General features: G+C 40.3%; 3 protein-coding genes and 1 non-coding gene across 5 annotated transcripts; 2 read left to right on the forward strand and 2 right to left on the reverse strand.

Moving 5' to 3' along the window:
* The first annotated feature begins 23,966 nt into the window (after window positions 1-23,966).
* Window positions 23,967-24,788, forward strand: LOC124620097. The gene has a single exon (XM_047146766.1). The coding sequence runs from the start codon at window positions 23,967-23,969 to the stop codon at window positions 24,786-24,788; it is 822 nt and encodes a 273-aa protein (XP_047002722.1).
* A 2,358-nt stretch (window positions 24,789-27,146) lies between these two features.
* Window positions 27,147-76,815, reverse strand: LOC124619357 (protein SYS1 homolog). Its single transcript, XM_047145677.1, has 3 exons — window positions 76,462-76,815; window positions 46,732-46,799; window positions 27,147-27,496 (listed from the first exon to the last, which is right to left on the reverse strand). The coding sequence occupies exons 1-3, from the start codon at window positions 76,630-76,632 to the stop codon at window positions 27,256-27,258; spliced, it is 480 nt and encodes a 159-aa protein (XP_047001633.1). The 5' UTR covers window positions 76,633-76,815; the 3' UTR covers window positions 27,147-27,255.
* Window positions 76,816-83,580: 6,765 nt separating this feature from the next.
* On the forward strand, window positions 83,581-236,774 carry LOC124619438 (integrator complex subunit 8). 2 transcript variants are annotated; one of them, XM_047145823.1, is made up of 17 exons: window positions 83,581-83,653; window positions 103,168-103,340; window positions 104,542-104,749; window positions 111,503-111,715; window positions 126,916-127,147; window positions 132,270-132,524; window positions 148,873-149,124; window positions 150,309-150,546; window positions 174,582-174,715; window positions 174,856-174,966; window positions 175,049-175,214; window positions 181,292-181,543; window positions 182,943-183,195; window positions 184,032-184,150; window positions 234,058-234,212; window positions 235,395-235,586; window positions 236,552-236,774. In XM_047145823.1, the coding sequence occupies exons 2-17, from the start codon at window positions 103,223-103,225 to the stop codon at window positions 236,669-236,671; spliced, it is 3,018 nt and encodes a 1,005-aa protein (XP_047001779.1). In that variant the 5' UTR covers window positions 83,581-83,653; window positions 103,168-103,222; the 3' UTR covers window positions 236,672-236,774. The 2 variants fall into 2 exon arrangements, with proteins under 2 accessions (XP_047001779.1, XP_047001780.1); XM_047145824.1 differs by lacking the exon at window positions 83,581-83,653 and adding an exon at window positions 83,856-83,874.
* Window positions 112,223-112,297, reverse strand: Trnas-cga. Its single transcript has one exon. It is a non-coding gene; the product is annotated as a tRNA-Ser (tRNA).
* Window positions 236,775-250,114: the final 13,340 nt, after the last annotated feature.

Raw genomic sequence — 250,114 nt, forward strand, 5'->3', positions numbered from 1 at the left:
AGCCTAGAAGGTGGGGTTGCACCAGTCCAGGTGCTTGCTCACTCTGGTACTCCTCATCCCCTACTGTCTCAACAGAGCCGTCTGAGAACACTGACCTCCGTTCACACAGGCAATGCCAACATACTACCTGGCCTCAAGCCACAGATCACCGACCAGGCCCTAGTGCTGCCAGCAACCCAAACACCTGCTGCCTCCTGCAGTGATCAACAGCCATGCTGTTGGCCACTACGCAACAATCGACATTCAGCCATCACAATCAGCTCCTATGCCCATCTGCCAGTGAGTGCTTGCATTGCTAAAAGTGCTGTGCGGCAAAGAAGGTGCCAAATACAAGTGTGTTTGGTAAGTGCCCTGTTTTAAAAAAATGTCCTCCAATAATTATTAATTGCATTTCTTGATGTCTTTCAACCGCAAATACCACATTTTCTACCTGTTTTACATTACTTACACACAAACAAGCCTTTATCTACTACTTTATGTAATGCGAACTAATACTCTTGAAGCTATTATTTGTACTATACATGATGTTGACATCATGTTTACTACTAAGACATAAATATTATGTTCTTTGCTTCTGTGCATACAGATATGGCAATATACAGGAAAACTTACTGACTGGAAGTATTGAAGTAGGTAGTAATTTGAACAGGAGTAATATGGGGTTGGTGCATAAGTTCATAGTGTTAAGTTCGTAGTGTTTTTCTAGAAGTGTAATAAACATGACAGATACACATAACAGATACTTTAGTCATCAATACTATGTTCTTCATTATTTACAACAGTCTGTCAATGCTGCAGTTACTTTTTGATTCTGTGACTGTAGAAATCGCATAGCTTTGAGGCAAAGAAATCATCAAACCAGGTTCGGAGCGCATTTTCATCTGGAAAGATGGGTAAGATGGTGCAAGGAGGACTTCCCAACCCAGCTCCTGTACAATTTTTTTTGTCAGTCTAGCAGAATGGGCGGGCATTATCATGGATTAACATCACATCACACAGTCTTCCTAGTTGTTGCTCTTGGACCGCATCTGCAAGAAGTCTCAGTTGTTGACAATAAATGTCACTAGTGACAGTTACATCTTACGGATCCAACTCAGTACATCACACCATTACTCCTCCACCAGATGCACAACATTATCTTTTGTCGAAGTGCGCAGGTCTTTATACTGGGAGCCGATTCTTTGTTAGGGCTCAACCATTCCTTTCTTGTCCTTATGTTAGTGTAAAGACACCATTTCTTGTCACCAGTAATAACACAGGACAGGAATGGTTGGGGTTTTTCACGAGCCAACTGGTGACGAGCAAGCAGAGATGCACATATGGGCACCTGCTGAGTTCTGTATTTTTAGATTAGAGCATGTGGTACCCATAAGCTCAATTTTTTAACCTTCCCCGTTGCAATGCAAGTGTTGCATGATGGTGTAATGATCACAGTTCATCACACCTGCCAATACTCGAGTACACTGACAAGGATCATATTGGCTTAATGCGTTTCAACAACCTCTGCCAAACCCCGCACTTCTTCCTGAATGTGGAGAGTCACTAATGTCAAAATGATTTTCCTTAAAATGAGAAAATCATTCTCTTGCCATGCTCTCTTCAGTGGCATTATCCCCATCTAAGCCACAAAATTTTCTGGCTGCCTCCATTGCTGTTACCCCCTCTATCGAAGTCAAACAGAAAATCTGTCAGAAATATCCTGATTTCCCCATGTGGTACTCCACTTTCTAGCATCCACAGCCTCACACACTACCTCCTAATGACAATATGTAAACTCAAATAGCAACCGTGAACTACAAATAAAAAATGACAGTCATTAAAGAAACCCATAGCAACCAGGATACCAACACACAATACAACACTATGAACTTATGCACTAACCTAATCTGTACGTAAAAATATTTCTCTGCATAGACTGATGAGTGTTTGAATACAAAATACTGTTGAGGTATCATGATTTTTAGTCTTGTGGAAGTATATTATTACAGTATGTTATACAGTCATAAGAATTACTTTCAGTAACATGATGATTTGCTAATGATACTGTTTTTTTCTGTGCAACCTGTGCATGTAACTTCTGTAGGTGTATATAAATATGCATTAACAGCAGTATGATTTGGATGTGCTGTATGCTGTGGAAGAATTTTAATATTTTTGCTGCTATTTAATCTATAAGGAATGTTAAAAAAAGAAAAGAAAAAAAAAGGTGTGAGACAACACTGTGGGTGTAACTGAAGTATTTATTCAAACGTGATCACCAGAGACCAGGGCACAACCATCCCATTGTTCCATGATCCGAAGGATTCCGTGTTCCCCAAATTCCTGTTACTGTGACAGGAGCCAGTCCTCCACTGCCATTTAGTCTGTCATTCCAGCTGAAGTGCTTCCATTTGCAAAGATATTTTTTAGTGCACCAAACACATGGAAGTTGGCAGGGCGACATGTCCAGGCTGTAGGATCTCACAATACACATCACTATTAATGGTTTGTCCATGCTTGAGGAATTCAATGAGTATCGGACCTCAGATGCTGAAAATAATGGTGATCGCCACCTTGCCTGCTGAGGGCACAACTTTGAATTTTTTAGGGAGAGGTGGTGACGCTACATTCACACCCATATATGTCTCACTAAATTATCCCAAAGTGACATACACAAATTGCAACTGGTTTAGTTGTTACGAAGTTTTGTATCTTTTCATTCAAACACTCCTTATAGTTATATGACAAATTTGTTTTCTACATATTTTCATTGCCTCCTTATAACATATACAAACTAATTGTAAAGATCATAATTATTGGTGTATGGATGAGAGTGTGTGAAGTGTACATGATATTTCTGTTGTATTACAGTATAACAACTCATGAGGGAACCATTGCTGGGTTGTTTGTTTGTTATTTGTTTCCATGAGAATCTTGCTGCTAGCTCAAAATTTCTGTGTGAGTTTTATTTTCTTTTTCTTTGATTTTCAAAAAAACATCTTTCTGGAGTTTTTACAAAAAAATCTACTAGCGGGATGTAGGGTTGCTATTTTTGACGTCACAATGTACTGATATTGCCGATCGCTTCTCTTCTCTGAGGGAACATTGTCATGCTGTATAATGACAACAATGCCCCAGCAGTTGTGGTCAAGTGCCATCTTGGCATGTGCACAACAGTAGATGTTGGGTTCCCACATGGAGCAGTCATGCACAGCTGATCAAGAATAAATAGTATGAAGGATTTGGAAGAATGTGGAATTAATAGATGAAAGTGTTACATCAGTTTGTAGAAGAAAAGTATTTTTGTACTTCAGTTATTTTGCACGGATTAATAATGAGATTTATGGTTGATAGTGTCATGTTTGATAATCAGTAATTGTTGTGGAGAAACTTATTGGTAATAGAGTGTAAACTAAAATGCTTTTGTGATCAGTGAATACTTGTTTAATTAATGTGTAAATGCAATGTAGCGCATGTTACTTCTCTGTGAATTTGAAACAAACATAACTGTTAAACGAGTCTAAATGAGCAAAGGCGTTGTTAAGGAAGTGTGTTACATGAAAAAGCAACAAGCAAAAAGTAATTTGACTTGTACTTTTATCATTCCAAAGTGAGATTTTTCATTCTTCAATTGGGTATCTTTAATATTTGAAAAGTAAGAGAGACCTATATGCATATTAGGCATGTAATCAGGTTTATTTTGCAATAAAGCATGCTCTCTATGTAAAGCTCCCATAATTGAGTCCAATAACTACAAAATTTAATTAAAAATAAACAGAAAAGGCATTAATAATGAGAGAGGAGCTCTACAACAGGTGCACCTATGGATTTGCATTCTGCCATTAGGTTAGTGATGGAATGTGAAGAAACTGTCATATCTACAGGGGTACGGGGTAGACGTGGGGTATTTTCTGCGAACATTGTGTTATAGGTGTGGATGTAAGGGAATTTGCAGAGGCAGTGTCACCAGCCACATCAAAATAGAGGATATAGAAGCTATCAGCAGCAGAATTTTGGTAATGGATGTGGGGGTGGACAAGGAGGCGGTAAAGTGCCATTAAAGCAAGGGGGAACCCAAAGTCCACCTACAGGCATTCCTGTCAAAATTAGATGAAAGAAATATATATACAGAGGTGGAGTGTGCAGTAATGGGTTTTGTAAGAGGTAAACAGTACAATATTTTGTTGGACACAGAGACGCACAGAAACAGAGTGTCTGAGGCAATGGAACTTGTCACACTATAGGTTATATGGGGTCGGCGATAATGATGTGAGGCCATTGGGGTCAGTGACGTACAGTTTCCTATACAAGTGTTTCAGTTTACACAGTGTGTAGAGGTGGTACTGGACCAGGGCTACAGCTTGATCCTAGGGCTAGGCTTTTCGTATCAGCATTGTGTTAAAACTGATCTTTGGCGACATACTGTAGAATTTAGTGCAACGATATTCCATCTAGGGTAAGCAGTTGCCAGTGTAGAACTGCCATGAGGAGCAGCTAGTGTGTAGGACAGACCAGTTGATATGTACTACTGCATTAAGGTTTGATTTGCTTGATTTTTTGCCAGTTGGCACTGGGAAGCCACTTTGGATCAATGTGGTGCCAGAAGTACCTGTGGATATAGAATGATATATTGGATCCAGCAAGCTGTTTTATTAAGGGAAGTGTTGTACCTGTAGAAGAGAGGAATGGCAGGAGAATGGTACCCGTAATTACAGATAATTTTGGTGATGAGTAAGTGAAGTTAAGGAAGGTGTTGTTAATAGTAGGTTTAGACATTCTGGTTGAGAATGAGTGGTGCACAAAGAGTGTGAGCCAAAAAGCAGTCACAAGCTGCCATTAAGACTGCATTACATAAGAAAGTGGAGATGTAAAGGAAGTATGCAGAGAGAGAGAGAGAGAGAGAGAGAGAGAGAGAGAGAGAGAATGGAAGAATTGCTGTTAGAATTTCGGACTTTATTTTTTCCATGGGGTTCATTGCCACCAATGCCTGTGACTCTACACCGAATGGTACAGGGAATGAATCATCAGTGTATTGCAAGCCATATTGCATACCTAGATATTTGCAACTGATCATGTAAGATTTTATTAACCAGCCATCAGCTAAGAGAAGATAGTAATAGACCATGGGGTGCAGGAATTGTGGTCATTAAAAACTCTATAGATAATTTGAGACAATACAAGTTCTGCTGCAATTACTATCTCCTGAACAGCAGAACCATAATGAATGCATATGCCATCCCCAACATTACTGAGAACATCTGTAACTTGGGACCATGTCAGTACTTTTCCACCATGGATCTCAGAAGTGGTTACCATCAACTGGAGGTTGTTCCTGAAGACAGCATTTTTGGTACCATGTGGGAGCTAGCCATTCAAGAGAAAGTCATTTTGGATTGACAAATGCACCTGCAACATTGCAGAGGTTAATGATGGTGCATTGAGGAATTTGAAACCGTTTCAGTGTCTAGTTCACTTATATGGTATCATCGTATTCTCAGGAGACACAGAGCAGCATAGACAGCATCTGAAAGAGATGTTTAAGAGATGGAGGGCTGCTCATCTGGTGTTGAGCACTGAGAAATTCCATTTTACACTAGAAGAGGTAGAGGATTTATGCCACATAATTAGTAAAGATGGAATAAGGACAGACTCCAAGACAACTTCAAGCTTATGATAGTTCTTAAGTTGATGAAGTTGATGCAGTAATCTTGGGGATCTTAAAGTACTACAGAAATTTATGGAAGGGTTCGCTGATATAGCACAATCAAGTACGCAGTTGCTAAGGAATGGTGTGAAACTCGTTTGGACAGAAGAATGGTCAGGAGTGCATTTGAAGAACTAAGAGAATTTGAGATCCAGCAGAGTTCTTGTATTTCCAAAATTTCATAAGGAGTTTATCCTTTTCTATGACACCTCTAATCATGCTTTGGGATGTGTTTTAATCCAGTAGCGTTCTGTAGCCTACATGTCAAAACTGCTGAATGCAATGGAGAAGCACTATTCAGAGAGAGAGAGAGAGAGAGAGAGAGAGAGAGAGAGAGAGAGATCTTGAGCCTCATTTATGGTGTCACATATTTTACATGTTATCTTTACGGGAAAAATTTGTGGGTAACTGACAAAGTTGCTTTGCTTTGAAGTTGTTATTGGGACTGAAGGACCTATTTAGTAAGGTCCCTGAGACTCAACTATGAAGTAATACATAAGCCATGGAAGAAACACATTAAGCAGAAAGATAGCAGAGTTGAAAGTTCTTGCCAACTGACTAGCACATTTACCGCAATATAAAGTAGGACAATGGGTGATGTTATTCAGTCCTTGCATGCTGAAAGGGAAGATGAAGTTCATCGCAAGGCATTAAGCACTTTATCAGGTGATGGAGACTACTTTACCAGTCAACATGAAGATACAATTGTCAACAAGAATGCCAATAGTACATTTTGGGCACCTGAGACCTTTCCTAGGTAGTCCATAGTCGATTTCTAGAGTTTCAGGGGTGACGCTGGAGAAGAAGGAACTGGGGGAAGAGACAAGAAAATGCATTTGAGCCTGTGCACAAAGAAAGAAAATGAGGGGTGTTTCTCAAGGATTTCTTTTTATTTTTTTATTTTGCATGACTGTAATGGATAAAATACGTTAGTGTAAATATTATTTTCTGTTATTTTTGTTTGTGAGTAGGCTTGCCAGTAGCAGCAGCTTTCTGAGGAGGGAAGAAGGGCGATGTTAGCTTGTCCTTAGGTTGTGAGATACTAAGGGCAAGAGTGGAAGTCATAGAACTATTACATTATGTCGTCTGAATAGTAATTGTCAGGGCTATAGGAAGCATGGAGCAAGCTACTGCCTGATTTAACCCTGATCAGGGAACCACTAGATAAAATACATCTTTCTACCACCACATAACATCAGTAGAAGTGAAAAATGACGAAGCATGATTGTGCATTCTTCTAATTCGATTCCAGATAACAGAAAGATGTGCACAGTGTAAGTGTTACACCTTTCACATGTACCCAGTGAAGTGGGTAGTTCATGGAAAATTCATGCAGGTGAAGATCCAAGGGATTTTGGAAGATGGCAGCAGGCATGCAGTAATGACAAAGGAAGAGTAAAGCATTGTCAAACAGGGAAGAGGAAAGGTCATGGTTTGTCCGACCAAGGTAGCACAAAGCACAATGCACTGTAAAGTTGCCAGAGGGATATCGTGGAATCCAGACTGCATTTCCAGGAAGCAGGATTTCATTGGATTTATTCCATTTATGAAGACATGGTAATAATGGTGAGTTGTCAGAAGCAGGGGAAGCTCATGGAGGTCAGACAGACTGAAAGTAAGTTATTAATCAATGGGACTACATGTTACATAACAGGGCTAAAGTTCCATCTACCACCAACAATTACAGGAATCATGAAAGTGAGCATCTCGCAACCACAGTTTTATTGGCCAGATGTACTCTGGAATTATTGTCAGTGTTGAATATAACGTTCCTAAACCAAACTCTAGAACCTGACCAAATCCATTCCCTGGATCAATTTATATCTGTGCAGGAAGGAAGCATTTCAAGCAGCACTCGGAGCAATTCAGAGAAGGCTGACACATGATGTCGATTTTGAGTGCTGCAATACCAAGTGACACAGTGGAACTAACTCTGCTGTGCATAGGTTTCTTTCCTTCTGAGGTTGGAAGTCAGCTGTCAGCATAAACCACCAACAGCCCTGATTCCTGGATTTCTAGAGCATAAGAGAGAGAGTTAGAGTGAAACCTTGTAGTGTCAATATGCAAAAGATGTAAATTTAAGTTTAAGATAAAAAGAAGCAACAGGACAAGCTATGAAGGTTCAAATTGTGAGAAGTGTAAAATATGTGTAATAAATAGACTCATAAGTAAAGTAGCAATAAGATTGGATGTGGTATATGACCCATGTGGGCAAACCGTCAGTTGTCTTGGTTAAAATTTGCCTGTATTTTGGTACGAACATGAAGCATGAGACTGTTTTTAAAGCTGACCTGAAGGACTGGGTCTTGTTCATATAGAGGGCTAATGAAGTGTACCAGTAGTACATATTAGTGCAAGCCTGAGTGATATATTGCAACAGTGCTGACAGCAGGCAGTTGCGGGATGTTCTCACTATAATAATTCAACAATGTCTACACAATGCTGCGAGGCAAGTTAGCTTGCTGAAACAGCAAACTTGTGCAGTAAAGGGCAAGTCGGATATGAACAGACAGTGGCAGCAGTGCTTTATAGGATATATGACTGGTAGCGGCAGTTAAGCACGAGTATGCCACTGCCAATTACAAATTGTCAACTGCAGCAGGACAGCCAACTCCTGCTGCCATCACAGAACAGGTGTCTCGAAGAGGTGGATACCCCTTGCTGTGACGCATCTGCTCACGGGTGCAGCAGACACACGTTCATAGAGCACACACGTCGCTGGTATGGGAACTATGCTGCCAGTTTACATAATCAGGCCACTGGCACTTGGTGGAGAATATGTGTCAGCATTGCAGGGCATGCAAGCAAGCAGCCCAGCAGAATTCAGCAACCAGCTTGCCACTGCCCTATGCAGCACAGATGCTTCAACAAAGAACTTGTTACCTTTGCAGCTGCCTTTCTCTGGAGCCATGTGGGCTCCACCACCCACTCACACCATCCTGGCTCATAGCCAACCCACTTTGCATTGGAGGCACTATTGAGGATTTTCAATTGCCTGAATGATGTGTACGAGCAGTCTGTTTTAGACGTTTGAACTGAAATATAAAATTCCACTCTGACCTTGGATAGGGACACACAGTCTGTATGGAAATTATTTTTACTTCTAATATTGTGGCTGTGAATTGCTCAGCAGTTCATACCAAATTCATTCTAACAACAAACAACAAATACCATTATGGAGTGAACAAACTGCACACAAGTAGAATCGTAGCTCCCTGAAGAGACTACTGCAGGTACCAACTTTAACTAATATTCTTGCTGCACATTTTGTATAACAAATACTTTTTGATTGTAATAGTATTACCTTAAAAAATTGTGCCATAGGACAGTATTGTGTGAAGTGATTTTTAAGTGCAAAGCAGGCAAAACTGATATTTTTGGTGAACTTATATACATGCTGTGGCCACTTTGGTTTATTGACCATTTGGATGCCTCAGAATTTCAACAGACACAAACTGGATGGGGCTTCATGTGTGATATCCAATGCTTGCGCCTGTAAATGATTTTAATTTGGAATTATGTAACACAAATTTTTCTAACATTAATGGTTAAGCTGTTTGTCTGAACAGTTGTTATCGTGTTCTATTACTATCCTGGCTGTTCCATTTTTCTCCTGGTATGGATGTGTTGGTGCTTTTCAACAGTATGTTTGTTTTGTAAGTGAACATTGCACGTTTTCAAAATTCTTCTGATGCCCTGGGCAAATTGTTCCCATTTGTCTTATTGTCTTGCCAGTGTCTACATGACACACTTCAAGCATCAATATGTTCACCAATCACCGAAGCACAATGATAGGATTATTTTGTGGCTGCAATATGTAGATGATGTATCTACGCTGTACAGAGGTTCGAACAATGATTGTAACCAGTTTGTAAATTGTCTGAACTCTCTGCAGGATGAAATTCGACTTTCAATAGGACACAGTATGGATAACTGCTTACCATATTTAGACCCATGTGTAACTATGGAAGGTGTTACTTTATCTTTCGATGTTTTTCAGAAGCCGACTACCAGCATGACTATCCATCAGTCGTCACAGCTTCATTTCTGCCAGTACCTCATCTCCTATCTTCCAAACTTCACAGAAGCTCTTCTGTGGAGTTTGGAAGGTAGGAGATGAGGTACTGGCAGAACTGAAGCTGTGAGGACGGGTTGTGAGTCATGCTTGTGTAGCTCAGTTGGTAGAGCACTTTCCCGCCAAAGGCAAAAATCCCGAGTTCGAGTCTCAGTCTGGCACCCAGTTTTAATCTGCCAGGAAGTTTCATATCAGTGCACACTCTGCAGCAGAGTGAAAATCTCATTCTGGAGACATCAGCTGGTTATCAATATATCGGAAGTACATACATTATGTGGGATTTTAAGTATTACTTCACAGTTTCTATATAGTTGGTATCTACCGGATACAGTACTTTCCCTAGACATTAGTTATTTTTAGGCATTTTACCCCAGTTACATTCATTATTAGTCTCCCCCCCCCCCCCCCCCCCCCAATCCCACACACACACTTTTGCACTTTTTTTAGACCATTTCATTCAGCTGTCATGCTTTGTACACTTTTATAAGCATGTTTTGAGTGTATCCAATTTTATTCGGGCAACCCATCATTGTGGTTTGACTTTTAACATGGATACCTTCCCGAAAGCTGGGACTCTATAATTGTCCATCTACATTACAGAAATATTAGCTTTGTGAACACTCGTCATTGTTATTTGTTGAATGTCAATGCTATGGTTCTGTATTTTGACCACATCAATAATTTCATACATGATACGTATTTCTGACAGATAAACCTGAAGATGTGTCTATACTGATAGGAAACCCACAGTTGCAAATAAAAGCACTTACATACAGCTATGCGACATCTTAGTCAAAATAAAATGTAAACAAAGGTGAAAGTGAGGTTACAGTATAAAAAACGGGCACCAGTCAAGTACAATAAAAAAAGTTACATAAGTGAAAACATAAATAATGAACTAGTAGCATATTCATCATAACAACAGTCGGAAAAGAGTGTAAATAAAATTTTAATATTACTAATGACAAAAATGAGATGTAGGTAATGTCTGTACCAAAGTAAAAGCTTTATGAGTACATAAATACATTAACACACAGAAGAAGGAAAAATAGACCATCAATCTTTTATAGTTAACCCTCTTCAGTTGATTAAGTGCCATGATCACATGTTAAGTGATCCTTATATCAGGTGAGAACCCTAATTGAATGCATGAAATTTCAGCTAATTATTTATATTGCAAAAGTGTCTTCACACTGTAACATCACTTTCACCTTTGTTCACATTTTATGTCAACTAAGATGTCTCCCACAGTTATTCTATCTAGCTATTGTCAGCTGTCAACCCATTCTAGACATGAACTTTCATATACAGTCATGGAAAAAAGTATTCAGTACCATTGTTTATGTAGAATAACTTCATTTATTAGAACTGAAGATCAAAACCAAATATGTTATTCAGTAAATTAACAGTATTGTGTTTTCTTCCTAATCTGTACATGTTAAAAGGATTAACTAAATTAGCCTTCTTCAAAAAGTAAATAAAAATTCTGAACCAGCTAGCTTCGCACAGTGGGGGAGGGGAGGGGGGGGGGGGGGGAGTCTTCCTACACTACTAGAAATGTAAACATAGAAATGACCATAAAACCACTTGCAGCACGCAATGCCTTCAGTGGCATGCTGCACCTCATGCATGTTGGTTTTGATACACGGTGAATGCTGTGCAACAGAAAAATTGGGCCACAATGTGTAATAGCTTCAAGTTGAACAAATATATTTCAAGGAAGATGCAATACATGAAGGTCACAGGTCAAGTAAACAGAGTAAGACGTGTGTACACTTTAACAGTCAAATCATAACTGAGTCCAAGTCTAGCGGCCGCTGGCTGGCTGGTCGCTTAGGTGGCGCTGCTGCTGCATGGTTGGCAGACAGCGCCGCATGTAGAGGACGCGCGTAACTGCGCGGCGGCACTTTGAAAGATCAGCGAGTCACAACACTTTTCCCCCCTTTGAATTTTTGGCACAGGTCTTGATGGAGGTGGCCTGTAGATTGCTAACGTCCATAGGTGTTGTTTGCCGGCCGTAAGGTCTCGAGGAGGCGGCTTCCCGTACAGACAGAAGTGGCCCTGATGATAACGGGTCGAGATGACAGGAGACGTGGGGGCCAAATCTGTTGGGGCCCGTTGTGGCAAGTCCTGTTGTTATAACAGGAGACACGGGCGATGTGTCCGCCTCTGTAGGAGAAGGAGGCGAGTAGAGTTGCTCAGACAGATGATGGTCATCTGGTTCCTGCATGGGCACGTCTCCTGGTGGCGTCAGTTCTTGTGCTGACACCGATATGGCGTCAGTTCTTGTGCTGACACCGATATGATGGTGAGAGGACTTCGTTGTGAGTAATGAGAGATTCCAGTATCCCGAGCATCAGGTAGGGCCGAAGATGGTGTAGCGACATCCGGAACAGGCGTTGCTGGAACACGAGGCCGAAGCTGGTCCGAATGACGCCCTGCAACACCCGTGTCCATCTGGATTTCATACAGGCGTTGGCCACGGTGTCGTAAGATGCGGCCAGGACTCCATTTTGGCCACCTGCCATATCCCCGTACCCATACAAGGTTGTCGGCGGTGAACCGGCCAAGCGACAGCACCCGCGGCTGTGAGGTGGAAGGCCATAGAAGATGAAGTAGCGTGTGGGGCTGTCGGCCATGTAAGAGCTCAGCCGGGCTGTGGTCGCCCATGGGAGTGAAACGGTAAGAAGCCAGAAATTGAAGAAGCGCTTCATCAGCAGAAGAAGTCAGGAGTTTCCTCATCTGAGCTTTAAATGTGCGGACCAGTCATTCAGCCTCACCGTTTGACTGTGGATGGAATGGAGGGGCTGTGACATGCATGATGCCATGACAAGCACAAAAATCCGCAAAATCGGAAGAGGAAAATTGCGGACCATTATCAGTAACAAGAGTAGAGGGAAGGCCTTCCAAAGAGAAAATGCGAGCTAGAGCATTGGTGGTTGCCGCGGTGGTAGGCGACGTGCAAAGGACAATGAAAGGAAAGTTAGAGTAGGCGTCAATAACAAGAAGCCAATAAGTACCTAGAAAAGGTCCCGTGAATTCAGCATGAATACGCTCCCAGGGCTTCTCAGGCGAAGGCCAAGGTAACAAAGATGACTTCGGGGCGGCGGCCTGTGACACCCAAGGACCGCAAGCAGCGACCACGTCTGCGATTTCAGAGTCGATGCTGGGCCAGTACACATGACAGCGTGCCAGAGATTTTGTGTGAGAGACACCCCAGTGCCCTTGGTGAAGGAGGCGCAAGACCAAAGCCCACAAAGACACAGGTACCACAACACGCGGCTGAGCATTTTCGGTGGAAAGGAGGATAACACCATCCCTAGCAGTGAGGCGGTAACGCAAAGTGTAGTAGTTCCACAACGGATCAGAAGTCTTAGTGGACGGATGATCTGCCCAACCCTTCTGAATACAGGGTAAAACCTGGGAGAGGGTAGGGTCAGAACCCGTAGCAGCCACCAGCCGGTCCCCGGTGATGGGGAACCCGTCCACAACCCGCTGCTCGGCAACATCCAGGTGGAAACACAAAAGTTCGTCCCTATCGAATGACAGATCAGGACCCATGGGAAAGCAAGACAGTGCATCAGCATTTTCATGTTGAGCTGTCGGCTGGACATGAATCTCATAATTGAAACGAGACAAGTAAAGTGCCCAACGCTGGAGGCAGTGTGTAGCATTGTCAGGAAGTGACGTTGATGGATGAAACAAGGAAACAAGTGGTTTGTGATCCATAACAAGATGAAATTTAGATCCATAGAGAAAACACCAAACTTATGAAGAGCATAAATAATGGCCAAAGCTTCTTTTTCAATTTGAGAATACTTTTGTTGGGTACCCATGAGCGTTTTGGAGGCATAAGCAACGGGTTGTTCAGAACCGTCAGAAAAACGGTGCGCAAGGACTGCACCGACCCCTTATTGAGAGGCGTCCGTGGCAAGAACAAGATGTTGGCCAGGTCGATAAGTATCCAGCCATGGGGCCTGTTTCAGCAGTCTTCAAATTCTGGAAAGCCGCATCGCATGACGCGGACCACTGAAAAGGCACGTTTTTATGCAACAGGTGATGCAACGGCTGAGCCACCGAAGCAGCAGACGGTAAAAACTTGTGATAGTATGCTGCTTTCCTCAAGAAGGCCTGCAGTTCCTTAACAGATGTAGGGCAAGGAAGAGCATCGATCGCAGAGACAGTTTGCTTAAGCGGACGAATACCATCCCGAGAGAGTTGTAACCCCAAGTACGTGATAGATGCCTGAAAAAATTGTGATTTCTGAAGATTACACTCAAGACCGGCAGTCTGTAAGACATGAAAAAGTGTGCGGAGATTTTGAAAATGTTTGTCAGTGGTGGAGCCAGTGACAACAATGTCGTTCTGGTAATTTATACACCCTGGGACAGTGAGCAATAATTTTTCCAAGAATCGCTGAAAGAGAGCAGGGGTGCTGGCAACCCCGAATGGCAATCGTTAGTATTCATAGAGGCCGAAAGGCGTGTTAAGGACCAGAAACTGCCGGGAAGCAGCGTCGAGAGGAAGTTGATGATAAGCTTCTGCCAGGTCAAGTTTAGAAAAATACTGGCCTCCAGCAAGTTTAGTGAACAGTTCTTCAGGTCGAGGCATAGGGTAAGTGTCAATAAGGCATTGAGCATTTACAGTGGCTTTGAAATCACCACAGAGACGAGTATCACCATTTGGCTTAGCAACGACAAAGACAGGAGAGGACCACTCACTGGAAGTGACAGGAAGCAAGACCCCTGAAGCAGTGAGATGATCCAGCTCCCGTTTGACCAGATCACGAAGGGCCACAGGAATGGGCCGAGCCCGAAAAAACTTACGCCGAGCAGTGGGTTTGAGCGTGATATAGGCTTCAAAGTCGTTTGCACGGCCTAACCCAGGAGAAAAAAGGGATGAAAATGTCATCAACAAGGAATCCAATTGAGCATAAGGAATAGCATCAGAGACGATATTGACATAGAAGATATTGACAGAGTCATCTATGGAGAACCCAAAAACACGAAAGGCATCAAAACCAAAAAGATTCTCCGCATTACTATGGTCGACCACAAATATGGGAACAGTGCGAACGACAGATTTGTAAGATGCCTCAGCATCAAATTGTCCCATGGGAGAAATCTTCTGTTTATTGTAAGTCCGTAATTGCCTAGTGACAGGTGACAGGATTGGAGAACCCAACTGAAGATACGTCTGAGAATTGATGATAATAGCAGCAGAACCAGTATCCACCTGCATGCGAACATCTCGACCAAGTATTTGGACAGTGAGGAATAACTTCCCTGAAAGGGAAGAAGTACAATTGACAGACAAGACAGAATCAGAATCAGCGTCATTTTTGCATTTGTGACACACGGCCTAATGTTGTGGACAATCTTCTCGTTAATGTTTCGTAAAACACCATGGACATGAAGGAAGTTGCCGTGGGTTTTGCTGCAGTTTCTTAGTGTTTTGTTTACGGTTAGGCCGAGGCTGCGCTTGGGAGTGTACTGTGGCCACGTTGGCCGGTTGGGACACGCCACACACTTCGTCAATATCGCACAGAGGTTGTATTTCCCCGACGTCGCCCCATGCCTCTATTTGCGCTCCAGGGGCACGAGAAATTTCAAAAGACTGAGCGATGGATAGGACTTCATCTATAGTTGGATTTGCCAACTGAAGGGCATGTTGCCTAACTTGTTTGTCGGGCGCCTACCGGATAACAGCATCCCGTACCATGGAATCGGCATAAGATTCTTTGTGAACTTCAGTAACAAAGTGACACTTTCTACTGAGGCCGTGATCAGCAGCCCAAGTGCGATAGGATTGATTTGGTTGTTTTTGACAACAATAAAAAGCAACACGAGGGGCCACCACATGTGTTTGCTTTTGAAAATAGATGGACAGAAGTGAGCACATTTCAGCAAAGGACACAGACGCAGGATTTTTCAAAGAAGCCAATTGCAACAATAACCGATACATTTGAGGTGAAATCCATAAAAGGAACAGAGACTTACACGTTTGTTCGTCCGCGACATGAAATGCCAAGAAGTGCTGTCGAAGACGTTTTTCGTACTCAGACCAGTCTTCCGCCATCTCGTCGTAAGGAGGAAAAGTAGGTAGAGACAACGACGAGAGACGCCCCGCATTTGACGCTGTGACGAAATCACGAATCGCATTTGTGATAAGCGTTTGCTGTTCTATAAGACCTTGCAATAGTTGCTCTAAAGTAGCCATGGAATCATGTGGGTCAACGATGGAAAAGAAAAATCACTACCTCGTCGCCAATTGTAATAACTTCAAGTTGAACAAATATATCTCAAGGAAGACGCAATACATGAAAGTCACAAATCAAGTAAACAGAGTAAGGCGTGTGTATTCACTTTAACAGTCAAATCATGACTGAGTCCAAGTCTAGCAGCCGCTGGCTGGCTGGCCGCTCAGGTGGCGCTGCTGCTGCATGGCTGGCAGACAGTGCCACACGTAGAGGATGCGCATAACTGCGTGGCGGCACTTTGAAAGATCACCGAGTCACAACACAATGGTAAGGAAACAACTGTAGAGGAAAGACAAATAGTTATCTCCCAATATGAAAAGAGAAAATCATTTTCAGAAATAACTGATATTAATGGAAGCACCTGGTCAGCAGTGCAGTCAATAATATTGTAATTTAGAGAAAGAAATACTTTCATTAATAGTGAAAGAAGAGGTCAACCACAAACCAATGTAAAGAGAATGGAATATGTCAATAAGGATGGTCAAAAAAGATCCTATATTGACAGCTTCTACATTATCTGCGCATATTAATGATCAGTTCTGGAAGGAAATCACAATAAAGCCTGTCTGCTATATTTTAAGTAGTGCATGTTACGGAGCTAGTATGACGAGAAGAAAACCATACACCAGCAAGAAGAACAAGAAATTAACGCTCAAATATGCTTGAGACCACACAAGCAAGATCACAAGTTTCTAGACAAGGTACTATTCACAGATGAAAGTAAATTTAATGTATTTGTAAATGATGGCAGAAGAATGATGTGGAGACAACCAACTGAACTGGATCCCAAACACATTCAACCCACAGTAAAGCACAGTGGCGAAGGAATTAGGGTATGGGGATATACGGCCACATCTGGTAAATAATTTGTTTTTGTTGAACGTAATGGGGATAGATTTCAGTATTCAAATATCCTAAAGGAAAAACTGCAAAGAAGTGTTCATAGCTTCGATTTAGCCACAGATTACTACTTTCAACAAGACAATGACCCAATGCATACAAAAGAAACTGACTGACTGTGTTTGATGTACAATACTCCCCATATTCTCAAGTTTTCATCACAAAGCACAGACCTTAATATAGCTGAACATCTTTGGAGTACATATGAAAGAATAGTCAGAAAACATGAAATATTAAGTAAGACTGCTCTGAAACAATGTCTACAACAAGAATTGAGAAATATTATCTCAGAGACCACAAAAATTTGGTTCATTCCATGGCAAACAGGTTAATGGAAGTGATGCATTCAAGACAAATGCTAAAAAAGTATTAACATTGTCATTACATTTATGTACATTGCAATTTTCTTTGTATGAATGACTACTTTTTTCCCCACTGTGTAAAGTTAGCTGGTCCACAATTTTTATTTTATTTTTGCAGAAGGGAAATTTTGTTTATTCTGATCGAAATAGATTAGAAAGAAATCCACATCCTGTTAGTTTACCAAATAACATCTCTGGTTGTGATCTTTAGTTCTAATAAATACAGTTATTGTACATGAACAACAGTGTATGAATCCCCCAATAATTTAATAAAATTATTAGTTATATTATGCTTTGTAAAATCACAAAATTATGTTGGAATTTTTTATTTTCCTTGTTTGATGATAGCTACCTATCAAAATACATTCAGTAATGAGTTTAACAGAAAACGAGTGGTGTGAATCATGATAGTGTTACAGGGCTGCAGGCACACTTAGAATTTGTCCTGGTGCACGAACCTTCGAGTAAAGTCTGGTGCCGGTGGGCCAGCGCTGCAGCCACAATGACATCAAAAAGACTGGAGCAGAAGCACCTGGAACTCTCCACCTCGCGCCGCCTTGATGCTTTGAGGCATTACGACGCTGCAGCTATATAAAGCCCACCCTGCTGTCACAGTCATTCAGTGAGGATAGTTTTGTTCAGCGCATGCTGCAGACGTGTTTAGTGTTCCAACTTTAGTGTCTAGTGGACTATTTTATATGACTGTATTTTATTCGTTTACTTTAGTCTCTTAGTGTATTGTGAATTAAGTTTGCAATGGATAAATTTGTTACCAAAAAGGTGCACTTGGAAGTTGTTGATACTGCAAGTCAATCTCCAACAATTATCATGTTGTCAATTGCTTTATTGTCTTCAGGCAAGAACTGTTCACAGCCGAAACATGGACAACCCGATAAGGGAAAATCATTTCAGAAGTCTTGGTTGATCAAATATAAAGTGCTAGAATATGAAGCATCTACCGAAAAGGTTTTTGCAAAATCTGCAAAGAGGCAGATACTAAAAATCTATTACACTTTTCTTCAAAAAACGTAGATTCATTTACTTCCATAGGGTTTTCTAACTGGAAAAAGGCTTTGGAAAAATTCTGTCTTCATGAAAATACGTTATGCATAAAGAAGGTGTTCTGAAACTAAATTCTATCACTAACCGAAGTGTGGCTCCCAACTGAATGAACAGTTCGATAGTGATATGAAGCAAGGCTGTTTAGCTCCTGAGACAATTTTTACTACCGTGCTATTTCTATGCCGATAAGGACTAGCAATAAGAGGGCATGAAGAAGTAAACTCAAATTTTTTTCAATTGTTGGAACTCCAAAAGAATGACATACCTGAGTTTAAAGATTGGTTAGGGTGTTCGGGGTATAAGTGGATGTTCCGCGATATTCAAAACGAGACCATTGACCTACCAGGAAAGTCTGTGTTGAGAAAGATATTAGCTTCAATCAAGAAGGTGAACATATTTCTATTTTGGATGACAAAACAAGTGATTCTTCGATTCACGAACAAGTGTCATTTTGTATTCATACTGCTGATGATTCCTTAATCATCATGAAAACTTTATTGGCTTATACAAGACCACAAACACTGAATCTCAAACTCTTTTTATTATTTTAAAAGACTTTTTTGCTCATCTTGATTTGTCAATAGATAACTTAAGAGGACAGTGCTATGATGGTACCTCAAGTATGAGAGGTAAGTTCAAAGGACTGAAGAAGTTAGTTTTGGATATACAACCAGAAGCAGGTTATGTGCACTCCACTGCTTACAGTTTAAACTTGGCAGTTGTAGACAGTCTCCGCCATCTTACATCTATGAGGGATATTATGGCTTTAGCCAAGAACTTAATAAATTCCGTAAGGGAATCCAACAAAAGGATGGGAGTGCCAACGACCAAGCTCGTGTACAACACCTTTGCCCAACTTGATGGACTATGCGAGCTTCTAGTATCTTGAGAATACTGAAAAACTGTGTAGAACTTCTAGAGTTTTTTTTAAACATTTTCTGCAGAGGACAAAACAGAGGCAGGTTACAAATGTGCAGGCTACCTTGAGTCAATGTTACAATTAAAGACTTATTTCTTTTTACATCCTTATTGGCATGCAATGAACCCAGCAGAGAACGTCAATGAAAAAATTCAATGCCCTCATCTAAATGTTGCTAATCTGGAAAAAATATATGAGGTTTTTATTTGTATATTGAATGGAAGGCATGATAGTTTAGAACACTTTTGGGAATTGTGTTTAAAAGAAAAACCTTCAAAAGTTGATGATCCTTTGCTTCCTCGGAATTGAAGTATACCAAAGAAGTATGAAAACAAGAAAGCCAGCTCACTGCACACTTTCGAAACCCAAAAGGAATCCTACAAAGCTATTTACACTGAAGTTTGTGAAATGATGCACTCTTGAATTACTGAGCAGTTTGCTTCAACTGGACTCACACAGGTCATTGCAGTTGAACAAGAGTGCTTGCTTTTAGTAAACAGAGATGAAACAAATTTGGAAAAATCAAATGAGTTTTTCAAAAATGACCTAGACATTGAGAGGCTGTGCTTACATTTGAATATGTTAGCCGATATCGCTAATAAAAAACAGCTGGTCTTAACAAACATGTGTGATGTAAGAAGGTACATTACACAAGAGCCTACAGTTGGAGAAATGTTATGCAAAGTAGTGAAGTGCATTAAGCTTCTCCAAGTAGTTCCAATCAAGATAACAACAGCAGAATAGTCATTTAGCGCCTTTAGACATCTGAAGTCATATCTCCAATCAACAATAGGACAGAAGCGATTGAACAACTTGGATGTTCTTCATGCCCACCAAGATGTTTTGGATGAATTGGATATTCGACCAGTCATCAACGACTTCATATTCAGTAATCCAGTCAGACGGTTGACATTTGCACCTTTCTAAAGATACTCTAGCCCTAATAATGGCATTTAGAGCAATATTAAAAAATTTTATAAAATAGAGAATTAAATATATACATAATGTTAAATTTTTAGTTTAAAAATATTAGTACCAGTTTAATACTGTATTACTATATTACTATAGTACTGTATTAGTTATTTTCAAATACCCAAATATTTTTAGGGTGTAAGACCCAATTAAAACCTGCTATTTACATACTTTTTGAATGAAAGTATTAGGCATACTGTATTAACTTCATTAACTGTATTAAAGCATTAACTTTGAGATACTGCTTTTACTCAAAGTAAGCTTAAATTAGCTATTTCACTTGTTAATCAAAGTGCTATTACTGCACGACAGCAGTATTTTATGTTTTATTCTTTTAATGATAGTTTTAGGATTTATTTAAATATAATTTATAGTTTAGGATTAATTTAAATATAATTTCAGTCTTTTCAGAGCTATATATTCACTGATCACATGACTCTAAAATGCTTAAAAAGCTTTGAAACTCACTATTTTTCATCTAAAATTTAGAAAATTTGCCAGGGCAAGACCTCCAGTATGGCCCCCCCCCAATCCCAAAATTTTTTATATGTTGGCACCCCTGTAGAGGAACTATGACTAAAGTTTAAAATAATTGTTGGATATGTATCCAGTAGAACAGTTCATAATGGAAAGGGCCCTCCATGGTATACAGCCACTGTAAACTAACTTAGAAACAGATATTAATGCATAATAGATGTAAAAAATTGCATACGGCTACAGATAGAGAGATGCTGAATGAAATGCATTTGGCTGTCATGAGAGCAATGCATGAAGCCTTCAGTGATTAGCCTAGCAGAACATTGTCAAATGATCTGTCACAACAACCAAAGAAAATCTGGTCATCTGTAAAGGCTGTTAGTGGCACCAAAGTTAAGTCTCCAGTGCCCAGCAAATGAGACAGGAAATGAAACTGAGGATAGCAAAGCAAAAGCTGAACTTCATTTTCAAAAGTTCTTTTGCAAAGGAGAACCCAGGAGAATTGCCCCAATTTGGTCCTCATGCCACTGAAAAGATGAATGCAATAAGTATTAGTATCAATGGTGCTGAGAAACAGCTGAAATCATTAAAATTGAACAATGCTCCACGGCCCGACAGAACCCCTATCAGATTCTATAGTGAATTTGCAACTGAGGTAGCCCCCCTTCTAACTATAATCTTTCGAAGATCACTCTAACAAAAAACTGTGCCCACTTCTTAGGAAAAAGCAATGGAAGCGGAGTAGAATTGATCCACAAAATTACTGTCCAATATCTTTGACATCGATTTGTTGTATAATCTTAGAACATATTCTGAGCTCCAACATACTGATCTATCTCAAACAAATTGCCTTCTCCGTGCAACGGGAATGGAATCTGAAAACACTGAACATGTGAAACCCAACTCCCACTTTTCCTACATGACATACTGAAAGCACTTGGGTACATGATGTATTTACTGATTTTCAAAAAGCGACTCAGTACCAAACCTACACTTATTGTCAAAAGTATGGTCAAAGAGGGTATCAAGTGAAATTTGTGACGGGACTGAGGAGTTTTTGTTAGGGAGTATGCAGCATGTTATCTTGGATGGAAAGTCTTTACTAGATGTAGAAACAACTTCGATTGTGACCAAGAGAAGTGTGTTGGGACCCTTGCTGCTCATGTAGTACATTAATTACCATGCAGATAATACTAAGAGTAACATCAGACTCTTTGCGGATGATGCAGTTACGTATAATGAAGAACTGTCTCAAAGAAGCTGCATAAACATTCAGCATTCAGACAGATCTTGATAAGATTTCAAAGTGATGCAAAGATTGGCAATTTGCTTTAACTGTTCAAACACATAAAATTGTGCTCTATACAATAATAATAATAATAATAATAATAATAATAATAATGTTGTTGTGGTTTTCAGTCCTGAGACTGGTTTGATGCAGCTCTCCATGCTACTCTATCCTGTGCAAGCTTCTTCATCTCCCAGTACCTACTGCATCCTACATCCTTCTGAATCTGCTTAGTGAATTCATCTCTTGGTCTCCCTCTACGATTTTTACCCTCCATGCTGTCCTCCAATGCTAAATTTGTGATCCCTTGATGCCTCAGAACATGTCCTACCAACCGATCCCTTCTTCTAGTCAAGTTGTGCCACAAGCTCCTCTTCTCCCCAATTCTATTCAATACCTCCTCATTAGTTATGTGACCTACCCATCTAATCTTCAGCATTCTTCTGTAGCACCACATTTCGAAAGCTTCTATTCTCTTCTTGTCTAAGCTAATAATAATAATAATAATAATAATATCAATATCAATAATAGTATCCTATGACTATAATATCAATTAGTTACTGTTTAAATTGGCCAACTCCTACAAACACCTGTGGGAAACACTTTGTAGGGATGTGAAATGGAATGATCACACAGTCTCAGTTGAGGGTAAAGCAAGTGGTAGACTTTGGTTTATTGGTAGAATACTGGGGAAGTGCAATTAGTCTACAAAGGAGTTTGTTCATAAATCAATCATGTGACTGGTTCTAGAATATTGCTCAAGTGCGTGGGAAGGACTAACGGGGGTACTGAATGTATACAGAGAAAGGCAGCACGAATGTTCATAGATGTGTCTGATCCATGGGAGAGTGTCACAGAGGTACTGAAGAAAATGAAGTGGCTGACTCTTTAAAATAGATGTTAACTATTCCAATAATGTCTACTAACAAAGTTTCAAGAACAGACTTTAAATTATGATTCTAGGAATATACTATTGCTCACATTGGGATTGTGAGGATAAGATCAGAATAATTATAGCACGCACAGAGACGTTCTTCCTGTAGTCCATATGTCAATAGAAAGGGATGAAACACTAATAAACGGTACAATGGGCTGTACCCTCTGCTGTGCACTTTATGGTGGTTTGCAGAGTACTGGTGTAGGTTCTTGCAAGTGGACTGCTGGAAGGTTGTGACAGGACATAGAAAAGGTAAAGGTCGACCACAACTGAATTTGTGAAATCATTTATGACTCTCTCTGAAGAGAATCCTTTATGAAAGCCAAACTGAGCTGCTGTTAAAAGATTATTCTCAGAAAAATGGTTCAATATCCTGTTGTAAGGTACCTTCTCAGACAAAATGGGTGTTACTACTGCATACTTCAGTCTTTTAAGAAATACACATTGATTCATTGATGGATTAAAAAAGTAACTCAAGGAAGGCAGTATCAAGCCAGCAAATGATTTTAACCCTTCACTGCGTTGCTTTGCAGATGTGCAAAGCAAAGTTTCAACTCTCTTTTCGCCGTTGTTCTTGAAGTTTAATGCTTGAAACTGCTTTGCTGATGTGCTATGTTGTATTATGACAGTAATTGATAAGATTCTGCCACTAGAATGCGCTACTGAGTGTATGACGTGACAATGTGTGTTGCTGTGAGTAGCATTGTAAGTCAGGCTGACATTGCTCTCTTTCGGCAGTGATTGTTAGTAGTTGAATGGAAGAACACGTGAATGCAAAAAAATTGTAGTGTTTCTACAACCTTTGGAGAGTATTCTGCTCCGTTCATCTTGTATTTCTGCTAATAAATATATGAGTAGTATACAAATCAATTTCGTTTGCATATGTGCAGTAGTGCATAATAATACTTCTATCCACAATCGAAGGATGAGGAAGTAGTGTTTCCTTCTTTCTGCTTTTGCTTAGTTTATCGTGATAGTTCGAGTGCTGTAATGGAGTCATTCTCATATTTCGACAATGTACGACATAAAGTGATGACGTATGAAGAATTCATGGCCCTGGAATGCCCTTCTGGCAGTGAAGATGAGTTAGATTTTGACGATTCAGATGGAGACCCGACAATAAATGTAAATGATCTGGAATCTGCAGATAGTGATAGCGAGCCTGAGGCTACTGTAGTTACTACACATAATTCAAATAATTATTGTTTGAAGGATGATGAGAATGAAGCTGTTGCTGATGCACAGGTACCACAAGCTTCTGAAAAACACCAAAAGGTTCAGATAAATCGAATCATCTGGAAAAAACGAAGTGCTTCCTTTGGAAATGATAAATTTATATTCAAAGGAAAGTCCTCACTGCCACAGTCAGCGCTACAGTTGTCCACGCCATATCAGTTTTTAAAATATTTTTTTAATGATGAATTAATGACAAAATTGTTGATGAAACTAAATTTTACAGCACACAAAAAAAATCCAAACAAACCATTTAATCGCAATGTTCATGACATTCATGAACTTACAGGCATATGTATTATTAGTTCTTTGGCTCCACCTACTGCTGTTCCTGATCTCTGGAATGATGTTATTGGTGTTGAGGTAGTAAAACAGACAATGTCTCAGAGATACTTTGAGAGTCTGAGGGCCACTTTGCATTTCAATGACAATACAAAGCGGCCAGACCCTGAGAGTCAAGATCATGACAAATTGCACAAAATCAGGCCTATAATTGATCATGTGAATAAAAAATGTCTTTTGATTCCAATGAGTGAGCGTCTGTCAGTTGATGAACAAATCTGTGCAACCAAAGCAAGGCACCACATGAAGGTTTATATGAAAGACAAACCACATAAATAGGGGTATAAACTATTTGTTTTGTGTGGGGATATGGGGTTTGCACACAAAATTGTAATCTACAGTGGGCAAGAAAAGAATCCAAAATTCAGGTTAGATAGTGAACCAGATATTGGAGCATCTGGAAATGTGGTGATTTGCCTCATAAGGGAAGTTCCAAGGTATCAGAATTACAAGATCTACTTTGACAGATATTATACGTCTATGGATCTAGTTGTATACCTTTTCAAACTTGGGATCCGGAGTGTAAGAACAGTACAAAGGAATAGGATACCAAATTGCAAATTTCAAAGTGAAAAGGAACTGAAGAAAGAAGCACGTGGCTATTCTGAGGAATACATCACTACTGTTGACAATGTGGACATTTCCTCTGTTTTGTATAAAGATAATAATATTGTCTGTTTCCTGTCTACATTTGTTGGTGAGCTGCCAAAATCTGAAGTGACAAGATTTGATAGAAAGAAGAGAGAGCACAGAATGGTGCAGTGTCCAGTTGTTGTTTCTGTTTAGAACTCACATATGGGAAATGTAGATTTGTTGGATAGCAACACTGGAAGATGTCATATAAAGATTAGATCCAAATGCTGGTATTTACATTTGTTTTTCCATCTGATTGATATAATTGTAATAAATTCGTGGATTCTGTACAGAAGGGTACTAATGAAAAAACAACAGTAAACATGCCAATGAATCAGAAGAAATTTAGAACTAAGTTGGCTCAAACTCTTTGCAGATTGGTCCTTGAGCAAAAAAACGAGGTGGACCAGCTAGCACAGATCCAATAGAGATAGACAGGATGAGATATAAGGGATCATCATTACCTCCAAAGGAAGTAAGGTTAGATCCTTATGATCACTGGCCAGTGCAGAATAAGAAGAGAACAACATGCAAACGCCCTAACTGCATGTGTGAAAAGTGCAAAGCGAATTTATGTTTAAATAAAGACAAAAACTGCTTTCTTGCATTCCACAGCGTTTAAGACGTGTCTTTCATTAATTTTCGAATGTCATTAATTCTTTCATATCTGTTGTTAATTTGACACACAAAAAAAATATTTTTTACAGTTAATAACCTTTTTGTGTGAAAAACTTCGCATGGTTTTGCATATGTGCAAAGTGTCACTTATGAGTGTATATGATAAGTTTCCCACAGTTTTGCATAAATGCAAACTGAACAAAAATAAATTTTTTTCTGAATTAAAAACATCTTATTTTTTTCAACATTTTTCCTGACATCTTTGAACAATTTGAAATTTAAAAAAAAAAAAAAAAAAAAAAAAAAAAAAAAAAAAAAAAAAAAAAAAAAAAAAAAAAAAAAAAATTAACTTCTAAAAAAAAAAAGTGTAATGAAGGGTTAATACTTGGGTTGAAACAGCATCGTAATCACAAGAATCACTGCTTTTCAGTGACCTAACAATTTTTCTAACCTTTTTAAAAACTGACTTATCAAAACAGTGTAAGTTACTGTGTTGCACAAACATATCACTTCACTTTGGGGCCTGACAGTACAAATTCTTACAATATTATGACAAGGATAGCTGCTCCTCACCATACAGCAGAGACGCTGAGTCGGAGATAGGCACAACAAAAAGATTGTCAGAGAGTGAGCTTTCTATCAGCAAGGCCTTTGTAAAAATAGACAACACACACACACACACACACACACACACACACACACACAACAACACACTCTGGATGCGGAGGTTGGTCTCAGCAGCCAGAGACTGTGATCATGTGTGTGAGATATGCGTGAGCATGAGAGAGAGCATGAGCATATGCGTCTGTTTTGTCTATTTTTGACAAAGGCATTGCTGGCCAAAAGCTCACTCTCTGACAATCTTTTTGTTGTACCTATCAGCGACTCAGCATCTCCACTATATGGTAAGTAGCAACTACCCTTTAATAATATAGTTACATTCCATCCATGATTTTCCTTTATTTGATAGTACAAATTCTTAAGTGTGCATAACCGCTATTCTACCTGAGTACTTCTTGCTGTACACTTACGCTGCTAAGCTTACAGGCATCGCTTTAGTTATGCTTGCCTGGCAGCTGCACTCTCAAAAACATCTGTGGAGCGAATGCCTTCTCAGTGTTTGGAAAATTAACTGTAGCTAATTAAATCTTGTCTTGCAGGCTAATATTTCAATGATGGAACAGGATATCCTATAACATCTATAGCAAAAATCTAAAGACTTTGAGCTTTAAAGGGGTAAGAATCACAGCAAAGGGGCAGTTATATGAAAAAAATGGATCATATGTAAATATTTCTATCTTTATATCCATTGGTATTTCTGATCAATTGTTGACTTCTCCACATGGTATCACAGTCTGTTATATTTCCATATCAAATTTCATGAAATGCATTTGCAGCTGTAGAACATTTTTATTTTTAAGACAAATGTTACATTTCTCCTAGTAAAACGAGCACAAACATGGAAATTTAAAGTCATCTGTTGCACCATTAATCATCACAGGTCTGCTTTAGGTCCCATATTTAAAGGAATTGCTTGTAGTTCTGTCCTCATGCAAAGAAATTCTCCACACACACACATGATTGTGAGGCACACTATATTCAACAACCACCATGAGAAAGCACTTGGGAAGTGGCTGTTGTAGTACCAGCATATAATGAGGTGTATTAGGTGAGCTGTACAAGAAAAATCCAAGCACTGCTTTGTACGCTGCACAATAAACCACAGTCCTAGAGCACTGAAAAGAAATTAAAATCAAGGTTTATCATCATACCAAAAGGGGTTGTTGATGTAAGACAAGAATAAGTAAGTGGCCATCAAAATGTTTCCATCTGAGGGCATTGCTGCATCATATATGCAATGCAGCGCGACTAATGTGGGTATACAAGTGCCAACATGTAGGCAAGGGATTAATGTGGCATTTGTGTCTTTCTTATGTGCATGTGGTAAATGAGAAAACAAATTATGGAAGCATTACCCCAAAAAGGACTGGTGCTTTACTTGGCCGCCAAAGGACACACACCTGTACACATCCTTTGGAGAAAGAAGAATGTGTATGGGGCAACATGCCGGCCAAAAACCACAGTTGTGGAATGGTGTGCCAAGTTCTGTGCTGATCGTGATTCAACACTAAATGCTGGTTGATCTGGGAGGCTAGCTTCATCCATTACAGACAGCAATTCAAGGAACCTGGTGTCTCCATCACTGGGGAATGGTACTGACCAAAGCTGGAGAAATTATAGCATGCAATTAAGGAGAAATGTTCAAGAAAACTATGAATGGGCTGTTGCTGCTTCATGATAACATATGTCATATTGCAAATGTTGCAAAGCATGCAGATGTTGCACCAATGTAAATAGGAGACACACTAGCACCAGCCCTACAGTCCTGATCTTTCCCAGATGGGATTATCTTGACTTTGGTTCCTTAAAAAAATGCCCCAAAAGATTTGACAATTCTTTTCACGAGGATATGCAGCACGCAGTTACAGACTTATTAACGCAGCAAGACAGTGTTTTACCAAATGGGTATCTTCAAGCTGGTGCATTGGTGGGATGAGTGTGTCAGTGTTCATGGTAATATTGCCCAATTGGCATACTGATTCTGGTCTGTGTGGCCTTCAAACCGAAACTTTTTGATTGCCCCTTATATTTATCATACTTCATTTTTATTGTATATCAGTATTATGATTATTCTTACAATATGTTAACTAAAGATATAACAAGATCATACTCTTTACAAAGTTCAGTTTCAGTCTTAATGTAGCAGGGAAATGTGCATTATATAGCATCAAACATAAGACAAATAAATAATTATAGTAGAATTTGTATCTTCTTTGTGGCCTCCATTATTCATTGTGCAAAATAATAGATCACAAAGATTTTCATCAATCACAAAAGAAAGAAAAAAACTGGTGATAAATGGACCAATTAATGTTAAGAGTAAAAGCCCACGTAATATTTGAAGAGAAACTAGACGTGGTTTCAACTGAAACACCCAATTGTTTATGTCTGTTTCCATTTTGTGTACTGCAACTTTGGCTTCAATTTTAACATGAATAAGTGTTTTAACATGAGTAAGTACCTCCAATGTTTTTTCAAGTCTTTTGGTTTTCTTCTGATAACTGACCTGCCTATTTCTCTGCTTCCCAATTCTGATGTTGCAACATGTTTGTGAATTTTTGGCAGACACAAATATGTCTCACAAAGGGAGAGGAGGTGGGGGAGGGGGGGGGGGGGGAGGGAGAGAGAGAGGGAGAGAGAGAGAGAGAGAGAGAGAGAGAGATGACAGTCAAATTTTACAAATTTTACATTTCATGATGAACAGTAGTACCATTGTGTTGTTCCCAAAACACAATGATATATATATATATCACAAATAAGAACATCTTAGTCATCTCTCAATTAAAGAAAGATCTATAAAGACTCCACACTAACTCTATCGGAGCAAAAGTATTGAAAGGAAATAGCTGTGTCTTTACTGGTGGGGTTATAACGACATTCACCTGTACTGATACGTGGAAATAGAAATTACAAATATGGCTGCTCAAATACAAATCTAGTAATTAACTCTGTGCTTCCTGGTGTTCTATCGGGCTGTTGTTTCCATTTTATGCACAATATTTCAACAAGTGATCCAACTGTCTTCTTCACATGCTGTGAGTTTTGTTTTTACGTGTACTTGCTGCCTAGACTCCAACCATACTGTAAACTATTGTTCATAGTTGAGTTCGATTCCCGATGTCCACTGCTCTGTTTGACACGTTTGTTTCTTAGACCTTGCTCTAGTATTCTGTGAAACACAAAAGTTTCTCAGCATTTTCCAACTTTGATGGATATGATGACCAACAAGATTGCAATAAATTGGGTGCCTGACCCCAAGCGTTATTCAAATTGAAACCACTGTCCTTGTTCATGACAGACACTAACTATGCTGCGCCACAAACTTAGCATTTACATCACAATACTGGCCTCATTGTATTTAATTTCATGATTATATTCAAGGTACTGCCTCTGGGACAGCATAATTAAGGATTCTGTTGAAATAAAGATATCAGAAAACCAAATAATCAGAGATGGTAGTGTTAAGTTAAATAACGCTTGAGGTCCAGCACTCAGTTTATTAAAATCTTAACAGCCATCATATCCGCCAGAGTTTGAAAAAGCTGAAAGAATATGTGTTTCACAGAACATCAGTGCGAGGTCTGAAAAACATAAAACTATACACTGTGAGGTGCGACAACAATAGTTCACAGTCTGGTTGGAGCCCAAGCAGCGAGTAAACATACCAATAAAACTTGCAGCACCTAAAAGATGATGACTGGGCTGATTGTCATACTATTGTGCATAAAATGAAAAGAATAACGTGGCAGAACACCAAAATCACATTATTAAAATCATTCGCACCAAGAAAACTTGAGAATCACAAATCTAGTGTCTTAACCTTGTCTGGATTCGGATCTTGCAGATAAGCTGCTGGATTATACAATAATTCACATTCATTGTAATTGACTACCCATAGAATGGTAAATAAAAGAGTGTTACCAATTTTCTTTCAATACATGCTGGAAGGACAGGTATATCAAGCGTCACTAATCTAATCATATGTGGGTAACGGACAAAAATGTGATCATCTGTCAAAGAGCTCACGATGTTTCATGTGTGTTGTTGATTTCAGTTTTAAGCATTTAATCGCATGTTAAGGATTGCATTAATAGATTTTCATCTGAGCTTATATCTCCTGTCAAACGAATGTTGGTCACTGCCCAAAACAGATCAAAACAAAACCAACCTGATACATCAAATGCCAGAGTAATGTGTCAATTCTGCCCAAGTTGCTGTCAAATGTTAGAAGACAAAGATGTTTTTGGTTACAGCTGTTTTTATCACAAACCTGAACTTTTATCAAATAGTAAAAATTTCATTCTGGTATTTCTAGTATTACAAAAATATATTATACAATGAAAGCATAGTTACACACAGAAAAGTACTACAAGTAATATCTTGGCTGTATTATCCATGTTCAAAGTTGAGGTCACTAACACGTGCCTGTGCATTTCTTGAGATAGGCTGCTGGTCTGAATCCTTGTGGTGCATGAAATTTTTTTTGCTGGCATGAGGAGAAGAGGCGGTAGCAGTACTGTCTCGTGAAGTGAGAGCATGTGACACTATTGATGTTAATTCATCTGTAGAATTGGGACATATAGCTGAGCTGCTCCCTTGGTGCTATTAAAGGGGAGTAAGCTATGTGCCGGCACCAGGTATCACCCTCTCCCTCTGACTATAATCACACAACACAAATGTGACACTACACTATACACACATTCATTACACTCATCTACACTCCACAAATACATATGACACATCTCTCACTTATCTGTAAGAAAGGGGCCAATGTGCGTAGAGGAGAAACACCCTTTTCATCAGGGCAGCTGAACCCACACCTTGGGATATCCCTGACCAACAGTGCCACACGAAATTTAATTTAATTTTTGGCTATAATCTTACTGGTTTTATGGCTTACATTATTATTATTATTATTATTATTATTATTATTATTATTATTATTCTTTCTGCCAATGCAGGTCATTTAATGGCTTAAAATAAATCAGTATATTTTTTTCTCTTATGGGCAACGAATCAAAATATTTTTCGTTACAATACCTACTCAAACATTAAATCATATTCAACAATGTAGTCTGGAAGATGTGTCTTCGGTACTGACAGCTCAGTATTGTTACTGTATTGTCTGGTGACCACTGCACGCCAGCCAGTAATGGACTGGGCTCGAGCAGGTAGCACAAGCCACATTGCCATGTTGTAAAATTGACATGCATGTGTTTCATTGTTTGTGTAACTAGAAATCTAGTTCATAGTTTATTTTGTTTTTATGAGTTCATTTGCTTCAATTAATTTCAAACTATGTCCACTGTGATGAGTTATGCTTGCATAACTTGCAAGACCAAGATGTGAAGTGAAACTGGGGAAGAAAATCGTGCTACACAGCCAGGTTTGTGAATCTGCATGTTCAGTGAAGGACTATGTAGACAAAGAAAGGGAGAAAAGTGAGCCCTTTTATCCTGTCACTCAGGTTGTTAAGGGAACTGAACAGCTTTGAAAGTATGTGAACACTGTTGTAAAGATATGGGAAGAACAGTACAATATAGATTGTGATGAGAATGGCAAATCAAGGCTGCAGACACCAGGAAAAAAGCAGCGAAGGAAAAAGTAAGAGATTTGACCGATTCCTACAAACATGCTATATGTCATCAGGCTATTATAACAAAAGGGAAAATCCCAAATTAACTACATTGCTCCTTCATAAAGATGATCTTTTTAAAGGCAGTAAATTTTCACTGCATACAGTGCACAAAGACATAGGCTTCAGCTTCTAAGTGTTTAATGGATGTGATATATTAATGGATAGGACTGGTGTTGTTGCATGGCATTGCAGACTTCTGTGCAAAATCATGGCTGCGACATGGTGAGATGAAACTTGGAGTAATGCCAGTCATTCTTCAAGTAGCGGCTCGAAAAATGAAATGTCCAAGGATGCAATGGCAGTGCCTGTTGGTAAAGGGGGGGGATTATTGTTTTATGCGCAGGTACATCGAGCATTTTGTTCCAAGCTGTCTGTTAATGTTTCTTTCAACACAGACAGGTGATTACAATGAAAAGATGAACAGCACAGTTTTCTCAAAGTGGTTCATGACACTGCTTATGACAAATCTGACAAGGCCATCAGTGCTCATTATGGATAATGCCCCACATCATTCTATTGTTCACATCTAAGACATAAACTTCGAGGGAGGGGGGGGGGGGGGGGCACTGTGACCTCATTCAGTGGATGAAAAGACTAAATGGAGATGGCAGACAACTTTCAAAGATGGCTGAACTGCTCAAAATTGTAGCACAAAAGGAACAATTTCCAGCATACAGAACTGATGAGATCGATAAAAGGCAAGGGCATGAAATCATTCAGCTTCCTCCATGCCACTGTCATTTCAATGAAATTCAATGGGTATGGGTGCAAATAAGAAATTACAAAAAATTTTATCTTTATAATTAAGAATCTTCCAGTAAAAGCTGTAAACAGTGACAAGTAAGATGTGGACAAAAACTGTGATCATAACTGCATGTGCCATTAGATAAGCAGCCACAAAGATGTCATGGAAAAATGCACAGAAAATTTAATAATACATCTGTGAGAGAGCAGTCATAGCTCAAGCAGAGGAGAAAAGAGCTATTCTAAATCAGATTCTGACAGTGATATGAGTGGTGTTTTCCCATTAGCATAACCGCAACACACTTGAGAATTTAAAAAGGCACCATGGCAGCATCCTGTCATCCCACTGAGTAAATTATTCAGCTGCTCAATGCAGAACTAGTTCATAATGCAATTATTTAACAATGAAAATAAAAACTGTGAATGTTTGCTGACATTGTGAAAATAGTTTTCATTTCTACAGTTACGTATAACAAATACCTTTATGATATTTTGCCTTACTAGATACTAAATAACACTTTTCAAGTTTTGGAGTTTATATACTACAAACAGCAGCTCTAAATAAATTCATACATTAACTGCATGTTGTCGAGGCTTTTGTTTTTGCCATTTGAGAATGTGATTAGTAGTGACTGGGTGTGGGGTTGCATAACCCATGTCTAGCAACACTGCTGTCTGCCTGCCTGAACTGTCAGTACCAATAATTTGTCCCATGGATTATAAATTCAGCATTCAAAAAATATTGTGCTTTCTAAATGACAGTTTCTATAACTGTTGCACAAAGCTGTTCTATCAAAGTGTACACCCCATTGCTCCAAGTTGGTCCGCCTCATTGTCAGACTTCAAGAGAAGGTCATGATAGAAAATAATGACTTGAACCATGTTAAGATTATTACTGGGAGTGACAGTCACCTGAATGTTACCCAGCTAGTCACAGGCAAGCAACACCCTTAACTGGGCAGGGGATGCTGTTTTAATCAAAGAAGAATCGCCATCTGTCCTTGTATAAATCAAGTATTGGAGGGAGTATTTCTATGGAGGGAGTATTTCTATACTTGTCGTTTGGCCCTACATTCCTCCCATGGTGTAGCAAGCCAAGAAAACATTTTGTGGCCATCTCTCTGCGCTGAATAAGTTATTTTCCTTCTGAGTAGGCTGATGGGGCCGTATGACCACAAGTGGGAGAAAACTCCATCTGTTTCAAATGTAAGTCATCCACCACAGTGCCACAAGCTCAGAACAGGTGCTTCCCCCGTGGGAGCCACCCACCCTCAGCAATGGCTACCTGGTCAGTAATCTGTTGATTGGAGTCCCCATGCCCCAGCACCATGGGCACATACTCCTTGGTATACATGGGGAAGTTTCAGCTCAGGCACAATATTGCAGTCCCTGCATGGTCAGGGGCTACCAGCATGCAAGTACTAGATGACCCCCTCACAATGGGATGGCCACTAAGCTGTGTTTCAGCATACTATCTCATTGAAAAGGAAAGGTGCTAAGATGGAAAGGCACGAAGGTGGAACACATATCACACTGGGCGACTTTACCTGCATGATATGCACTTCTGAAAAATTTGGAAAAGTGGTGGCAGGTCAAACCCAACAATGGGGACCAAGTATTTATTAATGAAAAGTGTAGACAGTATCGGAACTGAAATGGAAAACTAAGGTCCTAAAACATGTACCAGGGCCAAGCAGGAACTGCACCAGAAAGACATTCTATTAGAAAGACAGAGGGAAGACCTTCTGTTAGAAAGACAGAGGGGGGAAAGGGATAGTGGAAACATAAGCTTGTAGCACAGAAAGGGAAGTTGTGGCGCAAAGTTGTAGGCCCCATGGTAGCCAATCACATACTCAAAAATATTTGTGATCCCTGTGGGGGGTGGGGGGTATTGTACCAAGCTCAGTCTTCTAGAAAACAACTGTCTGTTTACAAAAGTGAATGATTTCAAAATGTCTTTAGATCAAGATCTTAGATTAATAATTCTCATAAAACTTTCTGAATCATGTGTGCATCAGTAGTACTGTCCTTGCAGTAGTTTAGTTCAGTCTCAAAAACTTGCTCTTTAACATGATCATTATAATGTGTCAGCACACAAACTGTGGAAAATTTAAACAAAACTCTCAAAACTACAATCTGTCAGGCACTTCTAAAATGTGACTTGATCTTGTGTGTTATACATCCAACTCATTTTATACTTCCAACTCATTATCTATGTCTTGTTTCTCATGTGAACCACATTTCAGGGTTATTTTCCATCTCCATAAATCCCTCTATGTAAATTTCTTTTTTACTCCTCCCCATTAAATTTTGTTTTCTCTTTTATGTTAAAATTGATGAAGTTCCAACAGTTGTCCAACATTACTTCTTCGATCTCATCATCTCAACATCCCCCCCCCCCCCCCCTTACTGGATTTTTCTATGTTTCGGCATCTGGTAGGTAGGTTTCCTTCTGCTTCAAACATTTCCACTTCATTATCATTTATTGATAAGCTTTGTAAGGTTCACACTTTTCACACAAAATTGATTTTAGGTCTTAATATTAAAACTGGGGGGCGGGACTGTGGTAAAGCTGCTTGCATCTGTAACAGTACGTACTCATGCTCCCCTCTCCATCATTTAATACTGCCAAACTGTCTTTTGATCTCCTATCAAACACATTGTGACAAGAAAGAAGCAAACAAAACTCTAAGGACCATTTGATAATTGCCTCCAAAATTAGAATATGCCAAATTAATGTACAAGGCATGAATTGTAGCAAAAGTGAATAGCTTTACAAGCTTTCAGGCAAACTCAAACAGTTACATGCCATCTTTATGGTGAATAGCAATCTATCCTTTCATAACTGTTGATATTCCAACATGTCCTTTCCACTGTTTAAACTTAAATTTGGCATTATCTCTCCCTCTCTCTCTCTCTCTCTCTCTCTCTCTCTCTCTCTCTCTCTCTCTCACACACACACACACACACACACACACACACACACACACACACACACACAGGGAGAGAGGGAGATTTTTAACTCACACCACCAGCTCTACAACTTCTTTTAATTTTAAACAGAAACCTATCTTCAAATCTGCAAGATGGAGGAAAGGATATAATCCTGACAACTTTTTTTAACCACAGGCACACAGCTTAGCCATGCTATTAGAGAAAAATGACATGACTACTGAGATTTGTTATTATTTATCTAAAACTGACAAACTTACTTTGAAAATTAATGACGACACAGAATGTGAAGGGGATGGAGACAATGCTGATGATGAAGAAGAGGATGAAATACAAATGGGTAGTCATAAAACATTAAGTTTACTTGAGAAGAAGATGGAAAAAGATTTTGATTTAGGAACAAGAGATAAAAGTAAAACACTAATCTCACTGCATTCACAAGATCAATGTAAATTTACTCTGTCATTTAGTGATGTCGAGGGTGCAACTAAATCATTTAGGGCACTGGAAGATGACCAGTTAAAAAGTGGATCATGTACTTTTGAGTAAATGGCACTTTTAATGGATTGGAGTGAACTGCATATGCTTGTTTTTGCAAAATCACTTGAAGGTTTGGCTAAGATTTCTATTCATGGTGAGAAGGGTCTTACATTGTGGGCTGCATTTAAGAAAGCTTTGCAGGAAGAGTTTGGCATGAAAACAAAAGCTGTGGAGGTTAACCAACTGCTGGCTCAATGAAATAAGAAACAAGAAGAGTCTCTTCAAGAATATTTTCCTGTAATGAAGGAAATTGCCAGCCGTGCCAATAATACTTGACTCCTTATTTCAGTATGTGACTGATGGAACAGAAGCTGACTCCAGCATAAAACTTCTACTTTATGGCACTGGAAGTGTGAGAAAGTTTAAGGAAAAAATGAGGCATTATGAAAGAGCTGTGAAATTGTTGCTGAAAAGAAATTTAAAAAGTTGCAGCAGTGAAAATTTAAACTCCGTTAAGAAAGAGGCTAAAGACTCAAGTAACAGAAATACTACACGCACAGCTTGGGATCCAAACAAAAAGTGTTTCAACTGTGATGCAAGCAGTCACAAGTCAAGTGACTGCAACCACAACGACAAGGGACGAGAAGAATAATCAAAAGGCGATTATGAATGCAAACAGTGTTAAGACTGCAAATTTAAATACGTACGAATAACTAACTGAGAAGTGAAGGCAATAATTAGCTGTGGCAACCAATTTAATTTATTATGACATGATGTTCATTAGTCTGTGGATACTCCAATTTTGCAAGAAACAGATGGAGTCTTGATAGGATCTGGAAAAAACTTCATCTCTCCACATGCATATTTTACAGGCATTGTCGAGACTGATTGTGTGAAAATTGAAACATATTTGTGTGGTTTCCAGAGCCACAATGAATTTAGAAATGGTAGATGGAATTGATTTTCTAGATCAAATTGAAGTTTTAATAAACAAGGGTGGAGTTACAATTAGAAAACTTGAAGGGGAAGCTCATCTTCCATGTATCCATGTAACACACAAACTAGAATTAGACACTGAAAACTCTGTCAGTGATGAAACAAAGAAAGACATTGAGGATTTAGTGACTAATTACACCCCAATGAAGACAAAGTCCAGTGATGTCAGAATGAAGATTACTGTGAGAGAACAACAACCGGTATGTAGAAGACCCATAAGATTGTCACCAGGAGAGAAACAAATTGTTAACATCCATGTCCAGAAGTGGCATGATCATTGAATAACAGAACCAAGTTTATCTGAATATGCTAGCCAGGTGTTAGTTGTAAAAAAGAAAAATGGAGATTATCACAAATCAAACACGATCGCAGTGAAAGATCATTATCCATTGCTCCTCATACAAGATCTTTTAGATAAACTACAAGATACCTGGGTGTTTTCCATGCTGACCTCCAGAATGTTTTTTTCCACATTGATGTTGAAGAAGAAAGCTGAAAATATACCTCGTTTGTGACACACTCAGTGTAGTTTCAGTTTAGAAAAGTTCCACCTTGCTTATCAAATTCACCTGTAGTGTTCCAGCATTTTACGATTTTTTTGGGATTGACTCAAGAGAACATAATATTTATTTACATGGACGATACTATAATATCAACAAAGAGTGATCATGAGGCACTTCAGTGGCTTAATTTAGTGTTAGAAACTGCAGAAGAATACAGCTTGGAAATTAATTTTGTAAAATGCCTATTCTTGAAGAGGAATGTTGAATTTCTTGGGTGTGTTATACAGTTTAGACATATCTGACCTCCGCCTGAGAAGACAATAGCTGTTCAAAATTTTCCAGAACCAAAATCTATTGCAGCAATACAAAACTTCCTATGTCTGATAGGATCCTTTAGGAAGTTTTGCTCAACTTAGCCTGCAACTGCCAAACCCCTGAGTGATTTATTGAGGAATAATCGAGAACACAGGATTGAAGAGTAGCAGAGGCAAGTATTCAAGCTCAAAGATATTCTTTCATTGGGCCCAGTTTAAAAAAGCTACAGCCTAACATGCAAACCTGAGTTACACAGGGACACAAGCTAAGAATGTTTTGGAGAAGTATTTTGCAAAAATCTACAGACAATGACAAGTTCCATCCAGTCTCATATATGAGTAAAAACACCTCAAGAGGAAAAATGCAATAGATATGAGCTTGAAGTTTTAACTATTGTTAATGCCTTAAGGAAATTCAGTGTGTCTTTGTGAGGAATACATTTTAAAATTTTAATGGATTGCATTGCAATCAAAAAGATTATGGGTACATAGGGTTTGTCACCAACAATAGCAAGATGGGCTTTAGCCTTGGAAGAGCATTCCTACACTATTGAATACCACTCTGATTCTAGGCTGAAACATATAGGTGCCTTAAGTCAGTGTATGAATGTACTGCTTGGTTTTGCAGATGGTTTAATTGCTAGAGACAGTAAGCTCAAGAGAAGGATGATGGTTTAGCAGCAGTCAAGAGCATTCTCAAAGAACGGCCTTATGAAAACTGTTGTGTCTAGGCAAGACAGCCTAGACACAATGAGAGGAAGCCGAAAGGCACGCGCTTAAACTCACGCAGGCTGGCGTGAAGTCTGAAACAGGATACGTAATGAATGCTATAAAGAAAAGTACGTAGCTTCTGGAATACTTAACTTCAATCCACATTTGTAGAACATCGCTCTTGATGATACATTAATAGAATCTCAATATCAATTGAATACGGCGCCTTGCTAGGTCGTAGCAAATGTAGCTGAAGGCTATGCTAACTATCGTCTCGGCAAATGAGAGCGTATTTGTCAGTGAACCATTGCTATGAACGTCGGCTGTACAACTGGGGCGAGTGCTAGTACGTCTCTCTAGACCTGCCGTGTGGTGGCGCTCGGTCTGCTATCACTGACAGTGGCGACACGCGGGTTCGACGTATACTAACGGACTGCGGCCTATTTAAAGCTACCACCTAGCAAGTGTGGTGTCTGGTGGTGACACCACAAAAACCTTATAATGAGATGTGGAATTCATTTCAAGTCTTATGACAGAAGAGATACTCCGACGATTTCACATACTAAGCAATGTAAAATCATCAAGCTTGTGCATAAGAACTGAGTTAAGCAAACTGAGGAGGAAGTAAAACAAAATTATAAACCGAATTTGACTAAAAAGGTCAAAAGAAGGGTCTTAAATTATGTAAAATGTTTAATTGTAAGTAAGAAATCATGAAAGAAAGTTTCCTTCATCCCTTATTCAAAGAAACTGAGCCATTATCAAACAACGGAAAATCCAGGATGGAATATAAAAATATTATGAAAAGGGTAGTTGCTACTCACCACACAGTGGAGATGCTGACTCACAGATAGGCACAACAAAAAGAATGTCGTAAAGTGAATTTTTGGCCAACAAGGCCTTTGTTGAAAACACACACACACACACACACACACACACACAACTACAGTCTCTGGCAGCTTAAGCCACAGTCCGAGTTAAGCTGCCAGAGACTGTAGTTGTTTGTTTGTGTGTGTGTGTGTGTGTGTGTGTGTTTTTCAAAAAAAGACCTTGTTGGTCAAAAGCTCACTTTCTGACAGTCTTTTTGTTGTGCCTGTACATGACTCAGCATTCTCCCCTACATGGTGAATAACAACTATCCTTATCATAATAAAGTGAACCATTATGGGCTTATCACATGGATCATATTGGACCACTTCAATCAAAGCACAAAGGATACAACCACATTCTAAGAATTATTTAAAATTAGTGAAGAACAGTCTAGATTGAGATGGTTATTTTATTTAAAATAACCAGTTTTGGCCTGGTCTCAGGTCATCTTCAGAATAGCACCATCAACTGATGTTGATGACATCTGGAACAGTCCTACCTCAGTTGCTGAAACTGCTCTGCTTCAGCAACTGAGGTCTACTGACAGTTCTGGATGTCATCAACATCAGCTGTTGGTGTTATTCTGAAGATGGCCTAAGACTAGGCCGAAACCAGTTTGTTCACATAAAATAACCATTATGCTCTAGACTGTTTTTCACTAATTTTATAGCTTACAAGATCGCTGTTCTCCAAAAATGTTAGCAAAAACAAAGAATTTTTGATGCATTTATCAAGTTTATCATGTGTAAGACTACAAGATCAATAGAAGCAACTAGCAAGATGGACTTAACAGAAAGCCAATTTTGTAAATCCAGTGCAAGTAATTACTGACAGAGGGACTTGCTCTACTTCTCAAGAATTCAAGGGGTACTGCACTACAGAAGGAACACACTTTAATAATGGCAGACTTCCTACAGCCAGTGGACAGGTTGAGAGGATCAAGTCTACTTTGACTAAAATCACTGTTAAGCTTAGTATTGATAGCTCTAATGAGTGGTACAAGGTGGTACTATCAGTTCAACATCCAACAGAAGTACTGGGAAAACCCTATTTTAATTTGTGATAGGAGTTACGATGCATAAACAGACTGATCTTCACAACATAAAATTATTACAAGGTGTACAACTTTGCTTCTGCCGTTTGCCGGTAGCTGGCAACAACGGTAAGTAGCAGTTGAAAGAAAGAGATCACAGACATCAGGCAGTTAGCTTGGTGCCTCGGTCAACATAACCACATTCAAACATTAGTTGATTTGTATCTGCATCATAGAGTTGTTCTTGATTGAAAATGTCAGTTTACGAGCCTAATTCTTGTCATTTGTGGGAGGTGTTACTGTTTTGTTTCAATAGAAGAAATCAGCAGCTGAGTCTCATTGAATGCTCTCAAGTACGTATGGTGAGAGTGCTATTAGTGAAAGAATGTGTCACGAGTGGTTTCAACGCTTCAAGAACTGTGATTTTAACACCGTAGAGCACCATAGTGGTGGAAGAGAGAATGTTATAGAAGATACAGAATTGGAGACACTGCTGAGTGAAGACTCATGTCAAACTCAAGAAGAATTGGCACAATTAGTGTGACACAGCAAGCCATTTCAAAACATCTCAAAGCCATGGGCACGATTCAGAAAGAAGGAACTTGGGTCCCATGTGAGCTGAAACCAAGAGACGTTGAACGGTGTTTGTGAACAGTTGCTTCAGAGACAAAAACAGAAGGGATTTTTGCATTGCGTTGTGACCGGGGATGAAAAATGGGTTAATCACAATAACTGAACGCAAAAACTCATGGGGATATCCCAGCCATGCTTCCACATTGATGGCCAAACTGAATATTCACAGCTCCACAATCATCCTCTGCATTGGGTGGGACCAGCTGGATGTCATGTGCTATGAGGTGTTAAAACCAACTCATGGGGATATCCCAGCCATGCTTCCACATTGATGGCCAAACTGAATATTCACAGCTCCACAATCATGCTCTGCATTTGGTGGGACCAGCTCAGTGTTAAAACCAAGTAAAACAATCACAGGTGCCTGCTATCGAACGCAATTAATGTGTTCAAGCACAGCATTAAAAGAAGCCGCAATACAGTGAGAGGCATGATTTTGCAGCACAACAACACTGAAGCCCATGTTGCAAAAGAGGTCAAAACGTACTTGGAAACATTAAAATGGGAAGTCCTATCCCTGCCACCGTATTCTCCAGACATTGCTCCTTCTGACTATCACCTGTTTAGATCAATGGCGCATGGTCTGGCTGACCAACACTTCTGATCTCATGAAGAAGTCAAAATTGGATCGATTCGTGGATCACTTCAAAAGATAAACAATTTTTTCGACATGGGATTCGTACACTGCCCGAAAGATGGGAGAAAGTAGTGGCCAGCGATGGAAAATACTTTGAATGACACATGTGTAACCAGTTTGTTTCATTAAAGTCTCAAATGTTGGGGAAAAAATGGAGGAATCAAAGTTGTACACCTTGTAGAAGAAGAAATTTGTAGTTCACTTTTAGAGAGATGCAGTAATTTGAAGGAAGATGCTAAGCTACAGATCAGCAAGGTGCAAGAAGAAAACCAAGCTAACTTTCACTGACGTCAGAAGAAAGCCTTGAAGATTGAAGTTGGTGACCTGGTGGGAGTATAATGAACACAAACTGGACCAACACTAAAGCTAAAGGCCAAGAACTTAGGTCCCTATTGAGTCACAAAAGTTAAAACTAATGATACCTATGACATATGCCAAGAACATGATAACCACAAGGGTCCTAGAACTGCAACAACATGCACTGATTTTATGAAACCCTGGCCAAGTGACTACTCATAATCTGAGTTGGATGATATCAGGATGGCCAAATGTGGGATTCGGATTGAGGGTTAAGGGCTTCCCCTGATGAGACTGGTGATGTGCTCCAGAGAAGCTGAATACTGGACAGTAATTTTGTGTGTTCGAGGAGAAACAATATTCACAGAAAAAACACAAATTTGTTGATTAAGTTCTTTTGTTTCTTTTGACAGTTCAGTATTACAGTTTATAACTAAGATATAAATAAATGATTCTTCATGAAAATCAGAGCTTGTCAAAGTGAACGAACTCAATACTGCAATCAACTTTTAAAAATGCAGAAAAGCTGCACAGTTAGACAACATATATACTGAATTAATGGAACATGTGGCTGCAAACATGTGGTACTGGCTTTTAAATCTTTACAATGATATTCTGCAAGAGGCAAGTTAACAAAACCTTTCAAGAGCAGCAAAGTTATTATTACACATAAGCCTAAGGAAAACATCACTTTGCCAGAAAACTACAGACCAGTTGCACTTTCAACCAATTGCTTCAAGATACTTGAAAGAATGCTTTATGCATGTCTAATACCATTTGTAAACAAAAGCATACCAATAAGCAAGATAGCTTTATGACAAGGAGAAGCTGCTGCAATCAGGTCCTCTTGCTCATAGCCTACATAGGCAGAAGATTCCAACAACAAAAAAACATCAGTTGCATTTCTTAACTTAAGTTCAGCCTATGATACAGTTTCGAAAGGACTGACACTCATGGTATAACAGCTTACTCCTTGCAGACACTTTCTTCATCTACTCAACAAGATGTTCAGTGTCAGACTTTTCCAAGAACACATCTATGGAAAGTCAAGTATTTTCCATAGTCTACGAATTAGCCTACCTCAATGATCTATACTAGCTACTCTAATGTTTAACATATACATCACAGATACATTACCAACATCTTGGAAATTCATGTACGCAGATAACACTACCATCGGTACTCAGTGTTTGAGTTTGGCCCAAACAGATGACCTTGTCATAATTAGTGAAGATGGTTTCCAGCTGACTCCAAACAAAAATAAAGTCACATTGTTCCATCTTTGCAGCAGAGAAGCTCAAAGAACTCTTGTTGTTCACTATGATGGAGTCACATTGAAAGATAATCCACATCCTACATACCTCTGTGTCACTATTGAAAGAACACTCGCCTTCAAACAGCACTAAAAAAATCATCTGATTCAGAAGCTGGGCAGTATGTTGTGAGATTCTACTGATGAAACTTCAAGAATTACCATAACAGCCCTCATGCACTCAACTGCAGAATTCTGTGCTCCTTTGTGAATCAACAGTTGCCATACCAACATTGCCAACAAACAACTAAACCAGGCAATCCAAACCATAACAGAAACCATTAGAACAACTGGCCTCCAATGACTACCACAATCTCTTACCTCTCCAAACTAAATGGCTGGCAGCCCTCAAATCACAGTTGGGAAAATGTAATGTCAACCATCCCTTTCCATTTGTGTTGATTTCCCCAAATGACAGCAACTGAGACTGAAGTCAAGACACTCCCTGTAGCATTTGCCAACCAGCTCAATGACTTCAACATCAATGATCACTGGACATCACTCTGGCAAGATCAGAATGTCATGAACCCTCATCTCATGACAGGTCCAACTTTGAAGGTACCAGGATTTTCTCTTCCCTGAAGACAATGATGTAAGACTGTCAGTATAGAAACAGGGATTAGCGATCATGATGTCATTATTGCAACTATACTTACGAAAGTTAATAAAGCAGTCCAGAAGGCTAGGCGAGTGTTTCTGCTAGGTAGAGCATATAAGCAGTTGTTAGCATCTCACTTAGAGAGTGAATTAATGTCACTTAGTTACAGTAAGATGGATGCAGAGGGATTATGGGGAAATTTCAAGGACATTGTAAGTCATGGTCAGGAGAGTTATGTGCCTAGAGTAAGTGGATAAAGGATGGAAAAGAACCATCATGGTTTAATAATGAAATTTAGAAAATGCCGAGGATCAGAGGGTGTTGCACTCTTGGATCAAAAGAGAATGCTCAAATGACGACAAGAAAAGGTTAGTAGAGATTTGTGTCTCTGTGAAAAGATCTATGTGTGACGCATACAACAACTACCACAGTCATACCTTAGCAAAAGATCTGGCAGGGAACCTGAGAAAATTCTGGTCCTATGTAAAATTGCTAGGGCTTCCACTCAGGCCCTTGTTGACCAGTCTGGCATGGCAGTTGAAGATTACGAAATGAAACTTGGAGTTTCAAACTTCGCATTCAAGAAATTGTTCATGCAGGAAAATAGTGCAAACATACAGTCATTTGATCATCGGCCAGACTCCCATATGGACGACATAAGCATTCCTGGCATAGAGAAACAACTGAAAGATTTGAAAGCAAATAAGTCACCATGTCCGGATGGAATCCCAATTTGGTTTGACAAAGAGTACTCTATGGCACTGGCCCCTTACCTAGCTTGCATTTATCATGAATCTCTCATCCAGCACAAGCTCCCACATGACTGGGAAAAAAGCACAGGTGACTCCAGTATATAAAAAGGATAAAAGAACGGACTTGCAAAATTACAGAGCCAATATCCCCAACTTCGGTTTGCTGCAGAACCCTTGAACATTTTCTCTGTATGAATATAATAAATTTTCTTGAAACTAAGAAGTTTACGTCCACGAATCAGCATGGTTTTAGAAATCCTTACTCATGCAAAACTAAGCTTGTCCTTTTGTCACAAGATATACTGCAAACTGTGGATGAAGGGCAACAAGCAGATTCCATACTCCTAGATTTCCAGAAAGCATTTGATAGTGTGCCCAACTGCCGGCTGTTAACGAAGGCATGAGCATATGGAATAAGTTCATAGATATGTGAGTGGCTCAAAGACTTCTTAAGTAATAGAACCCAGTTTGTTGTTCTCGATGGCAAGTGCTCATCAGAGCCAAGGGTATCATCAGGAGTTTCATACGGAAGTGTGACAGGACCACCGTTGTTCTCTACATACATGATTTGGCAGATGGGTGGGCAGAAATCTGTGGTGGTTTACTGATGATGATGATGTGGTGTACATAAGGTGTTGAAGTTGAGTAACTGCAAGAGGATACAAGATCACATAGACAAATATTCTAGTTGGTGTGATGGATGGCAGCTAGCTCTAAATGTGGGAAAATGCAAGTTAATGTGAATGAGTAGGAAAAACAAAACAGTAAGGTTCAGATACAGCATTAGTAGTGTACTGTTCGACACAGTCACATTGTTTAAATATCTGGACATAACATTGCAAAGTGGTATAATAGAACAAGTATATGAGGGCTTTGGTAGGGATGAAGGGTGGTCAACCTTGGTTTATTGGGAGAATTTTAAGAAAGTGTGCTTCATCTGTAACGGAGACTGAATATAGGGCACTGGTGCACCCAATTTTTGATTACTGCTCTAGTGTTTGGGATCTGTACCAGCTCAGATTGTAGGAGGACATCGAAGCAATTCAGAGGCAGGTTACCTAAGTGTTCAGGAACTTGAATTGAAACCACTGGAGGGAAGGTGACATTCTTTTTGAAGAACACTATTGAGAAAATTTAGAGAATCGGCATTTGAAGCTGACTGCCACATGATTCCACTGCTGCCAACATACAGTGTGCTTATGGACCATGAAGGTAAGTAACGAAAAATTAGGGCTCATACGGACAGTTGTGTTTTCCCCATTCTATTTGCAAGTGGAACTAGTAGTGCTATAGGATACCCTCTGCCTCTGCTTTTTGCTGATTTTCAGTGTATCTATGCAGCTGTCGGTGTAGATTCACACAAACCATGGCATCTGCAACAAAAGCTTGACTCAGTGGGCAGCTTCGGAATGCCCCCAATGTGATTGATGTGGAGCCAAAGAGCAATCAATCACCCACCTGGCCCCGGTTTGCCCCAATACCTCCTTCAAGGGTGTGCTACAAGACATCCACAACCTCACCAGTGAATGGCTGGGGCCCATAGTGACCTGCGTTTGTAATAAAGAAAGGGCAATGAATGAAACAGATATATGTTCCTTTTGTTTAAGTTTTCAATTGCTATTGTAACTTTTAAGTTATCAGTTACAATGTGTGCAAGTTCATTTGAATATTACTCCCACCAAAAACAGACATGTCATTCAATGAAAATGACACTAAATAAATTTAACAAAATGAAATTAAGTACTAATACAAATGGTGGAATCAACTGTGTTCACCAAGCTGTGGACTCGAAAGTTTTACAACACTGAAATATTAACTCATGAAAGATCTTAATAAAATACCTATCAAACAGAAAAAAATCTGCAGCAATAATGACCTACCCAACAAGAGCATTTAAGACAAATGCAGTAATGATTAATTTTCCATTAACATCTCGTACATGAACCTCCTGAAATAAAAAGAGAGCAAAATTGTTAAATAGACATCATAAAAGCTACAGAAAAACAACTTAAAATAATTAAATAATATGCCACTGGGCAATAATAATTTTCCACTGGCATGTTAAGAAGATAAAATAAATAACATGTAAAGCCAATTTAATGTAATATCTAGAATTTCAATTTGTTACGAACAAAATAAATACTATCTGGGCAGTTCCAATGCATTGCAAGAGACATAGTTTAATTCAACGGTGTTACAAATTGTAGTACACTTTGATAAAAATATGTCTTACTACTACACAATTCCTAACACTGTGAATGTGTCACGACTTTTGATCTAATATTTATCCATAATACTGTACATGAACTACAGAAACACACCCCGTCAGCAGTTTTTTTAATCTATTCTACCTACATTTAATCTGAGTTTTTTCAATCTTTCACATTCACAGTGTCTCTTTTCTGCATAGATGGTCTGCAGCTAAGCATGCTGTTTACTTGGGCTGTGGTTTATTTCTCTGTTCAACATCTATCATGAATGTTGTTCTGTCACTAATTTCTGTTACTTTTATACTCAACTATTTATTTGTGAAGCTCCGTCCAGCAGCAAATGTTTTTGCACTTCTCCTAAAAATTGAGTTATCTGTATGTTTGTGGCACACAGTCACACACATTAGAACACATTATTTACAGCTTTCAAGCTCTGGCTATTTTTCTGGGTGAAAATGAACACAATCACACACACACAACCACACAGGCATCCAACAGCACATATTGCAGACATGAAGACACTGACTATTAAGGAACAGTTGGCTGATGGAGGGGCAGTGGGATAGGGAGGGACACATGCGGCAAGGGAGGAAATAGCTCAACGCAGCAGTGGAAAAGATAGATGACTCAGTGTCTGCACAATGACAACGAAAGGTGTTCTGAGGGGACAGAGCATACACGAGATATAGAGAGGGGAAGGTGAAAGGGGGGGGGGGCAGAAAGAGGAAGGCGGAGATAGAGACAAGGAGAGTGTGGAATTGGGAAACAGTGGCGGGACAGGGGGGAGAGGGAGGTGGAGGGGGGGGGAGGGGGGAGGGGGGAGGGGGGAGGGAGGGAGGGAGGGAGGGAGGAAGGGAGGGAGGGAGAGAGGGAGGGGGGAGGGAGGGGGAGAGGGGGAGGGGGGAGAGGGAGGGGGAGGGAGGGGGAGGGGGAGAGGGCCAGTTGGTTGAAATGAGGGGAGAAAGAAGCAAATTATGAGGTCATCAGTCCCTTGTTCCAAATAAAACAATGCCCCAAGTGTGAGAATAAAACAGACAAGAATATAACACAAAATGGAAAGAAAGGGAAAACCACAACAACGAAGGAAGGACAACAAACACTAAAAGGAACAAAAGAGGACAAGAAAACAACAAAGAGATGCTAGAAAGAGAAGAGAGTAAAACAAGAGAACAGATTACAGTGGCTGGCTGACCACAAGAATAAAAAGGAAAAGCCACCCACTCTGCAACACACTAAAACCTCCACTCTAAAAGCACTAGGGTGGAGGACACAGAGGGACAAATTACGTGCTAAACCTAAGATCAAATGATAAAACCCACCCTCAAGAATGAAACATCAGCCAATGAGGCAATGTCAGATAAAATGAGTGGCAACAAGTCTGATAACCCAAGATTTCATCGCTGGGCAGTTAAAGTGGGACAGTGCACCAGATTACGGGCCACTGTCAACTCGGCACTGCACCAACACTGAGGTGGGTGCAGGTAACCGTGGGTTGCCCAAGTGTGGCCAGTGTGGAGCCGGCAGAGGACAACTGATTACCTGCGAGAGGCCCGCATGGAAGACTTCCACACATTCATAGTCTCCTTAATGACACACTGATTGTTGTGCATACTGTTATGCCATTCTGTCTCCCACAGCTGAAAAACCCTGCGGCATATGTCAGAACGCAGGTCATGTTCAGAGATGCTAACCTCCAGAAGCGGTTTCCGCGTAGCCTGTTTGGCCAGCCTGTCAGCAAGTTCGTTGCCTGGGATGCCGACGTGTCCTGGGGTCCACACAAACACCACTGAATGATGGGACCGGTCCAAGGCATAGATGGACTCCTGGATGGTCGCGGCCAAAGGAAAGCGAGGGTAACACTGGCTGATAGCTTGTAAGCTGCTCAAGGAGTCTGTACACAGAAGAAACGATTCCTCGGGGCATGAATAGATACACTGAAGTGCACAAGGTATGGCCACCAGCTCTGCAGTGAATGTACTGCAGCCATTGGGCAAGGAATGCTGTTCAATATGGCCTCTGTGGGCAAAGGCGTAGCCAACATTACCATCAGCCATCCAACCGTTGGTGTAAACCACTTCAGAACACAGAACACTTCAAGAATCGAGGCGAAGTGACTGTGGAGAGCTGCAGGATTAACGAAGTCCTTAGGGCCACACCAAAGGTCCAGGCAAAGCTTCGGCCTACAGCTAAACCACGGTGGTGTACGTGAATTGATTTCGAGGAGACGTGGTACAGGCAAGGACTTCAGTTCAGACAGAAGCGATCGCACGCGAACTGCAATCATTAGTCCTGACCTGGGCAGCCTATGCGGGAGGTGAACTGCCTTGGTTTGGAAAAGAAGATGGTAATTAGGATGTTCAGGAGAGCAATGAATGTGTGCAATGTAACTGGTGAGCAGTTGTGCACGTCTGATCTTCAGTGGAGGGGTGGGGGAAGAGAGGAAGGTGGAGCTGGAGATAGACAGGGTGTGAGGGGGACAGGGAAAGATAGGAAGGTAGGGCTTAAGACACAGTCAGGGACAAGGACAAGGAGGGGGAGGGTTGGGGGAGAGGAGAAGGAGGCAGAGGAGAAAGGAGGAGAAGAGAGGAGGGGGGGGGGGGGGGGAGAGGAGAAGTGTGTGTGTGGGGGGCGGAAGGATTGTGAGAACACATAATGTGCTTGCAAGACTATTTCCACATGCATAGTTCAGAAAAATTTGTGCTCGAAGGGAGTTTCAAATGGCATGCGTAGTGAAGCAGCTGAAGTCATTTATGTTGTGGTGTGCAACATGTTCGGAAACTAGGCGGTCAAGTTTGTGGTTTGCCATAGTTTGGCTGTGGTCATTCAAGTGAATAACCAGTTGGTTATTTGTTAAGCCAACATAGAATGTTGCACAGGAACCGCTCCATAGCTGATGTACAACTAGGCTGCTTTCAAGTGTGGTCCTGCCTTTTAAGGGGGCAGGAAATGCCTGTGACTAGACTGTGGTAGGTGGTGGTGGGTTGGTGTGTGGAACAGGTATTGCACCTGGGTTGTCCACAAGGGAATGAACCATGGGGTACATCACTGGAATAGGAATGGACAAGAATATTCTGGATTTGGTTCAGGCAGACAAATCGTAAAGCTAGCTGTACACCATCATTTCAGGATCAGTAACACGGTTTCACAATCAATGAATTTCATATAGACAAATAATCCAGAGTTTCTTAGCAAGAATTTCCAGAAATAAAACCATGGGCAACAGAATAAATCAGTTATGGAAATTTGTCAATAATTGAACAAATCCATCAAAGTTAAGTAGCATACTCTTATACAGTGGAATCTTGCATAGCAAGCATAATTTGTTCCAGAATCTTACTCGTAGTGTGAAACACTCATTAAGTGAAACAATTTATCCCATATAAAAATTAATGTGAAATACAATAATGTGTTCCATGCTAAAAGTTTTATCTTATTCATGCCATTTATTCAAGGAAATTATAAACACACTACTATGCACTTTATTATTCATAATACATAACCTAATTCTTCTTCACTAGGAAGCTATCTATAGTAATTTGTTTCTGCTAATGCTTCAACACTTGGTGAAAATGCAACAAAGCATTTTTGTCAAACTTGTAGTGCACATAGCCACTGCTTTAATGGGGTGACGATTTTCAACTGATGCAACCAATCACCACACTTTCAGCATTTCTCTTATTGCGCCAGAAGACTGCTGCTTTGCTGTTAACTGCCTCTTCCTCCTCCTCCTCTTTCTCTGAAGAACTCCTCTCCACAGCTTCCTGCTGTCAAACACACTGCAACTCCATAAGCTCTTCAGTGGTCATTTCTTGGTTATGATCTTCTACAAGCTCATCGATATCATTGTTATCAATTTCTAGTCCCATGTTCTTGTCCAAAGACACAATCTCATTGACTACGGACTCCACAGGTACTGACTCAAATGCCTCAGAGTCACATTCGACAAAGCATTGTAGCTAAAGCTTCTTCCAAGCAGACGTGAGGGTTCTTTTGGTGACCCCTTTCCAAGCCTTTCTGATCATCTTTTAGCAGGCGGTGACGTTGAAGTGATATTTCCAAAACTCTCTGAGAGTGAGATTGGTAGCTTCAGTCAACTTAAAGCAATGCTTAAAGAGCACTTTAGTGTAGACCTTGAAGTTAGAAATACTGTGCTGGTCCATAGGCTGGAGTAATGGAGTAGTGTTGGGAGGCTGAAATTAGATTTTGATGAATTGAAATTCTTCTAGGAAGTAGTCTTGTAGGCCTGGAGAACGGGCACAAGTGTTGTCCATAACAAGCAAGACATGGAGTGGCAGATTCATCTCAAGCAAATATTTTTTCCCCAAAGAACCAAACACTTCATTGATCAAATCACAAAATAGATCACATGTCAGCCAAGCCTTGTTGTTGGACCTAAACATCACATTCAACCTGCTCTTCTGGACTTTACACTTCTTGAAGTATCATAAAGTTCCTGAATGGTAAACATGCAATGATTTAATTTTCAAATTGTCACTTGCATTGGCACAGAATAGCAGTGTGAGACAGTCTTTCATTGGCTTGTGACTGGAAAATACATTCTCCTCTGTTAAGCTTTGAAATCTTTTTCCACAATAGACCCATCTCATCACAATTAAAAGCATGTTGCTGCAGATAACCCTCAGAATCTATGAGCATCTTGAATTGCCGATGAATTTCTCTGCTGCCTTTGTGTCGGAGCCAGCTGACCGTTGTTCTCTTAAACTCCTCAAACCACCCATGGCTTCCCTTAAACATTTCTTTGGATGCTGATGATCCTGGCGTCTTCCTAACAAGGCCAGTAAAAATCATTCTTTCCTTCTCACAAATGATGTTCTTGTTAATAAATTGCTTTTCATTTATCCATATAAGGAGCAACCTTTCAACATCGTCCAGAATAAGAAACCATAGTTTAGATAATCTTTCACTCCCTTAGAAGCATGTCTCTCCTTAATCTTGTACTTGTTCTTGTGGATAGTGCAAATAATTGATGTAGACAGACTACATATATGCATGTTAAATCGGCAACACTCACACCATGTTCACGTTTTTCAGTGATTTTATGTTTCATTTCTAAGGTCATTTTCTGTCTCTCATGGTTGTCTTCTTGTGGCTTTATCTTCGCGGACATTTCTATGAAGGTTATTAAAATTATGCACAAAAAAAAACACAAGTATAGAAAAATGTGTAATGACCAACTGCACTAAGATGGTAGCAGAAGAAGCACTACATCCTGACTGGAGTATGTACTAAAGACATTGTTCATATGCTGCTGCTGAAAATGAAAGGTGTTCATATTGTTGAACACTTCCCCACTGCATGTGAACAGCTGGTGACGTCACTTCAAATCGTCATCACTCATCAGGCGAAACATCGCTCATTAAGTCAGTAATTTTTTTACAATTTGTTTTGCTTGCTACGTGAATTGTGCATTATGAGAGGAGCTCATTAAGCAAGGTTCCACAGTACATCATTAAAGCAGATTATGCGACTCTATAAAGTTGTGTGTTAACTAGCCCTACCAGTCAAAATAGACAGACATTCAGTGAGGACGGTGTAGGGCTGAAAAAGAGATTTGTTACTGGTACTCTGATTTGCTTATTCAATCTGAGTTATGGACAAATTTTAGGCACCTAATTCAACAGCGGCTTTTGTGAAATAAAAATGCAAGGTAGATAGGTAAATATAGAACCACAGTCTCAATCAGAGGAGTGAAGAACATCAGCAGACAAACTGTTCTGACATGATTACAAATTTAAAAGTTTTGTAATAAATTGCTGTCACTGACCTCCAGAAAATGGTGCCACAACTGTTCCAAACTTTGGAGTCGAGAGACGCAAGCAAATGAATTACAGGGATATGCTGCTGGACACAAACCAAGTGTCGCAGAATGGAATGCTTGCTATCTAATAAAGTGATTGAAAACGTATCATTAACACGATCTAAAGTAGGGGAAGGAATCAACTGACCCTATCGACATCAGTTGTCGGCTTCGTCTTGTGATGTAATGATGCTGTGGTGTTTGAGGTCATATATGCACAAACAGGAAGATAAGAGAACAGTGACAATATTTCTTTGCAGCTCTGTTTTTCTTTGGACTGTAGAATGGAGTAACACACTGATCTATAGCACAGCCCAAGGTCTAGGTAAAGTTGATAGGTGACTATTTGGTTGTGAGTTGGCTAAGTTGACAAATGTGAATACAAAATGTTTGTTGTGGCGAAATACCAATCTGCAGAGTAGCTCAAGGCATAGGTCAGTCTGGAAGGTGACTTTTTAGCTGTGAGGTGGTGAAGCAGCATCAAGGGCTTCAGTTAATCCGAAAAAACATGAAATGATTAAAAAAAAACATTGTTTACAGTGTTTTTAAATATTTATTATAGCAGCCTCAACTGCAAACAGTCACACTTGGTAACTAGTTTCACAAGTAATGATCACCTTCAAATGTAAAAATAAGGCATACGATTTGATAGTGCATTACATTCAAGTAAAAAATTGAATCTGTTGTTCACCAGCAATCTCACTGAAATTTAAGTATTGTTTCTTACAACACAATGCAGTGTTGCAGTTCTCAACTTCATTACATTAGAATTGGCCTATTACTGTGCTGTGTGTTTGTATTAGGTAGTCACAAAACGGAAGGCCCTCAGAGAAGAACATTGTATGATGCTGCTGTCAAGTGTAAAGTAATTCTTTATGCTGAAAAATATGGTAAAAGGAGAGTGAGACGAGTTTAATGTAGCTTAAAGAAGAAAGAGAAATTGGCATTATTTGCAAGTAATGCTACTAGAAATAAATCCACTGGCCCTTGCAAAGGAAGACATCCTGATGCTGAAGTAAAAATTTTGGAAGTCATCCATGAATTGAGAAAGAATGGGAAACCTTTTTTTTTTTTTTTAGGGCGCAAAACTTCTATGGTCATTAGCGCCCAGCCCGTGACGTAGGAAACAGGAAAAAAACGAAATTTAAAACCAGCAGCAATGGGAACAAAGTCATAAAATTTGAGAAACTAAAGGCAGAAGGAATGCTTAAAAATCCACTATAGAAAGGGGTTTGTTGTCCCAAAAAAAAAAAAAAAAATTTCAAATGACTGACGTCATTTCACTGTCACTAATAAACTGGAGAACGCGGTCGGCTGAGCGCGTGTCATCTGCTAAAATCGACGATAGATCAGGCGATAGCTGTAGACGGGAGCATAACGGATTAAAATAGGGGCATTCAATTAAAAGGTGTCTGACTGTCCACAGCTGAGAGCAGTGGGGACAGAGTGGGGGAGGATCACCGCTTAAAAGATGTCGATGGCTAAAAAGACAGTGCCCTATCCGGAGTCTAGCTAAAATTACCTCCTCCCGACGACGCGTTCGGGAGGAAGAGGTCCAAGCGCAAGGAAGGGCTTTCACTTCCCGCAATTTATTATGGGGAAGTGTTGACCAATGCGCATGCCTTAAATGAGCAACTTGGCAACATAAACCGCTCCGTAGATCGGTAATGGGAAGCGACTGAATAGCTGGCCGAGGAAGAGAGACTGCAGCCTTGGCCGCTATATCGGCCGCCTCATTCCCACAGATACCAGCGTGTCCCGGGAGCCAGAGGAACGCCACCGAGACGCCCCCCAGGTGGAGCAAGCGCAGACAGTCCTGAATCCGGTGGACCAGAGGGTGCACAGGGTAAAGAGCTTGGAGACTTAGGAGAGAGCTGAGAGAATCTGAGCAGATTACGTACTGTATCCGCTGATGGCGGCGGATGTAGTGGACAGCCTGGAGAACAGCGTAAAGCTCCGCAGTATAAACCGAACACTGGTCGGGAAGCCGAAAGTGATTTGGGGTGTCGCCAACCATATAGGCACTCCTTACACCTAACGATGTTTTCGAGCCGTCGGTGTAAATAAATGTGGCGTCCGTCATTTGTGCACATAGAGCAGCAAATGCCCGACGGTAAACAAGTGTAGGGGTACCATCCTTGGGAAATTGACATAGGTCTCGGAGCAAGTCGATCCGGGGACGGAGCCAAGGCGGTGCTGTACCCCAAGTTGTCAAGAAGGTTTTAGGAAAGCGGAAGGAAAGAGAATGGAGCAGTTGACGGAAGCGGACTCCCGGGGGTAGTAGGGAGGAGGAGCGGCCTGCATACCCTACATCAAAGGAGGCGTCGAAAAAAAGGTCATGGGCTGGATTAGCAGGCATGGAAGACAGATGGCTAGCATAACGACTCAGAAGGACTGCCCGCCGATTGGACAGCGGAGGTTCAGCAGTCTCAGCATAAAGGCTTTCCACAGGGCTGGTGTAAAAAGCTCCAGACACTAAACGTAATCCACGGTGGTGGATAGAGTCGAGACGCCGAAGAATAGACGGCCGAGCAGAGGAGTAGACTATGCTTCCATAATCCAATTTCGAGCACACTAAGGCGCGATAGAGGCGGAGAAGGACCACTCGGTCCGCTCCCCAGGAGGTACCATTCAGGACACGGAGGGTGTTAAGGGAACGCAGACAGCGAGCCGAAAGATAGGAAACGTGGGAGGACCAGCACAGTTTTCTGTCAAACATAAGACCCAAGAATTTAGCGACGTCGGAAAACGGAAGGTTGACAGGACCTAGATGTAAGGAGGGCGGAAGAAACTCCTTACGTCGCCAAAAATTAACACAAACGGTCTTACTGGGTGAGAAACGGAAGCCGGTTTCGATGCTCCACGAGTGGAGGCGATCGAGACATCCTTGAAGACGTCTTTCAAGAAGGCTGGTCCGTTGAGAGCTGTAGTAGATCACAAAATCGTCCACAAAGAGGGAGCCCGAGACATCAGGAAGGAGACAATCCATAATTGGATTAATGGCGATGGCAAACAGTACAACACTCAGCACGGAGCCCTGGGGTACCCCGTTTTCTTGGGAGAAAGTACGGGAGAGAGTAGTGTTCACCCGCACCCTAAATGTGCGCTCTGCCATAAATTCGCGAAGAAAAAGGGGCAGCCGGCCCCGAAAGCCCCAAGAGAACAGTGTGCGGAGGATGCCTGTCCTCCAACAGGTATCGTATGCTCTCTCCAGATCAAAAAATATTGCTACCGTTTGGCGTTTCCGGAGAAAATTGTTCATGATATAAGTGGAGAGAGCAACAAGATGGTCAACTGCAGAACGATGCTTTCGGAATCCGCATTGGGCTGGTGTTAAAAGACTGCGGGATTCCAGCCACCAAGCTAAACGGTAATTCACCATACGCTCCAAAACCTTACAGACACTACTCGTGAGAGAAATGGGGCGATAACTAGAGGGGAGATGTTTGTCCTTTCCAGGTTTCGGAACGGGAACGACAATAGCTTCCCGCCATCGCCTGGGAAAGGTACTGTCGGTCCAAATTCGATTATAAAGGCAAAGGAGGTAACGCAGACTATGGGTTGATAAATGCAGCAACATTTGGACATGGATACCATCCGGTCCTGGGGCGGAGGAGCGAGAAGAAGAGAGGGCATGTTGGAGTTCCCGCATGGAGAAAACAGTATTGTAGCTTTCGTGATTTTGAGAGGAGAAAGCAAGCTGTCGCACTTCCGCTGCACGTTTCTTCGGGAGAAACGCTGGCGTGTAATTTGAAGAACTCGAAATCTCAGCAAAGTGCTGACCCAATGAGTTAGAAATTGCGACGGGGTCCACTAAGGTATCATGCGCGACAGTGAGCCCAGAGACCGGGGAGAAACTAGGCGCGCCTGAGAACCGTCGAAGCCGACTCCAAACTTCCGAGGAGGGAGTGAAGGTGTTAAATGAGCTAATAAAGAATTTCCAGCTTGCCTTCTTGCTATCGCGGATGACGCGACGGCATCGCGCACGGAGCTGCTTATATCGGATACAGTTGGCCAAAGTTGGATGGTGACGGAAAATGCAAAGAGCACATCGCCGCTCACGTATTGCATCACGGCATGCCTCGTTCCACCAAGGAACTGGGGGCCGCCGGGGCAATTCGGAGGTGCGTGGTATTGAACGTTCCGCAGCTGTGAGAATAACGTCGGTAACATGTGTGACCTCATCGTCGACGCTGGGAAAGCGACGGTCATCGAATGTCGCTAGAGACGAAAAAAGTGTCCAATCGGCTTGGGCAAACTTCCAGCGTCGCGAGCGCATATATGGCAGTTGAGGCTGCAGTCTAAGAACACATGGAAAGTGGTCACTTGAGTGTGTATCATCAAGGGCGAACCATTCGAAGCGCCGAGCTAGCGGAACAGTACCGACCGCAAGGTCCAAATGAGATAAATTTGTCGTGGAGGCAGACAAAAATGTGGGGACCCCAGTGTTGAGGCAGACTAGATCCGCTTAGTGGAAGACGTCTAGCAATAGTGAGCCACGTGGACAAGGATGCGGAGATCCCCAAAGCGGGTGGTGGGCATTAAAGTCCCCAACCAGCAAATAGGGGGGTGGAAGCTGATCAAGAAGATGAAGGAGATCAGCTCGTGCCATTGGTGTGGACGATGGAATGTATACCGTACAAAGAGAGAACGTGTATCCAGAAAGGGAAAGACGGATGGCGACAGCTTGGAAGGAACTGTTTAAGGGGAGTGGGTGATAATGGAGAGTATCATGGAGAAGAATCATGAGTCCTCCATGGGCTGGAGTGGCTTCAACAGAGGGGAGATCATATCGGACAGACTGAAAATGAGGGAGAACAAAGCGGTCATGGGGACGCAGTTTTGTTTCCTGAAGACAGAAGATGACCGGTGAGTAGGATCGTAAGAGGATCGATAATTCATCCCGATTGGCTCGAATGCCGCGGATATTCCAGTGGATAATGGACATAGGGTGAACAGGAAATGGAGGAACGTGACCAAGGGTGCTGTCAACTCAACGACTGCTCAGACCTTGCGACCGACAGCATGGAATGGCATTCAGTCGAAGGCAGAAGATCCTGATCCATAGGTTGGTCAGGAGCAGCTCCTGCCACCAGCGATCGGCCGGTTGACCGGCCACCAGCAGTGCGCCTCGGCGACACAGAAGACGGCCGAGGGCGAATTCCGCCAGGTGGTGCTGTAGATGGGACATGCCTTGGCGGAGAAGGAGAGGAACTGTGTTTCTTCGTAGCCTTCTTGGAAGTATGATGTTTAGATGAAGGAAGAACCGATGGTTGTGAAGTTGCGGTACGTAAAAATTCTTCACGAGAATGCTCTTTTTTCGAAGACTTGGTGTCTGACTTTTGGGCTCGAGATTTAGCAGAACCCGACGAAGGGTGAGCCATTAAGTGGGCAGGTGAAAGTGGTGAGGTTGAACGGGCGATCTTTGCGCTGGCCGATCTGACGACCGTGGTACTAAAGGTGAGGTCGCAAGTCTGCGTGGCCGCCTCCTTTGTTGGCCGAGGAGAAGCAAGGACAGTGCTGTATTTTCCTTTCTGAGGCACGGTGGGCTGTCGACTGGCGAATAATTTTCGAGCAGCAAGGGTCGACACCTTTTCCTTCACTCTTATTTCCTGGATGAGCTTTTCGTCGTTAAAAACGGGGCAATCTCGAGAGGAAGCAGCGTGGTCACCCATACAGTTGATGCAGCGAGGGGATGGAGGTGGACAAGCACCCTCATGGGTATCCTTGCCACACGTAACACATTTGGCCGGATTTGAACAGGACTGGCTGGTGTGACTGAACCGCTGACATCGATAGCAACGCGTAGGGTTTGGGACATAAGGGCGAACGGAAATTATCTCATAGCCTGCTTTGATTTTTGATGGGAGTTGAACTTTGTCAAATGTCAAGAAGACAGTGCGGGTTGGAATGATGTTCGAGTCAACCCTTTTCATAACCCGATGAACAGCCTTGACGCCCTGGTCAGACAGGTAGTGCTGAATTTCTTCGTCAGACAATCCATCGAGGGAGCGTGTATAAACGACTCCACGCGAGGAATTTAAGGTACGGTGCGGTTCCACCCGGACAGGGAAGGTGTGGAGCAGAGAAGTACGCAGCAATTTTTGAGCCTGGAGGGCACTGTGTGTTTCTAACAACAGGGTGCCATTCCGTAATCTGGAACAAGACTTTACAGGACCCGCAATTGCGTCGACACCTTTCTGAATAATGAAAGGGGTGACTGTGGAAAAGTCATGACCTTCGTCAGACCGAGAAACAATAAGGAACTGTGGCAACGACGGAAGAACCGTCTGTGGCTGAGACTCAGTGAACTTACGTTTGTGAGCAGACATAGTGGAAGGTGAGGAAACCATTGCGGAAGAATCCCCCATGATTACCGGCGTCTCCGATGGCGCGCTCCTCCCTTGTGGGGGCCCTCACCGAGGGCACACCCGCCTTAGGTGATTGTTCACACCTCAGGTCACACCTCCCGACAAACGGACGGAGGGACCAATCGGCACTTTCGGAAGGTATCAGCTCGGGTAATCACCCCTCCCTGGGCCTGGCCGTTACCAGGGGGTACGTACGTGTCCTACCTGTCCACCCGGGGCGGGGAATTACGCGTTACCCCGTCACCGGCTACGCATGGAAGTGCGTGGGTCGGCCTTCAGACACGCACAGGGAGGAAAAAAGAGAAAGGGAAAGGAAAGAAGAGGGGGTCTCAAATGCCGCAGCGGAGAAAAGGGCAAGGAGAAGAGGGAAGGAAAAGAGAAGGACAGAGGAAGGACGAGGACTTGTAAGTGTAGAAAGCAAGTAAGTTGGAAAAGTTTCGAGCATCCGTCTCCGGACGTAGGCACAAACCATACTCCCAGAGGGGGAGAAAGGGAAGGAAAGAGCCAGAGGTGAGGAGGGGGAGGGGGGCGAATATGGGGGACGGGGAGGGATGCGGAAAGGGAAGGGAAGGTATGCAGCCCGGAAAGGAAGGAGGGCCACATTAGCTCGGGGTCCCGTGCTCGCTACACACGTGTCCACAAAAGAGTTGTGGACCCCCTGGGGGGAATGGGAAACCTGTGACTAGTGACACCATAAGGAATGAATCAAAATAGGTGGTTGCAGTTGTTAGTACACCAAGGCAAGACTGGCTTCTAAATGTATGGGAACTCTTGTCTTTGTGGGCTTTCTAAGCTACCATCAATGCTTTGCATTGATGCATTTCATGATCATCTCACTGATGATGTAAACAAAGAATCCTAGCCGGTGACATTGTTATTATTCCTGGAGGAATGACTCCTGTGTTACAACCTCTGTACATTACTATAAACAAACATTTGAAAGGTTATGTTCAGGAACACCAAAAATTTTTGTAGGAGCCAACCTGTGACCAACTCCAAAAGGAAAAATTAAGCATGCTGCACTCCACATTATGGCATACTGGGTTTTGGCTGCCTGGAAAGGCAACACTAACCACAAAATTCCAGAAATGGATGGCAGTGAAGATGATGTGCTCTAGAATGACACTGAGGATGATGGGGAAAAAGGAAATGAATCTGTTTCGGATGTAGACTCCTCTGAGGATATCAGTAATGACGACATTATTGAATAACGACTAATAATGCCTGTAATTTACAGTATGTTTGTTTGCATGTCATGTAGGTAATCAAATTAGGCATTCATTTTTAATACTGACTGTGTCATTTAAGACTGGATCACTTAAAATTTGATGATGTTTTGATATTTCATATATACAGCCATTGTTGTGTAAAATAAGTTTAGCCTACCAGTGATGCAACAATGAAGTCTTTTTTTATGATTTTAATCTTTAAAATTGGGATGCACATTACATTTGATGGCACATTAGTTTCGTGTAAATACAGTAGCTATTTCAGTGGCAAACAGATGGAAAAAAATTTAAAAAATTTTAAGTGTACTTGAATTAACAGGTAACAGATTGACAATATTTAAAATCCATAAAATTGTTTCTGATTAGTCAAAGGGTAGAAAGTCAAAACTATTTAAACTATAACATAATCAAAGCTGTAAGAAACTGCTAACAACGTGAAAGTATGATTGTGGCAGCATTACATGGTGACTAGCATTTTACTAAATTGACTATGCATCATAGAGGTCAATGTGTCATGGATGATGGATAGCAGAGGGAGAAAGGTGGGAAGACGAGAGGAAAAAAATACTGACTGTGTGCAATATTAAAATGTAACAAAAAAATGGCTCTGAGCACTATGGGACTTAACATCTATGGTCATCAGTCCCCTATAACTACTTAAACCTAACTAACCTAAGGACAACACACAACACCCAGTTAAAATGTAACAAAGAACTGTTTAAACGTCATAATACTAGTAATTTAAAATTAAGAAGCAATTTAAGTAATGATGCTAACATTAATACATGAAACTTTTTTCCACTTTATAATTAAATTCACTCATTCTGCCTGTGACCATGCTGCCAGCAAGTGTGGTGAGCTACTAAGGTAGTACCGTACTAAGTGAGGCTTTAGCAATGTTGGAGACTTTCTGCTGATTGGCCCATCTGAGTATGTCATTAAAAATCTTGAAGTACATTGAATTCTGGAAGATACATTGAGGATCGGGTATGTAATCTGTTTTTTTCAAATGATATCTGCACATTTCAAGTTCTTACAAAATGCTTAAAAAATGTCCTTTAGGCATAGCATGTAAAATTTCAAGATGGGTGGCCCTAGGTCCTCCCTAGTGTTTACTATCAGTTAAATGATCTTCAGATGATGTGTTATTACTCTCTACTACAATTTGTTCTTTAACTTGGGTCTCAAAAGTTATACCAGTCTGACCCATATACTGTTTATGAGAGTTGTTGCAATTAATCTTATAAGCACCCAATGGACTAACATTACAACTTAATTTATTTGTATCATGTTTGAGCTTAAAACAAAGTGTTTATTTATGCAGAAGCCTACTCTCAAACCAGTTTTCTGAAACTCTTGTGCTACCATCTCTAACATCCATCCTCTCTATTCTATAGACACATACACAGCTTTTTGCACTTGTATCTGTTCTCCGCATGAGTTCTGTCTTAATTTTTTGAAACATTTTAGTGACTATTGTAGCCTCGTAATCATAACTTATAGGAAACTGCTCGAGAATGAGTATTTCTTTTCCTCTATTTTGTTTATTTAATGGTAGCTTAGGCAATCTGCTAATTAAGTAACAAAAATATGCCATTTTTATAAACAGTATGGTCAATATTCAGTGGGTATGACAAGGATGTCTAGTAAACAATTGGCTCTAAAATGCATGTCTTATGGACTACGAGCACTACTACATCTCCAATTCTGTGGAACGCATCTCTTCTACTGAGTAAGTGCCCGTAGCTATTAAAGTTTGCGTTTTAGAGTCCATGCTCACTGGACATTTTTTTCCTTATTTAGATTCATTCTATCTCCTCCCAATATAAGGAAAGCAAAGAGCTCACAGTAAAAGACATTCATTTCACAGTATCAAAGTTGTAGTTGTGCTCAGAGTTCTTAAAGTACGGATTCTAGAGCCTATGTTTACTAGACTTTTTTGTTCGAACAATTGTTCCTGTTGTATCCTTAAATACTGACCATTCCTCCTCAGAAGCCTTGTATTGTTGGATGCCATGATGTAGAAGCTAGAATGGCGCAAGTGGGTTTCCTGTAAATGCTTCAGTGATAATTACATCAAAGAAACAGATTAGGTGCCCCTTTAGATTCATATTCAACACTAAATTTTATTCTGGGCTGAAAAGCACTAACCTTCACATATTTCATTCTTTAGTTAACAGATTGCTTAAGGAACCTTTTGGAGAGCAAGATAGGAAACTGAAAAGACCAGTATTATCCCAGTTGCTATAAGTAATGGTTACAAGATGGAAGTGGTCTTTTGAGAAAGAGAGAGAGAAAGAGAGAGAGAGAGAGAAAGAGAGAGAGAGAGAGAGAGGCAGAGCACATGCAGGAAACAGCTACTATTGCTTTAAAAGAGGAACATCAAGCAGAAAAATTTATCTACAAGCCTATAGAGTACAGATGAAGGATGTCGTACAACAGCACAAAGAGTTTCTGACTACCAGACGAAGAACAGGCTTTTGCATACGTGATACTCTTCATTTTAAGCTAAAATGATACAAAGTAACCAATTCGAAATGAATTTGCTGAAAACAAATATCTTGGCATTAGCTGTGTGAGATATAGATGCACTACCTATTAGTGCCATGCGAAAATTTTTGCCAGGGACTCGAACCTGGATTTCCCACACATGATGGTCAGTTGTCTTAACCACTTCAGCTATTCGGGAAGTGTAGATGTCTATAGAATAGAGAGGAATGTTGTCAGATACGACACTGCATCAGTTTCAGAAAACCAGCTCCGAATTGGGCAAAAACTGGGCATTTGCACAAATGAAACTCTTCGTTTTAAGCTAAAACATGATACAAATAAATCAAGTTGTAAAGTTCGTGCATTGGTTGCTTATAAGATTGAATGCAACAACTGTTACAAACAGTATATAGGTTGGACAAGTAGAACTTTTGAGGCTCAGTTTAGAGAATGTACTACACTATAAAATAATAAGGCAGCATTGAAGATAAACTGACAGAAACTTAACACTATGTTGGAGAAACAGACATGTATCTTGAAGTTTTACAAACAATGCTTAATGGCTGTCTTTGAACATCTTGCAAGAACTTGAAATACACACATGAAAAAAAGTTCTGCATCACCTCAGTTCCAAGAGTTCTGGAACCCGTAGAGAAAATTGGAATAGAGATAACATAAACATCATTGCTGCTCTTTTTATAGCTCATGAAAACCACACATTGCATGTTGCACCAACATACAGTGAGACCTTCAGATGTGGTCCAGACTGCTGTACACACCGGTACCTCTAATACCTAGTAGCAAGTCCTCTTGCATTGATGCATGCCTGTATTCATTGTGGCATACTATCCACAAGTTCATCAAGGCACTGCTGGTCCAGATTGTCCCACTCCTCAATGGAGATTTGGCGTAGATCCCTCAGAGTGGTTGGTGGGTCACGTCGTCCATAAACAGCCTTTTTGAATCTATACCGGGCATGCTGACAGGCTTCATGTCTGGAGTACATGCTGGCTGCTCTAGTTGAGTGATGTCATTATCCTGAAGTAAGTCGTTCAGAAGACGTGCACGATGGGAGCATGGATTGTTGTCCATGAAGACGAATGCCTCACCAAAATGCTGCCGATATGGTTCGACTATCAGTCAGAGGATGGCATTCACGTATCATGCAGCCATTACGGCACCTTCCATGACCACCAGTGGCATATGTCAGCCTCACATAATGCCACCCCAAAACAGCAGGGAACCTCCACCTTGCTGCACTCGCTGGGCAATGTGTCTAAGGTGTTCAGCCTGACCGGGTTGCCTCCAAACACGTCTCTGACGAATGTCCGGTTGTAGGCATATGCGACACTCATTGGTTAAGAGAATGTGTTGCCTATCCTGAGCGGTCCAATTGGCATGTTGTTGGGCCCAACTGTATTGCACTGCATGGTTTCGTGGTTGCAAAGATGGATCTCGCCATGGACGTTGGGAGTGAAGCTGTGCATCATGTAGCCTCTTGCATACAGTTTGAGTCATAACACAATGTCCTATGACTGCACGAAAAGCATTATTCCACATGGTAGCATTGCTGTCAGGGTTCCTCTGAGCCACAATCCATAGGTAGCAGCCTTTCATTGCAGTACTAGTCCTTGGGCAGCCTGAGCGAGGCATGTCATTGACAGTTCCTGTCTCTCTGTATCTCCTCCATGTCTGAACAACATCACTTTGGTTCACTCTGAGACACCTGTACACTTATCTTGTTGAGAGCACTTCTTGGCACAAAGTAACAATGCGGACATGATCAAACCGCGATATTGACCATCTAGGCATGGTTGAACTACAGAAAACACGAGCCATGTACTATTTCCTGGTGGAATGACTGGAACTGATCAGCTGTCGGACCCCCTCTGTCTAATAGGCACTGCTCATGCATGGTTGTTTACATCTTTGGGCGGATTTAGTGACATCTCTGAACAGTCAAAGGGACTGTGTCTGTGATACAATATCCACAGTCAGCATCTATCTACAGGAGTCCTGGAAACTCGGGTGATGCATAACTTTTTTTGATGTGTGTATATGGGTATAACAGAAGCGTCTGATTCCACCCCTCTCCTTTGGCCAATGACATCACCAATATGGCGGAAACGACCATTCACAGTAACTCCCATACTGCTTCTGTGACGTCATCAAGTAAACATGAACAAACATGAAAATCGATCAAAAGTCTACCAAACAGATATTCCTCCAAAAATATAATGAAACTAACGGGACAAGTGGGGGAAATTGGGGTTTTTTGGGTGGGGACAAACTAAATATAAACACACACCACTATACCAAATGACAAAAAACACTAAAACAACAAGACCCCACAACCTCCCCAAATTCCACTACACACAAAAATCCACTGGAATCGATCACTTCCCTTGACCTATATAGGTCAACAGAAACAACCAATACCACACTATAAAACCCTAGAAAATCAAAATTGGACTCTAACACTTCCCCTGACCTGTTATCCTTACACCATCTCCATATATAGCTGTCCCTGGTCTGAGATGCCAGAACTTTAGTAAGCCTCATTTCTTCACGACACACTGAACACTTCACGACTTCATCGAAAAATCCAAATAGTTGAAGAAATTTTATTAGAGACAACGCACTGTCCCCCATCATCGCTGACAACCAAAAACTGTTGACCTTATCAGTTATATCCATACCTACCAAAGACAAAGAAATCTACCAAAATTCACACACAACAAACAGAAAAAACTACTATAAAGTCAACATAACAAAACCAAAATCGTTAACTCACTGAAAAATATTCTTCTGAAAGCACAGTCACTACCAATACCACACATGTGCAATGCTACCATGCAAATGAACCCCATATGCTGCATAACACACTACCCATAAACACACCACCAGAGAGAACCACCGACCACAACAATACACCATCTATAAACACGCCACACCTGCAAACTAAATCAAAAACATCACCTAACACACCACCAGAGAGCAACACTGAGCACATCAAAACGACACCTACAAACACGCCACTCTCACAAACCAAATTCCGCACCATCGTGGCGTCACACACCAAAAGAAGCCGATGTGTGGAATCAGACACTTCCATTGACCCTGCAAGTGGACTGAGTTGAATGAACACAAGCATAACACATCTCAGACACCCTCTGGGGAAATTGCATGCACTCAATGTTTTAATTTAACTAGAAAATTTTAAAAAGACATTTCATGCATTGTTACATTCTAATACCATACAAAAGCAGTATTCTTCTTCTTCTCCTCCTCCTCCTACCTTCCTCTCTTCCCTATCCATCATCCATATTACATGAGTTTATGTGATGCATAGTGAGTTTAGTAAAATGCTAAATGCCATGAAATGTTGTCACGAGCATACTATTTTGTTGTTTCCTTTACATTACAGTACTATGTCCTTTTAAATAATTTTGACTTTTCACAACTCGTGATTAATTAGGCACAGCTTTAAGGATTTTACACATTCTCAAAATGTTACCAGCTTATCCAGGTACAATTAAAAAAAAAAAGTTTTAAATATTTGCAGCCATTGTTATTGTAGAAACAACTATTTCTTAATGTTTTATTTAATTTTTAGATCTAAGTATGATTATTACATGTGACTGACGTTGAATATCAAGTGTGTGTGTGTGTGTATGTGTGTGTGTGTGTGTGTGTGTGTGTGTGTGTGTGTGGGTGCGCGCGTGTGCGCGCTCTATTTCATGACTGGGACCATCCATTTTAGTTCCTTGAACCATGAATTCCCAAGCCTACCAAACAACACTGGACACATTCTTTGCTACTGCACTGTGGCAATAATTGAGAAGTAGATGTTTTAATAGAGCCTATATATCCTTAGGTACCAGAGGCTGGAGCTGATGTAAGTAAACTGTTCCGAGAGTGTGACCATGTCGTACTACAAAAGACTCCAGTACTTCAACTTCTGCAGCAGGTAACTTTTATCATTCTCCCTACATTGCACTTCCCTGCATTTGTTACCCCAAGACAGTGACAAATATTATTAACGTGTACAGTGTTGAAGGGGCTACCGTGCTTTACTGATCACAAAGTTAATTTGATTCTATTGTGCAGTGAAGCAGAAGACACTGCTGCCACAATACCAGGATGTGTATCACAATGCCATGTGCTTTCACTTTTGATGTTTAATGCTCTGCTTGACAGGGGTGTTCCTTAGTTAATGAAAAAATTATTTTGACATGGACAAAAAGCGTTAGAAGTATGTCCCATATCACTATAAAAGAATAAAGTATTATTGTGATAGAAAATATCATTTGGACAAAGTACAACAGAAATGATGTTCAGAATTAATAAGATAACTACACACTATGTTGAATCCTTTTCCATTCTGTGGTTACTTGTACTCCAGATCTTGGGTAAAAACTGGCAAAGTAGAAATTCTTAAGAAGACACGGTCTCATTTGAATTCAGTTCCAAAAAGCATTTTTCCGAATCCACCAGCTTTGTCTGAAATCAAGCAAGCAAGCTTGGGTTGATCTTCTGATCACAGAAGCTTTCTAAAGGAAAGAAAGTTTATAGTTTAACGTCCTTTCAAAAATGTGGTCATTAGAGATGGAGCACAAGCTTGAGCCAGAAAAGAATGGCAAATGAAATTCACCATGCCCTTTTCAATGAAACACCTTGGTATTTGCCACAGGAAAATCATGCAAAAACTAAATCTGGGAGGCTAACAATGCTTTGAGCTGTTGTCCTCCCAAATGCGTGTTCAGTGAGAAGGTATTGATGTTAGTGAGAAGTGGAAAGACTTTAGGAATAAACATCTACCTTGGAACACGTATCTAATTCAAAACCCAATGAAGATGATTGTGGGGTTGATATTTTCATCGTGAATGATCAAGACTCAACCATATTCAAATAAGACAATGGAGATGTGGTCACATTCTGAAATGAGGTTACTCTGAAAATGCTGCATCTGAAAATGTTCCAGAGGAACACACAGAAAGACATATTGTGGGAACTGCCCACTTTACACTTTCAAAAGTAGTCTGAAAGACTTGCACGAATTGACACTAAGTGTTATGACCTGATTGACAAACTTAAACACTAAACTGTAAATATGTTATCAATGTATATGTATGTGTTTTGTAATGATGATAACAACACCACAAAATGCACACACACACACACACACACACACACACACAGGGAGGGAGGGAGGGAGAAAGACAGGGACAGAAAAAACAGGCAGAATATGGCCAGAGAAAGAACTGGAAGTACCCATAAACCAGCCAACAAGGAGACAGTCCAACCAGATTAACCAAGATTTGGAAAGAAGACAATCAAAACAGAGCCAGGGCATTATGGAAGATGTCTTTCAAAACAGACCAAAGTGGAGAGCACTCAATCATCAGATGCAAAGAGATGATCAAGATGATGAAACAGAAAGCTAAGTTCTTAGTAAATTAATTATGATCCATTCCTAGCAGCACACAATCAGCTAAAAGAAATAACATAGAGGTTCATTTCTGCAAATGACTTATTACTGAGTCAATAAACCATTCTTTATCTATGGTAATGCTGAAGAATATGATGTAAGTATACACTTCGATCAGTGACACTATCAATGAGTATGGTGGCCTCACACAATCACTTATATTTTACCTATCAAAGCACTGGGTCTCTCATGGGAATATGAGGGCTCTGATGAGGCTATTCTTGTTATTACTACTTTCAAACAATAAAAAACTGAAAATGTCATAGCACAGTGGGAAACTAAGGATTTTTATCAAGGATGTCTATATAAATACACTGCATGATAAAAAGAAGTGAAACACCCAGAAGACATGACTGGATATCAAAGTAACTTTGTACACTGCACATCATTGGTGAGTGTGTTAATGATTACAGTTGTAATTCCCTATGACAGATAGAATGCCCACCGGAGTGGATACATGAAGTTCATGCTTAGTGTTGTCACCATATCTGGTAGGATATATAAGAGGTGTGAAGAGCATAAGATTTTCAGTGATCACAGAGTGAAGATGCAGCACATTTGTGTGAGACAATGCTATCAGCACCTGACGAGTTTAAAAGGGCCCTCATTGTGGGTCTCCAATCAGCCGGTTGACTGAACTGTACAACATCAAAATTTTGGGGGCATTTGGATGTGATAGTGGCCCAATGTGGACTCCATGGGAACATGAGGGCAGGCACACTTGTTATAAGGCTCTGGTTGATCACAGTATTGTGCACCATGCAGATCACAACTCTTCACATCTGTGCGTGACATCTTGTTAACAAATAATGGACTGCCTGCAACATTCTGTGCCAGTTTTTTGGAGGCACTGCAGTGTTACGCCTTGCGTCATGTTGCGAGGAGTCATAGGGCATGACGTAAGGTCATGGTCAGTGAGTATAATAGTGACTTTGGGAGAGGTCCCATTCTTCCCATTATTTGGAGAGGTATTGTGGTGTTACTCCTGATGTTACACTGTGAGGAGCCATAGCACATGACATCAGGTCATAGTCAGTGAGTATAACAGTGACCTGGTGAGAGGTCTTATTCTTCCAATTTTTTTTGCAGAGCCGCTCTGACATTACTCCTGGCATCATGCTGCGGCTGCTTCAATTATTTCTTTTTTTCTCCAGAGAATGTACAAACTCTCAACCAAACTGTCATCTTCCAATCTAATTTGGACTTTAGACTCCACTAAAAGTCAGTCCATCATCACAACCTTCATTTTCAAAAACTAGCTGTTGCCGTGATAAATTTGTTGGTTTCACCAACTCTCAGCTGAAGTATCACCTCCTAATTTGGACTGCAATTTTAGCATGCTAAGATTGAGTCCATCAACAGAACATTCTTCAAAATACAGACAGGCACTACTGTGATCTTCAACAGACCATTATGGTCACCATGTAAGATAACTTTGTCCCAAATTCTTACTCGGAGGCTAAAAGGAAACTGTGTAGCTTCGATTACTCAATAAATCAGTAAAATGTAAAGGCCACAAGTTCAACTAAATACTCAGGAATTACAATTACGAGAGTACTGCCAGGTGGTCTGGCATCCTTACAAGATAGGATCAACAGACTAGATCGAGAAAGATCAAAGAAGAGCAGCACATTTTGTATTATCAAGAAATAGGGGAGAGTGTGTCATGGACATGATAAAAGATTTGGGGGTCACCAGAAGGGTCCGATAACACGCGTCGGCTTTGACCCGTGATGTAAGTCTGTTGTGGTGTGTGATGCCATGGCGGCGCAAAGTTTAGTTTGCGAGTGTCGCGTGTTTGTAGATGTCTTCTTGTGTTGTCGGTGGTGCTCTCTGGTGGTGTGTCTGTAGGTTGCGGATAGCGTTTTGTTGTTGGTTTAGTGCGTGCTTGTGATGTGTTTGTAGGCGGCGTGTCGTCGTGGTTTGGTGGTGCTCTCTGGTGGGTTCGTGCGTTGTGTGGCGTTTGTCGTATTTGGTTCATCTGAGTTGTTGACGTTGGCAGCTGTTGTTGTGCTTGTAAGTGAAGATTGGTGGTGTATTGTGCAGTGAGCTGATGGTTTAGTTTTTGTTTTGTTTTATAGTAATGTAGTGTTGTATGAGGGTTGTCGTGTTTGAATTTTTGAGATCACTTTTTTTTGTCTTTAGGAATGGATATGATGGATAAACTGGACAGTTTTCGGCTGTGGGGAATGATGGGTGACACAGCTATGTCACTCAGCTCTTTGGACTATTGGCTGAGCTAGTGAAGTGCTCTGCGTGCGGAGAATATATGAAGCTGACGAAAGTTTCGGTGTCTCGGACGCTATATGTGGAGGTGCCGGCGTGACAACGTTTGGCGCTCCATTCGCCTGGGTACCTGGTTCGAGAAGTCTACGTTGGGCATGCGTGAAATTGTTTTGTTGAGTTAACATTTTTGTTATCAGTTCTCACACGGTTTTTGTGCACATGAGGTGGGTGTGAGTGAGCGACGGTCCTTGATTGGTATTGTTTTTGTTGGGAGGTCTGTTCAGAGTATATTAAATACAGGGATAAGTTGGGTGGGCCTGGAGTAAAGGTTGAGATTGATGAGTCACAGTTTGGTAGAAGGAAGTATGGGAGGGGTAAGCCTGTGGTTGGTTTATGGGTGTGGGGGGCTGTGGTATCGGGGTCTGGTTGTTCTGAGTGTGTGTTTAAGGTTGTGGAAAATCGTACCAAGAGGGAGTTAGTGGGGTTGATTCAAGATTATGTAGAACGAGGTACTACAGTAGTGTCTGATGGGTTTACGTCTTATAGTGAGTTGGGTCGGGAGGGTTACAAGCATCTGATTGTTAATCATAATGTAGAGTTCAAGGATTATGATAGTGGGACCTGTACAAATACTATAGAGGTTTTGGGGGCTGTTAAATCTGTAATAGGGAGGGGGAAGAGCTCTTCCAACCTTAAGGCTCATTTAGATGAGTACTGTTGGTGGAAGAGGGTCCCTGAGGGGTACTGTATTTTTAGGGTTTTCTTAAGGACTGTTAGTAAGATGTACAGGCCCAGGGTTGTGGGTTAGTGAGGTTTTGGGAGGGGGGGGGGGGGGGGGGTGGTTGGCTTGGGCTTGCGGGGGGGGGGGGGGGGGGGTGTTTGGTTATTGTTAAGGTTTCGTGGGGAGGAAGGTGGGTGATGGTTGTGGATTTTTGTTTTTCTGTGGAGGATTCGTTTTGTTGTAGTTTTTTTTAGTTGTAGACTGTGAATGGTTCTTTTACTTTGCTTTGGATGTTTTTTTTTTTTTTTTTTTTTTTTTTTTGGGGGGGGGGGGGGTGGCGTGGGGTTGGTAAGTATGTTTAGTTGTCGTTTATTCTGTGTGTGTGTGTGTGTGTGTGTGTGTGTGTGTGTGTGTGTGAAAGAAAAAGAGAGAGAGAGAGAGAGAGAGAGATTGTGGTGTTCGATCTAGAAGGCAGTGCCGGAGTTTTCATGTGGTGAGTTTTGGGTTTTTTTTTTCTTCGTGTTTTTATCTGGTTAGATGACTTGTGGATCACGTGTTGGGGGGTTGTGTTGCTGTTATTGGTGAGTTGGCTTTGTGTGTTGTTGTTGTTGTTGTTGACCCTGTGAGGTTAAGGGAAGTGTTCGATTCCAGATTTGGTGTTTTCTTGTGGTTTTTGAGGTAGTGATTATTGTGGAAATGGTTGTAGACTTGTGGTTTCTGAATTTTTATTGATACTTTCTGTTGTCCTATATAGGTCAAGGGCTATGTTTGATTCCAGATTTAGTGTTTTCTTGTGGTTTTTGAGGTAGTGATGATTGTGGAAGTGGTTGTAGGTTTTGTGGTTTTTGAACTGGTATCGATACTTTCCATTGACCTATATAGGTCAAGGGAAGTGTTCGATTCCAGCTTTGGTGTTTTCTTGTGGTTTTTGAGGTAGTGATGATTGTGGAAGTGGTTGTAGGTTTTGCGGTTTCTGAATTGGTATCAATACTTCTTTTTGACCTATATAGGTCAAGGGAAGTGTTCGATTCCAGATCTGGTGGTTTCTTGTGGTTTTTGAGGTAGTGATGATTATGGAATTGGTTGTAGGTTTTGTCGTTTTCGAATTGGTAATCAATACTTTCCGTTGACCTATATAGGTCAAGGGAAGTGTTTGTTTCCAGATTTGGTGTTTTCTTGTGGTTTTTGAGGTAGTTATGATTGTGGATGTGGTTGTAGGTTTTGTGGTTTTTGAATTGGTATCGATACTTCCTTTTGACCTGTATAGGCCAAGGGAAGAGTTTGATTCCAGATCTGGTGTTTTCTTGTGGTTTTTGAGGTAGTGATGATTGTGGAATTGGTTGTCGGTTTTGTGGTTACTGAATTGGTATTGATACTTTCCATTGACCTATATAGGTCAAGGGAAGTGTTCGATTCCAGATCTGGTGTTTCCTTGTGGTTTTTGAGGTAGTGATGATTGTGGAAGTGGTTGTAAATTTGTGGTTTCTGAATTTGTGTCGATACTTTCCGGTGACCTATATAGGTCAAGGGAAGTGTTCGATTCCAGATCTGGTGTTTTCTTTTGGTTTTTGAGGTAGTGATGATTGTGGAAATGGTTGTAGGTTTTGTGGTTTCTGAATTGGTATTGATACATTCCATTGACCTAAATAGGTAAAGGGAAGTGTTCGATACCAGATTTGGTGTTTTCTTGTGGTTTTTGAGGTAGTGATGATTGTGGAAGTGGTTGTAGGTTTTAAGGTTTCTGAATTGGTATCGATACTTCCCATTGACCTATATAGGTCAAGGGATGTGTTTGATTCCATTGGATATTGTTTGTAGTTGATTTTGCGAATGTTATGGTCGGTTTATTTTACCGGTTTTATCATTTGGTTTAGCAGCGTGTGTTTGTTACGAGTTTTTCTCCACCCAAAAACCCCCAATTTCCCCCGCTTGTCCCGTGAGGTTCATTATAATATCGGAGGAATATGTATTTGATGGTTTTTCGATCAATTTTCATGTTCGTTGTCATGTTTACGTAATGACGCCATACTCGCAATATGGGAGTTGTTGTGAATGGTCGTTTCCGCCATATTGGTGACGTCATTGGTCAAAGCTGATGGGTGGAATCGGATGTTCCCATAAACCCAGATTTGGGGTGAACATCAGTAAAACGAAAGTGTTTATTGTTGCGGTGGAATCTTCTCACAAAATTCACCACATTTTTCTTCCGGATGCAAAAATATTTTGTTGGTGATGACCTGCATGGGAAGAAATAATCATCATAATAAAATAAGGGAAATCAGAGCTCGCACAGAAAGATACAGGTGTTTGCTTTTTCTGCGCACTGTTATTGTGAAGGCGGTTCGACGAACCCTCTGCCAGGCACTTAAGTGTGATTTGCAGAGTATTTCTGTAATTGTACATGAAATTACATTCATTGTAACCAGATCATTTGCAGAACTAACTGCAGTTTATTATTTGAAAATTTTCAGCTATTAATCTTTATAAAGATTTGCGACCATCCAACAATAAGGAAACCAAGCATAAGAAAGGCAGTGGACCTTTATTCTATGTTCACAAGCAATGTGTCAGTGTTTGGTTATGAGTTATTTCCAGAAATCCCCATAGAGTTTAATACCCAGAAGAACTCCACTACTTCGTTCATCTTCCTGATTAGAGTGTGATGGTGGAAGCACTCCCCCTCCTGAAATTTTGATTGTGGTGACAGACTGACTGTAGTGTACCCTGAGTTCTAAGTTAGATTTGAAGGTTTTAATTTGATTGTAGGTGGCAAAGCCAATGAATGTGAAGCAAGGATGTGGTAACAACAATCTGCTGTGTAGCCTGCTTCCTATGTTTGTGCTATATTTAACACTTTTTGTTATAACAACAAAAACTGCTTTCAGAACCTTCATTATTCAATGAAGACGTCTCAAAATTCAACAGGTCCACTAGGTAATGTTTACCTTTCTGAAGCCATTTAAGAAGTTGTGAACATTTTGGTGGTTTTGTCTAATTTGTATTTTAATGCTTTAAACAATGTAAAAAAAGATCTCTGACAAGTCAAACCTGGATATTAAACAGGGATCTGACCTCTCACCAATAATTAAAAAAGGCTCCAGCAACTTAATCATTGTACCTCACTCTGTCTCTTAGAAATGCCACAAGGTAATTTTTTGTGTAAAACACCATACCTTTACACTCCAATTATAATCAATGTATGGTTGACATTTCAGCAAGTCGAGTAGTATGTAAGGCCCAACCAAGTGTAGTGCATTCTCGAGCACTGTGGCTCACTGTGTTGCCTGCTGTGCAGATATGTGGAGTGTCTTGTGAAATGTGGCTGGCTGTACACTGGAAATACTGTCATCCTCCTTTCCCCCCCCCCCCCCCCTCCCACACACACACAGCTGCAGTCTATCAATCACAAAGTAACTTTATTCAGAACTGCTTGATTGGTGCCTTGTTTCAACACAAGTCATTTTGTATTGATATTAAATCTTGAAGTTTAGAAGAGAGAATCACAAAACTAACTAAACCACTGGGAGGATTTCCCTACGCATTTTTGGTCACACACACTAGATCTGTAATCCTTAGCTAAAATAAGATTTAAACACTCATGTATATACAAGTGGACTACAATACAGACTTTGCAAAATGTAATGAATCTCATTGGAACCACATTGCTTAAAAAGTGTGTTCCACACTTAGCCTAAAAGTGTAAATAAATTTATAGAGCTCATAATGTAAATCTCAAGGAAGCTTTCTTTCAAATATGTGACAGCTAACCTCCACACTGCAGGTGGTACACTCCGGCTTTCCTCCAGTATTTAACTTACTTAAGCAGCTAATTATTAACAGTTTAACATGAACTCTGAGTCACGACTTCATTTGAAATTTTCCATATATACTAATCATTGCCAGAGGTGAAAGAAACAATAACTGCCAGAAGAAAAGCTCTCTGGATTGACTAAATATTGAATCTTTATTGTCTACTAAATGAGTCACATTTACTTCATACACACAGCTGTAACAATAATGCAACTATGTCCAATACCTTTCCAGAATGAAAACAGCCAGTGCACAAATAAAATACTCTTGTGGGGCTATCATCTCCCATAATAAGTCAGAGAGAAAGCTACAGTCTAGCAGTTTTCTTAAAATTTATTTAGTGTTACTTAAAAATGCAACAACATATTACTATGTGGTCAAGTAGGGATTGTGAATCTGACCACTGGATTTGACTGGTGACATGACAGAACATATGTGGACTGAAGATTGGTGTGACTGATCTACAGCTCAGTCCAAGAGATACATTAAGTGGGAACGCTGTAAGTTTATCTGAAACCAATAAAAGTGATACCAAAGCCAGATTGCTACTGTTATTAAACATATCGAATGGTGAGTCTCAAGTCAGTGTTCACAGGCAGGTATCTCACAAGAATAGTCATTATTTTGATGGACGTGGGTCATCAAAACCTTCCGATACCAAATGCTGGCTTCATCCCATAACCTGATTAAGATGTGTCATGTGACATAAGACATACAGAAACAGAAAGTGAATAAAACTCCGATAACACTTCTTTTATAACTATATTATTTTTTGCAATGTAGTTTATAATGACAGAATGATCTGCGTTGTAGCCTGAAGCCTTGGTTAGATTGAAAGGTGAGAGTTGGTGGAGCTGTATAATTGATTCTTGGATTAATGGCGCACGAACTTTGTGGGATCGTATATTACTATTGAACTGATAAACTATTTCTCTAGCACTAACATGGCTTAGAGACGAAACTTCATAACATGTTTCACTACGTACAACGTTTCAAGGAACGTTTATAATCACCTGCTACACTGAAAACTACATCACTTCACACAAGAATATAGAACATTTGTAACATGAACAGTACTCCGGTAATGATGGGCAATATACATAGAACAAACGGGTACGAGTCGGTAATAGGAATTATAAACGGGTTGTCCCTCACCACACAAGCACATTACTACTAAAACTGTTCTTATAATAAATTATTCACTTGGTGATTTGACGAAACATGCTCGTCCTTTGATACTCAACCTGATACTTAAATATGTGGTCTAATGAGCGAGATGATCCGACGATAAAATCTACGATGGTGATCCACAGTCCGAGACCAACATACATTACACTTTGTAAGGCTACGATTTGCGATATAATCAGTATTGGATCCCACGTTGTATTGCGGAATTGACCTGTCATTTTCTTCATTTTTCTCAAAACTGATGCTGAAAAGTCACGGAAAAGGAACCAAACAAGCACGTAATTGCGCTCTGTTTCATACGCCTTTACCACCAACACCACAGCCGAGAAAACTCTTCATCGCTTCGCTTAACTTTCATCATAACAAACTCCAACGTCAACACACATGACGCATTCACCAAAACAAATATCTTTGGTTTCGATATACCTCACATCTCTGGGAAATAAAGGGAAGAGAACATGGAGGTAGAATATTTACCTCCATGGAAGAGAAGCATACCTACATCCTTTCGCTTCACAAAATAAGTAATGCCACAACGCTGTGATTTCGGCAGCACTTTAGAAGGCAGAAGGGAGGGCAGTGTAGAGGAATGCTGGTGAAGATAGCACATGTAAAAGAACAACCCATTAATTCAATGTTTTAATTTTCAACATAGTATATAATGTTAATTTTATGTGCTTGATCGAAATTTGTAATATTCTGCTGCGCATATTCTGGACAATATTATGACAGTTCCTATATCATGTAAATGATGCAAAGGACGATAATAAATGAAATGAAAATGAAATATAGATAGTGGCTTGAAAGACACAAGGAAAGATAACGCGTAAAAGAGAAATTCACACTGACCATCACGTCATGTCACGTCCCATACCGTCAAAACGTTCCATAGTGCATTTCAAGTGGCTGCATTCACACAGCCCATCAACGATTCGTCACGTCAAGGTTTCTTGGGAAAAAAGTTTTAACGGCGTCGTCATCTGCTAACATCTTACAACCTATTTTCTCCACGCCGACTCAAGTGATAGTAGTGAATCTTGTGTTTTTGTTTCATCTTAATTTTTTGTTTTAGTGACAAATTGCAACTGTCCCGTGACAGTTTGAATATTTTTTCCGTTGAGGTTTACTCCACAAGCGATGTCAAATATCTAAATGCGAAGAATTATTTAGGTTTAGGCCTTACAGTAACAGAATAGAGCTGTCACCCACACTGAATATAAGGGAGAAAACAATTTTCATTAAATAACGTTTTAAGTGAAAAAGTCAGCTACAGTGAAGGAGAAAAATATATTTCCTTATGACAGTATTAGTTTCGTAAGGAGGAAACACGATGGTTAAGGTAAAGAGACTCTTTTTGTTCAGTTATAAGTATTGTTTGAGATGTTTGTACTTATTTTCGTTAGCAGATAAATATCGATGTTTATTGTTTATAATGGAAATGTTTCTCTTCACAGTACAGTAAAGTTCTCATAGAGTACTTGAACGATGCCCCTAGATTGTACAGAACTGAATAATACGCAGTTTTGAATCCAAATCCGACGACGACGAATATTGTATGCTTCGTGTGGCGAAGAAAAGCGAAATGATGAATTTTGCTTAATTTTATTGCTTCACAACGTCAAATGGTTGGGTGTGCAGCTCCAAAATGCTCAAATAATAGCAGACTGATGGTTATAAGTTTTATTGGTTTCTGTCAGATATAGATGGGCGTAAGAGGTGCCTTATAAGTTTAAGACGCCAAGACTGGACACCAAAATCGAACAACTACCTGTGTATTGTAAGTAAAAGCATTTTTCTTTGTTTTGGGAATAGGCACGTTGGCAGAGGGTTGGGTTGTTTTGGGGAAGGAGACCAGACAGCGAGGTCATCGGATTAGGGAAGGACGGGGAAGGAAGTCAGCCGTGCCCTTTCAAAGGAATCATCCCGGCATTTGCCCGGAGCAATTTAGGGAAATCACGGAAAGCCTGAATCAGGATGCCTGGACGCGGGATTGAACCGTCGTCCTCCCGAATGCGAGGGCAGTGTGCTAGCCACTGCGCCACCTCGCTCGGTGAGACACATTGGCAGAGGGACGGTAATGAAATAATCATATAAGGAGTGTGTTTATTATAACTTTGCTGCAGGTTATGTGTATATAACGCGACGTAAAATTGTAAGTTTAAAGTAAGCTACTTCTCTTGATTTTATTTAGAACAACTGTATAAAATCACAAGTCGCCTTAAGGAGCTGTTAATTTAATAGGAGTAAATTAATATTCCTTAATGACAACGTTTTGGTGCTATCAAAATATTTGCAATTATTACTCGAGGTCCATTTTGAAGAAAACTAGTTTGAGCAAAACCAGGCAGACAAGAAGAACCTGCAACCAAATGTCATCCCTACTCTTCTTCGATGTGCCCTATCCTCAAGTTCCAGTTGAGACAGGCGTCTAAAACTAGCGGAATGAGGGATGCTCAACTACCGGACCTACCGATAGATGGCCTTAGCGCGTGCCGGCAAGAGATTATATCATTGAGTGTCCGCCATATCTGAATTTGGAAAAAAAACGAAGTGTCAAAACACGGATGAAAATGTTTTTCGTTCTGCGCCCTGATAAGTATTTTATATTGGATGTTCTAGATATCTACACATCAACATAATGAAGTGTTTCTAATCTAGCGAGAAAAAACAGTGACAGTTCTGCTATGAAATTCCTAAGTTCGAGTGTGTTTTGAAAGTATGACAAGCTGACCTATAAATTGTTTACTATTTTATGAGTGCTTTACTTATTTGCCCGTTTTAAAACACTATTTAAGATTCAATGGAGGCCAACAAATTACCTTACTTGCCGAAGCTTTTAACTACTGGTATAATTCGGAAAATCAAGTGCGGACAACAGTGAAGATATCTCTTGAAAAAAAGTTGACATCGTTTGCTTAGTGGTATCTTTACTGACAACAGAAATTACAACTGAACTATTAAAGTATTACTTACGTATAAACAGAAAAAAATCGTTATTTTTTTCTTTATCTGAAGTGATGCATTACCGATCTGCATACATGCTGACACTGTAATTGCAACATGCACTTACGAATTTGGCTCTCTCTTTGATCAGTAATTTAAATGCCATGATTTTATTAACGCCTGTACATGACACGGTGTATTTAAACTGAGTGATATGGTAGAAGCACCAGTTTTTAACAGTGCTTCAGTCTTTGATACGAGACAAGAAATACATTTAAATGAGATAAACACAAAGCCCAACGTTAAGGCTCCTCTTAAATGCATGATTTGTATCATTTGGAAGTTAAGTCTAGTAATAATATTATATTGGACTGATCCACGATGATGGGTCAACAGAAACATCCGATCTCACGCGTCGGCTTTGACCCGTGACGTAAGGGTGTTGTGGTGTGTGACGTCATTACGGCGCGGAGTTTGGTTTGTGAGTGTGGCGTGTTTGTAGATGTTGCCTCGTTGACGTTACCTTAGTAGGAGTTTTAGGGCCTGTAATATATAGTTTACCTTTTTACTGTACTTTTTGTTTTAACGTCGTCTATGAGGCTTTTATCAGTTTGCCATTAGATTGTTCAATCTTTATGGTCTATATGTTTTGTCGCTACTCGTTATGTCTAATGAATCAATATTGTTTTTTTCTTTTTTTTATCTTTTGATTGACCTACACATTGATCTGTAGCGTAGCCCTGAATACGAGGTTAGGTTGGGAGTTTTTTTTGGTGGGGGGGGGGGGGGGTCAGGGGGGGCGCAGCCCCCCCCCTGCCTGGCCTTGAGTACCACTTGTTTATTATTATCTTTGTTTGCTATCAATGTTAGCAGATTGTTCTTGTGAAACCTTTGTGTGTGTTGTTTTTCTATGTGTTTTCGTCTTTGTGATACGTATGCAACGTTTCTATATCCGCCATATTGGAATTGTCGTTTCCGCTATATTTGTGACGTCATGGGTCAAAGCCGACGGGTTAGATCGGACGCTTCCGTATTTCCGTCTTCCTTTACAGCCAGAGCTAAAAGGTATCTTAATGATGAATACTTCACCACTGGTGAGAAAGTTTCATTGTAATCTATTCCTTCTTTCTGGGAACATCCTTTAACTACCAATCTGGCTCTGAATTTTGGTATTGCACTCTCAGGATTTTTAATACTAAACACCCATCTTGTTCTTAGTGGCTTTTTATTTTCAGGCATGTCAACCCATTCATATGTATCATTATCCACAAAAGATTGCAGTTACTTTTCAATAGCTTTTCTCCAATCTTGTTGAGCATTTGAACGTGCTAAAGCTTCATCAGCTGTGACTGGTTCATTGTTGATTGTTTGGGCAGCATAAATTTCATAATCTGGATATTCTTTCAGTTTTGCTATACGTGAAGACTGCCTTAAACTGACTTCCTCTGTTGAATCTTCTTCTTCAATTTGACTCTCGGGTAGCACATCAGCTTCTTCTTTATTCTCGTCTTCCTCTGTTTCAGTTTGCATATCTGTTTCAGCATTATCACACATTATGCTTGGCTGCATTACTGTGTTATTTTGACTACTTTCCTTTATTTTGGGTCTATAATCCTCCAAAAATACTATATCTCTACTACTTATTATCTTCTTATTCACAGGATTATAAAATCTGTAGCCTTTTGAATCCTCACAGTAGCCAACAAAAATATATTTTTGAGATTTTGCATCCCACTTTCCTCTTAATGTTTTTGGAATCTGAACCATGGCTTCACATCCAAAGATTTGTAAGTGCTTTAGATTCGGTTTCTTCCCAGTCCATACTTCATAAGGTGTCTTGTGTCTCACAGCTTTGGTAGATGATCTGTTAAATAAATACACTGCTGTTGACACAGCCTCCGCCCAAAAACACATCACTTAACATACTTCTTGCCTTTTCTACAATGGTTCTGTTGGCTTGTTCTGCATTCTGAGGAGGACTGTAACGAAAGGTAGTCTGATGCCTAATACCCACTGCATTCAACTGTTCCTTAAACTGTCTGTTTACATATTCTGATCTGTTGTCTGATCTAATGATTTTAATTTTCTTCCCAGACTGTCTTTTGACCATTTTGCAATAAACAACAAATACATCATTGACTTGATCCTTGCTACTTATAAAATAAACATGCATGTATCTAGAAAAATCATCTATGAATGTCAGGAAATAGAAGCTACCTCCTAAGGATTCATTCTCCCTAGGTCCACAGAGATCTGAATGTATGAGTTGCAAGACTTAAGTAGATCTGCTCTGACTCGATTTAAATGGCAATCTAGCCTGCTTCCCTTGCAAACACACCTCACATTGAACATTATGCATTCCATAATTTTCCACCCCAGTTGCCATATTCTTCAGTAAAGCCATATTTTTCCTGCTCAAATGTCCAAGTCTCCTATGCCACGAGAAACCTTTTGCAGCATAAACAGAGTGATTTCCTGTTTCAGCAGTATTTTGACTGTATTCACTTGGTAAATACCTCTAACATTGGTTGCAGTAGCTACAATGTCACCACAAGAGTCTAACACTTTGGCTCCCTCTATATCGAAGATAACTTTGTTACCCTTCTTTACTATTTCGCTTACTGACAACAAATTAGTTGTGATATTCTTTACATAATGTACATCGTGGGCAGTAACAATTTACTTTTGGCCATTCACAAGCAAATTAAGATCCACTTTTCCTGCGAGTTCACACCTTAACTTAGATCCGTCAACTGTAGAAATTTCAATGTCAGTCCTTGACTGAACATCATACAAACCAGATGGAGCTTTGGTAATGTACACAGATGCTCCTGAATCTAGGAACCATTCTGCATGACCGTCACTCGCTTCATTAAAAGAGTAAAAAACAGAAAATGCCTTACCTTTATCGGCAGTCTTTCTCTCAGGACTACTAGAATTAACATGCTTCTTTTCTTTTATACTTAACTTTCCGTTACACTTTGAAACAATAAGTCCAATTTTCTGGCATCTGAAACATCTTATTGGTTTCTTCCTCTTGTATTTAGAGTATAAAGCCAACGCTGTTTCTTTTTCTGAAGCATTAGAATCTGGTTCATTCTTCACGTCTTGTAGAATCTTTACCTTAACACCATCCGCTGTAATGGATATTACCGAACTTTCCAAACCCATAATCATTGGCGAATATTTCTCAGGTAGTCCAGCTAACAATAAAGTTCCAATCCATTCATCCGCAATTTCAAAACCAATATTCCTCAGACGATTGGGGATTCAAATTATTTTATTCACATATTCATCGACGCTTTTACACTTATTCAGTCTTGTGGTTATCAGCTCACGAAGTAATCCTACTTTTCTGGTTAAACCACCATCTTCAAATGCGTTTCTCAGTTTGTTCGATACCTCCTTTGCTGACGTAGCCTTTTCTATGTGAACATAATTCACTGGCTCAATCAAAAGGCTTAGTTTTGATTTCGCCTTCCGATCCTTAGAAGCAAAACTTGATTCCGTAGGTGCCAATTTACCGTTTACGACGTCCCATAAGATATCCAGGTGCAAATACGCCTAAACGGCAAATTTCCAGGTCGCGTAATTTTCGCGCCCTACAAGCCGCTCTATTTGCGGTATCTGTGTTGTACTCATTTTACAGTTATTTTCTTCTTCGTATAGCGTACACTATCCAAGTTCATACGAACTTCCGCGCACCTTTTGCGCAAATACACGTCACCTTAAAGCTTATTATTTCTTTAATCCAGTGCCTGGGCCCATAACCTGTTGTAGTTTATGCAGGTTAACGCAGCTAAATGACAGGTAACACTATTAAGGGACAAAATAAACTTATGCTTTATTCGCACAACACATATTAATACATCTGACTACCAAATTATATTACGGTGCCCCAACAAACACGGAACATGCATATTCCATAGAGTCTAATGCAATCTGCACATCATATCTTGTGCGCCACTATGCACGCTGGAAAAAGTTTGTTCACATATCCCCAACACTGACGTGGCGTGACAGTCCGTTAACGAAGCGTCTTAATGCTAACATTTGAAATGGCATAGTGGAATGTTTTCACGTGACTTGAACTGGGCTTCGGAAGTATGGAGCCTAGCAATCAAGGAAATTTGGACATAAAATCATGACAGCTGCAATAGTTGGATGTCGATGAGTCGATACGTTTGTGATAATCGATACACTCGTATCGGTTTTATCTTCACAGCGTCAGGGTATAGGTGTTCTGCGATAGGTGATGTTGTTGTCATTGGTGTGTACTGTGTACAGTGTTGTTGTTTTGCACGTGTGAGTTACTTTTTTCGTGAGTTGTGTTATAGTTGAAACGAATAGTTTTTGTCATCAGTCTAATATGGCTAAGAATAAATCGGCATAAGCCGAAAAAACTAATATTTAATTAAGCTTCGGAGTTAGTATTTTGTCTTTGTTAGCCTGGAGTAGGATTCTGACTTATGACCTCAAAATGTGACTCAGTAGTCGAAGCTAACACCGAGCGAAATGGCGCAGTGGTTAGTACACTGGACTGGTATTAGGGAGGACTACGCTTCAAACCCGAGTCAGGGCATCTAGATTTAGGTTTTCCACGATTTTCCAAATCGCATCCGGCAAATGCTGGACTAGTACCTTTCAAAAGGCACGACCGATTTCCTTAGCATAATCCGTGCATATGCTCTGTCACTAATGACCTCGATATTGACAAGTCGTTAAAATCAATAATGTTTCCTTCGTTCCGTCGAAGCTAACAATGCCAGTATGTTTGTGTTGTGTTTGAAGGAGCTTCACTGCGTAGAATAGTGAAGGCCATAAAGCCTCTGTTTCATTGTTCTGCGGAAATGTTCTCGGACCGAACATTTTATTTTACTAATATTTATTGTATTAATTATAATTATTCAGTGTGATTTTAATGTTGATCAGAAAACAAGTTTTGGTCATATTTTATGTCTATTTCACTTTTTAAACACCTTTTCACTATGTTTAGTGATTACTATACTAAGGTTTTACCTGTATACTGAATTTCCAATAGTCATTATGTATGTACGACTTTTGTTAACATACTGGACTCAGGGACCAACGAACTGTGCTCATCCATGCTTATTTCATACGTCCCTTTTGCTCTGGATAGCTGCACTAGTGACTTTTTTCTTTGTTGCTTTGAATTTTTGTTAGTTAAAATCTCAGAATATTATTTTAGTTTCACATACTTAGTGTTTTATCCCTTTGCTATGGATATTTCATTTGACCATGAATGGAAACTGTGGGAGTTGCCATCAAAAGTAGATAGTGTGATGCATTGTTGGAGCTGTAGTAAATGGTTTGACTGATGGGAATGTAGTGAGGAGAACTTTTCGAGAGGTTACTGAGACACTCTTGTGCATCTGCAAAATATGCAGTATGAACAGGTTAATAGAGGAGCAGAAAAGGAAGATCTCTCCCCTTCAGGCACATTTGCACGAAGCCAGGAGAGGACTAGTGAGGAGGAGGTGGTGAAAGTGGCTGTTGATAATAAGGCTAACAGGAGGATGTCGATCTGTAACAGGTTCCAGCTACCAGATTGACAAGCTTGAAGAATGTGTAGGAGTAGGAAATGTGTGTCAGTAAATGTGTGAGTAAGAAGGTTAGTGCTACTAAGAGGAAACTGCATATGGAGGCAAAAGTAAATCGAAGCCCTCAATTTCTTAAGTATGTAAGCACATACAAAAAAACATTTGACAAAATAGTTAAACTAGCAAAACGTACTGCAAATAACGACTTCATTTCAAATGCAAAAAACAAATCAAAAGCTGTTTGGTCTGTTATAAGAAGTGAAGTTGGCAGTGAGGCAGAGAGAAAATGCCCTTCTAAAATAGTGATTAATGGTAGAGCTGTTACAGAACCCAGTGCCATTTGTGAATCATTCAATGACTTTTTCATAAATTGTAACAAATTTGGTGACTGTTCACCACCAAATACAAAGCCCAATATGACAGATAGCAATTGCACATGTTTTAAGTTTTCTCATGTTTCCATCTCAGATGTCATCAAAATCATAATGTCCCTAAAAAATTCAAAATCTGCGGGGTGGGATGAGGTCCCCACTGAAATAATAAAAATAGTCCGTCACAGTATTGCATATCCACTCTCTTTCATAATCAGCCAATCATTTGATGAGGGATGTTTCCCAGATCGATTAAAATATGCAGAAGTTCGGCCCATACACAAAAAAGGCAAACAAGATGAATTGGGCAACTATAGGCCAATCTCACTGTTACCAATTTTCTCAAAAATATTTGAAAGAGCTGCATGTGATCAGATTGAAAATCACAATTCATCTAACAGCATTATCTTAGGCAATCAATATGGTTTCAGAAAAGGCTGCAGCACAATCCATGCAATAAATGAATTAGTCACAAAAGTCAGCAGATGTCTTGATGATAGAATGTGTGTGTCAGGCATCTTTTGTGACCTGTCCAAAGCCTTCGACACAGTAAATCATGACCTGCTTCTCCAAAAATTGGCACGCTATGGTTTTCAGGGCAAATCTCTTAGCTGGATGTCATCATACTTGGCAAACAGAAAACAAAGAGTACTTATTAACATCAACGGCAAGAAATTTCTCTCTGGCTGGAAAAACACTCAATTAGGTGTTCCACAAGGCTCAATATTAGGGCCACTGCTTTTTCTATATTATATTAATGATATGCCATGTCAGGTCCAGTCTGATACTATCCTCTATGCAGATGACTCAACAGCTGTAGTCTGTTGTAAAAATGAGGTAGACCTAATTCGTCATATTGAACAAACACTTGGGGAAGTGGAGGCATGGGTCAAAAACAATAACTTGACATTAAATTTTACGAAAACAGAAATTGTTCATTTTACCACAAAACAATCTGCACAGTCTATAAGTGAAATAAGGTATATGGACAAAAAATTAGAGACTGCAGACTGTGTCAAATTCCTTGGCGTGTTAGTCAATAAAAACCTGTTATGGAGTCGCCATGTGGATAACATACTGGGTCGACTGAATAGCCTTGTATATATTATGAATATCTTGTATAGTATTACTGATTTAGCTGTAAGAAAAACTGTATATAATGCATATTTTGTTTCAGTCATTAGGTATAGTATAATTTTCTGGGGGTCTGAAAAAACAAATTTACTTAGAGCTTTTAGACTACAAAAAAGAATCATCCGAGCAATGGTGGGAGCAAAACCAAAGCAACACTGCAAACCTTTATTTGTAAAACTGGATCTAATGAGCATTCCAAGCATATACATCTATGAAACTCTCACTTTCACGAAAAGAAACCCACAACTTTTTGAGGGCAACTTCTTCTTGCATCAATATGATACAAGACATAAAACGAGCTACATGTTACCTACCCACCGTTTAAAATAATATGAAAAAACCCCATACTATATGGGCATGAAATTTGTAAATAAAATATGGAATGATATGGATGACCCAAATATAAAAGGCACCAAAAGAGACCTGGAAAAATATCTGAAAGATAAATGTTACTATAGTGTAGAAGATTTCATGAATGGTAACAATGCATTATAATTGTAATTAAAATACCTCTTTGAAGATGTTACACCATGTATATTATTAGTTTATTGTCTATTTTTAGTATTGTTATATATAGTGTAAAAACTGACAAGTCACCTATGTCACAATCTTTGATTGTATAAGGCATGTTATGTGATAATAAAAATTGAATTGAATTGAAGAAGAGTGTGCTGCTGTTATGTAGGAATCGTGGCAGAGCAGTAGAAGTTAGGAGAGGAGTATGAGGTCACCGCCATTTCGAGCCAAGTGCCAGGCTCAATTAGGTTATCGAAGGTTTAGGGGGTCTCTGTGAAAAGGATTTCAGGAAAGTTGATCAGGTGGGTGGAGTGGGGAACTGGTTGGATAGGGATAGGGGGATAATGCTACATAGATGGTGAGCTATAGAGTCCGTAACAGTGTGTGCAAGGTTAAGCTGTTCTAGTGGCAGATGGCCTAATCTTGACAGTGCTGTATGATGCAGGGTTGGAGACAGCACTAACGACTGCTGTCCGGTCACACGTTGCACTAATGCCTATGGGGCTGTCAGGAGATGAGGCTATACTAGGCATGGTCTGCACCTCAGTAGGAGTGGAAGTGAATTAGTGCACAGCAGTTGGGTGTGGTGTCATATGTGGCCAAATACCTATTGTCATTTATAGGATAATTACCCTTTTTTAATATATACAAATATATAAATCCTGACATCAGGCTCCTTAAGTATGTCAACCAGTTTAGAGATTTCTTCAGTGTGTGTATGGAAGAGAGAATGTACAATACCAAAGAGTGCAAACAGCACAGAAATTTGCTCTGCATTATCTGTTTTTCATAAAAATTGACTGTCTGTTAAAAAAAGGAACACCAGTTTGAAGTTGAATTATAGCCTTTGAATAGCATAGTGGTATGCATTACAGATCATTGGTGTGGAAACAAGGAAAAACAGCATATCGTGCTATCATCATATGAATGTGCAAGTTGCTACTGTAAACCAAAGATTGTGATACAACCCGTTTTGCTTTGATCCATGATGTCAGCAAGGTGGTGGCCACCCTTTGTCAAGCTTATACAAAATGGCACTTGTGAAAGTGGTAACTGAATGCTACTATGAATACAGCTCAGACATCAACAGTAGCAGAAAACCTATAGGCCTAATTCATTAGTGGCAGCCACTGGTCACTTGCCACTTAACACTTGTTTGATAGGGTACACTAAAACAGAAATGTGACAACACCATAAGAAATAACTAATAATATGTATTAAGAGTGTTTTACAAAATGATACTTTGGTACAGTTCGATGTGTGGCACTTAATATCCTAAACATAATACAGTAATATCTAATAATTTTGCTGTCTCTTGGCAGTCTGCTAAATAGTTATGTTGCAAACACTTTTGACAGTCCAATTACTCTGTAAATAGCAACCACTTAGCCAGAAGGTAGTCTTCAGAGAGTTGTAATGAATGGACTGCAGGTACTGAACTGATTGATTGCTGGTTTGTTACTGTTTGTGCTTGTACATGATGTGTTGTATTGTGATGTCTGTCAGTGAACGGATTTCCGTGTCCAGCAGTACATGGCAGAAACTATGCAGTCCATGGTTGACAGTGCTCCATACAGCAGCTGTCTGCAGTATCAGTGTGCTACAGGAAGTGGCACAGAAGCAGGAAGAGGTTTAGGTTTGTGAGGACCCTCTGGAGGCTGCTGAATGGACTTGAGGAATGCCAGCCTAGTGGTTACACCTGTATGGTGGCAGTACTTGTTATGTACCTCTTGCTTGGTAAACAACTGCACCCATAACATCACTCATTACTCATACAAACATAAAAAAATAATGGAAAAATTTTTAATTGCAGAAATAACATGAAACTTATGAGATAACTGTGGAAATTAAGGGGGTTTGGGAGGGGACAAACTAAATATAGAAAAATTCTGATAATGAAGACATACCAAAACAAACAGTAATGCAAAAAATAAAGCAAACAAAATCATCAGCAACCAAGAAAACCACAATAAAAAAATTGGTATTGAAAATTCACTTGATCTACATATGAAGTCCACAATACCACAAACTCTCTCTTAGCTCCAAAGTGTAGTGCTGGAAATTTCATTTGATCGTTATAGCCAAAATGATGTCCGCAGTTATAAAACCAAAACTCACCCATATAGCTAATTTTGGAAACCTAACCTCACTAGTGTAGGTAAAACAAACTCCACAATACCTACCAATCACAGTCCGACATCATTACCAACAACACAACCAAAAAATTTATAAAATATTGCATTAATAGTAATTGTGATATACCAAAAACACAAAATTATGCACATAAATGCACGTACCTCATACATACTACAGTAAAAAGAAACACACCTACCATTCAAAGTCAGCCAACATGTAAACCTAGCAATCTAATGATAGCAGAAATAATATATCATCAATACAATATTTTTATTGGGTAACCTAGACTTCTCAGACCAGGAACCCCTTCAGATAAAACATCATACATTATTCTGTCGACAAAATCACATATACTAGACCCTGATCTGAGATCCAGCAACTTTGGTCAATCTCTCACCTCCATGAACCTAAAACTTCACATACTCTGTAATGAAACCAAACAACTGTAGGAATTCAATCATAGTCAACATGTTGTCCCCCATTGAGGATGCAGGAACCTGTTCATGAACTTCATTGTCATATCCATAACGAACAAAATACAAAACATAAAATTAAATCTCCAACCATAAACAACAAACCACACTAATATTTCCAGACCCGGAAACAAACCTATTCCCTGTAACTGCCAACTTTAAGATAGCTCACTTGCAAACTGCCACAAACTCTACCTATGTAATCTCACAAACAGCGGTCAAGAGGTATGAATTACCAACAGCACTTATAAGCTATTTAGAAACAAGTGTCCCATGCTAGGGAGTGCCATTGCATACTGCATAATGCCCTCTGCAAACACAATCCATTATAAAAATATGCTGCGCCACCATGACATCGCACAACATAACAAAGTTATGTAACGTTTCAAAGCAGACGGGTGGTACCGCAATCTTTTATTGATCCTCTTTAAAGGATGGGTTCATGTGTTTATATCAGAGGTGGCACACACTTTAAAGCTAAAGATGATATAATCACAATTAGTGTAGATAAACATTTTGAATTGAACCAACAAAGATAGACAGCCATAAGAAGGTATTCATTTATTGCATGTACTGCCTATCTAGTGGTAACATAGATAACATAGGTACTTGTTTCGTCAAATTAATTGAATTCCCAGAAAGAGTCTTCGCCTTCAAAACTAATATAATAATATGTGACTACTGAATATTAATACAGGTGTTGAGAGTGAAATTAGTAACTTCCTAAACATATCAAACACATTTGGTGTGGCTTAGGTGGTAAATGCTGTTCGCAGGAGAGCTTCTGTGAAGTTTGGAAGGTAGGAGACGAGGTACTGGCGGAATTAAAAGTTGTGAGGACAGGGCGTGAGTCATGCTTGGGTAGCTCAGTTGGTAGAGCACTTGCCCACGAAAGGCAAAGGTCCCGAGTTCGAGTCTCGGTCCGGCACACAGTTTTAATCTGCCAGGAAGTTTCAAACCCCAGTTTGGTTTTTGAAGTGGGAGAAGTACAATATTGGCCATTACAAAGTGTACAAAAGTGGTAGTTGAAGCTCTTGACAAGGATGACTGTATTACAGGCAATTCTTAGACTTATCTGAGGCTTTGACACTGTTAACCATAAAATACTACTAAACATGCTAGAAGCAGCTAGTTGTAAGAAGAATAGTAAACGTTTAGTTACAGTCTTGTCTGGAAAACAGGGTGTGAAAGGTAGAGATAGTAGATAACGGTAAATTTATAGTTAAAAAACTGTCAGACAAGAAGCAGATAAACACAGGTGTTGCCCCACGGTACTGTATTGGCTCCAGTTCTACTCTTAATGCAAATCAGTGACTTTGTAGACAGTACAAGACATGGAGAAAAAGTTCTGTTTGCTGATGACAGCAACATCATAGCCAAAAGTCCCAGTAGAGAAATCAAAAGAAACCCCCACCCCCAAATCTCTTGGTCAGCGCAAAGTCCCATGTGACCAATATCCTTAACATGAGTTTGCTGCAGAGTTGTTGAACATATTTTCAGTTTGAATTTTATAAATTACCTTCAGAAGGAAAATACATCCACAAGTCAGCACAGTTTTAGAAAGCATCACTTGTGTGAAAGTTACCTTGTTCTTTTCTGGCATTGTACCCTGTGGTCTATCAGTAAAGGGCAACAGGCAGATTCCAGATTTCCAAAAAGCATTTGACACGGTACTCAAACACAGACTGTTAACAAAGGTACAAGCGTATGGAATAGGTTCCCAGATATGTGAGTGGCTCAGAGACTTCTTAAGTAATAGAACCCAATACGTTGTCCTTGACTGCTAGTGTTCACCAGAGACAATAGTAATTTTAGGATTGCCCCAGAAAAGTGTGATAGGATCACTGTTATTCTTTATATACATAAGTGATGTGACAGACAGGTCGAGCAGCAATCTGCGGCTGTTTGTTGATGATGCTGTGGTGTATGAGAAGGTGTTGTTGAGTGACTGTAGGAGGAACAAGATGACAGACAAAATTTATTGTTGGTGTGATGAATGGCAACTAGCTCAAAATGTAGAATAATATAAGTTAATGGTTATGTGTAGGAAAAACAATCCGATAATGTTCAAACATGGCATTAGTAGTGTGGATAATATTGCAAAGCAGTATGAAATCTGGAAGAATTTTAGGAAAGTGTGGTTCATCCGTATAGGAGACGACATATAGAACACTTGTGTGATACATTCTTGAGTATTTGAGATCCCCCCCTCCCCCCCCATGGAGTTAAACAAAGACATTTAAGCAGTTCAGAAATGGACTACTAGATTTGTTACCAGCATGTTTGAGCAATGCAGAAGTGTTACGAAGATGTTTCAGGAACTGAATCTGGAATCCCTGGAGGGGAAATGATCAATAGTGGTACCATGTACCCTCTGTCATGCACTGTGGCTTGTGGAGTATGTGTGTAGATCACCATACACGGCTCTCGTTATTCTATAGATTGCTATTGTTAGAAACCCAATCACAGCTGCTGTTCCTCATGCACCGACATAGTTGTTACCCACCACCGTATTACACATAAGAGCTCAGAGTTCTCTAGTAGCAGAGGGTTACAACATGCGTCAGTGATGCAGGAAAGTTGACTGAGTAATATGCATGACATGCAATATCTCAAATGATGTTGAGAACAGAATAAAAAAAATTGAAGTTATTAGTTTTCAACAAGCCCTTGTAATAAGTAGTAGTGAGGCTCAATGTAAAGCACTATTTTAAAAATTAGTTATCCTTATTGTGCCAAGTGACTATGTGTCCACTAACCTGTTGTATAAATTACTTAGTAGTTTACCAGCAGTTCTACACACAACCACAAAAAGAGATCCGATAGGACTTTAATTTACTGAGGGGGGGGGGGGGGGTGAATAAAAAACCGAAACAGTATTTCCTGTCATGGAATAACATTGTACAATAAATCATCCAAGAAAAAAAGATTACTAAAATACACTTGTTTTAAAAGCCAGTAAAATCATTATTAATACATACTGCACAATTAAAAATCACTTGTGGAACTCAGAATATTGGTTAATGATGAAAGGAGATAACTAAACCACCCTGTCACATTACAATATTGGGTCACAGTGTAATGCTTTTACAAGAAAATCATATACCCAGATCAGTACTGCACGGAAGCAACATCTTGTCGATCTGCTCAGCTCAACATCTCACTCATTGTGGGGGCTGCTGATGCAATTTTGCAGGCAGCCGAGTGGAGGCCGTGGAGATGTACATGGACATCGTCAGTTTCCCAAACAGACTGGAGTTAGTGCAAGGGGCATATTAGCATGTTTGTGGTCCAGGAGTAACAATTGGGTGCACATAGCGTATGCAGTGATGGAACCACTAAATTTTGTTCTGTGTTATAAGTTATCTGGAGAAACTTGAGTGTAAATCAAAGAACGTTATGTGATAGAGACCAGTGGAATGAGGCAGAGCAATTGTTGAGACATCGAACTCACATTCAGGGGGACAAATGACAGTGTAAATGTAATGTACAGTGGAGAGGACATAAGTCAGACAGCAGTATGCAGACTGTTTACGTCTTTTCTGTTCCTCAAAAGACGCAACATAACCTACAGCACCCTTGGTCTGCTAATGTGAAAAGATGTTTGTACTTGTTACCATCACCAGCTATGTAAACTAACAGTTGTCCACCTGAAGATTATGGTGTGAACCACTTAACTGTATAGTGGCAGAAGAAACAAGTGGCTTCTGCAGAAACTGTTTTATTTGTAAAGTAAGAACAGTTCCCGATTTTGTGAGTCGTCAGCACATTTGTGATGTAAGAAGATTTCTCAGAAGGTTCTCATACTACTGTAAATGCATAAAAGACTTCTATACCAAGGCATGCCCTTGCTAGAACTGCTGTAGGGAGGTGCAAGTATGATCTTTCCTTCCACTTAACGAGGCACTAACATTTTCTACAGTCCCAGCACCATATGATGACACAGAATTTCAGACCCACACAAACAGTTATGGGATAAGTGCAGTTCTACTGCAGGTTTAGCAGGTTTGCTGAAAAGATTATAGCTTATGCTTCCAGAGTACTCTCAAACTCTGAGATGAACTGCTGTACAACCAAGAAAGAGTGACTGGCAGTTGCCTAGGCCATCGACAAGTTTTGGCTGCATTTATTTGCCAGATAATTCACTATTGTGACAGATTACCATTCTCTGTACTGGCTGATGAGCTTGAAGCCTCCATTGGGTTAGCAAGTGAGATGGGCACTGAGGTTTCAGGTGTACAATGTCACAGTAGTATACAAAAGTGGCTGCAACCACAAGGATGCCGAATATGTTTCAAGGAAGGCTTTGGTGGAACACAGCATCATGGATGAAATCACAGTCATTGCTGCTGATATGACCAAACAATAATTCCAGTTAGGAAACGTTGCATTGAGTAAGAGGCACTATGAGCCAGTGGAGCAGAAATGGTTGCTTGTCATGCCAGCTCTTCCATGGCTAGGTATCGTGAAGTATTTCCCCTATGCTCTAACATCTGGTCGTCTGGGATTCGTGAAAACTAGACAGTCAGATGCAGTGATTACTGGCCGGGTCTCTACTGATCTGTTAGATTTTATGTGAGCCACTGTAAGCCAGTGATGAAAGTATGTGCAGTAGCTAGCTCTGGGGCGTCTGGTACCAATCCCGTAAGGATAGTAGTCTTCAGTGAGTACTGCATCTGTTATTGGATTAGATTGTTTTCGTTCCATGGACCCTAAAAATGAGATGATTCTCATGGGTGTGGAACAGGTCAGAAAGTATGACATAAAAACATAAAACATTAGAATATAATACTTACTACCCTGATCATTTGTCAGGAGATAGTCAAAAATAAGTTAATGCTATGCAATAAAATGGGACAGCTAATATTTACAGAATGAACACACTGTCAGAATGAAACACTGTTATCCACTGTTAATAAATTTATCATATGCAAAATACCTAATCTTGACTATTGTGACCAAGTGTTGTCAAAGCTGAAATCTAACAGATATTTTAACTTAGGCTGACTTAACAGTCTCTGTTAAGATATTCATCAATGGAGTAGGAGGAGGTGCCTATCAAAAAGTCTTTTGAACTCTGTTTAAACCATGCTTTATCTGAAACCAAGTTTTTAATGGTTGCTGGAAATTTATTAGAAATGTGTTCCTGAATATTGGACCCCTTTTTTGGACCAAGGTTAGTGATTTTAGGCCTTTATGTAGATTCTTCTTATTCGTAGTACTGAGCTATTGGTGGGAAATAGGGATGTATTACTTGCAACAAATTTCATTAAGGAATAAATATACTGAGAAGCAGTGGTTAGAATACGAAGTTCCTTGAACAGGTTTCTACAAGATGATCGTGAATTTACATCACAAATGATTCTTATCACATGCTTTTGCACCCTAAAAACTTTTGCTCGATTTGATGAGTTGCCCCAGAATAAGATCCATATGACATAACAGAATGAAAGTAAGCAAAGTATACAAGTTATTTTTATATTTATATCTCCTATATTATCTGACATCATTCTCAAGGAATTTACAGACTTGTTTAGGCACTTAAGCAATTCTGTGGTATGCCCTTCCCAACTGAATTTATTATCGAGTTTTAATCCCAGAAATTTAACACTGTCAACCTTCAACCTCTTCAATCTGCATATCTTCATACGTTATACTCATGCTGGAAGGAAATCTCTTACAGGTTCTGAACTGCATATAGTGGGTCTTCTCAAAGTTTAATGACAAAGGATTAGCTTTAAACCACTTATTAATATCAGTGAAAATTTGATTAGCAACTATTTCTAAATCTGTACTTGACTTGCTACTTATTGCCAATTCTAGTATCCGATACCACGCGTCGGCTTTGACCAATGACTTAATGTGTGATGTTATTTTGTTTGTGCTGCACATTGCTGTCGATGAATGTTAAATGATTTCTCTGGATTTCCTCGTTACGCGCCTATATTAAAAATTTGGTGTAGATTGTTTTGTTTTCGTCTCATAATTTGTTTTCGGCATTGTTTGTTAATGAAAGTAGTCGTGATTTATAAATAGTCATGATTTAAGTTCTTGATTTCTCATGCTGTTCATTATGGATGAGTCAGTTGTTTTTACTGCGAAAATTCTGCTTCAGAAAATGAGTGACCGTAAATCAACTATAACATTTTTGCAATCATTGGGCGAGAAGTGACTGTCATGCTAACCTACTATTTTTGCTATGAGTATTCTTGCAAATCTGTCATGCACTAAGCAGTGGTCTCGTGTGGCACTGTAGTCGACTGGTTCTCATTTTGTAGAGAAGTCTGCGGGGAATTTATAAAGTATAGGGGGTCATTGTAGGGGCCAGAGGTTATAGTTTAAGTAGGAAGTCTTGACATCTTTGATAGAAGAATATGTGGAAGAAGGTTCTGTAGTCACATCAGATGGGTTTGCTTCGTACAACAGGTTGGGTGAAAGAGGTTATCATCATTTGGTCGTGAATCACAATATTCAGTTTAAAGTGTGGTGTACCATTAGTGTCGCTGGCTGGTGTGCTACAGACACCAATTCAAACTCAGTCATCAGCAGTTACTATTTATTTAAGATTTGTATTTGCTACAAGAGTCTCAAAATTTCTTATGTTTTTATATTCTGGAATATTCAATGTTTTATAAATATCAGCACATTCTGTCCAGGAGATCAGTTCTGTTCTAGTTGCATGTTGGCATTCATAATAAACATACTTTCAGCATTAAGTGTTGTGTTTCATTGGCGACCGTGCTTTTGGATTTGGACTTGAGTGTGGTTATGCCCTTATAATTTTTTGACCTCTTTATTTTCATTCTATTGTGACGATAAAATCCTCTATTATCGTGAAATGATCTCTGGATGAGTAAATCAAATTGTAAGAAATGACACTGCGGTTAAGATGCTGAACTCTTATTTGTGATTGAGCTTCAAACTTGGCAATACTGATTTTGGTTTTGTTGTGTTTTCCATAAATTATTTGTGTCAAATGCCAGGATAGACCCCAACCTTCCCCACTTTTAGCTTATCTGTTATGACCTTGATGGATTCTGAAACTCCTAACTTTGTACAGTATTATAGTCTCTCCCTAATCTCAGTCCATTAAATTTATGTCACACACAAAGATGTAGACTCTTAGCTCATCTCGTGACCAAATTTTTGTCTAGATTTTCCATTATTTACTGCGAGCACCAACTAGCAGCTCCTATGTGAGCTAAGCAGATTTTGTTGTTATCATCTTTCAGTAGGGGATGCATTGACATGACCTGTGTGTTCTGTCAAAGGAACAGCTTTTAGTTAACAAAAACAAGGCAGAACAGTTGTTGTGGCCTTCATTCTAAAGAGTGGTTTGAAGCAGCTTTCTATACTAGTATATCAGTTGCAAGCCTTTTCTCTATATTTTTATTGAAAATGAAACTCCTCCAGCTGTACTCAAGATTTTATTTAAATAAAATCAATTTGATTTATTTAAATAAAATCTTGAGTACAGCTGGAGGAGTTTCATTTTTAATAAAAATTATACCAGCTGTGTCCCACCTTCATCCAATTTAAATATGGATGTACAAACATTTTCTCTCCATGGCTATTTCAACATATATCCACTTGAACCAGCTTGCTGTAGTCAAATCTTGATTTCTTTCTACAAGTTTCACCCCCCCCCCCCCCCTTTCACACCCACCACCACCACCACCACTTCCTCTCATAACCAAACTGACTAGTCCTTGATGCCACGTGGTGTGTCCTATCTGCCAAGCCCTTATTTTAACCAAGTTATACTATAAAGTTTTTTTGTCCTCAGTTTGATTTACTACCTCTTCACTAATTATTCAGTCTATGTACCCAATTTTCAGCATTCTTCTACAGCAATACATTTCAGAATTTTATATTTTCTTCTTGTCTCTACTGCTTATCACCTATGTTTCACTTCCATGTGAGGCTGTGCTCCAGAGAAATACTTAAATTTATATTCAGTGTTAAAAAATTTGTGCATTTATTTTCAGAAAGCTTCTCATGCTATTACCAGTCTGCATTTAATATGTCCTGGAATTTGGGTATTGTCAGTTACCTCGCCGCCCAAACAGCAAAACTCGCCTGCTACTTTTAAGGTCTCATTTGCTGATCTAATTCCCTCAGTATCACATGAATAAGTTACAATTTACAAGATTTCAGTTTTATTGACAAACCTTAAAGATTTTTTTTTTTTTTTCCATCATGAACTTTATTTATCCTTCCAGGTTTCTTCTTGGTTTTCTTTACTGCTTGCTCAGTGTTGTACAGATTGAATAACGTCAGATGGTTACGACTTGTCTCACTTTCTTCTGCACTACTGCAGTCTTGTTTCTATCCAAGTTGCAGATAACCTTTTGCTCTCTATGTTTTGTCCATATTACTTTCAGAATTTGATAGAATGTGTTCCAGCCAACACTGTCAAAAGTTTTCTCTAAATCCATAAATGCTGTAAATGTAGATTTGCCTTTCTTCATTCTGTCTTCTAAGTTAAGTTGTCATCAGTATTGCCTCACGTATTCCTATTTATCTCTGAGATCCAAAATAATCTTCACAGAGTTTGGCTTCTACCAAACTTTCCATTCTTTTGTAAATAATGTGTGTTATTATTTTGCAGTCGTGGCTAATTAAACTGATGGTTGATGTGTTGGCAAATGTGCCAACACCTTATAGATAGAGGAGGCCGAAATGCACGCTATCTAACGCAGACGGGCGTGAATTCTGGAACAGGACAAGTAGTGAATTCTCATAAGAAAAGTATGCAGCTCCTCGAATACTTATCTTTTATTCTTTGATGTGAATACAGCATTCTTGATGAGACATTTCATTCGATAACTATCAAACTATGTAAGGCTAATGGCGCCTTGCTAGGTCGTAGTCATGGACTTAGCTGAAGGCTATTCCAACTGTCTCTCGGCAAATGAGAGAAAGGCTTCGTCAGTGTAGTCGCTAGCAAAGTCGTCGTACAACTGGGGCGAGTGCTATTCCGTATCTCGAGACCTGCCTTGTGGTGGCGCTCGGTCTGCGATCACACAGTGGCGACACGCGGGTCCGACATGTACTAAATGGACCGCGGCCGATTTAAGCTACCACCTAGCAAGTGTGGTGTCTGGCGGTGACACCACAATGGTTCTGTAATATTCACACTTTACAGCACATGTGATCTTAGGAATAGGAGCTATCAGATTCTCCTTGAAGTCTTTGTGGACTCTGCTTATTCCTCATATCTTATATACCAGGTGCAATAGTTTTGTTATGGGTGATTCTCTCAAGGATCTCAACAATTCTGAGGGAATGTCATCTATACCAGGTGCCTTTTTTTGACTTAGGAGTTTCAGTGCTCTGTCAAATTGTTCTCATGGTATCACATCTCCCATCTCATCTTTTTTCACTTCCTCTTTCCTTTCTCTAATATTACTTTAAAATTCCTTATCTTTGTACAGTCCTTCTGTACAGAGTGAGTCACATAAATGTAACACCCATTTTATTTAGTGAATAATTCAAAATTTGTAAATGGGGATTTTCTCAGATGATAGTACACAGAGGAGCACGTAATTTTGGTGCTTGTTTAATCCACTTAACTTGTGTGTTAGCTGAGATATTAAAGTTATTCTGCTTCAAAATGGGCTACACAGAAAATAGTTGTTCTCTCTGTTAGATTTTTTGGCATTGGATATCATGTTAAGATAGACAACAATAATAAACTCTCTGACTTCAGAGAATTATTAAATTACCCTGCTGCATAATAAAATATGGCAGTTGCCTTTAGAAAAACTTATTACAAAACTGTGGAATCTAGTTTTCAGACAAATAACTGATTCAGCAACTTACTTTCTCCATTTTCTTTTTAAATAGAAACTTTTGAGTCAAGTGTAGTTTAAGATTTAGTTACTCACTTTACCTCACTACAAAAGATGGATAAACAGTAACATTATGAAAGACTTTATTGAAATAACACTACACGGGGCATAGATACAAAACACATGTTGCTCTCTCCTTTTCCGCTACTTCAACCCACTACATCCCCCCCCCCCCCCCCCCGCCCCCACCCCTCTCCCATCCCCACCTCTCCCCAGCCCTCAGTCTAACCTACAGCACTTCGCTGACCACCACCACCACCACCATACTATCCTTCCCTTTCCCACTTCAGCCTCCTCCTTACCCCCCCCTCCCCCTACTTGCCACTCCCATCATACACTGGTGCTGCTCCTCGAAGTGTGGTTTCAGTTGCCTGAGACTGCAGTCGTGTGTGTGAGTTGCATTTCCGTGTGTGTGTGTGTGTGTGTGTGTGTGTGTGTGTGTGTGTGTGTGTGTGTGTGATTGACGAAGGCCTTAACAGCCAAAAGCTATAATTGTTAGTCTTGACTCAGCATTCCCCTATATGATGAGTAGCAACTTACCTTCTCATAATATTGTTACATTTCATCCTGGATTTTGCATGTTGTTGTCACACAGTCCTGAACCAAACTGCAGTTGTCAGATCGAAGCACACTCTTATCACTTACCTCAACTTCTCGCACTGTCAGTGTGTGATGAAAGATATATTGCTGCAGTAACCCCCCTGTTTTTGAGTGTGGAATGGTGAGTGACCAACTGTGTGATTCTGTCAAGGGAAGAGTTCTGGTTTTCTGTGAATGCAGGATAGCAGTTAAGCCATGTCATTATTGCTGACTGAAGAGTCTGCTTATGGAATATGGGTCCGCTGGGAATTGAAGGGAATTTGGCGCATACTTGCCGCAGTACTCTAGTTAGCAGGACTCTGGAAATTCCGACACTGTAGTTGGAACTTTGTTGGGGTAGGTGGCTGCCAGGGGTGGCGACGATGATGCTAGTGGTGGTGGATTTCCATCGGAAATATGTCCATGCTGGGCTAAACAGTGGAGTGCTTGTTATACACGGTATGGTATGCTTAATTTTTCAACCTGCATGAGAAATAAAACCCGGTGGAGGTGGAGCTTTGAGTGTCAGTGAGTCGCATCCCACAGGTATTGCTGATCCAACTGTATCATTAGCCTCTTCATCCACTGAAGCTGTGGGGGTGCTGTTCTCAAAGAGATGCTTGCCGGTGGGTTTTGTATTGTGGAGGCTGTGTGGGGCATCTCTGAAGCTGTTTGCTTGTGACGTAAGCAGGCTTCACTCTCTGTACCGAGACTGTTGTGGCTTCACTGTTTTGAAGTATTATGAAGGTGTGCAAACAGCAGTGTAATATCTGATACGGCCTAGTGTAATGGGAAACAACACCGACTTGACTACGCCAACACACAACAAAATGTGCAAACAATTCTGAAGGTCCTTGTGAAAAAATATTTGCTTGATGCCATGGCAGGCTGGTGCTTCTGGAATGTGTCACTGGGTTGTGTGCTGCAGTGTCTGTGATAACTGTTGCAGTATGTGGATTGAGGCTGTTGTTACTTCTTGGTGCTCTATAAGAGATGTGCGGGAACGGGTATTTGTTGTCTGTAGATCGGCTTTGGGCCAGGTCAGTGCCTGTTTTCACAGTCATTCTTAAACCCCATAGTATGACAGGCAGTACTTCACTCCATGTACTTCTGTGGCACAAGAGCACTACTTTGAGTGTTCTGTGGAGTCGTTCAACCATTTTGGTGCTCGTGGTGGTAGCTTGTAATTTCAGAGTGGACATAGTTTTGTGAGATCAGTAAAAAGCAAGCACACAGATTGTTGGCCACAATCTGTGGTCTCTGTGGCTGGAACCATGAATCTTGTGATCTGTGTGGGGATGAATATTTGCTGTCCGGGGTGGTCGAGCGGTTCTAGGCGCTACAGTCTGGGACCGCGCGACCGCTACGGTCGCAGGTTCGAATCCTGCCTCGGGCACGGATGTGTGTGATGTCCTTAGGTTAGTTAGCTTTAAGTGGTTCTAAGTTCTAGGGGACTGATGACCTCAGCAGTTCAGCCATTTTATGAATACTTGAGCTGCTGTTTCTGCTGAAATTTTGATAAATGATGTAGCTTCGAGCCAACGAGTAGATCAGCCTATTATTGCTAACAATTATTGGTACCTGTTAGAGTAGGTAAGTGGGTTACAATGTCCAGGTGCACATGCGTAAATATTGTTGTGATAACTATATTGCCAATAGGTCTGAAAGTGAGCCAACCAACATCGATTTGTTGACAATGTAAACAACCTTTTGCCAGCAGGCAGCACTGTTTGTCATCTCATGGCCATGTAAAGCGTTGAAAAACAATGCTTGCAGAAGCGTGAACTTCAGCTGGGACAGACCATGAGCAACTTGGAACGTATTTTCACATTGAGTCCCAGAAATGTATGGGCTTTGTTGATGTTTTTCAGGGTCACACCATAACGTGATTTGGAATGCCAGAACGAAGATCTCCTTTCGCTTAATGTCATGCCAGCACCGTGCAGAAGTGTGACTTTGTTGACTTCTGTCTTGTGGCTGTGCTGTTGAGGAGACGGAACATCATTTGCACTGCAGTTGACAGTAATTTCTTCTTCTAGGATACTGAAACAGTACTGTAGGTCTCTTAAGATGAAGAGGAGTTTATGTTTTTCCCAATCTGCCTCAGCTTGGGTGGCATCAATCTGAGGTTCTGATGTTTTCCTTTCATTCTGTAACATTGTCATGAATCGGCGTCTGGCACTACGTTTGTTGTAACACATTTGAGTAAGTGCCATAGGGGAAAAACGAACAATTGTGTCCACCTTTCTGCTAAAGTAATAATGATAAATTGCCATGTACCATCAAAACCATACTTATTGTAGATGGCAGGTGATTGAACCACATGTTATGTAGGGCCTATTGCGTTTCCTGACCCACCAAATTACATAGGTGCCATAACAATTCGCATGGTCTTCGATTTCCGATGGCCTTTTCATGTAGGATGCATTGGAAATGCTGTTCCTTAGGTACTGACAGGTACTTTATTACTGTACCTTTAAAGTTCTGATATGATTGGTTGGAGATGGGCAACGCTACTAAGTCTTGATCCATGTTAGTAAAGGTAAGGTCTAATTTGTCTTTGGCATTGCTGAAAAATGCACTGCTCTCAAATGAAACATTCTGTTGGAAAAGTTGTCCACAAAACTGGTATCTGTATTGGAGTTGCTGGAGTTATTGATGATGTAGTTGAATTGTGCATTTGTGATGAAGTCACCGGCAAAATTTGGATGTTGCGGCTGTATTAATACTGATCATCTTGTTTATATGTAGTGATTGTTGATCTTCCATTGTTGTGGTGGTGTGTTAAGTCATGCAACATGGAAGAAATTATTTCTATAATTTGAGGTCACATGTGTACTCACTCACTTTACCCTACTACAAAAGATGGATAAACGTTAAAAACACAAGAGTACTCTATTAAAATAACACTACATAAGAGATATGTACAAAACACATATTGTTGTCAGGGAGTCATGAACCAAACTGCAGTTTTCAAATCAAAACAAATTCTATATCACTCAGTTTTATTATTGATGTGTGACGAATGATATGTCACCAAAAAATAAATTCTTCTGTAACAGCACTGTTCAAACCTTCCATATTGTTGAGTGGAACGCGTATCACATATTCCTTGGATTTCATAATGTTTAGAGTTTATCAATGTAGTTACTAAACATTTTCACTCCTTTGATTGTTGTCACTTGAATGTTTCAGTTATTAAAAAGGGTTGGCTGACAGCAGGATCCATGCAAGTATCTATCCGTTCGAAATGGATGTTGATTTATTGCGACCAGGAACTGTGCCCATATCTCCAGACACAATATTGTGGTTTGAGTTCCTACTAAAACCAGAGTTGCTACAAGAACATCTTCAGAAAAGCAATCCTGGTATGTATTTATACGAGGAGTGTTTTTTAAGTAAGTACTGTTTTGAAATTCAAAAAAGATGTGCTAAGATATCTCAATAATTTTATTTTTACATGAAAGCCTGTACTTTAATCTACACACTGACGCCATTACAGTCTGATTATTCCTTTTTTATATTGTGTACTGAGTGTTTAAGATGCCTCCGATAATCGTGAGTCCCGCCAACTGTGAAGTACGGTCTGTTATAAGATTTCTTAGTGCTAAAGGCCTAAAAGCGATCAATATTCATCGTGAGATCTGTTCAGTTTACGGAGAAAACATTATGAGTGATGGAATGGTAAGAAAGTGGGTGAGAGCATTTAAAGACGGCCACACAAATGTGCGTGATGAACAACGGAGTGGGTGTCCTTCGGTCGTTAATGAAAGTATGGAGCAGGAAGTGGACAATAAAGTGAGAGAAAACAGACGCTTTACGATTTCCTCCTTGTGGGATGACTTTCCTAATGTTTCTCGTAGTGTTTTGTATGGCATTGTGAACTAGAACATGAATTACCAAAAATTGTGCACACGTTGGGTACCGAAAATGTTGATGGATGTGCACAAAACCAAACGTTTAGACAGTGCATTGACTTGCCTCGAGTGGTACCACAACAACGGTGATAATTTCTTAAGCCAAATTGTTACGGGCAATGAAACATGGGTGGCCTACATCACACCAGAATCAAAGCAACAGTCCATGGAAGTTGAGCAAGGGCATTGTTTTGCTGCCATACAATGCCTGTCCGCATGTGGCGAATCAGACCAAAGATCTCATCACATCTTTTCGATGGGAAACTCTAGATCATCCTGTGTACAGCCCCGATCTTGCGCTCAGTGCCTACCATCTGTTCCTGCACTTGAAGAAACACCTGGCCGGTCAGCGTCTTCAAGACGATGATGAAGTCAAAACAGTGGTGATGCAGTGGTTAACAAGTCAGGCTTCTATGAGGAGGGTGTTCAAAAACTGGTACAGTGTTATGACAAGTGCCTCAATATTGACAGAAATTATGTAGAAAAGTAGATTAAGGTACAGGCTTTCATGTAAAAGTAAAATTATTGAGATATCTTAGCATGTATTTTTTAAATTTCAAAAGGGTAGTTACTTAAAAAACATGCCTCATAATACACTTTTTACGTATTTGGGGAAATACAGAGGAGACTTTTGTAAGTAAATGTTTTTCAGATCCATCTCCAACAGATCTTATCATCAAGTTCTTGTCAATTCATAATGAGCAAAAGGATCAAGAAACCAAAGCCACTGATTCAGAAAGTGATATGGTCAAGCCAGATGACGGCGTTGGGAAGAGAAGCCTCAAAAACTTGGCTTTGAAAATATTGTCATTAAAGATAGCAGCGTATCTTAAATGGGACCTTGATATATTGGAGAACAAGTAAGTAATAATTTTTTTATTTGGTATTACTTTGCTTCTTAACAAGGTCTGAAATGAAGATGTCAAACAGTAAAAATGCACAGAAATGGATATTTGTGACTGCCTCCTAAACGGATAAAAAAAATCTGACAATCTCGTTGTAGTCTTAGCTGAAGATTTCTTTCTTTCTTACACTAATGAAACTAAATGTGGAAGATTCAATATACTCAATAGCCATGAAATACTGAGAAATAATTTTGTAGAGTTTTATTTTTATGATCAGTAGTGATGAGTAATGACTTACTACTGTCCCAGTAGCCTGAGTTCTATTTCCTTTGATGAGGGCTCTGGTTCAGGTGTGAGGATCCTCAAAATATCGTAAAAGTCAACACACTTTTGTTTAACAGGTTGTTATTTAGCATTTTGGGATCACAAAGCCCATTAAAATATTTAGTATCAGATTTCAAACAATCCATCTTAAGCTATGATTTTCTAATATTCTCACATACATACACACATCAAAAAAAGTTTTGCATCAACCTTGTTCCCAGAATTCCTGAAGGTAGTTGTTGACTGTGGATGTTGTATTACAGACACAGTCCCTTTGACTGTTCAGAGATGTCACTAAACCTGCCCAAATATGTAAACAACCATGCATGAGCAGCATGTATTAGACAGAGGGGGTCTGAAAGCTGATCAGTTCCAGTCATTCCACCAGGAAGGAGGTACACGGCTTGTGTTGTCTGTAGTCCAACCATGCCTAGATGGTCAATACCATGGTTCAGTCATAACCGCATTGTTATTTTGCGCCAGGAAGTGATCTCAACAAGGAAATTGTCCAGGTGCCTCGGAATGAAACGAAGCAATGTTGTTTGGACATGGAGGATATACAGAGAGACAGGAACTGTTGATGACATGGCTCGCACAGGCCGCCCAAGGGCTACTACTGCAGTGGATGGCTGCTGCCTACGGATTATGGCTCAGAGGAACCCTGACAGCAATGCCACCATGTTGAATAATGATTTTTGCGCAGCCACAGGACATTGTGTTGCAACTCAAACTGTGCGCACTAGGTTCCATGATGCACAACTTCACTTCCAGTGTCCAAAGCGAGGTCCATCTTTGCAACCACGACACTATGCAGCGCACTACAGATGGGCTCAACAACATGCCGAATAGACCGCTCAGGATTGGCATCATGTTCTCATCATCATCGAGTGTCGCATATGCCTTCAACCAGACAATCATCTGAGATATGTTTGGAGGCAACCTGGTCAGGCTGAACATCTTACAGGCACTGTCCAGCAAGTGCAGCAAGGTGGAGGTTCCCTAATGAATCGTCGTTTAGTAATGGGACAATCTGGACCAACAGTGCCTTGATGAACTTGTGGATAGTATGCCATGACGAATACAAGCATGCATCAAGCAAGAGGACGTGCTACTGTGTATTAGAGGTTCCAGTGTGTACAGCAATCTGGACCACCACCACTGGAGGTGTCGCTGTATCATGGTACAACATCCAGTGTCTGGTTTTTATGAGCAATAAAAAGGGCGGAAATGATGTTTATGTTGATTTGTGTTCCAGTTTTCTGTACAGGTTCCAGAACTCTCTGAACTGAGGTGATGCAAAACTTTTTTTGATGTGTGTAGAATGGTCACAGCCTTTTCTATCCATATGTTGTTTTCAGTGAATTGTGTAGGAAGTGCAGCATCATTATTCTCCTGGGTTTTATTTTCAGAACTGGGTTTCTTGTATGTACTTGCCAGCTGAGTGATTAATGTTCATTCATATCCTTGAGAGAAATGTTTATTTTATATGTTTACAGATGACCAGGAATTTACCTGTACTGTACATTTGTTCAGATACATTTGGTTTGTAATGAACAGCAAATGTTATTAGTAAAACCTGTGCTATTTACAACCAATGAGACATATACATTTCAAAACACATTTTTATCCTTCTCCATACAAAACAGTTTTGTACTTTGCAGTGCTGTCATGCATGAGCCATAAGCTTAAGACAAAGTGATTGGTTGGAGACTGTTCACTGGTGGTCTCTTGCGAAGGTGTGAATGCGTAATTTATCGTCCTTGGCCAGGGCTAACTGCCGACATTAAACCTTTAGGCACCCATAACTCCAAATAGTGCAGAATGCACCGTTGAGTTAGTCAGATATAACAACCAAACATTTGATGTTGGAAAACTCCCTGACCTCTCAAAAGCCACTATTTTTAGTATTGTTGCACAATAGCTGAGACAAAAACAATTTTGACAATTGTTGGTCAATAACTCACAATTCTACAGTATTTATGCTTTCTCAAATGTTGCACTAGAGCACAATTCTACAGTTATGTTGAAGACAGGAACTTAATTTCCACTCCCTTGTTTGGTTGTAGGCTTGTTCTGATCAATTGCGAAACTTCTCAATACCACTACTTCCTGTTGACCATTTTCTTCAGCGCATCTAATGTATTTCCATGTATCACTCTAAGTAATTTGCCCATGAAGTGCAATACATTAGTTCTATATAATTTTAGCCTTATTGTACCTGACTTCGACAGACTTCTTTCAATCATGCTGTATTAAGTTCCTCCATTAGTTGTTGAAGTTTATTTGCACTAGAGGCAAACATAACAGCATCATCAATAAAACTTAGGCTTGAATCTAGACTTTACAACATATAATACTAATGAAATCTTGTTGAACTTCTGTCATGGTGGCTGTGAGTATCACTCTCATCATCCCCTGGCAAAGTATACCTGAATCACAGCCATCTCTGATTCTTGGCATATAGCAGCTAGTGCAGGGTTCTGAGCCAAAGTTAGTTGCTCACCTTGTCACTGTTAACAAGATTGTCATGGAGCATTATCTCAGTTGATTCTTTAGTGATGCTCTTCCAAAAGCCAATAGCCAAATACAAAATTTTTCTTTCCTCAAATCTGAACAAATGTCCTTCATTCAGAGTGTGTTCTGCCAATGATGTACCTTAATGCCCTAGATGTATGCATCTCATGCTTTGCATGCAGCAATCCCTGACCTCTTGAAAGCCATTATTTTTATCTTGGTATGCAAGAGATGAGATAAAAACAATTTTGACAATTATGGGTCAATAATTCACATTCCTACAATATTTATGCATTGGGAGGGCTGTGTTTAATCGATGTACTGGTGGTCACACTCTCAAATGATGCTATATTTGCCGGATATTCGCTATTGTAATTTGTTCTTTATTAAGCCAAAAATATCTTTCGTTTTACATGGTGGTCGAAAGATGACCTTGATATTGCTGAACCCTATTCCTTGGGGGAAGGCATGGTGGAATGACAGCCACCACTCTGGGTATGTATATGGGATGCCTGTACAATCTGGGCCCTTCGCCAGAAGAGATGAGAATGACACTCTTCGAGACATCGTGGAATTTCAGTGCAATCACTCAGCTGGAGAGAAGATTTCATCACTAAAACTAAAACAATGGGAACTCCAGGTAGGAATATCAACAATGTAGGAATAGATAGACTGCTACTTGCTGGCAAAGAATGTGGTTCAGTTGTTCCCATCTGGGTAGTACTGGGTGACGAAGGAGACACTCATTTGTGGCTGGTTGTAGGGGGGTAGTGGGAGGTTGAAGGGTGTGATGGGAAATGGCATGGGAGATAGGAAGCAGACTAGGTCTGAAGGATAGTGCCTGTCAGTGAAGTCCTTGGTGAGAGACACAGCATACCCTCCCTTCAAAGGAACAGTAGTTTTAGGTTAGGATAAAGTCAGTAAGATGATGACTTAATCATCCTACCTGCAGGCAAATGTTCCACAACTTCTGTCACGAATCGCAGTGGCTTCCTGACAGAAGGCCTCTACCAATTAACTGACTCCTCTACTATAAACCTTCTAACTTTATCCTTACTCACAACTACTTCTCCTTTGAAGGGAAGGTATAAAAACAAATCCATTTCACAGCCATGGGCGCCCACATGGTGCCCTCCTTGACAACCTGTTTATGGGCCATATAGAGGACCTTCCTGTTGTTGTGGTCTTTAGTCCAGAGACTGGTTTGATGCAGCTCTCCATGCTACTCTATCCTGTGCAAGCCTCTTAATCTCCGAGTAACTGCTGCAACCTACATCCTTCTGAATCTGTGTAGTGTATTTATCTCTCGGTCACCCTCTATGATTTTTACCCTCCACGATTCCCTCCAGTACTAAATTGGTGATCCCTTGATGCCTCAGAATGTATCCTACCAACCAATCCCTTCTTCTAGTTAAGTTGTTCCACAAACTCCTCTTCTCTCCAATTCTGATCAGTGCCTTCTCATTAGTTACGTGATCTACCCATCTAATCTTCAGCGTTCTTCTGTAGCACCACATTTCAAAAGCTTCTATTCTCTTCTTGTCTAAACTATTTATCGTCTATGTATCACTGCTATACATGGCAATGCTTCATACAAATACTTTCAGAAATGTCTTCTTGAAACTTAAATCAATACTTGATGTCAACAAATTTCCCTTTTTTGGAAACACATTTCTTGTCATTTCCAGTCTACATTTTACACCCTCTCTACTTTGACCATCATCAGTTATTTTGCTTCCCAAATAGCAAAACTCGTCTACCAATTTAAGTGTCTCATTTCCTAATTTAATGCCCTCAACACCACGTGACTTAATTCAACTACATTCCATTATCCTCATTTTGCTTTTGTTGATGTTCATCCTGCAACATCCTTTTTGCTGTCTCTGACAGAATTATGATGTTGTCTGCAAACCTTGCAAGTTTTTATTTCTTCTCCATGGATTTTAATTCGTACTCCAAATTTTTTGGAAGTATTGCCCTGGCAGTGTCTGTAACCCTCAGGATTATGGAAGAATGATGATGACGACAAAAAGTCAGAAATTGTTTTGTTCGGCCCTGGAAAGAAGGAACGGATGCAAGGGCACACATTTCATGTTAATGAAGGAAGACCCGAATATCCATAGCAATTTTAGAACTTTGTGAGAATGGGTGCAATTATTTTGACAAGCTTCTGTCAATAATACAGGAAGTAATTCACTCAATTGACATAGTAATGTAGGAGGCAACTTGACCTCACTGGAAATAAGAAATAAACAATTTGTTTGTTTATTTTGTGAGCAAACTTTCTTGCCGACTACAACTAGTTTCTCTTTCCAAGCATACTGAAGTAAAGCAAAAGATGTGATCAAATCAAACATGATCTTGTTCCAGTTAAGGTGCTACATATACAAACTGAAAATCACATATATAAAGTTCTATGTATGTTTACTCAGAAATAAGTGAGTGCCATTGTGCCTCCTTATGATACAGCGGGTCTTGATTATCATAGACACCATACCTCGCTTTCCATTTGTAGAATGCTTTTCGCAAACAGCTTGTATAAAAGAAATTCTACTAGCAAAAATTTATCAGTTGGTTAGTTACTGCATTTACGAAACTTAACTCACTGTAAAGTGCACGAAAGCTCCTGTATGAACACCTGGAGGTCGTAAACATATAGGATGTACAATGTATCTCAAATTGAACATTTTCAAACCAATCTACACCTTAGGAGTAAATAACAGATTTCTTCAAAGAAAGATGCTTTGCTTACATAGTTGCACGGTCAGCCTACAATCCTGGATAATCTAATAGTGAATTTTACAAAGAAATGTGTTTTCCTTAACTCCAGGGACCATTCACTGGAACAAACTTCAGCTATATGCATTTAAACTTTCTTAAAGAAATACTGTAACTGCAACATTCCCGACTAGTCCACTCTCAGGAAGAATTACCTGGATTCTTGCTGTTTTGAGATATTGGAAAAAATCAGGATTGTAATTGGCAAAGCAGCTGTATGGATTTCTGCTGATGAGGTGATGGATACTGTAGGCTGTTTCATGGCTAATCTAACTGTGGGCAAGTTGGACACTGAGGCTGCATCTAAAACTTAATTAATTTATTATAAACTTTTGGGGGCAACAAATAGTTCAACAGTTGCTAAATTCATTAATGATGGACTAAGATACTATGACCGGTGACATAAAAGAAAAGAAGGTTCTGTTGATGTACACAGATCCATTCGTGTTGAAAGTGGGAAAATCATTTAATATATTGTATCCAAACTCAGTGCAAATGACATATACGGCTTATGCGTTGCAACAAGTGGCAGAGACAAGTAGACATCAGTTCACAGAAGTAAATACTGCACTCAGATATCAGCAATGAAGAAGGTTTTCTTAAAATATCCAGCACCAGGTAGCTGCTGCTACCTGATCTACTTCTGCCTCTGGAGCTAGTGATAACAAGGTGGGCAACAGGATCTAAGCTGTGATTTTCTACAGTAAGCACTTTCAATCTGTGAAGTCAGTGATGGAGAACTTTTCTTCTGATCCTGCAATGTCTGTGAGTGAATCCGTGTCACCATTCTACAGTTATGAAGAGAGCTCAGTTCAGTTTTGTACATTACAAGTCACTTCATCTGGCTTGTTGACAGTCTCAAGAAACTGGATCAAGGATCAAGGCTTGACACCCTGTTAGTGCTCCTTTTTTTTATTTTACTTAACAGTGGCTTCTCACACCAGGCAACATGTCTTGTGTTGGTTGAGTGTTGTTTGGCAGACTGAGACATTTCTCGGTAGGACAGGGGAAAGGCTGTACCTCTCCAATAGGAAAACACCTAGTTTTATTTCTGATATAATTTTGAAACTGATTGCTGCCTAATGTTAATAATCTTTTTGCCTAGCTGTCAGCAACTGTCTTCAGTTTTTGTTTTTTTTTTTTTGTTTGCAGGCTACCATTGCCCATGCAAGTTACACTTCTCCATGACTTACAGTATCTGGCACAAGAAAAGGATTTTGATGTGAACAGCATGTCAGAGGCAGCTGTGACATCGGGACCATCTCATTTAGTATTTGCTGTAGCTCTGTATAACAGATGGGTGCTGAGAGCAATAGTGCATAACCACGTGTCACCAAAACAGAATCGTCAGAACTCTTCATCAATGTAAGTAAGCATATGTCATTTCCCCCTCCTTCTTGGATCATTTACTCTGTTGCTTAAATCAAATGTAAAACTAGTATCTATTTTTCAAGGTTGGATGCTGGGTGTGAATTTGTTGTTCAGGTGAAAGCAAGGGAGGACAAGAATGAGATTTTCACTCTGCAGCGGAGCGTGCGCTGATATGAAACTTCCTGGCAGATTAAAACTGTGTGCCCGACCGAGACTCGAACTCGGGACCTTTTCCCTTCGCGGGCGAGTGGTCTACCAACTGAGCTACCGAAGCACGACTCACGCCCGGTACTCACAGCTTTACTTCTGCCAGTACCTCGTCTCCTACCTTCCAAACTTTACAGAAGCTCTCCTGCGAACCTGGCAGAACTAGCACTCCTGAAAGAAAGGATATTGCGGAGACATGGCTTAACCACAGCCTGGGAGATGTTTCCAGAATGAGATTTTCACTCTGCAGCGGAGTGTGCGCTGATATGAAACTTCCTGGCAGATTAAAACTGTGTGCCCGACCGAGACTCGAACTCGGGACCTTTGCCTTTCGCGGGCAAGTGCTCTACCAACTGAGCTACCGGAGCACGACTCACGCCCGGTACTCACAGCTTTACTTCTGCCAGTACCTCGTCTCCTGTAGGAGAGCTTCTGTAAAGTTTGGAAGGTAGGAGACGAGGTACTGGCAGAAGTAAAGCTGTGAGTACCAGGCGTGAGTCGTGCTTCGGTAGCTCAGTTGGTAGAGCACTTGCCCGCGAAAGGCAAAGGTCCCGAGTTCAAGTCTCGGTCGGGCACACAGTTTTAATCTGCCAGGAAGTTTCAAGGGAGGACAAATTTCACAGCATTGTTTCTCACATAAGTTCTGTCCTGTAATGGTCTCCTCTTTGGAAATCAAAGCTTCTGGTTGTCATATTGGATTGACTGTTCTTGATCTGTATTGATTTGAGCATTGATGAATCAAAGATAATATCAATCTTCTATTCACAACCCCAATATTTCGTGTTTACATTCGGTAAAACTCTCTGCCTCTCTAGCTGATCAATCAGTGAGTTTAACCTGCATTAGAGTCTCATTACTGCTGAGGATTGTTCTTTCATGGGAGGAAGGGAACAATATAAGTTTAGCTTCGTGAGAACAAGTAAGTTGATGAAGTATAGTTCGTAGGCAAACTTAAGAGCAAGCAGGCAAGTCCACATCATCTCTACCCAGCTGTGAGCCAAGTGTATGTACAGACTGTTTCACAAACTTATACCAGTCATCCTACAATGCACATTTTAAATTAGTAGCAGTGCGGTACTTGGACACGCCCAGGGAACTTCTATGGAATACAGCTGTAGATGAATGGAATACAGAAATTAGTTACTAAATCCTCCAGCTTTAGATGACATAGATATTTGCATTCAGTTCTTTCCAGATGATTTCGCAGGGTCTGTGATTATTGCCGCGGAGATAATTTCTGCTCTGTTTGCGTGGTGGATGTTGCGATTTTCACGCCAATTACTTTTCTGTTGCTCTGGAACATCATAAGCTGCTATTTTCCTGTCAAATCTTTTTCTGTTGATGTGAAACATCAGAGGTCGCTATTTTTCGATCAGAAAAACCAGGATTCATGTTTTACACCTTCTCCAGTCTTAGTCACTTACTTACACATATACCTTGTCGTGATAGCAATTTTGTATCCATATTGCTGACTTGGGTATGGAATCTTACTTTAACACTTTGCACTCTGTAATGCAGGCAAAGGACATCTCCATGCACTATTATTTAAATTGCTGTCGCCCAGATGGCAAGCACGCCACAGAGAATAGCACAAGTCTCTTTGTGCAAACAGTTAAGCTATTGACCGACAGTTAGAGTACACAATAAAACAAAGAGATATAGTCACATAAGCATTGCAATACAAAGCTTTTCATTGTACAATATTTTTGAAACTCTTCTGCACATTGAATAGAATTTATGTTACCTGCCATGTGCTGCTACATAAGAAACTGATTCTTGATGTGCCTGTAGTTAAACAGTTATAGTGTTCTCTCAGAAAAGTTTGTATCTTTCACCACAAGCATTGCTAGCTCTTCAGCTTACAGACAGGCTATAGCTGCTCTTATTGCAGAGAGGAGGAGGAGGAGGAGCAGCAGCAGCAGCAGCAGCAGCAGCAAAACAGAGCATGTACAGTACTTCAAATGGCCATCTGCAGAAGCCATTACATGGTCTCCCTTTATCAGGTGTGAACAGAGCACAGACTTCTGTAAAGGGGTAGTTGTAAATTTTTAACGATCAACTCGAATAAATAAACTGACTCTTTTTTGTTTGCAGGTATTTGTTTGCCGTCCTGGTAACTACTGAACCCCTCACCACCATAGTCCTGTAGCACACTGTTAGTGGGACCAGAAAAATCTGATGCAGCCCAGTTATAAAGTGCAGTATTGTGCTGTAGTTAATTTTTAGCAACAGCAGAAAAAGTTGTATCTGTCTCCAGCAGATCTAAATGCCTTCTTTAGCCATCTGAATTGGCCTGAAACAACAGCAGCATTACCACTGCTGATGAAAATAAATTATTGCATGATACTCCTCTTTATCACTGAGTTGCGCTGGTTTGTTTTACCTCTTCTAACAGCTTGCTACGCTACTGTTGTGTGGGGGTTTGAGTGTGTACTGGGACTACAGACATGAACCTGGAAACAAACTAATGTGGAAACAAATTTATTTTTAGTATATACTGTTTTCCGTTATACTGTAACTATACTGCCTCACTTTATCACCTTATCTTTATTATTAAACTCCTTCAACTTATGGTATGCATTTTGTGTGGGATCTTAGGAACTAGTAATATTATTTAATTGAAATACTCCCTGCAGAAAGTGTCAGTTAAAGGATATCTACTCACACACAGATTCATTTGTTGAGATCAAAATGCAGTTTGGTTGTAGATAGGAAGAAATTGGCTTTATTTACTGGAACAAGACCTAACACCGTTGACTTGAATGTCATTTTCTAACTGGACTGGCATATAATCCCAGAGACAAAACACCGGTTGTATATTTGGTACATGGCTCATTTCACTTACTATGCAATTACCACAATTACTCTGGACATATTACACTACCAGTCTTATCTGCAGCAGCAACATTGGATCATATGACAAATATACAGCAGGAAATATATTGAGTGGTTCCAAAAGTTTTTAATCTTATCTCCTAGTTTGCATTGATGAATTATACAAGTTGGAATTCATTGAGGACCAATGATGCTCTGGGGATGCTGATTGTATTTACTGGACCAGAGCAATTAACAGAATCACAAAGAAGGGACATTTTTGTCTGTCTTTTTCCATCTTTAGCATGAAGAAATTTAATTTCCAGAATTAAGTTGAACAAGGAAAAAGAAGAGGAGGTAAAGGAAAAAAGCATGTTGGAGAAATCAGTGTGAGGCTTTAGAAATGGTTAACGTTGCTGACCCTTGATCACGGGTCTTGGGCTTGATCCCGGCCTGGATGGATTAGCTCTGCTCTGGACTGGGTGTATCTGTTGTCCTCATTGTCATTTCTCCATCATCGATGCACAAGTCACCGTAGTGGTGTCAAATATAAAGACTTGCACCAAGAGGCCAAATATCCTGACCAATAAAGCCATACACACATTTCATTTCATTTTACTGATATGCAAATGCAGTCTTGGACAACAGTTAGGAAGCTATATTTCTAAACAAGGCCTAACACAAAGAGATGTACTGTTCACTGTACTAAGGGACTTCAGGATGTATGACTATTAATAATAAAAAATAACACCGGTGTAATGTACGGTAATAGAAGTAAAAAAATGCCAGTAAACCTAGGTCCACAAAAAAGACACTTTCATAAGAATTACGAATTTTTTGTAATGAGCTGCCACTGACTTCGATACTGCCGCTGACTTTGATATGAAACATTGTCCTAAGTTGTTCAAACATATTTTAAAAGTAAACTTTTCGACTAAGTCCTGTACAAGTGGACTCAAATTTTGCCGGTTGCCTACCTTAACAAAGAATACAACACTGCTTTAGCATGATACATGTTACAGTTTACTGCATATTCGTACTTCTTGTAATCTTCCCATGTAGATGCTCTAGTGTGATTGTCTTTGCAGTGAGTGACGAATTCTTTTAAACACGCTTTGATCACTCGTAAATCTTGACAAAATTGCACAGTTTGATTCTTCTATTTTTCAACCATACCTATTGGACTGCTACATACTTCACCTTGGAGATGACCCCAGACAGAAAAATTTGTAGGATTGAGGTCAGGTGATCTTGTAGGCAAGGTACAGTGTGTGCTGGATTTGCTTTTCTTTGAATGCCATTGACAGTGGGCAATGGATGACCTCAGCTTCAGCACTAAATATGAAAGGGCTAAATATTATTAACTGTTGCAGTAGAAAGAGATGGAGACCATGTGAAATGTTGATCACTGACTAACCACTACAGGCACATGTGGGTGAGTGTATTGTATATAATGTTCTACCTTGGTACTTAAATTTGACACAAGCCAGCATAACCTCTTGTGGTGGAGCGAATATGGTATACCATTTTTGTTTATTCTTCGTATTTTTCCATTTTTGTGTGTGCTGCAGGGTAAATGACTGTCAGTGTGCATTTATACAATCCAAAATTTCTTTAATTTTATCAACATGGCCAATAAATAGATTTGTTTGCTGAAATGCAGTTCTTATCAGTAATTTTTCTTTGTTTTTCAGAGACTAAATGAAATGTGTACGGTATATTTCATTTTTAATATCATTAAGCTAAATTTTTGCAAGTATGCGCTGTTCCATTTCACTTGGGACAGCAGGATACCTTGCATTATTTGTTGGGAAGGTGGTGGTGGTGGTGGTGGGGGGGGGGGGGGGGGGTCAATTTTCTGTCATCTAAAGTTGATGTGAAGTTAATATTATTTACAAACTTGAGCTGTGATAAACAAATGCTTCCGGGTCTTTTTATGGGTCAAAGTTACTGCAGGTTAATGAAATTACACAATTCTGTGACTCATAACTCAGAAACTAAGCAAAGTACTATTATCAAATAAAATTCAGAATGAAGATAATATTGTTAAGTTCAAAGTGGTTTGTATGCAGCATTTTTAGAACTCATATTTAATGCAGTTTTCATGGTATTTCATAGTTATTCTGAGAAAACTCAATTTAAATGGAATAGGAATTATGCCATATTATTCGGCATTTGATTCAGAAACAATGTGTATAAAAATTTTTATGCCATCCTCAATAGGGAACTGTAGAAAAAATAAAAAGTAAATAAAAATAGTGGCAGCAACCATGATTCATGACAAGATCATTGTTGATCACCTGCTGTTTGTTTCAAGGCAGCCCATTCAAACTTAAGTACAGTGTGAGCTTGAATATTTATTATTTAATTATTTTTTTCCAAGTTTCGGACAAGGGGCTCCATAAAACTTAAAGCTGATATCGACGTGTAATGAAAAGAGGTTCTGCGCTATGTAAGTCTTATCGCTATGAAAATTGTGCTTATGCTTAAAACATAAATAAAAGCTTTTTCAAAATTATATTAATTGTTGCTGTAGTGTTGCATACCTGCATCAACAACAGACATTCAGCTTCAAAATAAATTGGTAGTTCACTGAATAAAGTGTAAGATTCTTGAGTTACCTGGCAGGTTGAAAACTAGTAAACATTTAAGAGCCAGTCCTGTCCTCATTAAACACATGTAAGTATTCATATGACCCATGTTTTTATTATATTAAGCTGACAGATCCGATATCATTTTAATATGATACTTGAATAAATAAATTACTGATTACTAATCCTAATAGAAGACTTGACTCCAGTTATAGAGTATTCTAGGAAAACATGTTAATAATAACATGCCAGAAATGTGAGCTGCTCATTGTGGTGCTTTCTTATAATTGACAGCTTCTGTTGTTTATGGTTTCATATGTACAATATCAAGATGAAAAGTTGTGAGTCTAACAATGAATAACTGTATTTTAACGCAGTTGTTTTCAGTGTAGTCTGTGTACTCCATCCATTATTTTCTAATGAGAAGAGTCCATCACTGAAGAGCAAATCTAGAAGAGCTGTTAAATAATCATCTGTGGGTGCCGTTACCCCTTCATTACAATCAAAATGATTTCCAGTGACAAATTTCTTTAGGTATGGGTAGACATATAAGACAAAAACTGCCAAATTTGCCAACTACAGTGGGTATTCTAACAATCTCTATACTCTGTTCATCATACGAATAAACCTGATGTAAACAAACACAAACATGATGATTGGTCAGAAGCTGTAGCATACGTCCACTGGTGTTGGTACGCTCTTGGAAGTAGTTCCTACTTACGTATTTGATATCTTATTACTAAGTTACATTAAATGAAACTGTAAGATATCCTAATTTATTAACAATCATCAACTTTTTTTAAATCACACTTAAGCTGTTTAGTTTTTATTTCAAAAATCATGTAGTCTCCATCTCTGTACTGTTGTGATCTGATTGTTGCGCTGTTTACACACAGTATGAAAATGGCAGAGGCTGCTTTCTGCTCTGTAGTGAAACATGCATGTGGAACATGATCAAGAAGTGCCAAGAAATAGGTTGTTCTTAATGTTTTTCAAAAATTCACAAAAAAACCGGCTTTGTAGTTTTGTGAGGGACTGTATTTGATACAAATATACATTTGATGTATAGTGCAATCGACAGTGTTGTAGATTTATAAACTAGTGCAGTTCATGCATTGCTGGTTCAAGTCCCACCTTGGTCTTCCTCCTCTCCCCCCCCCCCCCCCCCCCCCCTTTTTTTTCTTCGAAATACCAACATCTTGTAATTGTAAAACATATCATTTTTTTTTTATGAATGATGCCTATCTTCTTGTTTCTAATTAAATATTGCACATGAAATACCTGTTTTCATTTCAAATATAAATTCTTTAAATACTCTTTATTTGGACTTTGTCCATTCTTTTATACCACAGATGTAGTCTCACACGAACCAGAGTGATAAGTGTAATAGAAAATACAATCATTTTCACAGCATTGAACACACCAAACAGGTGCTGAACTTGTACATTTGCCACCGTACCATTACAATATGAACCCAACAAAACTGGTCTGGAGCCAAGTTAAGGGATTTGTCACGAGAAATAACAAGGCCATTAAGCTGCCAGATGAACTGGAACTCATGCACACAGCTCTTTTGTATGTCACCGCTGAATGCTGGCAGGATATAGAATGGCACATGATAAAAGGAGAGCGGAAAATGTGGATTCTGTTGCTGATCAACTCATTATCAATATAGCAAATGACAGTTCCAGGAATGAAACGTAATTCTTGGATTTGGATAAGGAAGGAGCTAAGAGATTACCAGATGACTGACTAATTAATACCTTTAGTGGCTTCATTATTCAACAGTACAGTGAAATTCCTGCAGTATGCCTTTGCATGACACGTAGCTTACTCAGAAAAATTACCTTTTTTAAAGTTAGGAATTTTCATTACTCCTGTTTGTAATCAGAATACTATGTTACGTGAGAACGAGAGCATTTTATGCTCTGTCTGGTTGCCTAAAAAGCACGCAGTAGTGCTGGAGTTTTGCTAAATATTACTTCATTGTCTACATCTACATCTACATCTGCGTGGATACTCTGCAAATCACATTTAAGTGCATGGCAGAGGGTTCATCGAACCACCTTCACAATTCTCTATTATTCCAATCTCGTATAGCGCACGAAAAGAATGAACACCTATATCTTTCCGTACAAGCTCTGATTTCCCTTATTTTATCGTGGTGATCGTTCCGCCCTATGTAGGTCAGTGTCAACAAAATATTTTCGCATTCGGAGGAGAAAGTTGGTGATTGGAATTTCATGAGGAGATTCCGTCGCAATGAAAAACGCCTTTCTTTTAATGATTTCCAGCCCAAATCCTGTATCATTTCTGTGACACTCTCTCCCATATTTCGCAATAATACAAAACGTGCTGCCTTTCTTTGAACTTTTTCGATGTACTCCGTCAGTCCTACCTGGTAAGGATCCCACACCTTGCAGCAGTATTCTAAAAGAGGATGGACAAGTGTAGTGTAGGCAGTCTCCTTAGTAGGTCTGTTACATTTTCTAAGTGCCCTGCCAATAAAATGCTGCGTTTAGTTAGCCTTCCCCACAACATTTTCTATGTGTTCTTTCCAATTTAAATTGTTCGTAATTGTAATACCTAGGTGTTTAGTTGAATTTACGGCTTTTAGGTTAGACTGATTTACCGTGTAACCAAAGTTTAACGAATTCCTTTTAGCACTCGTGTGGATGACCTCACCCTTCTCGTTATTTAGGGTCAACTGCCACTTTTCCCACCATTCAGATAATTTTTCTAAATCGTTTTGCATTTTGTTTTGATCTTCTGATGAGTTTATTAGTTGATAAACGACAGTGTCATCTGCAAACAACCGAAGACGGCTGCTCAGATTGTCTCCCAAATTGTTTATATACATAAGGAACAGCAAAGGGCCTATAACACTGTCCTGGGGAACGCCTGAAATCACTTCTGTTTTACTCAATGATTTTCCATCATTTACTACAAACTGTGACCCCTCTGACAGAAAATCGCAAATCCAGTCACATAAGCAGGCAATTTTACTACGAGCCGCTTGTGTGGTACCGTGTCAAAGCCTTCCAGAAATCCTGGAATATGGAATCGATCTGAAATCCCTTGTCAATAGTACTCAGCACTTCATGTAAATAAAGAGCTAGTTGTGTTCCACAGGAACGATGTTTTCTAAGCCCATGTTGACTGTGTGTCAATAGACCATTTCCTTCGAGGTAATTCATGATGTTTGAAAACAATATATGTTCTAAAATCCTGTTGCATATCAACATTAATGATATGGGCCTGTAATTTAGTGGATTAATCCTACTACCTTTCTTGAATATGGGTGTGACCTGTGCAACTTTCCAGTCTTTGGGCACGGATCTTTCGTCGAGCGAACGGTTGTATATGATTGTTAAGTATGGAGCTAATGCATCAGCGTACTCCGAAAGGAACCTTGAGTTGCTTCACTACTCCGAGGATATTTACTTCTACGTTACTCATGTTGGCAGCTGTTCTCGATTCAAACTCTGTAATATTTACTTTGTCTTCTTTTGTGAAGGCATTTCGGAAGGCTGTGTCTAGTAAATCTGCTTTGGCAGCACTGTCTTCGATAGTATCTCCATTGTCATTGAGGAGAGAAGGCATTGATTGTTTCTTGCCACTAACATACTTCACATACAACCAGAATCTCTTTGGATTTTCTGCCAGGTTTCGAAACAAAGTTTCATTGTGGAAACTGTTATAGGTGTCTCGCATTGAACTCCACGCTAAGTTTCGAGCTTCTGTAAAGGATCGCCAATGTTGGGGATTTTGCATCTGTTTAAATTTGGCATGTTTGTTTCGTTATTTGTGCAACAGTGTTCTAACCTGTTTTGTGTACCAAGGAGGATCAGCTCCATCGTTTATTAGTTTGTTTGGTATAATCCTCTCAATTGCTGCCGATACTATTTCTTTGAATTTAAGCCACATCTGGTCTACAGTTATGTCATTAATTTGGAATGAGTGGAGATTGTCTCTCAGGGAGGCGTCAAGTGAATTTTTATCTGCTTTTTTGAATAGATATGTTTTTCGCTTATTTTTCGAGGATTTGGGGACTACAGTATTCAATCTCGCTACGACAACCCTGTGTTCACTAATCCCTATATTGGTTTTGATTCTGATTATTAACTCAGGGTTCTTTGCTGCTAAGAGGTCAAGTGTGTTTTCACAACCGTTTACTATTCGCGTGGGCTCATGAACTAACTGCTCGAAATAATTTTCAGAGAATGCGTTTAACACGATTTCGGATGATATTTTATGCGTACCTCTGGAATCAAACACGTATTTTCGCCAACATATCGAGGGTAAATTAGTCACCACCAACTATTATCGTATGAGCTGGGTATGTGTTTGAAATCAAACTCAAGTTTTCTTTGAACCTTTCAGCAACTGTATCATCTGAACTGGGAGGTCGGTAAAAGGATCCAATTATTATTTTATTACGGTTGCCAACAATGACCTCTGCCCATACTAACTCACAGGAAGTATCTACTTCAATTTTGCGACAAGTTAAACTACTTCTAACAGCAACAAACACACCACTGCCAACCGTGTTTAGCCTATCTTTTCGGAACACCATTAGGTTCTTCGTAAAAATTTCGGCTGAGCTTATATCCGGCTTTAGCCAGCTATCAGTGCCTATAACGATTTGAGCATCATTGCTTTCCATTAGCGCTTGGAGCTCTGGTACTTTCCCAACACAGCTATGACAATTTACAACTGTTATACCAATGGTTCCTGTATCTATGTTCTTCCTGTGTTCAGCCTGCACCCTTTATGACTGAAGCCCATCTTGTGTTTTCCCGAGACCCTCTAACCTAAAAAACCGCCCAGTTCACGCCAAACAGCCCCTGCTACCCGTGTAGCCGCCTCCTGCGTATAGTGGACACCTGACCTATTCTGCGGAATCCGAAACTCAACCACCCTTTAGCGCAAGTCGAGGAATCTGCAGCCTACACGGTTGCAGAACCGTCTGAGCCTCTGATTTAGACCCTCCACTTGGCTATGTACCAGAGGTCCACAATCAGTTCTGTCGACAATGCTGCAAATGGTCAGCTCTGCTTTCATCTTGCAAGCAAGACTGGCAGCCTTTACCATTTCTGTTAGCCGCTTGAAACCAGAGAGAATCTCTTCTGATCCAAAGCAACACACATCATTGGTACCGACGTGAGCAACCACCTGCAGTTGGCTGCACCCTGTGCTCTTCATAGCATCCGGGAGGACCCTTTCCACATCTGGAATGACTCCACCTGGTATGCACACAGAGTACACATTGGTTTTCTTACCCTCCTTATCAGCCAAGTCCCTAAGGGGCCCTATAACGCACCTAACGTTGGAGCTCCCAACTACCAATAGTCCCACCCTCTGCGATTGCCCGGATATTGCAAGCTGAGTGGTTTCCTCTGAAACAGGACAGGCAACAGCATCCGGCTCAGCGACAGTGTCAGCCACAGAAAGCACTTGGAACCACTCAGGACGCCCTGTGGTGACTGGTTACTGTGCCCCCACTGAGAGAATCTCTGCTCATGTAGACCAAAACCTTCAACCTATTACCCAGACCCTATCCTCCTTTATAAAAGATACCAACCATTTCCTCGACCAACTCTCCACAGTTCCTGTCCCTTTACCACACGGTGCCCTGCTCGTCACTATTGATGCCACCTCCCTGTACACTAACATTCCTAATGCCCATGGACTTAATGCTATTGAACACTACCTTTGCAGACGCCCTATGGATTCCAAACCAACAACCTCCTACCTAGTCTCCATGAACAACTATATCCTCACCGAGAATTACTTCTCCTTTGAAGGCATTACCTACAAACAAATCTGCAGTACTGCTATGGCCACCCGCATGGCATCATCCCATGCTAACCTATTCATGGGCCATCTAGAGGAGTCCTTCCTAAAAACCCAGAATCCTAAACCCCTCACCTGGTTCAGATTCATTGATGACATCTTTCCTATCTGGATTGAAGGTGAGGACACCCTATTTACATTCCTCCAGAATCTCAACAACTTCTCCCCCATTTGCTTCACCTGGTCCTACTCAACCCAACAAGACACCTTCCTAGATGTTGACCTTCACCTCAGAGATGGCTACATCAGTACCTCTGTCCATATCAAACCTACTAACCACCGGCAATACCTCCACTTCGACAGCTGGCAGCCATTCCATACCAAGAAGTTCCTTCTGTACCACCTAGCCACCCGTGTTCCTCATATCTGCAGTGACGAGCAGTCCCTCTCAAAATATACCGAGGGTCTCACTGAAGTCTTCCCTGACCGTAATTATCCTCCCATCCTTTTACGAAAACAAATCTGCCGTGCCTTATCTTTCCAGTCTCCCACCACCTCCCAAAGTCAGTGTCACGATTACCTCTTGTCGTGCCCTGAAATGAGAAATGTTCTGCTCACTATCCTTCCCACCCCTCCTACCGTAATATTCCACTGTCCACCGAACCTACACAATATATTCATCCATCCTTACACAACCCCTGCTCCCAATCCCTTACCTCATGGCTCATACCCCTGTAACAGACCTAGATGCAAGACCTTGTTCCATGCATCCTCCTACCAACACCTATTCCAGTTCAGTCACTAACATCACCTATCCCATCAAAGGCAGGGCTACCTATGAAACCAGTCATGTGATTTACAAGCTAAGCTGCATCCATTGTGCTGCATTCTATGTAGGCATGACAACCAACAAGCTGTCTGTCCACATGAACGGCCATCGACAAACTGTGGTCAAAAAACAAGTGGACCACCCTGTTGCTGAACACGCTGCCAAACAAGATATCCCTCATTTCAATGACTGCTTCACAGACTGTGCCATATGGATCCTTCCCACCAACACCAGCTTTTCTGAATTGCGCAAGTGGGAACTTTCCCTGCAATACATCCTACATTCCCGTAACCCTCCTGGCCTCAACCTTCATTAGTCACTGTCCTCACCCATCCAGCCCCCTCCCTGTTCCCATTCCAGCACTACACAGCCGTCATTTCACCGCTACACGCAGTCTTTTAATTTCTTTTTATTTCTCTCCTTTCCGCTACTTACCCAGTCCCCCCTCAGCACCTTCTCTCCTGCCCTCCGTCTAAACTGCAACACTTCACTGTCCACCACTCCCACCACACTATCCCTCCCCCTCCCCACCCCAGCCTCCTCCTTACCCCCACCCATTTGCCACTCCCATCATGCACTGGTGCTGCTGCTCACAATGTGGTTTCAGCTCTCGGAGACTGGAGACGTGTGTGCAAGTTGTATTTACGTGTGTGTGTGTGTGTGTGTGTGTGTGTGTGTGTGTGTGTGTGTGTACTGCTGACAAAGGCCTTAATGTCTGAAAGCTATAATTGTGTGAATCTTTTTACTGTGCCTATTGTGACTCAGCATCTCTGCTATATGGTGAGTAGCAACTTTCCTTCTCTGGTATTGTTATATTCCATCCTGGATTTTCCATTGTTTGACCAAGATATTCTCTGTTTTTGTTTTGCTTTGGCAAAATCAGTAATGTTCCTTTTAAAATGGCCCAAATATTGCAGAGAATTTTGCACTCACATTTTATTCTGATAAGAAAAATGTGGCATTCATCATGCACCGTGCTTCCTCAGACGTAATTCTTCATGTAAATTATATTATATTCTTTCTGATACATTCATAGTTTCAACTATTTCTTGCACCTCCATTCCCTTATCACCCAATACAGTATTATATATGTTCTTGATACTTTTGTCTATGGTTGCAGTTTTGTGACATTGTTTGCATGAACCATCTGCAAGAGAAGTATTGCTACATTTGAATTCTGTCACACATTTCTTAAGTGCTGTGAATGAAGGAACAGACTACTCATAACCGGTTGTCAACTTCATATGAATTTACATTGATGGTAATCTGTCCAAACAAAGAACTTCCCAGTGTTACAGCGTTTTAATTCAACCATTCAACCTAATAGCATACGGAATGACCACTACTAAAAACGTATAAATAAAGCTACTTGCAGACATGGTTCACATTTGACTTGCAGTATTGCACAGTATCTAACAATGCAATAAATACATAATTTCATTGGAATCGAAATTGTCTTTGTAATGGCATAAAACTTCCAGTTTGCCTTGAGGCTGATGAAGATGTAATTACTTTTGTTGATTATGCCACAATAGTTACTGTATCTGTTAATATTCCATTCTTATGGTGACTTGCCCAATCTAGTAGACACACAGAATGCATTAATTAAAAATGTCCTTTTTAACCAAATTTATTGCATCTATAGAGGCAGAAAATGATGTATAGAAAATTAGATTTCAGCAACTTCTAATTTCTTGATAAATGAACTTGCACATTCTGAATGTGTACTGAACCACATGATGGCACAACCTTAGACATTATGTAATCACTGGTGTACCTTTGTTTGCAGCTCCTGCTGCTCACAGAAGAAAAGTTTATATTAATGACATTATGACACAGGTACAATAATTTCATTTCAGTTAAACAATATCTGAAACGTCTTGATATACTCTTTATACCAAGTTTGAGAGAAATAGATGATAGGTTGATTATATCTAAGAAAATAATGTATATTTACATTACTTTCTGTGTCCGGGCAAGAATATCTAAACTCTATTCTTCTAAAACTCTACAGCTTTAATAGCCTTGTCACTGGATAAAAAGAGATCTTCCATTGTGAAAATAAACTCCATCCTTGGGCACATGAGCAAATGTTGAATTGTGTGTGTTTCTCCGCATTCACGCTGCTCATCTTCAGAGTAACCTCACTTAATCATGTTTACTTTGTATTTTGCACTTCTGTTCTTAATCTATTTAGTGCTGTCCATGTATTGTATGATTTCCCCTTTGGGGTGAATATTTGTAATTTGCAGAATGTCTAACCATAAAGTAGGCGGAATGTCTCAGGTCGGCCCTCTAGAGGTACTATCCATTGGTTGAAACTCTTACTTGTTTTAACACAAGTTGGAACTGTTTATTGGTTACACAGTAAGTGCCATGGGCTGGATTGCTGCTTTTTTCCTCTCTGTTTCATTGGCTGCTTTGTGCCTGATATTTGATGATGGTGCCATGGCTGCAAGTGATTAAATTTTGTGAACAGTCTCATGTTTGATATCACTAATCATATTATATGCTATGTACAGTTTTTATGGTTTTGTGACTAAACATTCATCCATTCATTCACTTACACATTCATTCATTCATTGTGAACAAAAGTTCCCATTAAAAAGGAGATCCTTCAGGAATGTTGAGAGAATCAAAGTACACATTAACGGAGGACAAACAAATAGTAGAAATCTACTCTGTCTACTGTATAACTAATAAACTATCACTATACTGCTCTTTTTTTTAAAAAAGATAAAAATACTCAAAATTCTGTACACCATAACAATAAAGAGGCAAATGAACAATCGCTGCTTCAAAGCATGCTTTTCTTTTTTGGTTAATGTTATTTTCACACTCAGAGAGAAGTGAATTTTGTTTCTATGAAAAGTGTATGATTATTTGCTTATGAAAGGAAATGACTAGTTACTGTATGTATTGAAATTAATATAATTGTGTTGTTTTCCTTCTCTCAGCCCTGGTCTGCAGGACAGCAATTATGTGCCACCACATGTGTTAGATGAGCTCATGCACAGCCTGGAGAAGCAGGCAGCCAATAGTATAGCAGTTCTGAATCGTCTCACCACAATTCCTGCACCACTTCTACCAACTCCAGAGACATTTAATGTGCTTACAGAAGATAGCACAAGCGTGTGCCAGAACTGGGCGGAGGGTATCACAATATCTGATGATGAGTTTCACTGCCAGGTTAGTCCCTTTTTGACACTTTTCTCATTTGGTGTCAAACAGTTAGGGTAGTCATTATTAACACTCTAGGTTACAAAATCAAACAGGTGTTAGTTCATGTCCAGTATCTTGTTGTGAAAAAATGTTAACTGTGCTATATAATTAGGATAAACAAAATAAAGTTGGTAAGTGCAGCAACTGCTAAACACTGCAATTGGAATGAGATGAAACGTGGTGTCATGAATTTGAGGGGAATAAAATTAAAGAGTCAAACAATGAAAAATCCAGGATGGAATGTAACAATACCAGAGAAGGAAAGTTGGTACTCACCATATAGCGGAGATGCTTAGTTGTGATAGGCACAACAAAAAGATTCACACAATTATAGCTTTCGGCTATTAAGGTCTTTGTCAGCAGTACAAACACACACACACACACACACGTAAACGCAACTTGCACACATGTCTGCAGTCTCTCAGAGAGCTGAAACCACACTGCGAACAACAGACCAGTGCATGATGGGAGTGGTGACTGGGTGAGGGTAAGGAGGTGGCTGGGGCGGGGAGGGGGAGGGATAGTATGGTGGGAGTGGCAGACAGTGAAGTGTTGCAGTTTAGACGGAGGACAGGAGAAAAGGTGCGGTGGGGGGAGGGGGTAAGTAGTGGAAAGGAGAAGCATAAAAAGTAATTAAAAGACTGAGTGTAGCGGTGAAATGACGGCTGTGTGGTGCTGGAATGGGAACAGGGAGGGGGCTGGATGGGTGAGGACACTGACTAACGAAGGTTGAGGCCAAGAGGGTTACGGGAATATTGGATGTATTGCAGGGAAAGTTCCCACCTGCGAAATTCAGAAAAGCTAGTGTTGGTGGGAAGGATCCATATCGCACAGGCTGTGAAGCAGTTATTGAGATGAGGGATATGTTTGGCAGCGAGTTCAGCAACAGGTTGGACCACTTGCTTTTAGGCCACAATTTGTCGGTGGCCGTTCATGCGGACAGACAGCTTATTGGTTGTCATCCCTACATAGAATGCAGCAAAGTGGTTGCAGCTTAGCTTGTAAATCACGTGACTGGTTTCACAGGTAGCCCTGCCTTTGATGGGATAGGTGATGTTAGCAGTTTTGTCTTCTCATATTAGTTAGTAGGTTTGATGTGGACCATCAAACCATTAAACCTACTAACCACCAGCAATACCTCCACTTCGACAGCTGCCACCCGTTCTATACCAAGAAGTCCCTTCCGTACAGCATAGCCACCTGTGGTTGTCGCATCTGCAGTGACAAGCAGTCCCTCTCAAAATATACCGAGGGTCTCACAGAAGCCTTCACTGAAAGTAGTTATCCTCCCATCCTTGTACAAAAACAAATCTCCTGTGCCTTATCTTTCCAGTCTCCCACCACATCCCAAAGTCCCACAGTCCGGCCACAGAGGAGCATTCTCCTCGTAACTCAGTACCATCAGGGACTGGAGCAACTGAATTACATTTCAATTGCCTCTCGTTGTGCCCTGAAATGAGAAATGTCCTGCCCACTATCCTTCCCGCCCCTCCTACTGAGGTATTCCACCGTCCACCAAATCTACACAATATACTCATCCGTCCTTACACAACCCCTGCTCCCAATTCCTTACCTCATGGCTCATACCCCTGTAACAGACCTAGATGCAAGACCTGTACCATACATCCTCCTACCACCACCTACTCCAGTCCGGTCACTAGTATCACCTATCCCATCAGAGGCAGGGCTACCTGTGAAACCAGTCATGTGATTTACAAGCTAAGCTGCATCCACTGTGCTGCATTCTATGTAGGCATGACAACCAATAAGCTGTCTGTCCGGATGAATGGCCACAGACAAACTGTGGCCAAGAAACAAGTGGACCACCCTGTTGCTGAACACGCTGCCAAACAAGATATCCCTCATCTCAGTGACTGCTTCACAGTCTGTGCCATATGGATTCTTCCCACCAACACCAGCTTTTCTGAAATGCGCAGGTGGGAACTTTCCCTGCAGTACATCCTACGTTTCTGTAACCCTCCTGGCCTCAACCTTTGTTAGTCAGTGTCCTCACCCATCCAGCCCCTCCCTGTTTCCATTCCAGTACTAGACAGCCGTCATTTCACCGCCACACCCAGTCTTTTAATTTCTTTTTATTTCTCTCCTTTCCACTACTTACCCCTTCCCCCCCTCAGCACCTTCTCTCTGCCCTCCGTCTAAACTGCAACACTTCACTGTCCGCCACTCCCACCATACTACACCATGAATACAAATTATACTGGAACAGAACCGTTATAACAGATAAAACAACACCACATAACAAACCTGACATCATACTCACCAATAAAAAAAAGAAATTAACACAACTAATCGAAATATCCATACCCAATACAACAAATATACAGAAGAAAACAGGAGAAAAAATTGAAAAATACATCCAACTGGCTGAGGAAGTCAAGGACATGTGGCATCAGGATAAAGTTGACATTATACCAATTATACTGTCAACTACAGGAGTCATACCACAAAATATCCACCAGTACATCAACGCAATACAGCTACATCCAAACGTATATATACAACTACAGAAATCTGTAATTATTGATACTTGTTCAATTACCCAAAAGTTCCTAAATGCAATGTAACATATACCGTACTGTTAAAAGGAAGCCACGCTTGATCAAGGTCCACGTCACTTTCCATTTTTAACCAGACATAACGTCTGAGAAAGGAAAGAAATAATAATACTCTGAAGAAGAAAAGGAGATGTAATACATGTTCACCTCATGAAGATAAGTATTGGCCAATCGATATATCTCTTTGTGAACTGGATAAGTTTCTGAATGTAACTTCCATTTTGGTAGCACATGTTAACTTACCTATATAGAAGGTCAAAAGTTTGAAATTATATTATTATTAAAAAAACATGTAAAATATAGTTGCTAGGGTGCAGATGAACTTATAACAGTTGGAGGCTCAGATATATGTACTTAAGGATGTCGCTCTGAAATTAGGTTGAATTGTTGACAAGCACACACAAAAAAGACAGGGAACTTGCTGCTTTTGGAGTGAACCATTTGTTGAGCTAGAGCGCATGGAAGTACATGTGCTTCCCCCCCCCCCCCACACACACACACAAAACGGGTCCCCCCCCCCCCCCCCCCCCCCCCCCCCCGCATAATGCCAGCTGGATGCACAATGCCAGGAGTGCAGTTCAGGAGGATAGGTTGGGGCAGGGACTGTGAGGTGGGATGTTTAGAGGGAGAGAGAGGCTAGAGGTAGGTCATTAGCAATCTGGAGATAGGCAGCCAGTTTGCTGGTTAGGAATGCAGGAGGGTGTGGTGCCAAGTGCACAGGCTAGGCATGTGATGCACAAGTGTTGGAGGCAGTGGGGATCAGTGCACAGTGAAGGTGATGTGGAAAATAGAAGAGGGTGAAAGGATAGAGGAAGGGGAAGCTGTTGGAGGGGGGTGTGAGGACAGTCCATTATTGGATATTAAGGCCATTATTATTCTGGGAGTGAAGGCTGTATTGCGAGGATAACTCTTCACCTCCACAGTTCAGAAAAGTTGGTGGTGGAGAAAAGGATCTAGATCAGTGGTAATCAGCCTGGTCCCTTATGCCCACTAATGGGTGTTCCAGCTTTCATGATAGTGATAGGGGTTTTCATTATACTTGAAAAAAGAGACAGCATTGGTCGTATATTTTTTACTATTGCAAAATCGATTTTCTGTCACTGAGTGACCATCTTCAGTGCTATATTGTATAACTTAAATTGGGATGCACTGTTGTCACTAAGCTTACGGCAATCACATAGACTATGTGATTGCCGTAAGCTTAGTGACAACAGTGCATCCCAATTTAAGTTATACAATATAGCACTGAAGATGGTCACTCAGTGACAGAAAATCGATTTTGCAATAGTAAAAAATATACGACCAATGCTGTCTCTTTTTTCAAGTATACCTGTTTCCTGGTTGTAGTGCACAAGACAACATGGAGTCGCCAATCAATAAAAAGGTTTGTTTTCATTATGTTTTCAAAAAATGTTGATGTAAAGTGTTTGGTAGGTAGTTATTACTATATGCTTCGTTGTAACTGTGCTTTATAAATTTTGTAATGTTACTTACCTACTTCACAAATCATCGTTGCTATGGAATTGATGGGCTGTTAAAAATTTTACTACTGACAGAGATACAAAAAGGGGTGGTAGGTAAAAATGTTTTTTTGCCCTGATCTAGCTGGCACAGCTCATGGAGCAGCCATTGAAATTTAGCATGTTGTGCTCAGTTGTATGTTGTTCCACTGGGTGCTGGCCATGGTGGTCGAGCAGTTCTAGGCGCTTCAGTCTGGAACCGCGCGACTGCTACGGTCGCAGGTTCAAATCCTGCCTCGGGCATGGATGTGTGTGATGTCCTTAGATGACCTCAGATGTTAAGTCCCGTAGTGCTCAGAGCCATTTTTTTGTTCCACTGGGTGATCACAGTTTGGTGTAGCCACTCCTTCTGGTGGGCTGCTGGTTGGCTATAATATTTACATAAAAATCTATGCAGTGATTGCAGCAGAGTTGGTAAATGATGTGGCTGGTTTCACAGGTGACCCATCCTCTGATGGAGTAGGATAGTACTGTGACAGGACTGGAGCAGAAAGTTCTGAGCTGATGTATTGGGCATGTCTTGCACCTGGATGTTCCACAGGGATATATCCCTGTGGCAAGGGGCTGGGATTGGGAGTGGCATAGATATGGACTAGGAGGTTGCGGAGGCCTGATGGGTGACAGACCACCACTTTAGGAGGGATGGGAGGGATCTTGGGTAGGATGTCTCTCATTCCAGGGCTTGGTGATAGATAATTAGTTAAAGTCCTGGTAAAGCATTTATTTCAGTAGTTCCAGTCCAGAATGGTATTGGGTGATGAGGAGGGCACTCTTTTGTAGCTTATTATTGTTTGTGTGCGCCTGTTGATGACTCAATGCTTCTGCTTTTTGGTGTGTGATCTCCTTTATACCTAAAGTATTTACATTCTGCCAGACCTTTCCTACTTCAATGATACTGAAATTAAATTAAATTTCATCTTTTTATGTTTCACATATAATCACCATAATAGATCCTGCCTGTGATTGTTGCAAAAATGTATAAAATTGTTTCAGCTGCATTTTGATCTGGCACAGTACCATTTCTTTCGCGAAGATTACCATGCAGTTCAAGATAATATATCAAAAGCTGCTGCTCTTCACAAGAAATTGGTTGCCTGTGGAACAAATCTGATATACTGCACAGCAACAGCAGCGCAAATTAAGGGATACAGCAATGCTTGTGAAATGATCCGTGTACATGTACCAACTGTTTCTCCTCAGTCAGATTTGCTTCACCAGCTGCATCGTTCAATACGTGATCAATATACAGTAAGTATTTCTATACTGACACATGTTTGCATTACATTGTGGTAGCGGGTGGGTTGGGGAAGTGGCACTGAAGAGAGACAGTGTGATACAAAAGATAGTAAAGCTGCTTCTTATCTTGTATGTGGCATATTGTAGTGTTGTGGCAGTGGACTTTTTTCCAGAAGGTGCTTTATATCTCCCCCCCCCCCCCCCCCCCCAAAAAAAAAAAGAAAAGAAAAGAAAAGATTTTACTGGCTGCCAATTAGTGATACTGCAGTGGGAGGCAGCTACATTCATGATATTATTTTTATTATGCAATTACTTTCATCTGATCTTTACATCTAGAATTTGTGGAAACATTCAGAAAGTTCTGCATGACAATAATGCTGATATCATTGCTGTGGTATGATTAATATTCCTCCCACGAGATTCCACATATGTTTTGTCAGTGACTTTGAGCTGAATAATTTTCTTGCTTAAATCATAGTTTTCCATGACTGTTTATTGTTTATTTGTCCAAGAATCATTTTAGTACATTGTTTGTACATGTGATGCAGGACAGTGGTAAACGTAGTTAATGTACAATACAGTAGTCATTTTGACTACATTGTTGACATAATCACAATGCATAATAATGTAGGTTGGTGTACTACTAGCTTCTACATGTGATAATAGCAGTTATTAAGTGAGATGACATGATAAGCACAATGTAAATTGTACTATGAAAAATTGACAATTAGTAAAATTTGATAAATGAGGTTTACTTATTGCGATGTTCCATAAATTCAGACAAAGAATAAAAGCAGTAGTCAAGCAAGAACTATTTTAACTTTATTTTAAATGCTTTTAATATTGGTATGCATTGTAGGTAAGAAGGCAAATGGTTATATAACATAGCTCCAGTATGATACACTCCTCTTTTGCATAAGTTTGCATTTGCTGTGTTCATGTATAGGTTCATCTTCTGCATAGTTTCATATGTGTATATCATAGTTGTGTCTGAAGAGATTTTCCTTTTTTTAAGATGCTCCCTTTTGTGAAAATTAGTATTTTGTATACACAGCGTGATTCACAAAGATATGAAAATATTTTAATATGTTGTTCTATAAGTAAAACTAAAGAAAAAAGTTCATATTAACATATGTCCACAAGTGTTTAGTTACAGAGCTACAGCTAATAAGATTTTGCTTGAAATTTAGCAACTTCATTAATATGAAGCCATCGCAAAACTGCGAGCTTAAAGCAAAGCATGATTTCCATTTGTTTTGTTGTTATTGATCTGGTGAATCTAATAAAACATGTCCCAGACGTGTATCCACAGTAGTTTTCGTGAACATCCAGAGAAACAAAGAGATAATTTTGTAAAATTTTTTATTTATTAACTACGTGGCCCAGATTACTTAAATTCCAGACAATGGCACAAAGATTTCAACAGGCATGTTGAAAATACTTTGCACTGCGTAGCAAGTGGAACATCTTTGAGCAAGTGGGGCATTTCTTCTTGAAGGAATTGTTAGTACATCTTGCCAGTTAGATGTCCTAGGGAAATGAATGGTCCAGTGAAGTGTGTGTTGATTATATCACACCACACATTTATGCTAAATCGCTGCTGGTAATTTCATTGCACTGTTGCATGTGGGTTTGCTTCAGACTTTAAGTGCTCGTTATGTAAATTGTTTATACCATCTCAAGTAAACTGTGCCTCATCAGTAAATAAAATGTATATTTGTAACTGCTGTTTACTGCTTCTCTGGATATTCTGGAAAACTATTGCAGATACACCTCTGGGACATGTTTTATTAGATTTGCCAGACCAATAACAACAAAATGAGTGGAAATTGTGCCTATCTTTAACCTCGTAAAGTTTTGCGATGACTTCGTATTAGTGAAGTTGCTAAATTTCAGGCAAAATCTTTTATTAGCCATAACTCCATAACTAAACATTTGCGGACCTATGTTTATATGAACTTTTTTCTTTAGTTTTACTTGTAGAATAACATATTAAAAATTCGTACATCTTCGTGAATCACCCTGTATACAAGCAAGGTAGTGGTAATATTTTGAGAGTTTTAAAAAGGGATGTACAGGAATCCTTGCATTTAGCTTTTTTATCTTCCTGACAATCTTTTTCTGTATTTTAAATGTTTTTTGTAGAATTTGTGGGAAAAATTATTCCGTACATAAGTAGCGACTGTATACTACGATGGTACACAGTCAGCCCTGACGAGCAGCTTGTATTCTGAGTGAGGATCCCAACAGCATATGGTCGTGAATTCAGTTTCTTATTTAAATTGTTTAGCTGCACCGCCCACTTCAAATCTGCCCGAACATGACTGCCTAGACATTTTGTATGTCTGACCTTCGACACAGTTTTTTCCTTTGATAGTGAAAACAGAGTTTGCAGGATGGATATTTTTGTGTGGTTTTGAAGGTAATTGCCACAGTTTTTTCAGAATTTATATTGAGCCTTTCGGTCCTGAACCAGTGCATAAAGGCATGCATAACTAATGTTGCAGTCCCCTGCCGATTTTTCTCATTCTGTGGTTTAGTAGAATATTAGTGTCATCTGCAAAGAGTACAGTGGTTCCAGCATGTATTTTACTAGCCAAGTCATTTATATACAACAGAAATAGGACATGTCCCAGAACTGACCCTTGTGGGATTTCATACTTGATTTTTCTCCTCATTGCTGTAAAACCTAGAATTTTTTTATGTTTCACTATCTTTGTGTTTTATTACTGTAATCTGCTGATGATTACTGAGGTACAACTGGAGTCACATTTCAAACTGGCCTCTAATTCCATAATTACTTCATTTATGCAAGAGAATGCCATGATCAGTAACATCAAAGGCTTTACTTACAAGGGAACCTCCCCATCGCACCACCCTCAGATTTAGTTATAAGTTGGCACAGTGGATAGGACTTGAAAAACTGAACACAGATCAATCGAGAAAACAGGAAGAGGTTGTGTGGAAGTATGAAAAAAATAAGAAAAATACTCAAACTGAGTAGTCTATGCATATGATATGCAACATCTCGGAGAATATGAGCTCATGAGCGCCGTGGTCCCGTGGTAAGCGTGAGCAACTGCAGTATGAGAGGTCCTTGGATCAAGTCTTCCCTCGAGTGAAAATTTTAATTTTTTATTTTCAGACAATTATTATCTGTCCGTTTGTTCATTGACATCTCTGTTCACTGTAATAAGTTTAGTGTCTGTGTTTTGCGACCGCACTGCTAAACCGTGCGATTAGTAGACGAAAGGACGTGCCTATCCAATGGGAACCGAAAAAGTTTGATCGCAAGGTCATAGGTCAACCGATTCCTCCACAGGAAAACATGTCTGATATATTCTATATGACACTGGTGACGGCATATGTTGTCGACCCGCCTAACTTGTACACTTGGCGAATGGGTAAAAAGATTCTTCTACCTTGCCCGATTTAGGTTTTCTTGTGGATGTGATAATCACTCCCAAAAAAGTGATCGCATCGGACGGACGGACGGATAGATAATAATTGTCTGAAAATAAAAAACTAAAATTTTCACTCAAGGGAAGACTTGAACCAATGACCTCTCGTACTGCAGCTGCTCACGCTAACCACGGGACCACGACGCTCGTGAGCCCATGCTGTCCTCGATGTTACATATCATATGCATAGACTACTCAGTTTGTGTATTTTGTTTATTTTTTTCATACTTCCACACAACTTCTTCCTGTTTTCTCGATTGATCTGTGTTCAGTTTTTCAAGGCCTATCCACTGTGCCAACTTATAACTAAATCTGAAGGGGGTGCGATGGGGAGGTTCCCTTGTTAGATCCAGAAATATCCAAGATACATGTTGCTTATCATCCACTGCTTTTAATACTTCATTTAAGAAGGCAAAATTTGCTGTGTGAGTTGACTTTCCAGCTCTGAACCCATGCTGGGAGTCACTTAGCAGCCTCTCTTTATTTAAGAAAACTGTTAATCTTCTAAGGAACATTTATTCCATAATTTTGCTGAAGCCTGACAATACTGAAACTGGCCTATATTAGCAATATCACTTTTTGCACTCTTCTTGTGCAAAGGTGTTACTTTTGCAGTTTTTAGATTATTTGTAAACAAACCACTATCAAAAGATGAATTTACTATTTCTGTTGGTGGTTCAACAATAAATGTTGCACTAACTGTAATAATGGCATCTGGTATCTCAACACCCACTGAATATTTATTAGATAATTCTTTTAGAATTCTTGACAGTTCCTCAGGTGTTGCTGGATACAAGAATAATGTGTTTCGATGACTTTTTGATCTGAGTGACTGGCTGGCCGTTTGTCAAGGTGTGTTTTTATTAACAGCTTTGCTATAATAGAGAAATAATTGTTGAAAGCACTGGCCACATGTTTGAGGTCAGTTAGTTTATTTTTATTTATAATCAGCTCTATATTACTGTTATTAACTGGCCTGGTGCCCGTTTCTTTCCTTTATAATTTGCCAGGTTGCTTTAGTTTTGTTCTAGGAATTACACAATATTTTGTCGTTTTCTAGATTTTTTTTTGGCTTTTGAAATAACTCATGTTAGTATTCTTTTGTATCTTTTGAAATACGCAACAAAGTCAGGATTAGTATTTTGCTTGCAGTACTCATACAATCTCCTTTTATTGTGATATGATATCCTTATCACTTTCGTTATCCTTGTGTTTGTTTTTTCAGTACAGTTAAACATAGTTATTGTCTTGGGAAATGCCATTTCAAAAACAATGTTTGAATGTAGCCATAAACTTATCACATTTCTCATTGGTATCATTACAGTCTTACACATCTTTCCAACTTTCATCTTTCCAACTTTCACCCTTTTGTTTGAAACAAGTGACGTGGAGATAGTCAGTGAAAGCTCTTGCTGGTTGATGAACTGTACTCCTGGCTGTATAGTTACTTGAAATTGTACTGCCATTCATTGGATTAATTTTGCTATAATAGACATTCATCTTTATTGAAGGCTATATGCTGAAGTTCACCATGTTGTGCCATCTACATATTTGATTGTAAAGATCTGTGCTTTCACATCTCAAAGATCTTCTTTCTTGGCATCTGTGAGCAGCATTCACAGAAACTAGCCTTTAATGACAGTTGTTTTCTTTTTCATATGTCAGTTGTCATAATTAAAATGAGTGTAACAACCATATCCTTTGTCAGAGCTCTGATCACTTATCATTGAGCCCGTAAATGAGCAGCCTATCCATAACCCTTCCCAATCATGCCAAAGTTGTAGTTCACTGACCTCCCAACCCACAAAATATCCTGGCCCATCAATTGCCACATCTGTTTCCAATCCCTTGCTACTTTGTCATCTTGGCATCTGTGAGCAGCATTCACAGAAACTAGCCTTTAATGACAGTTGTTTTCTTTTTCATATGTCAGTTGTCATAATTAAAATGAGTGTAACAACCATATCCTTTGTCAGAGCTCTGATCACTTATCATTGAGCCCGTAAATGAGCAGCCTATCCATAACCCTTCCCAATCATGCCAAAGTTGTAGTTCACTGACCTCCCAACCCACAAAATATCATGGCCCATCAATTGCCACATCTGTTTAACATCTGTTTTAACAATGGTTGAGATCTTTTGATGTGCAGGGTTTTTAGTTTTTTCCTGTACGCTCTCTGCAGTAACAAGCTACGTGACCATGGCACTGTCATTGCATACTGATATGCTGTTCCGTTTTCAGAAGTCAACTCCCCAAAATGGAAAATCGTAAATTTTCTGTAATCCAAGGTTTGCTGCTTCATCACTTATTATGAGGAAGAGGTTTCATAGCTGATTTGACTCTGCTGCTGTTATTATTCCAAATAAAAATTTAAGTTTGTATTTTACTTGTTTACTTGATTAGTTCCACTTCCTCCTTGTCTTCGCCGCTTGGAGTCATAATATCTTTACACACCAAACAACAAATCTTTCATTTAGGTAGCATGAAAATATTCTTTGAGCAATCAATCCTTGAAAAAACCATCAGTCAATTTGCAAGGGAATCTAGATGGTATAGCCGCAGTCCAGCAGGTGTCTCATCATCGTATAGGTAATCATTGTTCTGTTCGTGACATCATCAGTCCATGTCACAACAGCAACAGCCTTGAGCTGCCATCATGTGCATATGCTTCATTCAGCACAAATGTACTGCACGTCCCAAGCACTGGGCAATGTGTAATAGGTCCCGTAAGAAAGAACACATTGCTACTGTATTTAACTCCTTTTCAAACGTGGAACAGAAACATGGATGCGAACAGCATGTCAGCAGTGACGGTGTCTCAAAGCAAGTTATGCATTGAAGTGTGTGTGTTTAACATGTCATTGAGAACGCAGATGGACATGGGTGCAGCAGCAACGTTAGTGAACTCTCAAGACTTGGGTGGACTTCGGTTCTCCTCCTCTGACTACAGTGTCATGGAGGCTAGTGACTTACAACAAACAACAGATTCTCATTCTTGGACAGTTTTCTGCATCTGTGACTTACAAGGCTGTGGTTCATTCATTAACATTCCTAGTTGTGGACAATGCTTACATTGAAAATCTGTTTGATTTGGGCACTTTTAAACTGTGTGGATTCTCCATTGATGAAGTGCATTTGGTTTCTGATCAAGTTCCATATCAACAGTTAGATGCTCTCAGCACTGAAATTTCCTCTCTATTTTCTCTAGGACTGGATTGTGCAACAGAATATTATGATGAAACAGTCTGCCTGCCCCCTTTTTTTCTGGGCCCACCTCATTCCAGTAACTTTACAGGATCAGAGAAAAGCAGAATTAGATCATCTTCAATCCCTTGATGTTCTTCAACCTCTTTCTTCCAGTGAATGGTCAGCACCACTGGTGATATCAAGAAATCTACCGATCAATTATGTATCTGTGGTCATTTTCAAAAATCTATTAATGCACCAACTCCTTGTCACGCCCTGACGAGCTGTTAACAAAATCGCACCCTGAAGAGCTATTAATGATATTAGCGGGAGGCCATAATTTTTATAAGACTGCCTTATCAGAGACATATGTACACCTGCCAGTAAATGAGGAATCTAAATGCCTCAATACCTCATTTGAGCTTTATCAACATCAGTAGTTGCCCTTTGGTGTGGCAAGTGCACCAGCTATTTTTCAACACTTTTTAGAGCAACTTACTGCACCAGTTCCAGGCTGCATCAGCTGTTTAGATGATGTAGTAATGTCTGGCGCATCAACAGAAGAACATTTGCACAACCTTCATGCTCTGTTTTCTGTTTTCCAATCTACAGGGTTAAAGTGCAATTTGGACAAGACAGTTTTTTCAACCAACCATTATTTATTTGGGTTTTTAAGTGTCGCATTCTGACATTAAACAATTGTACCAGCATGTTAATGCTATGGTTGCACTGTCACACCACACGTCTATCATGGATTTACAGAATTTTTTTAGGCAAAACTGTGTATACCCACACATTCATACCAGATGCTGCTACTGTGGCACAACCACTCCAAGCATTATTATGTAAAGATGTTCCATTCCACTGGCCCCTGGTTTATGGTGGGCATTGAAGTTGTTGAAATTTAAGCTGCAGTTGACCACTTGTTTGGTAACTTTTCAGCCAGACCAGCACTTTGTGTTAGCGACGGATGCAACTGTGTGGCCTTGGTGCCTTATTGCATTTACTGACTGGTCTGGAAACAACATTTGACAAAGAGGAACTGCTTTGTTTTCCCTTCGACGTGGAAGTTCAAACTGTTGCTGGTGGATTTCGTATTACTAGAACTAAAATTGCAGCTGCAGTAGCCACGAATCCTGTTTTAAGTAAAGGTTTGGTTCGGTGCCCTCACCTTCTACACCATGGCTGCTGTCTTCAGAACTGGCTCCTCTGCTATGGGCACCTCCTGCAGAGAGAGAGAAAGAGCTACACTATACACACTTGCACATTTAAACATTACAAGCACTGTATCTCGTCTGGAGTGAAGGCTGTTTCAGATGGAGTGAATGAGTGTAGAAAGGAAGCAGTAAAGCAAAGGAGGGTTGGAGGAAAGGGTGGCTGACTGGAGGGAAGGAGAGGCAGCAAATGTATGTGATAAGAAAATGGACCTGATGGGTTAACTCTGGTGCAGGCAGGGGGAGTTTCTTGGTGGCACACAATGATGTGGAGCAGTATATTGGCAGGGGGAGATAAAACAGAGGAGCAGGGAGACTGCAGAGAGGAGGGTGCTAATGTAGAATGAATGAAGTTGCACCACTGGGGTCAGAGGGTGGTGGTGGTGGTGGTGGTGGTGGTGGTGGTGTAACAGGGACTACTGGATATTGAGGGTAAGAGGATTGTGTCACTGAAGGATGTATTGCAAGAACAGCTCCAATCTATGCAGTAGAGTGGAAAACTGGTATTTGGGGAATAGAGGGAATCCAGATGGAACACATCGTGAAGTAGCCACGGAAGACGAGCAAGCAAGTTGCTTTCAGCGACATGTTTTGCCATTGCATGGTCAACTGTGCTGCTGTCCACAGTTTGAAGGTGGATGGCTGGTTGGTAATCACACTTCACAAAAACCTCCACAAAAGTTGCATTGGAGCTATAATTCCATACAGAAAAATCGTGACAATTGAAGTGTGCTCAGCATAGCTGTTTTGCTCACCTACTGTTAGTCTCATAACATGAGTGTGTATATCTCTTTACAGCATCATCTCAGTTTTATCGCAGCTCTCTGGACAACTGTTGTTTTCAGTCATTTAATTTTGGTTCGCCAGCAGCCTTCTGTACTTCATAGCTTTCACCATACAAAATATATTATGTGGTGTGCCTGGTTTCACAGAGTGCTCTACCTTTGACAAAATAGGATATACCTGTTACAAGAAAAGTAAGGGATATGCTTGGAGGAGGGAGAGGGGGGGGGGGGGGAGGGGTGTGTACACAGGTGGGGCAAGTTTTGCTCTTGTCTTCTTCAGGGGGATGACAAAGTAGCAAGGGATTGGAAACAGATGTGGCAATTGATGGGCCAGGATATTTTGTGGGTTGGGAGGTCAGTGAACTACAACTTTGGCATGATTGGGAAGGGTTATGGATAGGCTGCTCATTTACGGGCTCAATGATAAGTGATCAGAGCTCTGACAAAGGATATGGTTGTTACACTCATTTTAATTATACCATACAGAACTGATGCACTCAATGGTTGCAGATGTCCATATGGTTCTAGGTTGAATGCAGCATTATATTCTGGGCAGTTTTACTGTTCCTGATGGGAACTTCCAATTCACAGTTCATGCAACATTTCTTGTAATTAAGAGAGTACCACAGTACTACAACTCAATTACTGACCACCCTATCTTCAACTTATAAACGGCTTTCTTGTTTATCAAATGAAAAGCACATATTTCTGGCTCCGAGGGGTTGGTGTAAGCCATTTTGTGCAGTGTAATCTTGACAAACCATCAAGGGCATTAATGATCCTCTGAAGAGATACAGATTTTGTGCTCTGGGTGCCAATAGTGAGATCATCAGCTTACAAGAAACTTTGGTATTGGGGGCCAGAGGCTGGTTGTCCATATATTGAACAGAACTGAAGAAATAACATTTCATTGGGGATGCCCATTCTTCTGTTATCTTCGTAAACTGCACTGTTCTTGGAAATTAATGAGGGGCCAGTGATTCTGTAGGAGAGTGGCAATTTGCACAGATACTTGATGAAATTCAAACTGTCTCTCAATTTTCCAACTCTGGAGGATGTGCTGGCCAGGAAGATTTTACTAAATTGATTGCCAGATCCCAAGCATTAGTTAAATTGAAACTTCCATCCCTGTTTAATTCATTTTCTGACATCTTTATTTCACTAGACTCCTTAATTATGCTGTTCCAGAAACTTGGTGTTTACACCAAGACAACCGTCTCATCACATTTCTTCCCATGATTGTATGTGATACAGAACTTCAGCAACAGATAATTTTCATGGTTGTTTTAGTCAGGTGTGTTGCTGATATTCTTTGCATTTCTCCTCAACTGCCCCATGTAAGATATGCCTCATTCCCATTGAATGTGATAAACTCCTGACTTTTGCAAAGAATATTTTTTATCGTAATTGAGTGGAGTGAAATACACTGTATGCCATGTTTTCATAGGAGTCTACTGAACTCTCTGGATATTTGACCATCTTAAGGCAGTTAAGCAATTTTTGGCTTCTCGGTGACTGTCTCCACCTCTTTCTCAGGTGTTCCCGAGTTTGATTACATCGTCTGTTCATCGGATGCTCTGAGTACACATTCTTCCCGAACACCAAGTGTTGTAATTCTCTGGTGCAGCTCTCCTTGTCTGAAAGTGTTAAAGCTGTATGGATGAAAGTTTTCAACACTGAATTTCCCTGTGATGGATGGTGATGGCTTGATGTGTGGAGAGAGAGGTCAGTGTGCATAGGTTTTCTATATACGCTGTGGCCCATGGATGTGTCCATTCTCTTAACTAACATGTCAAGGGTAGGTAATTGGCCCTGTTTTTCAAGCTCCATAGTGAATTTTATATTGCAGCATACAGAGTTTAAATGTTTCAGGAAGCCTTGACACTTTTCCACTTCATGTGGCCACATCACAATTGTGTTACCCAAGTACCAATAAAAACATGTACAAGGTGAGTTCAATAAGTAATGTAATACATACTTTTTCTGAAATCAAGTTCATTTTATTCAGGATTCCAGTACTTCACCCGTTTGGCTACAACACCCTATATTTCAGCATAATCTCAGTTGAATGTGACAAGTTTTCAATGTGACACCTTTTCCCCACCTACCTGGAAGGGCCTATATGCCTGCATGGTATCACTCTACTTTTCAATGTCGGAGCTTAGCTCTTGCAGCTTCACTAACCTCCCCATCATCCATATACTGATTCCCCCAGAGTGCACCTTTCAATGGCCTGAATAGATGGAAATTGGAAGGCGTGACATAAGGGCTGCAGGGTGGATGAAGAATAACTGTCCAATGAAGTTTTGTGAACTTCTCTTAGGTGCACAGACTTGTGTAAGGAATTGAATTGTCATAGAGAAGTAGAAGTTCGTTTGCATTTTTGTGGCAACGAATATGCTGTAGTTGTTTCTTCAGTTTCCTGAGCGTAGCACAATACACTTCAGAGTTGATGGTTGCACCACAAGGGAGGACATCAAACAATGTCCCAAAAGACCAATGCTGTGACTTTACCAGCTGAGGCTGTGGCTTTGAAGTTTTTCTTCGGAGGAGAGGTAGTGTGATACCACCCCATGGATAGCTGTTTTGTTTCTGATTCAAAGTGATGAACTCAGTTTCGTCACCTGTGACAGTGTTTCACCAAAAATTATCACGATCAGGCTCGTAATGCGCAAGCAATTCTGCACAGATGGTCCTTTGTTGCTCTTTACGGTCTTTTGTTATGCGGTGGGGAACCCAGCGGGCGCAAACCTTTGAGCATCCCACCTGGTGAATGAGTGTGTCAGCACTACCAACAGAGACATCCAGTTGAGCAGCGAGGCATTTGTGATCCCTCAGTCACCTTGAATGAGTTTGTCCGCACATTCCAATATTGCAGGGGTCACAGATGTGTGCCACTAGCCAGCACATAGGAGATAGAATAGGTGCGCGTGATCTTGCTGCGATAATGACAGATGCCTCACCCAATTACTCATTGTGCTTTTGTTCACTGCCAGGCCTTCATAGACATTCTGCAAGTGCCAATGAATATCTGCAATTTGCTGTTTTTCTGCCAAAAGAAACTTGATGACGACTCTTTGCTTGGAACGCAACTCCCTTACAGACACCGTTTTGAAGGCTACATATAGTGCTACTACCTATTGAAACTTCATGAAAGTACAGGGGCTTAAGTGAAAATATACCAAGATGTCCCATAACAAATACTGGATTTTTTTCAATAAAAATTGGCCAAGAGAAAAAATGTTGCATTACTTGTTGAATGCCCCTTGTAAGTTTCAGCTTAACAGATTTTTAGTACCTTTGCTTCAAAGTGTCTCATGTATAGGTTCACTACAACAGGTTATAAAGGATTACCCATTGCCATGCCGTCAATTTGTTCATAATATTTATCACTGAATAGGAAATATGTAGATGTCAGAACATGTCTAAAAAGCTCTGTCAAACAATCATTGAACTTCTCCACAGTTAGTTCCAAGGAATAGCCACATATTTGCTGAGAATGTGTTTCCATGTGAACACCACATTAACGACTCTGCTGACATTGTACATCACATCAGTCAATTGCGGCCCGAGGTTACGGATATTGTAGTCAGTTTCAAGGCAGTCTCCCTCTTTTCATGAGTTCCGTTTTCTGATTATGTGGAATTATTTGTGAAAAACTTCCAGTGATTGTTTCACAGAACTTTTAAGGCACATACTCACATCTACTTATTTCCCTTCCAGTGATTGTTTCACAGAACTTTAAGGCACATACTCACATCTACTTATTTCCTATCTGACAGAAATTATTATGAACAAATCAGTGGTGTGGTGATTAGTAGTCCCGTATTGCCTGTCATGACAAACCTAAACAGGTGACATTTAGCAAAGACACTGGAATTCACCAAGTTGAAATTCAAGTGTTACTATTGGTATATGGGTGACACATCTGTAGTGTAGCAACATGGAGTGGAAAAGCTTCAAAACTTCCTGGAATATTTAAACTCTGTCCATCATAATATAAAATAACTTGAAAAAGAGGGCCAACCCTTTCATTGATGTATCAGTTAAGAGGAGGATGGAAGAATACGTGGGTTACAGTGTTTATACGAGGGGGTGATTCAAATGAAAACCTTGAAAGTTCAACAACATTTTGTAAAGTTGTGTGATAAATTGGTAGGTGGCAGTAGTGTTCCTTGAGGTTCAGAAAGTGACCAACAGGTAGCAGAGCAATACTACAACACTGGAGAAGGGAGCAGCATCCACAACAAGATAAACTAACCTTCCTGCTGTCAGCATGCCCTGCTCTTGAGCAGCGGTCTGTGATGCATTTTTTGTATAGCGGGGGTGTCAGACCAATTAAAATTCATCACAGAATGACAGCAGATGGTGATTTGTGTTTGCCATTGCAGAAAGTGTACAGCGGGTGTAGGAAGTTCAAAAGCAGTGTAACTTCTGTGGAGGATGCCCCAAGAACAGGGCAGGCTCACTGGGTAGTGATGGACGAGAACATTGCATAAGCGGAGGAGCGTGTGAAGGAGAACAGTTGCAGAACTCTGAATGAAAAAGCTATAAGTTTGAAGATTAGTATTGGTTCAGCACAGAATATTGTTCACAATACACTGCACTTTAGTAAAGTGTCTACAGGATAGGTGCCAAGTCAGTTGACTGCTGAATTGAAAGACCATCATGCTGATGCCTGTGAAGAACTTTTGCATCATTTCCACGTCAAATGTGATGCTTTTCTGGGAAACCCTATTACAGGCAATGAGACTTGGGTCCACTATCACCAACCAGAAAAAAGGTCAGGCACTGAATGGTGCCACAGCTCATTGCCAAAACCAAAAAAATTCCATGCTCAACTGTCTTCAGGAAAAGTTGTACTCATTCTCTTCTGGGGTGCAAATGGTAAATTTTAGATCATTACATGGGTAGGAAAGTGACAGGAGCTAGTACTTCTTATTCAGACATGCTGAAAAATCAACTTTGGTGTGCAATCAGGAGTAAACAATGAGGACTTCATACTTTAGGAGTATTTCTACAGCGTGCCAACATTCAACTGCATACAACCCGTAAGACGGTTTTGACTGTTGGGAATGCAGGAGAATGGCATAGGTTATCTTCGGTCAGAAAGGTTTCTGGCAGTTAGTAATAAAATGATATTTATTAAATACGAAGAAATACTCAACTTAAATGATGCTGCTTCTTGTGAAATGTCCAGCTCAATTTGAAATGACTACAAGCCCTCTAAAATATTAAAGTCGTGTGAGTGTGCCTCTGAATGATGCTTCTGTAGAGTCCAGAGCTGGCCTATGATGCCTGTGGAGCCTACCGTATTTACTCGAATCTAAGCCGCACTTTTTTTCCGGTTTTTGTAATCCAAAAAACCATCTGTGGCTTAGAATCGAGTGCAAAGTAAGCGGAATTTCTGAAAAATGTTGGTAGGTATCGCCACAACTAACTTCTGCCGTCAAATATATGTAGCGCTACACAGGCATGCTTTGCAGGCACAAAGATAAATACTGGCGTCAAAACCTCTGAGTCAGTAAATAAATTTAAAAAAAAGGTGGAAGACCAGCTTTTTTCTCTGCCCCGAGTTTCGACCACTGCATTTTCATACATTATCCAACGAAGCAAATACAAATTCCATATTGTTCGTCTTCGAATGTAGTAGCATTTCAATGTACTACAAAAATCCGACTGGTGAGACTGTTTGGGATGTTTGTCAATATGGCCAACTCTACGTTGTGAATTTTTTCGTTCCTGTGAGAAGAGATGGTTGCTAATAGGAACTTTTATGAATTGTGAATCACATGCAGTATTCTCTTCACCATAGGAATAAGACGAATATAAACATTTTGCAGTGTATTCTTTCGTGTTTGCTGCTATCTCATTTAAATCCTGTCTGCCTAATAAGCTACAAAACTAGTGTGAGACAACAGCAAACGCGGAAGAATATACATATCATGTCATGTTTGTATTTGTATTTTCTTATGCCTAATAGTGATACAGTCAGAAATAAAGCACGGCAATTGACTAGATTTTTAAATCTAAGATGACTCTAATTTCTGTGCAGAGTGTAATGTACTAAAGAGGCGTCTGCAAAGTTTTTCAAACAGCGAAAAATTTTAGCTAAACTCTTGTTCAGAACATCTTCTATCAAACGCAGTCTATTATTTGATTCTTGTTGATCATTATCAAAGAAAGCAGCAGTGTAAGTAACAACAAATAGCAGTCTCTTGCCATTGTTTCGCTAATGAGACAATTCCTCTCTCTCTCTCTCTCTCTCTCTCTCTCTCTCTCTCTTTTTGGACACAGTGCAGTAATGCGTTTTCAGCTTAAGAGTGACGCAAACACCTATAACAAAGAAAACGGCATTTATCAGATCAAAGCAAAATAAGCAATCGATTCAAACCAGACGAAGCACGTGAAAAAGGAAGGGTATCCGTATAAATACGGACAGAGCGCCTGACGCATAGCAATGGCTACGTGGTAAAGCTTAACTGCTAAGCTTACGACTCGAACCAAACTACTGTAGCTGTATCGTCATTCATTCGACCTAAATTGTGTCTCATATTACAATGGACCAACTTTGTTTCGATTTGGAGGTGCGGCCTAAAACTTTTCTCTCCCCTTGAATTTCGAGTCTCAAATTTCAGGTGCGGCTTAGATTCGGGAAATTTTTTTTTCCTTTATTTCGAGTCTCATTTTTCAGGTGCGGCTTAGATTCGAGTGCGGCTTAGATTTGAGTAAATACAGTACACACACTATCACACAATAATAGATCAGTGGAATAAATTGAGAAAGGTAAGATGTGCCCTTAGAACTTGAATGAATTGACACTTTTTCTGTCAGTCACGTAATAAGTTTCAGTCTTCGAAATGCTGTGCCTGATTTTTGTGGGGTGAAATACTAAGGTTGCACTTCGTAGCTGGCAGTTGGAATTCATGGATGGTTATTTGTAATGATTTCTCATTGCTGCATTGTCGCAGTTAGTATCTACTTACCAACATTACTAATATGAGAGCTGTCATATAGTTAGTATTAATATGTTATATAATTCTTGTTCTTCTGCATCCAGTACCACTGCACATCCACTTTATAAAGTTGGAGTTTGGCTACAGTTCTATTGTACACCACATACAGCACCAGTAATACAGTCACTGAAAATCTTCTACACCTTTTGCAACAAAGTAATTTATATTTTTGTGTTTTTATTTGTATTATGGTTCGGCCATTGCCTTTTTGTCTTTTACTGTAACTAAATAAAGCTATCCTCAACCAAGATTGGTTAAACGCTGCGGTGGTTTACTAGACATGATCATATGAGGTGGGGCATCAACTTGCCTTTTTTGAATCTCTGAACTGATTTATCCCACCAGTTGTAGGGAGATCTACAGCTTAATGTAGACCCCAATTCCAGTGCACCTTGGCATTTTTAACATTAACATGTCATTGTCAGAGGTGAAAGAGGCAGTAAATGAAAGAAAAAATCCTAGAACTGAAGACTGAACCCCAGACTTTGGGATTTGTAGTCAGACCCGTACCTATTAGTGATCAAGCCACAATGTCTATGTAGTGGATTTTTATTGTAGTTAAAGAAATAAACTTGTTTCTAAATCATTCATTGAGATGCAGGTCAACACACTAAAAGTGTGGACCTGTGTCACCTTTCGTGTTCTTTTATAGTGTATACTTGAGATAGATATCTGAACTACGTGTGCTTGCTTTGCAGGGTATTGTCTCCATTCTTCAGGCTGATAATGTTAGACGTGAAATTCCTCTAGTGTATAGAGCCACTTTAGAACTTGACATTCAAGGTGCACTTTCAAGTGGGAAATTCACAGTAGCACGTGACTTACTTCTGCAAGTTCAAACACTTAATGTTGTGAGGAAAGTGATTGGAGGAGAACCACAGTGCACGGAGTATATTCAGGTCCTCAAAAATCCTGCGACTGCAGACAAAGCAGCTGATATGCTGATTTCTGTAAGTATCTGCATTCACTTTCTGCATTTTAATATTTAATGTCATTCAGACTTACAAGAAGATTCTTCTGAATATATCTGAATCATTGGCAAGGAATGGAATTTGTGTAAAAATGTTCCATATTTTATATGTAGTCCCAAAGATCAAGCTGTGTTAATGGAAAAGTATGTATGACTGTAGCTTGACTGTGGTGAAGATTACTGCAGAAAAACTGTACATGTTGAGGTGCAGGATTAGGTTATATTGTGAGGTTTTAGATAAGAGGTGATTTGTAATCATACAGAAGAACTGGAAACCAAGAAAGACAAATGGCTTGACTGATTAAAGAGAATGATATATCAAACAAGAAAGGAGGTCCATACAACCAGATGAAGAATGAGTAATAACTTTGACTATTACGTAAAAAAAAAAAAAAAAATAATAATAATAATAATAATAATAATAATAATAATAATAATAATAATTGAAGATTGATAATCAATAACACCCTTACATATGCTGTTCATGATGACTTCATTTGGGTGTCACAAGTTTTTGTTTTTTCGTGTAATATGTTTGTGGAATCTTGCAGTGGGTAACTGTGCAAGTAATAAGTAATAATGTAACCTGAAGACATTATTTCATGTTGATAATCCCATGGTTTTTTGTTGTTTGCAAGTTGTTTCATTAACCACTACTGATCTGGATGTTTCTGTGCTTCCAGGCCACTTACAGGTAATTTAGATTATTTGTACTATATGCCAAAATTTTAGACACGAGCACAAAATAACTCATTTGGAATGCAGTCCCCTCCGTTTAGTGATAGCAGCTATGATTGAAACATATATTCTTTATTCTTCTGTGGATCATTAAATATTCTGCAGTATGCTAATAAAGCAGGTAACTAAAACCAAGAACATTACTGTCAAAAATATGTTAATCTCTCTCATTTCCTCCTTCTCTCTCCCTCTCTCTCTCTCTCTCTCTCTCTCTCTCTCTCTCTCTCTCTGTGTGTGTGTGTGTGTGTGTGTGTGTGTGTGTGTGTGTGTGTGAGTGAGTGTGAGAGCACACACATGTGCGCGTGCATGCGTGCATCTATGCTAAAGTGATAGAAATATGTTTACTGTGAGTGAGTAGGGATTTAATTTCAAAATTATGTATATGATACTTCTGAATGTTACATAACTACTTTTTTTTTTCTCCAGGCTTTAAAGGCAGTAATGGGAAGTTTGGGACCAGATGAATGTCATCGTGTAAAACTATTTATCTTGCACCTGATCACCCAGAGTGACAGAGGGCCTCTGCTGAAGGAACTTGTACTGAATTCTCCAGATCTCTCCATTTTGTTTGCGAAATCAGAATTAAAGAAAGATGATTCTGAGGGAGTCACTATCCCAGAATTACTTCTTAACACCAACTGGAATGTTCCTGTTGCATCACAGAGTAAGTTTACCATAGGTCCATGTCTTCACAGGGATAATTAAAAATTAATGTAATTGGCTAGAATAGAATTCATATTAGCACTTGAATATTGTAATAAGTCTGTTTATTTATTTACATAAAATGCCTATATTAGAGTTGTCCACGCATCTCAGACAATCTTTTTTGTGAGATTTATGTAATACAATTCAGCTGTAAAACTGTAAAAACTCCGTATGAAGTTAATTTTTTCCACTTAGTAAGTTTACCACATATCATTGTACTTTGGATACTTAAAAACTGATTTTTTTAATGTAATTGTTCTCTGCTATATTTTACTTTGCAGACTGTTGCGCGGTTTCTCACTAGTATGTCATTTGTTTTTATGTTGTGGTGTCTCCTTCTAATCCCATCCATTACGTATCCCCTGACATGGGTTCGTGGGTGACTTTTCCAAACTCTCCCCATTTCCTAACCGTTGCCAGTCCTTTTCCTTTATCTCTCTTCCTTTCCCTTCAACCCTTCTGCCAGAAGAAGAAGCCACTGGCATCGTAAGCTTGCACATTTCTTTAACCTTTATATGTGTGTTCTCCGGCCACCTCTTGATGAGTAAATTTTCTTATCTACACAGCTATAATATCACAATTAGTAATGTTTCTGTCTTCATGCTTCTCTTGTGACAACATAATAACTTAAATTGGAACCATTACATAAAGAATTTTGTGGAGTAGTCAAACTGAAGATAGTGATTTTTTTGGCAAAACACGTAGAAGGTACAAGACATCTGCTAATGAGATTGCCTGCATTGTGGCTTGTGCCTGTGTGCTCTCTTCTGGAGTATTGCTGATGGTAGGGAATCCTCACCAGATAGGATTGATGAGGACATCAATAAAGTTCAGAGTAGGGAAGCTTGTTATGTATTATCATGCAATAGGAGTGAGAGTGTTGTAAATCTGATAAACAAGTTGTCTGTGGCAGTCATTAAAACAAAACCATTTTTCGTTGTGGCGAGATATTTTCACAAGATTTCAACCACCAACTTCCTCCTCCAAATGCCAAAATATGCTTTTGACTCCTACCCACTAGGGAGAAGTGACCATAGTGATGAAATAGTAGAAATCAGACTCTAAAGAAAATATTTGTTTGTTCATTTTTCCCACATGCTATTCAAGAGTGGAACAGTAACTAAATAATGTGATGTGGTTGTGTACCACTGCTAGCCAGTATTTGAGTGTGAATTGCAGAGTAATGATGTAGATGTGCAAATGGATATTTAGTGCCTTTCTGGAAATGAAATATTTTCTCGAGTGTTAGAGTCATTTCTGTTCCACTTCTTCATTTTTTTCATTGTTTGGCTTATGTTAAGTCCTATGAAAACATTGGAGTTACATTTTCCCCAAATACCTTCACAAATCAGTTCTGTATCAGGTCTGACTTAGTGAATGTATTAATTGATCAGTATGTTGTGACACAGGTCCTGTGCAGAATTCCTGGATAGGGATAATTATCAACTGTAAGCCAATCATTGTGAAATCTTTGTTGTAAAAATGATGAAAAATGAAACTAAATAACTACATGAAAACAAATCAGTAATACTGGACTAAATATGGCTACTCCTCAGGCACTATGTCCTGCTTAAAATTAAAGTTGTCAAGTGTGAACCATGGACCTTTCCATTGGTGGGGAGGCTTGCCTGCCTCAGCGATACAGATAGCCATACCGTCGGTGCACGTAAACATAATTGGGGGGGGGGGGGGGTGGTATCTGTTGAGAGGCCAGACGAACATGTGGTTCCTGAAGAGAGGGAGCAGCCTTTTCAGTAGTTGCATGGGCAGCAGTCTGGATAATTGACTGATCTGGCCTTGTAACATCAACGGAAATGACCTTGCTGTGCTGATACTGCGAATGGCTAAAGGCAAGGGGAAACTACAGCCATAATTTTTCCCAAGGGCATCCAGCTCTGCTGTATGGTTAAATGATGATGTCGTCCTCAGGGGTAAACCTCTCCCCGATATTATTCAATCTGTATATTGAGCAAACAGTAAAGGAAACAGAAGAAAAATTCGGAGTAGGTATTAAAATCCGCGGAGAAGAAATAAAAACTTTGAGGTTTGCCGATGACATTGTAATTCTGCCAAAGACAGCAAGGACTTTGAAGAGCAGTTGAACGGAATGGACAGTGTCTTGAAAGGGGGATATAAGATGAACATAAACAAAAGCAAAACGAGGATAATGGATTGTAGTTGAATTAAGCCAGGTGATGCTGAGGGAATTAGATTAGGATATGAGACACTTAAAGTAGTAAAGGAGTTTTGCTATTTGAGGAGCAAAATAACTGATGATGGTCGAAGTAGAGAGGATATAAAATGTAGACTGGCAATGGCAAGGAAATTGTTTCTGAAGAAGAGAAATTTGTTAACATCTAGTATAGATTTAAGTCTCAGGAAGTCATTTCTGAAAGTATTTGTATGGAGTGTAGCCATGTATGGAACTGAAACATGGACGATAAATAATTTGGACAAGAAGAGAATAGAAGCTTCCGAAATGTGGTGCTGCAGAAGAATACTGAGGATTAGATGGGTAGATCACATAACTAATGAGGAGGTATTGAATAGAATTGGGGAGAAGAGGAGTTTGTGGCACAACTTGACAAGAAGAAGTGACCGGTTGGTAGGACATGTTCTGAGGCATCAAGGGATCACAAATTTAGCATTGGAGGGCAGCGTGGAGGGTAAAAATTGTAGAAGGAGACCAAGAGATGAATACACTAAGCATATTCAGAAGGACGTAGGTTGCAGTAAGTACTGGGAGATGAAGAAGCTTGCACATGATAGAGTAGCATGGAGAGCAGCATCAAACCAGTCTCAGGACTGAAGACAACAACAACAACAACAACAACCACAAAATTAAATGGAAGTAATGCAGGAGTAGGTTTAATAATGAGTAAACAAAAAATAGGAATGCATATTAGCTACTATGAACAGCATGATGAGATAAAAGAAATTATTCAGATAATTATGGGAGACCAAAATTTAATAGTCATGGAGGACAGGAATTCAATAGTAGGTAAAGGAAGAGAAGGGAAAGTAGTAGGTGAATATGGACTGGGGGGGGGGGGGGGGGGACGTGTGAAAGAGTAAGCTGCCTGTAGAATTTTGCACAGAGCATAATTTGATCATAACTAAAACTAGGTTTAAGAATCATGAAAGGAGGTAGTGTACGTGGAGGAGACCTGGAGACAGACACTGGAAGGTTTCAGATTGATTGTATAATGGTAAGACAGAGATTTCAGAACCGGTTTGAAAGTTGTAAGACATTGCCAGGGGCAGATGTGAACTCAGACCACAATTTATTGGTTTTGAACTGCCGATTAAAATTGGAGAAACTGCAAAAAGGCGGGAATTTAAGGAGATGGGATTTGGATAATCTGAAAGAACCAGAGGTTGTCGAGAGTTTCAAATGAAGCATTCAGGAACAATTGACAAGAATATGGGAAATGAATACAGTAGAAGAAGAATGGGCAGCTTTCAAAGATGAAATAGTGAAGGAAGCAAAGGATCAAGTGGGTAAGAAGATGAGGGCTAGTAGAAATTGTGGGGTAACAGAAGTGATATTGAATTTGATTGATTAAAGGAGACAATATAAAAATGCAGTAATTGAAACAGGTGAAAGGGAATACAAATGTCAAAAAAATGAGATTGACAGGAAGAGCAAAATGGCTAAGCAGGAATGGTTAGATAACAAACGTAAGGATGTAGAAGTATATCTCACTAGGGGTAAGATAGATGCTGCCTGCAGGAAAATTAGAGAGACCTTTGGAGGAAAGAGAACCACTTGTATGAATATCAAGAGCTCAGATGGAAAACAAGTCTTAAGCAAACAAGAGAAAGCAGAAAGGTGAAAGGAATGGGTAGAGGGTAGACATACTTGAGGGCAGTATTATGGAATGGAAAAGGTCATACATGAAGATGAGAAGGGAGATAAGATACTGCGTGAAGAATTTGATAAAGCACTGGAAGACTTAAGTTGAAACAAGGAACTGGGAATAGATAACATTCTATTAGAGCTACTTGTAGCCTTTAGAGATCCAGCCATGACAAAACTCTTCCATCTGGTGACCAAGATGTATGAGACAGGTGAAATACCCTTGGACTTCAAGAAGAATATAATGATTTCTATTCCAAAGAAAGCATGTGGTGATAGGTGTGAAAATTACTAAACTCTCAATTTAATAAGTCACGGTTGCAAAATACTAACACAAATCCTTTACAGAAGAATGGAGAAAACGGTAGAAATCGACCACAGGGAAGATCAGTTGGCATTCCAGAGAAATGTAGGAACATGTGAGGCAATACTAACCCTATAACTTCCCACAGGTTAAGGAAAGACAAACCTACATTTATAGCATTTGTAGACTTCGAGAAAGCTGTTGACAATGTTGACTGGAATACTCTCTTTCAAATTCTGAAGGTGGCAGGGGTAAAATACAGGAAGAGAGAGGTTATTTACAATTTGTTCAGAAACCAGACGGCAGTTATAAGATTCAGGGGGCACGAAAGGGTTGAATTGTTGGAGAAGGGAGGGAGACAGGGGTGTAGCCACCACCAGTGTTATTCAATCTTTATGTTGAGCAAGCAGTAAAGGAAACAAAAGAAAAATTTAGGGTATGAATTGAAGTCCAGGGAGAAGTAGAAACTTTGAGGTTTTGTGATGACATTGTAATTCTGTCAGAGACAGCAAAGGACTTGGAAGAGCAGTTGAGCAGAATGGATAGTGTCTTGAAAGGAGGATACAGGATGAACATCAACAAAAGCAAAATGAAGGTAATGGAATGTAGTCGAATTAAATTCGGTGATGGTGAGGGCAGTAGATAAGGAAGTGAGACACTTAAAATAGTAGATGAGTTTTGCTATTTGGGAAGCGAAATAACTGATGATGGTCGAAGTAGAGAGAATATAAAATGTAGACTGGCAATGACAAGAAATGTGTTTCTAAAGAAGAGAAATTTGTTAATATCAAGTATGGATTTAAGTGTCAGGATGTCCTTTTTGAAAGTATTTGTATGGAGTGAAGCCATGTATGGAAGTGAAACATGTACGATAACTAGTTTCGACAAAAAGAGAATATAAGCATTTGAAATGTGGTGCTACAGAAGAATGCTGAAGATTAGATGGGTCAATCACATAGGTAATGAGGTGGTACTGAACAGAATTTGGGAGAAGAGAAATTTGTGGTATAACCTGACTAGAAGAAGGGATCGGCTGGTAGGACAAATTCTGAGGCATCAAGGGATCACCAATTTAGTACTGGAGGGAAGCGTGGAGGGTAAAAATTGTAGAGGGAAACCAACAGACGAATACAGTAAGCAGATTCAGAAGTATTTAGGTTGCAGTAAATACTTGGAGATGAAGATGCTTGCAAACTATAGAGTAGCATAGAGGCTGCATCAAACCAGTCTTAGGACTGAAGACCACAACAACGACAACAACAACAAGTGTGCTTCACAACTTCAAAAGCAAATATTGGAGTTTATTTAGTATAAAACTAGCAATAAATGAGGTGATAATCATAAAATTCATACGTTGAAACTGAAGAATATGGAACAAGAAAACACATCTTGGTTTGTTTCAGAAGAAATTGCTCTTCTAACCCAAAACATAGACTGTGTTAAACAAGAGGTTGAAATATATAGACAAAAAACTGTGTTTTTGTGCTTAAGAACTACAATATTTCATTGTGAATACACTGTCAAGACAATTAAATTGAAGAGTATCGGTTTGTAAGACGCAATTAGATAATGTGGTTACCAGTTGCTAAAGCCAGGCCACTTGGAGGAGATGATTCAGACTTTTGAAGATAATGCTTTGGAGCTATAATTTCAGGATTAGGTGGCTGTTCAGACAAGTTTAAAAACAATTATAGAACTAGAGAAAGGAAGAAAAAATTTGCTGAGCAGGAAAACCAACTGGATACACACAATTTCAGTGATCAAGAGGTGTTTCTCCTTTCTTATGTGTCATATTGTAGCGACTGGAGTTTTGATCACTTGATCGTAATGGAGTGTTTCAGTGATGATGGCTATTGTCACGATTGCTAAAGGATTATAACCTCTGCAGGAAGAACAGTCTCAGTGGGGAGAAAGTTAAAAGAGAAGAAGTCATCTTCATAAACAACTCATACCACTCCTTCTGTCTCTCTGGCATGACCATTTTACAAGATGTTGCTCTGTGTGCAGCATAGGGCTACTATATTGTCGTTGATGAAACAATACACCGTACCTGACTTCTTCGATGTTCTGAGTTTCTGTCAGTTGCCATACCTTCAATTATTGTGGGAATGGCAACTTTTCCATTCTTTTCAGTGAAATGAACAGGAGAGAACACACTGTAATTCAAACAAGGTGAAAATGGGTGTAAACTAATTGTTACTGCAAAAGAATCTAATACCATGTAACTGGAATGATGGAAGCTGCAAGAAACTGTTTAAGGACAATGCTGTTTGCAGTAGGATGATTGCAAGGCCAGAAGACTGAAGTAAAAAGCAGGAAGACCTGCAAGGAATTGAAGATTGGTGTAGCGGCTGGCAGCTGTCAATCAATGTCAGAAACAAATCTCCACTTTCATACACAACTTTAAAGTGTGCAGCAGTTTTTTCTCAGCAAAAAGAATGTCTTGTGAATCACTGTCCATTTTTATCAACTGAAACCTTGATTCAAGGACTGCATACCAATGTGGAGAGATATGTAACAAGCAATAACAGTGTGGTTTCCCTGCACGTGTTTTTGTGCGTATGCTGCAGATTGACCCAGGTCAGTTGCGTGGTATTGCTTGTTCGACGATGATATATTCCTTTTATCTGCACCCCCTCCCCCTCCCCACCCTCACTGAATCAGCCAACCGAGAGGATCTCACTAACCTAATTGTGCAACTCCCCCACCCTTTCCATTTTAATGCTCCTCGAGCGTACACTTTAACACAGCCACAGGGTTGGTCTGTGCCATCAGTATTTCGTTATGCTCTCCATCATCCTGTGCACACACTGCTTAGTGGGAAGTGCTCCATGCGATTCACTGAAGTACCCACACAAAGCCGTGGCGCAGTGGCTCAAAGAAAGTTCCCGAGACTGGCACAGCAAGCCAAACTGGGCACTGCACAACCTCAGGGTCATGTTTGAATCTAGGAATGGGTGGATCACATCACTGGTGTGATTCATTTTGCTGCTGATTCATCCCTGCCAAAGACTTCAGGAAAACTTAGAAGGCAGCTTGCCCTCTGTTGGAGCAAAGAGTATGGCTCTGCAATCAGAGAAGAGTGTGAGGCACTATGTAGGTTCAAGTGGAGATCATCAAATGAATGCAGCAGTTTCCCACTTAGGTTGTATTTATTTATATTTATTCTGCATTCCTCAACTAGTCCACTTAGGTTGTATTTATTTATATTTATTCTGCATTCCTCAACTAGTTTCAGCTTTTAGAGCCATTATCAAATGTTTAGCTGAATAAAGAAAACACACTGCATAACTGTCAAAAAGTGGGAACACAGTTAAAAACCCAAAACTAGTTTTGGAATAAAGAAATAGTCAAAATAATTACATCCTCAGTGGAAAAATGCTGCATTCATTTAATACATTTTTAAAAATTGAGAAGCCTTCAGTTTTTTGGGTGCTGAGAGCAAAATACCATCATATTACAAAAGATAACAAGAAGAAATCATGGTAGGAAATGCAGAACTCATTAGCCATTACATCACCCCTTTGATTGTAAGATAGACTTTAAGAGGATCATAGGAAAGATGCCCACTTCCTGGTCTACTCTACAATGGCATTCTGCAGACCGACTAAGGAGACAGCAAAGAGATTGTGGCAGATCATTCGGTTCACATACCGTATTTACTTGAATCTAAGCCGCACTTTTTTTCCGGTTTTTGTAATCCAAAAAACTGCCTGTGGCTTAGAATCGAGTACAAAGTAAGTGGAAGTTCTGAAAAATGTTGGTAGGTGCCGCCACAACTAACTTCTGCCGTCGAATATATGTAGCGCTACACAGGCTTCCTTTGCAGGCACAAAGATAAATACTGGTGCCAAAACCTCTGCGTCAGTAAATAAATTATATTAAAAAAAAGAAGAAGACAAGCTTTTTTTCTCCGCCCCGAGTTTCAACCACTGCATTTTCATACATTATCCAACGAAGTAAATACAAATTCCGTATTGTTCATCTTCGTATGTAGCAGCATTTCAGTGTACTACGAAAATCCGACTGGCAAGACCGTTTGGGATGTTTGTCAATATGGCCAACTCTACATTCTGAATTTTTTCTTACCTGTGAGAAGAGATGGTTGCTAATAGGTACTTGTATGAATTGTGAATCACATGCAGTATTCTCTTCACCATAAGAATAATATGAATATAAACATTTTGCCATGTATTCTTTCATGTCTGCTGCCATCTCATTTAAATCCTGTCTGCCTAATAAACTACGAAACTAGAGTGAGACAACAGTAAATGCGGAAGAATATACATATCTTGTCATGTTTATATTTGTATTATTCTTATGCCTAATAGTGATACAGTCAGAAATGAAGCACAGCAATTGACTAGATTTTTAAACCTAAGATGACTCTAATTTCTGTGCAGAGTGTAATGTACTAAAGAGGCGTCTGCAAAGTTTTTCAAACAGCGAAAAATTTTCGCTAAACTCTCGTTCAGAACATGATCTCATATGCAGTGTATTATTTGGTTCTTGTTGATCATTATCAAAGAAATCAGCAGTGTAAGTAACAACAAATAGCTGTCTCTTGCCATTGTTTTGCTAATGAGACAATTCCTCTCTCTCTCTCTCTCTCTCTCTCTCTCTCTCTCTGTCTTTTTTTTTTTTTTTTTTTTTTTTTTCCCCCCCATTGTAAGCGGCGGTAGCATGCACAAAAGCAAGCCATGCCGCAAGTGGCGACAGGCTGTAGACACTCATTATCAGAATGCGACAAACAGTGCATGACACAGTACAGTAACGCATTTTCGGCTTAGAGTGACGTAAACACCTATAACAAAGAGAACGTCACTTACCAGATCAAAGCAAAATATAGCAATCGATTCAAACCAGACGAAGCACGTGAAAAAGGAAAGGTACCTGTATAAATACGGACAGAGCACCTGACGTATAGCACTGGCTACCTGGTAAAGGTTCAGTGCTAAGCTTACGACCAAACTACTGTAGCTGTATCATCATTCATTCGACCTAAATTGTGTCTCATATTAAAATGGACCAACTTTGTTTCGATTTGGAGGTGCGTCCTAAAACTTTTCTCCCCCCTTTGAATTTCGAGTCTCAAATTTCGGGTGCGGCTTAGATTTGGGAATTTTTTTTTTTCCCTTGACTTCGAGTCTCATTTTTCAGATGCGGCTTAGATTCGAGTGCGGCTTAGATTTGAGTAAATACGGTAGCCACTACTGCTAGCCAGGACTGAGCTTTCTGTCAACATCAAGCAATTACTGTGAATTTTCTGTTGGGGTGCTATCTTGCACTGACTATCATTTGTGGCTTGAATGTGAGTTCTTCAGTATGTGTCCTGTGATTTTGTATTGTATGGACATACTTTGTAACTGCAGTTGTTTACGTGAATAAATAAGTATTTACCCTTGAATTGATATTTGCATGTTATGCCAAGCTAAAGTCACACTAAGGGTCTACATTGGTAACTGCAACAGTGGTACATTCAAGCCAATCCAGATACTATGCATCAACAGTCCAGTGTGCAAACATAGTGCATTGCAATTCATGAATTATGCAAGTGAGTGCAGTGTTGAAGTTTAGAGTGCATCACAACTGACTCTCAGACAACCCAAATTCTTCAAAAATGACTGTCATACTTGCCAGTACAGTGCACTGAAAATTGCCAGAAAAGCCAAACAATGGTGTTTTATGAACAACCTGTTTTGTGACTTCGTCACCACACACGTCTCACAAGGGGCACATGCCGAACCACATGCACCCACCTGATCAGAAGTTCTTCTGCACCGCATGAGCTATCTTCCAATTCAGTGTTGGCACAGTCTTCGCTACCAGTCACACCATGTAAGAAAATGGAACAGTTGTGTACATTACCTCTTCCAACACTTCTTTGGAAACTGCCACCTTTTCATACCAACCAACCCACCATTTGGTTCATGACATATGATGTCGGCAGTGACAGTACAAAATTTTTCGTACTGCTCTGTCATTTAGGTGAACACATGGACATGATAAGTGACAATATTCTCGCACAACCAGCAGACAACAAATACTCTGTGGTGGGATCGGCTCTTCTCCAGTGCTTCTCCTGGAAGCATGAGGATCAGCTACAACAAGTTTACTGATGGTATCCTATTCAAGTTACCCTTCTGCTATGCCTATCTAGATGACGTCTCAGTTTTTCCCAGGATATGGACATCCATATCTCTCACCTAAAACAAGATTTTGACTCACTTGTTGCAGGCAGTGCTGTAATTAATGAAGAAAAAGGCCATCTCTGACAACCTGAAGCTTTTTTTTTTCCAGTCGTATTATCAACACTGCAGGTGTCCACCCTGCACCACAACAAACGGAACTCATTTACCAGTTGCCACCTCCATTAAACTGTCAGAAAGTACGTCAGCTTCTACTGCCACCACCTCCCACATGCATCCACCATTCAGCTCCCACTCAGAGAGGCCCTCAAAGGAAAGAACACTAACAATAAATGGAGGCTAATGTGTACCATGAACAAGCAGCAGGCCTTCAACCATGTCAAAGAACATCTCACTCAAGCAGTGACTTCGGCACATCTGCTTTCCTATGCTCAGCTAAGTATAACATCAGATGGGAGTGACTTTGCAATTGGTGCCATCATCAAGCAGGAAGTGGGAAGTGTACAGCAACCAATTCTTGTCGTGTAAACTAATTTTATCACAGAGCAAATGGTCCACATATGACCGCGAACTCCTAGTGGTCTATGAAGCATGCCATCAGTTGAGGTACAATGTGGAAGGCAGGCCACTAGTCATTTACACAGATCGCCAACTGTTAGCAGACTCAGTCTGAAACCCATGGAAAGACTGGTGCCTCAAAAGATTCCGCCACCTAGATTACATTGCGCAATTTATGACTTACACACATTACTTGAAAGGCACAAACAGTGTAACTGCAGTTTATTTCTCATGGATCAATTCTATTTCCTCACGAATTGAGTAATAATTTCACAAAGTCACAACTACAAGACAAACAGTTCCAAGAACTCAGTGATACCATTATTAACCTCAAACTCAAACATTGTCTGGTACCGGGTACAACAATCTGGTACTGGGTACAACAAGACTGATCTTGTGTGATGTGTTACAAAACTGAACTCATCCCCTTGTACCTCATCTGTTTCAGAAGATCATCTTTGATCTGTTGCACAGCTTGTTGCATTCCAGCGTTCAACCGGAAACCTGTCTCGTTACAGGTCATTTCATATGGCCGAATGTCAAAAAAGACTGCAAGGAATGAGCATGCATGGGCTTATCATGCCAAAAATGCAAAGTTGGATACCACAGACAACCACCTTTTGGACAGTTCACAATGCCCAAAGATCAGTTCCAACACATGCACCTTGACCTGGTGGGACCTGTCTCTGAGTCCGAGGGCTATCAATGCATTCTTTTAATCATCGAGTGCATAACGCAGTGGATAGAAGCTGTTCCTCTCTGAAACATGTCAGCATATTCAACAGCCAGAGGACTCATATGCACTTGGATTTCCCAATACAGGTGCCCGGTGTCTGTAATCGTTGATAAAAGTTGACAATTTGAATTTACTCTTTTCAGTGACCCAAGCAACCTCTGCAGCGTTTATTGTTATCAAACAGCTGTTTATCATCCTCAAAGCAATGGTCTTGTGAAATGATGGCACTGTACGCTAAAAGCTCACCTTAGGAGCCTTGGCAGTCTCTGGGTAGAAGCTTTACTGTGGGTGCTATTGAGCATGTGGTTGCTGAAGTCCTTTATGGCAAGCCATTTGCTCTCCTCACTGACTTCATACTACAGGTGCCACGAGCAGAAACCACTGAAATTCTTGTCCTCATCACCTGTGTTTAACAACACACCACACAGCTCAAGATACCACCTTCATAGCCTCACATCTCCCCAGAAGTCTTCATTCATAGGGCACGTGTGGACTGTAACCACATTATGCTCTGTGTTGGTACTATTCAGCCTACCTTACATCCCTGGTACATGGGCCTGCACGAAGTACTAAAATGTGGCGCACACAAATTCAAAATACCACTGAAAGGGACACCCAGTACAGTATCTATCAACTGCTTAAAACCTGTGTAGCCTTTCCAGGACAAGTCATCCACGGACGATACACCAACCTCTACTGCTCAAACTGTTGACTCCTGTGATCAGCCATACGATGTGGACATGGCGGCTGTCAAATAACGGCTTCCTTAAAGTCACCTCTCCCTGGACACTGTGCCTCTCCTTCACCATAACTGGGGACCACAAAACCTACAGACTGCAGGCTGACCATGCTGGACCACCTCCAATGACTGGCATCCTCAACCAGTCCCACTAAGCTGGACTCAATGCCCACCCACACACCTTCAAGCTATCACCTCTATGCAATGCAATGGGAGTCATCCCCACATATAACCATCTATCACCATCACCACCCTGACTGACGTTGACAACACCTTACCCACCTCCGCACTGCCGTATGGGTGTCAATTGGATGCACCATGTTCCAATCACAATAACAACCGTCCCCCTGTGGTCCACACTTTGGGGGGAGGGAGGTCATCTTTGGGGATATTTCGTTGTTAATAACCCCCACTATCAGTTGTGGCTCATGACAAATGATCTCTGGCGTTCTTCTTTTTGCCCTGTGCATATTATACACAGCATTTTGTAACTACAGTCATATATACAAATAAATAAGCATTTATCCTTGTCGTGTTGTGTTGTAATCGTTGCAACCTCAACCAGCACTATGGATCTACAATAGGTGCTTTTGATTTTAGTTCTACCAACAATGAAATTTAGAACCAGGGTTTTTCAGTATTGGAGCTCTAGTCAGCATGGCTTTCACCATGCGGTATGTCACCAGGTTATAGCAGCATTCACTGCGGCATGTGAGGCATCTCTGTGTAATTTCATTTACGGTACAGTACTTGTGAAAATAAGTTGTTTTAATTCCTCTTCTCAAATATGGGAAAAATCATATGTGCTCAAGTAGTTGTCATAGTGTTGTCATTATCAGCTGTATGGGAAGGGCCTTTGAGCAGGTAATGAACAGCCATCTCATCTAGAATCCAGGCATCTCTTTAGTCTTGGGTAGTTTATTTTCATGAGATCGTTCTTGCTTGCACTATAAAGGTGGAGCTCATCATCTATAATATCATTGACAGGACGTATTGCAGATCTTCAGTACAAAGCCAGGTGGAGAGTCTGAATCAGAGGTTCCTACAGTTCTGTGACTACGTAGGCTGCAGATTCCGTGACTTGTGCCGAAGGGTGGTGGGGTTTAACATTCTGGGTGCTATGCGGGTCAGGGTCCATTATACAGTGGAGATGGCCACACAAGTAGTGGGTCCTGCGTGAAGTGGACTGGCTGGTTTTCAAGGTTACAGGGTCTCAGGAAAGGTCCTTGGTACCAGAGGGTGCACGACAAACAAAGGACAAGGGTAGACCTAAGTATATTTAGTGTTATACTTGTAAATTTTTGTAGTTGTGTTAGTAAAGAATGAGAGCTCCAAGCACTAGTAGAAAGCTATGAAGCTCAAATCTTTATAGTTACTGAAAGCTGGTTTGGAGATAGAGTCAACTGAAATTTTTACCATGGACCTAAGCATGTTCAGAAAGGAAAGATTAAATACAGTTGGTGGTGGAGTGTTTATTGCTGTCAGAAGTAATTTACCATGTAATGAAATTGATGTATAGGGTTCCTGTGAGTTAGTATTGACAGTGATTATACTTGAAAACCAGAAAAAGTTAATAATTGATTCCTTTTACTGACCTCCTGACTCGGATGATTCACTTGCTGAAAGATTTGAAGAAAACTTGAGTCCTGTTTCAAATAGGTACCTCACTCGTGCAGTTACAGTTGGCGATGACTTCAATCTACCCTCAGTAAATTGTCAAAAATGCATGTTTAAAGTCAATGGCAGGCATAAAAAATTATTTAAAATTGTACTAAATGCTTTCTCTGCTAATCATTTTGAGCAGTTTAATGGTTGCGAAAATGTGCTTGACCTATTAGCAACAAATAATCCTGAGCAAGTAGGGAGCATCATGACAGATACAGGGACGAGTGACAAACTAACCATGTAAACACAGACCAGATGTGGCGTAATTTTGACAAAAGGTTTCAGTGGCAATAGAGAGATTCATACCAGATGCATTAATAAGAGTTTTTTGTTATGGGAAACAGCAGCTTAAGTAATCCATGTTTAAGAAATAAATCCTCCAGCTGTATCTGAACTTTTACTTACAGGAGCATGACTGGTTTTGTGACATCATATCACATCTTCAGGTGAATATCTACAAGATAGGAAACATACATTTGATGTTATGAGAAAGAAAATCTCTTTTTCTCTGTACTTCATTTCAGTACCTCCTCATTCGTTACACAGTCTCCCTCTCTAATCATTAGTCTTCATCTACAGCACCATATTTCAAAAGTTTCTAGTCTCTTCTTGTCTGAACTGCTTATGAACCATGTTTCATTTCTGTGCAAGGCTACAGTCCAGACAGATATCTTCAAAAAAAAGACTTCCTAAAACGTAAATTGATGTTAGATGTTAACAATTTCCTGTTTTTCAGAAATACATTTCTTGCTTTAAATGCGAACATTTTTAGGTTAGGCTTTACCGTGACTGTTACTGACATTAAATGAAACAACAAGTTTACTGTTACCAGTCACCGTTTTATTTTTTCCACGACGCGTTTCGAAGGTTTAAACCTCCATCATCCGGTGGATTTACATTAGTTAGTATTACATATGTGTGTACGTTGTGTTACGACATTTGGAGGAACTTGTGGCACTGCCTAGTGGAGAAACAAGACACTATTTCAGAATATGGTTTTGGATAACTTTTGACAAAAAAATTAAACTGATATTTAATGGTAAACTTTAATAAGTAAACTAGAGTACCTCCAGTGGTCACAGGTTCCTTTTTCTGTCATAACACTTCACATGTATACTGCCACATTTGTAAACAAATATGGCGTCTGGAATCAGCTGAGTGCAAGGTTCGTACAGCAGAAGAGAAGACATAATCGCAAAGTGCAAAGAATATACATTTTAACAACATTATTACAGAATAATCGTTTTAACCATTTGGAGGTGTTTGTTTTGAGGTGTCAAATATATGTGTGTGTACTTCAGGTGGTATATAAATCCAATTTTGAAAGGTTAAAACGGCTAAACATTCGTACTCGTTTATGCAATCAGGTGAAATGTTAAAATGGCTTAAACTTCATACTTGCTAATAACAATTAGGTAAAATGTTACAGGCTTGAATTACAATGATCATATTGGCTACAGCAGTAAAATCATACATAGATGACACTCTTTGAAGAAAGAGAGAGAGAGAGAGAGAGAGAGAGAGATGGAGGAGTGATTATATGAGAGCAAACATTTACATGGCAAGGAGTCTTAAGATTACATGTTGCATATATTAGCTGCCTAAAGGTTGGGGTAATACACTGGTTAATGTTATAAAATATGCAGATAGATATACATTTGTGCCAGTAGTTGATGTACATACAGTTTTAAGCTGACAGTGGGTACAAGCTGTTGGTGTGATGAATTATCTGTGAATGAGGTCAATCTCTTGTACTCTTGGTGGCTGTCAATATTTATGGTAAATATTAGGATATGTGCACATGTGTGTGTGTGTGTGTGTGTGTGTGTGTGTGTGTGTGTGTGTGCGTGTATTTTAAGAGTCCATCTCATTCGACATTCCTCATTGGACATACAAAACCTTTATTCATCTGTGCCAATAGATCCCACACTACAAATAATTAATGCCAACCTACATAAACACAAAAAAATCCCTTCAACTCACATTAAATGGACCTGCTTGAATTCACACTTTCACACAACTATTTTAAATTTAACAATAAAATCTACAAACAAACAGATGGTCTGGCAATGGGCTCAAATCTTTCCGGATTGTTAGCAGAAATATTTATAAGTAACCTAGAAGACAAAATCTTGAATTCCAATCACCACCTCCTCAAAAATATCATCTACTACTACAGATATGTAGATGATATCATAATTTTAATCAAAGTCACTAAAGATGACATCAGTGAGTTGAATCAGTTTTTCAACAACTCCCATGAAAGCATAAAATTCACAGTTGAACACCAAAAAGATGACAGTATAAATTTCCTAGACCTTACCGTTACAATAAAGAATAACAGACATCAGTTTGAAATTTATCGGAAGCCTATCACAACACATACTACAATCCACAACTCCTCTTGCCACCCCGCAGCACACAAAATGGCAGCATACCGGTACATGATTAATAGAGCTATCCAACTACCACTCTCAGAAGATAAACGTGATCAAGAAATTGAAATAATAAAACAAACAGCTATTGAAAATGGCTATAACAACTCCATAATACACACTCCAAAACACTCAATAATGGCAAAGCAATCACAACGCAAAAAACCAAAAGAAAATAATGTCTTGCATACAACCCCTTTCTGGGTAACATTTCATACCAGATTACTAATGTCTTCAAACGGAAAGGCATAAGCATATCCTTTACAACAGACAACAAGATTGGACAGAAGTTACCCCACAACATCGGCACACGAAACCCACTTCATCACACAGGTGTGTACAAAATTGAATGTTTGGACTGTGACTGCTTCTACATAGGCCAGACAGGCTGATCATTTGAGATTAGGTTCAAGGAACACATGGCAGCACTAAAAAACAACAAATACCACACATCAGCAATAGCTACCCACCTACATGAAACAAAACACCATGTTGACAACACAAGTATTAGCATCCTACACATCCAACCAAAAGGCAGAAAACTAGACATCCTTGAAACACTCCAAATATACAAACACCAAATGAAACAACCAGAATCCATCTTAAATGACAAAAATGACAATATTTACAATAGTATCATCTCTGTTTTCAGCAACTGCCTACACTCTTAAAATACACACACACACACACACACACACACACACATGTGCACATATCCTAATATTTACCATAAATATTGACAGCCACCAAGAGTACAAGAGATCGACCTCATTCACAGATAATTCATCACACCAACAGCTTGTACCCCCTGTCAGCTTAAAACTGTATGTACATCAACTACTGGCACAAATGTATATCTATCTGCATATTTTATAACATTAACCAGTGTATTACACCAACCTTTAGGCAGCTAATATATGCAACATGTAATCTTAAGACTCCTTGCCATGTAAATGTTTGCTCTCATATAATCACTCCTCCATCTCTCTCTCTCTCTCTCTCTCTCTCTTTCTTCAAAGAGTGTCATCTATGTATGATTTTACTGCTGTAGCCAATATGATCATTGTAATTCAAGCCTGTAACATTTTACCTAATTGTTATTAGCAAGTATGAAGTTTAAGCCATTTTAACATTTCACCTGATTGCATAAACGAGTACGAATGTTTAGCTGTTTTAACCTTTCAAAATTGGATTTATATACCACCTGAAGTACACACGCATTTCTTGCTGTTGTCAGCACACCTTTTATACCCACTCTACTTTGACCATATATGCTATTTTACTGCCCAAGTGGCAAAACACATCTACTATGTTTAGTTTAACATTTCCTAATCTAATTCCCTCAGCATCACCTGATTTAATTCTATTATTCTAAATTGCTTTTGTTTTACTTTTGTCAATGTTCATCTTATAGTCCCTTTTTGAGATGTTGTGCATTCTGCCCAAGTCTTTTGCAGCTCTGACAGAATTACAATGTCATCAGGAAACCACAGAGTGTTTACATCATCTCCCGGAATTCTAAATTCTCTTTCTAAATGTCTCCTTGATTTCCTTCACACCTTGTTCAGTTGACTGGTTGAATAGCATTGGGGATTGGCTACAACTGTGTCTCACTCTCCACGCTGCTACTACTTCTCTATCATTTCCTTTGACTCCTATAGTGGCAGTCTGGGGTCCGTAAAAGTTATATACAACCTTTTGCTCCTTGTATTTTATCTCTGCTACCATCAGAATTTGAAAGAAAGTAGTCCAGTCAACATTGTCAAAAGCTCTCTCTGAAACTACAAAAGCTATAAATTTAGGTTTGCCTTTCTTCAACTTATCTTCTAGGATGAGTTTTAGGACCAGTATTGTCTTGCTTGTTCCTACATTTCTTTAGACACCAGAGTGATCTTTCCCAAGGGTTGGAGCATTATCATGCATAAATCCAAATTAAAAGAGAGTTCCCGTTCCATACGTACATTGGAACTACTGTTTCAGTCAGGCTGCATTTTTCTTTTAATCATCTAGCAACTATACTGCCCCTTTTGATTATTCGCCAGAACGTACTTAGTTCTATTGGCAACAAATTCTTTGGACCAGTTGCTTACCTGAGAAATTATATCATGTCTTAGTTACTAGTTGACAGTGTGGTAGTCTGTCAAACACTTTTCAGAAATCTGGGATGTACACACTATTTGTAAGGTGTTGTCCATGATAAAAAGTGCATTATTGTACATAGAGGGTTTCTCAAGAAATGCAAATTTGACATATCCTGTAGAATTCTGCATCAAGTTGATGTTATGTGCTTCCATTATTTTGCCCTTATATAAATAAGAATGACCCGTGATCTTTTACTACCAAGTGGAACTGTTTATTACATGAAACATTTTCAATAAAAACAAGCTGAGGAAGTGTCTAGCTGGACTGTCCATTGCTGTAATCATTGATAAAATAATCCCAGTCAAATTTGCTGTGAAAAGTTGCTAACACTTAACAACATTTGTGGAATCTGGGTATTGGAGAGGCCTCAAATTGGCTGCAGCTTCATGGATCTGACAAAAGCTTCTGATCCTGTATGGAGAGAAGGCCCAACATTAAAGTTTGTTGATGTAATTTTATGGGGTAGTGATGTGTAAAATATTACTTTAAACAAGTGAAGGTCACTTCGCCTCTCCTACTCAATTCCATCCCGCATCTCCAAGTTGGTGAATCCCAGGAACCTGAGAAACCCTGTGGAAGATTAGGTATCTAACCTCAGAGGGAAACAGTTTCAGGGCAGACGAGAGCAGGAGAAATGGTCCTCTGAAGAATAGGGGGCTGGGCTATGTGCCAATAACCCATACCTGGAAAAAAGTCTTACTATGGAAGCTCAAGGAAATGCAGCTGGATGGGTCCTAAGGTAAAGATATGGCCAAATAACAAGGAATAGGAGAACTGGATCATGGAACATATAGATGTTATACAGAATTGAAACCATTGGAACTTTCATTGAAATAGCAAAAACATGAGGTAGGTATCACGGCCTTGCAAGAGGACACCTTCCAGAAACAGCAGTGTTCTATGTACTACAGTGGCCACAATAGTGAACACATGCTTGATGTGGGATTTATAGTCAACCAAAGCACTGAACAACTAGTGATAGGATTTAAAACAATAAGTCCAAGGATATGTTATATGTGAATAAAGGGGAACTTATTTAACTGCAGCCTCTTAAATGCACATGCCCCTTACTGAAGAGAGGACAGCAGGAGAGAAGGAGATCTTCTATGAGGAACAGGAGCGAGCTTATCATCAGTGTCCAAAAAAAGATAGAAAAATGTGATAGGAGATATGAATGCTAAGGTAGAGCAGATGAAGTTCTGCTCCCCTACCGTTGTCCATAAAGAGAGCAATAACAATGGACTCTACCTGATAAATTTTTCAGCATCACTTAACATGACTGTTTCTAGCATGTGGTTCCAGCATAAGACTATACATAACATGACCTGGGTGCCACCAGACAACAATACAAGGTACCAAATTGATCATATATTAGTAGATACCAGCCATGGCTTGATGTACTAGACTGCTATAGTTTCAGTGGTGCCAAATGGACTCTGACCACTACCTCTTCATAGCAAAAATTACAGAGAGCATTTCAAAAGCATGTAAAGTTAATGGAGAAAGACAAAATAAGTATAATATCTCAGAACTTAAAGACCCAAGGAAGGCTGAACACCTAGCTATTAATTTGCAAAATAGATTGACAGGAATCCTGCAGAACTATATTCATAACATAAATGACCAGTGGAATAAAGTCAGAAATGAAATACAGGCTGCTGCAGACGAAGTGATTAGTATGGAACAACAATTAATGGTACGACAAAGAGTGTGAGATGACAACAAGAGCAAAGAATGAAACAGATGAAAAGATGAATGCTTCTGGATTACTGTAGAGAAAAAAGGCATGCAGAAAAGCGGATTCTGAAAGCAAAGAAGAGAAGCTTTTTCAAAAGATAGTTGCAGGACACTGAATCATTGAATATCGCTAATTAAAGCTGTAAATTCTACAAGAAGGTCACTAACCTCAACCAGAAACAAAACAATGTAGAGGAAAAAATGATGAGCTAATAGCATCATAGGAAGGAGTGTTACATTGTTGGGCAGAGTAGTTTAAGGAATTATTATACTCAGAGAATGCTCAAGTATGGGAACTAACTGAAAACCAGCTAGAGGAGGAAGAGGAAAATGGGATGCCCTCGATGCAAGAGATTTGGCTAGCAGTAAAGAAACTAGCCAACATTGAGTCACCTGCCAATGACAATCTGCTTATTAAGTGTGATGGAGAGCAACTGGTTAGATGCATACACAACCTGATCTCAGGTATATGGATGCAAAAAGTCATCCCAGACAAATGGAATACTGGAGTGATATGTGATATACATATGAAAGGGAACATCCTAGAATGTACGAACTACGGGATAATTATATTATTGAACACCACATATAAAATATTATCCTCCCTGCTTTGTACCTGCGTAAAACCTTTTGCAGATAAAGCAGTTGGGAGATACGCAGATGAGCAAGAGCAGACAGTGTCACTGTCCGCCACTCCTACCATACTTTCCCTCTGCCTCCCCGCCCCAGCCTCCTCCTTACCCCCACCCAGTCGCCACTCCCATCATGTGCTGGTGCTGCTGCTCACAATGTGGTTTAAGCCTTAATGGCCGAAAGCTTTAATTGTGTGCATCTTTTTATTGTGCCTATTGCGACTCAGCATCTCCGCTATATGGTAAGTGGCAACTTTCCTTCTCTGGTATTGTTACATTCCATCCTGGATTTTCCATTGTTTGATTGGCATTCTAATAGCCTTACATGAAGTTACACTGCTATGATGATCTAGTTGTCAAATGTAAGCACTAACCTGTAACTTCAATTTTTATGCATATGTTCCGTAATGCCACACAATAATAATAATAATGATAATAATAAGTAATAGTAATAATTTTTGCTTAGAAGTTCTCTGGCTGAGAATTACGAGTGTTTCCTTAATAAACCAGTATTTCTTTAATTCTTGTCCTCTTATATTTATACCCACCGCTGCTCTCAGCTTATTCCTCGCTGTCCCGATCACTCTATGATCCTTTGCATTACATTCAATATTGCTGTCCTATCAATTCCTCCAACATATTTAGCCTTTCTTGTACCTCTCCTCTGCCATTTCCCCACAACATTAAACCATCTTCAAACGTGACTGTTTTCATATTTTCATCTCCTATTTGGGCTGCCACTCACGTGATTATCTCATCCAGAACGGTGATTACATGTAATAGGCACTGTGCGCTCCCTTACTTCAGTCCATTTTCTGTTCCAACCAGTCTTGTCTTCTCTCCTCCCACTTTTACACAACTCACTCTTTCTTGTTACATTTCCTTTCTTCTTTTCATAGTATGCCTTCCAGTTTGCCTTTCCTGAAAGGTTTCCCAGATCTTGCTTTTTTTCACACTATCATATGCCTTCTCAATGTTCAGAAACTCTATTACTAAATTCTTACCATATTTCTAGTGTCTCAGGGAAGCCTAGAGAGACAGCAGATCCCTTGGTGGCAGATCAGGAAATGCTGGTCAACCACTCCTGGAATATGAAAGGTAGGAGGGAAATAAAATACCTCCTGCAGACCAAAAAGGCTGGAGAAAAAACTTTGTTAAGAAATCCATCTACAATAGACATGGGTGGATAAAATTACATTCTTTCAAATACGGAACAAATTGAAGATAATAAATTACTAAGATGTAATCTGTCAAAACTCATCAGATAACATTGTCAAACATTATAGTAATAGTTTCTGTACCTCTGCTGAACAAATAAATCAATAAATGCCCCTTCTAATGAATTTGATTCTTATCCACTGTTATAAATTTGTGCACAAAATCAGATGCATTCCTCTTCCAACTCTACCAGAGGAACATTATTGTCCCATTGCCACTATCACTGATTCAGTTAAATTAGACACAGTTTTTTATTCTTGAAGATGAATGTCATTTTGGGCATCCAACAATAGTGAATGCTGAAGGAAACACATTTTGCATTTGGAGAATGATAAAAGTGAGGTGGTCACTGCACCTACTAATGTACTCATAGGGTTGGATCAGTAGCAATTTCTAATGTCTCACATGTATTTGTTAATTTCTGGAAAGTATATACTGAGAGATTAAAAGAACAATGTAGGTTGTTATTGATATTTTACATCATAATTTATTGGTAATAAAACATCCAGATATGAAATGACTACAGTGTGTCAGAATCTTACCTAATGACATTTGATCATTGTTATTGTTGTCATTATTATTATTATTATTATTATTATTATTATTACACACGTTACAGGCCTTTCATCAGGCCACATGAAATATTCATGACTACTTGTTCCTGTTCTTCCAGTACTCCTTCATTCGTTCACTAAAGGCTCTCTTCCTTTCTTCTGTCCACTTTGTCCTTTGGGCTTTAGGTGCTGTTTTCTCTGACATCACTTCCCACTTGTACACCTTGTGTCTATAGACACCTTTGTCCATGATGTCTGCTGAATCTATCTGAGCTCTTTCTAGATCAGTTTTGACTTGTGTCATTCAGGGTGTAGTGGTCTTGAGTCTCTGGATGTACCTGAGGATTCTGTTGGTGAGTCTGGTCTGTGGGAATCTGCTTGTGTGTCTATAAAATTTTAGTCGCCTCTTTCTAAAGTCTGCTGCGATGGTGGAGAACTTCTCTGTGGTGTCCCTGGAGTGAAGCCTATATCCGGAGTGAAGCCTATATCCGCCGTCCATGAGTTTTGGCCCAGTAATTCTCCTAATGATTTTTCTTTCCTGTGTGAGAATGTTCTCAAGGTCGGCCTTAGTGTGTAATATCAGTGTCTCACTAGCGTATAGCACCTCATGTTTGATAACAGTGTTGTAGTGCCAGAGAACTTCTAAGCAAAACTTTTTCACAGTTAAAGAAACTGAAACGTATGAATTATTATTATTATTATTATTATTATTATAAACTTTTTAAAGAAATACTCTTTTTCTTTTGTGACATACAGTTGCTTGCACATAGGCTGTAATATTAAGCAGAAAACTATGCCTGAAGACCATGATGTAAGTCCCACAATACATTCGCCATTTAGATAGCAAACATTGGCCGTAAAGGTCAAACATTCTATCAGAAAATTCTGTGTTATCAAATATGGAAAGAGATTATTTTTATGTACTCTTTGTAAGTGCCCAGTTCTTTCATTTTAGGACAGAGTGTCTGTAATTGGTTATTTTGTTTAAAGTATCACAGTGTTCCTCCCTGTAACTCTCTTAACGTGTTGTCTATGCCACCACACAAATTAATTTTATATATGACTTTGTAATGAAGACAATGTTTGTGGAGTTGTGGTAAGCAAGAAAATTGAAATGAATCATGCTTTGCTATATAAAACCACCAAGGTAATGCTTGGTAAACCTGTAATCATTTTGGTCTTCACTATAGGAAATATCAGGAATTATGTTGTAATTAAATTGAATGGTGCTTTCTGAAAGAATAACAATTAGTTTTATTCTTGTAGATAAGGGTCGCCTACCAGCTGGAATGGTGGAGCAACAGTTGATCTCCACCTGTGACCCAAAAGAAATTAAAGATCTCATTGTCAGACTTGGAGGAATGAAACCCATCCGACCACTCTGGAAGATAAATCCAAAGGTAAAAATGTTGTATATTGCAGCAAGAGTTTTTGTGTTGTGTCCTCATTTCCTCAGTGTTTCTTCTCCCAAATGCGTATTTGATACTTTGCTGTGGGTAATGTTGTTGTTTTTTTGTTTTTTTTTTCTCTCTGTCTGCAGTGGGATCTGCCTATTCCACTCAAGAACATCGTCTCTATCCTTCCTAGAGGGTCACTGCAGGACTTCTCTTACATACTTATGGCAAAAGCCAGAGAACTTGTTGCACAGAAGGTTCTTAGCCTTAAAATTTTATAATATTTTCTACTATTTTTGATAATATCTACCAGTAAACATGTGTAACTAAATTTTGCAGGATTATGCACAAGCGATTGAACTATTGGGCAAAGTGGAGCAAGAGACAAAAAGCAATGGGTCAGTTTCTAACAACATTATGAACAAAGTCACAAAGCTTATTTCATGGGAGATATTGCTTGTGCAGATTATTCAGTTCTTTGTAGACTGGCCACAAAGTTTAATTGGTGAGTTTGTTTTAAGAATTTCGACATTATTCAGCCAAATAGTTTTAAGAAGAAATCGTGGTTAGATGATCTATATTATAAAAGTACATAATAGTTTAAAGAGTCTAGTTCATTTGTAACACCTTTGGTCATGTTGTAAACCTTTACAGTTTGCACGTGTTGATGGTTAATGGGTTTCCTTCTTGCCAAACTATGTGGTAAATATATTATTGGTCACTTGCATGCACTAGTATTCTCTTTGACATCTGTCTTTTGGCCTCTTCTGAATCAGTGGGCAGCATGCTTCTTCTGGTAATTGGTTGAGTTCACATCACCCAACAAGCAGAGCTGCAGAGTGTGAATTGAGTTCTTAGTATTGCTTGTAAAACTGATATACTTTGTTAATTTTGTTGCTTTCCATTTATCATACAGTTGCTTTTATTTCTGAAGTTCATTCAAACAGTGCACTACATGCATATTCATGTGGGAATGATTCAGGGCAACATTGCTCAAAAAGTAGAACTCTGTACACTGATGCTTCCAGGACTTACGATAACTCATATTTAAGTTACAGCATTTACGTTTGAACAGTACAATAGGTTCTTCACATCGTTTTTGTGAACCCCTGCCTCAGATCTACATGCAGCAGGTTTGTGATTTTAGCCTTCCTTCTTTTTGTGTGTCAAGACGGTATACATTGTAGAATTTAATTTCCAGACAATAAACGTTTTTCTAGGATATAGAGGGGTACAGTCTCTCAGCTTTTCTCAGCATGATTGATAAATTGAGTGCTTCATGGTGTTCTGCCATATTGTTGTTTTCACTTTATGCACACTGTTTCATTGACGAACCCAGCTGTGTTCATCAGGTCGGAGTCCAGGCAGTGAGTAAACACAACAGCAAAACGCACAGTACCTGAAAAAGATGACGTGGTTGATCATTGATGTACACCATCTCATTAAAATTATCCAGACGTTTCTATGCAATGCAGAGTTGGTCACTAAATTTCACAAGAGGCAGACCTGCCATTATAAGAGCAGACAGGTAGTGTTGTGGTGTCAGTATAAAAGCAGTAACAGCAGAATGGGTTGGTCAGGAGAGCTCAGTGACTTCAAATGTGTGCTAGTCATTGAATGCCACCTGAGTAACAAATTCATCGAGGACATTTCAAACCTTCTGAAGCTGCCCAAGTTGGTTGATGGTGGTGTGATTGTGAAATGGATGCAAAGGAACAACCACAGCTACACCAAGACCTGACAGACCTCATATAGTGACAGACAGGGGCAGTCCAGCATTGTGGAAGGCAGTTCTAAAAACTGCAGGAAATCAGTAGAAGGAATCGTTCTTGAGTTCCAAAAGTCTGCCAGCAGTCCAGCTAGCACCATGATTGATTGTAAGGAATTAAAACAAATTGGGATGCAGTGATCAAGTGGCTTTTCATAAGCCACACATTTCCATAGTTAGTCCTATGTGACACTTGGGGTGGAGGAAAAGAGTGATGCTGTGTGAAGCCTGGGGTGGAGTAAAGAGTGATGTCACAGGACAGTGGATGACTGGAAGTAAGTGATTTGTAGTGACGAATCACTCTATACCCTGTGGCATGCTGATGGAAGGATTTGGGCTTGGTGAATGCCTGGAGAGCATTACCTGCTGTCATTTATAGTACCGGCAGTGAAATACGGAAGAGGCTGTGTTGTAGTATGTGACTTTTTGTGGTTAGGATGTGGTTCCCTTATTGTGCTTAAAAAATGCTAAATTTGGAATGATATGAGCACATTTTACAGCATTTGTGTACTACATACAGTAAAGGAACAGTTCAGAGATGAGATTGTTTGTATCAGCATAACAATGCTCTATGGCATAAAGCAGCATCTGTGTGGTAGTGGTTTTTGAACAGATAACATTCCTGGAATTGACTGGCATGCCAAGGGTCGCAAACTAAACCAAATGGAACATTTTGGGATTAATTAGAATGTTATGTTCAACATCACTCATTACCGTCTCTGGTTTTGGCTCGTGAGGATGAACGGGCTGTCATTCCTTTACAGTAATTTAGACACCTCATTCAGACTGCTCCCAATAGAGTTCAAACAGTCATAAAGATGAAGGATGGACACACCCTATACTAATGTCTAGTAATAGATGTCCAGATACTTTTGATCAGATAGTGAATTGTGTGTAAAATGCAAACAACAACTCAGCAGAACACCCAGGAGCACACCATTAACTGAGGGATGTTTTCATCATGTAATGTACTTCACATAGTTTTGACTACCTACTGCTTGTGTATTTATACCCTTATCCATCCTCCCAGGTTGCCACTGATATTATGATTAGAATCATACTGGTAAATATTCAGCATAGAGTGCTCACACTCCACCCCCTCACCTTTCCTGATCCACTAATATCATTACAGGCAACGTTTAAAATCCCTGCACTGGAGAAAAAACACAGAACCATGCCTTTGAGTGTTCATTTGAGCTATTTAATATTATATTCTGTTTTTTTCTTTTGCCTTTTACCCATTTCTACATGGGGTTAGCATTGTAATTATTGGATTTGGCATTATTAATGTTAGAGGGTGGCTGGATGCCCTGCCTGTTGCCAGTTATTTAGTCTTATATTAAATTTTAAAAAATCTTCACACAGAGACGGGCTCAAAAGTAATGAGTGATTTCCAGGGAAAGTGGAAACAGACATGTTTATCTAATGATGCAATCTAATGATTGTTCAAAGTGATGCTCATAGGAAAATCTAAACAAGTAAATAGGACAAGATGACTGGACACGATGACCTTCACATGAATAGACTTGTTGGAAACCATGTTCACTCGCCAAAGATACTGTTGGTGAATTAATAATAGTAGTAATGATGATGATGATGATGATGATGGTGATGATGATGATGATCACAAAAAAACTATACTTACTGGACCATTATATATCAACAGTCATATACAATAAGCCAAAATAACTGGGGGCTTTCATCATGTGGGACAACAGTCCCCCTCACATGGACCATCATCATCAATGTCATTTGCCATTAGTAAGACAATACAAATAGATTTGGAACTTAATGTAGGCATTGAGGCTCAAGTCTGGCAATTGGAAATTTTACACTACCACTTTTCCTTCCCTTACCAGCCAAACAACGGTTGTGATAGTTTGTTACACCACCATTATTTGAACCATCTACCCACAAGTTTATCACAAGTGTGCATTAGTGCATTGGCTATAGATGTTTTAAAACAAAAAATGAAAAAGTTGCACAGAATTATGATACACATTTTTATGGGCTACAGTTACCTGTAATGCTCCTAATACTCTGAATTAGTTTGTTGCCCGTTGTCATGCTTACTTGATAAGCACACGCTACAAGTACTGGAGCTACGCTCAACAATTGGCCACACTAGCATTTTTTATGCAGCTGTCCGGTGCATTGCACTTTCCCAGAATCCTCCCAATAAATGTAATTGTCCCATTCAGCTTCCCAACACTGATTTTGTTTGCTCATCCCATTTCATGCTGCTTCTTAGTATTACCCCCAAATACTTACATGATAACACGTGCTCAAGATGTTCACGCTAGTCTTATAATTGGATAGTGTTATGTTCTTTCTACTTGCTATGGGCATTGTCTTGTATATCTCCTCATGTGTCTTAAGTCTTTCTGCATTTTCATATGATTATCCAATTATGAAACCTTCCTGTAGACAACCGCATTATCAGCAAACAAATTTATGGTATTAATGATCCCATCTGATAAATAATGTATACATGTTGAGGTTTTTCATTTCTGTAGAACATTCGCAATCCTGTATAATGTATTGGATTCTAATGGTCAAAAGATTCATCAAGCCAGTCACATGTTTCCAAAGAAGATATTCCATAGGATTGATAATGTGGTACAGTGTCTAATACCTTATGGAAATATGGTAAGACAGAACCTACCGGTTCACCACCATTTATTGTTTGCAAGATTCTGTCTATGTGTAGAACAAACTCTGTTTTACACTTGTGATTTTTTCCTGAATCCATGCTGATTCATTGAAGACAAAATCATAATTGCAGAATGAAAATTTCACTCTGCGGTGAAGTGTGTACGGATATGAAACCTGGCAATTAAAACTGTGTGCCATATAAGACACAGATGTGGGATCTGTGCTCTTTGCAAGTGATGTCTTAAGTTCTAGTGGCGATCTGGCACCCGGTTTAATCTGCGAGGAAGTTTAAACATCATAATTGTTAGAGCTTGGAATACGATCTAGAATCCTGCTACTGACAAGAGGTTGATGATATTGGTACACAATTCTGTATACTCAATCTTTTACATTTTTTTGTAAACTAGAGTGACCTGCACTCTTTTTCCAGTCAATCAGGACTATTTGCTACATGAGACATTCCCTATAAATATGAGTTAGGAAACGAGCTAATTCCTCAGCAATTTCTATGTGTAATCTAACTGGAATTTTGTCAGGGTTAGGTGCCTCTTTCACTTTAAATAGTGTTAACTGTTTTTCAGTACTGGTAGTACTCAAACATTGGTTTGTAACATTCTCATACATAAATACAATTTCAAATATGAAATTTAAAGTTTCTATTTTCTGTTTGCTACCTTCAGTTTCTACACCATAAAGATGCATGAGAAGTTGAATAGGACGTTTCAACCCCTTCACTGACTTTATGCATGACCTGAACATCATAGAATTACCATGGCAATTGATGTACAGTAGGCTTTACGTTTGCCTGTCTTCTTGATGCTCGAGTTGCTATTTGGTTTTTTCTACCAGTTTACCTGCTTTCTTGAAGATCTTTTTGCCTTTAGTGACCAACATTTCTGTAACAGCACCATTGTTGCTAATCTGTCTCTAATCAGTGAGCTTTTTAAAAATATTGAAACTGTGTGTAAGCAGGGCGTCTAAAATGTTTTTTTCACTTGTGGTTGTTGAAATAGTTGTTTGAGGCATGACTGCAGAACCCAAAGAGTTACTAGAGGTAGCATCACCCTGCAGACAGTTGTTTCTGAGAGGCATATCTCAGTGGAGACAGTTACTGGAAGTGCGGTATGAAATATGCTATCCCGGGTAAAACACAAGTTGAAATATGGTCACTACTTTTTATTTACTTAAATTTGGCATATTTCGTGACAGTACCTTTTCCGTTAAATGTTTACAAGGCGGTATTGGTCTTGGCTTCAGTTGTCTAATGGAAGTATGATTCCACAATGCACCTTTGTCGGCTGCAGAAATGACCTGGTTCAATGTGTTTGCCTCATTTTTGGTGCTTCAAATACCATTTCTTCGAATGTAGTTTCCTCTTATAGTTTGTATAAAAAAATAGTAACATAATTCAAAATTATTTATGACGGCGACCTGCACATTCTTCTACCGTTAACACACACCAAGAGTTAACTGCCGACTGACTATAGTCAAAGACGACTCCAGCGTCAAAGACATTTTACACAACACACAAGCTTCCACTTGTAATCAGTCTCTTTGCTATTCTTCGACACATTTACTAATAGTACTCAATATGCTTTCACATATAATAAGGCAAATTATAATTAATAAATTCTGACAAAAAATATAAGAAAACATTTACAATTTGGTATCGACAAATCCGGTAGAAAATAACAGATCTCCCAGATCCATTACAGGTACCAAAAGCAGCAGCCAATGAAACCAATCATTCAATTGGGTTGTTTCTCCATGTTGCCTCTTGGGCAATGTGAAGTGGCTCAGCCCTCTGATAAATGGCTTTTTACTTTGAAGGGGAAACCATTACCAAATTTTAACTCCTATTTTGAGATATTAAAATTATACATTGATAACGGAGATGAAACTCACTTCTGAGCACAATGCCAAATTTTACATTGTGTCTGCCTTTCAATGTTGTATTCTTGTTTTGATAAAGGACATCTGATTTCCAACTCACAAATCATGCATGTAATTACTTTAAAGTACTGTTATCTGTTTTGTTGTTATTTCATCTATCAATTGAGTGACGTGTCTGGAATACCATTGCACACTTAAAATTATCGTGTCATATATGTTACATGATCCCTAAACTGTGTCATAATGTATCATTATTTTTGTTACAGGAACAGAACAATTGATAGCAGGATGTAAACAGTGTTTGGCTGCAATACAGTCTGGAGAATCTGTGGTACCGCGTGTTGAGGTCCAGGAACAATGTATGCTCTGTCTCTTGAATCTGGGACAGTGGGACTACCTTGTGGCTTCAGATAAAAGGTGGACACATTTTGAACTTCCTCAGGCACTTGCTGCTGCATGCCAAGATGTCATTAAGTACAAGGGCACAAAGAAAGTGTGCAAGGATGCTTGGGACATAGGTAAGATATTTTTATTCCAACTTCAATCTGCTAACCATCTGCTTTACAGAAAAATGTTATTGAAAAACTGCTGATATGTTTTCTTTAAATGTCAACTTATTAATTGCAAATTTTTATACTGACTCATACATACATTCATTGTAGAATTATATTCTCTAATGTTTCTTTTGGCAATAAGAATGTGGATATCAGAATGTGGTAAATATTGCCTGTACAGTTGGTATTGAAGTTTTTTGCCAGCCAGTCATGTGAATTGTATCCATCATCCTTTCCTAAATGTGCCATTGGATGGTGTCATTTAGAACAACAGACCCACCAAGTATGCACCAGGACTTTTTGCCTTTACTGCATGCAGTACTCATTCATAGCCTTGTGTAACTAACTCTGTTAGCTAATGAGTGAGATGGTGGTGTTTCGTGATGTAGAAATCACACTATTGGTGTGACTGCTGATATTATGCATCTCAGAACACCGTTGACACTGGTTAAAGAACCACTGTACACTTTATGTGAGCCAGTTTAGCTGGTGCACCTGCCAGAGAGCATCCAGGTGGCCACAGGCACAGTGCAGGCAGGCACGACCAAGTGGCTGATACATGAGTACTCTTGCAGCTGAGCCGTAGCGTACATGATCATAGTCCTCTGGTCGAGCTCAGGCGGCCAGGGGTGGCCGAGCAGGTCGCATATGTGCAGAAGGCGTGCAGTCGTGTCTTCTGGTGGGATGCCTACACCACCAGCATCTGCCTACAGGCGAGCTGAAGAGCACTCGCAGACACCCTCAGGTGATGGGGCAGCTTTGGAATAGCCTGCTTTACATTCTTGTGTATTGCCAGCACTAGCATATTACTTACCAATAGTATTTATAGCTGAAATGATACATAGTCAAAATTTGCTCAATAAATAATGTTCTATAGTTACTAGTGATTTTTGGTGCCATACTGGGATCACGTACTGTCAGAATGTGACACCCCCTCACATTTATTGTTCACATATCGAACTCACAATGCTGCGGGTGGGAATGATTCATCAGATTGATTATATGTTGACTGTAACTCTTTTCACTCAAAATAAAATCATAAATGTATCTACATTTATGTGTTAATTTCCTGCTGTGAAGAACGAATAAAGGAAACCCCAAAAAGTCATCATTATTCTTTAAGTGCCTGCTAACAACACAGCACTTCCTCACAGAGGTGAGTGGTAGTCTTCCAGTCACGCCTTATATTCTATGCAGGTTGTGTTATTTTAATAATTACAGTGTACCTAATAGTGCAGATAAAGAAAGAGAAAGTTGTGAATCCATGGAACAAGTCCTCTGGTATCCAATAGAATTAGTTACCCAATGATTTATTAAATGACTGGTTATTCACTTTAGAAAAATACTCTGTTTCTTTAATCAGTTCTTCCTGTGTTTGGGCCAAGTACTCAGCAAAAGCGATCTAGTTCGGGTGCATCTGTCCACCGTGATTCGCCAACAATGGGTAGTGGATACACACGTGCAAGTTTGCATCAACTGCTCATGCGTCTGCGTGAACCTACTGTCCTTTCAGTGGCATTATCTTTGTTGGCACGGCTCCATAATGTGCTCAAAGACGACAATCACCAAGAACTGTCATGTGAGCATGTCGGTCTCTGGCCTGCTGTTGTAAGCAAGTAAGTACGTAATGAATTAGAGTTTGTTGCCTTTGCACTTTAATGTAGGGCTGTGTCACTTGTTCAGTCATACTTTGCTTAGCAGTCATCATATAAATGTATGTGTTTGGTTTCTGACTTTTGTTTCCAGAATGTGTGTGTGTGTGTGTGTGTGTGTGTGTGTGTGTGTGTGTGTGTGTGTGTATGTGTGTTTGTTGTATGTAACTGGATGTTCTCATAATACATTTTTCAGATTGTGAACTTCAGCGAAACCATCTTCAGTGCTGCAGCAGTAATAGTGTTTGCTTGCAGGTTTCATGTTTTGTTTCGAACTATAGGTGGGCATTAGCAGAGGTTCTCATTCCACTATACATTAAAAGTTCATGGTATACATGAACTTTATGTGAAATAATATAAGTGATAATTTTAATGAAAAGTGTTATCTTCATAGTGTATTACATCTTCTACATAATTCCAGAACAATGCAGTGCAGTATTACTTTATAATATGGTAACAAGCATGCAAGTAATGCGTGTATTACCAGGATTTAGCTTTTATATTTAGGAGTCTGAAAGACATTTCTAGTTTCTACAGTCTCTCTTTCACTGTAGCATATCTAATAAAGTCAAATGATTGAATAATTAAATCTCTGTTTGAATAAATTGATTATGAAGGGAAAATGTGCAGAGTAAAGGATGGGCCATGCAAATGAAAGAAAGATATTTAGCTAATTTTTATTCCCCTCTGTGTTTTATAAGTCGGTAAAAGTGTAACAATTCTTCAGCATCTGGAACAGATTACTTCTCATGAGTTCAGTACAAGTACAAATGTTAATGCCATTGTATGTTATGTTTCAGTTCAAATTCATACCACTCCAAAGGGGTTGCAGAAATGCTTTCTCAGCTGCTGCTACAGGGACTTAAATATCACCCTAACAATGTGTCTTGGCTCAAGTTAATTGCTGATCTCTGTTTTGGTTAGTAGTCTACTTTTATTATTATTTGCATGTTATGAAACATTTGGATAAAGATCTATTTAGTTCACATTGGATTTCTGGATATGGTTACTTAGTACTTACACATTTCTGTTTCTGTTTTTTTGTTTCATTTGAAATTTTAAACCACAAAAGTCAGCTTGAAGTTTGTTCTGTGCTCTTCATTGTATTTAACATGGCAAAATTAAGTATGGCTATTTTGCTGAATGGTATTAAATTTGATGGCAGAGCTGTTAAGCCCGCAACTTGAATTTGGGCAGAGTGGTTTCAAATTGCTGTTCAGTCTTTCAGATTTAGATTTTTATAAGTCACTTATAATTAATGCGAAGGAAAGCACAGCATGGCCCACGAACAACACAAACGGGAGAGGACGGACACAAACAAGGAAGGACAACTGAGCAAGACCTTACGTACCTCAACAAGCAAGAAACCATGGAGCCACAAGAAAACCTCACGAATCAAACACGTCCACTCATACACGGAAGAAAGTAACGTAAATACACTGTCTGAGGCGAGATGTTAATAGACGCACGCAAAGATTAGAGTGATTGACTGCGCGAGAGGCAGGTGCTTAAGTACGTTATCGAGGATGCTGCTATTGCACACTGGGACCACATGTTCCACCTTGGCGCCCTCACATCAAACATGGGCCAGGAAGTGCGCGCCACCACGGCTTATGGTACGGTGGTGCCGAGATCTCTAGGGGTCTTCAACATCCATGCCGTCTGGTGAGGATCCAAAATCCCCCCTGAAACTTGTGTGTAGGGGTGGAAATGCCCCGGATGGTGCCAATGTGGGCAGCAGTGGGAAGAAGAGCCGGGCTCATCAATCGCTATTGCCGGGGAGGAAGGGACGCCCAAGGTATCCATGACGGCCGACCTAGAGTCCAGGGCGAGGGATGGAGCTGCTGATCCAATCGGGGATGGGGACAGGGAGGGCCAGTTGCAGGGCCACGGGGAGACGGAAACCGGGGGCAGCGGCAGCGACTCGAGGACCACGCCCGTACCCGAAGGAGGTAGAAGAGGAGGAGGTGGCAGCGCGAATTCTGCGGGGGCACGCAGGCGGAGCTGGTTATGATGGCAGCGCTCCAACTCCTTCAACGTCTGCACCGACATCACCCACCGCCCATGGGCTGCGACGACTGTGGCGGGCATCCAACCTGCCTTGTGCCTGTTCTCGCGGGCCCACATGGCCGCAGCAGGGGTGTATCGCTGAGAGGGCCAGGAGTGGGGGCGGGAAGGGGTATGGCATCAGCAAATGGAGCAGGGTCCGCATCTGTCGCCCATGAAGGAGCTCCTCTAGACTACATCCGTCAATTGGCGTAGTGCAATAGGTGCTCAAAAACAGTGTGAGGGCCGATGTGGTGGGAGATGTGTTGACCGCCTTCGTCAACTGTTGTTTAAATGTGCAGACAAGCCTCTCCGCTGCACCATTGGATGAAGGGTGGAAAGGTGGGCTACGGATATGTTTGATACCATTGGCCTGACAGAAATTGTGGAAGGAGGACGTCATGAAGTGGTGGCCATTGTCGGAGACCAATGTGTGTGGCAGGCTCTCAATGGTGAGAACCTGGTCCAGGGCCGTGAGTGTATCCTCCGTGGTGGTGGACTCCATGCGGATGACATATGGGTATTTGGAGTAGGTGTCAACGATAAGTAACCACATAGACCCCAAAAACGGGCCTGAAAAATTGATATGGATGTGATCCCAGGGCCGGCGAGGCACAGGTCAGGGTGCAAATGACCGAGGGGGGCTTGCCTGGTGACGCGCACACACAGGGCCCCACGGACCAGGCGGTCAAGATCGCCATCAACGCTGGGCCAATACACATGCCGACGAGCTGAAACTTTCATACGGGGCAAAACCCAGAACCCACAGTGTAACAAACTGAACACCCGAAGTCGCAATTCGGGAGGGATGACCACCCGATGGGCATCCGACTCCGTGGCCAACAGAAGTACATCATCGACCACAGATAGCCTGTGGGACAGGTGGCACCAGGGGCTCAAATCGGACTGCATCCGATGAGTAATATAGGAGGGCCACCCGTGGACCCTTAGCAGAAAACCTGCTGCAAGGTAGGGTCGCGGTAGGTAGCCATGGCAATGTGAGCAGCCATAAGAGGCAGACCGTCCGGCGCATCCCAGCAGGCGGAATCAATGTAAAAGCAGAGGACGCCTTGTTGGTCAAAGGCAGGATCGGGGCCTAGTGGGAGACGTGACAAAGCGTTCACGTTAGCATGGTGGGTGGTGGGCTTATACCTGATGGTGTAAGTGTAATTTCGTAAAAATAACACCCAGCACTGGAGAACGTTGAACCGTCTGCACTGGAAAGTGAGAGTGGGGTCTGAAAAGCGTAGCCAAGGGTGTAAGGCCCATCAGGAGGGTGAACTTTGCCCCAGAGAGATAGGTGTGAAATTTTTGGACAGCAAACACAATTGCCTGGGCCTCCTTTTCAATCTGGGATTAGTTCCGTTGTGCTGGGGTCAACGTCTTAGATGCGTAAGCGATGGGCTGTTCAGAGCCATCGGCATTCCGATGTGCGAGGATGGCACCAATTCTGTATGGCAACACATCAGCCACCACGACCAAGGAGCAGTCTGGAAAGAAGGGAGTAAGGCAAGGGGCGGACTTCTGCATCACCTTTAAATGGAGAAAAGCCTGGTCACAGGCAGGAGTCCAATCAAAAGTACCGCTTTGTTTCCCAAGTGATTGAGGGGTGAGCAACACAGGCAGCCTGGGGCAAGAACCTTAAGTAATAAGTAACCTTGCCCAAAAACACCTGGAGTTCAGATAAGTCCTTGGGACAAGGAAGGGCCTCAATGGCCGCGACATTGCGACCTGAAGGGCGAATGCCATCCTCGCTAAGCCAGTGGCCTAAGTATTCCACTTCCAGTTGAAAGAAACACTTTTCCAGGCGACAGTGTAAACCTGCAGATTACAGAGCGTGAAATAAGGTGCTTGAGGTTTTGCAAATGTTCCTGGCGGGAACACCAGGTGACCAAGATGTCATCCAGATAATTCACGCAGGCAGGGATAGGCTGTGTAAGCTGCTCCAGGAACCGCTGGAAAATGGCCGGCGCCAAAGAGACAACAAAGGGAAGGTGCTTGTACTTGTATAACCCGAAAGGCGTGTTGATAACCATGATGTTCTGGGACTCGTCACCCAAGGGTAACTGGTGGTATGCCATAGCCAGGTTCATCTTGGAAAAGTACTCGCCCTTGGCAAGCTTAGCGAGAAGGTCTTCCTGTCAGGGAATGGGGTAAGCGTCAATGAAGGACTGAGCATTGGCAGTGGTGACAAAGTCCCCACACAGCTGAAGGGACCCATTGGGTTTCCGTATGACCACCAATGGTGTTGCCCAGGCACTGTATCTCACAGGCTCCAGAACGCCAGCAGCCTGGAGCCGATCAAGTTCCTGCTTGACTGCAGGCCATAAGGCCATAGGCCCAAAAAAAGCGAGGCTGCGCACCCAGCTGAAGTGTGATGTGCGCCTGAAAATCGGAAGCACAGCTGAGATCTGCAGCAAACAACAACGCAAAAGCGGAGTACAGATCGTCCAAGTCCTGAAAAGAAACTGCCGTGGAAACGACCTTAACTTCATCGGAAATTGGAAAGCCAAACAGTTGAAACGCATCCAGGCCAAAAATATTCGAAGCCAACGGATGGTCGACGACAAATAGGGTAAGGAGCCGGGGAACACGTTTGTACGTCACCTGGATAACGAACTGCCCACAAAGGGGAATGGAACCGTCTCCATAGGTGACCAAACACCGAGAGGGAGATGGGAACTCAGGAGAGCCCAGGTGGTTATACGTCGCCATATTAATCAGCGACTGTGGCCGAGTGAAAACTGACATCCTCAATGAAAAGGCGGAGTGTGAGGAAAAGCTTCCACGCTGATGGGTCATCCTGTGGGACTACCGATTGCAGAGCATGGACGGAATCTTGAGGCCCAGGAGGGGCAGGACTGGAGCGAGTCGAACGACTACGACAAACTGATCAGATGTGTCCCTCCTTGTTATATAGCGTGCACGTTTTCCAGCAGTGGGGACAATCAGTTCAAGAATGTGCGATAAAGCACTGTGGGCAAGATGGAAGTGGGCTGTGCGACCCGCGCCGAGGGACGACCGGAGGCGCCAATGCCATAGAGATGTTGGACAAAGAGGAGTCAAGATGGCACTGGCCTCTGTCGGCAGGACCACGTTGACGTCACGAGGGCGGAACCCGCCAAGACACATCAATCGCCGCCACTTGCAGCTGCGCCATAAGATGCTAATTAGCTGCCTCATCAATTTCAAAGGAGTGTGCAATGCAGAGAATCTCTTCCAAGGAGGGGTTATCGAGTTTCAACACTGCAGTGCGGACCTCAGGATCAGGAATCAGCTGAACCACCACATTCCGGATAAGGGAGTCCACATACAAAGCCTTACACTGCCAAAATCATATCGACGGCTGAGACCCTGCAAGGCCGTGACTGGAACGGTTGCGGGGTTGCTGTGAAGGAAAGCACAACGGGACCCACGGAGTGGCCCTCGAACAATACAAATGGGAGAGGACGGACACAAACAACACAGGACAACCGAGCGAGACCTTACGAAACACAACAAGCAAGAAACAACGGAGTTGCAAGAAAACCCTCACGAATCAACCACGTCCACTCGTACATGGAACAAAGTAACGTAAATACGCTGTCTGAGGCGAGATGTCAATAGACGCGCGCAAAGATTAGATTGACTGACTGAGCAAGAGGCAGGTGCTTAAACACATTATTGGGGACACCGCTATTGGCCGCTAGGACCATGTGTTCCACCGTGGCGTCCTCACATTAAACGTGAGCCAGGAGGCGCATGCTGCCACAGCTTACGGTGCGATGGTGCAGAGACCTTTAGGGGTCTTCGACGTCCATACCGTCTGGTGTGGATTGAAAAATTTGTATAGTCTACAATTGCTGAGATGGTTACAGATGAAGAAATTGTAATGATGCAGAGGAAACTAGAAACTAGTATTCCTTCATTTATTGATCCTTTTTACACATTTCAGTGAGTCAGTCTGCTTGTACTACATTGCAAATCAACCTTGTAACTATTTAATCCAGTGGTCTTTATCTGAACCAAGTTTCTGATTTTGGGTAATGCTGAAAACTATAAAAATGGATTAATAAATGAATGAATACTGGTTTCTAGTTTTCTCTGCATTACAATTCCTTCACCTGTGACCAGTTCAGCAAATTGCAGACTACACAAATCAATCTAGGTTTGTCCTGTCATCAGTGACCTCGTTAGTGATGTGATGTTAAGTTTGAATCTCCCATCCTTTTTTAAATATTGTAAAGTTGGTTAGTTTTATTTACTGAAAAACGGGAACTTTTTGTCAGTGGATAAAAAATTGCATAAATGCTAAGATTTGATGTGGCATGTGGAATTTGTGATGTATTATCTGGAAAAATGTCAGGAAACTATCTTTTGGTTTGTGGAAAAGAGTACATAGATCATACACAGCCGAGAGTAATAGAAACGTACAGTAGACAATCAAGATATTTTTTTATTTGTGTGTCCCTAAACAGTGGACCCAGTTATATAAATCTCTCCATGGTCTGGTTCTTCTCAGCAAATTGTCCTGTGATCACTTGGTCTTGAGCAACCTGTACCTTAGAAACATATATGTAGATCAAACCATCTTTATAGGAAGTGCTTTGTCCAGTACTTGATTAGATTGATGATGACTCTTATCACATCTCATTGTTATCTTATGGAAACAGGTTCTGTCACAGTAATGTATTTGTATTTGTATGAAACATAATCATGTTACTGTCAAACAGTTATCTAGATGTTAACTTTTTGTTAAGAAGAATAGGTACGCTTTTCAGAATAACAATAGGAAATTGAACAAAAAATCAAAATAAATTTGAGCACTCAAAAATAAAGTGGGCTCTTCGTTTTATAGATGATTTATATATTGTCCAATATATATTGTCTCGCATGCGAGAGAGAGAGAGGGAGAGAGAGAGAGAGAGAGAGAGAGAGAGAGAGAGAAGATTGAATACACTTCGCAAATATTGCCGGAAGTTGCCAAAGATTGCTGATGCTAATGACAGCTGCATGAGTAGCTCTTGTAAGCAGCCACACAGATCTCACGGACCTGCATCCACGTGCACATAATCTGCGAATATGCAGTGTGTGAATGCTCAGTGCACTTCTCTTAACACCAGAGATGGGTGAAATTTATGTGAACAGTCAATAATGGGTACTGATAAAAATTATTATTTATTATTCATGAATAACAAATGTTGTTTGGAGTATTATTCACTTCCACAAATAAAATTGCTCATTCATGATCTGTGAATAAAAAATGTTACAAACAATGAATAAATTTGAAATCCAATGTTCTTCCTACCATCCCTTGACACTTTCTTGATACAAAAGTTGCCATTGTGCTGCAATATTATGAACTCAAACCCAGGGCTGTACTGAGACCATGGCAAGATTGGCCTCCACCAGGGGCGTGGGCACAGAGGACGTGCAAAAAATCACCCCCCCCCCCCCCAAAAAAAAAAAGAAGAAGAAGAAAAGAAAAGAGAGAGAGAGAGAATGTGAATGTGTGTGTGTGTGTGTGTGTGTGTGTGTGTGTGTGTCAGAAATTTGGATGACATATTTGTATGAAAATTGCAATGAAAGAAAGGTGATGTTTAGTTTGACAGGTCCGCTGTCACATGTTTTCATAACAATAACAAATTCTGCATTTTATATTGATATTTTGCGGAAAAGAATGCAGTACAACTGATATTGTAGTGTGTTGTCAGTGTTGATCCTATCTTTGGTATGTTGCAAAGATTGAATTGGTATCAGTTCATGGCAATTTTGTGTGTTGCAGATATTCAATTGATTTCAGTTTGTGGCAAACAGGAAAGTTATGTTTATGGCTGTTTGTAGATTAAAACATGCAAGGTACTGTCAATAAAGCTACTATCCTCACAGATACAGCAGCTGGAAAGGTATCTCTCATACACCAGGGTACTATTGATTCCAAGCGATACACACATTCATTTTGACTTCTATTTCCGGGAGGAGGAGACGGATAGAGTGAGTGTGGGATAGGAGGTGTACAGTGTGGAGGGGAAAGGTAACGGGCAGATATGTGTGTGGGAGGGGGAAAACAAAGGGACGGGCAGAGGGAGAGGGGTAGAGAAAGGGAAGCAGAAGGAGATTAGGAGGTATACCCAATTCCCATGCATATTTAAAAAGTGTGAAGCATATCCTGGTTCACTACTTTTAATAATAATTATATCTTCCATTCCTGAGAGATAGTGTTCACACAGCCAATCTGGTTTCTGTTACTGGTGGATGCAACTGTTTAGACTGACATGCCCATAAGTGAAATGGTATCACATGAAAAAATCAGCATAAATCTATGGGTGACACAAAATGTACTATTACACAGGAGGATAACACAAGTGAAAGAATACAGTAATAATCTGTGGTTATGAGATGCCACAAACACTAGTGTGAATTATTGTTCTGGTTAGTACAAATGCATTTGAAATGTAAACTTTGCTATGAAGTCCCTGTCTAATTGGGCTTAAATTTCACCCACAGGTTACTGCACCTTTCACTACATTGGGGAATGTGGCACAAACAATATGGGGTGCCATCACATTTTGCTGCTAATATAAGATGATATTTAATGCTACAGTGTAGTGCAAGAGGAATGAGTCGAGCGGAGCCTGTATCTTGAATTCCAAATCCCTTGATCCTTATATGTTTGAGGTCATTTCAAAAGTAAAGCAGGTGGCACATTTGAAGAACTGGAGCATGAATTGAACAGTCATCTCATGATTTACTAGATTATGGGGGCGGGGGGTAGATGAAAGAATATGTAACTCACTGCAGAAAGTGGTGCCATTTAGCATCCAAACGTAGGATGGTGCATGGAAAACCTAAAGAACAGGTACAAATTTACAGTAAACTGTAACATGTATCATGCTGAAGCACTATTGTATTTCTTGTTAAGGTAGACCTCATGTGAAATTTGACCCAATTAAATGGGGACTTGATCAAAAAATTTACAACTGGGGTATGTTTGTACTAAACAGAAAAATACTTCTTTCTGATGTCACTGATGCTTCGTTACCACACATTCGCAATTACTTCACAAACAACTTGATGTGGAACCATGCTTACTGGAAGTTACTTGCTTTTGTTATCAAAGACTTTCAGATCTGTCAGTTTCTGCTACTAATTATGATACAGGCAGTATTCATATTTTGCACTATGGTGCCCCTCACAGATTGGTGACCCAAACGCATGCTTGTGCCTGTAACTGGCACTGGCTAGAGTGAATGAAACTGATAGAATTACAAGTGAAATGGAAAACAGATCTTACAGATAACACACAATTTCATCTCACTTTATTATTGTGTCGGGAACACCATAAATGAGAGATCTATATCTTATTTTCAGAAATATGTAGCAGATTATGGTGTGAAATATAGCAGAAATATCGATATGGCTGAACTAATTAGCAAAGTAGCAGCTCTGAAATTCCATTAGAAAGAGCTGATGAAGGGCAGTGACAGAGTTTCCCTTTTGGATATTTAGACCTTTTTCTCTCATAGTACGGGTTCCGTCAGATCACCGAAATTAAGGACTGTCGCGTGGGACTAGCATTTGGGTGGGTGACCATCCAGTGTGCCGAGCGCTGTTGGCAAGCGGGGTGCACTCAGCCATGGGGAGGCAAAACTGAGGAGCTACTTGATTGAGAAGTAGCGGCTCTGGTCTTGGAAACTGGGAGAGCGGTGTGCTCCATATCCGCATCCAGTGACGCCTGTGGGCTGAGGATGACACGGTGGCTGCTTGGTACCGTCGGGGCCTTCATGGCCTGTTCGGGTGGAGTTATGTGTTATGAGGTGCATACTGAAACATCAAAATAACTCTGAGGATAACTTGACAATTCCAATGACTACAGCATCTTGTCAATGCAGTTTCAGCAGATTAAAGATGATACTGGGTTATGCATAAATTCATAGCATTTTTCCATAAGTTTAATAAACTCAACAGATGTATGTAACAGAGACTTTAAGTCATTGATAATATATTCTCCTTCACTATTTACAACAGGCTGCCAAAACTGGTGTAAATTTTCAATTCTGTGACTGTAGAAATCATATGGTTTTGAAGTGAAGAACTCACCTAGCCATGTTCAGAGCACATTTTCATCTGTAAAGGAAGTTCCTTGAAGATTGTTTGATATAGAGTAGAAGAGGTGAAAATCTGAGGGTGCAAGATCAAATGAACAAGGTGGGTGCAGAATGATTTCCCAACTCAACTCCAGGATAGTATTTTTTGTCAGTCTAGCGGAATGCAAGCAGACATTACTGCAGGGTAGCGTCACTTACACAGTCTTCCTTGTTGTGTTCTTGGATTGCATTTGCAAGATGTCTTAGTTGTTGACAGTAAATGTCAGAAGTGATGGTTACACATCGAAGAAGCAACATTAACTTTTGTGGATGTGAGCAGGTCTTTGTTCAAGGAGTTGCTGCTTTGTTTCGGCTCAACCAGTCCTTTCTTTTCTTTACTTTATCCAGAAGACACAATTTCTCATCAGCAGTAATGATACAGGACAGGAATGGTCAGTGTTGTTCACAAGCCAGTTGATGATGAGTAAGCAGAGATGCACATATGGCCCTCTGCTGATTTTTGTGATTTTGGGTCAGAGCATGCTGTACAATACACCTGATTCTTGAACCTTCCCCATTGCGTTAAAATGTTGCACAATGTTGGAATGATCAACAGTTCATCACAGTTGCCAGTTCTCTAGTACACTGATGTGGGACATTGTCAATTAATGCATTAAAAATTATCTTCACCAAATCCTGAAGGTCTTGCTGAACGTAGAGCATCAATAATGTCAAAAAATCCTCCTTAAAATGAGGAAGCAATTTTCTGGCTGTGCTCTGTCCAATGGCATTACCCCATAAATGGCGCAAATGTTTTTGACTGCTTCTGCTGTTGTCGCCTTTCTATTGAACTCAGATGGAAGAATATGACAGAAATGTTCAGCTTTCTTCACTTGTTACTCCATTTTCTTGTGTCCTCAGCTCCACTCACAATATGAAAATGACAATATGTAATCTCTGATAGCAACAGTGAACAACACATAAAAATTGACAGTTGATAAATAAACCCATAGCAACCAGCGTATCAACATGCAAAACAAAAACGGTACAAACTTATGCACCAACAAATAATAAACTACTAAATGTCGAATATAGATGGAGCAGACTATCAAATCCAGCTGTCTTGTTGGTAGAATATGACACAGCTGACTTCTGTGATCTCATGAGCAAGGGAATGGAATGTAAAATTGTAATAAAAGAACTTCTTGGGAAAGAATGTGTTACCGATACTTAACCACAGCCCCTTTTTTTATTTCCGTTTAATAATTTATGCAGTATTAATAACTTTGTAACATATCATCTCCTAACTACCCACATGTGTTAGCCCCATTTCAGTTAGTATCCGCCTTGGTCACTTTCCACGCATAGGGGAAAGAGGGTTTTTGTTTGGCCAAAGATGATGGGCTGAGGTTTTCTGATGCTACTAAATGGTGGTGGCTGGAGCCTGCATAGCATGCATAGTTAAAAATTTCAACGTGGTTACACTTTCAGAAAGGGATATTAATGTTGTGCCAGGGGCAGCACCTAAGAGAAGGGCTGTAAGCAGGAAAAGGTGAATGGCCAGTGACAGGGTCTACGTTTTGCTCTGGTTTTTACATTGGCTGAAAGGCCTATAATTTAAATGGTTTCATGATGCACAGAGGTGCTCATGGAATTGGAGCAGTTGATTAGCAGCCCGTGATAGTTGGAGAGGACGTGTGCCCTCTGGGGTGGAGTTTGTACTTCGGAACTCGGGGTTTCGTGATCCATCGTGGTCAACATGGGCACTGAGTGCAGTATGGAAGACTGAGAATACCCATAGTGTGTTCTTGTGTGCAGGCAGCAGTTTCTGCTGAAGCATTTTCCAGTTGTTTTTCGTGAGTTGTGAGGAGTAGTATGTGTGACATTGTGTGGTAAGATAAAAGCTGTGGGGAAGCTAGAAATTTGAGCTAGCTGGAAGTAGTAGTTACATAAAAAGTGACAGACTGGGTTTGGGGTATTCAATACTAATAACATTCATTTGTACCATTGCAAATCTGTGACTGAGGTTTGTTAGTGATCTTTCCCATGTTGATATTGAACTCTGTTCCTGTTTGATTGTTGACAGATTATGAATGGCAATTGCTAATAGGCAGCTGACGGTGAGTTATTGAACTGTTAGCGGCGAACTTTTACAGCTCAGTGGTCGGCACTTGGAATCTTATCTGAAAATAGCTAGGTAGCAATAAGGTTTTTTAAGTTTTGATTTTGGAGTTGTGAGAAGTTTACCATGCCTCACAGTTCAAAAGGAGGCTGGCATCCCTTATTTAATCTGATTGGATAGTGTGGTTCAGTACACCATTAATCTACATACAGCAGGAGCATTTCCAATTAAGTCTGCGGAACAGTGTGTCACATCATTGATCTCACACATTGGATATCGCCAAGAGCGCATGGATTATGACAGAAAGTGTGATTTTGTGTGATGCCACAGAACCTTTGAGGATGAATGAGAGGAATGTTTTCATTTATGAAGAGAAAATAATATCTTTTCTTTATTATACATCATATTAAAACCGATGCACAGTATATAGTAGTGGCATAAGAAATAAGGCATAGTTTTTATTTTATTTTACTTTCAATCTTTTTTAGGAAGCTTATAAAATTTGTAATTTATTTCATACAGTGATTCATTTAGTTTGTTGTGTGCCATGTTTTCCATCTGTATAGCTCATTTAAGTAATATTCTTCTATAATGTTTACTTTTGATCAGTTCTACCTCATAAATTACTACTTTTTTCAGGGTGGGGGGGAGTGTGTTGACACAGTTCCGCTAAGAGCACAGGACCGCCTTGGTACGGCTCTGCTCAAACCCAGTCTCTCTTCCAAAATTTTGCGTGAACGCATGTCAGATTGAAAAATTATGCCGTATTCCGATCATAAGCTTACTTAATATTAAAACACTTTTAGATGACTTTGCATGTCCAGCAGGATGTATGTAGGTTTAATGTCTATTGATGTTAATAATTAGCAACAGAGTTTTAATTTTGTTCACTCATTTTGTGGCACTACTAACATGGGAGGATTGTGTAATTATATCAACAATGTACCCATATTTGATAGCGTTAGCAGCCTTCATATAGTGGAGAAAGGTGCTGCAGATTAAGAGTTTCTGTTTATTATGTTCTCATCTTAAATTAGTTGCATAGAGTATGCCCATGTTTTAGCGGGGGGAGGGGGAAGATAGTGAAAAGCGCAGAGGCAATTGAATTTGGCCATATTGGTAGTGTAACTGCTAAGGCCACTTGCCTGTGAACTATTTTTATGCTGCATTTGTTATGCTGTAAAGCAAGTAATGCTGTGCTTAACCTGAAGTTTGGTTTGAACTCTGCATTGCGCTACTAGACAGAAATCTGGTTTGAAGAACACTGCATTGCGTTACTAGACATGGTGCTTTGTCCTTGACTTCTTCCCATTCCTGAACCGATTTATAAAGCCAATTAGAATGGGATCTACAGTATGATATGTACTCCGAAATACAGTGCATCTTGACTTGGCATTATTCCCATTGTTAGAGATTAAGGGAGTGATAAGTAACAGAAAAAATCATTGTGCCAATGGGGGATCGAATGCAGAACCTCTAGCTTTGTAGTTTGGAACTTAACCCACTGAGCCACCAAGGCATATTTATTTACAATCCATTAATAAGTTATTCATCAAATAGAAATTTCACTGAGCCAAGAGAACAAACACTTAGTAATAGAATTCTGTACAAGAAGTAAACAAGGAATATAGATAGGCATTCCATGTCATTTATTATTTAAGTTACAAACAATTTATTCCTAAATAAATTTATTTGAATAATCTGCTTATTTGAATAATTATACAGATAGAACTTTATTTGAATAACATCCACTTCTGCTTACCACAATCCTTACATTTCCTTTCTCTTTCCGTTCATTGCAATTCAGATTATCAGCTGTAATGGGTCCTATTAGTTCATTTGCTTGATTCACTCACAAAAGAATATGGTGTAGCTGGATTTACATTTTTTTGTTAATTACAAATAAAGTTTACAATTATCGCCTGTTGTCATGTTCCTGAACATAAATCTATTTCATTTGTTCTGCTCAAAATGTGCCTGTGTCAATGCAATTTTAGCAGTAGACTGAATGTGAACATTATTTTCATCAGTCATCCTTCCATGCAAATTTGCAGTTCCACAGCTAAAACAATAACATTCAGTATTCAATTATTATTTTAATTTTACTTATACATGATCCTACTCAGTCACTGTGGTAACACTTGGTGAATCTTGGGTGAGTCAACAGCTAAAAGGAAATTCTAATGCTAGGTGCATTTGATTGCTTGCTGGGCCTGTTAGTACCCTGTTGTTGTGACAAAGCTGTATAGAGAGTGTTGTCTTAGTCATGTGGGCTGCATGGCTGTTGCCCAGCACTCGTTGAGTGGGCATTGGATGTTATCAAGTGAGGGAACTACCAGACGCGTGCTTCCATGTGCGCATGGTTAGCAACTGACAAATGTTACTCACACATATTCCCCACATGGATGCAGTTCACTACAGCTGAAAGTATGAATTAAGCTACCCAGCCAATAACACAATTTAACATAAACATTGACTATTTGTGGGGCAGTGGGTTGAATAATATTCCTCTTCACAGTTTTTACAAGAGTCTGAAAATTACTTTTGCAGTTGGCCAGAAAGTGATGGAGAATATACTGACCATAATCTTCAGTCTGCAAGTCCACATTCTTCTTGTGCTTACTGAAAGAAAATATTACTACCAGCTATTTACTGATTGAGATCAAGAACTATGACTATAAATAAAAGTTTTCTAGCTGGTTAATATATTCAGTAAAAGTTCACATGCACAAACATAATAATCTTCCTGACAATAATAATAATAATAATAATAATAATAAACCCCTTGGAGGCACGGGAAAAGAATAGGCCTCCGGTATGTTCTGCCAGTCGTAAAAGGCTACGAAAAGAACAAACCACTAATAGGGCTAACCCCCCTTTTTGTGTGATTAGTTGGTTCAGGACAGAACTAATGAAGCCTCGAACAAGCGCTGTCGTGGTTGGGGACGACACTTGAACCCTATGCCCGTCCACAATGGTAACGACACTGCTAGCCACACGGAAAATGTTCTAAATCCAAATAGAAGTTTTTTGCAGGATATGGTTCCTGCAACCACTCTAGAAGGAAAACAAAGACAAAGGATGAGGTGGTCAGATGAAGTTACCCGACACTTCATGTTCTGTTGTTACCAAGCAACAAACTTACGAACCAACACAACTGGATACAGATCACAAATATACACAACATTTATTACCAGATACCCAGAATTAAAATTTTTAACAGAACAACGACTAGCTGATCAGATCCGTATAATAGTCAAAAATAACAGGATACCCCAGTCAGAATTAGAAAACATCAAACAACAAGTACAACAAATACTGGAACAAAATAATGTGCAATCAGATGAAGAAGAAAATACAGTAATGGACTCAAACATCCCAGAGCAAACAAACAAAGAACAACATGCATCAATTAAACAATCAGAGGAAAACAAAATCTTAAGACAGCCACCAGAACAAGCACAAATAGAACACGAAGTGACACACATGTTAGATATAGAAGAAAAATTTCAGCTCACATATATTGAATACAAAGACACAAATACAGACGTTAGACCATTCTTGCATAGACCCCCAAATAACCCACAAGTCGAAACAACAATAGCAACTATCAACACAATCATACACATCAAAATAAATGAAAATACAACTAGAGGACAAATATAAGGATGTAGAGGGTTATCACACTAGGGGTAAGATAGATACTGCCTACAGGAAAATTAAAGAGATCTTTGGAGAACAGGGAACCAGTTGTATGAATATCAAGAGCTCAGATGTTAACCCAGTTCTAGGCAAAGAAGGGAAAGCAGAAAGGTGGAGGGAGTATATAGAGGGCCTATACAAGGGCAATGTACTTGAGGACAATATTATGGAAATGGAAGAGGATGTAGATGAAGATGAAATGGGAGATACAATACTGCGTGAAGAGTTTGACAGAGCACTGAAAGACCTGAGTCGAAACAAGGCCCCGGGAGTAGACAACATTCCACTAGAACTACTGACGGCCTTGGGAGAGCCAGTCCTGACAAAACTCTACCATCTGGTGAGCAAGATGTATGAGACAGGCGAAATACCCTCAGACTTCAAGAAGAATATAATAATTCCGATCCCAAAGAAAGCAGGTGCTGACAGATGTGAAAATTACCGAGCTATCAGTTTAATAAGTCACGGATGCTAAATACTAACGCGTATTCTCTACAGACGAATGGAAAAACTGGTAGAAGCCGACCTCGGGGAAGGTCAGTTTGGATTCCGTAGAAATATTGGAACACGTGAGGCAATACTGACCCTACGACTTATCTTAGAAGCTAGATTAAGGAAAGGCAAACCTACGTTTCTAGCATTTGTAGACTTAGAGAAAGCTTTTGACAATGTTGATTGGAATACTCTCTTTCAAATTCTGAAGGTGGCAGGGGTAAAATACATGGAGCGAAAGGCTATTTACAATTTGTACAGAAACCAGATGGCAGTTATAAGAGTTGAGGGGCATGAAGGGAAGCAGTGGTTGGGAAGGGAGTCAGACAGGGTTGTAGCCTATCCCCGATGTTATTCAATCTGTATATTGAGCAAGCAGTAAAGGAAACAAAAGAAAAATTTGGAGTAGGTATTAAAATCCAGGGAGAAGAAATAAAAACTTTGAGGTTTGCCGATGACATTGTAATTCTGTCAGAGATAGCAAAGGACTTGGAAGAGCAGTTGAACAGAATGGACAGTGTCTTGAAAGGAGGGTATAAGATGAACATCAATAAAAGCAAAACGAGGATAATTGAATGTAGTCGAATTAAGTCGGGTGATGCTGAGGGAATTAGATTAGGAAATGAGACACTTAAAGTAGTAAAGGAGTTTTGCTATTTGGGGAGCAAAATAACTGATGATGGTCGAAGTAGAGAGGATATAAAATGTAGACTGGCAATGGGAAGGAAATCGTTTCTGAAGAAGAGAAATTTGTTAACATCGAGTATTGATTTAAGTGTCAGGAAGTCGTTTCTGAAAGTATTTGTGTGGAGCATAGCCATGTATGGAAGTGAAACATGGACGATAACTAGTTTGGACAAGAAGAGAATAGAAGCTTTCGAAATGTGGTGCTACAGAAGAATGCTGAAGATTAGATGGGTGGATCATATAACTAATGAGGAGGTATTGAATAGGATTGGGGAGAAGAGGAGCTTGTGGCACAACTTAACTAGAAGAAGGGATCGGTTGGTAGGACATGTTCTGAGGCATCAAGGGATCACCAATTTAGTATTGGAGGGCAGCGTGGAGGGTAAAAATCGTAGAGGGAGACCAAGAGATGAATACACTAAGCAGATTCAGAAGGATGTAGGTTGCAGTAGGTAATGGGAGATGAAGAAGCTTGCACAGGATAGAGTAGCATGGAGAGCTGCATCAAACCAGTCTCAGGACTGAAGACCACAACAACAACAACAACAACAACTATGGAAGAGTTACAACTACTGGTTTATATAGGAGCACTCACTACACTAAATATACACATTAGGCAGAAATCAGAACCCATGGCAACACAGGCTACATATCAGAATAGAAAAACTGAGAAAAGACATCGGACAGCTAACACAATTTATAAGAAATGAAATATCAGACAAAAAACGAAAAAGGTTAGGTAAAATCTCACAACAAGAAGCGATAGAGCAATTAGATGAAAAGAAGCAGAAATTACAAGCATTGGCCAAACAATTTAGAAGATACAAAAAAAGTGAAAATATAAGGAAACAAAACCAAACATTCAACACAAACCAAAAGAAATATTATCAGACAATAGATAACACACACATTAAAATAGACAATCCACCAAACATAGGACATGGAACACTTCTGGAGCAACATATGGTCAAACCCGGTACAACATAACAGACATGCACAGTGGATACGAGCAGAAATGGACACATACAAGATGATACCACAAATGCTTGAAGTGATAATTTTGCAACATGAAGTCACCAAAGCAATTAATTCTACGCACAATTGGAAAGCCCCCGGAAAAGATAAAATAGCAAATTTCTGGCTAAAGAAGTTCACCTCAACACATTCACATCTAACTAAATTATTTAACAGTTACATTGCAGACCCATACACAGTCCCTGATACACTTACGCAAGGAATAACTTATCTGAAACCTAAAGATCAAACAGACACAGCAAACCCAGCCAAATATCGCCCCATAACATGCCTACCAACAATATGCAAAATATTAACTTCAGTCATTACACAGAAATTAATGACACATACAACACAGAACAAAATTATAAATGAAGAACAAAAAGGCTGCTGCAAAGGAGCACAAGGATGTAAAGAGCAACAGATAATAGATGCAGAGGTGACATACCAAGCTAAAATTAAACAAAGGTCACTACACTATGCATACATTGATTACCAAAAAGCTTTTGATAGTGTACCCCACTCATGGTTACTACAGATATTGGAAATATACAAAGTAGATCCTAAATTGATACAGTTCCTAAACATAGTAATGAAAAATTGGAAAACCACACTTAATATCCAAACAAATTCAAATAATATCACATCACAGCCAATACAGATTAAGCGTGGCATGTACCAAGGAGACTCATTAAGTCCTTTCTGGTTCTGCCTTGCTCTGAACCCACTATCCAACATGCTAAATAATACAAATTATGGATATATATCTAAAAACAAAGATGATGAGACTTGCCAAACAGAAGCGCTGGCAGGTCGATAGACACACAAACAAACACAAACATACACACAAAATTCAAGCTTTCGCAACAAACGGTTGCTTCATCAGGAAAGAGGGAAGGAGAGGGAAAGACAAAAGGATGTGGGTTTTAAGGGAGAGAGTAAGGAGTCATTCCAGTTCTGGGAGCGGAAAGACTTACCTTAGGGGGAAAAAAGAACAGGTATACACTCGCGCGCACACACACACACACACACACACACACACACACACACACACACATATCCATCCAAACGTACACAGACACAAGCAGACATTTGTAAAGGCAAAGAGTTTGGGCAGATATGTCAGTCGAGGCGGAAGTAAAGAGGCAAAGATGTTGTTGAAAGACAGGTGAGGTATGAGTGGCGGCAACTTGAAATTAGCAGAGGTTGAGGCCCGGCGGATAACGAGAAGAGAGGATATACTGAAGGGCAAGTTCCCATCTCTGGAGTTCTGACAGGTTGGTGTTAGTGGGAAGTATCCAGATAACCCGGATGGTGTAACACTGTGCCAAGATGTGCTGGCCGTGCACCAAGGCATGTTTAGCCACAGGGTGACCCTCATTACCAACAAACACTGTCTGCCTGTGTCCATTCATGCGAATGGACAGTTTGTTGCTGGTCATTCCCACATAGAAAGCTTCACAGTGTAGGCAGGTCAGTTGGTAAATCACGTGGGTGCTTTCACACGTGGCTCTGCCTCTGATCGTGTACACCTTCCGGGTTACAGGACTGGAGTAGGTGGTGGTGGGAGGGTGCATGGGACAGGTTTTACACAGGGGGCAGTTACAAGGGTAGGAGCCAGAGGGTAGGGAAGGTGGTTTGGGGATTTCATAGGGATGAACTAAGAGGTTATGAAGGTTAGGTGGACGGCGGAAAGACACTCTTGGTGGAGTGGGAAGGATTTCATGAAGGATGGATCTCATTTCAGGGCAGGATTTGAGGAAGTCGTATCCCTGCTGGAGAGCCACATTCAGAGTCTGATCCAGTCCCGGAAAGTATCCTGTCACAAGTGGGGCACTTTTGGGGTTCTTCTGTGGGAGGTTCTGGGTTTGAAGGGATGAGGAAGTGGCTCTGGTTATTTGCTTCTGTACCAGGTTGGGAGGGTAGTTGCGGGATGCGAAAGCTGTTTTCAGGTTGTTGGTGTAATGGTTCAGGGATTCCGGACTGGAGCAGATTCGTTTGCCATGGAGACCTAGGCTGTAGGGAAGGGACCGTCTGATGTGGAATGGGTGGCAGCTGTCATAATGGAGGTACTGTTGCTTGTTGGTGGGTTTGATGTGGACGGACGTGTGAAGCTCGCCATTGGACAGATGGAGGCCATCATCAAGGAAAGTGGCATGGGATTTAGAGTAGGACCAGGTGAATCTGATGGAACCAAAGGAGTTGAGGTTGGAGAGGAAATTCTGGAGTTCTTCTTCACTGTGAGTCCAGATCACGAAGATGTCATCAGTAAATCTGTACCAAACTTTGGGTTTGCAGGCCTGGGTAACCAAGAAGGCTTCCTCTAAGCGACCCATGAATAGGTTGGCGTACGAGGGGGCCATCCTGGTACCCATGGCTGTTCCCTTTAATTGTTGGTATGTCTGGCCTTCAAAAGTGAAGAAGTTGTGGGTCAGGATGAAGCTGGCTAAGGTAATGAGGAAAGAGGTTTTAGGTAGGGTGGTAGGTGATCGGCATGAAAGGAAGTGCTCCATCGCAGCGAGGCCCTGGACGTGCGGAATATTTGTGTATAAGGAAGTGGCATCAATGGTTACAAGGATGGTTTCCGAGGGTAACAGACTGGGTAAGGATTCCAGGTGTTCGAGAAAGTGGTTGGTGTCTTTGATGAAGGATTGGAGACTGCATATAATGGGTTGAAGGTGTTGATCTACGTAGCCAGAGATACGTTCTGTGGGGGCTTGGTAACCAGCTACAATGGGGCGGCTGGGATAATTGGGTTTGTGAATTTTAGGAAGAAGGTAGGGGTGCGGGGTGTCGGTGGGGTCAGGAGGTTGATGGAGTCAGGTGAAAGGTTTTGTAGGGGGCCTAAGGTTCTGACGATACCTTGAAGCTCCGCCTGGACATCAGGAATGGGATTACCTTGGCAAACTTTGTATGTGGTGTTGTCTGAAAGCTGACGCAGTCCCTCAGCCACATACTCCCGACGATCAAGTACCACTGTCATGGAACCCTTGTCCGGCGGAAGAATGACGATGGAACGGTCAGCCTTCATATCACGGATAACTTGGGCTTCAGCAGTGGTGGTGTTGGGAGTAGGATTAAGGTTTTTTTTTGAAGGATTGAGAGGCAAGGCTGGGAGTCAGAAATTCCTGGAAGGTTTGGAGGGGGTGATTTTGAGGAAGAGGAGGTGGGTCCCACTGTGACGGAGGACGGAACTGTTCCAGGCAGGGTTCAATTTGGATAGTGTCTTGGGGAGTTGGATCATTAGGAGTAGGATTAGGATCATTTTTCTTCGTGGCAAAGTGATATTTCCAGCAGAGAGTACGAGTGTAGGACAGTAAATCTTTGACGAGGGTTGTTTGGTTGAATCTGGGAGTGGGGCTGAAGGTGAGGCCTTTGGATAGGACAGGGGTTCGGATTGGGAGAGAGGTTTGGAGGAAATGTTAACTACACAACACCCTAGTTCAGTAGTAGATGGCATTTATCTACGTAAAAAAACCTACATTATGGACAGGTAGACAATTTAAGGAAATTCTTTATAGAATGAGCAGAAACTAGCAATCACTCATATAAATACATCGGCTACACCATTGCAATTTCATAACCACTTCTACTACAGCCCTTTAGATCACATAACATCAACAGATACGAAGAAAGTAAATTGGAAAAAGAAAACACTACATGGCAAGCACCCGTATCATCTAACACAGCCACACATCGATCAAGATGCATCCAACACATGGCTAAGAAAAGGCAATATATACAGTGAGATGGAAGGATTCATGATTGCAATACAGGATCTAACAATAAACACCAGATATTACAGCAAGCATATTATTAATGATCCCAATACCACAACAGATAAATGCAGACTTTGCAAACAACAAATAGAAACAGTAGATCAGATCACAAGTGGATGTACAATACTAGCAAATACAGAATACACCAGAAGACATGACAATGTAGCGAAAATAATACATCAACAACTTGCCATACAACATAAACTAATAAAACAACACGTTCCCACATACAAGTATGCACCACAAAATTAACTGGAGAATGATGAATACAAATTATACTGGAACAGAACCATTATATCAGATAAAATAACACCACATAACAAACATCATACTCACCAATAAAAAGAAGAAAGTAACACAACTAATCGAAATATCCATACCCAATACAACAAATATACAAAAGATAACAGGAGAAAAAATTGAAAAATGCATCCAACTGGCTGAGGAAGTCAAGGACATGTGGCATCAGGATAAAGTTGACATTATACCGATTATACTATCAACTACAGGAGTCATACCACACAATATCCATCAGTACATCAACACAATACAGCTACATCCAAATGTATATATACAACTACAGAAATCTGTAATTATTGATACATGTTCAATTACCCGAAAGTTCCTAAATGCAATGTAACATATACCGTGCAGTTAAAAGGAAGTCACACTTGATCAAGTTCCGCGTCACTTTCCATTTTTAACCAGACATAATGTCTGAGAATGGAAAGAAATAATAATAATAGAAACACGGGATGTTACTTTAGCTGACAACTCTAAAATGTAATTGATTTTAGCAAACTTTTCTTAATACTACACCCATGAAAATTAACCATACACATATACATGCACACATAAAATAACATAGAAATATGAAATAAAATTTTTGATTATTGCTAAATTACTTTTGTGATTTAGATTTTTCGGTCTTTACCTGAAAGAGAAACACAAAACATTTTACTTCACAGTATTCACTCATTTAGTCACAGTCATAGGCATCACTGTGAGCGACTGTATGAACCACATTCACTAAAAGATTTGAGGTAGCAGGTGGGAAGTCACTTTGTCATTCTTCATGATACTCAGCTACAGAAGGGAAAGGGGAGGTTGCCTTGAAGATCTGTCTTTCTCATTCCTTCTCCAATATCTGCCTTACGCAAGATTACACATTTCTCAACCTTTTTATGAGATGTGAGGGAATTACTCATCAGTTTTCACGACTTTACCATATACATCAGCCTATTGACTTAATTTCTCCTGTTTCTCCTTATTTTCATGTATTCATATGTATCGACACTTTTTCATTGCTTTTATCTTCATCAGCCTACTGACCTCATTATTTACATGTATTTTTAGTGTGATCCTCACACCAATTCCACACATGTCCTTTAGTTAATGTCAAAACATTTGACGTGCTTCTAGTCGCACCATTTTATTACCTTCTTACCTACAGACAGTTTTACTTCAAACTGAAAACTGTTAATTTACACAGAGTTCATTGCTTCAGATTTTAAAAAATGTTCAGCTTCCGGTACTTCTTTTAATGCAAAGTATTAGTGTTTTACTATTATTAATCCTTTTTGTGGATACTGTTTATTATTTACCAATGCGATGAAAAGGATAGTCGGTACTCACCATATACCAGAGATGCTGAGTTGCAGAAAGCCACAATAAAAAAGACTGTTGGAAAGTTAGCTTTTGGCCAACATAGCCTCTGCCCAAAAAAAAAAAAAAAAACGACGTGCACAAACACAACTAACACGCACATGACCACAGTCTCTGGCATCTGGCAGCTCGAGCCAGACTGTGAGCAGCAGCGCAGTATGGGAGAAGCAACCGGGTTGGGGTAAGTAGGACGCTGGGGTGGGGAGGGAGAGGTATAGCAGGGTAGAGGTGGGAGATGGTAAAGTGCTGCTGGGAGCGTGGGACAGCTAGGTGCAGTCGGGAGGTTAGACGGAGAGTGGAGGAGAGGGGGGAGGAGGCTAGGACTGTGTAGTGCTGAAATGGGAACAGGGAGGGCTAGAGGGGTGAGGACAGTGCCTATGAAGGTTGATGCCAGGAGGGTTACTTGAACATAGTATATACTGCAGGGAGAGTTCCCACCTGTGCAGTTCAGAAAAGCCGGTGTCGGTGGGAAGCATCCATATGGCACAGGCTGTGAAGCAGTCATTGAAATGCAGGATGTCGTGTTGAGGGGGCATGCTCAGCAACAGGGTGGTGCAGTTGTTTGTTGGCCTCAGTTTGTTGATGGCCATTTGTGATGACAGACAGCCTGTTGGTTGTTATGCCCACGAAGAATGCAGCACTGTTGTTGCAGCGTAGCTTGTAGATAATGTGACTGATTTCACAGGAACCCCTGCCTCTGATGGGATAGGAGATGTTTGTAACCGGAGTGGAGTAGGTGGTGGTGGGAGAATGTATGGGACAGGTCTTGCATCTAGGTCTATTACAAGGGATATGAGTCATGAGGCAAGGTGTTGGGGGCAGGGGTTGTGTAGGGATGGACAAGGATATTTGTTGGTTTGGTGGGTGGCAGAATATCACTGTGGAAGGGATGAGAAGGATGGTTAGCAGGACATTTCTCATTTCTGTGCACAACGAGCGGTAGTCAGAAACCTGGCGGTTGCTCCAGTCCTGGATAGTTCCGAGTTATGAGCGGAATGCTCCTCTGTGGCCGGACTGTGGGACTTTGGGAAGTGTTGGAAGACTGGAAAGATAAGGCACGGGAGATTTGTTTTTGTACAAGGATGGGTGGATAATTATGGTCAGTGAAGGCTTCAGTGAGATCCTCGGTATATTTGGAGAGGGACTGCTCGTCACTGCAGATGCGATGACCACAGGTGGCTAGGCTGTATGGAAGGGACTTCTTGATATGAAATGAATGGCAGGTGTCGAAGTGGAGGTGTTGCTTGTGGTTTATAGGTTTGACATGAACAGAGGTACTGATATAGCCATCTTTGAATTGGAGGTCAACATTCATGATGATGGCTGGAAGGGTTGAGTAGGACCAGGTAAAATGAATGAGGGTCCTGGAGAAATGTGGATAGTGTGCCCTCACCCTTGATCCATATCACGAAGATGTCATCAGTGAATCTGAACCACATGAGAGGTTTGGGATTCTGCTTGTTTAGAAAGGATAGATGCCTCATGAATAGGTTGGCGAAGGATGGTGCCATGTGGGTGCCCATGGCCTTACCCCAGATTTGTTTGTAGATAATGCCTTTAAAGGAGAAGTAATTGTGGTTGAGGATATACTTGGTTGTGGTGACTAGGAAGGAGGTGTTTGGTTTAGAATCTGTTGGATGTTGGGAAAGGTAGTATTCAATAGTGGTAAGGCCATGGGTATTAGGATGTTAGTGTAAAGGGAGGTGGCATGAACCGTGACAAGCAGTGCCCCATGTGGTAAAGGGATGGAACTGTGGAGAGCCAGTGGAGAAAATGGTTGGTATCTTTTATATAAGACGGTAAGTTGCGGGAAATAGGCTGAAGGTGTTGGTTTTTGAGAGTAGTGATTATTTCAGTGGGGCCACATTTAGATCTCATTGTGACTTCATGCCTGTTTCAGATGGTTTTCACCTTTAACTATTGGCCTACTCCATCAGATTTCATCTTGTTTACCTTTATTTCATCCTTTTCGTGATTTTTCCCATGTGTTTGAATGTATTTTTAAGAAGTTTTTTTGGACATGATTCTATGTTATTTACATATTTTTACACCATCAAGAGGAATCCTTCTTAAACGCCCATAATCCCAAACCTCTTACCTGGTTCAGATTCATTGATATCTTCATGATATGGATCGAGGGTGAGAACACCCTGTCCACATTCCTCCATGACATCAATACCTTCTGCCCCATTCATTTCTTCTGGCCCTACTCAACTCTTCATACCACCATCCTCAATGTTGACCTTCACTTCAAAGATGGCTATATCAGTACCTCTGTCCATATCAAACCTACCAACTACCAGCAAAACCTCCACTTCGACAGCTGCCACCCATTCCATACCAAGAAGAACCTTTCCATACAGCCTAGCCACCTGTGACCAGTGCATCTGTAGTGATGAGCGGTCCCTCTCGATGTATACCAAATACCTCACCGAAGCCTTTACAGATCATAATAACCCTCCCAACCTTGTACAAAAACAGATCTCCTCTGCCTTATCTTTCCAGTCACCCAACACTTCCCAAAGTGTTCCCCTCGTGACTCAGTACCATCCAGGACTGGAGCAAATGAATTACATTCTCCGGCATTATTTCGACTACCTCTCATTATGCCCTGAAATGAGAAATTTGTACCCAGATCCTTCCCACCTCTTCCACTGTGATATTCCGTCACCCACCAAACCTACACAATATCCTCATCCATCTCTACATGATCACTGCTCCCAACCCCATGCCTCACAGCTCATATCCTTGTAATAGACCTAGATGCAATGCCTGTCCTATACATCCTCTCAGCACCATCTACTCCAGTCCTGTTGCAAACGTCACCTATTCCATCAAAGGCAGGGCTACCTGTGAAACTAGTCATGTGACCTACAAGCTAAGCTGTAACAACAGTGCTTACAAGCTAAACTGTAACAACAGTGCTGCATTCTTCATGGGCATGATAACCGACAAGCTGTCTGTCTTCATGAATGGCCACCGATTAGCTGTGACCAAGAAACAACTGGACCATCCTGTTGCTGAACACGCCGTGCAACACGACATCCTTCATTTCAGTGACTGCTTCACAGTCTGTGCTGTCTGGATGCTTCCCACTAACACCAGCTTTTTTGAACTGCGCAGGCGGGAACTTCCCCTGCAATGTATCCTATGTTCATGTAACCCTTCTAGCCTCAACCTTTGTCAGGCATTGTCCTTACCTACCTAGGCGCTTCCTTGTTCTCATTCAACACTACACAGCTGTCTATTCCACCAAAGCACCCAGTTTTTTTACCTCTCTCCTTTTTTCACTACCCCCCCCCCCCCCCCTTTCTCTCCCCAACCTTCCATCTAACTTCCTGACGGCATCTACGCATCTACTCTCCACCTCATCCCTACACGCTGCCAGCAGCACTTTACTGTCCCCCACCCCTACCCTGCTATCCCTCCCCCGTCTCGTCCATCCCGCCACCCAGTTGCCTCTCCCATAATGCCCTGGTGCTTACAGTCTGGCTCGAGCTGCCAGAGTGTGTGTGTGTGTGTGTGTGTGTGTGTGTGTGTGTGTGGTATTTAGTTTTGACAAAGCCTTGTTCACCAAAAGTTAACTTTTTCTGTCTTTGTGGCTTTTCGCAACTCGACATCTCTGCTATATGGTGAGTAGCAAGAATCCTTTTCATTACATTGTTACATTCCATCCTGGATTTTCCATTGTTTCATTTATTATTTATTTATGTGAACCATTATTTTTCAATCATTGGTGCTCAAATGTTACTCTTTGAGATTTTAACCTTCTTCAGGGCACACAACCTACCTTAGGGTGAGCGGTGCATGACAGTTATTTACCAAATCACCATTTTTTCATCTTCTTTGCTCAATTATCAGTCTAAAATTACCTAAACTGGTAATGTTTTCTTTTTAAAAACACATTGACGTATAAAATAATGGACCTTGAAGGAAAAAAATGGAACTTGAACAACAGAATAAAATTTGTTGTAACTTTAGCAAAATGCATAAAAAGTGTGACATTTCACATCATAAATTTATAAATACTATAAAATATCATACTACAATAAAATCTACGAATTACGTGGATTAGAACAAAATAGGTAGATAAGGATCACAAAATTAAAAAATACGGACAATGAAAGAAAAAAAATAAACTTTTAACAAAATTATCAGCCTTTATCTGTGTCATTCACATTATTACAACAATTATTAAATGTAGGAACTGAGTGTTTTTGGCAAACACTGTTGTCATGAGATTTACACCTTAGTCAAGTTATATTGTTTTTTCTGGAACTAGATTTCTTCTTCTTTTTTCTTCATGGTAGACACCAAGAAAAATGCTCAAATCTTTAGGGAGTGATAGGGTTTTTGCTCGTTCCCTCAAATTTTCATCCATTAGTTCCACAGCCAGGTCAGAGATATATTTCCACCTCACTAAGGATTCCAAGGGCTTGTTCATCTGGTAAATTCACAAGGAGTTTATTCCGGCAATATCCATATGAAGAAAATTGTCATTGGCCATCTTTTAGTTCTTCTAGAAGTTGAAATCCTTGAACACACAAGGTCGCCTGTGTCCACATCCCCTTTCGTGGCATTGTAATCCATAATTTGAATTGGCTTACCAGTTTTATCATCCAGTTCATTTCAGTCATGTAAAGTTGACAAAACCAGAACAACATTTTGCTTCTTAGTAGCAAAAGAGACCAAACTTGACATGTCATTGCATACAAATAAATAACTGCCAGGAAAAAGTTTTTTTTATTTTCTGTCAAAAATTCAGTTGAGATTTTGGCCTTATTCTTTCTCAAAGTCCCGAAGAAAATAATTCTGACCGATAATAGATATTCAGCCAAAAGATAACTAATGAACCAATTATGTGGTTATGTTTCGATTGATTTTTATGAGTGGTTCAGCCAGATTTTTGACAATGTCAAATGGCCTGTTGGAAGTGAAGTATGGCCCAGGCTTTTGTATCCCACAGTAAATCATCATATTATATGTGTAAAAAGTTTGTGAATCACACACAGCATAAACTTTGAGGCCATATTTAGCTGGCTTTTTGGCCATGTATTGAATAAAACTGCAGCAAGCACGGAATGCCACTAACATTTCGTCAGCCATCACACTTTCCCCAACATTGTAGACTTTTTGGCAGTTGACAAGAAAAGTGAACAACAATCAAAATCTACAATCGCTAAAATTAACGTACAAAATCATGAGTCCTGTTCCGTCGCTCATGAAATACTCGGAAAAATCAGCCCGGTTTCCATGTTTCACAGCTATCAAAAATAAAGCCCCCAGCGCTGCTTTTATTTCTTCTGGTAAAGCCTTCATGCTTTTATTTCGTCAACCGTTACACTTTCCTCAACGTTGTAGGCTTTTTGGCAGTTGACAAGAAAAGTGAACAAGAATCAAAATCTACGATCGCTAAAATTAACGCACAAAATCATTAGTCCTGTTCCATCGCTCGTGAAATACTCGGAAAAATCAGCCCGGTTTCCATGTTTCACAGCTATCAAAAATAAATCCCCAAGCACTGCTTTTATTTCCGCCCTTGAAGTCTCTTTCTCGAACTGTATTGTTGGAAGACTTCATTTTTCATTTGAGCAATGAAAATATTAGTGCATCTAACCATCTCATCGATAATTTCTAAAGATATTATTTCATAAAAAAATTATAGTTTAGTTATGTTCCTAGCCTGTCCTCTGGGGCCAGGAATTGTTTTTGTAATGGTTTTGGACTTGGTCTTTGCTTTTGGTAAAATAGGCTTGTTAGCCCAAATTGTTTCATTGTCTTTTCAATTAAAAATATCAAGTCTCGCATACCCAGAATATCTGTGTCATTCTCGACAAGAAGCTCTTCTGTCGCTTCAGATAACTCTTTCTCCGAGTCACTGTTGTTGTGCTCCTCTTCAATAGATGCAGGCACAAAATCTGTATTGTTTCAATTGTCGATTTCCTCTTCTTGTTGGTGTTCATCCCGTTGTCTTTCACACTCTTCTTCCGTCTCATCCTCAAGTTCTTGGAGAAATCGGAGTATATCCTCTGGCTTGTGAAAATGTTCCCTAAGAAATGAGAGACAATTCTCTAAGAATTGGAAATTCATAAACATTGTAATAAAATAAAAGCTAGGAGAAGGTTCCTTATTGATTATGATATGAAACTGTGTAGGTAAAAGTCTATGAAACATTATTTTTGTCAAAAAAGCTACATACTTTAAAAAATTATTTACAAATGATACTTACATTTCACTTGGATGGAAGGTGAAAAAAAGAAAATGTATATGGGTGTACAACGGTAATCTACCGGCAGCCGGCACTTGCAAGAACTTGTGAGAACTATGACTGAGGAGGGTGACTTGTCTGAATCTGCACACTGTTGTTTCTCTCTGCTGCCATATGGTGTAACTAGAGAATACTCCCCCTCCTGACCAACTCAGACCAGCCAAATGAAATTTTCATGAGGTTTTTTTGAAAAAGATGTTGAACCATTGCGTGCGCGGCCAGATGAAGGTTAACATTTAAAATTTACTTATACAAATTAGCTCTCTTGTTCTATTGTAATTCATCATTCAGGTATAATCACATTTGGGAATTATTCTTATTTACTAGGAAGACATTACAAACCAATAGCGTATATACAACATGAAGACACACATTCCTTTCTTATTATAGACAGAACAGAAGAAGAAAATGAAATTTGAAAGGGAATTACAAACTCGTGAATCCACCAAAAAGTGGCGGATTCTCTACAGAATCTAGTGTAGATAGGACAGAAGAAGAGAATGAAACTTAAAAGGGAAATAAAGTTTCATCCAGCTGGAACCTCACAGTACGCCCAACAGTGTATCGATCAAAGAGTGACAGACTGCTTACAAGATCTAGTATAGATAGGTCAGAAGAAGAGAATGAAACGTGAAAGGGAAATAAAGTTTCAGCCACCTGAGAGTGCACAGTATACCAAACTGTGTATCCACCGAAGAGTGGCAGACTCCCTACAGAAACTAATTACTGTCACTTCTCAAACGCTTCAGATCTACAGTGTTTTGTAGACCTAGTTCTTTCTTTCTTTTTGGGTGTTCAAAATGGTATGCATTTGCATAAGGCTTACCTATTATCCTGAGTGGTCCATGATAAACGTGCGTAAACTTCGTTGTTTCCACTGAAATTTTCTTAGATTTCTATTTAGTTTTGACTAACACTGATTCACAAATGCTGAAACTAGTGGAGGAAAATTTTGCATCATGCCATCTTTCTCTGTCCAAAGCTCTTTTATGAGAAATTTGATCTATTGACTGTCTCTTAGCCTCTATTTCATCCAGGATATAGTCCCCTTTCGCATTGCATCTTGCACATTATTATTGAATTCAGTATCTTCTTGCAAGTGCCCTTTAGTCCTCATTAGTCTAATAGGCAGTTCCCATGCTTCATTATTACTGCCTATATAGTTTCCTATGAAAGGTTCTGTAGTTACCTGAGAATCAGGTAAGGTTAATACTGAGTGGTTCTGGTCAAAATCAGTCCTTCCTTGGTATTTTTTTTAAGCGATCTGTGCCAGTTAACATCTTAGCACTTACACTGAGCATGATTAAACGAGGATGATCTACACTACTGGCCATTAAAATTGCTACACCAAGAAGAAACGCAGATGATAAACGGGTATTCATTGGACAAATATATTATACTAAAACTGACATGTGATTACATTTTCAGGCAATTTGGGTGCATAGATCCTGAGAAATCAGTACCCAGAACAACAGTCAAACAGCTTGGATGGCGCGTACAGGTACAGCTGCCCGTGCAGCTTCAACACGATACCACAGTTCATCAAGAGTAGTGACTGGCGTATTGTGACGAGCCAGTTGCTCAGCCACCATTGACCAGACGTTTTCAGTTGGTGAGAGATCTGGAGAATGTGCTGGCGAGGGCAGCAGTCGAACATTTCCTGTATCCAGAAAGGCCCATACAGGACCTGCAACATGCGGTCGTGTATTATCCTGTTGAAATGTAGGATTTCGCAGGGATCGAACGAAGGGTAGAGCCACAGGTCGTAACACATCTGAAATGTAACGTACGCTGTTCAAAGTACCGTCAATGCGAACAAGAGATGACCGAGGCGTGTAACCAATGGCAACCCATACCATCATGCCGGGTGATACGCCAGTATAGCGATGACGAATACACGCTTCCAATGTGAGTTCACCACGATGTCGCCAAACATGGATGCGACCACCATGATGCTGTAAACAGAACCTGGATTCATCCAAAAAATTGACGTGTTGCGATTCGTGCACCCAGGTTCGTCATTGAGTACACTATCGCAGGTGCTCCTGTCTGTGATACAGCGTCAAGGGTAACCACAGCCATAATCTCTGAGCTGATAGTCCATGCTGCTGCAATCATCATCGAACTGTTTGTGCAGATGGTTGTTGTCTTGCAAACATCCCCATCTGTTGACTCAGGGATCAAGACGTGGCTGCACGATCTGTTACAGACATGCGTATAAGATGCCTGTCATCTCGACTGCTAGTGATACGAGGCAGTTGGGATTGAGCACGGCGTTCCGTATTACCTTCCTGAACTCACTGATTCCATAAACTGCTAACAGTCATTAGATCTCGACCAACATGAGCAGCAATGTCGCGATACGATAAACCGCAATCGCGTTAGGCTACAATCCAACCTTTGTCAAAGTCGGAAACGTGATGGTACGCATTTCTCCTCCTTACATGAGGCATCACTACAACGTTTCACCAGGCAACGCCGGTCAGCTGCTGTTTGTGTATGAGAAATCGGTTTGAAACTTTCCTCATGTCAGCACATTGTAGGTGTCGCCACCAGTGCCAACCTTGTGTGAATCCTCTGAAAAGCTAATCATTTGCATATCACAGCATCTTCTTCCTGTTGGTTAAATTTCGCATCTGTAGCACGTCATCTTCGTGGGTTAGCAATTTTAATGGCCATTGGTTTATTATTATGTCACACCAAGTGGTATCAAAGCTTCATGCCGTACTGGTCTAGAAACTTTTCCAGTTGCACCTATTATTCTTAAACCACTTACTTTCATGACAGTTAATTCACTCTTATTGGGAATGAAATCGAAGAATACTTGGGACAATGCACTTGCTTCACTGCCACTGTCAAGAAGACAACGCACAATTACTCCTGAGATGTTAGTTTTTATAATAGGATGAGTTATTCTAGTCTGAACATATTCCTCATAAAAGTCTTCTAAGAAATCCTTTTCAATCTGTTTCCAGCTAAAGTATTTTGTTCAATTACAAGTACATTTACATTCAGATTCACGGGGACATCAATCTCTACATTTTCAGTTGCCTTTTCCAACCTGTCCACCAATTTTAAATTAAAACACTTGACGACTTTCTGTACTATCATTTGTTGCACATCAGCTAAACTACTCTCTATCGCTGAGCAAATGCGTCCCTGTGCAACATTGCTATCTGTAATACTGTTGTCGGATTTTACAGTTTGTGGCAAGTCAATACAGCTAATAGGTTCCTTGACCTCATTATTACTGCTAGCCCCTTCATCCACCAACTACTCCTCTTCAGAACCTTGCAAAGCTGACTCCGCTTCGTCTACTGAAACTGCAGCCTTCAGATTGCCATTATTGTCAAAGATGTAAGCCTTTACTTCATTGTTGCCCTAATCTGATTCAAACATGTTAATTTGTTCCTCCCTATTGCTTGTAATGTTTTCTTACCCCTTCTTGACCCATTTTTCTAATGTGTCCAAATTGCTGTCAGCTATATAATGCGAGTGGTTTAGCACATCACTGGTACTGTCTGTTCCTGTTTCATCATCTCTGCTATCAGTTTGCAAGTGCTGACTGACTGTGGTAAGTGTTTTAGTTACTGGCTGTGTTACTATTTCTGCCTTGTGAGTGCCCGTTTCCTCATAGACAGGACTTAGTTTCCCACAAGTGGTCTGTTGTGTTCATTTGATTCAGAGTCAGAAAGGGAGAATTCTGCTGTCTGTCTTGCCTCAACGGTACATTATTTATATTTTGGCCTCCGTCATAATAATTACCGTGAAAGTGCGATGGCCGTGTACCTCCCCTTCCTGTGCCACGGTTTTGACCAAGATAATTAGGTCATGTATTCTGAAGTTCCATACTTCAAACATTCAAGTTCCCACTATCATTATTTCTGTGATTTACATGATTGTTAGAAGACCTATTATTATTATTATTTATTTATTTATTGGTCTCACCCTCTAATGAGCATGTGGAATCATTAATTAGCACTGGTCTTCCTAGCTTTCTTGTTCTTCTTTTCTTCCCAAAAGTTCATCATCCTTTCACTATGGGCCTGTCTTCTTCCTTGTGCCCATGCGTTTTTCAGTTTCAGATTCTTTTCTGCCAGGTTTTTGGTTGTGAACTTATGAGAGTTGATTTTCTGTCTGTACTCAGTCTGTGTGGTTTCTAGTGGGTCAATACCAAGTTCTTTGAGGTCACTTTGGATTTCTGTTAGCCACCGTGCCCTGGTTTGGCAAGTTCCTTTGATGATAAGGAAGATTTTCTTGGTCATTCTAGAGACGTTCATTCTTCCTAAATGGCTGTAGAATTTCAATTGTCTTTTCCATGCAGCTGATGTGTGAAACGTTCAGTCCTTGAGTACAGTTCTTCAGAGCTTTTGCGCATCCAGATACCACCTTGAATCTTGGGTACAAATATTTTCCTGAGTACTTGCATTTCCATTTTCACAGTGTCCTTGATGTTGATGGTTAATGATGATGTTTCAATTGTGTAGAGCACTTCTGGAAGAGTGACTGTATGATAGTGGTGAAGTATGGCTTGGATGGATAATGATTTCGTATTGTATGTGTTCCAGGTCATTGTATAAGCTTTATGTAATTTTTCTGCTCATGTTTTATGAGGTAGTTCTTTGTTGCCAGTGTTGCTGATCATTTCGCACAAGTACACGAAGTACTTAACTTGTTTGATGTCACCATATTTTGTTGCAAGTGGTTTAAAATTTGAAGTTTTGGAGTCCATGAATTGTGTTTCCTCCCAAGAAATTTGGAGTCTAGTTTTGATGCCAATCTCATGAAGTTTCTCAATGGCATGTTTGGCTTCCTCGGGAGTCCACATAATTATTGCTAGGTCATCAGCAAAATCAAGGCATCTTATATTGATTCGTTTGTCCTTTATTCCCATATTTATTCCAGGTATTTCTTTCACCTGCATCTTGATAATCTTGTCCAGTACCGGGTTAAAGATGAATGGGAACAACCCATCTCCCTCTCTCACTCCTGTCCTAATTTGAAAAGGTTCAGAAATTTCTTCCATGAATTTTGCTTCTGAGGTTGCGTCTGTTAAAGTCTGCTCAATTAATGAAGTGGTTTTATTTTCTACATCATATTCCTGAAGTGTATTGAACAGACTGGTGCGATGAATTGAGTCATATGCTTTCTGGAAATCTACGAAGCTGACTACTGTGCGGTTCGACTGACAGTGTTGCTGTATCATCTTCAGGTTGCAGATGTGTTCTGTGCAGGATTGATGTGGGCGGAAGCCATCCTGATATTCACCGATCTGGTGTTCTAATCTGGTGAGAAGAGCATGTGAGAGAATTTGTAAGCGACTGATAGGAGTGAAATGCCTTGATAGTTGTTGGGATCAATCTTGTCGTCCTTTTTGTGTAGATGGTGAATCAAAGCAGTTTTCCAATCTGCTGGTATGATTTCACTTTCCCATATATTTGCAATGATAGTTTTTAGTCTGTCAGCCAAGAGTTCACCTAGTTTTTAGTCTGTCAGCCAAGAGTTCACCTCCAATCTTGAGCATTTTGGCAATTACACCGTCTTCTCCTGGTGCTTTGTTGTTTTTCAGATGTGATACAATGTTTTGTATCTCCTCATGCATAGGTAAAGTTTAATCCTGGTTCGGGGTCACAACATGGAAGTCAAGTTTGTCTGCAGGTGGTTCACAGTTGTGTAACTTTGCGAAATGCTGTATCAGGATTTCACAGTCGGCCTTAGTATTCGTCTCAAGTGTCCCATCAGGGTGCCAAAATCAAAGAGTGGATGGCTTGAAGGTTGCTAGTTCTGCCCTAAATGTCCTATAAAAGTTTCTCGTACTGTTTCTTTTAAAATCATTATCAGTTTCCTCTAATCGTTTTTGTTTTTCTTTATGACTGCTGGATGGTTCCAAGAAGCTCTTCCCATGTTTCTGTGTTAGTATCTAGTGACTGTGCAAGCTCCTCTGCATGTCCTTTTAGGTATTCCAGTTCAATGCACAGCAGTTTAGATTTTTGGCACTTCTGTTGATTAGGTATGAAGCGGATTTTAACTTGTGAGAGAAAATTCCCTGCATGATGTCCTGGTCTGCCAGAATGCAAATGACCGGGTTTACCTTCGCTCTTCTGAATTAGGGCCTGAGGTAGTTGCTTTGTTGTTTCTGCCTTAACCTCTGCAACATTTCAGTCAAAACTTATCACATTCCAAATGATTATCCCTACTCCAAGATTATACCCCCCTGTAATTATCTCCATTGTAAAACATACCCCATATACCCACCCATGAATACCCACTCAAGCCTCACCCCTGCCAAAGCCTACAACATCAAAGACAGAGTTGCTTTTATAAATGCGTATGTCGTCAATATAATTATGTCTATCGAAAAGTGTTTCAAAAAAGGCTGGACTACCACTAAATTGGCTGAATGTATGAATGGGTATAGAAGAACTGTCTGCCTTGGGGACACCTAGTACCTAGCTTCTTGGCAAATTGCCCTCTAACACATCTTTGTATCCTGTCATCCTCCTTGATTTAAATTTCCATTAACATATGGCCCTTGTCTTTTTTCATTACACACTATATATATATAATGGAAGGAAACATTCCACGTGGGAAAAATTAAATATAAAAACAAAGATGAGGTGACTTACCGAACAAAAACGCTGGCAGGTCGATAGACACACAAACAAACACAAACATACACACAAAATTCAAGCTTTCGCAACAAATTGTTGCCTCATCAGGAAAGAGGGAAGGAGAGGGGAAGACGAAAGGAAGTGGGTTTTAAAGGAGAGGGTAAGGAGTCATTCCAATCCCGGGAGCGGAAAGACTTACCTTAGGGGGAAAAAATGTGTGGATGGATATGTGCGTGTGTGCGAGTGTATACCTGTCCTTTTTTCCCCCTAAGGTAAGTCTTTCCGCTCCCGGGATTGGAATGACTCCTTACCCTCTCCTTTAAAACCCACTTCCTTTCGTCTTCCCCTCTCCTTCCCTCTTTCCTGATGAGGCAACAATTTGTTGCGAAAGCTTGAATTTTGTGTGTATGTTTGTGTTTGTTTGTGTGTCTATCGACCTGCCAGCGTTTTTGTTCGGTAAGTCACCTCATCTTTGTTTTTTTTTTATATATATATATATATATATATATATATATATATATATATATATATATATATATATATATATATATATATATATATATATATATATTTTGTGAACTACTTTATTAATTTCTCTTCCCCTTAATCTAGCTTTACTTCTCACTCTCACCTTATCGTGTCTGGATAGAAGCTTGTTGACTGCTTACCGTATCTGACCTACTCTCTCTGATTCCTGCATCTTCATCCTTGTCTACACTTGTCCTCCCTACAAATGGATCCCTCTTATCCTGGGTCTAAGTGACCTGTCCTTTCATTTTAATGTTACCCAAAGTATCTCTCTCACTTCTCTGAGGAACCAACTTTCTGTTCTGAAGCTAGGAAATTCATCGCTTTTATACGAGGGTAATCCCAAAAGTAAGGTCTCCTATTTTTTTATAAGTACAGAACTCTGTGTGGCAGTTGGTCACACTGTTACGAAGAGTGCTTCACGCGCTGTGGGTAAACATGCGCACGTCACACTGATGCGCTCAGTCTTGGCTTGGCAGCTGTTGAGAATGGAGCTCCCATTGGATATTACCCCCAAGTGCGAATTGCTCAGTTATTTGGCTTTTGAATGCAAAGGGCACTGTGCTGATTGAAACCCATCGCCAATTGATGGAAGTGTATAGAGAGTCGTGCATGGATGTCAAGAATGCTCATAAGTAATGTAGAGAGTTTGCAGCTGGTCGAACCGAAATTCACGACAAACAAAGAAGCAGAGACCATCAATTTCTAAGGAGACATTGTTGAAGGTTGAGCAAAGCATGCGTGAAGATCGGTGGATCACCCTGGATTATCTCTGCACGTTGATTCCTGAGGTTTCCCAAAGCGCCACTCGCAGAATTTTAACGGAAACATTGAACTACCGAAAGGTGTGTGCAAGATGGATGCCCCACAGGCTGACTGAGGACCACATGCGGCAACGAGTTGATGCTTCCCGCACATTTCCTCACCGCCTTGCAGCTGAACAGTACAACTTTCTGGACTCAGTTGTCATGGATGACGAAACCTGGGCATACCACTTTACACCTGAGACCAAGCAACAATCACGCCAGTTCATAACTTTCTGAAAAGGGTGGCAGTGAGCTGGTATTACATGGGAATGCAAAACTGCCACAGCGTCTACAAAAATGCATCGACAGAAATGGTGATTATGTCGAAAAATAACTAAATCTTCAAGCTGTAAACTGATGTAAACCATTGTAGCAATAAACAGGTCTATGTACTTATAAAAAAAATAGGAGACCTTACTTTTGGGATTACCCTCATATGTGTACAGCATTACCAGCTCCTGAAGGTATGACCGGCCACCAATTCCGTCTCATAATTTATTAGTCTCCTCAGCTGAATTTTCCTTTGGTACAACTACAGCTGTGTATCACATAAGGACTTGAACCATATTCCTTCTTCCATACAGATAACACACTTACATTCCCAGGCCACTGCTTATGCTCCATACAACACTCAATGCTTCAGTCTGTGATACACTAACTGTCCTATGGTAAGAAAAAATATGTGTTTCTTTCCCAGATCAATCAATAAAGGTATTAATTCCTCATTGCCAAGACTTTGCATGGTTAAAAAAAGCAATGTTGGTACAATGTGTGATGAAACAAGTGCTGTATCATTTGAGAGATACAGAGGCGAGCAAGTGTGCTGGGACTTACCCCAGTTCACTGTTACTAGAGAGACATCGTCATAATGTGCCTGTGTGTAGCACACAAAGTATTGCGTCATAATCTAAGAATGGAATTAAAATTAATGTACCTTTTCTAAACTTTGTCAGTATATTCTTCAGTATATTGTCACGTAGAAGAAGGTGTAAACAGATGAATGACGAACACTAACTTCACTTAATGAAGGTTTATTCAGCACTTGCGCATACAAGAGTGTGGAGTGAACTGCCTCCGACCAGAACACATACGGTATATATACAGCTACAGAACATTCCAGTATAATGATCCTTGCCATTTGTGGATACTTCGAGAATGAACTCGAACCGAATATAGAAATTAAAATTTTACAGTTCAGGTGAGTTTTGAACTCACGACCCTCCATGCAATAGCCTAGTATCACAACCACTACACTACAGCGACTGTGCTACTCAGCTTATTCTGCAACATTGCTCCCTCCTTAAGAGAACAGCGTCTTGGTGTTACGTCATCCTAGTCCGGGAATGAGTCATTGGTCCTGCATACTCCGACTCCCGATGACTGATGTTCACCCTGGCGGTGATCTTCTTAGAACTTCCATTGCCGCTATGTTCTTCGTCACCTTTCCGCTTGTTACCTGTTGCTGGAGCTTTGAATTTACCATGGGTTGCAGGACCCTTATAGGGCTTCATTCAAAGGATGTGGACTGTATCTCTGATGTTTCGTCGTCTTGTGTCGGGATCGAAATCTTCAACTTCATAAGTAACATCAGACCACTGTCTTACAACCTTATAAGGTCCAAAGTAGCACCTGAGGAGCTTCTCAGAGACACCAACCTTCTGAACAGGAGGGAAGATCCAGACGAGGTCACCAGGCTGGTATACAACAGGGTGGTGGCTCACGTCATACCTTCGGCGATCGTTTTCTTGAGCCTGCAGCATGCGGAGTCGAGCTAACTGCCAAGCTTCCTCAGCTCTGATTAACACCTGGCCGACTTAGTTGTCATCCACATCATCAGGATGTAACGGAAACACAATGTCCATTGTCGTAGTTGCCTCACACCCATGGACCAGGAAAAATGGCTAAATCCTGTGGTGTTTTGTTTGGCGGTGTTGTAGGGAAACGTCATGAAAGGTAGCACCTCATCACTGTTCAACACTGACGAACATTGATTGCATGTCGGCCAAGGTCTTATTAAGCCGTTCAGTAAGCCCGTTAGTTTGTGGATGGTAGGCAGTTGTCATTTGATGAGTAATGTTGCACCAATGGTTTATCTCTGTCACAAGATTCGATTGAAAAACTTTCCCTCGATCTGTAATAAACGACCTTGGGGCACCGTGCTTTAATACAATGTCTTCCACGATGAATTTGGCTACCTTGAATGCTTTGGCTGTTTTCACGGCTTTTGTAATGGCATAGAATGTCAGATAATCAGTGCAAACAATAATCCATCTATTGCCACTAGCAGACATTGGAAATCATCTGAAGAGGTCAATTCCAACACACTGGAAAGGTGTTTCGGCTGGTCGAATTGGTATAAGTCCGCCACGTAATTTCTGAGGAACTGCCTTTCTCCTCTGGCACTCCAGACAGTGCGACACATAGTGACAGACACTCCTAAATAAACCTGGCCAGAAAAATCTCTTGCAGATCCTATTGTATGTCTTAATAAATCCTAACTGTCCGGCCTCAGGTGTGTCATGGAATTTTTGTAGAACATCTAAGCGCATGTGCTTAGGATTCACTGGTAGCCACGTCTTTCCAAATGGATCAAAGTTTTTCTTGCAAAGTAATCCATTAACTACATTAAATTGTCCTTTCACATACTCTGACCGATTTAAGGCAAGCATAATTTGAGATATCTTGGCGTCCTTCTTCTGCTCAGCAGAGAGATCCTGGAGTGCAGCGAGACAGTCCCTATCTTCATCAAAGTCTTGATGGTCTTGCACAGGGTTTCTTGAGAGACAGTCGGCATCTTGGTGTTTTCTTCCACTTTTGTACACCATGGTAATATCATACTCTTGAAGACGTAGTGCCCACCTGGCGAGTCATCCTGTTGCGTCTCTTTTCCATTCGAAATTTGCACCAGAACATCACCGATCCCATACCCACTGGCATCTGTGTGTAGTTCTGTAGGTGCTCTCTCATCATACAGACCAAGTACAGGGTCAGTTGTCAGGGCTTTTCACAGCACATGAAAAGAATCTTGTTGAGCACCACCCCAGATAAATTTAGCATCGGCTTTTAACAACTCTTAGAGCGGCCTAGCTTTGATACAGTAATCTTTCATAAAACAACGGAAATAAGAACATAATCCAAGGAAGCTTCTCACATATTTAGTACTATTACGAATAGGAAATTCCGTTATAGATCTCACCTTTCCTGGGTGTGGCTGCACACTTCGTTTGACTCAAGGTGTCAAAGTATTTTGATTTCGTTTGCTCCAGAGAGACACTTTCTTGGATTAAGTTTCAGTCCGGCTTGTTGGAGACACTTAAGAACGGCCCTCAGGCTTTTTGTGTGTTCATCAAATGTCTCTGAGAACACTATAATGCCATCTAAATAACAAAGACCCATCGTCCACTTCAGGTGACTTAGAAGATTATCCATCATCCATTCAAAAGTTGCTGGCACACTACACTAACCAAATGGCATTACCTTAAACTCATATAGGCCCTCAGGGGGTGATGAATGCAGTTTTCTCACGATCAGCCTCATCTACTTCGATTTGCCAGTATTCCGAGTACATGTCCATGGTAGAGAAAAACTTAACCCCCTTCAGACAATCTAGTGTATCATCAATTTGTGGAAGAGGGTAAACGTCTTTTTTAGTTATCTTATTAAGCTTCCTGTAATCAACACAAAAGTGTCAACTGCCATTCTTCTTCCTGACCATGGGCTCTGCGAAGACTGAATGATGTCATTCTTCATCATTTTCTCTACCTTGTCTCGTATTATTCAACATTCTGTTGCTGACACACAGTATGCTTTCTGGCTTATTGGTTGATGGTCTCCAGTGCTAATCTGGTGCTTCACCATCGATTTGTCTAATTCTCTCTTCACCTGTGGATTGAAGCATTCAGAGAACTCTTGAAGAATGGCAAGTAGCTTCTTCTGTTGTTCCTTAGTGAGATCTGGTGATAGTTGAGCTAGAAGATCTTGTCTCGTAGTGTTAGCACTAATTTTGTCCACAGACTCGGCATGGGAGGTTTCTATGATGCTCAGATGTTCTGCAATTAACGGCTCAGCATTTGCTATGCACATGCATCTTGGAAGGATGTGCAGTTCTTGGCGACAGTTAACTATCCATAATTCACCGAATCCATTCTTAAACGAGACGATAAAGGCTGGGATGACCAAGTTATTTTTCAGTGGTATGCTTCTCTTACATTGCACTACAAGATCCATGGGTTGATGCATGGCATGACACATGACAGTTACCTTTCTAGCTCTGACTGCAGGAATGATCACTACATCCAGCACACAGTCTCCACACACTTGGATGCACATCTTCCTGTCCACAGTATCTCATCTCATCTAATGTAATCTTCGAGCGACCACAATTTATAATTGCCTGAGAAGCTTTCAAAAAGTCCCATCCGAGAATGACGTCATGACTACATTCTTGTAAGACGATGAATTCTAAGGGCTGTATATGGCCACTTATATCCACACAAATGACACATCTTCCTGTAGGTTTTACATATTTCCCATTAGCCACCTTCTGCAGAGATGTTTTACTGTTGACAAATATGGCTTTCTGCAACTGGCGCTGGTACTTCTCTGAAATGACTGAATATGGTGCTCCAGAGTCCACAAGAGCTTGGGCTGGTCGGCCATCCACGAGGATATCGACGTAGTTTCCTGTCATTTTTGTAGTGATCAACCTCCAAGGAAGGTCGCACCCTGTAGTTTTCCATGTTGCGGCGGCTAGGTGATCGGCTGCAGCTTCTAAACGGTGATGGAGACCTTGATCGGAGTGTTGGGGAGCGTCCTCTCCAGCGGCTAGCTTGCGGCGATGGTGACCTACATCGTCCTGCACCCACATCTTCTTGTTCATCTTCGCCTTCCCAGAGTTGGCGTCGGCTAAGATCGGTCTGCAATCTTCTGGTGCAGGCATCATCTAATATCCGCCACCTTTCTCGACAATAGCGCACTGCCCCAGTCATTTCCAGTGGAAACATACTGGTTGGTTATCCTGTGTCCTCCAGATGTCAGTCTTCCTTGGTGCCCAAACAGGTTCTTCATGTGACATTGTAGGAACATAACTTCACCTGGGTCTTGATTTTTTTTACCGTTTTAAAGGGAAATGAAGGACGAGAGACTGGGTTCAATATCGGTTCCACTTCCTTCATTGTGATCTCTTGAAGCGTTTCGGTTTTTTACTCGCTGTGCGATCCAAGTGCCTTCTGAACTACTTCTCTCACTATCTGACGCAGAACACTTGTGAAAACAGTTTCTTCCTCCATCACAGACATCAATACAACGTTTGGAAGCTGTTCAAACTTCTTGCGCGTAATTCTTTTTTTATGCATTGTCTCGATATACTGACAATATTTTATGAAGTCGTCTGCTGTCGAAACCTCCTTCAGGAGTTTGGCTTTATATATGTCCTCGGCAATACCCTTCATGAGATGTGCAACCTTATCTTCCTCCTTCATTCTAGGATCCACTATTTTATACAGATCCAAGACGTCTTGAATGTAGGATACTGTAGTTTCTCCTGGATGCTGTGCCCTGCACTTCAATTTATCTTCAGCCTTGCACTTCTGTCATTGTGTGTCGTCAAAATACTTGCGCTGTTCCGCCTGGAATACTTCCCAGCTTGTGAACTTCTCCTCATTGTTCTCCTACCATTGTTTGGCAGTGCTCTCCAAGTAGAAAAATACATTAGCCAAACACACGGTGTCATCCCATTTGTTAAATTTGACTATACTCTCATATACCTTCAGCCACTTGTTTGGATCTTGGCCATCATCACCAGAGAACTCAGAAGGATGTCTCATGTGGTGGCACGCAGTTGCTGTCATCGTAATGTCCTCTTCTTCTTCTGTCTCCGATACATAGCGATCTGTTGAATATGGCTCGAACTCAGGTTTCTCGCCATGTAAATGGCAGCTGTGTCTGATGGCAGCCACTGTGTCGTCGATAATGTGCGGTATCATAAGTTCCAATACCCAGTGCCTCCACCAGAATAATGTCACATAGAAGAAGGTGTAAGTAGATGAATAACAAACACTAACTTCACTTAACGTAGGTTTATTCAGCACTTGCACATACAAGAGCATGGAGCGAATGGCCACAACATACATTGTATATATACAGCTACAGAACATTCCAGTACAATGATTCTTGCCATTTGTGGATACTTCTAGAATGTACTTGAACTGAATATAGAAATTAAAATTGTACAGTTCAGGTGAGTTTTGAACTCACGACCCTCCATGCAACAGCCTAGTATTAAAACCACTACACTACGGCGACTGTGCTACTCAGCTTATTTTAATGTTAAAATTGTTAAATCTCAGAATGATTGTATTCAACTAAATTTATTCACCCAATGTTTCAAGAAAATAAACTGACACTAAATAATGCAGCTAGAAAGCTAAAAATTGTTCAGAATGTGCAAATGCATCTCATAATCAACTGTTACAAGTCTCAACTTGATCAGAACAATATTTTGGTCAAAATCGGCATTTTTACGAAAACTGAAGGCGCTACATATTAGGCTCAGAAAGATGAAAATTGGTATGTAGCCTCAGTGTTGTATGAAAACATTAACTTTGTGACTCCATAAAGCTACCTCTATTAGTTTTCAAATAATTTACTAAAAACAAAATTTGGAACAGGAACATCCTTACTTGTAAAAGATTAATTATCATATTTGTATTAATGATACAAAGTTCTAATTACAGCACTTGATTACATTCATTAAATAATACAACTATACCAAGTTTCAAGATTTTAATGCAAATAACAATCAATACAAGGACTCTTAAAGAAGTAGTTCAGAGGTCATGTTCTACTGTCGCTTCTGTTCTAAACTTCTACATGGCAAAGTTAAAATGCAGTTGAACTGAAATTTTTTCAGTAACTAAAGCAAATTCAACTTTAATTATATAGAAATTACAAAGATTTTAAATTGTTTCACTAGATAATTATTTTTTTTTAATAATATACGTCTGAGAAAGTGGCCATATAGATGCTGCTGACTATGCCTTGAGCTGTTGCGCCCATATATAAATATGTCCAGAGGGACAGCAGAGAGATACTATGCACTGAGTTATAAATCTGTACGCATCAATCAAACGCCGGCTTATGTGCTGCCTCAGATGACGTTAGAACTAGGTACCTACCAAACTCATTCAGTAAAAGTAGGAAGTGAACTTGCAAAGACTGCCACTATCCTGAATCGCTTGGATTTCATGGTGTTTGTGTGCTGCCCATAATGTTGACAGAACTGTGTGGCAAGTGGTGAGATTATTTTCCATTTTTGTGATGATTAATTAACTTTGATTATTAGAAGTCAGGGCGATAGACCATTTTACTGGGATCTTACCATAGAGGTCGCCTCTAAACTGCTACGAGGGCTATGCCGAAAGTTTTTAGCAGAATGTGTGAAGAAAAATTTATTTGCAAAAAAACATTTACAACTTTTCAAAATACTCTCCATTAGCATGTATATATTTTTCCATTCTCTGAAACCACTTAGAAAATGTGTCAGTCCAAGCTTGTTTTGGGATGTCACTTAGTGCACTGTCGTACGCTGCAATGGCCTCTTCATTGATGAAAACCGCTGCCCTTGAATTTTTTCCTTAGTTTTAGGGAACAGAAAGAAGTCACAGGGGGCCACATCAGGTGAATAGGGGGGATGGGGTAACACTCGCACTTTTTACTTCTCCAGAAAGTCCATCGTTCTGGCAGCCCTGTGCGCAGATGCATTGTCGTGATGCAGTAGAAGGTGCCCACTCTTGGACTTTGGATGCTGTGACTTCCATGTGGCGATGACTTTTGGAAGACAATCGTTCACGTGCCATTCAGCATAGACTGTACGGCGTGTGTCCAAGGTCACAGAAGTGAGATGCCCAATCTGTGTGAAAAAAGTTGCCACCATCTTTTTTCCAGAGCTCCGACTTCGTCGAACTTTTGTGGGTGGTTCCTACCCTGGAAAGCATCACACAGAAAACTGTCTCTTCGTTTCAGAGTAATAATGGTAGACCCACATTTCATCACCTGTGACGATATTGTAGGTGTCTTGGAACTTCCCTCCATTGAATTTTTCGAGCATGAAACGACACCAGTCCACTCTCGCCTCCTTTTGGCTTTCTCTCAGGGAATGTGGCACCCAACGGGCACATCTCTTAGTAAGACCTAAGTGATAATGAACGATGGTATGTGCCACTGTTGATCCAATATTTAGGGTCCCTTCAATGTCACAAAATGTAAGATGTGGATCTTCTTTGATCATTTTCCTCACAGCATCAATTTTTTCAGGAGTCACAGCTGTTACTGGCCAACCGGGACGAGGTTCATCTTCAATTGACTGCCGACCCCTCGAAAAAGTCGCGAAACCAATTTCCAACTGTGGCCCTAGAAGGGGAAGCTTCACCAAAAACACGCAGCAAAGAAGAATGTCATTCTTCGGCACTTAAACCCTTTTTATAACCGTAAAAAACCATGGCGCGAAAGTTGCGGCGTGACAGCTCCATCTTGCACCGTCTCTGACTCAGCACTGCCTGTGCTTTCTTACCGCGCTGTGGGCGGATCACCGCTAGCCAGGGGCTGCGCGTGCATGTCCCAAGGTCGAAAAACATTGCTCTTTCGAATGAAAACAACTCCATTGTCCTCTGCCTTACGGTTTACGGGCTGCTAAAAACTTTTGGCATAGCCCTCTTAATAGTGCTGTTTATGATAGGGACATTATTATTATTATTATTATCAGGAATATTATTATGTTTGCACATGTGAATTTCAACTGAATATATTAATCAGTTAGAACTCAAAAATTTAATTTATAGTCAAAGTTCCTGATCCCGATGAGTAAATAGTTAGTAGGAACATTTTCTTTCAGTGAGCACAAGAAGAATGTGGACTAGCAGACTAGAGATTATGGTCAGTATGTTCTCCATCGCTTTCTGGCTGATAGCAGAATTAGTTTTCAGGCTCTAGTAAAAATGGTGAAGAGGAATATTATTTTACCTGTGGCATCAGCTGGGAAACTGAACGGTGAAAGTGACCCGTACAAAACAGTGAAATTGGTAGGCACTAACAGGATACCGAAGTGAAATATGCCAAAACCAGAGTGAAACAGTGCTGATTTGCCTGTGAATCTGGAAACTAAACTGTGAATGTTAGCCACAGTAACTTAGATCATGACGGAAGGAGGGAAGAGATGACACTGGATCATGGCTACCACTGTCGCTGAGGTTAGAAGAAGACTGTGCATCATTACAGAGCTGTGTGGACCTCTGAGTTACCTACAAGCTACTGCAAGCACTCACTGGTGCGCAGCCCCCCTGTAGCTACTGCAGTAGGTGATACTTGCATAACTGCCACAGCTGCTGCTGCCTGCATTACGTCACGACACATTGCATCACAGTTGCTGGTACATTGCACCGACATCACTTATCAAGATCAAGCAATTAAGATAAGTCAAGAATATTTAAGTTATTTGTTAATTGTTTCTAACAGGCTATTAAAAATGAAATGTATTGATAAGAATAATGTGAAAGTTAAGATGGAAGCAATCTTTGATGATGAGTCCTCAGAATTAGAAACTGAAATTAATGAGCCACGGTTCTGTCAATGTAATAAGTCCAGCATCTGAAGTAAAGTTCAGTGTTACTGCAAGCTAGAACCATTTTCTCATGAAGGGAAATTGAAGTTGCGGTCCAAAAAGAAAAGGTAGGATTAATACAATTATCAGATAATGATAATAATATATCAGATAAGTTCAGCCAAGTCAGGGAATGCTAGAAACTCCTTTAAAACCAGTGGGAATGCCAAGTGGTAAAGCAGAGCCACCAAATTGGATGAAATTACTGTTTGCTGAACTTCTATCACAAAGAACTAAAGGACAGCAGTAAAACACTGAACAATAAGTTGGAATCTGATAGCAAACAGTTAAGTAGTAAGAGTAAAGCTAGTAAAAAAAAGAACTAAAGCATATTATTAAAGCATTAAAGGATTAAATTACCTCAAAACTGAATTGTTTAAATTATAAAATCTATTCTAACCACCATGATCTGCAAGTCAGAGTAGGGCAACAGTTAAATAAATTGCATAGCACTTTCAAAACGAAAATTAGCGAAGTTTGCAAGGATTTCAAAGATGCGGATGAATTATGGAGGGGAGGTTGTGAGAAAGTATAGGCAACAAATCCAAACTTTGCTCTAATTGATTTAAAGAAGAAATACTTAAGTAAATGCCTGTCAAAAAGATACTAAGAAAGTAAAATCTGATTGTGTGAAAATATGTGATGATGATGATAAAAAAGAGACTTTCTCAGGATAGTTTCTCTGTGGCGCTCTCCCATGGATTAAGTAAACCTGTGACCATTCGTGCTGCCCTTCTCTGTACATATTCAATATCTCCTGTTAGTCCTATCTGGTACGGGTAACACATACTTGGACAATATTCTACAACCAGTCTCACTAGTGATTTGTAAGCAATCTCCTTTGTAGACTGATTGCACTTCCCCAGTATTTTACCAATAAATTGAAGTCCACCACATGCTTTACCTGTGACTGAAGCTATTTGATCATTTCATTACGTCTAGCTGTTAGCATGAGTTGGCTGATTGCAGCAGTGACTCATTGATATTATAGTCATAGGATACTAAATTTTTCCGTTTTGTGAAGTGCATGGTCTTAAATTTCTTAACATTTAGAGCAAGTTGCCAGTCTCTGCACCGTGTTGAAATCTTAACAAGATCTGACTGAATATTTATGCAGCTTCTCTCACATAGGACTTCATTAAAGGTAACTGCATCACCAGCAAAAAGCCTGATTTTACTGTTAATATTGCCTGCAAGGTCATTAATATACGCTGGCCGGAGTGGCCAAGTGGTTCTAGGCGCTACAGTTTGGAACTGCACGACCGCTACAGTCTCAGGTTTGAATCCTGCCTCGGGCATGGGTGTGTGTGATGTCCTTAGGTTAGTTAGGTTTAAGTAGCTCTAAGTTCTAGGGGACTGATGACCACAGCAGTTAAGTCCCATAGCGCTCAGAGCCATTTGAACCATTAATATACAATGTGAACAGCGAGGGTCCTAACACACTTCCCTGGCGCACACCGGAAGTTACTTCTACATCTGACGATAACTGTCCATCTGAGATAACATGCTGTTTCCTTCCTACCAAAAAGTCCTCAATCTAGTGACAAATTTCACTTGATACTCCTGAAAGTGATTGGTGTGCAATGGGGTTGGAGGTACTGGTCTACCAGGGCTGAGATGCGTTCGGTGGGCCTTTTAACGTGTTCACACTGGCACTGAGAATTGTGTTTCTCGCTGTGGAGCAGTGCATTTATTCATTCTTCCCCTTATCTGGAGGTGCTGCCTTTCTGTTTCTCACAGTGGGGCAGCGGTCTTATTCAAATGCCCTGAGCTGCAATTTAAATATCTTAACTGTTTATTTTGAAAGTGGCAGAAGTCTTTTTTTTTAAAAAAAGGAAGATTGTGTATAAAATAATTGTACACTAGATTAATTGCATATTATCTGATATCTCATTGTTCAGAAAGCTCTCTCAACAAAGGGTCACACAGAGTTGTATTCACACCTGTTTGTTGCGCCTGGCTGATAGGTAAAACAACAAACTTTAAGACTGTTCCCGATAGCATAATTGCTAGAATCGTGCATGAGCCACTGAGTACATGCTGACACAAGCATGTTAAAGCCAGCGGGTACGGGGCGGCCAGGGTGATTGAATTTGTGTATTTTGGGAAGCAAGTAGGAAGTGGGTAATGTACAGATCCAGAGGGGTTACATGTTCTGTGAAAGCAGCTCAGAGTCCTTATGAGAGGCCTAACGTTTCCACGATTTTCTGCAATTCAGTCTTGATGAGAGGACTGACGTCTTTAGTAGCAATTTTTTGCATTGTTGATGTGTCTGATGGTTGACAGCCTATCTGCACATACTCCTCACAATCCATTGCTGCACCAGTGGAGCCCTTGTCTGCTGGGAGGATGATGATTGAGTGGTTTAACTTCAGGTCATGGTTGGGTAGGTATTTAGCCCAAGTAAGATTTGGGGTTTTGGTGATATTTTTTGGGAAGGATTCAGAAGCAGTGCTAGGAGTGAGGAGTTACTGCATAATCCGGATACAATGGTTTGGAGGAGGAGGGGTGGAGAGGGGGGGGGGGGGGGGTTATCACTTTCGAATTTGGTTTAAAATTGTTCTAGACAGGATTCTGTGGGCAGCCTGTTGGTTTTTGGATGGGTTTGTGTACTGAAGTGGTATTTTCAGTTGAAGTTACAACAAATGAATAACAGGAACTCGGGGAGGGGGGGGGGGGGCAGATGACCAAATTTTGAAGTATTTGACTTATGGGGTGGGCAGCTTCTTCCAAATGGATTGAAGGGAGTGTACATCTACATCTGTACTCTGCAAACCACTGCATTATGCTGCAGAGGGCATGTCTCATTGTACCAGTTATTAGGGTTTTTCCTGTTACATTCACATGTGGAGCATGGAAAAAATGATTGCTTAAATGCTAATTAGTCGAATCTTGTCTTTATGATCTCTATGTGAGCGATAAACTCATTCTACTAACAAACTGAGTTTATCACCAGCTTTACCTACAGCTGAGTGTGTTATTCCATTTCACGTCCGTACACATTTTTACATCCGGGTATTTGTATGAATCGATCAGTTCCAATTGTGATTCATTGATATGATTGGATACTATATTTTTTCTGTTCTGTAAATTGCATAATTTTACATTTCTAGGTGTTTAGAGAAAATGGACAATCTTCAGTATAGAGTGAAAAACAGTGGATTCAAAATTTGAAAAAAAAATGGCGTATTGCTTTAGATCTTGTTTTTGCTGTGACACAGCATCTCTTTACTAGCATAATACATTATGAATCTCGAGTTTTCACTATTATTATTTTTCTCATTGGCAGATTTAACTGTTTAAATTGCCAATTATAAATATTTATTATACAAAATATTGGAATTCGTATAAAAATTGAGAAGTAATGGTTTAAATATAATTTCAGTTCTGGGTCATTACAAGGCCTCACTTTCCTACTACCTCAAAGCAGCAATTCTGGTGAGTGACTTTTTTAGCCAACCACTTCCAAGATCAGTGATGGATGATCTAACATTTCGCCGTATGATAAAATGTTGCAGCCAGCTTCAGTGTCACACTCAGGTAGCCTTTATGATCTTAATATAAAGCTATTGTGTAAATTCAAACAATGAAAACTCCTGGTAGGCAATATTAACAATGTAGGTAGAGATAAATTGCTACTTACAGTAAAGGAGACATGTTAAGCTGCAGACAGGTACAATTAAAAGACACTTACCTTTTGGTCATAGCCTTCAGCAGTCATTAAAGTGAAGACCACCAAGTTGCTGAACATACTACCCAGCAAAATGTTCTCCACTTTGTTGACTGTGTCACAGCCCCTGCCATATGGATCCTTTCTACCAGCACCAGCTTTTTGAATCGCAGAAGTGGGAACTCTTCCTGCAACATATCCCACGTTCCAGCAAACGCCTTGACCTCAACCTTTGTTAGTCCCTGTCCTTCACCCATCTATCCACCCCCCTCCCCACCTTCTTACTGTATCTAGCTGCCCAACTCTGTCCCCACCAAATCCCTGTGTGCTTCCAGAAGCAGCACTTCACCGTCTCCTACACCTACCCTGCTATCCCTCCCTGGCCTCCTCAATACCCCTTCCACTCATATTGCTTCTACCATCATGCAAAGTTGCTGAGATAACGGTCATGTGTGTGATTTAGAGAAAGGCCTTCTGGCTGAAAGCTTACATTTGTAGCAGTCTCTGTTGTGCCTGTTCGCAACTCAACTTCTCCTCTGTATGTTGAGTAGCAGTCTATCCTTTTCATAATTTTCTTATTAAGTTATTTGATATAACTTTGTCGTCCATTGTTTATTCTGATTAAGAGTTTAAACAATCTCATACACAGTAGCTACTACTTTACATTATTTAAATAACTGATTTATTCTCGTTTTCCGATAAATGATACTGCCTTGGATTTATAAACAAATCATAGATTCTAATCTAGAATGTTCTTATATATATTTTTTCGTAGCCATTTTATTACTTAATAGTGCTTCAGATTTTATGAGAACTCTTTTGAGCAACAGTGTTTATAAAAGATCATTTCTCATATACTATAGATCCGTATTTTAGATTTCAGTAATGTCTACCATGAGAATTATCATCAAAGTTGAAATACAATACTACCACTGAATGACGGATATCAGTCTGATGTCTGAGGCAATTGTTATTATGGTTTTTCTTACTGTGACTGTATTCCTTAGTGCGTTATTACATATCAATAATTGGGCATTTCTTCATTATTTCAGGCAGCTGTGTTGTGTCAGTTTCTTGAGGAAACAGATTATGCAACAGCATTTAAAAGCCTGGGGGATGTTAAAAGCAGCAGTTGTAGTGACTCAATGGATTCCTACTACAACTGTATCTGGGACATAACTATTCTTGAGTATCTTGTACACTTACATTCTAAACGTGGAGAACACCAGAGGAAACATCAAGCTGTAAGTTAAATCAAATAATGTGTTAGCATTAAGTGCAATTTATTGTTCTGTGGAGGAAAAAAATATGAAAAGGTTGCACCTGTAACTTTTAAATTATTTATTTGTATGTGGAAAGGATAGATTGCTATTCACTACATAGAGGAGGCAATGAGTCGCAGACAGGTACAACGAAAAATAATATACAGAATATTTAAGCTTTCAGACAGAATTCTTCCTCTAGAAATACAATTATCACACATTCACAAAATAACAACTTACATACACATGATACCGCCTCCATACAGTGGGGTCCGACAGTGAGTGCATCTGATGTGGGCAGCAATCTGCCGTGAAGAGAAGTGCGGATAAGACGGAGGCCTACAGCCGGGAGGGGTATGGATAGCAGGGTAGTGGTGGAGGAACATGCTAGTCGTGCCCTGTGGGAAAGTGAAGAGTCATTTGTTCGGATGAGGCTTGTTTCACACTGTTTCCAACTTGTGGCTGAGTTTACGTCCCAATAGTGAAACTTGGCAGGGGTTCGGTGATGATTTGGGTGGACCTCATTGTATCCCATGGGCTTCCCTCCCCCACCTTTTTCCATTGTGGACATTGTTTCATTTGTGTAGGTTGTAGGAATTATAATTATGTTAACACAAAAGTGGGTATGTAATGACATTATGCATGTAAGAAATTTGTAGTGGCTGATACAATGTTGTACACAGTAGGAAAACAATTTTGGTTTATACTGTGACTAGGAATTGAGACAGATTAGTTGGTTATGATAGTAATAAACCCTCACATCCAAGCAAGCCAGAGGGGTACACCCACAACACATAGTGACGAGTTGTTTGTATCACTTTTTGGGCATGTTTTATTTTGACTGCTCTGTGATAAGTACTTCATTGGAGGAATGTTTTGTTTCCTAATTTTTGTTGTTGTTGTAGAAGTCATACATCATATTAGTTTAATTTTGTATTCTTTTTCAGATGAGGGTGCTTGGCCTCCTGGAACTCAATGCAAATAACAACAAAGAAATTCAGAGAGAGGCAGCAAATTTAAGAAAATCTCGTTTCCTTAGATCTTTAGCAAGGCAGTTTGTTTGCTAACTGTGGCAGCAAATTTTTCATTTACTTCTATGAAGTTATATATTGTAAATATTAAATTAGACAAAAACCATTTCAAATAAATTATATTATGAAGCAATGTTAATTCTGTCTAATGCAGTAAAATGGTATCACAATTTCTATCTCCCTTCTGAAGCTTTGGGACTGCATGCCTCGGATGTGCAGTGCCTTAACTACCTCCGCCTCTCCTATAACGGTCATCGGATGTCAGTTAAATCTTTCAGTGACTTTAAGGGGTGATTCAAAGACTGTAATATTTGCAGATGACACAAGCAGAGTCATCAAGAGTGAGAGCTCAATCTCATGATACCTGAACAGCAACACAACTGGTTCACAGCTAGCAGTTAAGCCTAAAGTAGTGGTTTGTTCACACCAAAACTCCGCTTATTGACAACTAGAATGAAGAAGAGCTATGAATGCACTCTTTGAAAGTAGATCTTCCACTTGCAACAGTTTTAACAACAGCACAAAATTATCCAGAGCTCTTTTTCAGGCGTTACAAAGTCATAACAAATTTTCCAGTTTATTTTAAGTGTTATTCAACCTGAATAGTTTGAGATATGAAGATTCAACTCAAAATTGTTAGGGGTAAATTCTGTTGTAGAGAATTTTGTAGGCCTGCTCACTCACAGATAATATTGTCAATTTTTATCCACTTCTATTTCAAACACTACATCTGCCACTTTTCGATTTTCGTGCTGATATTCTAGCGAAAAAAAGAAAACGATAAATTTGTGAAGGAGAGGAACTAATATCCAAAAATGATTGCACCTAATATTGTACATTATCATCATCTATCTGCGTCTGGTCCCAGATAGCTTTGAATCCAAAAAAGGCTGAAATAAGTGCCTGTGTAGTATTGTGCTTATAGTTGTCACAATATTTTTGTCTGCTTATGGTGGTTTCAATGATAGGATACAGTGAAATTTCAGCAAACTACTTACAAAGTTTCGTACCAATATTAGGGGAGGAATCTATAAACACACAAAAACTCTTGCAGTGATCGTGGGAACAAGATTCAGCTAATAACAGCTTTCACAGTTGCTTTTAAGAAGTCACTTTTCTGACGCTACGTCCCTTAATATCTGGTACAGTGGGAAGTATCCTCTGCCAAGCACCAGTAATTTAAGGAATATGGATGTAGATGGAGATGTAGAAGTAGATATGCGACAAACCATGCAACAAGGAGCAGTCAAATATGGCACAGTTAGTGACCTGGAAGCAGTCGATCACAACTCAAGTTTCAGGACATGCAGTGATGGTCACAATATGAAACACAAACCAGCTTGGTGTCATCGCCTGGCAAGGATCATAGCAAAGCAAGCCACATTGGTGCAGGTTAAATCCGTCGGTAAGACTCAGTGGGCTTGTTTCATCATATCAGGCCATGCTGGCAGCATAATCATGCTTAATCTCAGAGATTCATGTTATTTAATTTCAAATAAGCTAACGTTACCTGCTAGCACTATAAGTAGGTAATGTTGTTCACATGCTAAAAGAAACACACTATAAAACTCCTTGGAGTTCAGTTGGATAATGTATTCCAATAGTCAACACAGATAAAGTGTAGTCCAGCATCTTGTGTCTATAGAAGAATCTCACAAAAAAAAAATTATGATTGTTGCCCGGGATGTCCCATCCGGGGAAATTCGGCCACTGGGTTGCAAGTCTTGGATGACTTACATGTCAGTTATGATAAAATGATGACGAGGACAACCCAACACCCAGTCCATGAGCAGAGAAAAGTCTCCAACCCAGCCGGGAATTGAACCTGGGCCTGCTACATGGTAAGCAAACACGTTACCACTCAGCTGAGCAGGTGAACTAGCATCTCGCATTGCCTTGATCTAGACACATGAGTGTTGATTTATTTTGAATATTTTCACTACTTCTTGTCTTACAGAATTATATTCTGGGGCAGTGCAACTTAAGTACACTGCTTGACAAAAGAAGTGAAGCACCTTGAAGGGGAGGAGCAAATGAAATGAAACTTTACATATTAAGATGTTACATAATTTTACTTAGATGATTACAAAATTGAGTCAAATTTACACAGAACTTGGCAGTATTGGCCCACTTATCAATATGACACTTCACCACCTGTTGCCTGGATGCATGCACTGATTTGTTTGGGAAGAGTGTCATAAAGCTCTTCATGTGAATAAAGAGCTAGTTGTGTTTCACAAGTGTGGTGTGCGTACTGTAAGACCTTCGGTACACACACCATCAGATTATTTGACTTGTTGCTCTAAGAAGTAGGCGAGTGTCAGCAATATGTCTCGTGGTCTTATCGTGGCGTGTTTATCTTCTGCCGTTAAGTCAGACGATAGAAATGCCACTTGCACGCTTAGAGTAGCAGATTGATGGTGACCAACTTTAAACAGAATTTGATTAATTTTCACACACATTTATTAAAATAATAAAAAGGCTAGACATTACATAACTTGATTCTGGATGCTGTTTACAATTGACAATCTGAAGTTCCTTTGGTCTTGGTACGTTAATCTTATTCTCACATATATCTGATACTTGACAAAGTGTCTATTCATTTATCTTCATGGCTATGTACAGGAATATGATAATCTTATTAGGCGCAGACTGAAACTTGACTACAGACTAATGCAGACTGACTAATCTGAGGTCTGTACACTCGTTATAATACCTCGAGCATTCAGGTATCACTGCGCGAGTGTGATCCGCGAGGAGAAAAGGTTCTACATTAGCAGCAATCTCATTGGTTGTGTTACATATGCGGATCGGCGGAAGCAGAATTTGGTCCGTCTCTATGACAGCGCCATCTCGTAGTGCGGAGATGGACGAGTGCTGCGCCTGCGCTGTTGTGCTTAGCGGGGCGCGCTCTAGTGGGAAAGTTGTGTACACGCTGACTACGCGAAACTATGTACACAACAACAAGATCAATATTTTCTGGATTTGTGCTGTCATTAGACCATTTTCTTGGTGGTAACTCAAAATATCCAAACACAGTATATTTTCCAAAATTCTACTGCAAACTGACATCAGCAATATGGGTTTGTAATTTGCTGGACTAATCTTATTTTCCTTATTGAGTACTGGTGTGAGCTGTGCAACTTTCCATTCCTTACGTACACATCTTTTGTTGAGCAAGAGTGAGCATTTGTATATGATTGCCAAGTACAGAGCTATTGCATCAATATACTCTGAAAGGAACCTAATTGGTTTGTAATCTGGACCTGAAAACTTGCCTATATTAAGTGATTTAAGTTGCTCTTCTACAATGAGCATATCTACTTCTAAGTTACTCATTTTGGCAGCTGTTCTTGATATGAATTCTGGAATTCACGGTCATCATCAACAGTATTCTGTTCTTTCGAGAACAGTTACTGTCTTCATATATATAGTTAAAGGCTACGCAGCCATTGACCTTCATCTGTGTCACAGGTTGCCCAAACTCTTACGGGAATCGCCAAAGCGTGTGCGAGTAATGAGTGAATGGGCAAATGTCTATAAGGTACATTACATATGTAGAATTGTGGACAGTTGGGAATGTGAGTCTCGCAGGAAGCGTGCAAGGGATAAGTTCCTGCAGTCACGCTATTCATCTGTGTCCTCGGTGGCTCAGATGGATAGAGCGTCTGCCATGTAAGCAGGAGATCCCGGGTTTGAGTCCCAGTTGGGGCACACATTTTCAGCTGTCCACATCGAGGTATATCAACAACACCTGTCGGCAGCTGAGGGTTTCAGTTAGTCATCATTTATTCTAAAGAAAAAGTGTGTAAATCATAACTCTGAAAAAATAGAAAGTGGGAAACCTTAATTTCTTCAAAGTGACTAATTTTGAACACTTTTTGAAACAGTTTCAATTATTTCCTTGAGTTGTAATTTGATTTTGGTAGTAATTCAAGAGTTAATATCAGAACATTAAAGTTATGCAATCTTTGTCTCAAGTCACAGAATCTGTGATAATTTCTCAATAACCGTTTAAGATTTGATATGGGGTTGACATTTAAGTGAACGAAATAACTTTGAATAATAACAGCTCCTACATTCCCACCAAAAATTTTGGTAGAAAAACAGTTTGAAGTGATATACTGAACTCTTCAGTGCGTGTGCCTCACGATTTCACATGAACGGCACACCAAGTCACTTACACCAGTATTTCATATTAAGATAATTATCGGTTTTCGGCAAAGCACAGGCTAGAAACTGCAGTAAAACAGCTTGTAATTGCATTAATTATTTGTTTGAGGTAAAAATAAGTAAAAAGCAGTCAAATTATGAAAATCATTTACGTCAATAAACATCTTCAATCAGAACAAGTTTTCTTCTGCTGGTCATTAAGATCACTGGAAAAAAACATAACTTTCTGACAAGAATGCTTATAGCAGATGTTGTTTCCACAACTGTTGCACATCCTGACATATCTGTGTCCTCATGTGTGGCATATTTAAGATTTAGGTTTGTCCTAAACTGGACCCCCCCTGAATATTTCTAGAAATATTTGTATATTTTTCGGATGGTGTATTAGTTTTGCCCTTTATTCCACATCAGAATTCATTTATAAAACTACACAATAAGATCTTCAGTTCATGTTTATAATCTGGATTTGTGGCTAAGGATGTTAGTATTGCTATATAGCTACATTTTTCCCCAATCCATGTGTTGGTACAGCGTGACAAGTATTGAACTATATGAAATAAAACTGTTACAACTTCTGAACAGTTTGCATTAGGATGTTCAAACTGCATTGTTGGCCGTGGGGTTTGATGGGAATTAGTATGCGCATGCATGGTTTGGTTTAGCGATGAGGCCCACTTCCATTTGGATGTGTTCATCAATAAGCAAAACTGGCGCATTTTGGGGACTGAGAATCTGCATTTTGCAATCAAGAAGTCTTCTTCACCCTCAACAGGTGACTGTGTGGTGTGTAATGTCCTTTCATGGAATAATTGGTGCAATATTCCTTGAAGGTGCGGCAACTACCAAGTGGTACATGAAAGTTTTGGAAGATGATTTTATCCCCATTATCCAAAGTTACCCTAATTTCGATAAGATGTGGTTCATTCAAGACAGAGCTCGACCCCATCAAAGCAGGAGTGTGTTTGCTGTCCTGCAGGAGTACTTTGGCGACCGCATTCTGGCTCTGGGGTACCAAGAGGTCAATAGCATCAGCCTCGATTGGCTGCCACATTCTCTGGATCCGAACACATGCGACTCCTTTTCGTTGGGCTATATTAAAAACAAGATGCACCAATAACCCCGAAACCATTGCTGAGCTGAAAACAGCCATTAAGGAGATCATCGACCGCATCGATATTCCGACACTTCGGGGGTCAAGCAGAATTTTGTTATTCATTTGCAACACATTTTCGCCAGTGATGGCAGGCATATCAAACATGTCATAACCTAAATCTGAATATCTGTAGTGACATTCACATGTTGAATAAGTGTGTGCACACCGTAGAAACTAATTTATGTTTCTTTCATATAGTTCAATAATTGTACCCTGTATGAGCTATGATGATGTCTTCTATCACCTTGTCACTGATAGGCAGATAAAATTCATCTAAATGCATTTTGCTAGTCCCTTTTGGCCCAGGTACAATTCTTATAATGTTTTTATCACTTGCTTTTCCTGTGCTTACGGGATGACTAATCCAAAAGTTTTATTGCCTTTTCCAATTTAATGTGTGGTTTCTGGCTGCAACATCATGTACAGCAGTTTCCCTACTGTCATTTTCTATGAGTGTTTAGATTTATTACTTTGGTCACCAGCTTAAATAATTTCCTCTCCCATGTCAAAACCATCATCAGATGCATCACAAGTCAACTTATCTTCAGAAAATTCCATTAGTATCTACAGAATTTCTTCAGAGTTTATTACAATTTCTTTTTCCCTGGAAATAAATACACCCATAATGCAACCAATTAAAACTGCAAATACGAATAAATGTTGAAAATATGAGCAACAAATTGTAAGCATAAAAAGTCGAACATACACTCACACTATTATGTGTGTGGTGGCAGTTACACAGCAGAGGCTGAACTTTGGTTAACAAAGGTGTTACAACTAAACAATGACCGCGTCCAGTTTCAACTGTGATCACACACACTTCAACTATGATGAACACTGAATACTAGATTGCTACTGATAACACCAACAGAAAACTAAAGCTTATGCCATGGCTCCCCCACCCTCAGGTTAAATATTATACAGCAGCCCACTCAAAACAGTATTCTACGACACAATGTGTCATTGTTCTGTGAAACAGCAAAGGTAATTCTTGGACATAAAGTTTTTGAAGTAGTTCCTTCTTGGCTAGGCAGACTAAATGATCCTGCTGTACATAAGATGATACAGGAATCCATTTTCTGTTAAGAACAACATGAAATAAATGTGAAGAAATATTCGTATGGAGTGTACTCCTGCTAATTAACATGGACAGTTATGTCTATGAAAGAAGCTAGTTAAAGGACATTAACTATATTCTAATATGTATGAAGGAAGAATACAGGTCTATTATGCAGTGACGGGTGCACAGTTCTGTGGGACACTGAAGAGGAAAGCATATAATTATCCATATTATGCCAAGTAAGAGTATGCACCTGGAGCAGTACACCATCATCGCTTATACTGGAACAAGACACCTCATATTATGACTGAAGCTGTCATTGTAAACAAATGGTTTAACACCAGTATGCTCTTTATACATTAGTATGGATGAAGAAGGTTATTTTGTATTATAATATGCACTGAGGTAACAAAAGTCATGGGATACCTCCTAGTATCTTATTGGACTCCTTTTGCCCAGTGTAGTGCAGCAACTCGACATGGCATGGACTTAACAAGTCGTTGGAAGTCCCTGCAGAGATACTGAGCCATGCTGCCTCTGCAGCCATCCATAATTATGAAAATGTTGCTGAGGCAGGATTTTGTACACGAACTGACCTTTCTATTACGTCCCACGAATGTTTGATGGGATTCACATAGTGCGATCTGGGTGACCAAATCACTCACTTGAATTGTTCAGAATATTCTTCAAACTACTTGTGAACATTTGTGATCCAGTAACATAGCATCATTGTTTGGGATCATGAAGTCCATAAATGGCTGCAAATGGTCTCCAAGTAACCTAAAATAACCATTTCCAGTCAATGACTGGTTCAGTTGGCCCAGAGAACCCAGTCCACTCCATGTAAACACAGCCCACACCATTATGTAGCCACCACCAGCTTGCACAATGCCTTGTTGACAACTTGGTCCCATGGCTTTGTGAGGTCTGCATCACACTCAAAACCTACAATCAACTCTTACCAACTGACATCAGGACTCATCTGATGTGGTCACAAGTCTATGAGATGTTATCTGGTATCATAGCCTATTAACGACAAATTTCATCAGATTGCTCTTACAGATACATTCATCATCTGTCTCACATTGAGTTCTGCAGTTATTTCACTGCGCTGCTTGTCTGTCAGCAATAACAAATCTATGCAAATGCTGCTGCTCTCAGTCATCAAATGAAGGCCGTCAGCCATTGCATTGACTGTAGTGAGAGATATTGCCTGGAATTTGGTATTCTTGGCACACTCTTGCCACTGTGGATCCTGGAATATTAAATTCCCTACAATTTTGAAACTGGAATGTTCCATGTGCATCTAGTTCCAACTACCATTACATGTTTCCTTCATGCGGCAATAATCGCGTCGGAAACCTTTTCACGTGAACCTCCTGAGTACAAATGGCAGCTCTGCCAATGCACTGCCCTTTTTTTCCTCATGCACATGAAAATACCCCCATCTGTATTTGTGCATATCACTATTCCATGACTTTTGTTGCCTCACTGTAAATGTTCGTAATTCACCTTCTAACCACACTATATGGCCAAATGAAATGTTACAGAATATGCATGTAGGATGCACAATAATTTACTACATTAGCACAGTTATCCATGCTTGAACTTATTAAATGATCATCTTGGAATGCTTATGTAAAAACACAGAAAACTTTTTAATGTAATCGTGTTGAACTTGTAGTGGCGGTGATTTGCACAGCAACGCAGTCACAATGATGTGACATGACAGAAAAAATTCATGTAAACAATATCTATGCACCAGTAAATTAAACCATTCAAAACAAGTTTGACACAACACCCATGACTTGCATAGTTTATTATCCCCCTCTCTAGATACATCTTTCTCAACACCCTTTTGACCACAGGAAAGCACTACATACAGCTTCCAGCATTTTCAGTGGTGTTCAGTTAGTGTGTGTTGTGTCTCCAACTGTGAAAAGAATAATAGAGCTTTGTATGCAGTTTGGTCTGCCAACATGTAAGAAGGGTCCTGCTCAGCTTAGACTATATGTGCATCGTTACTTTATTGAAAGAAGTGGTGTCGGTATGGGAAATTGTTTGGTGAATTGGCATTCATACAACTGACTGCTTTTGTGAGAAACAAATCCTTGAGGGTCTCCCTTTAAATGATTACACATAGTGAACAACACCAGCTGATGTGCAGTGCGGACAAATCACAGTTTGTAGGTACACTACCAAGAATGCTGCAGAACTGTACATTGACTTTACGAGGCAACTGGAAGGGCTCTAAGAGATCCATTATGAACATTACAAACCCAAGCACCATGGTAAGTGAAGGAGGTGAGCAAGGGAAGAGGTTCATAACTTTCTGAACAGCATGGCGGCAAGCTGGTATGACATGGGCATACAAAAACTGCCACAGTGTCTACAAAAATGCATCGACAGAAATGGTGATTATGTCGAAAAATAGCTAAATCTTCCAGCTGTAAACTGATGTAAACCATTCTAGAAATAAACAGGTCTATGTACTTATAAAAAAAAATAGGCAACCTTACTTTTGGGATTACCCTTGTACATTGATTAAGAACAAAAATATCCCTTAGTGACTAACAGCTGGCACACTTCGTCAGTGGAGCAATTTTTAAATTATTATCATTAATTTTGCAATGCTTATATTAATTATTTGTCTTTAAGCACCTGTAGCTCTTAAAGTTAAAATAACACAAATTGCGTTGATGTGGCAGTGATTTTGTTTTAAAGTGAGACTGTTTGCTGTATTTTCACTTCTTTCATGACAGGAGATTCCGTTCCATTTCCGGGTGGAGGGAGACATTTAGGTTGTTTGACTATATGGCTCTGTCAATTGCCTGCGGGCAGGGGTGTTCAAATGAATCACGCATCGAAAAACAAGCCATGTCTGTGGCACAATAAGGCTACCTGGTGTGTAGCTTACACTATCTGAGCCAGCTTCAAGTCCACATGACTGGAATTACCCCAGTAGCAAACTTTCTCCAATACCTGCTTTCAAAAGAATATGTCCTACTCTGTAACTAACAGATGCACTGAATCATCCCACCACTGTAAGAGGCATACCCTATGTTGTGACTCGCCGATCATTCAAAGCACCACCGCGCAATTACGCGTGTCCTCTACATGCGGCGCTGTCTCCCAGCCATGCAGCAGCTGCGCCACCTAAGCGGCCAGCCGAGCAGTGGCCACTAGACTGGGACTCAGTGCTCATTCGAATGCTAACGTGTACATGTCTTGCTTGTCAACTTACTCTGTGACTTATGTGTGTTGTGTCGTTCTGAAATATATGTGTTAAACTTGACATTATAACAATTGGTGACGAGGTAGTGGATTTTTCCTTTTCACCGTTGACCCACAGGTATCCATGGCTACTGTTGGGCAACTACTGCAAAATCTCCTTCAACAGCAAACACTTCTAACAGCGGCGATTCGCGATTTCGTCGTGGCGTCAAATGCGGGTCATTTCTCGTCGTTGGCTATACCTCCTTTTCCTCCCTAAGACGAGACTGGTCTGATTATGAAAAACGTCTTCGACAGCACTTCTTGGCATTTCCTGTCACAGACAAACAACCATGTAAGTCTCTGTTCCTTTCCTGGATTTCACCTCAAATGTATCGGTTGTTGTCGCAATTGGCTCCTTTGAAGGATCCTGCGTCTTTGTCCTTTGCTGAAATGTGCTCACTTCTGTCTGTCTATTTTCAAAAGCAAACGCATGTGGTAGCCTCTCGTGTTGCCTTTTATCGTTGTCAAAAACAGCCACATCAATCCTATCGTGCTTGGGCTGCTGAACTTCACAGCCTCAGTTGAAAGCGTCAATTTGTTATTGACGTTCACAAAGAATCCTATGCCGATTCCATGGTACGGGATGCTATTATCCGGTTGGCACCCGACAAAGAAGTTAGGCAACGTGCCCTTCAGTTGGCAAATCCGACTCTAGATGAAGTTCTCTCCATTGTGCAGTCTTTTTAAATTTCTCCCGCCGCTGGGGCACAAATAGAGGTGTGGGGTGATGTCGCGGAAATACAACCTCTGTGCGCTGTTGACAACGAGTGCGGAGTGTCCCCGCCGGCCAACGTGGCCGCAGTGTGCTCCCACGCGCAGCCTCAGCCTAACCGTAAACAACCCGCTAAGAAACTGCAGCAAAACCCCCGGCAACTTCCTTCATGTCCGCGGTGTTTTACAAAACATTCACGCGAGGATTGTACCCAAAGTTGGGCTGTGTGTCACAATTGCAAAAAGAAAGGTCATGTGTCTTCCGTTTGCAAATCCGACCGCATACACGATGTTCACGAACATGGCGCTGATTCTGATTCTGTGTTGTCTGTCAATTGCACTTCTTCCCTTTCAGGGAAGTTATTCCTCACTGTCCAAATCCTTGGTCGAGATGTTCGAATGCAGGTGGATACCGGTTCTGCTGCCACTATAATTAATTCTCAGACGTATCTTCAGCTGGGTTCTCCACTCCTGTCACCTGTTACTCAGCAATTATGGACGTACAATAAACAGAAGATTTCTCCCTTGGGACAGTTTAATGCTGAGGTATCTTACAAATCCGTCGTTCGCACGGTTCCCATATTTGTGGTCGACCAGAGTAACGCACAGAATCTTTTTGGTTTCGATGCCTTTCGTGTTTTTGGGTTCTCCATAGATGACTCTGTCAATATCATCTATGATGCTATTCCTTATGCCCAATTGGATTCCTTGTCGACGACATTTTTGTCCCTTTTTTCTCCTGGGTTAGGCCATGCAAACAACTTTGAAGCTCATATCACGCTCAAACCCACTGCTCGGCCTAAGTTTTTTCGGGCTTGGCCCATTCCTGTCGCCCTTCGTGACTGGGTAAAACGGGAGTTGTATCGTCTCACTACTTCCGGGGTCTTGCTTCCTGTCACTTCCAGTGAGTGGTCCTCTCCTGTCATTGTCGTTGCTAAGCCAAATGGTGATATTCGTCTCTGTGGCAATTTCAAAGTCACTGTAAATGCTCAATGCCTCATAGACACTCACCCTATGCCCCCTCCTGAAGAACTGTTCACTAAACTTGCTGGAGGCCAGTATTTTTCTAAAATTGACCTGTCAGAAGCTTATCATCAACTTCCTCTCGACGCTGCTTCCAGGCAGTTTCTGGTCCTTAACACGCCTTTCGGCCTCTATCAATACCAACGCTTGCCATTCGGGGTTGCTAGCGCCCTTGCTCTCTTTCAGCGATTCTTGGAACAATTATTGCTCCCTGTCCCTGGGTGTATCACTTACATGGACGACATTGTTGTCACTGGCTCCACAACTGAAGAACATCTTCAAAATCTCCGCACACTTTTTCATGTCTTACAGACTGCCAGTCTTAAGTGTAATCTTCAGAAATCACAATTTTTTCAGGCATCTATCACGTACTTGGGGTTTCGACTCTCTCGGGATGGTATTTGTCCGCTTCAGCAAACTGTCGCTGTGATGGATGCCCTTCCTCGCCCTACATCTGTTAAGGAACTGCAGGCCTTCTTGGGGAAAATAACATACTATCACAAGTTTTTACCGTCTGCGGCTTCGGTGGCTCAGCCGTTGCATCGCCTGTTGCATAAAAACGTGCCTTTTCACTGGTCCACGTCATGCGATGCGGCTTTCCAGAAATTGAAGACTCTGCTGAAACAGGCCCTGTGCCTGGCTACTTATCGACCTGGCCAACATCTTGTTCTTGCCACAAACGCCTCTCAATACGGGGTCGGTGCAGTCCTTGCGCACAGTTTTTCTGATGGTTCGGAACAACCCATTGCTTATGCCTCCAAAACGCTCTCGGATGCCCAACAAAAGTATTCTGAAATTGAAAAAGAAGCTTTGGCCATTATTTATGCTCTTCACAATTTTGGTGTTTTTCTCTATGGCTCCAAATTTCATCTTGTTACGGATCACAAACCACTTGTTTCCTTGTTTCATCCATCAACATCACTTCCCGACAAGGCTGCATACCACCTCCAGCGTTGGGCTCTTTACTTGTCTCGTTTCAATTATGAGATTCATTTCCGGCCAACAGCTCAACATGCAAATGCTGATGCTCTGTCTTGCCTTCCCATGGGTCCTGATCTGGCATTCGATAGGGACGAACTTTTGTGTTTCCACCTGGATGTTGCCGAGCAGCGGGTTGTGGACGGGTTCCCCATCACTGGAGACAGGCTGGCGGCTGCTATGGATTCTGACCCTACCCTCTCCCAGGTTTTACGCTGTATTCAGAAGGGTTGGCCAGATCGCCAGTCCGCTAAGACTTCTGATCCGTTGCAGAACTACTACGCTTTGCGCTACCGCCTCACGACTAGGGATGGTGTTATCCTCCTTTCCACTGACAATGCTTCGCCGCATGTTGTGGTACCTGCGTCTTTGCGTGCTTCGGTCTAGTGCCTCCTTCACCAAGGGCACTGGGGTGTGTCTCGCACAAAATCTCTGGCGCGCCGTCATGTGTACTGGCCTGGCATCAACTCTGAAACAGAACACATGGCCGCTGCCTGCGGCCCTTGTGCGTCGCAGGCTGCTGCCCCGAAGTCATCTTTGTCACTGGCCTTCGCCTGAGAAGCCCTGGGAGCGCATTCATGCCGACTTCGCAGGACCCTTTTTAGGTACTTATTGGCTCCTCGTAATTGACGCGTACTCTAACTTTTCTTTCATTGTCCGTTGCACGTCGCCTACCACTGCGGCAACCACCAGTGCTCTCGCCCGCATTTTTTTCTTTGGAAGGCCTCCCCTCTACTCTTGTTACTGATAATGGTCCGCAATTTGCCTCTTCCGAATTTGCGGATTTTTGTGCTTGTCACGGCGTTATGCATGTCACGGCCCCGCCGTTCCATCCACAATCAAACGGTGAGGCTGAACGACTAGTCCGCACATTTAAGGCTCAGATGCGGAAACTTCTGACTTCTTCTGCTGCTGATGATGCGCTTCTCCAGTTTCTGGCGTCTTACCATTTCACCCCCATGGGCGACCACAGCCCGGCTGAGCTCTTACATGGCCGACAGCCCCGCACGCTACTTCACCTTCTGCGGCCTTCAACCTCACGGCCGCGGGTGCCTTCACTTGGCCGGTTCACCACCGACAACCTCGTCTGGGTATGGGGATATGG

Source organism: Schistocerca americana, chromosome 6, assembly GCF_021461395.2.
Source record: "Schistocerca americana isolate TAMUIC-IGC-003095 chromosome 6, iqSchAmer2.1, whole genome shotgun sequence".
Classification (NCBI taxonomy): Eukaryota; Metazoa; Arthropoda; class Insecta; order Orthoptera; family Acrididae; genus Schistocerca; species Schistocerca americana.

Coding starts and splice junctions, on each gene's coding strand:
- LOC124620097 (XM_047146766.1), top strand. CDS start 23,967: ATGACGTATGAAGAATTCATGGCCCTGGAATGCCCTTCTGGCAGTGAA.
- LOC124619357 (XM_047145677.1), bottom strand. CDS start 76,632: ATGAAGAAAATGACAGGTCAATTCCGCAATACAACGTGGGATCCAATA. Junction 46,800..76,461: donor ACCACATATTTAAGTATCAG/GTTGAGTATCAA, acceptor TTTTTATTTCAG/GAGGTTCATGTACGAGATGT. Junction 27,497..46,731: donor GTCTTAAATGCTCTTGTTGG/GTAGGTCATTAT, acceptor ATTTCTTTTCAG/TGCTCTAGGACTGTGGTTTA.
- LOC124619438 (XM_047145823.1), top strand. CDS start 103,223: ATGGATGTTGATTTATTGCGACCAGGAACTGTGCCCATATCTCCAGAC. Junction 174,716..174,855: donor TCTGGAAGATAAATCCAAAG/GTAAAAATGTTG, acceptor CTCTGTCTGCAG/TGGGATCTGCCTATTCCACT. Junction 184,151..234,057: donor AATTGCTGATCTCTGTTTTG/GTTAGTAGTCTA, acceptor ATATAATTTCAG/TTCTGGGTCATTACAAGGCC.